This window comes from Suncus etruscus, chromosome X (assembly GCF_024139225.1).
Source record: "Suncus etruscus isolate mSunEtr1 chromosome X, mSunEtr1.pri.cur, whole genome shotgun sequence".
NCBI classification, from domain to species: Eukaryota; Metazoa; Chordata; class Mammalia; order Eulipotyphla; family Soricidae; genus Suncus; species Suncus etruscus.
Window position 1 is genome coordinate 18,977,030 of NC_064868.1, and position 284,100 is coordinate 19,261,129.

Genomic DNA, 284,100 nt, shown 5'->3' on the forward strand with positions numbered 1-284,100 from the left:
TCCTAGGTACAGTGCAAAGACCAAGACCACCAACCACAGAAGATGGATTAAAATGACACTGAGGGAACAGAACTCCTGAACCACAAAGACTGACGTCATCATAAGTCCCAACCCTGAATCTGTGCAGACACTGAGATCTCTAGACACAGAGGTCTGATTGTACCACCCAGAACAGAACAGAAGTCTCCCAAACACGACAAAAGACCACCGGGAGAGTAAATGATCCTGAACAGAGTCTATAGTTGATCCCATGACAATATACTCCAAGGACGGAGAAACCCATAACTCTTAGACCAAGTGAATTCCTTCTCGAATGACCCCAATATTTACTGTGCCAGGGCAGGAGGGGAAAAAAAAGCACAAAACATTGTTTACTTTTTATATATTATTTTTTACCTTCATTTATTATTATTATATTTTTTTTTTTACTTACCTAACTATTTTTGGTCGATTTCTCTGTTTGGGTGTGGTTATTGAAGCTGTTGTGTTGTCCCCAGATATACCTATTTTTTTCCTCTTCTTTTCTTTTCTTTCTTTATGGGCTATGTCATGTTTCTTATCTCAAGACCATGGCGGTTTTTGTTTTTTGTTTTTTGTTTGTTTTTGTTTTTGTTTGTTTTGTTTGTTCTTTGTGTGTGTGTGTGTGTGTGTGTGTGTGTGTGTGTGTGTGGTGTTTACCATTATTGTTGGAGTCCTCACTGGATATTGGACCCTTTTTTTTTTTGTACTGATGGAATGTTTCATTTTCTTTTTCCTCCTTCACCCCTCAAATCGATAAGAGCCTCTAGAAGGATTCTGCCCACTTTCGGAGTATTAGACTTTTACCCCAGTTTACTACTTTTCTCTTCTTCAAACCAAACCACGCAAATTTAACTAGCTAGGCCTGCCTCCCAGTTAGAGGGGGAAATTAGGGAGGCACCTAGACCAATCAGATGCAAGACTACTATGTAGTAGGATAGGTACATAGGGGACCACATATTCTAGCAGCCCTGGGGGTGAGGGAAGAGGATACGGGAGATAGGACAAAAACGGAGGTGTAGGGAGGACAATTTGGTGATGGGAATCCCCCCAGATGTTATGTAAATATTTAACTAAAATATTATTGTCAACAACATGTAAACCACTATGATCAAAATAAAAATTATATTTAAAAAAATTTAGCTTAGAAGCCATGTGAGATATGCAGATGGTGTTAGAGCCTTGTAATAAAAGCTGGATTTCTCCTGAAACTTCACCTGACTGCTGTGGATCATTTCCTCCCCCTTACCCTGATACCTACAGACCCACCAGGACATAGGAGCTGCAGGTGCCAGGCCAGGCCAAGAAAGGCCTCACCATCCATCCATCCACCACTAGGAATTTATATAATTAATATTTAATACAACATATAACTAAAGTTTTTTTTTAATCTCTAGAACTCAGGAGATTTATCTAAACATTGCCTTTTAAAGCATTGCCTGAGAGAGAGAGACAGAGAGAGAGACAGAGACAGAGACAGAGAGACAGAGAGACAGAGAAAGAACAGCAGTGAGAGAATCGGGCAGGAGCTCCTGGGCTAAACCGCTACATTTCATGAGGACAGAAAGAGAGAAATTGGAGCAAGGTGCATCTGACTGATGCTGCTTATAATGCAGCATATTAGGCCAGGCCAAGGGGGGGGGGTGCTCAGGCTCTTCTCCGGTATCTTTTCTGTAAAGAGGAAAGTTCATAGATATGCAGCATTCATAAGGAAAGAAGAGAGAACCCACACAAATAATGTGACTACAGAACTGAGCCCAGATGAGACAAAATGATGAAATAATAAAATTTAAAGCAGAAATTAATTAACTGGAATTTTCAAAATAACATTCCAACTGATCAATAAAATCAAGAGCTAGTTCATTGAAAAAAAACAGACTGGGGGTGCAGAGAGATAGTACAGTGGTAGGGCGTTTGCCTTGCACACAGCCAACCCAGGACAGACCAGGATTCAATTCCCGGCATCCCATATGGGTCCCTCGAGCCTGCCAGGAGTGATTTCTAAGCGCAGAGCCAGGAGTAACACCTGAGCACTGCCAGGTGTGACCCAAACTGATAGAACACTAGCAAGAATCAAAAAGAGAGAACCCCAATTAACCAAATCAGAAAAGGGGGATGTCAGAACAGATGCTACAGAAATTCAAAGGATAATCAGTGATTACTTTGAGAATCTTTATGCCATAAAATGAGAGAAATTAAAAGAAATGGATAAATTCTTGAACTCCTACAATGTCCCAAGGGTAAACCAAGATGATTTGGAATACCTGAACAGACCTATCACTACTGAGTAAACTGAAATGATGATCAAAGTCTTTTACATGGGGCCAGAGAGATAGCATGGAGGTAAAGCATTTGCCTTGCATGCAGAAGGTAGGTGGTTCGAATCCCGGCATCCCATATGGTCCCCTGAGCCTTCCAGGAGCAACTTCAGAGCATAGAGCCAGGAGTAACTCCTGAGCATGGCCAGGTTTGACCCAAAAACCAAAAAAAAAAAAAAAAGCCTTCTACAAAAAAATAAAAGCTCAAGCCCAAATAGTGAGTTTTTTAAAGCCCTTCAAGAGGATCTATTGCCAATCCTTTTCAGACTCTTCCAGGAAAGTGAAGAAACGGAAACACTCAAAAACAGTTTCTACAAAGCAAATATCACCCTAATACCAAAAACAAAGACACCACAAAAAAGAGAAGTACAGGCCAATATCACTGATAAACACAGCCACAAAGATCCTAAACAAAATAGAATAGCAAATAAAGTCCAACAATTCATCAAAATATCAGACTCATGACTAAGTGGGATTCATCCCAGGAATGCAAGGATAGTATAACATAAGGTCAATCAATATTATATACAGTATCAATAAAATAGCAAAAATCATATGATCATATCAATAGATACAGAGAGAGCATTTGACAAGATCCAGTATCTATTCATGATTTTAAAAACTCCACAAAAAGGGATTAAAGAAACTTTCTTCAAAGTCATTTACCACAAGCCCATAACAAACATTGTAGTCAATGGGGAATAAACTAAAAGCCTCCCTTTTAAGATCAAGCACAAGACAAGATTGTACACTCTCACCAGTTCTATTCATTATAGCACTGGAAGTACTTCCCCAAGCAATTATGCAAGAAAAAGATATCAAAGTGATCCAGATAGGAAAGAAAGAAGTCAAACTCTTAGTATTTGTGGATGATATTTAGAAAAATCTTAAAGTCTACCCAATAAACTCCTGGAAATAATAGGATTGTATAGTGAAGTGACAGGCAAAATTAACTTGCAACAGTTCATGGTTTTCCTAGATACAAATAGTGCAAAAGATAAGAGATATTAACAAACAACCCCATTTACAATTGTGCCTCAGACTATCAAGTACCTAGGAACCAGTTAACTAAAGAGGTTAAAGATCTCTAGGTTAGAGGTTCCTATTCATCGTTGTTGTGTTCAGTTTTCTGCAACACTTGCTCCCTGTTTTCATTCAGTCCCTAAGCTGAAGCCTAGGATATTATGGATCCAAAGGTTCTACTCAGTCTCTGTTGTCCAAGTTGGACCTCTGCAATAAGACATCTTGTTGTTGTTGTTGTTTTATGTGTCCTGGGCTACAGCCTAGGGTAGGGTTTTCCTTATTAGTCCCAAGGTAGGTTCTGTTCAGTCACAGCTGTCAAAGTCAGTTTCTGTTGTTGGTGCTCTTATTTTTCACAGTTCAAAGGACGGTATCTCTTCTGATTTCCATTTAGTGTTAGGTGATGTGATAGGACATCCTGGTCTTAGGTCAAGTTTTCCTTTCCTCGTTGTCATATCAAAACTGGCAAAAGTTGGTGCCAGAGTAGTGTTATAAATCTCCTAATGGAGCTTAGTTCCTAGTGGTGTTGCCCGGAGCTGTATCATTTCTACGTCGGGGATCTGGGGTTTCGGATTGGACTAACACTGTCCAATCTCCTGGGGACTGGTTGTATCCACATGACACATGTTCAGGATGGGAGGCACCCTTCTGCTATAAAAAGTGAGTTCTTATCCCTAGAAGATAAGATCTTGTTTCTGTGTCTATGGTTTCCCCTTTTTTACTGTGCCCATACAAAAATGTATGGTGTCATATTGTGTTGCTGGTGCTATTTTGGGTAAGGATGACAGGCTGCACACACAGTCTCTGTCGTCTGGTTTTGTTCTGAGCTTTTATCCCAGTCAAGGCTTTTTGTACCAAGCAGCACCAAAAATGGTAAGAATAGAGAAAAAATGTATATATTAAAATAGAACAAATAAATAAAACTGAGTTAAAAAGAAAAGGTATTTCAATAAAATAAGTGGTGGAGGAGGCTACTTGTATATTTAGGAATACACATCTTAAGATGTATAACCTGTGCAAATATCAAGATCGCTAGCTACAGTGGCTTGATTTTCTCACACACAACCGAGAGAATACTTTCCTGGCATCACAAAAAAGCCTTTGGAATACAGTAATGAGTACATATGGAGCCAGGGGTTGATCCCATGATGGTATGCTTCAAGAATGGAGAAACCCTGAATATCTTAGGCCATGGGAATTCCCTTTCTTCCCCAATGCTTACTGTGCCTATGCAAAAAAAAAAAAAAAGTGGGGGGAACGCCAAACCCTACCACTCTAGCATCCATACTTTTTCTTGTTTTGTTTTGATTTGTTAGTTTTTTACTTTATTTTCCTTCTCTTTTTCTTCCACTCTTCTCTTTCTTTTTCACTCTTGTGGTTATTATTTAGAGATTTATTTTTATTTTTATTTGCCAGGTCCATTTTTTTCTTTTTTCTTCCATTTTTCTTTTCTTTTGTTTTTTCTCTCTCTTCTTTTTTTGGTAGTTGTCACCAAATTCTTTTCTACCTTTTTTCTTATCCTTTTTATCTCCAATGACGTTGGAATAGATGCTCAATCTACAACAAGCTGTAAAGTGGAGACCAGTTGCACTAGCATTCTGGGGGGTAGAGGAGGGAGATATGGAATGCATACTGGGAACAGGGGCGGAGAAAGGACAGCACTGGTGGTGGGAATGCCCCTCATTCATTGTCACTATGTACCATAAATGATGCAGTGAAAGATTTATAATGCACTTTGGTCACAATAAAAATTAAAAAAAAAGAGGTTAAAGATCTATACTAAAAACACAAAACATTACTTCAAGAAATAAGAGGACAAGAGAATGGAAACTCATCCCCTGCTCATAGATTGAGAGGATTAATATCATTAAAATGACAACATTCCCCCAAAGCATTGTATAGAATCAATGCAGTCCCTATAAGAATCTACATTGTTTCAAAAAAACATACAACATTCTTTAAATTCACATGGAATAATACCCCCCAGAATAGCTAAAGCAATCCTTCAGGAAAAAAGAAGATGGGAGGCATCACTTTCTCCAACTTCAAAACTATACTACAAAGTGGTAGTAATTAAAACAGCATGCTACTAAAAAAAAAACAGAATTTCAGGCCAATGGAATAAAGATGAATATTTTGAGACCAATTCCAAATATATCATCAGTTACTCTTTGATAAATGAGCAAAAAATGAAATTAAACAAGGAATCTTCAATAAGTGGAGTTAGGAAAACTGGTCAACTTACATTTAAAAAATGAACCCAGATTTATTTTTTGTGCTGCACACAAAAAGTCAAGTAAAAATGGATTAAAGACTTTGTTATCATACTTAAATCCATAAAGTTTATTGAAAATTTAGGCAGAACTCTCCATGACATTGAAGCTAAAGTCTTCTTCAAGGATGAGACGCCACTGAACAAGCAAGTATAAGCAACAATAAACAAGTGGAACTACATTAAACTAAGAAGCTTCTGCACCTCAACAGAAACAATGATTAGGATAAAAAGACAGCCCATGAAATGGGAGAAACTATTTACTCAGCATTCATTTACTAAAGGATTAATATCAAAAACATATTTTCTTATAGAATGTCACAAGAAAAAATCCAATCCCATCATAAAATGGTGAGAATAGAAATTTACTTAAAAAGAAATAAAAAAGGTCAAAGGGCACATGAAAAAATGCTCTGCATCACCAATCATCAGGAAGATGAAAGCCAAAAAACAATGGGATATCATTTCACACTTTTTTTTTTGGTTTTTGGGCCACACCCAGTGGTGTTCAGGGGTTACTCCTGGCTTGTCTGCTCAGAAATAGCTCCTGGTAGGCATGGGGGACCATATGGGACACCGGGATTTGAACCAACCACCTTTGGTCCTGAATCAGCTGCTTGCAAGGCAAACACCGCCGTGCTATCTCTCCGGGCCCAATAGACATTAATATTCAGTAGTCAATGAGTATACTTTTGTTTTTTTGTTTTGCTTGTTTGTTTTTGTTTTATTTATTTATTTATTTGTGGTTTTTGGGTCACACCCGGCAGTGCTCAGGGGTTTTTCCTGGCTCCGTGCTCAGAAATTGCTCCTGGCAGGCAAGGGGACCATATGGGATGCCAGGATTCGAACTGATGACCTTCTGCATGAAAGGTAAATGCCTTACCTCCATGCTATCTCTCCGGCCCCTTCATTTCACACACTTTTTTGATGGTACTCATCAAAAAGAACAAGAACAGCCAGTGCTGGTGTGGATGTGGGGAGAAGGAGACTTCTATTCACTTATTCGATGTTAAATGGCACAGCCTTTCTGGAAAACAATATTGGCATTCCTAAAAAATATCTAGTAAATGAGACTCCATTTGACTCAGAAAGTCCACTTCCTGGAACATATCCCAAAGTGTCCCCCACAAAGCAGAATAAAACATTTGCTCTTCTAAGTTCCTTGTAGCACTATCCACAATAGTCAGAATATGGAAACAATCCAAGCGTAGATGACTGGATAAAGAAACTATAGTACATACTCACAATGGAATAATACTCAACTCAGTAATACTTAATAAGAAAAGATAGTCATGCAATGTGTTGCTCCATGGAGGGACCTGGGGAGTATCATGTTCAATTAATTAGTCAGAAGAAGATATAATTATGCAAAATGATCTCTCTAAGATGTGGGATATAAAGAAACATAATGGTAGAATCATGAATACGCAATGACAATGGAAACAAAGAACATGAGAACTGGTATTCAGTATGAAACATACCTCTTGAGAGGACTGGGGGATAGGACAGGGAGGGACAACACTTAAAGGGAAGGGAAGCTTCAACTGGGAGGAAGAGGTGGTGCTGAAACGTGGTTAAGTGTTACATATGAAATATCAGCCGCACTATTGTAAAACACAGTGTAAAAATGATAAGTGCCTCTAGTCTAGTAGATGCAGACTGGTGGGTGGGAGGTAAGTGGGGGTGTAGGGGCAACAGTGGAGGGAAGCGGACACTCCTGAAACCCAATCATGAATAACTAAATAAAAATTTAAAAAGACAATGAAAACTGAAACAAAATGTAGTAAATGTATTTATAATAAAAAATACAATTATGGGATATAATCCTAAAATATTTTTTGAGTTCTGTATGAATTGACTCATTGGGTAGACCTTGCTATCAGCAAGGGGTGTTAAAACAGAATAAAAATAACAGGAATTAATTCTCTTTAGGGGATGCCCTTTCAGCTCATTATCTGGGGAAACCTAGGCGACAGGGATGGAATTCAGGGCACCCACAGGCAAAACATGTGTTCCAGCCCTTTGAGCCATCTCCCAGGGCCTAAAAATCACTTTAAAATATATATATATATATATATATATATATATATATATATATATATATAGTTGAAAGGGCTGAAGAGAGAGTATGGAGGTTAGTTGAGGTGTTTGCCTTGCATGCAGATGCCGTAGATCCCAGCACTTCATATGGTTCTCAAGCACTGCTGAGGTCTTCCAGAGCACAGAGCTGGGAGTAAGTTCTGAGCATGGGCAGGTGTCACACACACATATATGCACACACACAATTTTCTTTTTCAGAAATTTAAAGACATGGGGCTGGAGAGATAGCATGGAGGTAAGGCATTTGCCTTGTATGCAGAAAGTTGGTGGTTCGAATCCCGGCATCCTGTAAGGTTCCCTGAGCCTGCTGGGGGCGATTTCTGAGTGTAGAGCCAGGAGTAGCCCCTGAGCGCTGCCGGGTGTGACCCCCCCCCAAAAAAAAAAAAAAAAAAAGAAAAGAAAAAGAAAAAAGAAATGTAAAGACACACATATACAAGAAAAACTGGACAAAGTCTGAAAAGCAGACTTTCAGTAAAGAAAATTAAGGACATTTACTTCAGGCAAGAACAGAACAAAGTTTTTCCACAAGAAGGGAGGAAAGAAAACGTTCTGTTAACTTTAAAAATTCATGGAAGAGGGGTGTTATCCAGGAACTCAAATAAATAGCCAAGCATAAGAAATTTTAGAAAACACAAGCACACCTTCTGTTAGTCATCAGGGTGATGACTTCATTACCCATTTAGTCGCCTCTGGAAAATTCCAGCGAGAGAGAAAGACAAGCGACTATTACAAAACTAGCTTTGAGGGGCTGGAGCGATGGCGCAGCGGTAGGGCGTTTGCCTTGCACGCGGCTGACTCAGGACGGATCGAGGTTCGATCCCAGGCATCTCATATGATCCCTCAAGCCAGGAGCGATTTCTGAGCGCAGAGCCGGGAGTAATCCCTGAGCCTCACGGGGTGTGGCCAAAAAACCAAACCAAACCTAAACAAAACAAAAACTAACAAAACAAAACAAAAATACAGACATCAGGAAAGAATCCTGAGACCCACAGGGTTCCCCGGTTCTCGCACTTAAGAGAGCCGCGACACTAATATTTCCATCGTCCAAGGCCAAATCCTCAGAGTTGCCCGAGTCTGGTTCCCCGGTTGGAACAAGAAAGCGCAAGATTTGAAGCCGGGGCCACCAAAGGACGGCGCTTCCGGACCTTTTAGGAAGGTTACTGGAGTCCAGACACGTCGGCGAGGAGCCGCAGGCACGCAGAGGCGCCGCCAGGGGTCGCCGCTGGAAAACGCCGCCGCCGCCGCCGCCGCCGCCGCCCCCGCCCGCCCAGTTCACACGGGCGCCCGGAAGTGGGTGGTTCCCGGAAGTGGGCGCGGTAAGGCGGCCTCATTGGACCGGGCGCCTCCGCCTCGGGGCTCGGGGCGGGGCTTCGGGCTGGTAAAAGCCGGCGAGCCGGGCCGGACTCGCGCAGTTGTCTTCGCTCGCAGCTGGAAGCTTTTCTGTCGCCCTCCGAGCTTCGCCGGGTCATGGTGCCAGCCTGACTGAGAGAAGGACGCTCCCGGGAGACGAATGAGGAACCACCTCCTCCTGTTGTTCAAGTACAGGGGCCTGGTGCGCAAAGGGAAGAAAAGCAAAAGACGAAAATGGCTAAATTCGTGATCCGCCCGGCCACCGCCGCCGACTGCTGCGATATCCTGAGGCTGATCAAGGTAGCCCGACTTGGCCAGCGAGCCAGCGGGGACCCCAGGAGGGCAGTTGGGGCTCCGGCCGGTCTCTGGGCACCCTGAATCACCCCGTCCCCACCCCCCCTAAACTGGCCGGGGATCTGAGTTGAGTTTTCTTTTCCTCTTCTTCCTCCCCCCCCTCTATGTGCGTCACCTCAGGAACTGGCTAAATATGAATACATGGAAGAGCAAGTAATATTAACCGAAAAAGGTAACCACGCAGCAGTGGGGGGGAGATCGGGGAGACTGCGGATCTCAGGGCCCCTTCACCGAGGCCAATCTGTCCTTGCTTGCTGCCCCCCCCCCTTCTTGCAGATCTCCTGGAGGATGGATTTGGAGAGCACCCCTTCTATCACTGCCTGGTTGCAGAAGTGCCCAAAGAACACCGGACCCCGGAAGGTAACTGCCCGCCCTGCCCGAAACCCGAGATCAAGAGTTGAGGAAGAGATGAAAGTTGGCCAAAACTGTTAGCTAGCCAGTAGGTCGAACTATTGAGGGAAACCACCCCCCTAAAAAAAAACCTTGTGCCCCACTTACTAGGTAGGTTACAGGTTAAGTGCTATGGACACACCCAGAAGGCTGAACAGTTACAGGTAAGTATCAGAGATCTGGGGACACCCGGAAGAGTTAGGTATAATGTGACTTTTATTGTAATTCAGTTTCATAAAATGGTTCTTGTTTGACCCTAACGTGACCTTTTTTGTCATTTTGTTAAATCACATTTTTTTCTTCAATTTGTCCCAATCTTCAGGTTACAGTCTCTAGCTTCGCCATGTACATGACCCTTCCGTGTACATGGATGGGCGGGGAGGTAACTAAAAGATCCTTTACACAATAAAGTAGATGATCATGATAAATGAGGTAAGGTCCTATTATCACACACTTAAAACACGGTAGATCAGAAACTCCGCTATATTTGCTTCCCATCTCTTTGCAAAGGAATGTAAAATGGCTATAAAGTTTAATTTGAAACTTTTGCCTCCATTTAGAATTGTAGACGCCCCTTAGGAGGGAGTCACATGATTATTCCTTTCTTTTTTGCTCTTTCCCGTTGACTAGTCAGAAGACAGAGCATAAAGGGGAAGTTGTTTGGATGGATGCTTCTTGGGTTTTTTTAAGTGCTATTTTTTCACCAAACTAATATTGAATTGAGACAAAAACATAAGAGATGAAGTATATTTGTAGAGGATGTGGGTGTTACATAATACGATTCTGGGTCCCTCTCCTTCTTCTGACTTATAAAACTGGGGAGAGCAAATTGAGAATACGTGAATTGGAAGGCAAGTTCTGAAATTAAACAAGATTCTTTTGGCCTGGTGTTCAAACCTTAAGGAAGCACTTTCTAAACTACATTTATAATTTTCTGAACTGCCGTGTAAAAAAATTGACTTTATTTCCAAGTCAGCATACCAATATATCAATAGGATGTGAATAATGTGTGTGCTTAGTATAAGACCATAGCAGTTTTGCTCTGACAAATAATGAAAGCATTCTCAGTTTTTAAGTGCACAATCAAGTAGATTGTAGAGTGGCCAGTCCACGATTTTAGCCTGGCTTCAGCTAGCTGTAATGTATGCTTTTTGAAATACGTGCTCTAAGAACAATGAGATCATCCAGCAGTAGCCTAGCTGTACTAGCATAAAAATCAGGAGATGGTCCAGTTCAGTGGCTACTTATTTTATAATACATGCATGTACATTTTTATAAAACCTGTGATAGGCTTCTGATCTTGCAGCTACAACTTTTATGGACCGTTTTTTGCCCATAGCTCATGTGATATTCTTATTACAGGAGAACACAGCATTGTTGGTTTTGCCATGTACTATTTTACCTATGACCCATGGATTGGTAAACTGTTGTATCTTGAGGACTTCTTTGTGATGAGTGATTATAGAGGTATGTTTGAATTCAGGTGGGGATATTCTTAAAAGACCAAAGAGAATTTGCTATCTTAAAAGTGACATTTTCAAAATGTGCTTTTCTTTATTGTAGGCTTTGGCATAGGATCAGAAATTCTGAAAAACTTAAGCCAGGTATGTTTTTGTTTTTTTATAAAGGTTATTGACTAGAATGAGCAAAATAGATTTGGGTGTTGAAAAGACAATGAAATGTCATTTCGTATTTTCTCTCCCTTGAACAGGTTGCCATGAAGTGTCGATGTAGCAGCATGCACTTCTTGGTAGCAGAATGGAATGAATCATCTATCAACTTCTATAAAAGAAGAGGGGCTTCTGACCTGTCCAGTGAAGAGGGATGGAGACTCTTCAAGATCGACAAAGAGTACTTGCTGAAAATGGCAACAGAGGAGTGAGGAGTGCTGGTGTAGACAAATGACAACTTCCATTCTATTTTAGAATAAATTCTCAACTTATCTCGCTTTCTATCCTATTTGTAGTGAAATAATAGAATGAGCACCCATTCCAAAGCTTTATTACCAGTGGCGTCGTTGCATGTTTGAAATGTGATCTGTTAAGGTGGCAATCTCGTATGCAGTTTGGAGTCAGATTTCTCCTTGAACATCTTTTGATAAATAAGGTGGTGTGATCTTAATATATATGAAAAAACTTCATTCTTGTGAGTCATTTAAATGTGTACAATGTACACACTGGTACTTAGAGTTTCTGTTTTGATTCTTTTTTAATAAACTACCCTTTGATTTAATTGGTATAAGCATTTTAATAGACTTACATGTTCTTCTTACTGTCCAGTGCATAATTAACACGGCCAAGAAACACAACAATGTTATCAGAATTTAAACACACAAGTTTAAAAACACTTTTAACCCAATTTAAAGTTTCTCATGCTCCTGAGATGTGCAGGGCTAGTATTGCGAAAGTCTGAAAAGAAGCCAGTTGAATCTACAAGGTTTTATACAAAATCACATATAAAATAAGACTTTACATTGGCAATGGAGTGAGTACACTAAACCTGAAACAATTTGGGGAGGGATGTCCCAAAGCAGGGCCCAAAGGCCACTTCCATTGACACTAAGCCCATCGATGCTTAGACCCAGACATGTTGGGAGCCATTGGAGCCACCAAGGGAGTGCTCAGGTGACCATGTGGTGCTAGAATCTTAGGGGTCTGCATCTCCCAGGCCCTGAACAAATTTTTAAGAACTGCCTACAATGAATAAGCCTGGTTTTACCTAATAAAAGAACAGGTAGGTTCCTGGAACACTGAAAATTCAGGAATAAACATTCTGTCCACAACAGTACATCACAAAGGTGTCAATTAGAAAAAGCAGCTTCCCTGCATTTAGAGGGAAGTTGATAGTGTGGGTTTAACATAATGGGCTTCTGGAAGAAGTAAAAGTGCTTAAAATGGGAGAGTGGGAGAAATAAATTAAAGGTTTCTCCTATACTGGAAATAAAACCCTGAAGAGACATAAGAAAGAGTTTTAGATACCTAAACATCATTTATTCCCTCATTACATTCACCTAATTTCCCAAATCCACTAATTTCCTAGAAAATGAAAAAGGTAATTGATAAATCACTGTAATGATTTCCAATCTCAACGTTTTCAAAAGGAAATCAGTTGTAGGCTCCTCGGTTGAAGGAGACTTTGCCCTGATTTCCTTTGTTTCAAAAACACTTCTGTTATGACTTCTTCCATTAGAAAAAAACATGAACAAGTGTGATCCTATATTGTACATATTGGTGACTCAGAGAACATAAATGAAAATGAGCTAATAGAGTCCATTCTCAACTAGGGTTCAGCTAGAAGATAAATAATTATAAAAGAAGTGTAAAAGGGGGTTAAAATAAACACAGGATCCTTGTGGGGAAAGAAGACATTTTGAAATTTGTTTTTGAAAGTGGGCCCCTGAGGAAAACAACTACATGCTGACTGGTTAAATATTTAAATAAATTAGATTAACCAACCAAGTTACAATATAACTCTTTGTTTTCTACTGCTTCTCAGAGCTTAGCCCGAAAGACCTATTGTTAAGCACCAGCAAACTTTTATAAAGTTTTTCTATCCACTTAAAGAAATCCCTTACATTTAACGTGTGGAAGCTAAAAACACCACAGCATCAGCCCACTAAAACTTTAATTCAATTACAAAGACAGCTTTGTAAAAACTAAATTATGAAACAAATTTGTAAAACTTGAAATTCCCAGGCAAGAAAACATTATTACATGAAGGAAATAATTAACAATGATCAACATGGTAAGAAAAACATGTATGAAATCAATACCTCTATAAAGAAAATGTTAAAAGTAATTTACTAATGCGAATAATAGTATTTCAGGCCTGCTAGTTATTTCTAAGGATATTGGAGGGGGGGATTTCTCCGATGTGGGGAGATAGTTCTAGTCATAGTGAAATGACTTACCAGGGTTTGATCCCTGACTCACAGCACCCCATATCCCAGCACTGTTGTATATAACCCTGGTGGTCCACAAACACCCAGACAAGCATGATAATAGTTTCTGGGTCCCTCAGTATCAGTTAGATGGTCCTATTTTTAAAAAATGTTGTTGGTAAGTTTATTATATCCCTTGAAAGACATAAAAATCACAAATTTTGAGATTACTAAAATGCAAAATACCTGGGTTTAACCTCATAAGCATTGGCTTAGGACATCCTGTTGCCAATCTAATTACAAGATCCATGCTACAGCTCTGGTCCATTAGTGTTCAAATTAAAGTCCAAGACCATCAGCTACTTTAATTCCAGGAGGAAGTTTCAAGGGAGAAAAAATCAGGGCCTTTATCTAAATAAACAACAATTGAAAAGAGTTCTAGTGATTAGTACTTTATTCCCATTCTCCCTCATCCTGTGAGTCTCCTATCTACCTGGCCTCCAACCAGACCTAGAATGGATGATACTTACCATGGTTTTCTGAGCCAAGTGGCTGCTTTCCAGAAACTGACCAAGCTGGCCATGCTCAGGGAAACTCTATCATCTCCCTGACTGGCAGTGTTGGCCTCCCATTCAAAGTCCACAGCAGCCATGTCTATTCCTAGAATTCTGTTTGCTTGATTGACCTCATCTTTGTATGCCTGTTTCATCATTTTTCTCCTGTGGATTGACACATTAGGATGACTCTATGCTCTATTTTTTTATTCCTCTTCTTTGTGCTAAGTCTAGGAGTCAAGCCATTCATCGATTAACCCCCAGCATAAACCAGCAGGTCCACGCCCTTACTGAGCCATGTCTGGCCGAACATTTGTTCAGCACTTTGATTTTATTTGTTTGGGGTTTTGGGGTCATAGAGCTAGTGGTGCTCAGAAGGTACTCCTGGTCCTGTGCTCAGGACTGACCTCCAATAGTGTTTGGGGTAATGTATGTGGTGCCAGAGATTGAACCAGAATTAAATGCATGCAAAGTAAGTACCTTACCTCCTGTTCTATCTGACCAGCCATATTTATCACTTTCTATATGTCATCTCTTCTAATTCTCACAAACACTCTATGGGGGTGTACTATTATTAGTTTATTGTTTTTGTTTTGAGGGGGCATGCCCAGCAGTGTTCAGGGTTTACTGCTGGCACTGCATTCATGAATTATTCCTGGTCGTGCATAAGGCACCCATATGTAATGCCAGGTATCTAACCTGGGTGGTTCACATGCAAAACAAACACTATCCAGTGTACTATTCCTCTGGTCCCCTATTAATTTTATTTACAATGAAAAACTAAACCTCAGAAAAGCTTACATCCATATAAGTAGGCCTAGAAATCAAGCTCAAAATTTCTAAGACTTCAAAAGTCATTACCTTGTTTTCAGAAGACTTTATCCTCACTGTAAGAATGATTGAACTTGATATTTATTTTAGGTCACACTCAAAATAATAATCAGTAAAAAACTTCCCAGGTGAACAAAATCTTTAGTTCTCTTTTCATTTTTCTTTTACTGTTTTAAATGAGATTCTGTTACAAAACTGTGTATACTTTATATACATACATCATTCCAACACCACTCACATCACCAAAGTGCCCAATTCCCTCCACCAGTTTTCCAAGGGCTACGCCCAATCAGCCACCCTTATCACCGACCAGGTAAGCTCAATTCTTTTTTTTTCTTGTCTACACAACAAGTCTTTTTTTTATTGTGACTGAAGTTCATTTACATAAAATTATTTATGATACATAGTGACAGTGAATGAAGGACATTCCCACCACCAATGTTATCCTCCCTCCACTCGTTCCCAGCATGTCTCCCACATCTCATTCCTTTACCCCCCAGAATCCTACTGCAAATGGTCGCTGCCTTACAGCTTGTTTTAGGTTGGGTATCTATTCTGTTTGGTGTTCCACTCTGGTCATTTTTTTATTTACACTACATGTTCATATGACTGGTCCTGGTATCATTTCCCCCCCTCAATTTATGAGGCTGAATGATTCAAATTATGCTATTCTGTTGGAGGTTAAAAGGTTAAGGAAAAGAGGAGAAAGAATTTGGAATCAACTACTAAAAAAATCACCTAATAATATCCACAAAAGTGGAAAAGAAAGAAAAAAGTGGAAGAAAAAGGAGAAGGAAGATAATATCAAAAAGCAAACAAAAAATAAAACAAAACAACACCAGAAAAAGTGCTGCAGTGGCAGGGTTTGTGTTACCCCACCTTTTTTTTTGTATAAGCACAGCAAGTATTGGGGAAAAAAGGAAATTCCAGTGGCCTAAGAGATTCAGGGTTTCTCCATTCTTGAAGCATATTGTCATGGGAACAACCACTGGCTCCATACCTTCTCATTGCCATATCCCAGGGTTTTTTGTTTGTTTGTTTGTTTTTGTTGTTGTTGGTTTTTGTTTTTGTGGTGTCAAGAACCTTTCTTCTCTGTTGCGGATGAGAAAATAAGGCCACTATAGCAAGCAATCTTGGTATTTGCGCAGGTCCTAGGACAGGGCCTAGGATAGAGTCTTTAAGGTTCTAGAGGTACTGTTCCACCATTGTTGGTATGTTCAGTTTTCTGTATCATGTGCTCCATGTTTTTGCTTGTTCCCTAATCTGAAGTCTAGGAAATTATGGTTCCAATGGTTCTGCTCAGTCTCTGTTGTCAGATTGGGCCTCTGTACTAAGAAGTCTTGATTTTTGTAAAAGACCTGGGCTATAGCCTAGGGTAGGGTTTTCCTTAATGGTCTCCAGGTAGGTTCTGTTCAGTCACAGTTGTCAAAGTCAGTTTTCTGTAGTTAGTGCTCTTATTTTCTATAGTTCAAAGGACGATACTTCTTCTGATTTCCACTTAGTGTTAGGTGATGTGATAGGACCTCCTGGTCTTAGGTCAAGTTTTCATTTCCTCGCTGTCCTCGTTGTCATATTAACACTGGCACAAGTATATCTCCCAATGCAGCTTAGTTCCTGGTGTTGTTTTATGGGTTTGTTTCAGTTCTACGTCTGGGATCTGGGATTTGAGAATGAACTAACACTGTCCAATCTCGTGGAGACTGAGTTGTATCCACATGACATACAACCAGGATGGGAGGCACCCTTGTATAAAAAGTGTGAGTTATTATCCTAGAAGATAAGATCTTGTGTCTGAGTCCATGATTTCCCCTTATTTACTGTGCCTATACAAAACTGTGTGGTGTCCTTTTGTATTGTTGGTGCTATTCCAGGTAAGGATGACAGACCACACGTACAGTATCTGTGGTGTGGTCTGAGCTTTTATCCCAGGCAAGACATTTTCTTGGTTTTTGACCAAGCAGGTAAGCTCAATTCTATAGGAAAAATCTCCAGTTGTGATGACTTTGACATTTGTTGTAGCCTTACTATGTTTCTTAGGCCATACACATATGGACTTATGTGTACATCTTCTATACACATGTAAGTGATTAAAACTAACTCCTAAAGTTCCACATAATTGTAAATCAGTAATGAGTTGGAAAATATTATTTTCAAAAACTGTAACTTTCTCTTTTGAAGGTATATACATTTTTTTTGTTTTTTGGGTCACACCCAGCAGAGCTTAGGGGTTACTCCTGGCTCTATGCTCAGAAATCACTCCTGGCAGGCTCAGGGGACCATATGGGATGCTGGGATTCACACCACCATCCTTCTGCATGCAAGGCAAATGCTTACCTCCATGCCATCTCTCTGGCCCCATATTTTTTTTAATTTATTTTACAACTGGTTATATTCTGGGGTTATTTCTGGCTCCACACTCAGGAATCACTCCTGGCAGTGCTCAGGGGAACAGATGGGGTTCTAGGGAGCAAATCCAGGTCAGCCATGTGTAAGGCAAACACTTTACTCACTGTACTCTCTCTGGTCCCTAAAATTGAAAAAAATAAAGCAAATAATTCAATGTTAGTACACATACATAAAGTAACATGTAATAGAAAATAATTGTACAATATACTGTGATCTTCGCCTCAAAGGAAATAATGCCTAGGACACAAAAGCCACCCACAGAGTGGGAGAAACTATTTACCCAATACACATCAGATAAGGGGCTAATATCTAAGATATACAAGGTACTGACAGAACTTTACAAGAAAAAGCATCTAACCCCATCAAAAAATGGGGAAAAGAAATAAACAGACACTTTCTCAAAGAAGAAATACAAATGGCCAAAAGGCACATGAAAAAATGCTCCACATCACTAATCAACAGGGAGATGCCAATCAAAACAATGATGAGGTACCATCTCACACCAAAGAGATTGGCACACATCACAAAGAACAATAAAATCAGTGATGGCAGGGATGTGGAGAGAAAAGAACTCTTATTCATTGCTTGTGGAAATGCCGTCTAGTGCAGCCTTTATAGAAAACAATTTAGAGATTCCTCCAAAAGCTGGAAATTGAGCTCCCATATGATCCAGCTACATCACTATATATATATCCTAGGGATATACTCTAGGAACACAAAAATACAATTTAAAAATGCCTTCTGCACACCTATATTTATTGCAGCACTATTTACAATAGCCAGACTCTGGAAACAAATAAGATGACCTTCAACAAATGAATGGCTAAAGAAACTGTGGTACATATACACAATGAAATGTTATACAGCCGTCAGGAGAAATGAAGTCATAAAATTTTCAGTTTTTTGAGGAATCTCCATATTGTTTTCCATATGGATTGGCCTAGATGACATTCCCACCAGCAGTGAATGAGAGTTCCTTTCTCCCCATGTCCCCTCCAGCACTAATTGTTCTTGTTCTTTCTTGTGACATGTAAATCTTAATGATGCTCCTTTGAATGTAATTTCCCCTTTTGATCTTGCTGTTTTCAGTATTCTATCTCTATTTGTGGGATTCATCATTGTGACTAGGATGTGTCTTGGAGTGCTTTTCTTCAGGTCTCTTAGCTGGTACTCTTCTGTCGTGCGGGATTTGGCTGCATGTAGTCGTTAGCTCAGGGAGTTTCTCTGTAATGATATTCTTGACTGTTGATTCTTCCTGGGGAAGTTTCTTCCTAGGTTTCTGGGACTCCAATTATTCATATGTTGTTCCTGCTGAATTTATCGAACACTTCTATTTTCATCTGTTCACAATCTTTGAGTACTTTTTTCATTGCTTGATCATTTGCTTTAAGTTTTTTCCAATCTCTTCTGCTGTATGGAGTTGTTATGCATCTCATCTTCCAGCTCACTAATTCTGTCCTCAGCTGCTGTTACTCTATTGGAGAGGCTTTCCATAGAGTTTTTCATTTCCTCTATCTAGTTTTTCAGTCCTCTTATTTCAGTTTGGAGTTTTCTGATTTCTATCTATCTGTGTGGTCTGTTCAGATCGATCTAAGCTTTCTTTGAGTTGTATGAACATCCTCCATATTTCTATCATAAACTCCTTATCTGAGAGGTTAATTAGGTGGTTGGTATTTTGGGGGTCCTCAGAGCTGCCATCTTCATTCTCTATGCATGCTGTTGTCCTGTGTTGTTCCCCCACTGCCATGCTTGAAGTGTGGGTCTTACTACATGTTGCGATGGGATTCATGTTCTATAAGAAGTGCACAGGCGCGGAACGGGTGTTCTCTTTTCTTGATGGGGTCTTCTTTGGTTTTCTCTCACCGGGAATCAGGAAACAGTTGAAGGTGCCACTTTTTATAGAGTCCCCTTTAGCCCAAACACAGGCAGGAATTAGTCTCCGTCCTTCTCGATGGAGACAAGCCTACCTGTGTCTAGATGCTTGAGACCTGTTTTTGCTGGGTTCTTTCATTGTCACTCACCGGGAATCCTATTGAAAAGCTTCTAAAGCAATAATCTCCTTTTCCTCCTGGAAAGACACCCTCCCTTTACCAAGAAAAAAGAAACAGTCTTCACAGGGAGTCAAAGCAGAAAGAATTCTATAGAAACAGAATTTGACAAAACAATCTTCTCAGGATCAGGGGATTAGTACAACAGGTAGGGCACTTGCCTAGCTGGCGACTAATCCAGGTTTGATCTTTGGAATTCCATATGGTCTCCCTACCCCCACCCAACCAGGAGTAGTCTCTGAACACAGAGCCAGGAGTAAGCCCTGAACACAGCTGAGTGTGGCCCAAAAACTAAAAAGAAAAGTTTTTCCCTTCTTTTAACCTTCCCCATTTCTTTTTGATACTTTTTAAACAATTGCCTCTTAATTCACCTCAGTAAAAACATAGTATTACGGTTTTTTCACCTTTGGAAGGGTATTGTCTTCTAGTGTATGTTGATTAAACTAACAGTTGTTGCTTAAGACAGCAAGTACCCCAAGTGGACAGATACAATTTTGCCCCCCACCCACCCACTTTCTAACTGTGTCCCAGGAAACCCACTGGTCTCAGAGGTAAGTCTTGAATCATGTTGATTAACATGGTGTAAAGATTCCCATCAAGGCTGACTGCAAGCTATCCATGATTTAGCAAATAACTTGCAAAATTCCTGAATCTTTAAGGGTAGGCTCACTCAGTCAGTGGGAGTTGGTTTCAACACACCCCAAAATAAGGGGCACAAAGATGAAAAAGGTCAAACAGCTTCTCATCACCCAAGAGGGTGCAGCCTGATAGTTAACAGTCTGTGCCTGCCTCTTCCTTAAGCACTCACTGCACACTTCACTCTCCAATGGATTTCTCTTGCCTTCTGCTTTCAACATCAGAGTGGGAGCGAAAACGTTTGCTTCCATGACAGTCAACATCTCTGGGAGCAGAGATCTAGTCCCACATCCACAATCTGTATGTCCTCAGGGCCTTGCTCCACACATGGCACACAGTGGGCATTTAAAAATGTTCATAAAATAGACGGAATAAACCAGCCCCAGTTTTAGGGGGAAACCAAGTCGATTTTAATACTATTTATTTGTAACAGGCATCCATTTGAAAGAGGAAAAAAAAGAAAACTAATCATTATAGATCACTATATCCCACAATATACATGGCATTTAATTCTTAAAGACATTTTTGTGTATGATGAAGGGAATAAAGCACTGTGTTTTATATTATATTGCCAAATGGCAAAGAGATTGAGGTCTGAACTAGGTGACCAGGCTCCAGGTCTACTTCATAAGCTTCAACACTGGTGGTGCTTTGCAGCTAAATGGCTTTATTTGTCACCTTGGAATAAGTCTTACCTATGTTGCAAAGAGTTGACACTTTGTCATGTGGGTTATTGTTTTTTGTTTGTTTGTTTGTTTTTTGTTTTGGGCCACACCCGGTGACACTCAGGGATTACTCCTGGCTATGTGCCAGAAATCATCTCTGGCTTGGGGAACCATATGGGACGCCGGGGGATCAAACTGCGGTCTATCCTAGGCTAGCACTGGCAAGGCAGACACCTTACCACTTGCGTCACTGCTCTGGCCCTGGTATTTGGGTTATTGTTATTTTTCAGACTTTGAAGTAGATTTTTTATAACGTTATATAACTTTCAGGTGATGTGGGTTATTTTTGAACTGAAGACACGTGAGACCCTGAAGACACAAGAGAAAACGTTGCCTCTCCCTTAACTACCTAGAATTTAGATGGGGTCAGGGGGGAGTCCTTTCATACTGATACTTATTGCCAGAAATAGCATTTATGACTCATCTGTATGGCAGGGCAAACATCTCATTACCAAGAATCTGCTCTTCTTACTGTCCCATGAATATAGCATGCTTTCCTCCATTATCCTATCCTATAGATATCTATCCAGAGAAGTCCCAGGACAGTACTCCTTAACTTAGCTTGGGATAGCATGTAGACCTCATTTTACCTTTCTGTCTTTGGACCTCTCAGGTCTATGAGGTATCCTATGTACTATATTCAATCTGTTCTGAATTAATCTGTCTTATGTCAAACTACCAACCAAAAGAACCCTGCAAGGTAAAGGAGGATTTTTTTCCTTCCCCAATAATAGATCAGAGGTAGAGAAACTAGAGGTGATGCTCCCCACTTCATCACTGTTCACAGCCAGCTATAAGAAAATTCCACTTTTCCACAAAACACCAGCTTCAAGGCCAGGCAGGTGTTTCGGGAACCATCCCATTTTGCTTTCTCATCCTTAAATTATATTCAAGTTCTCTTACTAGAAACAAAAAAAAAATCACTCTCCCAAATTTTCCACATGAGCCTCCAAGGAGTTGAGAAACAAAATCATTTTCCAGTTTCTTTGGCTTCAAGCCTGATTCCAGGACGTGATCCAGCACTCATCACTATCCAAATGCCTGTCAGCAAGACGGTCGCTATGTACTCTGGCGTATAGTACTGAGGCAATCTTGTGCAATATTGTTAAAGCATTATGTTATAATTATACCCCGGTCTTGTTTCCTGCACATCTCACAGATGCTTATCCACCAACGGAGTGTTAACTGACAATCACTCTAAACAAGTCTGGACAAAAGAAATAATAGCGGTAATCCTGAGGAACTTCTGAAAGATGTCTGTGTAAATGTTTCCAAAATGTGAAAGCTAGAGCAATATTCTCTAATACGAACAAGTCCACTGGCGGGCGGCATTCCTCTTTCCTGTTCGGCCTCTCATCTCTATGCTCTCTCATCTTATCCACATTACTTAACTCCTCTGTATGCTATAAGATACAGACGACTTAAATCATGAAAACAACCGTGGGAAATTCTTACAACCTTGCAGCCTCCCCACCCAAACCCCACCCCATCTCCCAAAGGAGGGAAAATGATTAAGGAGTGGTCTGGGGTGTGGGTTCACAGAGCTGCTGGGGAGGGTTCCTATTGCTCCTGTTCTGAGCTAGAAGGAAAATGTGATGCCATGCTCGTGACACCGTGGTCTCAAGCCAGACCAAATAGAAATCTAGGGAAAAGTTCCCCCATAGAAATCCCAGTGAATGGGGTGGACCAAGGTCCTAAGAGAAGGATCTAGGTGGTGGTGTGTGTGGTTTATGTTCCAGTCTGTATTTTAAGAGGTTTCCAAGGAGGTTTTAATTAACTTCCAGCTGAAACTTGCTAAGCAAGTTTTGCAACCCAGGTTATTGTGTTAAAATTTTTCCGGGTGTATTGATTGAGGTTTGGATTTCATGAAATGTATTCTCTTTTCAAAATATAATCACGGGGAAAAAGCGAAGTGTCCCTTTTTAAAACCCAGCTATTTCCTGGTAATGACTTTGTAGGAAAGAATGATGTCTTCGTGACATTTAGATTGAGAAAGGAAGTAAAAGTTTAAAGTTGATGTTCACCAATGATGACAAAAACAAAAGCGTCATTTTTCAGTATGCCTTTCTTACAATGAAATAAACACAATCTGGTTCAAATGATAATCATTTGAGACTTTTCTTTAAAAAAAAAACCACTTAGGGAAAAGTAAAATGAGGTGAACACTTAGGTTTCATATGCTCCAACTCCTGTGGGACAAGTTCAGAATAATGCCTTTCTAGTCTACTTCATTTGGGTAATCAAAGCACTACACGATCTTTCTGTAACACTAATACTGAGAAATTATCATTTTGTCCTCAAAGGAACCCTGGAGAAGAGTGGTCTTGAGAAGACTTGGAAAAATGTAGGAAGCTCTTTCAGGAGCTCTGTTCCAGAGCATAATCCCTTGCCATGATCTTAGATATGGCCCTCCGGACATAATTTCTACACGCCCCTGATGCAAGCACACAGCACTCATCTAGTTTAAGTCCGACAAACTGAAAAACAACTGCCACTTGCGGTAAATGAGAACTTTTCAAGGAACTGAATTTTAGGACTGCAAGGAACTGAATTTTAGGACTGCAGGTTTCAAGTCTCAAATTCCACATATATTCTTTCCAGGAATAATCTACATGATAATGCTCCTGACCTGAGAAGGTCAGATTTGCTTCCCCTTTCATAACTGCCCTTTTCCATTTGACTGTAGAAAATTATATACCTGGGGCCGGAGAGATAGCACAGAGGTAGGGCATTTGCTTTGCATGCAGCCGACCCAGGATGATGGTGGTTCAAATCTTGGCATCCCATGTGGTCCTCCAAGCCAGCCAGGAGCAATTTCTGAGCACGGAGCCAGGAGTAATCCCTGAGCACTGCCGGGTGTGACCCCAAAACCAAAGAAAAAAATAGAAAAAAGAAAATTATATACCTAGCCTTCATCCACTACAAATTTTTAAAGAATGTGCTATCTCAAAAGTAAAAAGCTCTGGAGACAAAACCAAAAAAGAATTCAGCAATATATAGCTCCTAAAGGAGCTCCTGAGAGTTAATCTAAGATTGAGGAAAACAAATAATTTTCCTTGTGCCCTTTTAGACTTTTATCTGGAAACTCTTTGTAATAAAAGACAGGTTCACAGGAGTGGGAAGACAACAGAATCTTAAGAACATATATACTTCCTTAAGAACATGTACACAGGAAAGAGACAGACAAGCAATTTCCTCAAATGGTATAAGCAACCACCTTCAATACCATCTCCAGCTAAAGCCAAGAGGTTAGTGGGAATGATTGGGCAATGCAAAGGTCTAGGTTTAGTTCTAGTTGGTTTTGCAGATTTGAGCCCCAGATTTCTGTGTTTTAAGAGTCTTTGGAGATCTATTCATCTTCTACTTCCTCGTACAGATAGGGAGATATCCCTCCAAATAGAGAATTTCCTTATAAATGAAAATGCCATTTACCAAAAAGAAAAAGGAAATTCTACTGTTTCCAGAGCTTCTCCTGGGTCTGCCTTTTCTTCAAGCTAACTGGCTCAAAAAATCATGTAATTTGTAGTGACTTGGATAAAACCCAAGGGTTTCATGCTAAATGAAGTCAGTCAGTAGGAAAGAGACAGATACAGAATGATCTCTCTCATACACGGGACTTAACGACACACAGCAAGGTAGCCATGAAGGTCCAAAAGCAACACAAGAGAATTGACCTTCAAACTGAGATTGTCAGGTGAGGGTTGAAAGGGAGGGGCAATGGCATCCTAGCAGGGAGGGAGCTGGATACCTTGGTAATGACTGTGCTGTTGGAATGTGTACATGGGAGACCATCATTAACAATACTGTAAAGCACACTACTTCATTCAATTAAAAATATTTCAAGACGGGCCGGAGAGATAGCATGGAGGTAAGGCATTTACCTTTCATGCAGAAGGTCATCGGTTCGAATCCTGGCGTCCCATATGGTCCCCCGTGCATGCCAGGAGCAATTTCTGAGCGCGGAGCCAGGAAAAACCCCTGAGCACTGCCGGGTGTGACCCAAAAACCACAAAAAAATATTTCAAGATAATTATTATGCCCAAAAGACATATTTAGGTACTATGTTAAATTACTCAGATGACTTAGAAGCACAATCAAAGTTTAATTTCAAATTTCCCAAAGAAAGAGATGTCTGAGGTCCTGTCTTTTAGAGATGCAAAGTGGTACAATAAAGGAACCTTTGGTTAAAGAGGGTCAGCACTCAATCAGCTGGGAGAAGTATAACTTTTTAAACCAATTAAAATAAATTTAAAGTATAACTTTCCACAAAATGATAGCTAAAAATGTTATCAGGGTTCTTGACCTGCCTGAGGAAATTGCACATTATACAACACATGAAAGTTCTATCTCTACTACATTTGGGACAGTATTATCTGTAAAGTACTGAAAAGAAAGCTTTCATAAGACAGATGGATGGGTGGATGGATGGATGGATGGACAGATGGGAGATAGGTAGATAGAATGGATGGATGGATCGATGGATGGATAGACAGATGAGAGATAGATAGATAGATAGATAGATAGATAGATAGATAGATAGATAGATAGATGATAGACAGACAAATAGAGGCATGGCAACTTTTTTCTGGTGACAAACTACTTATCCAAGCATTAGAAGCAGATGTGAGACAATATGTCACATTTATTTGAATCAAAAATTGAAACAAATTTTTGCTGAAAAATTCTATTCTCCTAATAAATTTTTAATCTTCCTCAGTTTACAATTTAAGTGTCACTTTCTCAGGGAAATCATCCCAGACACCATCCACCACTGATTATGCATTCCCCTAACAACACTTCATTGAATCCTTACCACATTTTATATGCTGTTCATTTTGTGTTTTTTTTTTTGGGGGGGGGCACATCAGCTATGCTCAGAACCGACTTCTGGATCTGCACCCAGGGATCACACCCAGTGGGCTCAGAGGACTATATGGGGTGCTTTAAGGATCACACTTGTATCAGCTATGTGCAAGGCAAGAGCCCTACCCACCATATTTATTGTTCTGGCCCCTGCTAAAATCTTTTATCAAAATCATTTGTTCTTCTTAGGAAACAAGTTCAAAAAAAAGAAGAATCCTAAGTTTTAGATCCTTCATTTTTACTAGTAATAGGAGAGTCAGATAATAATTATTTCAAAATCTGGAATCAGGGTGGTAGGCTTGTTAGTGAGGACTAGCTTTGTAGTTTGGTTATGAAGCAAGTACTTTCCACTGAATAAGTGAGCTAAATAAGCTGTACTGAGATTTTAACCAATTAAAATAAATTTAAAGCATGTGCATAAGGGTCCCCTGAGATTAGCCCCTAACCACCTCTAGTTGTGAGCCCAAAACCAAAAAAAAGTACATAATCTTCCAGGAGTAGCATCTGAGCACTAGACGTAGCTCCCAAACCCCTCAATGTATGTGCACATTGTACAAAAATAAGAAATTATTCCTTGTAACAACTGAGCATATAATTTTTCACACATATAATTATTTTTATATATATATATTAGTTTGAAATATGCACAGGGCACCAGTAAGCATATTCCTGGCCATATCGAGTGAAGGGGAAATTGCTAACTACATGGTAGCATTAAGCATTATTGGAAAATGCCATTAGTGAAAAAGTTCTACTTTCTGGGAGTTGAAAGCTACTTCATTGTCTTCATTTATCCAACATAGCATAATCTTAAATGTGCCCCAGGAGCTGGAAGAGCCCACCTCATACACTGAGCTGGCTTTTGCGGACTCCAAGATTGAAACATCATATTTTCGATCCTTCAGTCATTCTTTATTAAATATAATTTCTTGGTCTGACATCCTTCCTTCTTTTAGGATTTTCATTCCCCTTTACCCAATTAACTCCAACTCACTTCACAATTAGCTGAAATTACGCTTCCCGAACCTTCAAGTAATGCATGCATTTCTACACAGAAAATGGGGGGAGAATCACACTGTGCCCTCATACAGCTTGGCTTTTTATTTAAGTTTAAAGAAAGTCACACCCATGTAGACTTCATTGTTTGGAATTTCAGTGGCAACCATAGCAGTAACAGAGACCAGAAATTTTGTTGCACTCTAGTGCAGAAAATAAGAGATGGGTCATATATTGCAATGGAGCAGGTAGGGTGCTCGTCCCCACAGGTCAACCCAGATTCAATCCCTGGCCTAAGTCCCACCAGGAGTGATCCCAGAGTAAGTCCTTAAAAGCACTGGAAGTCCCCCCACCTCCCCCCCAAAAAAACAATTACAAGTTATAAAGGTTGGAGAGATAGTACAGGGGTTAAGGCACACACACCTTGGATGCAATCATTCCAGGTTTGATCCCCAGTACCACGTAGTCCTCTGCACACTACTGAGTGTGCCCTTGAGGCCTTCTGAGAGGTCCCAGCAGCTTTGCAGCCTCAAGCCCTTTAACTGAAATGCTGTTAATTGACTAAGAGTGGCCAAAAATTGCCCCTGAGTCTCCTGAATACTGTGTAGGAGGACAAAAGTAAAAACAAATAAATAGAATTACAATATACAGTTTTAAAAGTAATTTGGAAAACCATGAGATAAAGTTATCAGCTATAAGGCAATTACTAAAAAATACCTTAGTGGCTGAGTGACAGCACAAGTAGTAGGGTGTTTGCCTTGCACACTGCCAACCCAGGGTAGACCCAGGTTCGATCCCAGGCATCCTGTATGGTCCCCCAAGCCTGCCAGGAGAGATTTCTGAGTGAAGAGCAAGGAATAACCCCTGAGCACCTCTGGGTGTGACCCAAAACAAAAACAAACACATTAGAAGAGGAGATAGAGTTGGAGAGAGATGGAATGCATGCTTTACATGACTAAAGCCTGGGGTTGACCCCTGGCATACTGCATGGTCTTTCAATTGAGTTCTCTCCCAGGAATGAGCCCCAAATAGTACACTAGGAGTAGCTCCTGAACACCTGCAGGTGTTGCTAAAATAAATTATGGTAATAATAAAATGTTGACACTATTAAAATTGTACAACTTTCTCATTGGGTTAAAGCCAAAATATTAAGAGCTCACTAAAATTTGTGGTTCTCAACAATAGGAAAAATAATGGGCTTCATGGCCAAAAGTTCCTTGTATGAGACTGTGGTGGATATGACTCTGCTTTGAATCCCTGGGAGCACAGTCAGGGGTCACTCCTGAGCACAGAGTTAAGAATAGCCTTGAGTACTGCTTCAAATAAAACTAGTTATATAGATCACCTGAAAAAAAATTTTTGGTAAAAATCTCCAGTGAGTTTTCTTTCTACTTGTAATTCCAAACACCCTGTCCCAAGTTTAATGTTGCCTAATGAACACAGAAGTCATAAATTCTTGGAGGAGTTAGGATCACAGTGATCAGGGATCAACTGGGTCTAGAGATCAAATCCTCGGACTCCCACAAGCAAACCCTGTGCTCTGGCCCTTATACCATCTCCCCAGTCCTGGAAATAAGAAATTTCTAAAATACATTTTAATTACGTATCACACCATGGCATAGTCTTGTTTATACAGAAATTTGATTCTTAAGGCAGCTTAACTAAACTCACACAAATGTTTGGTTGATTACATTTAAGAAAATTTTCTCCTGGTGAGTCAGGATGATTTCTTCATCAAATTAAATACTTTTTCTGTCTTGTAGAACATTGGCAGTTTCATTTCCTGCTAACAGTATCTTCAGAACTCAGACAAATCCTTGCCTTTACTAGCTGAATACCAAAAAGAAAACTTAAAAACACATTTAATTCATAATTGGGTGATATAAAATATGTTTTCAGAACTATCAAAAACTTTAGGAAGAGATTATTTTAAGAAATAAAAAATCTCTGGGCCGGAGAGATAGCACATCGGTAAGGTATTTGCCTTAGACGCAGAAGGACTGTGGTTGAAATCCCAGCATCCCATGTGGTCCCCCAAGCTTGCCAGGAGCAATTTCTGAGCTTAGAGCCAGGAGTAACCCCTGAGCGCTGCTGGGTGTGACCCAAAAAACAAAAAAGAAAAAAATAAAAGAAAAGAAATAAAAAAAATCTGGGCTGGAGTGATAGCACAGCGGTAGGGTATTTGCCTTGCATTCAGCTGATCCAGGACGGATGGTGGTTCAAATACCAGCATCCCGTATGGTCCTCCAAGCCAGGAGTAATTTCTGAGCACATAGCCTGAGCATCACCGGGTGTGTCCCAAAAACCAAAAAAAAAAAAAAAGGAAATAAAAAATCTTTAAATATGAATATTAATACAGATCTATTTTGGAAAATTACCCTGGTTATCGCTGTTCAACTTGTGCCAAACTCTTGTTTTGTTTTGGGGCCATGCCTAGCAGTGATCAATCCTTACTCCTGGCTCTGCACTTAGGAATTAGTCCTGGTAGTGCTCAGGCAACAATATGGGATGCTGAAGATCAAATCAAGTAGGCTGTGGACAAGGCAAGAGCCCTACTCTCTATTTTATCAATTTGACCCTTTGCCTAAATTATTTTTATGAAAAATCCTATTGTCAGACCAGAGTGGTAGCAGAGCGGTGAGGCGTTTGCCTTGCACTCAGCTGACCCAGGACAGACCTGGGTTCGATCCCCAGTGTCCCAATGGTTCCCAAGCCACAAGCAATTTCTGAGCTCAGAGCCAGGAATAACCCATGAGCACCACCATTCAAACAAACAAAAAGAAAGAAAAATCCTATTGTCATCTTGCATACAACATGTTAACATTTAGGAAAGTTTTCCTTTATTAGTGCTTTTTGATGAGTGGGAGTACAAGAGTCTCCTAAAAGCAGCACCTGATCTCTACCACTGAGATATCATAGGCCTTCATTATTATTGTTTTGTTTTATAAAAAGTTTAAAAGAGAACATGTTTAAAATTCTAAAGAATAAGGAAGATAAGAAGAAAGAGAAAGCATTTAATACTAGAATCCATGGACTAAAGAGATAGCTCAAAGGACTGGAGCTTTGCTTCATATGAGCTCCAAGTTCTATCCCCAGCACTACATGATTCCTGAACACCACTGCTATAGCCCTGGTGGCCTCCCACGTCGCCAGGCCTAAACACCAAATTGTCAGCCCTGAAACTTTCTGGGCCCAATATTATCAAGAGTGGACACTCCACCAAGTACTACTGGTGAGTCCTGCCAAAATAAAACCCCACAATTAGTAAATTCCATGATTTGCAAGTAAAGAGCAAGTAGGGAGAGGCTTTGTGATAAATCATATAGAAAATATGCTGAGTGACATGGAAGAGAAGTGAGCAACATTTTGAATATTTTTATTTTATTTTTTGTTTGTTTGTTTAAATGTACCAGAACTTCTTTATCTATTCATCTGTCACAGGGAAATTTGGGTTGTGTCCATAACTTAGAACAGCAATGTACTTAGGTATATATATAATCTTTTTTCCAATAACGACTTAGTGTTTCTGGGTTAGATGCCAAAAGTTGGAAACCTTAGATCATATGATAATTCTACATATTAACATTGAATCAGGGGAATTCCCATCACCAAACCTGTCCTCCCTCCACCCCTGTTCCCATCCTGCATCCCATATCCCCCACCCTCACCACTCGGGCCGCTAGAATGAGTGGTCCCCTCTGTGTCTAAATTACTACTTAGTGATCATACAACTGTTTGGTCTTGGTACCCTCCATTATTTCCCCCTCTATTTGAGAGGCAGAACTAGATGGTTCAAATTATGTGGTTTTGTTTGAAGAAAAAAAAAGCAATAAAAAGGAGTAAAGCTCAAATAAGCCGGAGTCCTTCTAGAGGCTCTCAACCTCAGTTTGAGAGAGGGAAGGGAAAAAGGAATTGAAATACCACAATACAAAAAGAAATATCAAATAAAATATCCAGTGAGCACTACAGCAATTCTACATTTTTATCATGTTTGATAATTCTTCGTATCATTTCCACAGAGGCTGAACCAGATGGGATTTTCAGCCAGAATAAATAAGGACTACTTTTTCATAACATCCTTCCAAACCTTGTTGTTGGCAGTTGTTTTATTTCTTTTTTCAAATAATATGCTATTCTCATTGATGTGAGATGTTATCTCATTGTCGTTTGATTGCATTTTCCTGATAAAATTGATGATGAGGGGCCGGAGAGATAGCACAGCAGCGTTTGCCTTCCAAGCAGCTGACCCAGGACCGAAGGTGGTTGGTTTGAATCCCGGCATCCCATATGGTCCCCCATGCCTGCCAAGAGCTATTTCTGAGCAGATAGCCAGAAGTAACCCCTGAGCACCACAGGGTGTGGCCAAAAGAAAAAACAACAACAAAATTGATGATGAACACTTTTTTATATGTATACTGGCCATCTGTATGCCTTCTTTGGGGAGAAATATGTTTACTTCCACCCCTTTATGGGATAATTATTTTGCTGTTTTGAGCTTTGTGAGTGATTTATTTTTCTTTTTTTAAATTGTTTAGCATTTTATATATATAAAAAACCCTTCACCAGTGCAACATTCCCATCACCAATGTCCCAAGCGTTCCTCCTCCTCACCCCACACTGGCCTGTACTCTGGATAGGCTTTCTACTTCCCTCATTCAGTCACATTTTGTTATGATGATTCTCAATCTAATTATTTCTGTGGCTGCACCAATCACTCTCTTGGTGAGCTTCATGTCGTGAGCTGGACCTTCCAATCCTCTTCTATTTTGTCTCTAAGTCTGCTTTTTTACAAGTGGCTAACCAGTTGTGCCAACCACTTATTGAAGAGGCCTTCCCTGTTTCATTTAGGATTTCTTGCTCCTTTATAAAAAATTAGGTGACAGTATGTCTGGGGAACATTCTCCAAGTACTCAAGCCTATTCCACTGATCTAAGGGTCTTTATTCAAATTCCATGCTGTTTTGATAACTATTGCTTTGTAATACAGTTTAAAGTTGGGTAAAGTAATACCTCCCATATTCCTTTTCCCAAGTATTTTAAACATTTTTAAATGTCTATAAATGTCTATAGAGTATATTGTCCAGAGCAATCATCTCCAATATCAAGGTATATATACTATCTCTGTGTGTATATATATATGTATATTCTATAAGAGTATATGTGTTTTCTGTGATTTTTATGGAACAACTCAGATTCTTAGTTTTCTATCTAGAAATTAAATCAGAATTCCACACAGAACCAACTTCCACACAGTAGGGAGAAAGGAGACCAGACTAGATAAGACATTGGGACAGTGATGGAAGATAGTGGGTATTTTGGCTATGGTGGTGGGATGTAGTAAATTTGCATAGCAATCAAAAAAGTGCTAAATTATTATTCAGTTAATATTATAAAGTTAACATTGTTATTTTTCCTAAATTATATCAGGGCTGGAGCAATAGTGCAAAGATAGAGTGCTTCTCATTCGTGGGACATGAAAAAACTATAGCATGGTATTAATATCCAGAGACAATAGAGATGAAGACCAGGAGGAATGGTCTATGGTAGGAAGTTTGCCAACAAAGAGAAGAGGAATGCAGTTATGAAAGAGAAAGGACCACTATGACCATGATAGTTGGAGATGATTGCTCTGGACAAGCTACTGGGTGCTGAAAGGAATAAAGTGATAAGCATGATACCTCTACAGTAATAATATTGCAAACCACAGTGTCTAAGAGGAAGAAAAAGGAAGAGAGAGAAAGATAGAGAAAAGAAAAATGTCTACAACAGAGGCAGGCAGGGGAGATGGCAGAGGGAAAGGCAGGAGGGAAACTAGGAACATCGGTGGTGGGAAATGTGTGCTTGTAAAGGGTGTTGGACACTGTAAACTGACATTCAGCCACGAACAACTTTATAACTGTATAAGTGATGGTGATTCAATCAAATAATTTATTTACTAAAAATATTTTAAAAACAGGTTCAGAGCGGTGGCGCAAGCAGTAGGGCATCTACCTTGTATGTGTTAACCTAGGACGGACTGCAGTTCAATCCCCCAGAGTCCCATATGGTCCCCCAAGTCAGGGGCAATTTCTGAGCGCATAGCCAGGAGTAATCCCTGAGCATCACCGGTTGTGGCCCCCCAAACCAAATATATATATATATACATATATATATAAAATAAAAACAAAGGTACAGTGTGCCTTGCACACACTGACTTGCGCTCAGTACCTGACACCCCATATAGTTTCCTGAGCACGTCATGAGTGATCCCTGAGCTTAGAACCAGGAGGGAAATAAGTCAGAGGGAGAGAGATGGACATAAAATAGTCTCATTCATCTGTGGAATTTAAGAAAAATAAAGGATATTTTGTAATAATACACAGAGAAAATAGAGATGAGGGTTGGAAGGACCAGTCCACAATAGGAAGCTTACCACAAAGAGCGGTGAGTTCAGTTAAAGAAATAACTACACTAACAACTATCATGACAATGGTAGTGAGTGAGAGAAATTGAATGCCTGCCTAGAATACAGGCAAGGACTGGGGGAGGAGGGAGATGGGGAGCATTGGTGGTGGGAAGGTTGCACTGGTGAAGGGGGAGGTGTTCTTTTTTTATAACTGAAACCCTACTACAAACATGTTTGTAATCATGGTGCTTAAATAAAAATATATTTTTAAAAAAATCACTTCCTCCATAAAAAAGAGACAGGAATAAGCACTTAACAAAGCCAGGCATGACCCCAAAACAAAAACAAACAAAAAAAAAACCACACCTAGACTATAAAAAATAAAATTAAAGCCTAATTTCAGTTCTTATGACCTGTAGCATCTCCAGTCCTTGCTGAGTCACTCCCCATTTTCCTTCTTTTTACAGTTTCAGCACTTGGCTTCCATTGACATGGTCCTGGTGTACTTATAAGATCATTAGTCAGGATGTTCTATCTCTCATCTTCCTCCCTACATCAGAAGTTGCCCAAAGCTGAGCAGTGTACATGGGTCCCACAGTTCTATTTCCAGAGTTCAGAGGTTTGAATCTGGGACTTCGAGCTGCCAACTTTCTGCCCTCAGGAGAAGCATTTGATGCAAAATATAAGGAGGCCTGTGGGAACCCGTGCAAGAAATAAGGGAATAGCTCAGTAATATAATTTGGAGATATTGCTCATTCTTGGAATTCTGACTCCTTTGTCCACCCCAGCCCAATGGGATTATCAGTCTCATAATGAACTGCAGCGCATCCCTAGACAACTTCATGTTACCACCATCACCCCAGACAGCTCTTTTCCACTCCTAGCTATTAAACAGTAGGTCACTTGATGTTTATTTTCTGGATCCCATTTTATATAACACAAGCCTTGCACAGAGGAATTCCACAAGTAAGACTTGTGGAATTTATTTCTTTGGCTTGGGAACCACACCCTACCATGCTCAGGGGTCAGGTCTGGCAGTGCTCAAGGGACCAGATGTGGAGCTGAAGATTGAACTAAGGTCTTTCATGACAAAACAAGCATCTGTACTTAGAGGGCATTCCAGAAAAAAGTCTTATGTATGAAATAAGTGAATCCAAATTAGTTCCTTTGAATTCCATCAAATCTGTTTCCCAAGCAACAAAATATGTGATTCAGCACAATAAAAACTAACCACTCACACAAATAACATACTTGTTGAGGAAGCCCTTGTTCAACAGACATAACTCTGCTTACACAGAGGTCTCCATGAGGGAAATGGGGTGGGAGAAGGGGTCAATGACAAGTTAGCTGTTGAAGTGAGCTAGTCCAGAACCATAGCTGCATCCCTGAAGAAGATAACTGACTTGGGCCCTTCATTTGCTCTGACTTCATTTATGTGTTTAATTCCAAAGTTGCAAATAACAGGAAATGAACCACAGTAATAGCCAGTTAACATCAAAGGTAGAAGGAGACCAGCTGTAAAAAAGAATTAAAAGGATAAACATTCCAATGAGTCATAAGCCTTCATACGATAAACTCACCAGAACCATAAGACGCAAATGATTGTGTGAGAATTCACACGTGACTACCTTCCTCCAGTAAGGACCTGGAGATCTTTGAAATAGTGTAAAGTTTCAGACAAATATAAGTAATAAGGTACATTGAGAGCAAATATTCATAAAACAGAAAAAGTGGTTTTTAGTGGAAATTAATTTAGGGACAGATAGATTATATATACATATATATACACATATATACATACACACACACATATATACAGCCTCTAAGCACTACCAAGTGTGGTAAAATTAAAAACAGAAAGAAACAAAAATATATTGGGAACTAAGTTTAGTCCCTGGATATTCAATGGTGTGAGTGCAGCCTAAATATAGTAACTTTTCAAATCACCCCATACCAGGGATGTAGCTCTCAGCAACAGAGCACAAGTCACACACTGGCCAACTACCATGTATGACTTGTCTATGTGGTGAATAGCAAGAACCACTGTCTTCAGGATTGCTTAAAAAGTGGGACAACTTCTCAGAAAGAACTTCCCTTCTCTTTTCTTTTTATAAATGAGGATTATGTATTTTTATTTTTTGATTTACAGTATTATCAATAATGGTTTCTCATGAACATAGTTTTATTTTTTAATAATATATTTATTTAAACACCTTGGTTACAAACATGATTGTGGTTGTGTTTCAATCATATGAGGACACTTCCATCACCAGTGCAACATTCCCACCACCAATGTCCCAAATATTCTTCTTCCCCACCCCGCCCCCACCTGTTCTCTAGACAGGCTTTCTATATCCCTCATACATTCTCATGGTTAGGATAGTTCGAAATGTAATTATTTCTCTAACTAAACTCATCACTTTCTGTGCTGAGCTTCATGAAGTGGGCTGTAACTTCCAGTCCTCTTTTGTCTCTGAAAATTATTGCAAGAATATCTTTCATTTTTCTTAAAATCCATAGATGAGTTAGACTATTCTGTGTCTTTCTCTCTCTCTGACTTATTTCACTCAGCATAATAGATTCCAGGTACATCCATGTATAGGAAAATTTCTTGACTTCATCTCTCTTTACGGTTGCATAATATTCCATTGTGAATATGTACCACAGTTTCTTTAGCCATTCATCTGTTGAAGGGCATCTTGGTTGTTCCCAGAGTGCTGCAATGAATATAGGTGTAAGGAAGGGATTTTGTATTGTATTTTTGTGTTCCTAGGGTATAGCCCTAGGAGTGGTATAGCTGGATCATATGGGAGCTCAATTTTCAGTTTTTGGAGAAATGTCCATATCCCTTTCCATAAAGGTTGGACTACACGGCATTCCCACCAGCAGTGGATAAGACTTTTTTCCTCTCCACATCCCCACCAGCACTGCTAGTTCTCATTCTTTGTGATGTGTGCCAATCTCTGTGGTGTGAGATGGTACCTCATACTTGTTTTGATTTGCATTATCCTGAGGATTAGTGATGTGGAGCATGTTTTCATGTGCCTTTTGGCCATTTCTTTTTTTTTTTTTTTTCAAATTGTCTGTCCATTTCTTCTCCCCATCTTTTGATGGGATTAGATGTTTTTTTTTTCATGTAAAGTTCTGTCAGTGCCTTGTATATTTTGGAGATTAGCCCCTTATCTGATGGGTATTGGGTAAATAGTTTCTCCCACTCAGTGCGTGGTTCTGGTATCCTGGGCACTATTTCCTTCGAGGTGCAGAAGCTTCTCAACTTAATATATTCCCATCTGTTAATCTCTGCTTTCACTTGTTTGGAGAGTGCAGTTTCCTCCTTGAAGATGCCTTTAGTCTCAATGTCATGGAGTGTTTTACCTACGTGTTGTTCTATATACCTTATGGTATCAGGTCAGATATCGTGGTCTTTAATCCATTTGGATTTTACCTTCATACATGATGTTAGCTGGAGGTCTAAGTTCAATTTTTTGCAAGTGGCTAGCTAGTTGTGCCAAGACCACTTGTTGAAGAGGATTTCCTTGTTCCATTTAGGATTTCTTGCTCCTTTATCAAAGATTAGGTGATTGTATGTCTGGGGAACATTCTCTGAGTATTCAAGCCTATTCCACTGATCTGAGGATCTGTCTTTATTTCAATACCAAGCTGTTTTGATAACTATTGCTTTGTAATACAATTTAAAGTTGGGGAAAGTAATGCCTCCCATATTCTTTTTCCCAATGATTGCTTTAACTATTTGAGGGTGTTTAGCTTTTTTTTTGTTTTGTTTTGTTTTGTTTTGTTTTGTTTTGGGGCCACACCCATTTGACGCTCAGGGGTTACTCCTGGCTATGCGCTCAGAAATCACCCCTGGCTTGGGGGACCATATGGGACACCGGGGGATCGAATCGTGGTTCTTCCTACGCTAGCGCTTGCAAGGCAGACACCTTACCTCTAGCGCCACCTTCCCGGCCCTAGGGTGTTTAGTTTTAACACCACTCTCATCACCAGTGTACCATTTTTTAAAATGAGGAATTACATATTTTTATTTACAATAATGGTTTCTCATGACATAATTTCAACACCCCATCCATCATCAGTGTACCCATCTTCCTCTTTAAGGAACCCAACAGCTATTGCTCTGATCTCCCCAACTCAATATTGTGAATTAGTTCACTCATTATGTTTCTTTTAGATCTTGTAATCTTGATGTGTATCTTAAGTCCCACATTGAGAGAGATATGTAATATGAGATATTAGCTATGAGAGGGATCATTCTATATCTTTCACTTTACTTCTGACTGACAACTCAGCATGATATGCTCTAATTCTATTGATGTTGCTGAAAATTGCATAATTTTGTTCTTTCTTCTTTCTTTCTTTCTTTCTTTCTTTCTTTCTTTCTTTCTTTCTTTCTTTCTTTCTTTCTTCTTCTTTTTCTTTCTTTCTTTCTTTCTTTCTTTCTTTCTTTCTTTCTTCTTTCTTTCTTTCTTTCTTTCTTTCTTTCTTTCTTTCTTTCTTTCTTTCTTTCTTTCTTTCTTTCTTTCTTTCTTTCTTTCTTTCTTTCTTTCTTTCTTTCTTTCTTTCTTTCTTTCTTTCTTTCTTTCTTTTTTTTGGTTTTTGGGTCACACTCGGTAACGCTCAGGGGTTACTCCTGGCTATGCGCTCAGAAGTTGCTCCTGGCTTGGGGGACCATATGGGACGCCGGGGGATCGAACTGTGGTCCGTCCAAGGCTAGCGCAGGCAAGGCAGGCACCTTACCTCTTGCGCCACTCCCGGCCCTAATTTTGTTCTTTCTTAAAGCTGCAAAGTATTCCATTGTGTATCTATAGCATAAATTATTGATCCATTCATTTTAGTTGGGCATTTGAGTTATTTCAATATCTTGGCTATGGTACTAAGTGCAAGTGTGCATCTACCCTTTCAAATTAATGTTTTTGGAACTCTCTCTTAACTTCCTTTCTTCTCCTTCCACCACCTCTTCCTTCGCTCTCTATTTCTGTCCCTGTCTCTCTCTTACTCACGCTACCACTGAGCCACATCCTTAGCCTTAGAAGAAAACTTCTGAGATAGTTTCCGATTCTATTCCCCCTAAGCAAACCTACCCCAGGATGTGCCTGCTCTCACTTTCTACTCCAAGAAATTTGGATATAAAATGTCATATTTCAACCTTCCCAGTATTTCAAATGTTTAGGAAAAAATAGTATAAAGGAAATACATGACTGATGTCATGTTTGTTTGTTTGTTTTTCGGTTTATGGGCCACACCCAGTGACGCTCAGGGGTTACTCCTGGCTATGCGCTCAGAAATCGCTCCTGGCTTGGGGGACCACATGGGACGCCGGGGGATCGAACCTCGGTCTGTCCTAGGCTAGCGCAGACAAGCAGGCACCTTACCTCTAGCGCCACTGCACCGGCCCTGTCATGTTTATTTTACTCATCTCTATCACTTAGGCTGAATTAGGATTTAAAAATATTCAAAATCAGGCTATGAGTTGGGTGGAAAAATAACAAAAAAAGAGATAGGATCATCCTGTTGTGTTTATGCATAAATATTTATGAGGGTAAAGGGACACACCTAATAATGCTACTCCTGGTTCTGTTCTGGGGTTGGTGGGTCACTACTGATAGAGTTTAGCGTGCCAGGGATCAAATCAGGGTCAACCATGAGCAAGGCATATGCCTTATCTCTCTAATTTCTTTCCAGCCCTGGTATATGTGTTTGAACTAAAGTATGAATAAAGGTGTAATATAGCAGTGTTTTACATCAAGCTTTATTTTCGTTGTTTAGAACGGAACAGAGGGCCAGTTACAAGCAAAGCTGTGCTTACAATGGGCTATATCAATGCTCTACCTGGCCCCTTGATATTAAATTCATTGCAGAATATTCGCATGAGTAAACAAAAACAAGTAAGTTTTGCTGTAAAATACTAATTTTTACAGTTAATTAATACAGTTCACATGCATGGAGTTTTGGATTCTACTTTTCTGGTTTGGCCTACACCCAGTGGTATTTGAGTATTTTTCCTGGCCTTACATTCAAGGGTCACTCTTGCTGAGGTGCTGGGGGTCAAACCCAGGTTGGCACAGTACAAGACAAGTCTCACTATACTAGTTCTCTGGCTCTCTATCTAATTTTTTGGGGGGTCACCCCCAGCAGCACTCAGGAGTTGCTCCTGGCTCTATGCTCAGAAAATCGCCCTTGGCAGGCACGGGGGATCATATGGGATGCCAGGATTTGAACCATCATCCTTTTGCATGAAAGGCAAACACCTTACCTCCATGCTGTTTCTCCAACCCCTCTCTATCTAATTTTAATTCACTTGTATAGCAATTATAGAGAGCTAGGCCAGGGGGAATTAAAGATAGAAATCTTTTCTAAGTTCTCTTTATTGCTAATAGTTCATTCTGACAAAGGAAAATTAGATTTAATGAGAAAATGTCCAAATTCATTTAAAAGGGCTAGAATGAGAGTATAGGAGGTAAGGCACTTGGTTTGTAATAGGTTGCAGCAGCCACAACCAGCTTTGAATCCCAGCACTGCAATATGATCTCTGAGAACCTCTAAGGGCGACTCTTGAGAATAGCTGGGTATAGCCCATGAACACTTCAGGGTATGGCTCACCAAGCAAACAAACAACAAAGTAAAACTAAATGAAAAACCCATTGAAAATGAAGTTAAATATTCACGATTCAGTTCTCCAAACAAAGGATCATAGCTCTGACTTTGCTAAAATGTCATTTGGGTCATTTCACTCTGATGTAAATTCTCTCTACTATTTCTCAATGTCTGCCCAAAATACTAGTTTCCTTGATGTACACTTCTGAGTCTGCAAAGACTAAGCTTTATTTGTGTCTGGGTTAAAACTGAAAGAGGAAAATAGTGTGGAGGTTCCTCAAAAAGTTAAAAGTAGGCCTATCACATGATCCAGCATCCCCACTTCTGGATATTTCTCTCACAAAACTAAAGGCAGGATCTTGAAACTCCCACACTCATCAACCAAGAGATGTTCAAATAACAGCCAAGATGAATGAACAAATAAAACTTGGTATACCAATACAATGGAATTATTCTCTCCTAATAAGGAAGGAAAACCTGTCATGTGTGACAAGGTCCTCAAGAACTTATTCTAAGCAAAATATTCCAAACAAATACTGTATGACTTCATTTATATGAGGTATCTGGAAGTGTCACGTAGATAGGGATGCACTGTAGACAGGAGATGTGGGACTGAGAGAAGGGGGTTGATTATTCCTAAAATTTTAGTTGGCAGATGTAAATTATGCAGATAGGGGCCAGAGTGATGGTACTGAGGTAGTGCGTTTACCTTGCATGCACCACCACCAGGAATAATTTTTGAATGCAGAGCCAGAATTAGCCACTAAGCATCGCTGAGTATGGCTCCCCCTGCCATACTGCCAAGAAAAGTTTTGAAGCTGGGCTGGAGAGATAGCACAGGGGTAGGGCATTTGCCATGCATGTGGCCAGTCCAAACAATCTCTGCCTCCTTCACAGGGACCCATTTGCCCTATTTCATATATCTGACCTATTTCACCCCTGGAAGCTCCTCCAAGTAACTCTCCATGAGCATCGTCAGAGACGGGTGTGGGATGCTTTGTTGATGTTCTGTTTTCCTGAGTAGCTGTTGAGTTGGAAATGTAGTGCCTGTATTGTTGAAGTTCTCCTGGATTTGTAACATGCACTGAAGACAGTGGTTCAAACCCTGGCATTTCATATGGTCCCCTGTGCCAGCTAGAAGCGATTTCTGAGTGCAGAGCCAGGAGTAACCCCTGAGCACTGCCGGGTGTGACCCCAAAACAAAAACAAAAAGAAAAATTCTGAAGCTATCTTTTTGTTTTGTTTTGGGGCCACACCCGGCAGCGCTTAGGGGTTATTCCTGGCTTTGCACTCAGAAGTTACACCTGGCAGGCTCAAGGGACCATATAGGATGCCAGGTATCAAACCCAGGTTGGCCATGTGCAAGGCAAATTGCCCTACCCACTCTGCTATCGCTCTGGACCCTGCAGCTATCTTTCATCTCAATATAAATATATTTCATACTACTGAGTACACTGAGTACTGGTACATATTAGGTTTTTATTTTCCAATAAATAAAATATGTCCTCCAATTGTTAAAAATCTTGATTAAAGACTTAAAAAACATGGGGCAAAAAAAAAAAAAAAACATGGGGCAGGAGCGATGCCTCCCAATCCAGGGGCGATTTCTGAGCGCATAGCCAGGAGTAATCCCTGAGCATCACCGGGTGTGGCCCAAAAACCAAAACCAAAACCCAAAACAAACAAACAAAAAAACTTGGGGCTGGAGCGTGGTGCAGCGTTAGGCACTTGCCTTGCACGCAGCTGACCTAGGATGACCTTGGTTTAATCCCCGGGCATCCGCTATGGTTCCCCAAGCCAGGAGCGATTTCTGAGCACAGAGCCAGGAGTAACCCTTGAGCGTTGTCACAGGGCATGGCCCAAAGAAACAAACAAAAAAAAAGATATCAAAAACTTAAAGTGTGGAAGACTAACTACATGATTGTTATTATAATTCTGGGAATTCTGAAATCCAAAATGGAATCAGGATATTGTGGCTTCCCTTGATGTTTTTGTTTTGCATATTCTCAGGATTGGGAAGCATCAAGTAATAAACATCAGGTTTCTAAATATCATTAAAAAAATAAAAGGGGTCCAGAGCAACCCAAGAAATTCTAGAGTGCAAAGTAAGCCCTGAGTACACTGGGTGTGGCCCGAGCCCCCTACCCCAAAAAGAGGAAGGCCAAATTAAAGGAAGTAAAGGGTTCAGACAGCAGGTGCAGTCAGATCTAAATTTGAAGAGGAATAGTCTAGCCAGTTGGAGCTATGAAGCAATGAAAGGCAGAGAACGTTACAATACTCTGCAAAGATATTGTGATATATTTTGATCTAAGTTGGAGTCTGTCCTCATTGTATTAAAATAAAAGTTTCATTGGTGGGAACTAAAAACAAAAGATGATTCATTTTGAATTTTCTTCTCCAAAGGTTATACAAAGGCAAGGAATAATGCCGACTGTGAGAATTGAAGTGGAAATCAGATCTCAGCCCAACGAGAACCAGCAATGGAGACAATAGACAATAACTGTGACTCTAATGAAATTAATTTCTCAGTTGAATGCACCGGGCACGTTGCTCTAGCTCTATTCTTAGTATTAAATCAAACTTTTCCCCTTCAGGGAAACAGCTCTCTTCAGTCTGCAACAATAGACATTCACACGGCATTCCACATTTTCTGGGTTCTCAGTGTGGCCTCAAATGTCATGACCTCTTTTCTTCCCCCACAAGCTATGATGGAGATTTTCCCTGCTGCAGAGGTCATAGCTGTTTTCAGAGCATGAGTGTGTCGCTGAGATGACTGGCACAACAATATGCAGCAGAAACAATGCTGATAAAGCAAAGGAAGCCTCATCAGCTTCAGGGGTGGTGAACAGGATTTTTACCCTCACTCAAAATGGCAAAATGCAATATGTGGTTAATATATTATTGTTAAAATTAGATGCTTTTGTGTGAATGTTTGTTTTGGCATGTCACTGTGTGGTGTGGTTCTCTGACTCTCACAGTTTAAAATTTTGGCTCTTTGTGTCGAACTTGTTTGCCACCCCTGCTATGTCATACTTGTTTCCTCTACAGCACTGTTTGCTTATTTACTGGCATCCAGGAAATGTTAATTGAATTAATATCACCCACAAATTTGGGTGTCTTTATACACAACACATAGAAAGGAACTGATTGTTTTAAATTAAAGGCAGTTTCTCTACATGACTAATCAGTGCTATGGGAAGATATGATGAATAAACTAAATTTCCTAGAGACCATGCCTGTTAGTGTCTCTTTGGCTGTCATGGTGCAGACTCTGGATGCCTACAAAATACTCTCTTTCAATTCTCCCTTAGAAGTCCCAGATTAGGGGCCAGAGAGAGAGCACAGTGATAGAGCATTTGCCTTGCATGTGGCCGACCCAGGAGAAACCCAGTTCGATTCCTGGCATCCCATATAGTCCCCCAGCCTGCTAGAGGCGATTTATGAGTGCAGAGCCAGGAGTAACCCCTGAGCACTGTTGAGTGTGGCAATAAAGTTTTTTTTTTTTAAAGTCCCAGGTAATTGGTTTGTTCTTAAATCCTGTATTCTCCCTTAAACAATATCTCCCTTGCTTGTCTCTGTTGCTTTCTTTCTCTATTCTGGAGAAACCTGTGTTCCCTCTTGAATACATTTCCTCTCTTTCTCTGCCCTTACATCTTTCTAAGACAGTTTTGTTCAGTAAAAACTATCTTGCTTCCAAAAATGTCTGGTTTTTACTTGGTGCATTGCTTCGAGATCAAAGGCTACATGCCAAACTATATTGCATCTAGGTTACATTAGTCTCAATTAATAAGTGAAAGTATTGGGTGGAAGTTTTGTAAAGTCTTGGAAGACAGGTGGATATGCCTTTGAGTCACAGTTATTGCTTATTGTCTCCATTGCTGGTTCTCATTGGGCTGAGATATGATTTCCACTTCAATTCTCACAGTCGCCATTATTCCTTGCCTTTGTGTAACCTTTGGAGAAAAAAAAATTCAATAGGTCCTATATATGCTGCTGGAAACTACCATGTTGTGGCTGCAACTCCAACAGGCACAGTTCTATTTTTAACTTTTTGTTTTGAATTGAGGTTCTGTGATATACAAGACAGTTGGCGATGGCTTCTCATGGACATAATTTTAACAGCACATCATCACCAGTGTACCCACCTCTCTCTCCCAAGGTCTCTTTCACTCCCCCTCTCATTCACTCTCCCAAACACACAGTCAGTTGTGTAGATCAGTTCTCATGTTGTCTTTGGCCCTTTGTTGCAAACTTACTATCTTTGTGTCCCACATATGAGAGGGCTCATTCTGCCTTTTTCCTGACTGACTTCACTCAGCATAGCCTCTACTTCCACCCATGCTATAGCTAAATGCTTGATTTTGTTCCTCTTCCTCCTCTTCCTTCTCCCCCTCCCCCTCCTCCTCCTCTTCGTCTTCCTCCTCCTCCTCCTCTGTCACTCCTGGCTTTGAACTCAGAAATTGCTCCTGGCAGGCTGGGGGGACCATATGGGATGCTGGTGATAAAACTCGGGTCTTTCCCAGGTTGGCCACATGCAGGGCAAATGCCATGCTGCTGTGCTATATCACTGGCCCCTAGATTGCTTTTCTCTATACTTCGTTCTTTAGGAAATAAAAATCTGTCTGCCACTATTTCGGTACCTATATGCACTATTTTCAGTCTCCATAGCTCACAATTGAATCCAATGCTATAACAGAACTGTAGTTTTGACGTGTCCTGGTCCATCTTCTCCTTTGAACATCAATATGGCAGGACATTGCTCCTCACAAAAATACCCTAGCTTAGTTTCCACTATATATTCTGTGCTATGTGTGTGTTTGTGCATATATATATTCTATACATGTCTATGCATAATAATTTCAAAGGAAATTTAACTTAATTGGCAGTCTCTTGGCTTCTGACTCCCCTCCCTTGCTCCTAGTGCAGTGCCATGGAACCTATCAGATTCTCCTTAAGCCCTGCCTCCCTCATTCCTGACCTCTTCATAGGCCTGTCTTCTCCAGACAGCAAAACTGTGCAACCTCTTTATAATCTACCTGAACTGATTTTAAATAAAAGAGTGAATGCCAAATAGTTTTTTAATCAGGGGAGACTAAAAGAACACACATGCTAGGAATGCATACTTCAGAATGTATTTGTAACAGGTGAGGGTAAAAAGTAAAATCTAGATGTAATGTGACTTGTCTAGGTACTAGATACAAATGATAACCTTCTAGTTCATGGTTCTGCTATCTTTCCTTGGCACCAAAAAGGACAGGCACCTTGGGCACTCTCAGAATTGGTGCGACCAAGTCCAGATCATAGCATAGAGCATATGGAGCATGAGCTGTTAATGTTAATAGCTTTGCCAAGTTGGGTTTTGCTGGTAAAGTAGAAGCCATGGGATGCCATAAGAATAGAAAGCACACAGGAGGATCACCAGCTGAATTTTAAACTCAAAGACCCTGGCAGCACATGATCGAAAAGAAACTTACATTGTACATATATGTCTTTTTATGTGATTCTTTCACAGAAGCCCTTAAGGAAGAAAGGAGACTGACCAGAAGGCATCTCTAGAGATTCCTTCAGAGTTAAATTTCTGGTATGAGCCTGCAGTTTTCCAGGTAATAGTCAAAAGTAACAGGAGGTTTTTTTTTTTTTTTACTGTGTTAAATGTCATACAACATAAAAGTGACTGTTTTAACCATTTTCGTTTGTTTGGGGCCACACTGGAGTGCTCAGGACTTATTTCTGGCTCTCTGTTCAGGAATTATTCCTGGAGATGCCTGTGGGACCATTATGGGATGCTAAGATTTGGACCCAGATGGGCCACAAGCAAGGCAAGCACAGTACTTGCTGTATTATCACTCAGCCCCCATTTTAATCATATTAAAGTTCATAGTTTGGTGCCATCAAATGCACAAAATTCACATTGTTGTGCAACACCAGCCCTGTCAATTAGCAGAACTCTCTTCATGTTTCCAAACAGAAACTCAATTGTCATTGTCCCCTCCAGCCATATGCAATCATACTACCTTTGGTCTCTATGAATTTGACAACTCAAGATCTCTCATACGCCTTTTCTTCCCTCCCTCCTTCCTTCCTTCTCTCCTTCCCTCCTTCTTTCTTGCTCTCCCTCCCTTCCTTCCTCTCTCCTTTTGTTCCTTTGTTCCTTTCTTCCTCCCCTCTCCCTCCTTCCTTTTTTCTCCCTCCCTCCCTCTCTCCTTTTGTTTCTTCATTCCTTCCTTCCTCCCCTCCTTTCTTTCCTCCTTCTCCTTTCTTTCCTCCTTCTCCTTTCTTTCCTCCTTCTCCTTTCTTTTCTCCCTCCCTCCTTTCCTTCCTATCTTCCTTCCTTCCTTTCTTATTTCCCTCCCTCCCTTCCTACCTTCCTTCTCCCTCCTAAAAATAGCTAAAAAGAAAAAAAAGGGAAAAAGACCTCTCATACAAGTAGAGACATAGAAATATCTATCCTTCTGTGTATGGCTTATTTCACTTAGCATGTCTAAGATTTCTTCACATGTCATAAATTTATTCCTTACTAAGGATGATAAATATTCCATTATATGGCTATATATAGGAATTTCGTTGTTGTGTTATTGTTTTTCTTTGTGTGTGGGGCCACACCTAGTGATACTCAGGGGTTACTCCTGGATTTGTACTCATGAATTACTCTGGTAGGCTCAGGGGATCTTACAGGACGCTGGGGATCAAGCCCGGGTTTGCCATGTGCAAGGCAAATGTGCTACCCTCTGTGCTATCACTCTAACTCCACAGGAGTTGTTTTTAAATAAAACAAAATATACATATAACAACAATACTATAATAATACACAAAGGAAGGAGGGGAAAGAAAGGAAGGAAGCAAGGATGAAAGGAGAGAGGGAGGGAAGGGTGGAGAGAAGGAAAAAGAAGGAGTGAGGGAAGGACCTAGTGAGGGAGGAAGAAAGGAAAGAACATGATGAAGAGAATGAAGGAAGTGAGGAGGAAAGAAAGGGAGAGAGGAGGGAAGAAAGAAAAGGAGGGAATGTGGGAGGGAAGGAAGAAAAGAAGGAAGGAGGAAAGATAAAATGAAGTAATGAAGAAAGGAAGGAAGAAAAAGAAGGTAAGGAAAGAGGGTGGGAGGGAAGGAATTTAGTTAAGAGGTAAGGTGGGAATAAAGGAAGAAATGTATGAGGGAAGGGGGAAGGTAGGGAAGGAAGAAAGGAGGGAGGGATTGAGGGAAGGAAGAACAAAAAGAAGGAAAGAAGGAGGGAGGGAAATAATGAAGAAAGGTGAAAAGGATGGAAGGATGGAAAGGCATGATCAAGAAGATCAACAAAGGAAGGGAAGAAGGAAGAAAGGAGGAAAGGAGGGGAGGAAGGAAGGAGGGAAGTAGGGAGGGAAGGAAGGAACGAAGAAGGAAGGTTCTACACTATGGAGAGAAGGAAGGAAGAAGGGATGCTGCAGGCGTCTTGCGTCTCAGCATCTCTAGTGGGGACGAAATCCTTCATGAAAGAAAAGTAGGCACAAGAACGGACAAATATGAAATATGAAATAATGAGACCACACAAAATAAATTGTATGGGGACCCGCATCTTCAATAGACGTTAGACAATTTCACTCTCCAGGCTGGAAGTATATAAAGGGTAAAGGGATAGTCATATCATGAAAGAAATGCCCACATTTACTTCTTTCAAAGTACAAGAACTACAAATACACATGGCTTTAGGTGGTTTGTAATCTTAGAATAGAATAGAGTTGGGCCCGGAGAGATAGCACAGGGGCGTTTGCCTTGCAAGCAGCCGATCCAGGACCAAAGGTGGTTGGTTCGAATCCCGGTGTCCCATATGGTCCCCCGTGCCTGCCAGGAGCTATTTCTGAGCAGACAGCCAGGAGTAACCCCTGAGCACCGCTGGGTGTGGCCCAAAAACCAAAAAAAAAAAAAAAAAAAAAAGAGAATAGAATAGAGTTCAGTTAGGAGCCAGAGGATAAAAGGAAGGCTAATTTCCTACATATCAAAGTAGTTCCTGGCCCTAGATACCATTACTGATATAAATTAAGGGATAGCAGGAATCCTGGTTTTCTTCCTAATAACAAAAATCCTTAACCTGAGGGAATCGTTTACTAGCTAGGGGCTAAGACCAACTTCCTATGGTCTGGTTATAGAAAGAGGTAAAACTTATATGAAAGGGGTACAGAATTATACCTAATAAATTCAATAGCCTAATTCTATACTATCTTAATCTGTTTGTTAGCAGGTATTCAAAGTGACAGGGAAAGTCCCTGAGGCAAAGTCATCCTGCTGTGGTGCTCAAAGACAAGAAGAGAAACATTGTCTTAAAGATGCTATGTTTTAACTTGGCCTTTAGAATTAAATAGGCTGACAGAAAGAGACTAAGCCTGCCTTATTTGTTGCAGAAATTTCTCTGGGATAAGGAATTTGATAAAGGCCCTATTTTGGCCTGTACAAGGGAGAGAATGTGCCAATAACAATGTGCCAATAATGTGCTAAATAATAATAAATTGCAATGTCACTATCATGTCATGAATATCAGAAATATTGCCAGTAATCCACATAGGGGGTATAATTAATGTCCACCAACAAGCCTACTGACTAAAATATTTCTTGGGGAAAATATCAGCTCACGGGGCCGGGCGATGGCGCTAAAGGTAAGGTGCGCCTGCCTTGCCTGCGCTAGCCTTGGACGGACCGCGGTTCGATCCCCCGGTGTCCCATATGGTCCCCCAAGCCAGGAGCAACTTCTGAGCGCATAGCCAGGAGTAACCCCTGAGCATTACCGGGTGTGGCCCAAAAACCAAAAAAAAAAAAAAAAAAGAAAGAAAGAAAATATCAGCTCACTGCACCAGGAAAGTCAAAAGACACATCTGGTGGGCTTGCTTTCCCTAAGTGGAGACATCTATGCTGCACTGCTGTGACAAAGGGATATAAGGAGAAAAGGAGAAAAGGAAGGAGGTTGGGATGAACAGAAGGAATTATGAAAGGAGGGAAGGAAGCAAAAAGAGGGAGGGATAAAAAGATGGAGGGAGGGTGGAGGGAAAGAAGGATGGAAGGAAGGACAATGGAAAGAATGAATAAATTAAGAAAGGATGGAGGGATGGAGGAAAGAAGGAAAAATTAAGGAGGGACAAATAAAAGGAAGGAATGAAAGATGAATGGAAAAAAGCAGGGATAGAGAGAAGGAAAGGAGGAGGGAGGGGAAAAGGTGTGCTGGAGGGAAGGAACAAAGGAAATTGGAAAGAAGGGAGGGAGTAATTAAGGGCATGGTGGATAAAGAAGGAAAGAAGTAGGAAAGAAGGAAAAAGTTAAGGAAAGAGGGAAGAAAGGAGGGAGGGAGGAAGGAGAGAAGGAGAAAGGTGAAGGATGGAAGGAGTGAAGAAAGAAAGAAAGAAAGAAAGAAGAAAAGAAAGAAAGAAAGAAAAGAAAGAATAAAGAAAGAAAGAAGAAAGAAAGGAAAGAAAGAAAGAAAGAAAGGAAAGGAAGGAAGGAAAAGGAAGGAAGGAAGGAAAGAAAGAAAGAACGAAAGAAAGAAAGAAAAAAGAAAGAGAAGAAAGAGAAGAAAGAAAGAAAAGAAAGAAAGAAAGAAAGAAAGAAAGAAAGAAAAGAGAAAGAAAGAAAGAAAGAAAGAAAGGAGGAAGGAAAGGAAGGAAGGAAGGAAGGAAGAGAAAAGAAGAAAGAAAGAAAGAAGAAAGAAAAGAAAGAAAGAAAGAAAAAGAAAGAAAGAAAGAAAGAAAAGAAAGAAAGAAAGAAAGAAAGAAAAAAGAAAGAAAGAAGAAAGAAAAGAAAAAGAAAGAAAGAGAAAGGAAGAAGAAAGGAAGAAAGGAGAGAGAGAAAGGAAGAAAAAAAGAAAGAAAGAATGGAAGGAAGAAAGGAAGAAAGAAGAAGGAAGGAAGGTGCTATTGCTCTAGCCTTCCAATGATCTTCTTTAGTTCCTTTCTTGGCCTACCTAGAACTGGTGAATTGCCAGGCTCCCTAGCTTTCCCACCGATCCTTGCACATATTCATTTTCCTCCACTCCAACTGTGAATATACTGTTGAGCTTGCTCTCTCCCCACTAGAATTCTCTTAGAAGAGTCCTCCCTCCTTCCAAAATCAACTGCAGGGAGGAGGGAAGTTGGAGCAAGAGCTTAGGGACTCAGTAAGAGGAGCTGGTATGCCATGGGGAGTATAGGGAGGAGACCAAACTACTAGAGCAAATTAAAATTTTTAACTTAATTTATTTAAAGAAAATGCATTACATAGTTGACCTAACTGATAATAATACATTTTAGGAAGACCAAAAGCAACATGGTTTTTTTTTTTTTTTTCAAAAAAATAAAAAAATAGAAAGTTGAAAGAAAAACTAAAGAGATGGAAAGAAAGATATTTTTTGAAAACTATTGACTCACAATGAATTCATTGAAGCATCAGCAGAAAGTTTAGTTAACTCTTTTTTTTAAAAAAAGGGGGATAAAAGTTAAATAAAATACAGCAATAACGGTGTGAGAGTGGCCAGTGTTGTTGTTTGCATAGGCCCAGTAAAATATGGGTAAAATGGGGGAAAAGCCTTGTCCTAAATACAAAAAGACCTAATCCCTGAAGTTCTCTGGCATAAGCAAATTAAATTCTTGACATTCATTGATGAAACAAATATTGATTGTACTCAAGTCCCAAATGCTATCCAAGGTACTGGGGATACAGCAGTGAGGAATGAGAACTCTAATCTTTGTAGGTTTTTGTAGTTTTTCTTAGTCATTAGAATACTATATATGGAAAGTTGAGAATGGGAAGATTGTGTTGATAAAATACAGGCAAAAGGGTCAGGAAGATGGTACAGTGGGTAAGGCAATTCCCTCACATGCAGTTGACTTGGGTTTGATCCATTTCATCCCATATGGTTTCCAAACCCGGCAGAATCAAGCCCTTAGCAAAGCTAGATGAGATTCAAAAAAAAGAAAGAAAGAAAGAAAGAAAGAAAGAAAGAAAGAAAGAAAGAAAGAAAGAAAGGAAAGAAAGAAACAAAGGAAAGAAAGAAACAAAGAAACAAAGAAAGAAAAAGAAAGAAAAGAAAGAGAAGGAAAGAAAGAAAGAAAAGAAAGAAAGAAAGGAAGGAAGGAAGGAGGAAGGAAGAAAGAAGGAAGGAAGGAAGGAAGGAGGAGGAGGAGAGAAGAAGAAGAAGAGAAAGAAAGAAAGAAAGAAAGAAGAAAAAAAGAAAAAGAAAGAAAGAAAGAAAGAAAGAAAGAAAGAAAGAAAGAAAGAAGAAGAAAGAAAAATACAGGATACAGGGAAGTAAAATATAGTAATAGTACAACAAGAAAATGACATTATTTAAGCCTGACAAAGTGAATTTAAGTCAGGATCTAGATGACAAGGACCTAGGCTTGCAAAGGTCTGGGTAGAATTGCTCACCAGCTCTATTGACAATTGGGGCTGGATCATTGTTATGAGAAACTGTCCTGACCCTGGTGTCTGCTCATAAAACAGAGTAGCACTACGCACAAGTTCAGACAACTGAAAATGTTTCCAGATGCCATCAAACATAGTCCGGAGGGCAGAATCTCTGATTTTGATTAATAACCACTGGATTAAGAAGAAAAGTTGCTGGCAATGGGAACAAGGTTTCCAGCCAGTTCCAACTGGTCCTCCTTTGGTGTAAATCTGTCAACTGTCACAACTGGAGCTGTATTACTTCCCTGAAAAGGAATCAACTACTATCTCACTACCCCTGCCATTCAGCAAACACAAGAGAATGGTCAGGTAGCCCCACTTCTATCGTTGTAGACCAAAGCACTGCATTAGACAACTGTCTCCACTCACTGAAAGAAATAAATATAAACAACTCTACCTCAAATTTTACTCTGTCAACTTATCTTAAACTTCCCTCTAAATTTTTATTGTTGTGGGGTGTGCATACAGCATTGTTAAAATGGGGGGTATGCAGTGCCAGAGATGTGGCATATGCTCTACCCACATCCATGGCCCATAAACTCATTCCTAAATATCAGCAGCTTCCCAGAAACAGGTTAATGAAGTTAAGCCACAAAGAGAACAGTTGAGGAGCTGGAGCAGTGGCGCAAGCAGTAGGGCGACTGCCTTGCATGTGCTAACCTAGGATGGACCACAGTTCGATTCCCCGGCATCCCATATGGTCCTCCAAGCCAGGAACGATTTCTGAGCACATAGCCAAGAGTAATCCCTGAGTGTCACCGGGTGTGGCCCAAAACCCAAAACAAAACAAAACAAAACACACACACAAAAAAAAAAACAAACCAAAAAAAAAAAAAAACAACAACAGGAACAATTGAAGCCAATATCACCTGAACTCAAGTGTAATTTTGATGACACTTCAAGAAATTTCCTATGAAATCTTTTCAGAGTTTATTAGAGCAGAATAGGTGTCAGGACAGAGCTCAAAACAGGAATGCAGGACATTTTTTTCTATTGTGTAAAAATATATAACATAAAAATTTACACTTATAACTTCAGTATGTGGAATCTAAGTCCAGTGACATTGAACATATTCACATATTTGTGCAAAATATTTCCAAAGTTTCCCATTTTACAAATCTGAGGGTAAACATTAAACTCTCTCATTGCCTCCTCTTCCTAGCTTTGGACAAGCCACCAATCTTTTTTGCTTCTATGAATTTGTATATGTGGAATCACACATATTTATCCTTTTGTGATTGTCTTATTTCAATTAGTATAATGCCCTCAAGGTTCATTCAGGTTGTAGTATGTTGACAGGATTTCCTTCCTGAAAAAATTTCTTTGTTGCTGGAATTTCCTTCCTTTAAAAGCTGAGTAAGATTTCATTGTATGGATATATCACATTTTCTTTGTCCATTCACCTGTAATGGGCACTTGGGTTACCTGCACCTCCTGGCTATTGTAAATAGTGCTTTTTTTGGTTTTTGGGCCACACCCAGCAGTGCTCAGGGGTTACTTCAGGCTGTCTGCTCAGAAATAGCTCCTGGCAGGCACAGGGGACCATATGGGACACGGGGATTCGAACCAACCACCTTTGGTCCTGGATCGGCTGCTTGCAAGGCAAATGCCACTGTGCTATCTCTCTGGGCCCGTAAATAGTGCTTTTATGAAGAAGGGATGCAAATATAGTTTTTATCAAAAACTTCCAGAGTGGTGGCATGAGACTTGCATGAGACTGACCTAGGACGGACCGCAGTTCAATCCCTGAGCCAGGAGCGATTTCTGAGCACATACCCAGGAGTAACCCCTGAGAGTCACAGCATGTGGCCCAAAAAAGCAAAAAGAAAAAAAGTAAAAAAAAACCTTGAGATGTATTTCATACACTATACAACTTAAGCATAAATTAAATTTTTTTCTGTATGTTCCCAGAGTTGTGAAACTTTTATTATTCACAATTCCAAAACACTTTTATTACTACAAAAAGAAACTATTTTAGCATTCACTTGTCTTCCATGTCCTGCCCTATGATCACTTTAATGTGTCAACTTGGCTAGACCAATTTCCATGGGTTCAAACACTAGTCTATGTATTACTGTGAAGGTTCTTTTGTGGCTGTGACTGAAGTCATATTTTTCACTTTAATCTAAATGAATGTGATTCAATCAGTCTAAAGGTCTACAGGCAAGAACTTGCTTCCCCAAAGACTGCAGCTCCAGCTCATACTTCAGAGTTCCAGGTTGCCCTCCCTGAGACTGGCCTATGAACTTTGCACTTAACCCCAATTACTTCATCCAATTCCTTGCAATAAACCTCTCACTATATTATCTCCTACTTGTTTTGTTTCTCTAGTTGAACTCTGTTACACTCCATTCTACACCCCTTCCTATTTTCTGTTTCTCTGGATTTGTCTATTTGGGACATTTCATATAAGAATCATACACTATGTGGGTTTTTGACTAAATACTTTCACTTAGCAGAATGTTTCAAGAACCATCAATGTAAGCAAATTAATTCATTTCTTTTTATTGTCAAATATTCCATTGTGAACATGAATTTTATTTGTCTATTTATCTATTGTGAACATTGAGTAATTTAGATAGTATGAATAAAGATGTACAGACATTTACGTACAAGATTGAGTAGATCTACTGTTTTCACTTTTTTTGGGGGGGGGCCACACCCATTTGATGCTCAGGGGTTACTCCTGGCTAAGCGCTCAGAAATTGCCCCTGGCTTGGAGGGATCATATGGGATGCCGGGGGGATCGAACCGCGGTCAGATCTTTCCTTGGCTACCGCTTGCAAGGCAGACACCTTACCTCTAGCGCCACCTCGCCGGCCCATTTTCACTTCTTATGATACTTTTTTCTTTTTTTGTGGTGGCAGGAGGAGGGGTTTGTTGGGTTACACTGGCAGTGCTCAGCGCTTACTCCTGGCTCTGTGCTCAATGATCATTCCTGGGCAATACTTAGGGGGCCATATGCAATGGTAGAGATCAAACCTAGGTCAACATAATGCAAGACAAGAACCTTATCCACTCTCTCTGGCCTCTAGAAGTTGTATTCTTAGTTCATATAACTCTTTGATTAAAATTTTGAGGGACTGCCAGATTGTTTCCTTCACCAATTCATCAACAATTGCTGTTGCCTTTTTAATTATAGCTTTCCTAGAGTGGTATCTCATTGTGCTTTTTCATCTGCATTGTTCTAATAACTAATGGTATTGAACATCTTTTCACCGTTTGTTGGCCTTTGTTTATTTTCTTTAAAAATGTCTAATATGGGGCCAGAGCAATAGATAGTGCAGTGGGCCTTGCATGCAGTGGGCCCGAGTTCAACCATCATCACATCATAGGCTATCAGGAGTGATTCTTTTTTTTTTTTTTTGCTTTTTGGGTCACACCCGGCAGTGCTCAGGGATTACTCCAGGCACTATGCTCAGAAATCGCTCCTGGCAGGCTCAGGGGACCATATGGGATTCTGGGATTCGAACCACCGACCTTCTGCATGCAAGGCAAATACCTTACCTCCATGCTATCTCTCCAGCCCCAGGAGTGATTTTTGAGTGCAGTGCCAGAGTAAATCCTGAGCACCACCAGGTGTGGTAAAAACAAAACAAAACAAAAATGATTAATCTTTTGCCCCATTCTAATTGAGTAATCTGTCTTTTTATTGTTGACTTGTACAACATTCTTTAGGTTTCTGGATATGGTCTTATATCAGATATGTGTGTTACAAATATTTTTCCATCTTATGTGGGTTATTTTTTTTCATTTTCTTGATAATAGTGTTTACAGAACAAAGGTTTTTAGACTAAGGTAGTCCAATATGTCTCTTCCGTCACTTGTGCTTTCTGGTATCTAAGAAACCATGAGGAACCCAAGGTCATGACTTACTCCTTTATCAAGATTGGCTCATAGGTTGTCTCAAGAGCATTTTATGATATTTGTTCTTACATTTAGATCTTTGAACCCACAGAGTCTTCTAAAGGCTTATCTATTTGGTAGTACTTTCCCAGAAAAATGTTTATGGGGCTATCAAAAGATAAACAATTAAACTACTGTGTTTAAAACAAAAAAATATCACGCATACTTTTCAGCATTCTAATATAAATTAAGAACAACATCTGCAAATAGCCAGTGATCTATCTACAGAATAAGTCAATACTTTCATAAGGTTATCACTTGGGACTGGAGCAATAGCACACTGGGTAGGGCACTTGCCTTGCATGCAGCTGACTTGGGTTTCATCCTCAGCATCCTGTATGGTTCCCCAAGCCAGCCAAGACTAATTCCTGAGTGCAGAACCATGAGTAAGCCCTGAGCACTGCCCAGTATTGCCCAAAATATAAAATAAAAATATAAGAATGTCATTTTTGACTGGAGTGTAGTTAATGACCTATTTACTTATGAATTAGACCAAACAGCTTGCTTCCATAGTATGAAGTAAGAAATGGCTGACTGTGGGGATTGCCAGGTGGAGTGCTGATTGCTCTAGCTGCGGAGTCTCCACCCTGCTGTGCTTCTTCTGAGGACCTGAAGGGAGTCCTGTCCTGTGCTTCTCTGTCTTTTCTGAATCCTTGAAGCTCTCCTCAGAGCCCTGGGAAGTGAACCCCCAAAAAACTGCATTCTGAAGCTACCCAGCGAGCAAGTGAGTGAGTAAGAAATGGCTGACTTTACAAGTCCAGAAAGGGGAAGCCGCTGAACTCTGCTGGAACTCAGATGCCAGCACTCCTATCTGCCTGTCTTCTGTGCTGTGCTCCTTTTTCGACCTGATTTCATCCTGTGTGTGGCTCATCTGCAGACGGCTCGCCTTCCCTGGAGCCTTCTCTGGAGGTGAATTTACAAGCCCAGAAAGGGTGGAGCCAGAGGAGCACGGCCGCTCTGCTTTGCTTCCCGGCCATGCACATCATTTAGCCAATGAATACAACCACAACACGTAGAAAAACCCACAATACAAGTGTGACAATGGGGAAACAACGCAGGCCAGTGCTGGACATACAGAATGACAATGGCAACTCTGATGAATTGAACATGACCAACCAACTAGTCAGTCTCTCAGATAAGGAGTTTAGAGTCACAATATGGAAGATGTTCAAAGAACTCAAAGTATAGAAGAGAACACTAATAAGAATCAAAAGAATATGAAGATAGAAATCAGAAAATTGCAAACTGAAATTTCAGGTCAAATAACAGGTCTGAAAAACTCAGTAGATGAATTGAAGAAAACATGGTTGAACCTTCCCATGGGTTAACAGCAGCTGAGGATAGAATTAGTACACTGAAAGATGAGATGAATAACAATTCCATACAGCAGAAGAAATTGGAAAAAAGCCTTAAAGCAAATGATCAAACAATGGAAAAATTACTCAAAGAATGGGAACAGATAAAAATAGAAGTCTATGATAAGCTCAACAGAAACAACTTAAGAATCATTGGAGTCCCAGAGAACCAGGAAGAAAATCTCCAGGAAGAATCAACGGTCAAGAACATCATTAAAGAGAACTACCAGAGCTAATGAATACATGCGATCAAATCCTGCATGCCCGAAGAGTACCAACTAAAGGAGACCCCAGAAAAAATACCCCAAGACACATCCTAGTCACAATGACAAATCCCACAGACAGAGATGGAATTCTTAAAGCAGCAAGATCAAAAAGAGAAATTACATTCAAGGGAACATCCTTGAGATTTACTGCAGACCTGTCACCGGAAACACTCAAGGCCAGAAGGCAGTGGTGGGACATAGTGACAAAACTCAATGAAATAAATGCTTCGCCTAGAATACTGCACCCAGCAAAACTCACTTTGGTTTCACAGACAAACAACAGCTCAGAAATTGTACAGACTCAAAATCATTCTTAAAAGAAAAACTGAATGGCCTATTTTAAGACAAGACTGACCAACAGGCACACCACATTTTGATATAAAGAAGGCACTAACTCCCAAGACAATTCTTTCTCTCAATGTCAATGGACTAAATGCACCAGTTAAGAGACACAGAGTAGATAAATGGATCAAAAAACTCAATCCAACCTTCTGCTGCCTACAAGAAACATACCTGAATAGTCAGAACAAACATAGACTCAAAATAAAAGGCTGGAGGAAAATCATCCAAGCAAACAACACCCATAAAAAAGCTGGAGTGGCCATACTAATATCAGATGATGCAAACTTTATACTTAGGAAAGTTGTAAGGGACAAAGATGGACATTTTGTATTAATCAAGGGATACGTACAGCAGGAAGATATCACTCTCCTAAATATATATGCACCGAATGAGGGGCCAGCAAAATATCTAATAAAATTGTTGACAAATCTGAAAAATAATATCAATAACAACACAATAATTGTGGGGGACCTCAACACGGCATTGTCAACACTTGACAAGTCAACCAGACTGAAACCCAACAAGAATATACTAGACCTGAAAAGAGAAATGAAAGAAAGAGGCCTAGTAGATATATACAGGACACTCCACCCCCAGAAGCCTGGATACATGTTCTTCTCTAATGTACATGGGACATTCTCCAGGATAGACTACATGCTGGCACATAAAACATACCTCCATAATATCAAGAGGATAAAAATTTTGCAGGCTACCTTCGCTGACCACAAGGCTCTGAAATAATATGTGAACTCCCAAGGGACACAGAAGAAAAACTTTACTACCTGGAAGTTAAACAGCCTAATACTGAATAACCAGTGGGTCTGAGATGAAATCAAAGAGGAAATCAAAACCTTCCTAGAACAAATGACAATGGAGACACAAACTATCAGAACCTATGGGACACAGCAAAAGCGGTACTGAGAGGAAAATTTATAGCTTTGAAAGCACACATCAGAAAAGAAGGGCATACCTGAATAGCTAAATAACGTAGCTCATAGAATTAGAAAGTACTCAACAAAAGGAACCAAAAATAGGGAGGCAGAAGAAAATAACAAAGCTGAGAGCAGAAATCAACGAAGTGGAAACCCGAAAAACAATCCAAAAGATCAACGAAAGCAGAAGTTGGTTCTTTGAAAAAATAAATAAGATTGGTAGACCACTGGTAAAACTAACAAAGAAAGAGAGAGAGAGAGAAAATTGATAACTCATATTAGGAATGAAAAAGGAGAGATCACTACTGATATGGTAGAGATCCGAAGGGTAATCAGAAACTACTTTAAGAAACGCTATGCCACTAAAAATGAAAACCTGGAAGATATGGATACATTTTTGGACTCTTATAATCTTCCATGGTTGAATGAAGAGGATGAAGCATATCTAAACACACCCATCACTACTGAGGAAATTAAGACAGTACTCAAATATCTGCCCAAAACCAAAAGTCCAGGCCCAGATGGATTTACTAATGAATTCTTTCAAACCTTTCAAGAGGAACTTCTACCAATTCTGGCAAAATTCTTTCATGAAATCAAAAGAACAGGAACACTTCCAAATAGTTTTTATGAAGCCAACATCACCTTGATACCTAAACCAGACAGAGATGCTACCAAAAAAGAAAATTACACATCAATATCGCTGATGAATACAGATGCAAAGATCCTCAACAAAATCCTGGCAAATAGGATTCAATGCTTCATTAAGAAGATCATCCGGGCCTGGAGAGATAGCACAGCAGTGTTTGCCTTGCAAGCAGCCGATCCAGGACCTAAGGTAGTTGGTTCAAATCCTGGTGTTCCATATGGTCCCCCATAACTTCCAGGAGCTATTTCTGAGCAGACAGCCAGGAGAAACCCCTGAGCACTGCCGGGTATGCCTCCCCCCCCAAAAAAGACAAAACAAAACAAAACAAAACAAAAAGATCATCCACTACGATCAAGTAGGTTTCAGCCCAGGAATGCAAGGCTGGTTTAACATCCGTAAATCTATCAACATAATACACAACATCAACAACAAGAAAAATAAAAATCACATAATCATATCAATAGATGCAGAGAAAGCATTTGATAAGGTCCAACACCCATTCTTGATCAAAACTCTCAGCAAGATGGGAATGGATGGAACTTTTCTCAATATAGTTAAGGCCATCTACCACAAGCCAGAGGCAAACATTGTCCTCAATGGAGAAAAACTGAAAGCCTTTCCTCTAAATTCTGGCACAAGACAAGGCTGTCCTCTCTCACCACTCCTATTCAACATAGCACTGGAAGTACTTGCTATAGCGATTAGGCAAGAAAAAGATATCAAGGGAATCCAGATAGGAAAGGAAGAATCAAGCTCTTGCTGTTTGCAGATGACATGATACTCTACCTAGAAAACCCTAAAGTCTCTACGAAAAGGCTTCTAGAAACAATAGACTCATATAGCAAGGTGGCAGGCTACGAAATTAACACACAAAAATCAATGGCCTTTCTATACACCAATAGTAATAAGGAAGAAATGGACATTAAAAAAACAACCCCATTCACAATAGTACCACATAAACTCTAATATCTTGGAATCAACTTGACTAAAAATGTGAAGGACCTATACAAAGAAAACTATAAAACTCTGCTCCAAGAAATAAGAGAGGACACGCAGAAATGGAAGCACATACCCTGCTCATGGATTGGCAGGATTAACATCATTAAAATGGCAATAATCCCCAAAGCATTGTACAGATTTAATTCGAGCCCTCTAAAGATACCCATGACATTATTCAAAAAAGTGGATCAGGCACTTTTGAAATTCATTTGGAGCAATAAACATCCTAGAATAGCTAAAGCAATCACTGGGAAAAAGAATATGGGAGGAATTACTTTCCCCAACTTTAAACTGTACTACAAAGCAATACTTATCAAAACAGCATGGTATTGAAATAAAGACAGGCCCTCAGACCAGTGGAATAGGCTTGAATACTCAGAGAATGTTCCCCAGACATACAATCACCTAATTTTTGATAAAGGAGCAAGAAATCCTAAATGGAGCAAGGAAATCCTCTTCAACAAGTGGTCTTGGCACAACTGGATAACCACTTGCAAAAAATTGAACTTAGACCCCCAGCTAACATCATGTACGAAGGTAAAATCCAAATGGATGAAAGACCTCGATATCAGACCAGAAACCATAAGATATATAACAACACGTAGGTAAAGCACTCCAGGACTTTGAGACTAAAGGCATCTTCAAAGAGGAAACTGCACTCTCCAAGCAAGTGAAAGCAGAGATTAACAGATGGGAATATAGTAAACTGAGAAGCTTCTGCACCTCAAAGTAAATAGCGCCCAGGATACAAGAGCCCCCCCACTGAATGGGAGAAACTATTCACCCAATACCCATCAGACAAGGGGCTAATCTCCAAAATATACAAGGCACTGACAGAAATTTACAAAAAAAACATCTAATCCCATTAAAAAATGTGGAGAAGAAATGGACAGACACTTTGACAAAGAAGAAATACAAATGGCCAAAAGACACATGAAAAAATGCTCTGCATCACTAATCATCAGGGAGATGCAAATCAAAACAACTATGAGGTACCACCTCACACCCCAGAGATTGGCACACATCACAAAGAATGAGAACAAGCAGTGTTGGCGGGGATGTGGAAAGGAACTCTTATCCACTGCTGGTGGGAATGCCGTCTAGTTCAACCTTTATGGAAAGCAATATGGAGATTCCTCCAAAAACTGGAAATCGAGCTCCCATAGGACCCAGCTATACCACTCCTAGGAATATACCCTAGGAACACAAAAATACAATAATCCCTTCCTTACACCTATATTCATTGTAGCACTATTTACTATAGCAAGACTCTGGAAACAACCAAGATACCCTTCAAAAGATGAATGGCTAAAATAAACTGTGGTATGTATACACAATGGAATATTATGCAGCTGTCAGGAGAGATGAAGTCATGAAATTTTCCTATACATGGATGTACATGGAATCTATTATGCTGAGTGAAATAAGTCAAAGAGAGAGAAAAACACACAGAATGGTCTCACTCATCTATGGGTTTTAAGAAAAATGAAAGACATTCTTGCAATAATAACTTTCAGACACAAAAGAGAAAAGAGCTGGAAGTTCCAGTCACCTCATGAAGCTCACCACAAACAGGGATGAGTTTAGAGAAATAACTACGTTTTGAACTATCCTAATAATGAAAATGTACGAGGGAAATAGAAAGCCTGTTTAGAGTACAGGCGGGGGTTGGGTGGGGAGGAGGGAGATTTGGGACATTGGTGATGGGAATGTTGCACTGTTGATGGGTGGTGTTCTTAACATGAATGAAACCCAAACACAATCATGTATGTAATGAAGGTGTTTAAATAAAAAATTTAGAAAAAAGAAAGGGCCACTATTGTGAGAGTCAGAAAAAAAAAAAACAACCACCAATTTAGTCTAAATAAGGAAGCTTAGAATTCCATGATTTTCAAAGATAATTGTTTAATGTTTGGTGACCTGGATGTTGTTAATATAAATATTCCTTTTATTTGTTTTCTTGTAGAGCTGAGAAAAAGGTGATATAAAGTAAATAAGTACCATTTCAGCATGTTATTCAGGAAAATCTCCAAGATTCCCACAAGTCTTATTTTTCAAAAATGACTCAGGGCATGTAGTCATATTCAAGGCTTACAGTTATTACAGGAAAGAGGAAACAAGAGGACCAGTGAAGGGAAATAACAGCAACAGAGTCTCAAATGAGTGACCAAAATGTGCTTGAACACCAGAACTGAAGAGTGGGTGCAAGCACCAAAACCATGTGTGTACATCCATTGATCATCACAATAGCAGAAGCAACACAGCAAGAAAGGGAAATTTTTAAAAGAATTGTGGGGCCGGAGCAATAGAACAGAAGGTCAAGCATTTTAGTTGCACAAGGCCACCCCAAGCTCAATCCCTACTACCACATAACATCCAATGAATCCTGCCAGAAGTGATTCCTGAGTGCAGAGCCAGGAGTAAGCCCTGAGCAATTTGAAGTGTGCACCCCCACAGAGAATGATGGTATATGCTATTATGCAAATAAACTAACTTTATGTATATATAATACACTTATATATGTATATATATGTATATATATGTATGTGTGTATATATATACACATATACATATATAGTTTTTCAGCCACTTTGCTCAGGGTTTACACCTGGCTCTGCACCCAGGAATTATTTCTGGCAGTACTTGAGGGACCATACAGGATTCCATGATTGAACCTGGCTCAGCCACATGCAAAGAAAATGCCTGACCTGCTGTACTCTGACTCCTGTTGACTTTATCTTTAAATTAATTTTAGGGGAGTTGGCCCACAACTAGCTGTGTTCAGGGACTATTCCTTTTTCAGTGTTTGGGGGTTGCTCCCAGTAGTGCTCAAGGGGCCATGAGTGCCAGTTGATTGACCCTGTACGTATGTAGGGCTCTCCCATGAATACATCCTTTGAGCTATCTTCTTGGTTCCTTAGATTTTATACCATTTAAAAGTATTTTATTTTATTACATTAATATGGCAATTAGCTTAATAATAAGCATAATTTGATGAAATTACTGAACTATTAAACAGATTTAGAGAAACGGGGAGACTGACCAAGCAGTGCCCAGGAGGCCCAGGGTTTACCTATCTGATGATTCTCAGCCAATGAGGCCCGTGGTTCACTGTGAAATCTCAACCAAGGATGCAGTGTTGCCCTGGAGTGCCAAGGATAGAGCCGACTACCGTTGTGGTGCTTGTGGGCCTTCCTGGGCTGCATTGGGCAATGTTTGGTGGATCACATGTGGGGCTGGTGCTGAAAAAAAAAAACTAGGATTGGCAGCTTGAAAGGGAAATGTCTTAACTATCTATCTGGCTCTAGAATGTTTTAAATGTTGATCATTGCTGGAGCCAAAGTACAGCGGTAGGGCATTAGCCTTGCAAGCTGCTAACCCCGGTTCAATCTTTGGCCTCCAAGATGGTCTCCCCAGCACCACCAGGGGTGATTTCTGAGTGCAGAGCCAGAAGTAACCCCTGAGCACTTCCAGATGTGGCCCAAAAATAACAAAAAAATTTAAATACTTCTCTTTGGGCTAGAGAAATAGCACAGCAGAGAGGGCATTTGCCTTGCATGCAGCCAACCTGGGTTCAATTTCTGGCATCCCATATGGTCCCCTGAGCCTGTCTGAAATGATTTCTGAGCACAGAGCCAGGAATAACCCCTAAATGCTGCCAGAAAAAATAATAAATGTTGATCAATATTCATGTATTTGATGTTTGGGGGTGAGAAGTAATTTGAACATATCAGCTACACTCAGGGCTTACTTCTGGTTTTGTGTCAGGGATCACCACTGGCAGGATGTGGGAACCATATATGGTAGAGAGATTGAACCCAGGTTGGCTGTCTGCAAGGCAAACAAACCCCCTACTTTAAGTACTATTGCTCTAACCCAACATTCAGTTATTTTTGATTAGTTGGTCAAGTTCTCAATCCTTAACTGAGAAGCTTTAAACACTTTAATTATGTATAATATCCAATTATTTAAGATAACTCAAGAAATTAATATAAAATATTTAGTCAAAATTTAATTTCACTTTGTTGAGATAATATGGTCTATAATAGTGATAACACTTGTGCTTTTTGTTGTACAAGGTTACTTTTTTTACAGAGCTACCACCACCAAAATGCCCAAAATTTCTGAGAATATTAATTTTATTTTGTTTTGGGAGATTTTGGAGTCATGCCGGATTGAACTCAGGGATTAATTCTGGCTCTGTGGATAAGTGACCATACATATTACCAGAATTAAAGATATTAATATCAGGGCCCGGAGAGATAGCACAGCGGCGTTTGCCTTGCAAGCAGCCGATCCAGGACCAAAGGTGGTTGGTTCGAATCCCAGTGTCCCATATGGTCCCCCGTGCCTGCCAGGAGCTATTTCTGAGCAAACAGCCAGGAGTAACCCCTGAGCAACGCTGGGTGTGGCCCAAAAAACAAAAAAAAAAGATATTAATATCAGATTAAACATACACACTCCTTAAAAAAGTAGGACCTGCGGGGCCTGAGAGATAGCATGGAGGTAAGGTGTTTGCCTTTCATGCAGAAGGTCGTAGGTTCGAATCTGGGCATCTCATATGGTCCCCGGAGCCTGCCAGGAACATAGAGCCAGGAGTAACCCCTGAGCGCTGCCGGGTGTGACCTCAAAACCAAAATAATAAATAAATAAATAAATAAATAAATAAATAAATAAATAAATAATAAGGTAGGACCTGTGGGATCGCAACCAGAAAAAACACTTAGCTAGATATTCTAATTCCTTGGAAGACAATAAAGCTTACCCATCAGCAGTGACAACATTAAGACCTAGAAGAAGTTATGCCAACAGTCCAATCTTGGACTGAACCTTACTGGGTTTATTATAAACAGGTATTCCAACTGGAAAACAGTGGTCACACAGCATGAATTAGGTCCTGATGTAGTGAAATCATCAATGCAATGGGCTCTTTTTACCAGGCTTGTTTCCTCTGATTAGCTAAAAAGCTAATGTATACCAAAACAACAAAGGAAAACCAATGTCTTGTACTTTATGTTCAATTTATAATATTACCCTTACATACTCTTTGCAATAACACTGATACGAGAAATATCTGTACATTATCATAAAGCTTTCCTATAAGTAATGATATTTTTCCTGTACTGGTTTTATCTTCACATGTGAATCATAGTTATTTCTCCTTTCTTCTTATAAGATTACTCCTGACAAAGTATCTAGCTCATGCATTCAATGGGTTCTTAATAAATCTGGGGGGTGGGTTTACAGAAGTGAAAGGCCTTTAGAGAGTATTTACACCAATATCTTGTATTTTGGGATTTGGAGAAACAAAGTAACACAAGTTCTCAGGTTGTTAAGCCATAAACAAATCAAATTCCTCCAGATACCCTCAAAGTATTGAATGAAGACAAAACATAATGCAATTCTGAACTATTTGTTCAGCATACACTTTCAACATATGTCAGGATCTGGCACTGTGGGAAAACTAAAAGATATTCACTTCAGCCACAAAGAAATTCGATTATATTAGAGATCAACTGTGAGCTAAAAAAAAGTTATAAAGGCACAAGAAATGCAGAAAACAATTTGAGATTTCAGAAAAAAACAGGTTTTCTGAAAATTCAATTCATCAGAAACCTAAAAATGATAAGCACAATAGGAGCAGAAATAAGATCAAAATATTATACAAGTGTATACACTTTTTTTTGGGGGGGGGCATACCCGGCAGTGCTCAGGGGTTACTCCTGGCTATCTGCTCAGAGATAGCTCCTGGCAAGCACGGGGGACCATAAGGGACTCCGGGATTCGAACCAACCACCTTAGGTCCTGGATCGGCTGCTTGCAAGGCAAACGCCACTGTGCTATCTCTCCAGCCCCTACACTTTTACTTAATTGTGCACTGTATCTAGAAATGAGTAACAAGAACAGTAGATACCCTCTGAGGAAAACAGCAATCACACAGGTCAGTTTACTGGTGGTAAGAGTTTCAAGTCAGTAGGACCAAAACACAGGGTGGTGAGCAACACTGTGAATGTTTGCTTACCCAAATAGAATGGAGATGTAGAAAGGTGACATCTCTTTTTCATCATCACCAACAGGAGGCAAATGGAGAGATAAACCAAGAAATGCCCAAGGAGCACTATGGCTGCTCCTGGTTACGGCAGTGGTCTGTTTTTCATAAAATGACAGCAATTTCAATTGAGTACATGCCCCCAAATGAATTATATTCCCTCTTGAACAATATAAATATGACACTGAGGGTTGCACTCATGATGACGGGTTCAAGAAATGAACCAGAAACATGATCCACATTTACCATAATCTTCTGAAATTTAAAAATCCAGGGGAAGAGAGCTGGAGAGACAGTATATCGGGTAGGATATTTGCCTGGCACATGACTGACTCTGGGTTCAATCTCTATCATTCTATATGATCCCCAGAGCACTGTCAGGAGTAATTCCTGAGTGGAGAGACAGGAATAAACCCTGAATATCCCTGGGTATAGCCCCAAAGCAACAAAATTCCAGGGGAAAGGAACTGGGGAGAAAGTATGAGAGGTAGGACACTTGTCTTCCATGCAACTGACAGCAGTTGACCCCCCCAGTAGGGGTTTCTCTGGAGCAGAGCCAGGAATATAGTCTCAGAGCCAGGCGTAGACCGTGAGCACCACCAGGTGTAGCTTACCAACACACACCTCCAAATAAAAATAAAAAATACATTAAATTAAGGGGAAATGTGTCACATTACATTACAGAAAGGCCCCAGTAGGAATACAGATCCAAAGATTACAAAGTTAATAGGAATCTTTCAATAAGTATTTTTCTTAGCATTTGTTTTCAACTCTTTTTGTTGTTGCTAGTTTTTATTTTTTTGGTTTTGAGCCACGTCTAGCAGTGCTCATGATTTACTCCTGGCAGTGTTCAGGGATCCGTGTTAGGTGATGGGGATGGAACCAGAATGGCCAAATGCAATGTTAAATACCTTAATACCTGTACTATTTTTCTGGATTTTTAATTTCTTTTTTATTATAAGAATGGAATCAATCTGCACATAATGTACATTTTTTGTTAGTTCCTGTTATTTTTGTGGGGGGTATTTTTGTTTATTCTTGGGCCATTTCAGATGATGCTCAGAACTTTTCCTCCAGCCCCTTTGTGCTATTTTTAAGTCAATTTTATACATGTAGAGACTTTTAAGAGTGCTGATATCTACTAACAAAATATATGAAAACAGGAGTTCCACTGTCATCCTCTTCCAATCTTTTCCCCATGCACAAGACCCTTTTCTCTTTTTTCCCTGGAATTCAAAAGAAAGAAATTCCTGTTTCCAGACACCAACATTTTCTGAAGCCCATTTTCTTCCATCTCCATTGAAGGGATATGGAAAACTAATCAGATGGCTAATACTTAAAATCTGGCATTTTTCTGATATAGCATGTAAAAAATCATTCTTCTAAACTATACTCAAGTTGGGGCTAAGAAAATCCCAGTATTACATATTAGCATTTGAAGAACTCATAATGACTATGTTGTGATCGAAGATATACAAGGTACTGACAGAACTTAGCAAGAAAAAACATCTAACCCCATCAAAAATGGGAGAGAAGAAATGAACAGACACTTCTTCAAAGAAAAAATACAAATGACCAAAAGGCACATGAAAAAATGCTCCACATCACTAATCACATCATCAGGGAGATGCAAATCAAAACAACTATGAGATACCATCTCATGCCACAGCAACTGGCACACATCACACACACACACACAACAAGAACAACCAGTGTTGGCACGGATGTGGGGAGAAAGGAACTCTCATTCACTGCTGGTGGGAATACTGCCTAGTCGAGCCTTTCTGGAAAACAATATGAAGATTCCTCAAAAAATTGTAATTGAGCTACCTACCATATGATCCAGCTATAACACTCCTAGGGACATACCCCAGGAACACAAAAACACAATACAAAATGCCTTCTCTACACCTATATTCATTGCAGCACTATTTACAATAGCTAGAATCTGGAACAACTCAGATCTCCAACGACGGAAGAGTAGCTAAAGAAACAGTGGTACATATATACAATGAAATACTATGCAGCGATCAGAAAAAATGAAGTCATGAAATTTTCCTATACATGGATGGACATGGAAGTTATTAGGCTGAGTGAAATAAGTCAAAGGGAGAGCGACAGACACAGAATAGTTTCACTAATCTAAGGGATTTAAGAAAAATAAAATACATTATTGTAATAATACCCAGAGACAATAGAGATGAGGGCTGGAAGGACCGGCCCACGTTATGAAGCTTACCACAAAGAGTGGTGAATGCAGTTAGAGAAATAACCACACTCATAACTATCATGACAATGGTAGTTAGTGAGAAAAATAGAATGTCTGTCTTGAATACAGGGGGTGAGGGTGGAGGAGGGCAATGGGGAGCATTGGTGGTGGCATTGGTGATGGTGGGGCACTGGTTGTACTAGTAAAGGGGGGTGTTCTTTCTTATAACTGAAACTCAACAACAAACATGTTGATAATCATGGTGCTTAAAGATATTATTAAAAATCACAAAGCAAAAAATAATAAAATAAAAAGACGTAAAATACAGGTAATTCATTCAGCATTGCTAAGTGAAAAAAAATTCCTACTAAGGAAAACAATCTTTTTACACCACCCAGAAATGTCCTTGATTACCACGTCATAAGCCCTGAACGTCAGTAATTGTACCTTTGTTTCAGGCTAATTATCGACTTCAAATCTGAACCTATCTAAAAAGAAACAAAACATCAGACAGGAGTATACAGAGCAAAAACCAAACTATATTTTCCAACTGGTAATAAATAAAATTGTTTCAAATATTTACCTTTAATTAAAATTAAGCCTAGGGTGAAAGATTAGTCCCACAAATATACTGTCATTCTCTCTAGCAGTGGTTTTACATTAAACTGGTTTGGTACACTGAATTAAAGTGAAAATTTGGGGGACCAGCATGATAAAGGATGGGGGTGCTTCCCTTGCATGCAGCTAATCTGGGTTTGATCCTCAGCATCCCATATGAACTCTCCAGGAGTGATCCCCGAATTCAGAGGCTGAACTCTCCCCTGAATTCTCCAGGAGTGATCCCCGAATTTAGAGCCAGGAGTTAGGCCTGAGAACTACCAAATGCGATTTAAAAACAAAACATGAAAGAGGTGAACATTTGGGACCAAATTGTATGACCACCATTGTATGTGGCCAATCTGGATTCGATTTCCAGCATTAAATATGGTCACCAGGAGTGATTCCTGAGTGCAGAGCCAGAAGTAACCCATGAGCATGGCCAAAAGAATAAAATGAAAACAAAATGTGAAATTCAATAAACCTCTCATTGTCTACAATAAACATGAATACATTGTGGTCGCAAAGTAGCATCAAGCCTTTCTAAAGGATGACTATAAGTGCACCTGTGAAGGGCACATCATTTTTTTTGCCTGCCCCTTTTGATGAAACCAAGGTTTCTGAATTTCATCTTATTTACAATAATAAATACAATAATAAAAAATCAATAATACTCTCAAACTGGCCTAATTATTTAAAAAAACATTTATGTATTTATTTTGGTTTTTGGGCCACACCCGGCTGTGCTCAGGGATTACTCCTGCCTCTGTGCTCAGAAATCACTCCTAGCAGGCTCAGGGAACCACGTGGGATGCTGGTAATCGAACCCAGGTCTATCCCGGGTCAGCCAAGTGCAAGGCAAATGCCGTACTGCTGTGCTATTGCTCCAGACCCTAAATGGCCTAATCTGAACTGTCATTCATTTGCTACCTAACCTATCTCAAGAAAGGCATGTTTTCTATCTATACATGCAAATGTAAGTATTTCGCCTTTCTTTTGAATTTTCATTAAACTATTTTTATGTAATGTTACTAATCTATTAGGGAAAATGCTTTGCCTTCTCTGAGCCACTTCGGGGCAGAAATCCAATGCTTCACTGAAGACAAAGGCTACTAACCTAGTTGTCCAGTCATCTATTTTGGCCTACTGCCCACGTGGGTGTCAAGTCATTCAGCTGGCCCTGGCTCTTCCATCTATTACTATTATTCCGAAGTGTCAGGGGGCGGGTAAATATCCTAAAGACATTCTTCAGTGCCCCATGTTCACTTTTTTCCTTGTAGTAAATCTACTTTAATGATCTTCAGAATTCAAAAAGGCCATTATCAGAGAACAGATTTACATCATTTGACGCACCCCTCGCTTGGTATATTTTCTATACCTTAGCTTCTATGTCTCTTCAGAGGTGATCAAGAGAGATTATATCACTCTGCATGGTGTACTATGTTCCCTTCAAAGTTGTTAATGTTACTCAGAGATATGCTGATTAAGTTACAGATGGATTAAGTTACAACTAGGCTTTTGTTGTTGCCTTTTATGTTTTATTTTTTTTGTGCACCACACCTGGTGGTGCTTAGGGCTTCTAATTCAGCGCTCAGGAATCACTCTTGGTAATGCTCAGGGGTCTTTACGGGGTGCCTGGTATCAAACTAAAGTCAGCCACATTCATGGCAAGTGCGCAACCTGCTGTACTATCTCTCCAGCCCATAAATTACATACAACTGAATGGAGATTCATAGTATCATTAATAAGTGATACGCTCAGGGCCAGAGAGATAGCACAGTGGGTATGTCACTTGCCTTGCATGCAGCCAACCCAGGCTATATCCCCAGTACTCCATGATCCCTCAAGCCTGCCAGGAGTAATCCCCTAGTGCTGCCAGGTGTGGCCACAAAACAAAGTGATTAAAAAGTATCCATGGAGTAGTGAGCATTACTTAGGGAGGGACAAAAAAAAACAGAATAAATATACTAAGGTGTAGAAAATAAGCTGAAAAGGTAAATATATAAAATTATACTGTGAAAATAGAAAACAATAAAATATTTTGATAAGTATAGGGAGCTGAAGAAATGCAAGATACTATAATATGTAAATTAAATATTTCCTATCATTCAGAATTAGTAGAAGGTATATAAAACATGTTAAACAGAGGAGTTGAGAGATGGTACATCTAGGGCATGCATCCAACCTGGGATTGATTCCTGGCACCACATGGCATCCCAAGCATTGATTGAGAACTGCCAGGTATGTCTGCAGAGACCCTGCCAAACATTGCTGGGGTGATTCAGGTAATGCCTAGCAATACTTGGCATTTGCACTGAATTGCCTGCCTGATTGGCCAAGAGTCAGCCCCTACCACACTGCTTGGGAGACGCCAAAAAGAAAAAGCACCAAATGGAAAGGCAGCTCTCGCTACAAACAACCATGAAAGGAGATGATCACATTTTCAAACTTTCACAGAAACATTTCATAGTATATTACAAAGTCAAGTATTAATTTATTATTCTAAATACCTTAATGACTCAGCATAAGAGGGTACTCTTATTTAACAATACTGTTATAATCTTTTAACCATGGTGGAGATTGAACGCAGGTCCTCATACATGCCCTCATTATGATATCTTGATAAAACTCAAAGTAAGATCCTATAGTTAACTAAATCATATTTACTTCATAGTTTTCCAACAGTTCCCCAATGTAACTGAGGATTCACTCAAACACTGTTTTAAATTGAATGATTCTGCCCCTAAATATGGAAAAGATCATAGTGTAAAAGGGCCTATGAGGAGTCAGTGATGTGGTTCAGGGTGTTCAAATTCATACCTTTGCTGTGTGAGGCCTGGGTTTGATACTCAGCACTATGTGCCCCTTCAGTACCCTTGAGTGAGCACTCTGGACCCTAAGCACCACTAGGTATGGCCCCCACAATAAATAAGGACAGATGAGTTACCCTTCCTGGGAAAGTAACTCCCCTGCCGTCTTACATGGGGACAATAATGGGAGACACCTCCGTGACCCCCACTCCCTCCTACACAGAGGGGCAGAGATTTTAGGGAACATTTCAACACTGACTATAGGGTTCAAAGTGAGAAGTAAAACCTTAGAGTTGGGGGGCCGGGCGGTGGCGCTGGAGGTAAGGTGCCTGCCTTGCCTGCGCTAGCCTAGGACGGACCGCGGTTCGATCCCCCGGCGTCCCATATGGTCCCCCAAGAAGCCAGGAGCAACTTCTGAGCACATAGCCAGGAGTAACCCCTGAGCGTCACAGGGTGTGGCCCAAAAACCAAAAAACAAAAAAAACAAACAAAAAAAAAAACAAAAAAAAAAAACCTTAGAGTTGGGAGGAACTCAAATACTAATATTCGATACGAATACTAATACTCAAATATCTAGAGATCATATGGACTATTTCTTCATATTCTCTAGATCAAGCAATTTCAACAATAAGAAAACGTAAAATTTCTACTTTCTAGAGATGATGTAGAAAGTCAAGCTAATGGGAAAAGCCTGAAATGATAATAGTAAATGTATAAGAAGAGTCTAAAATTTAGGTATAGATTCAAGTTTTTTTCCTTTTCCTTTCCTTTGATGTGGGCAGCACATTTTGGCTGCAGTGCTCTCACTTTTAGTCACAACTTTAATATATGCAGATGATTGTAACAAAAGAACATCTCAAGACCAGGACCCAAAACAGCACCACATGGTTCTTCGAGCACAACAGGGCCCAAGCATTATTGTGTCCTTGGACTTTGCACTAAACCTCTGGTCTAATTGACTGAGAATCCCTGGCTGGGTCACCAGGTCAATAGAGTACCACTTAGGAGGCCCTCCACCTCCCTAAAAGTATTTTAACGTAAAAGGAAATCGTAGACTTCTTGGTAACTAGGAAAATTATTCTAGGGAGAAATTTGTGTCCACTCATTAATGTAGTTGCAATGTTGGCACTGTTCTTGCTATTTTGCCTCTACCAAATGTATTAATATGCAGTTTCCTTGTATACATTTCCGGATCACCCAGTTCTATCAATATTGGGAGATCAATAGTTAAGAATTAACTTGGTGTAATGTGACTGAAATCAGAAACTACATTTCTCTTTCATAAAATGTTCTCCTTCCATACTTCCTGGCTGGCCAACGAATCCAAAGTGGTTCTTGTTGTTCCCATCAGCAATGGGAATAAATATGAAGGGTAATGAGCTGAGATGTCACCAAAAGCAAAAAAAGAACACAATGCATACATTGGGTGAACCAATGTACACAATCACATACCATTCATTCTTAAACAAACTTCAGAGATTACAGTATATAGCTCCAGGTGGCATTCAAGAACTGGCAGATTTATACAGGCTGAAAGGAAAGAGCATGTAACAAGGTATTACAGTCACTGCTGCCTTGTGCATGTCTTCTAATCAGTGTCAGGTGAACTATTACTTACAAGTTGTTCTGTCCTTTGGTCAATAACACATCATCTCTCAGCTCCAGCACCATTCTTCTCAACTCAATCTGTGGGGATTCAACTCTGCAGAACACTAGCTAAAACTACCCTGAGTCAACAGCTTTAACAATATACACACACTACATATTAACAATACCCAGAAATATGCAACACATAAACACACCACACACAAAAGAATCACATATGTTTAACATGTCACATAAACATATCAAAAAAGAAAGACAACTTTTTTAATTTAGATTTTTAATTAGTTCATAAATAGCAACATGAGAACATGGAGTTCTAAGGCTTGTACATTCTATATAGGTAGAAGAATTTTAGATTAGTCCCTTTGTAGATAACAACATACAAGATAACAAAGAGGACTAGTAAAGTTTTTCCTGAAGAATGCCATTTGCTACATTCAGTAGTAACATCTCTGTCATTTTCTGTAGAGATTCTTGTTTGCTTTATGGAGTTTCCAATATTCACCTAAAACTAAAAGAAAGAAAAGAAAAAATATAATTAAATGTGCCAGAGGAAGAAAAACAAAAAATGCTTCGTTTTGAAAATCAGAAAAACATTGGTATGCATTTAAATCACCATTAGGCAACCACAAATTTCATAATGAGTCAAAGAAAACTGAAATTCTACATCGTATAAATGAGCAAACAAAGCAAGGAAAGTTTTGTGTTCTACCAATACATATTCAGAATTTGAACTAGTTATGTCTCTGGACAGATGAATGAATAAACAAAATGATAAATGACTAAATGGCCTGGCATATGCCTTATCTTTCCCTTTCTGAAAAACAAACCAAGTATTTTCTTCCATCTGCTGGAAAAATCTTTCCAACAATGTTGGTTGTTTTTCTGGGGGAGGGGAAATGGAGAAATACCCAGCAATGCTCAGGGGTTATTCCTGCCTCTGTACTCAGGAATCACTCCTAGAAGTGCTCATAGGACCATATGGGATCCCAGGGATCCAACCTGAGTTGACTACATGCAATTCAAATGTCCTACCTGTTGTGTTATTGCTCAGCCACTAACATTGCTTTCTATATTGAAATGCACATCAATATAAAGCCACACTTAAAATAAACTATCTCTTCTCCAGGTTTTTTTCTTCCTACTGCTGTACATAACAACTAGAGTATTGCAACTATTTTAGTGGTTAGTGATTACTCACTTGGCCTTTGAATATAAAAAAAAATAAAACAGGGGCCAGAGTGATAGCACAGCAGGTAGGACGTTTGCCTTATACACAAACAACCTGGATTTGATCCGCAGCATCTCATATAGTACCCTGAGCCCAGCAGGAGTGATATCTGAGTACAGAGTCGAGAGTTAGTTACCCCTGTGCACAGCCAGATGTGGCCCAAAAAACCAACAACAAAAATTAAAACACATAACCACTAACTTACATTCTCAAGTTTATAATCACTTTTGAATTTCTATAATAACCTAACAGATCTACTGCATTATTACAAACTACAAAATTGAAATAAGCTATATTAATATTCAACAGTTCATGATAGCCCACAATAAGAAAACATTGAACAGTTATAAGATGAATATGGTAGATCTATAACTACTAAGAGAGAAAACACAATCTATTAAGTGAAAAAAGCACAATATAGTCAAACATAGAACTGAGAAGTATTCTTACTAAAAATTTTATGGGACCAGAGCAATAGTACAGCAGGTAAGGCACTTGCCTTGCATGCAGCCAACCTGGACTCGATCCCCGCATCCCATATGGTCCCCCAAGCACCACCAGGAGTAATTCCCGAGCCAAGATCCAGGAGTAACCCCTGAGCATCATCAGGTGTGACCAAAAACAAAAAAACAAAAAAATACTGTTTAACCTAAACTGAATAAAGTGTTCAGATTCAACTATAAATTTATGGGAAATGTGGATAAGAAAGGAATCAAAAGTGAAACAAATAGCACTGACTAAACACATACAGTCACAGCCTAAAAGGGAATTTCTAAATGATAAGCTAATTGTTTAAACAAATGAATACTAAGAGAAAAATAAGGGAGAGGAAATTATAGTCTAAAAGGGATTTAAAGAGAGCTAGCTAGAAGTTGAGTTCAGTAAGAAGGTCTTGTTAGGATCCTAATTTAAATTAGCCAATTATGAAGTCATTAATAAACAAGTAGAAAAATTTGCATACCATCTGGATTTTATAGAAATCAATGAAATGAAGTGACAGTACATCAGGCAAGGAACCTGCCTTGCAAACAGTTAACCCAGGTGTGATCCCCGGCACCATATACAGTTTCATGAGCACAGAGCCAGGAGCAAGCACAGAACACAATCAGATATAGTAGCCCCCGCCCTCACATATGCACACAGAAAAAAGAAGAAATCAATGTTAATTTCTTTAGGTGCGATAATAAAACTGTGGTATATACCCTCACCATATGTGTAAAGTTACAGAAAAACTCATTCTATACGGGCTGGAACGGTGGCATGGAGCAATAAGCCTTGCCAGCGCTAGTCTAGGACTGACCGAGGTTCGATCCTCCAGCATCCCTTATGTTCCTTCAAGCCAGGAGCGATTTCTGAGCATATAGCCAGTGTCACAGGGTGTGGCCCAAAAAACCAAAAAAAAAAAAAAAAAAAACCAAAAACAAACAAAAAACAAAACTCATTCTATAAAATAAACAAAAAAAAACCCACCTGTATATGCACATGTTTGCAAAGAGAAAAAAGCTTAGAACAATGCACCAAACTAGAAACAGTACTTAATTTTTGGAAAGGAAGAGAGGGAATAATAAGAGAAGAATAAGTCTTAAAAATATTTATCTATATAGGGCCAGAGCTAATAGCACAATGGTGGGTGTTCACCTTGTACAGCTGACCTGAGACAGACCCGGGTTTGATTCCCAGCATCTCATATGCCCCCTCCCCAAGCCTGTCAGAAGTGGTTTCTAAGTGCAGAGCAAAGAGTAACCCCTGAGCACCACTGGGTGTGGCCCATAAACCAATAAATAAATAAATAAATAAATAAATAAATATTTATCTACAAAGGTGGAAGGAGGCAAATAGGTGGGTGTGGTGTTGGAACTTTGTATGCATAAAATCCTATCATTAACAGTACTGTAAATCCTTCAAAATTAAATTAAAAATTAAAATAAAAAATTAAGCCATATTTATCTAAATGGGGCCAGAGAGTTAGTGTAGCCTGTAAAGTATTTGTCCTGTATGCAGCTGACCCACGTTGATCCCCAAGACCCCAAAGGCTCTCCCCAACTGCCACCAGGAGTCATTCCTGAGAGCAGTCATGAGTAAGCTCTGAGTACTGGCAGGTATGGCTCCAAAACCAAAAAAAAAATTTAATTATCTAGAGATCAGGAAATAAAATCAATGACAGAACAAGTGCTTTGCATATATAAACAGGTGCTAGGCTCGAACCTCTGTGTCCTCCATAAAAATATTTCTCTACAAAAGATCTCTTACAATAAACATATACCAATTTCCTAACTGAAAACTGTATCTTCTTTAGATAAAATCTAAATAAAGAATGAAGGACCAGAGAGATAGTACAGATAGTAGGGTGCTTGCCTTGTATGTGGTGAACCCAGGTTCAATCCATGGCACAGCATATGGTCTGCCAAGCCCTGCAAGAAGCCCTGCCTAAGAGCAGAGCCAGAAGTAAGCCCTGAGTTCTACTGCAGATGGCCCATAGACCAAAAATTTTTTAAATTACAGAATGAAATCAAATTTGTATATCTAGTATATACTGAACTCTAGCCTCTATCATTGAAAAAGTACATTTATTTACTTAGTTTCCATGTCTCGCTATCTCTGCAGCAAAATGTGACCCATCTCAAATTCTAAGATTTTATGACCTCCTGGGTCACCAAAAATGCGGAGACAGCTTGAGAAAGAAAAACTTCAAAAGCATGAGCTTCATAAATTTTGAGGGGTTAGGGGAAAATGGGGCCAACCTGGAGTTGTTCTGGGTTTAACTCCTGGCTCTGTACTCAAGAATTTCTCCTGGCTAGCACAGAGAACCATATAGGATGCCAGGGATTGAACCCAGGTAAGCTCATGGAAGACAAACAGCCTATCCACTGTACTACTGCTCCAGCCCCAGACTGTCATTAATTTAAACTGCAGCTCTGACTTACAATAAATCTAACATTTATTTAAAATGAAATCAGTTCTTGCATGCTGCCAACCTGGGTCAGACCTGGGTTTGATCCCCAGCATCCAGTATGGTCCCCTGAGCCTGCCAGGAGCGATTTCTGAGTGCAAAGCCAGAAGTAACCCCTGAGTGCTATGGTCCAAAAACCAAAATAAAATAAATGAAATGAAATCAGTGAAAGAAAATTCATACCGAATAATCCTTCTCACAGGGGGAATATAAATAAAATAAACACAATAAGGGAAAATCAATTTGACAATGGTAGTAGATTGAGAATTAAACTACAAACCTGAATCAGCCAAGTAGGGTAGGGTGGGGCATGGGATGGGGCTTTGGAATATTGGTAGAATTATGCTGACATTGTTCTATTGTTTCGTTTTGGGGACATACCCAGCACTGCTCAGGGGTTACTCTGAGTAGGACTAAGAGGGAACCACATGCTATGCTGGGCTGGCCTCATAAAAGGCAAGTGTCTTAACCCCTGAACTCTTTCCAGCCCTGCAACACTGACAATGGCGTGGTGTTAGAATATGACATGTCTGACTCTAATATTAATAGTATTGTAAATCAAGTTGCCTACATTAAAACAAAAAACCCCAAAATTTTATATTAACTGCAGAAAACAATCGAACAATTATAAAGAAAGAGCTATTTAAAATCAACCATAATACTACTACCCCAAGATATATACTTAACTTTTTCCTGGTTTTTAAAATGTATAAGAATTTCTCTTTCTTCATTTAACAATAATTTTGCACATGCTTCCATGCAATTAAAAGCTACTGAAACTTAATATGCTTTTTTATAGATACATTACAATTAAAACCACATCATATAATATTTAGATTAGATTTCAAAGTCATATCATCTTCTAATTATCAGAAAATCAAGTGATATTATAGTAGAAATATAAAATCTATTTGTACTTAGCAAGTACTCAAGAATATTGAACAAATGAATAACAGTAAATGATAAACTGAATGGTAGACTCCATCTGATATCACCTTAAATTTCTCTAGCCTTAGGTTATTCAATCTTTAAAGAAACAATACTTAAACCTATGAATTTCCTACATCATTTAATACATTATCTCTACACAATCTTGAGCTTTTCTACACCAGTACTGCATTCAACAAATGCGTGGTAAATAACATTAAATAAATACAAGTGTGTTTACTATATTAGTATTTAAAAAGCTGCAAGAAATATGGCATTTTTCAAGTGTCTGAACGATTTACAGACAAATCCCAACTGTCCAAGCTTATCTGAAAAACCCAAAACATTCTTAAGCCTAGAAACTAAATATTTATCATGAATCTTTGTTCAAACCCTTATCTTTCCACAACAAGTTCAAAGTTATAATTAATTTAAAGACAAGTCATTTCAGCTGGCTCTAACGTGCTGAATATGACCAGAGTATTCTTATTCTTTACCTGATTAACATGGTCAGAGCATGGAGTATTCTACTTATTTCCTGGTGAATTCTTCACATTTCCTGGCTTTTAAAACAAAAGGAGTATTAATATCGGTTAAAAAGAAATACTGAAACATCTCAAAAATGTTCATCTTCAGTATTTGGCTCAAAATCAACATGAATTATTATAATTCAAAACGGCCCATTTTCCTTTATTTAAACTGAAGGAATTAGTAGAGGTGGCAGAAAGGAAAGGAAGAAATAAGCTTCATTAATTTCTATCATAGATTCCACCAGTTTGTTTTCTTTTAAAAAATAATCAGTGAAAACTTTCTTTCCTTTCCTTTTTTATTTTTTACTAGACCCAACTGTGCTCAAGGCATCACTCCTTGTGGTGTTCAGGAGGCCACATGTGCCAGGAATTAAATGCAGGTTGGCTGTGTGCAAGGCAAGCAGCTTAAGCACTGTACAATCTCTCTGGCCTGTCGTCTTTTTTATTGTTTTAGTTTTGTGGCTACACCTGGCAGTACTTGAGCTAACTCTGGCTTAGTGTTCAGAGTTTACCAGGGCCTGAGCCTTCCACATGTAAAGCATGTACTCCAACTCTTTGACTCATCTCTCTGGCCCTGAGAATAATTTCTTTAGGGATGGAGAGCAAGGTCAGATGGTTAAGTATGCTTTGCATGCCAGAGTCTGGTGTTGATTACTCTCACTCCATGGTTCCCCAGCACTCCTGCAAATCCTTCAAGTAGTTAGATAGTAGGCCCTAGCATTGCCAGATGCAGGGCCCAAACCAAGTCCCCTTAATTTAGAGGATTTCTTCCTGTAGGTACCTCATTCTGTGTAGGTATCATCCACCAGAGAGGCCAACTTTGATGCTGCCTTTTAGAATCACAAAACATGTTTACTCTAAAGGAGGATAAGTGGACCACACCCATTTTTGCAGGGCAGTCATCCATCAGACACATATAATTAGGTCATGCCATCAAAGAAAGGGATAGAGGAAAAGTTCCTTGTGGGAAAAAATCTATGTGCTAAATATCTAAAGCCTTATTGTCTTTCCTATGTTTTTATGACTTGAATTCTAAAAACATATTAACACCGATGTATGTCAAGGATCTGAGCTCTCCTGAGATAGCAATGTAAAAATGAGCATGTAACAAATGGACCATTATTCTGTGGTTTGGGTGCAGATTCTTCTTGGGTGGTCTTCTGTGCAGAAGTGAAAAAAGTGAGAAAGAAATAACACGTGGGCCCGGAGAGATAGCACAGTGGTGTTTGCCTTGCAAGCAGCCGATCCAGGACCAAAGGTGGTTGGTTCAAATCCCGGTGTACCATATGGTCCCCCGTGCCTGCCAGGAGCTATTTCTGAGCAGACAGCCAGGTGTAGCCCCTGAGCACCGCCGGGTGTGGCCCAAAAACCAAAAAGAAAAAAAAAAGAAAGAACATGTGACGAAGCTTGTCATTTCAGAGCATAATTTCACAATTTCAAGCTCAATGGACTGACTGGTTTCAAACTAATCTCAGTAGTGACCCAACACCGTGGTTTGTCCAACTTCTATTATTTTTAACCATTGTCCGGCATTACATATAGTGTATTTCTACTCTCAAGACTATCTCTGAAGGACACTGATCAAGCATTCCAGACATTTTGGTGGTTTAAAGGTGATGTAACTACATACGTCAAACCCAGAGTCAACACCATTGTAAGCATGTAACCCAAACTTTAATAAGTAAAAAAATTAACCATACCAGGCAATGTTCAGGGGTTACATTTGACTCTGCACTCAGGAATCACTCCTGGAAGTGTTCAGGGGACCATATGGAATGTTGGGGTAAGCCTGGGTTGACCACTTGCAAGGCTAGCACCCTACCTACTGTACTATTGCTATGACTGCATCATATAAAATTTTTATTAGTTTGCTTAAGGAGGAGGGATCGAGAAAGAGGGACACTTGAGTCATTGGTGGAAGGACACTGACACTAGCAGTAGGTTTGCAGATGGAACACTGAATGCCCAAAATCTAATATTAAAACCTTTATAAACCATGGTGCCTAAATAAAAAAGAATATTCTCGAGTATCAACATATATTACATGGTCCCTCTATCTATAGAACAGTTATGGAAGATGTCTTAACTCTAACTTTTTACCTTCTACTTTGATTTTTAACTGATCTGTCACAGGTTAAAATACAAGAGCATTTCAAGGGTGTAGCTGTGTAGTTTAACACTTCCCAGATGCCTTCCTGTTGTTCATCCAACCTGCCACACTCCTTTCTATGATGAGATCTCTGAAATATGTTTCCCTTGACCTGAGTAGGTCAATACCATTATTTTACATGTCAAAATTCTGCTCAACCTCTAGATGAAGGCCTTTCCCTGTTTCCTGCCCTTAAATTTAGATAAAAACTTTTAACTCAGATTTCTGGCAAACCATACATTTCTTTTTTTTTTTTTTGAGTCACACCCGGCAGTGCTCAGGATTACTCCTGGCTCCATGCTCAGAAATCGCTCCTGGCAAGCTCGGGGGACCATATGGGGCGCCGGGATTCGAACCGATGACCTTCTGCATGAAAGGCAAACGCCTTACCTCCATGCTATCTCTCCGGCCCCGCAAACCATACATTTCTTAACTTGCCTAATTCTCTATTTCACAGATGACCTCTTCAACTTATTTATCAGCTTTGCAAGGTCACAGTAACCCTAGGATCTTCCTGCATATAGTATTCAACAAATCAAATAACTTGCTGAATAAGTAATTGCAAAGAGGTTGAGCCTACAGAAGAGTGTGAAAATCTACTATCTATGGGGAAAGCATTGAAGACCATATGGTTTATGCAATTGGTGGAGTATAAAAATATGGTTAAACTGGACTAAGAGACAGAACAGTGGCTAAAGTGTTTGCCTTGTTCGTGGCATACCCCTCTTTATTCACAATCCCAATACCACATATAGTCCCCTGAGTACACAGACAGGGAAAAGCTTGGAGCACTGCTTGTTTTTGTCCCAAAAGCAAAATAAATAATGCATTTTAAACTTGAAATATTTACCCTAACACTTTCCAAGAAGTTTACTTTCTATATATTCACCAATTTTTATTCATTAAATTTTTGTTTGATTTTGGGCCAAGCCTGGTGGTGCTCAGGTCTTGATCCTGACTCTGTACTCAGGAATTACTCCTGGCAGAGCTGGGAGGACCATACAGGGTGCTGGACATAGAACTCAGGTCGAACAAATACAAGGCAAATGCCATATCTACTATATATGTTATCTATCACTCTAGTTCCCCACTATCATTTTTATCTAAAAAGAAAAACACTAAGATCCTAGATTCCTATGCCTTTTTGTCTTTGGGACAGTAAGAAAATCATATAAAAAAGACATTATTAGGGTTGGAGAGATAGCATGGAGATAAGGCATTTGCCTTTCATGCAGAAGGTGGTTTGAATCCCGGCATCCCATATGGTCCCCTGTGCCTGCCAGGGGTGATTTCCGAGCATAGAGCCAGGAGTAACCCCTGAGCACTGCCGGGTGTGACCCAAAACAAACAAACAAAAAAAAAGACATTATTGGAATAATACACAGAGACAATAGAGATGAGGGCTGGAAGGACCAGCCCACAATAGCTTACCACAAGGAGTTGTGAGTTCAGTTAGAGAAATAACTATACTGACAACTATCATGACAATGGTAGTCAGTGAGAGAAATAGAACACCTGTCTCGAATACAGGCAAGGGGGGGAGGAGGGGAGATGGGGGTTATTGGTGGTAGGAATGTTGCGCTAGTGAAGGTGGGTGTTCTTTTTTATAACTAAAACCCAACTACAAACATGTTTGTAATCATAGTGCTTAAATAAAGTATTTTTAAAAATCAGCACATAAAAATATTCCTTGCAAATAAAATGACAAGACAGACAGAATATTAGCAACAGCAATATCAAACAAGAAACTTACATACAAAGGAACACCCATAAGATTCACAGATTTATCAAATGAAACTATGAGCAGAACAGAATGGTGAGATACAGTAAAAAAAAACTCCAAGCTAAGAATACTATATCCAGCTACATTATAATTCAAATTTGAAGGAATGATACACTTCATGGATAGGCAACAGTTTAGGCCCTAAACTTTAGGGAATTCATAACCTTGAAGCCAGTTTTGCAAGAAGCTTAAAACACTTCGCCACTGAGTATGGCATTCATAGAACTCATTGTTATTCAGAGAGGTATGTGTATTTCTAGCTTGCTAAGGATTTCATACTCTTTCAATAATAAAATATGAAATAATGAAATTATTCAACAATGAATTAATGTTTCATTTATAATGAATCTTCTTTCTATGTCTATATTTTACATGTGATATCTTTCATCTATATTTTATTAATGTAGATATTAAGCATTATTTATAATATGTTCATATAAAGTCAAAATTCCCTGCTAAGGATAAAATACAACTTTATATATATATTTAAAAAATTTTTAATATATTTTTTATTTAAGTAACACAATCATATTTGGGTTACAGTCATAACCAGAACACCCCCCTTCACCAGTGTAACATTACCCCCTCCCCCCTTCCCATCCCCTGCCTGTATTTGAGACAGGCATTCTACTACAGTAATTTGTTTTTAAGTTCAGTAAGTTGAAAATACAACTTTATATTTTTATAGGCCTGTTACATTGTCCTTAAGGTGTTTTCAATTCCTCCCTCCTCACACTAAATTGTACATATGTAGGGATTATCAAATTCATGTCAATTTTAAAATGCATTAGCATAGGATTATTCATACTGTTAATTTTTAAAAATATGTATATCTATAAAAATAAATGTATATCTTAAAATTTTTATCAACTGATTATGAATTTTAAAATTTTGTAAAATTACAGGAGCTTAACTTAAATCATCTATGTGTATAATATCACACCTTCACAATAAAAACATGTGGAATATAAAGAAATATAGTAAAGGAACAATAGCCAAAGGCATCAGAACTGGAGAGTTTATCTACAGAATGAGGCTTACCTGGGGGAAAAAAAGGGGGGCCCTGGGACATTGAAGGAGATAAGCAGGCAATCTGGTGATGAGTGTGATATTGAAACAATATAAGTGTGAAAGTAGAATTAACAGTACTGTAAATGCAGTACAATAAAAATGGTTTAAAAAATAAAAATAAAATACAAAAATCTCAAATTCAGGGAGAAAAATATGTTCATATGACTATTTTCTTCTTTAGTTGCATATAAATTACATATACACATGACAGTAAAATATCTCTCTAGAAAAATATTGAGCCCATCTAACTAATCACAGATCAGATCTAACTTGGCAGAAACCATCATGAGGTGAGAAAAGAAACAATAAAGGCAGTCCATGATTTAGCCTATACTAGGAACTGTTTTTTTAATGCTTTTTAAATTTAAACACTCTGATTTACAACATTTATTTATTTAGTTATTTATTTAGTTTTGGGGCCACACCTGGTGGTTCTCAGGGGTTAGTTACTTCTGGCTCTATGCTCAGAAATAGCTCCTGGAAGGCTCGGAGGCCATATGGAATGTCAGGAATCAAACCGGGGTCTTCTGGGGTTGGCCATGTGCAAGGCAAATGCCCTACCGCTGTGCTATTGCTCAGGCCCCTAAAATTTATAATACAGTTCTTTTAGGTATTCAGACATTCAATGTTCTAACCCCAATCCCACCACCAGAATGACATTCCCTCTGCCAGTGCCCTCAATTTCCCAACCACCCTCCAAGTCTGCTTCCTAAGCAGGAACAAACTTACTTCATGTTGCTTGTTACAACAAAATGACAAATGGAACTATCAGAAAATAGATCAGTGAGTCCACTTGTGGTCATTTTTAAATCTCAAAATGTGGACTAAAGTCACTGTCTGAGATTTATTGGCCTAGCTGGTGCTGGTTGAGCCTTTTGTGTTATTGCTTTCACTCATTGAGCTTGGTGACCTTTATGCAACTGTCCTGTGCTGTGCTCCTTCTGGGCTGATAGTACTGTGAAATATGGAGGAGGTGCCACATGGCTCTGGAACTAGACCAGTTATATGACAGAGGAGGTCAGATGTGAAAGCTGCTGGGCCTCTCTGAAAGGGATGTGTCTGCCTGCCCCCATTCCAGGAAGACCTGAGTTTTTATTGATATACCTGGGCTGATTTGGCAACTTGGCATCTTTTTATGGTTTTGTTTTTCAAGTGTTTTTTTTTTTTCATTTTTCACAGGAACTCAAAATATTTTGTGGTTTGTTCTCTATCAATTTCAACAAAATTTTAATAAATGCATTTTAACAACCATATCTAAAAGACTATCATTTCACCACATTAATATAGAAATTAATTGATGTAAAAAGACTATATTCTTTTGATCTGTATTATGGCTTCTAAATCTGATACCAAAGTATACTCACAGTCCACCTTATGAAGACTATATTTCAAGTAGTCACTGACTAGTAGTTGTTTTTTTTTTCATTTTGGCTTGTTCTTGGGCCATATCTGGCAGTGCTCAGGGCTTACTCCTGGCTCCATGTTCAGGAATCATTCCTGGCAAGCTCAAGGAGCCATTTGTGGTACCAACAATCAAACTTGAGTTGGCTATATGATCACTCCAGACCCTAACAGTTTCCAATACCAGATGGCTAAAGGAATAAGCTAAGTAACACTGTGATGACAGTTTTACATGCAAACTGTGCTAGATTGTTCTAGGTTATTTAATCATGTATTTATTAAGTAGGAACCACTCTTGGTAATGCTTGTCCTACCAATATAAGCCTAATGGATCAGTGGTTGCACCCCTCAGCACGGTGCTATTCAGGCCTGGCAGTGCTAGAGCCAATCAGGCTACACCGAGCAATGCTGGGGGAGGTAATCCTGCATTACTAGAGACCAAATCCAGGGCTACGAACATGCTAAGTGTGTGCTCAATCATTTATGCTTTCTCCCCAGACCCTGCCTAACATTTTAGATGAAAAATAAAACATAAGAACAAAAATTTAAAGACCCTAAAGAAATCCCAGTACCCTGTAGTGAGTAGGCAAAATACTGTTCCTTTCCAAGACAGCTGCATCCTAATCCCAGAACCGTGGCTACATTATCTTACATGGGAAAGGGAAATTAAGGTGGCACTGGAAGTTAAGGCTGCTAAGCAGCTGACCATACAATAGGGAGATTGGATTACATTGGTTTTGACAGTCTAATAGGGAGGCAGAAGTCAGGGTGAGAGAAATGTGAAATGAAGATGGAGAATGAATATTATGAAGCAAGAACTGCTTTAGTCTCAAGAAGCTGGGAACAACTGTCAGCTGACCTCCAGCAAAACAGACCTTGGTCTTACAAACTGAAAAAAAAAAACATTTCACCAAGAAACTGAAAAAGGAGACCCATGCATTCTCCCCTGGAGCCTTAAGAAAGGAATGCAATCCTGCTGACACCCAGATTCAGTATCAGACTTCTGACCTACAAGTCTAAGATAATACATCTGTATTACTTTCGGCTAGTAGATGTGTTGTCAAGAATTGCTACCGCTGTTGGAAATACAAACCTTGATAAGTGCACGCCTGACTAATGGCTATGAGACTGTGGTTCCATTTTTCCTTCAGAAAACTGTATCCTCAGGCAGAAGCGATTCCATGCTACATCACATGAAACCTACCATGGCTATCAGGACAGGAGTCTGTCCATTTTATTTGTTCCTCTGGTGAATAAACTCATTCAATGTTCAAAACAGTTCCATGAGTATGACCCCATTTCCCAGAGTGCCAAAACATTTGCCCAAGGTTTCAAGGCTCATAAGAGGCTTTGCTCTGGCTCCATGCCCCTGCTCTTCATCACATGGCTCAGACCAATTTTGTCCATTTTTCTAATACTGAGTGCATGCTTTTTGAGGAAAAAAATGATCATTTTCTCTCATCCATCTCTCAAAATTTATTTATTTACTAAATAATAAAATGTACTCAAAAATTAAAAAAAGGGCTGGAGAGATAGCATGGAGGTAAGGCGTTTGCCTTGCATGCAGGACAGTGGTTTGAATCCCGGCATCTCATATGGTCCCCTGAGCCTGCCAAGAGTGATTTCTGAGCGTAGAGCCAGGAGTAACCCTGAGCGCTGCTGGGTATAAAGCCCCCCCCCCAAAAAAAAAGAAAAGAAAGAGAATTGTCCAGGCAGTCTCTTTATCAATTTTTTTCTCAATATTTTTTGAGGGGTTGGTTTTTGGTTCATACCTAGTGGTGTCCAGATTTGATTCCTGGTTTTGTGCTTAGGATCACTCCTGGTAGAGCATAGGGATCATATGGGGTGCTGGAAATCAAACTCAGGTTGACCAGTTTCAAAGGCAAGTGTACCATCTCTGGTCCCCCTTCTTAGAAAATTAAACAGAAAAAAAATCTAGACACAGAATTAGAAGAACTATAGAATTCTGGAAAAGCAATCACACTGTCCTTGCTTTTTATTGTATTGTAGTTAAGAACACAAATTTTAAAGCATGCAATGCAAGTAAGTACAATATGATACAGATCTCTAGAACCTGTTTATTTTGCATAACTGATCCTTACTGAAAAATTAACTCCCTACCCTCTTCAGCCTCTATCAACCACCATGCAACTCTGCTTCTGTGAGCTGGACTGTTTTTGCTCTAAGTGGAATCACACAGTATTTGCCCTCTGTAACTGGCTTATTTAAAAAAACAATCATTTCTAAATCATATAGCTTACAGCTGACCTTGAGTATGTTTAGAAAGCCAAGGAATTTTTAATGGAGGAAGAGAAGGCCGGGCATATTTACTCAGGGTGGTGGCAGCTGCTTCCCTTTCATTTTCCTGCTGAGCCAGCAAAGGTCTGAATCCAGCTATTGAAAGCTCAGACTCAGAAGTTCTGCTCATTTTCATATTAGTTAAAGATCTGTATTTCTTCATATATTTGTCTGACCTTTAAATAATTACTAAAATTCATTTCTTTTTTGGTTATTGATGGCCTGTAGCAGTAATTCTACAATTCTTTGAGAGTAATTTACTATTTTTTATTTTTTAAAAATCCTGTGCAGAGCTAGAGAAACAGTGAGTTAGGTGCTTGCCTTGCACATTACTGACCCCAATTTGATCCCCAACACCATATATCGTCCCTTAAGTACTGTCAAGAGAGATCTCTGAGCACAACTAGATTGGACTCAAAATCCAGAGTAAAACCAAAATATATTACTGGGACACACAGATGCATTTAGTTGGTTATGAGACAACTCCAGGAAAGTAATTTATAAGCTTATAAGCTTGGGCCAGACATCCACACTGGCCTCCATCTCTGATATTTTAAAGCGTTTCAAATCCTCAGTAAAAGTTGACACATCATTTTATACTTTTATTAAAGCTCCTATAGTCAAAAATAGAAAATTACAATAGGAAAATATTAAAAATTAACTACACTGAGTACTTTGATCATCAAAAGGCCAAAACTAAGAAAACAAGTCTCAAACTGGGTAAAGACCTTTGCAAACATGGAATGACAAACAGTATCTACAAGGGAAATAACCCTAATAAATCATTAAGAAAGCTCATATGACCCATACCAAAAAAGGGCATGAATGGGTCTTTCAGGAAAGAAGGCAGTAAACCTGCAATAAGATGTCAAATCTTATTAGTAATCAAGGAAATGTGAATTAAAATCACAATGAAAAATTGTGTGAACATCTTTTTGAGATAAGGCAAACTTGGCAATGTTCAAGGGTTATTCCTGGCTCTGCACTCAGGAATTACTCCTTGAAGGTTCAGGAGACCATATTGGATGCTAGAGATGGAAACTGGGTTGGCTGTGTGCAAAGCAAACTCCCTATACACTATACTACAGCTCTGGTACCAAACTGTGGGAACATCTTAATATGTCAGACAGCAAGGAAACTATCACAAGCTACTTAGGTCATGTCAAAAGATCCCAGATCCAACTTCTGATAGCCCAAACAGGACAATCTGATTTTTTAATAAGGATATGAGGGGTTGGAGAGATAGTACAGAACACAGTATGCTTGCCTTGCACATGGTCAACCTGGGTTCAATCCCCAGTAACCCATATGGTGCCCTGAGTCTGTCAAGAGTGATTCCTGAGTGCAGAACCAGGAGAAAGCCCTGAATAACACTAGGTATGACCCAAATACAAAAAAAAATAAGAACTATAAAACATGCAAGTATGTTTAAATCTACATGCTCATTATAACATTTAAAAAATCTTCATTGACAACTTTTTTCCCTGAAAGGTTTTTTAGGCCAAATACAGAGGTGCTAAGGGCTATGCTAGGTTCAATGCTGTTCACTCCTAGTGGAATCATGCAGTGTCAGGGACTAAACTTGGGCCTCCTGCATGCAAAGCATAGGCTTCAGCCTATTGAGCTCCCTTTCCATCCTATTTGGTGACTTTCTGTCAAAGAGGAAGAACCAATGTTCTCTTTTGGAAGGCAGAGTACAAGAAATCCAGTGGTACATAACAGCAACTAGTGGCTGATGAGGCCAGCAATTCTATGCAAGGGATGTGATACTGCTCAGGCTCTGAGATGCTGGAGAATACCTGGGCCATGAGCTAACCCCAGTGGTGCTCTGGGCCTCCAAGGTCACATCCAACATATACATGTTTTGTTTATTTATAGGGCACACCTGGTGGTGTTCGGGGCTTATTTTTACCTTTGCTCCAGGGATACTCCTGGCAAGGCTTGGGGGAACATATGGGATGCCAGAAATTGAACCTGGTTTGGCCATGTGCAAGGCAAGTACCCTACCTGCTGTACTATCTCTCAGGCCCTGCCTTAAGTCTCCTTTAAGCTACTTTCTTTGTCCATCCTTCTATTTCCATTTTTTACCTGTGGGGGAAAAACCCTGTCATGTTCGACAAGAAAAATTCACTTTATAATATTTTATAATAATTCTACATATTTTTATATGTACTCTATATTTCAAATAAAACCAAACTCTAGACCCCTCTTACAAGGACACTGTTTCTAGACATAGACATAGTTCTACCAATTGTTATTTTTTTTTTGCAAAAGCAAGTAAATTCCTCTTAACTAATCAATGACAATAAAGAAATGAAAGACAGGGCCCGGAGAGATAGCACAGCGGCGTTTGCCTTGCAAGCAGCCGATCCAGGACCAAAGGTGGTTGGTTCGAATCCCGGTGTCCCATATGGTCCCCCGTGCCTGCCAGGAGCTATTTCTGAGCAGACAGCCAGGAGTAACCCCTGAGCACCGCTGGGTGTGGCCCCAAAACCAAAAAAAAAAAAAAGAAAAGAAATGAAAGACAACCTCATCAAATTTTGCAAGAAGAATGACTCAATGAAAAGGGGATATGGATGAGCCACAAAATACCATAGATTTATTTAGGCTCTTTGATGTTAAAATAACCATATAGAAAATAATACAACTAGAACTGAGAATTTATATCATTACAAAATTCTGGGCCTTGTTTTAAACACGTCTACACATTTCTCTCAATTTATGCACATCTGTTACATCATTATACATTATAAAATTAGATTATACTTGAGATTGGTTATTGAAGCTTGACTCAAATATCAATTTCCAAACAAAGGTCCCCTGTACAAAGTGTCTCCCATTCCTTTCAAAGAGAGTTACAGGGACCTAAAAGATAACTAACTATATTCCAGGTAGCTTTAGTCTTTGCTCTCATTATTAAAACAAAAAACATTTGAAAACCACAGAAATCTAGTAAGCAATACTCAAGCTCAAATAGAACTTTATTCAAGACTTTGCTAAATGTTTAAATAATCAATATTATGGGTCGGAGAGATAGCACAGCAGTAGGGTGTTTGCCTTGCAAGCAGCCGACCCAGGACTGATGGTGGTTCCAATCCCAGCATCCCATATGGTCCCCCGTGCCTTCTAGGAGCGATTTCTGAGCACAGAGCCTGGAGTAGCCCCCGAGTGCCGCCAAGTGTGCCCCCCCAAAAAATCAATATTAAATTTACTATTTCTATTGAGAACCATCAGCTGTCAGGAAAATTACATTTTGAGAACAAAGAAGAACGTGGAGTTTTTAATGGTTTTGAAGAGGGCAAGAACATAGGAGACTAAATAAATAATTGCAGGCCAATAATTAACTAAGGCTGGTAATTAGAGATCTTTACCATCTCATCCCCAAAGATATAAAAATCATAAACTTAAATAGCCTTAATATATAATGTCTTCAAATTACCACAAAATGCTGGCTTGTTTCACCTGCCTTTAGATCAAAGTCCCAGTGCTTCTATATGGGGCTGAATTCCCCAAGCAGGGAAAGCAATCCTCAAGTGAGAGGCTCTGGGGGAACACCCTTGGCTTTGTTGTGCATGTATGCCCAGCACTGCAGGGCACAGCAACACTGAGCTTGGGGGTGTCCCTCCCCCTTGGTCTGGTATGCTCTGTGGTCACATTACAGTGAAAGCGCAGAACTGAGGCTGGGTTTCACTTTCCACATTTCTTTCGAGGGCTCTAGATCATTTTCCTAGCGTATTTCCTTTCTCTTATAAAACTCAGTATGGAGTTACAGAATTTTTTAAACAGGAAAGCAAGCTTCCAAAGAAAATGTCAGCAAAACGAAAATAAAATTAGGAGTGTTTATTCTTTAAAAGGGATTGCCACAGGGTATTTAATATAGAACTCTCTTCAAGAGCTAGTTTCAACAGGCTTGATAGAGACTAATTCCTTTAGAAACCACCAGTAGAAAATGAGTCAAGATTTGACTGGTATTCATGTAAACAATAAGGAGGACTTGTAATTTATTCCACATTACTTACCTCTACATTCCAGTTGAAATTCTGAATTCATTTTGAGATATTTATATTTTTTGCTTTTGTAAATACACTTTGACTTTTTTCTTGTTTGGGGGCCAGAGTCATCAGTGTTTGGGGGCTACTTCTACTGTAGTATGTGTGGGAGGAAGGAACATTCCACATGCTGCTAGGGATGGAACTTGGGTATCATGCATGAAAAACCCTATGGGTCATCATTTAGCCCTTATATTTGGTTTTGAAATAGAATCCAAGTAGATTTCTTCCAATAAATGATATAGAGGGTATAGTAATAGAAAACTAATCTTCTTTATGTATTTTGGCCTGAATGGTAGGAGATATAACAACTTGCTTTGTATTCATTTTCCTAATCAGGGGAAAGATAATATGGGATACATTCAATCATCTGTGTGGCTGCTAGAAGAGATAAAAGATGGTGTGTCCTTATACAACCTCCTCACTTCTGCAACTCATCTCACCCGACAGCAGAGACTCTGGCTAGTCCCCAACACGTCATGGCCCATGCCATGGTGACTAGCAGGGCCAAGAAGACGAGCAAAAGAACAGATGTGGTACTGCTAAAGGAAAGAATGGAGCTGGTGATAAGTGAAAGAGCAGCCAGAGAAACAACACATGCTTTTTGCTTTTAGGTTCCACCCTAAAAAAGCTCTGCAGGATTTCTCAAATACCACTGTGAATGGTCCCAGTCACTGCCAGTGTGACCACCCCTCTCCCCAAAAAGAAATCTTGATTATTGTCTATTTTGAAATCTGAGTACAGATAATGTTTTCAGGAAGTCTAATTTTGAGATATGAGACAAAATGCTATGCTTTGAGAAAATTATATACATAGTCGAAATTACGTTGTGACTTGCATTTTATGGTTACCACTCGTTCAATCCATGCTGATAACCAATATGAGAAAATTCTATTGTTTCTTCAATAAAGACCACTAGAAAACCTGACCGAGAGGTATAACTAAAAACAAGTAGAAAAGACAAGATCGAGTATCATTTAAGCAAGAATTCTACAAAGCCCTAGAGAAGTCTCATATTTATTTTTGTTTTGTTTTGGTTTGGAAGTACACCTGGCAGTGCTCAGTGCTCAGTGATTACTCATGACTCTGTGCTCAGGGATCACTCCTGACAGCTTGCGGGACCATATGTGCTACTAGGGGTCAAACCCAAGTCAACCGCATGCAAAGTAAATATCTTACCCACTCTGTCCCTAGAAGCCTCATATTTAGACTAAAAGAATAATAATGAAAAGGATCTTTCTTACCTTCTGAAAGTTCTCCTTCCACTTTTCTTCTATGAGAACATATCCACGTAAACCCCAGTCAAGTAATTTCTCTCCGTTGACCTTGAAATAAATATAAAAGACCATTTTGCTAATATATATGTATATATCAATCAAAAAGGATACTTTTTTCCCAAAAGGACTCCAAGTCTTGAGGTATACATATATAAACTGTTTTTATACATATAAACTGTACAACATAAGCAAATAAAGAGATAGTAAGATAGCCAAAATAAGGGAAAGAAAGCCATTTGAGTGTGCAGTTGTCTCCTAAAACATTGTCAGAAATTACGGATGTATATTTCTAACTTTCACTATTTAAAAGAAGAAATTTAGGAGTTCAGAGTGTGGGAGGAGGCTCCACAGTACAGCATATGTCTTGTGTGTGAAGTCATGAGTTCAACTTTCAGCACTGAAGGAAGAATGATCATTGCTGCTATATCTGAAACCAGACACAGCAAAAATACTTCACTTTATTATATACATAAGTACATAAAATCCAACTTAGCCATCAACTGCCAAACAATAACAATAACTCATTTGCTTTTAAGGGCTTAGATTTAACAAAAAAAGCAAATGAACCTAATGAAATTGCTTTCAGTTTTTTTTCACTTTTCCCAGGCCCTCCACAAACATAAGCTCAAAATTTCTATTGGAATTTGCCTTTTGATCCAAAAGGTTCTCTCCAACATCCCAGACCAGGACACAGGGTCAGAGAATATTTTGTGATCAAGGAGTTCATTACCTTAAGATATGCCTGGCTAATTGGCTTTCATTGTTGGAAACTTTTTAAGTACAGGTGTTTTCTTAAAAAAAAAAGGCATCTAGCTAATATGAGGGAAAAAAGGGCATCTAAAGCCATATAGGAGTTGAGGCACCTGTGTCCTACATGTGCTATGGCAGTCTCAAGCCTGGTTTTAATCCTCAGTACCACATATGGTCCTCAGCACAGAAAATAGCACTCAAACACACCACTGGATGTGGCCCAGCATCCAACCCCAAAATTAAAATGAATTCTAACTAATCTGCAATTATGGCAAAGGATGATTATTCCACATGACATTACTTCAAATTTTTGTAACTTACCTATGTACAATATTTAAGCTTATATTTCACATAAAATCCTTATTTTATGCACTCACCATGTGCAAGAAGGAGTCAACTGATACAAGTCATGGTGCTGGGCAATTCAGTGGGGCTTGCCAGATGCTGATTTCTTTATTATTATTATTATTATTATTATTATTATTATTATTTTATTGATTTACATTGTGATTTACAAAGTCCTTCATAGTTGCGTTTCAGACATACAATGAATCAGGGCCAATCCCACCACCAGTATCCACCTTCCTCAGATGCTGATTTTTAATATGTTATATTCTTCCAGTTGAGTTGTAATAATTCTTCTTTTCTTGGAGCGGTACCAGGAATTGGATCTAGAGCCTCACACATGTAAGGAATGTGCTCTTTCACTGAGTTATATCCTCAGTATCTGTTCTTAGTTTTTATTTTAGATGATGTCTATTATTCAGAGGTGATATATGTTTTGCAATACTGGAATGACTAAAATTAGTGTAATGGCTCAAAGGTAGTAATATTTTGAAGACTTTTATTCTTATTGCTGAAACTACCAGAAAGTGGTAGTGAGTTAGTTTTCATAAGTCATTCTTGAAAATGACATCAGTGACATCTCTTTTATTCAAAGAATTTCCCTGAAAAATCTAGTTTATATAAAAGTAAAACTCAAAAGTAAGCTCAAATAAATTTAGATTTATTTGGGGATCAAACCTAGGTTTTATGCATGTAAGGTATGCTCTATACTGTGAGTCACATCTCTGGCTCTACATTAAGATAAATTTGATTAAAAGCAGTAATTTTATTTTATTGAAATTTGTTTATTTATTTATTTATCATTTTAATTTATTTTTTATTTGAAATTTGTTTTTTTAGATATTTATTTATCTGTTTAAATATATTCAACCAGCAGATTCCTTAGATACTAAGATTAGAAGAAAATTATATATCTGTATAAATTTCCCACACTAAAAATATATATTGATAAATAATAGCAATGTAGGGAAAGAAAAATAACTTCCCTCTATTCATTAGGATTCTTTACTGAGACATCCCTATAATAAATAACAGATTAACAGGAGGAGAAAAACAAGTTTAATAACCTGTATGTCTCCTGTATACTGAGAAGATACCCAGAAAAACTGAGAAGCTCCATAACTGGTTCTCTCTCAGGTATTTTGGTGGGGAAGAGTTTTAGAAACATCCTGGCAGTGTTCAAAAATTGCTGGAGATCAAACTCAAGACTTCCCACAAGCGGGGCCGGAGAGATAGCATGGAGGTAAGGCGTTTGCCTTTCATGCAGGAGGTCATCGGTTCGAATCCCGGCGTCCCATATGGTCCCCCGTGCCTGCCAGGAACAATTTCTGAGCCTGGAGCCAGGAATAATCCCTGAGCACTGCCGGGTGTGACCCAAAAACCACAAAAAAAAAAAAAGACTTCCCACAAGCAAATCCACATGCTCTAGTCCTTTGAGCTCTGTCTCCAGCCCCCACACTGATTCTTACAATATGCTCTGACATGATTCTCAAGCAGTAGGCAGCATTCACCCTGTATATTACTGTTCCAAGCGTTCTGAATTTTGGACATTAAAATAGATGCATCAATAGCTTCAGTCCCTAGCATTCAACCTTCTAGTCAGGATGGCTGAGAAACACACAGAGTGGACCCTCAGACCCCAATCACCATTTGAAACCCCACTACCACCACCACCACTTCCATGAAAACAGCAGTCACCATCAACTTAAGGGTTTTCTTAGAGACAACAGAATGTAAGCAAGTAAACAGCTTGTCCAATGTCAAGGGATTCATGAAAAATAAGAACTAAAAATTTTCAAAGAATCTCAAAAAATCTCAGTCACTGATTTGTTTGGTTTTATTGCAACAAAATATATAAAGCATAAAATTGACCATTTTAACCCTTTTTTTTGTTGTTTTTTGACCACACATGGCAGTGCTCAGAGGTTATTACTGGCTCTGTGCTCAGGAGTCACTCCTGGCAGGCTTGAGGGACCATATGGGATGCTGGAGAATCAAACCCAGGTTGACCACCTGCAAGGCAAATGCCCTCCCCATTGTACTATTGCTCTGGGGCCCCATTTTAACTATTTTAATGTACACAATTCAGCAATTCATAAGAATTAAGTACACTTACAATATTATGCAACCATCACCACTATTCATTTCCAGAATGTTTCTATCATTCCAAACTGATGCATTAATATTTTATAATCTAGTGAAAAGAAAGACAATTACTTTGTTCTGGCTTACAAAAGACAAAACTTTCCTATACATGGATGGACATGGAAATTATTATGCTTAAGTGAAATAAATCAGAGGAAGAGAGACAGATACAGAATAATCTCACTCATCTGTGGAATTTAAGAAAAATAAAAGATAGTATGGTAATAATACCCAGAGACAACCCAAATAAATCTACTTTGCATTAGTGGTTCTCAAACTTGGTGGGGATTAAAATCCCCTTGCAAGGCTTGCTAAAACACCGACTGCTGGCTCTAACCCTCAGAACATCTGTGACAGTAGATTAGGGGTAGGGCCTGTGAATCTGCATGCTTAATAAATTCTTATAAAATCCTATCTTGAGAACTCTCGTCCTGCTGTAATGAACTGAATTGTGTCCCTCTACATTCATATATGTCGAACTCTAAATCTGCAATGTGACAACTGGGCCTTTAGAGAATAGATAATTAATACTAAGGGTGGGGCTCTAAGCAGTATCACTGGTGCCATTAGTAGATAGGGACTGGACATGAGGGCTCTATGTGCATGGTTAAAAGGCTATGTAAGGACACTGAGAAGGGGCACTCCTACACAAGTCAAGGAGAAATTAGAACTGCTGACATCTTGGTCTTAAGACTTGTAGCCACAAGAACTGTGAGAAAATAATTTTTTAATTTATTTTTATTTATTGATTGATTAGTTTTTGGAGCTCTGAAATCAGAAATCACCCCTGGAAGGTTATGGGCCCATATGGGATGCTGGGAATCAAACTGGGTCCCTCCCAGGTCAGTCACATGTAAGGCAAATGCCCTACAGCTGTACTATCTCTCAGGCCCAAGAAAATTAATTTCTATTGTTTAAGACCCCCCCCCCCGTTTGTGATACTTTGTTATGGTAACTCCACTCAACTAAGAGATCAGCTTTACCCATAACACCTGTCACAGTGTTCTACTTACTAGGATACCATCTAACTGAGGCCTGATGGGTAGAAAGGAACAGTCACTCAAGAGACAGATTCCCAGTGGAGGTAACTGCCTCCCCAGAGTTCTCTGCAAGGAAAGTGAGACCAGAGCCACAGCCCAAAAGGTACCAAGGGTCAGAGCATACATAGCCAATGCCTGCAGGTTCAAAGAACATAACTTATGATCAAATATGCCCAAACTGAGAATGGTTTCTGTTGCTTTGAATATTTGAGTTTCTAGATTCCTGCACAAATATAAAGAGTATCTTAAGATTTTAGATTAATATTCAAAGTAGCATGCATGCATGCATTCTTGAAATACTGGTATTAATGAAAAGAAGGCTAGAACCAAGGTATCTAGTGGACAAAAACATTTCAATTTTTTGTGCTTTCTCTATATATGAATAACATTTTAATCTGTTCTTATAAAAATCTGCAAGATAAAATTAGGAAATAGGCCCAAACATTCCTCAATAGGAATGAGGAACATTCTTATCTGGTTGGGTCTAACTTACCTGGATAAACACGATGGCCTGTTGTGGATAATAAACTGAAGCAGCCAGTCCCATGAAAGTAGGTGGATACACCAACTTCTTTATTTTTGAACCTATTAAAAGGAAGATTGTAACATTATCAGAGGAATCATTATCTTTTCCATCATAACTTACCTCATATTCCTATTACTGAATGACTTGGCTGGTTTCAGATGGACAGAGAACATACCTAATAACATAATATGCAGCAAATAATATGCACATTTTCATAACTTTTTGAGATACAATTCACATAACACATCCAAAGTTTTTATAGTTTTTAGTATATTCACAGAGGTGTGCAACTCTTACCGCAGTCAAATTTAGGACACTGTAATTACTCCAAAAAGAAACCTACATCCATTAGCAATCCCCTCCCAATTCCCTCATCACTCCAAACCTAGGAAACCACTAAGCTTCTTTCTATCTCTAGGGATTTTCCTTCGCCAGACAGAGCCCGTATGAATGGAATTACACACCATGTGATCATCTGTGACTGGCTTCTTTCATCAGCACAATGTTTTTAAGAGTCTCACTATTTCTAAAGGAGCAGGAAAGAAAAGGTTGCTTTGAAATGGAAATCACACATTATTTTGGTTTCTAAGACTTACATTCTTTTACAGTAAACTGGATTCCTTTTTAAATACTGTACACAAATATTCCTCTCCTTCCTAAAACCCCACTAAAGAGTAAAACAATGAAATACAGACTATAAGCCCACTCCAAAGAGAAATGTGTGGAGGAGGTATGGACACTAAGAAATGTCAACCAGTCGTCAGAGAGGACAAAAGCCAAGTTCCCAGGGGAGATTTTCAGAGAGTTTGCACAAATGTCAGCCACTGTGGAGATTAGGAGGGCAACCAAGGGCAAGACGGAGGACAGATACACATCCAGTGCACAGACCAGGTGGCCCTGTTCTTCCTCCTCTTTACCCACTCATGGTAAAAATGACTGGTCAAGCAGACTCACTAGGATGATTCTTTTGTTTGGGGCCAATCCTGGCAGTGCTGGGGCTCCAAAATATTTCTAAACAAATGACACAGATTTTCTGCTGAAAATCAAAAGTGTGTGTGTGTGTGTGTGTGTGTGTGTGTGTGTGTGTATTTTTTACTGGGTCTAAAATATTAGAGAAAGGTCATTTGAGAAAAGCCTGCATCATACATGAGAAGATCAAGACAAGCAAGAAGAAATAAATGACCCCACGGGAAACAGAAGAACTTAAACACAAAACCAGTCCTATTATTAAGTGTCATTGAAAACACACAAGAAGCTACTGTATTAAGTGGAAAAAAGGATTCTATGTGGGTCATGGATGCAGGTCAGCAATTGAGGAGGGAGGGAGAGAGGAAAGAGAGAAAGAAAAGAGAAGAAAATTATATGTTAAGAAACATTTGAAGGGGATGGCGATATAGTGCAGTGGGCAGGACCCATGCCTTTTACATGGCTGACCTGGGTTGGATCCTGAACATCACACAAAGTCTCCCAATCACTCCAATACAGACTAGGAGAAAACCTGAGCACTGCCAGGTATAGCCCAAAAAGTACAAAAAACAAAAACATTTGGAAAACAAGAAAGAGCCCTTGAGAAAGAAAAATTACCCAAAAATATCAGAAGGAACATATCAATCAAAAAAATATGGTCAGTTGTTTTTTTTAAGTGAAACTGAGTTTTTAGGAAATATGATATAAAAGAGAGAAAAAAACCTCATGGAATAAAAGAAAGGAATTGCCCCAAGTTGTGATGTGGCTACTGCAGAATGAAATAAACCAATATAGTTAGTTTAAATGAAACTGCTAATTAAGAAGTTCAGGAAAGAAAACAAATGAGAAAAAATATTTCAAAAAATGCACTGTATTTCTTGATAGCTTTCCTCCTATAGTAGAAAGCTGCAAGCCACAAAAATGCCCAAACAAGAAAAGAGAAAACCTGACTGCATATACAGCACCACAAAAACACACAATGCTGAAACCTGAGATGATCCACACACAACCTTCCAACAGTGAACACTGCTTGCATGACACAAAGAAATTTATGGAACTGAGCATTAATATCCTCAGCACAGGAGAAAGTTGTTTCCCTTTTTCTTCTCTTCTTTATTGCATCTGAGAAGATGGATGTTAGTAGGAACTACTGTGATAATCTTTTCCCAAAATATGTATATCAAATCAACAGGCAATACAGTGTCAACTTACACAGTGATGGATGTAAATAACTTCTCAATTAAAAGGATGGTGATGAACATAGATAATCTTTTTTTTTTTTTTTTTTTTTTTTTGTTTTTTGGGCCACACCCTGTGACGCTCAGGGGTTACTCCTGGCTATGTGCTCAGAAGTTGCTCCTGGCTTCTTGGGGGACCATATGGGACGCCGGGGGATCGAACCGCGGTCCGTCCTAGGCTAGCGCAGGCAAGGCAGGCACCTTACCTCCAGCGCCACCGCCCGGCCCCAGATAATCTTTAAAGTTTCCAGAAAACAATGAGTCAATTCAGAAAGAAGAATCCAAACTGACGTCTAACTCCCATCTATAACACTCGCTGCTTACAATCAGCCTTCCAGGTACTAATGGAAAACAAACTCTTTACCTACACAAACTGTCACCTGGTATGAGTGTAATATTCCAAATTCATACTATCTCCATGTCTCAAGAAGGCAGAAACAGTGCTGGAGGGGGAGCACCAGAGGTAAAAGCAGTGTGTGACAAACACCACCATTGAATGGCCTGCATTGGCCCCCTTCTTGAACGACTGATTATCCACTCTATTCCCAGGGCACTCAAAACAGCCTTCTCACCAACAGAAGTGGCCTACCATAGCAGATATACTAAAGAAAATCCATTGAGGTCAGGGAGATGGCTCCCAGGGCTAGAGCACATACTTTGCATGGAGGGGATTGGGTTCATTCCCAACACAGCACAATACATTCTCCCAAGCACTGCCAGTATGCCCCAACCAAGAACAAATATATCAAATGATTCAGCAGTCCTACTTCTAGTTATATATCATAAAGATATGAAACCAGTATCTGGAAAATACACACTTCCATTTTCGTTGAAGCATTATTCAAAAATTAATAAAAAATTTTAACACGCATTATTCACAACTTAGTCAACTTAGGTAAATAACCTGCGTCCATAAATAGAAAAATTGATAAAGAAATTGTATCTGTAAAGGGCCAGAGTGATAGCACAGCAGACCTGAGACAGACATCCCTGGCATCCCACATGGTCCCTTGAGCCTGCCAGAGTGATTCTGAGTACAGAGCCAATAGTAACCCCTGAGTGCTGCCAGATGTGGCCCCAAAAACAAAATTGTATCTCTAAACAATGGGGCTTTATTCAACTTTATAAAGGACATCTTGGGGCTGGAGCGATAGCACAGAGGGTAGGATATTTGCCTTCAATGCAGCTCACATGGGTTCAATCCCTGACATCCATATGGTCCTCCTGCCTGCCAAGAGCTATTGCTAAGTGCAGAGCCAGGAGTAACCCCTGAGCTCCTTTTGCGTGTGGTCCAAAAACCCAAAAATATTTTTAACTTAAATTTTAAAAATAATTAAAAAGGGGGCCGGGAAGATAGCACAGCGGTGGGGCATTTGTCTTGCACACAGTCAACCTAGGACAAATGGTGTTTCGAATCCCAGCATCCCATATGGTCCCCCAAGCCTGCCAGGGGCCATTTCTGAGAGTAGAGCCAGGAGTAACCCCTAAGCACTGCCAGGTGTGACCCAAAAATCAAAAACTAAAAAAATTAATGAAAATAACATCTTGCTATCTGCAACAACATGGATGAATCTGAGACATCATGCTAAGTGAAATAAGGCAGACACAGAAGGGAAAAACCCATTGTCACATCAGAAGTTAGCAAAAAGTAGAACAGTGATTACCAAGGATGGGAAGGTAGGAGAAACAGAAATATGCTTAAAGTTGTGGTTACATAGAATGAAAAAGTCTAGAGGTCTACTTATAATGACAAGTTGATTTAAAGTGACTAATAATACTGAATAAGGAAATTTACCAAGCAGATTTCAGATGCTCTCATCACAAAAGATAAATGATATACTATGTTCATTCACTTTGCCCTACCAATTATTCACTATGTATATCAAATTACTATGCTGTCTATCTTAGATGTATATAATTTTTATTTAAAAATTTAAAATGGAGAGGCCAGAGAGGTGGCACTAGAGGTAAGGCGTCTGCCTTGCAAGCGTTAGCATAGGACGGACCACGATTCGATACCCCGGCATCCCATATGGTTCCCCCAAGCCAGGAGCAATTTTTGAGCAAGTAGCCAGAAGTAACCCCTGAGCGTCAAACGGGTGTGTCCCCCCCCAATTTTTTTAAATGGGGGCTGGAGCAGTGGCGCAAGTGGTAGGGCATTTGCCTTGCATGTGCTAACCTAGGACAGACTGCAGTTTGATCCCCAGCATCCCATATGGTCCCCCAAGCCAGAAGCGATTTCTGAGTGCATAGCCAGGAGTTAACTCATGAGCAGCACTGGGTGTGGCCCAAAAACAAAAAGAAAAAATTTTAATGGGGGCCCCAAGCTATAGCACAGCAGTAAAGCATTTGCCTTGTACACAGCCAACACAGGATGGACCCCAGTTTGAATCCTGGCATCCCATATGGTTCCCTGAGCCTGCCAGGAGCAACTTCTGAGTGCAGAGTCAGAAGTAACCCCTGAGCACCACCGGGTATGACCCAAAAACCAAAAACAAATTTTTAATGGGGGGAGGGAAACAGGGGACACAGGTGGTGGGAAATGTGCGATGGTAAAGTGATGTACATTGTATGACTGAAATTGTATGAAAAACTTTGCAATTGTGGAAAAAACCCAATTGTGAAATAAACCTACCTTGTAACCAGTGTTTAAATAAAATAGCTAATTTTTTAAATAATATATAAAATAGGGATTGACTGAGAGAGATTCAGCTAGAGAGAAGCAGAGAGAGCTGACAAGATGGAGGTAAAAAAACATGGTAAGTTGACAGGGCAGCTGGAATAGGCTGCTTAAATGGTTTGCCTAGGTGGCTAGCGCCTTGATTAAAGCTTTATGTTACCTGAAAAAAAGAAAAATATATATATATATATATAAAATAGAAGATGGATTAAAGAAATAGAAGGATAGATAGCTGGAGAGATCTGTAATAAAGTAGATGAACTAATGCTAACAGCATCTGTATAGATAAGTACACAATTGTTCACTGTACAAGTATTTCCATTTTGCTGTATTTTTAATTGGGGACATGTGGAAATTGATGCAGAAGGAAAGTATAAAGTATTTATAGACCCTCCTCAGGTTCTCAGTAAACTCAAAATTGAGCTGCCATATGGCCCATCAATCCCTCTTTGGGACATCTATCCCCAGGGCAGAAAAATATTCATCCCAAAAGATGTACAAACACTGCTATTCATTGCAGCATTCAGTACAATAGCCAAAACTTAGAAGCAACCTAGATGTCCAGTAACAGATGAGGGGAGCATGAAGATGTGGCACATATATACAATGGAATACTACACAGTTGTAAGGAATGATGCAATCATGCAACTTGCAGCTACATGATGAAACTGAAAGATATTAAGTTAAATGAAGCCAGATAAGAAGCCAAAAGAAGGATAAATACAGAATGTTATAACTTATATGTGGTATCTAGAATAACTGCATGAAGAAATGCAATGGTCTAAATGGGGATTGCCTTGAACACCCTTGACCCCAGAGTATAGTGAGGAGAAGGAAAGAAAATGGGTAGAAGAGGAGAATTACAAATATGAAAGGATGGGGCCCAGAAGCCAAGTGGTCTCAGGTGCATTGGTAATGTAAAAAAAAAGGACAGAACTAAATATGTAAGCCAAAGGAAACAACTATGGAATCAAGAGACCAAACTTTAACAATCTAAACTTAAAATGGGGCTGTTATACAGGAAGGCTGGGGAGCAACAAGGGGTGGTAGGGGATACAGTTGGGGAACACTGGTGGAGGGAGATGGACACTGGTGGTAGGATTGGCCACGATTCACTGTATGTCTGATACCCAACTATGAAGGACTTTGTAAATCACAATGGTTTCAATAAAATTAAAATAAAGAAAATTAAAGGTCAGACTGAGGATAAAACCATGCCTGGAGGGAGAGACCATCCTGCTGCTGCCGCCCTAGAGAACCATCTACCTCCCTAACCACTCATCAGTCTTTTTTACCCTAATGTCCGTGAAAAAATTATGTGCATGTGCCTGTTTGTGCACAAGGGTATGTATTTTAAAAAAAACCATGAAGGCTTTCAATTACTTAATATTATGCAATGCCCCAGGAAAAGGAAAAGAGAGGAATAAATACACAGACAAAACAGAGAAAAAGGACTCACAGTAGGATAACCTGGTCTCAGTGTGGGTGAGGGAGCATCAAAATCTCAACAATGCACACACCCATGCATGCACATGCAGCACAGCATAGGTAACTTTCTTTAGGGCTGCAAGACATAACTAGGCTCTAATCTTGAAGAGAGTGGAGGGAAGCTTATGTTTTTGATTCCACATTCTTGACTACCTTAACTGTAGCTAAGATTCCAACACCCTCGTCTTGGGACCATCATGAATTATAAGCATCGTGTAAATAAGACAGAAATGCTTTGCTGGATATCTTTTTCAGGAAGAGGAAAAAGAAGTTTGGGTGCTAAAAGTTGGCTCAACTATTTGCAAGTAAAGTGAGTTCTCTAGTAATTGTTATGCATTCTTCAGAAGACAGGAGGAAGGTACTGAAAGTATAACAGGAGTTCATTCCACTCTTGGAAAGAAAGCATATCTTTAGAAACGAACAATGGTTCAGCCATGTATAGAAAAGGATATTTAAATTGGGAGAGCAGGCATCAAACTAGACTCAAACGTTCTCTCTTATGGGGGTCTGATTATAAATAACTCACAAACAACTTCAGGAATTTTTGGAAAGTCTGAATTTCATAATTTGCATGTTTGTTTCACAATTGGTGTTTTATAATCATAGGTCACGAAGTATGCAACAAACTAATCTTATTAAATGAAAGCATTTTATCACCCTTTATTTCTCACAAATCTTGTGTGATTTCTCAGTAGAATATAGCAATATTTTAGGCATCAATTCATTCACTTTTAAATAATTTAAGATTTTTATAGCATAACTAATTGAAGCTATACAAGATCAATAAATTAATAAAACCTATGACATCACTGTCCTATTTTCTTTGCCTGGTCTTAACTTAGAAGCATTTCCAAACTTTACCTCAAGTTCAGGTATGAACTTCAGGGGAAATATGTTGATGTCCATCAATAAAAGTTTATTCTTTCTGTACCACAGTGATTTGATTAAGTAAACATACCTACAAAGGATAACTAACTTCCTTAAGACAAAAGATAATAAATTCTTTTTATATGTGCTCAAATCAAATATACTGAAGAAAGAAAAAACATAAATTCCATGTTAAAAAGACCACACTCCAGGCTGGAGCGGTGGCACAAGCAGTAAGGCATCTGCCTTGCCTGCGCTAGCCTAGGACAGACCATGGTTTGATCCCCCAGCATCCCATATGGTCCCCCACACCAGGAGCAATTTCTGAACGCATATAGCCAGGAGTAACCCCTGAGTGTCACCAGGTATGGCACTCCCCCCCCAAAAAAAGACCACACTTACAGGACAGAAAGATAGTTCAGTGGGAAGGATGCTGCCTTGCCCAAGCCTGCCAAGAGTGATCCCTAAGTGCAAGCTAGGAGTAAGATTCAGCACCATTGGCTGTAGCCAAAAACAAGAAATAAGATGATATTCAAGCACACAGCTACAAGAATAGATGAAATCTTGGAATTTGCTGCAACTAGGATAGAGCTGGATGAACTTATATAGGCGAAGTAAGTCAGAAAGATATGGACAAATAAGAGATGATCTCACTCTGAGATCAGAGGGAGGCTTGGGGAGGGAGGAAAAGGAAGACTTAAGGACATTGGTATAAGGTCTTGGGCACTTCAGTGGTGGTGAAGTTACAGTAATTTTGCATATCATAACTATAAGTATCAATACTATGTGACCATGCTGCCTAAACAATAATGAAAATGAAAATATTTTAAAAGACTCCCCAAACAATTAATCTTTGATAAGGGGCAAGAAATACAAAATGGACCAAGGAAAGTCTCTTCAACAAGTGATACTGGGACAACTGGTCAGCTACTTGCAAAAAAGCGAACTCAGACAGCCATCTAACACCATGCACAAAGGTCAAATCTAAACGGATTAAAGACCTTGATATCAGACTGCAACCATAAGGTATAGTGAACAACCACATAGGTAAAACAATTCATGACATTGAAACTAAAGGCATTTTCAAGATGGAAACAGCACTGTCCAAACAAGTGGAAGCAGAGATAAACAGATGGGACTATATTAAGCTAAGAAGCTTCTGCACCTCAAAGGAAACAGTGAGTAGGATACAAAGGCCACACACAGAATGGGAGAAACTATTCACCCAGTACACATCAAATAAGAGTCTAATATCGAAGATATACAAGGTACTGACAGAACTTTACAAGAAAAAAAAAACACAACTAACCATATCAAGAAATGGGAGAAGAAATGAACAGACACTTCCTCAAAGAAATACAAATGGCCAAAAGGCACAAGAAAAAATGTTCCACATCACTAATCATAGGGAGATGCAAATCAAAACAACAATGAAGTACCATCTCACGCAACTTAGATGGTACACATCAAAAGGAACAAGAACAATCAGTGCTGGTGGGGATGTGGGGAGAAAGGAATTCTCATTCACTGCCACTTAGTCCAGCCTTTTTGGAAAATAATATGAAGATTCCTCAAAAAACTGGAAATTGAGCTCCCATATGATCCAGCTATACCACTCCTAGGGGTGTAACCTAGGAACACAAAAACACAAGAAAAACATCCCTTCCTCACACCTATATTCATTGCAGCACTATTTACAATAGTCAGAATCTGAAAACAACCCAGATGCTTGACAACAGATGAGTGGCTACAGAAACTGTGGTACATCTACACAATGGAATATTATGCAGCTGTCAGAAAAAATGAAGTCATGAAATTTTCCTATACATGGATGGAAATGGAAACTATTAAGCTGAGTGAAATATGTCAGAGTGAGAAAGATAGATACAGAATAGTCTCTCATCTATGGGTTTTAAGAAAAATAAAAGACATTATTGTAATAATACACAGAGATGATGGCTGGAAGGTCCGGCCTACAATATGAAGCTTATCACAGAGTGGTGAGTTCAGTTAGAGAAATAACTATACTGACAACTAATACGACAATGGTGTGAGTAAAAGAAATAGAATGTCTGTCTTGAACACAGGCAAGGGGTGGGGAAAGGAGGAGTTGAAGGGCATTGGTGGTGGGAATGTTGCACTGGTAAAGGGGTGTGTGTATGTGTGTGTGTGTGTGTGTGTTTATAACTAAAACCTGTAGTGTACCCAAGACCCACCCATTTCTGGGAGGGGTCTTGGGAACCGGATAATAGGTGTGACCTTACCTGCAAAGCCCGGCCCATTCCTGGGAGGGGTCTTGGAATAGGTAGATTAGCCAAGGGATTAAGGGGCTTTTGCCTTTTGGCCCTGTTGGGCTCTCGGAGGGAGATGGCTGAAAGAAATAAGACGCAGGGCAAGCCTAGAATGGCTAAATGCTTGAAAGGTTATGAGTAGGCCACACACACGTGGTGGCTAGGGCCTGAATAAAGATAATGCTTCCAGATGCCTGCCTGTGAGTGAGTCTGATTCCGCCATTCGCCTAACCTGGGGCCCGCTGGCTGCATGGGGGTTGCTGAGCCACGTGGCCTGGGATGGCAGAGAAATCCACCTCCATCCATCGCCATCCAGCCCCATCCTTATTTATTTGGCACTACAAAACCCAACTACAAACATGTTTGTATTGAAGGGCATTGGTGGTGGGAATGTTGCATCGGTAAAGGGGTGGGTGTGTGTGTGTGTGTGTGTGTGTGTGTGTGTGTGTGTGTGTGTGTGTGTGTGTGTGTGTGTGTATAACTAAAACCCAACTACAAACATGTTTGTAATCACGGTGCTTAAATAAAGATCTTTAAAACTTTTTTTAAAAGGCCACATTAAGAAACCAACTCATGGGGCTGGCGAGGTGGCGCTAGAGGTAAGGTATCTGCCTTGCAAGCGCTAGCCAAGGAAAGGACCGCGGTTCAATCCCCCAGCGTCCCAGATGGTCCCCCCAAGCCAGGGGCGATTTCTGAGCGCTTAGCCAGGAGTAACATCAAATGGGTGTGGCCCGAAAAAAAAAAAGAAACCAACTCATTAAGCATGTACATTTATAAGTAAGATATTGTTCACCAGTTTTAAGCTTTAAAGGATGCAGATCCTCTATCTTTATTTTATTTTGCTTAGCATTACCTTCTTTGATTTACATGCAATTCTAATTCTAATTCCTGTATCCAATTCTTTTATTCTATAATTAAACTATATTTAATTTCTTTCTATTGCTCAACTAAAAAAAAAAGAAACCAACTCATTCTAGACACTGGTAAAGGAACAGAAACAATTATCTATCTTCTGATATAACCTTATGACCTGACCATATTTTTAAAAAATTGTACCTACCTCTAGAAAACAGGAGTCCAACAAAGCCAGCAAAACCAATAACACCCAGTCTTGGAAAAAATCCAGGTGGTGAATTCTGGAGATAATCATAGCCTTCTGCAATAAAATCAGAACAGGAAACAGTTCCATGAATTGTTCATTAGTAAAAGAACCAGGACATAGTACAGCAGCTAAAGCACATTCCAGACACTTGCTTGACCCAGGTTCAGTTCCCAGTACCACATGGTTCTCCAACCATCCACTGGGTACAGCCCACTCAGGGAGAAATTCCAGAGTTCATAGTCAGGAATAACCTTGGAGCCCAGCCAGTTGTAGCCCAGATAACAAGAACAAAGAGAACATAAATCCTTCATGGTGAACTGCTTAGACTTGTTTTGCTTCACTCAGTGATAATAGTAGATGTTCACCTAACAGATATTTATCACAAACAGTGTTAGGGGCCAGAGAGATAGTACATCAGGCAGGGCACTTGCCTTGTATGTGGCTGAGCTGGATTCAATCCCTGACACGTATTATAATTCCCTGAGCACAGCCAGAAGTGATCCCTGAGTACAGAGCCAAGAATAAGCCCTCAACCGCACCAGGTGTGCCACCTCCCTAAAACAAAAAAAAGTTGCTGATGTAACTGACTGAATTAACAAATGGGCTGCAATGATGCCATGACTTTTAAAAAGCATTTGCCTCTCTCAACCTCAAGTTCAGCACATCATGCTTTTTATTCTCAACAAAGACAACACTGAATTAATCACCTTCAAAGCTTCTTCAAAGAAAGCTACCCAATTCCTGCCCCCCCCATTCTGTTTTAGTGTGACTAACTCTGTTCTCTCAACATTCATCCTTCTCTGACTGTTCCCATGTTCCCAGTGTTTACAAAATTGTTCTCCTATGTCTGTACCTTCAATAGTCTAGAGCTGTCTCTGCATTTACATTGGTGTTGAATAATTTACTATACTGTCTTAATCATCAATGCCTGGCACAATGCTGACTTAACAAATGTAGTGAAACTAAAGTAACTGGGACACTCAATAATTCTCTCTCCCAGATAATACTAGACACATGCCAGTTTTCCTTTTCCTGGATTCTTTGGGAGATGTGATCATTATATTTATTTTTGGAGGGTCATACCTGGGGGAGCTTGGGTTTCCTCCTGGCTCTGCACTCAGGAATCACTCCTGGTAGGCTTGAGGGACCATATGGGGCATTGGGATTGTGTTTTATTGTTCTGGCCTCTAGATGTGATGATTTTAAATACTACAATAAATAAATACTACTCTAGGGCATATGCTATTGCCACTAATATTTGTCTGGCCTTTTACCTAAATTTTACTTTCCATCCTCTTGTCTGGCTCATTTGTGCCCATTTACTATTTCTCTTTACTTTATGCTACCTCCATGGTGTTTTTAATTCTTTTTTTTTTTTTTTTTGGTTTTTCGGCCACACCCGTTTGATGCTCAGGGGTAACCTGGCTAAGCACTCAAAAATCACCCCTGACTTGGGGGGACCATATGGGACGCCGTGGGAATTGAACTGCGGTCCTTTCTTGGCTAGCGCTTGCAAGGCGCCACCTTTCTGGCCCCTGTTTTTAATTCTTTTTTTTTTTTTTTTTTTTTTTTGGTTTTTGGGCCACACCCTGTGACGCTCAGGGGTTACTCCTGGCTATGCGCTCAGAAGTTGCTCCTGGCTTCTTGGGGGACCATATGGGACGCCGGGGGATCGAACTGTGGTCCATCCTAGGCTAGCGCAGGCAAGGCAGGCACCTTACCTCCAGCGCCACCGCCCGGCCCCCTGTTTTTAATTCTTAACATCTACTGCACACACATCAGTAGACTGAAAGATACAAGGATATCATTGGTGAGTTGAGCAAGACCCAATAAAACTTAGGAATAAAGTGACAGTACAGCAGGCAGGGCATTTGCCTTGAAAACGCAACTGACCCAGATTCAACCCTCCTCATCTCAGATGGTCCCCCAGGAAGTAATTCCTGAGTGCAGACCCAGGAGTAACCCCTGACCACCTCCAGGTGTTCCCCACCCAAACAAAACAAAACAAAAAATAAAACAATAAAAATGTGGGTAAAAGACTAAAGAGAATAAGAAGTCCAAAGACAACTAACATGCTTTGGCTAAGAGATCTAAGAAACAGATTGATCACTTTGGCAAACAACATGATAGCTACTTTACTGAGAGGCAGTACCCAATTAGTGCACAGGGGTATCAGGAATCACACCCAGCAATACTTAGCCACATTTGAAAAATGGTTGAATGTGCAAGTTTGACCCAATGTGACACTGTTTGAACCCATCAGTGCCAGCAGTGCTCAGCAGCCATGTAGTACTAGGGAGCAAACACAAATACATGTACATGTAAGGCATTCACCCTTGATTCCTGAGACATCTCCCTGGCCCCTAATAATGTAAGAACTAAATGGATAATTTGGGCAGGGGGTGGTTTTGGCCAGGGCCATTCTTGGCTCTATAATACTCCTGGAAGTACTCAGTATGTGGTACTGAGGATTTAAATTAGTGTCAGCAGGGCTGGGGATATGGCTCTGGAGTAAAGCATTTGCCTTGCATCTGTGAGGTTCTGGGTTCAAGTCCTAGAAATTCCAAAATAAATAAATATGAAATAAATATAAAATAGTGTCAGCAGGTTCCAAGGCCTCCCCAGTCTTAATATATTCATTTTATTTATTTGCACCTCCCCAGTCTTAATATATTCATTTTATTTATTTTAGTGATGCTGAAGATTGAACTCAGGTCTCACACACATAAAGCATGTGCTATACTTCTGAGTCAGGCCTCTGGACCTAAACATAGTTCTTAACAGAATGTTTCTTCTTTAGTACCTTTACAGGGCCATAGAGACAGCTCAATAGGCTAAACTTCTACTTTGCAAGCAGGAGATCTGGGTGTGATCCCCAGCAGTGTTTGACCCCTAAACACCACCAGAAACAACCCCAGGAAAAGAGATAGGAGTAGCCCCAGAGCACTAGAGCACCTCCAGGTGAAGCCAAAACTAAAGAGCTTTTTTTTTTTTTTTTTTTTTTGGTTTTTGGTTTTTGGTTTTTGGGCCACACTGGCGGTGCTCAGGGGTTACTCCTGGCTTTCTGCTCAGAAATAGCTCCTGGCAGGCACGGGGAACCATATGGGACACCGGGATTCGAACCAACCACCTTTGGTCCTGGATCGGCTGCTTGCAAGGCAAACGCCGCTGTGCTATCTCTCCGGGCCCAAACTAAAGAGCTTTTCCAGAGGCTATTTAAGTCTAAGGGGGAAAAAAGACATTAAAAACAATGCCTACTGCTATGAAACTAAGGGAAATGAGAGTTGATAATGAGATCATCTTAGTCACACATGTACAAATAAAAATCTATTACCTAAAACTTCAAATAAAAAATTAAGGTAATAGGGCCCGGAGAGATAGCACAGCAGCGTTTGCCTTGCAAGCAGCCGATCCGGGACCAAAGGTGGTTGGTTCGAATTCCGGTGTCCCACATGGTCCCCCGTGCCTGCCAGGAGCTATTTCTGAGCAGACCAGCCAGGAGTAACCCCTGAGCACCGCCGGGTGTGGCCCAAAAACCAAAAATAAAAACAATTAAGGTAATAAAGTTCCTAATTTTCAGTAGTATTATGAAAATTACCCAAGGTAATCTTTTGGTTATTGGGTCACACCCAGCTATGCACAGGGAGACTTTGGCTTTGAACTCAGGAGTCATTCCTGGCAGGCTCAGGGGACCATATGGGATGCAGCAGATGGAACAGAGGTTGACCGTGTACAAGGCGAATGTCCTGTAAGTTAATATTTTTTTAAGGGGCCGGCGAGGTGGCGCTAGAGGTAAGGTGTCTGTCTTGCAAGCGCTAGCCAAGAAAGGACCACGGTTCGATCCCCCGGCATCCCATATGGTCCCCCAAGCCAGGGGCAATTTCTGAGTGCTTAGCCAGGAGTAACCCCTGAGCATCAAACGGGTGTGGCCTGAAAAACCAAAAAATAAATAAATAAATAAATAAATAAATATTTTTTAATAATTTTATTGTGCTGTTCAATCCCCCAGCATCCCATATGGTCCCCCAAGCTAGGAGCGATTTCTGAGTGCATAGCCAGAAGTAACCCCTGAGCATCAGCGGGTGTGGTCTAAAAACCAAATATATGATTTTTATTGTGAAAGGAATCAATATTATGTTCATAGATTTCTTTTTATGTTTGTTTGGGTTTTTTTTTTGTCGACACCTGGGCTCTGCACTCAGAAAATCGTTCCTGGCAGCCTCAGGGGACCCTATGGGATGCCAAGGATAGAACCTGGGTCCAGCCTACCGCTGTGCTATCACCCTGGCCCCATTAAGTTGCTCAGGGGTTACTCCTGGCTGGCTGCTCAGAAATAGCTCCTGGCAGGCACGGGGGACCATATGGGACACTGGGATTCGAACCAACCACATTTGGTCCTGGATCGGCTGCTTGCAAGGCAAACGCCGCTGTGCTATCTCTCTGGGCCCTTTTTTATTTCTCCTGAAAAATTTTTAAAGAAAAAAATATTCAGTACCTCTTCAATTGCTAGCCTAATAATCTTAACAAAGAGATGTACCAGACTATTGAGGAACCCTAGACCTCTAAAACTGATGAAAACATTGATTCTGGTTCTAGAAGAGTCCACATAGCTTTAAAATTCTGCATACAGCTGCCAAAGCAATATTACTGTGAGTAGGGAACTTGCCTTATACACAGCCGACCTAGGTCTGATCTCCTGAAACCCGTATCATCCCCTGAGCCTGCCAGGAGTGATTCCTAGGCAAAGAGGCAGGAATCAATGCTGAGCACTGCTGGGTGTGGCCCCAAAAGTAAAAACAATAATTTTAGAAAAAAATTTAAAAAGTAAAATTCGGTATACAATTTTAAGGAATTCACAGATCTCCTGAAGCCTGCCAGGAAGCCCTTATTAATAAAGAAATTGTTGTGTTTAATTGAAAATAAACTTACCAGGCTGGAGAGATAGTAGAGGGGTTAAGGTGCTTGCCTTATATGTATATGTAGGTATATAATACATATACATATATATATGCTTGTCTCCCTAACCCTAATCCTAGTACCACCAGTAGTTCCCCAAGCATCGCCAGTAGTGAACCCAGAGTGCAGAGCCAGGAATAATCCCCCTCACTCCAAGCACCGATGACTGAGGCCCAAGCCATTTACCCCCAAACCAACTTACCAAACCCCAATTGAATGAATGTTTCCATCTTGGGCTTAGTCTGGTTATAAATTTCCTAAAAAAGTGACAAGAAAATGAGTAAGTTGAAGTTGCTTGTGTGTGTGTGTGTGTGTGTGTGTGTGTGTGTGTGTGTGTATGACCTTTGACTAGTGCTGACTGAACTATGTAAGTCCAGTTACAGATTTTTTTAGATAAAAACCAAAGTATAAGTCTATTTCTCTGACTTTCTATATAACGTTTATCTCTAACTCACTTTCTTATAAAAATTAAGTTTTACTACATACAACATACAAATATGTGTTAACTGTTTATTTTACCAACAGGGTTTTTAGTCAATACAGCCTACTGGTTATGTTTGTGCATAAACAGCTACACAGGGGGTCAGAAAGATAGTACCATGGATAAGGCAATTGCTTTGCACAGGGCCTAGCTGGCTTCAATTTGCTAGCATCCCATATGGTCCCCAAGTACCACCAAGGGTGATTCCTGAGTACAGAGCCAGGAATAACTCCTGAGCACTGCTGACCATGCCCCCCTCAATAAAAGCTACTCCATTGACTGTTCATTGCACAGGGGTCACTGCCCAATATTTATGTCTCTCAAGACTCAACTATGTTTCTTTACTGAATAATAAGATATTAATACATTTTTAACAAAAGGGCATACTACTGATTTTTTGTTATCTTTTTTTCTTAGTAATTTTTCTTTCACTGCAAATAAGCATAATAGCTTATTACTGCCACTCAGGCAGAGAGGATTCAACAGTCCAGCATTTCCAGGCTGCTATTAAGAACTGAAGAAAACAGACTGAAAAAATCAGTCCCCTGGATCATTAAAGTGGCACTGCTTTCTCCATGACATTAAATCACTAAGGGTTAATATAAATATAGATACAGATATAAATATGGATAAATATTTATAGATATTATATTATAGATAGATGTAGATATGGATGATATATACAGATAAAGATATAGATATGATTTGCCATTATTTAGAGCCCACATCTTAAATACTCATTTAAAGCAAGAATGACTAGCTTTAATGACACCAAGGAATTGGTAGTCAATTTTGGAAAGACAAATAAAGCATTAGCATTCTCTTAGCAGTAGTAAAACAGCTGTGTATACAAACAACAGAAAACAGGGACAGGGACCAGAGCAATAGTACAGGCAGTAGCACATTTGCCTGGCATGCGGCCGACCTGGGTTTGAACCCTAGCATCCCATATGGTCTCCTGAGCCTGCCAGGAGTAAGAACTGAGTGCAGAGCAGACTAACTCCTGGCCCCAAAACCAAAATTAAAAAGAAAAAAAAACAGGGACAGCTAGAAGGTACCAACCTTTCTGAGGTCTACCCTGAAGATGAGAAAAGGCATAGTAAAGCATCAGAAGGTATCAACTAGTTGTCACTTTGAAAAGAATTTGATTCCCTTCAAGTAAGAACAAATTATAATAATACTTTTAAATGGTTTTAAACAATAAATCTTCTGACTTTGGGGACTACATATAGAACATTAAAGAAAACTGAACACTATTTCACTAAAATCTCTTTTTTATGACTATAAAAAATAAAAACCATGTAGACTACTATTTCCTTCTGCTGGCATAATCTTACTATAAAGAAAATTTAAATTAGTCCTTGAAACAGAGGACTAGGAAAAAGTGGTCTAAAAAGAGTCAGAAATCAGAAATATTCCTAATTATCAAAACATTATTCTATAAGAAGACAAAACATTTTAGTAACAATTTTTTAAAATTTAGAAACAGTGCAAATAAACGTATTGATATGTATTTTATTACCTTGTGCACTTTTTAATATATATCAAGTAGTAGGCACACAGAAGTTAAAAAAACAAGACCTTATATTGAAAGCTAAAGAGACAAAGTACTTCTATACAAGGAGGGAGAGGAGTAACAGAAGTTAAGTCCACATGATACAAAAATATCTGCACAAACTTGCTGACCATAACCCAACCACCAACAGATGGTTGAAAATCTAGAACTTGAGAATAAAGTCTGTTTCACAGTACATTATGTATACATTTGGGGGCATTTAAAACTCATTAGAATCATTTAATAGAATGTCCTAATTTATACTGCTGATATAGTCTATTCTTTTTATTTTTATTATTTTTTATTTTTCTTGGTTTTTGGGCCATACCTGGTGATGATCAGGAGTTACTCCTGGCTATGCGCTCCGAAATTGCTCCTGGTTTGGGGGAGCTGTGGTTCGTCCTAGGCTAGCGCGCAAGGCAGACAGACACCCTATACGGCTTGTATCACCACTCCGGCCCCTATTCTTTTTATTTTATTTCTAAATTGGAGACAACATTGGCACTGGCATAAAAAATGGAAATTGTAAATTCTAAAGCAAGTACTAAATTGAGTTTGTATATGTCAACCATTTAAGTTCTATCCAGACCATACCACACATATCAACATACTTTTTACTATTTTATCACCAATTTCAAAATTAAGGTCAAATATGGCATAGAAAAGCATTCAGTAGGTTTGTAAACTTCAACTTTAGATGTTTGTTTTTTGGGGTTTGTTTTTTTTTGTTTGGTTTGGTTTTTGGTTTTTGGGCCACACCCGGCTGTGCTCAGGGGTTACTCCTGGCTATCTGCTCAGAAATAGCTCCTGGCAGGCATGGGGGACCATATGGGACACCAGGATTCGAATAAACCACCTTAGGTCATGCATCAGCTGCTTGCAGGGCAAACACCACTGTGCTATATCTCTGGCCCCAGATGTTTTTTTTTTTAAATCTTTATTGATTGATTGATTGGTTTTTGGGCCACACACAGCGGTGCTCAGGGGTTACTTCTGGCTTTGCAATCAGAAATCGCCCCTGGCAGGCTGTGGGACTAGATGGGATGCCAGGAATCAAACCAGGCCCTTCCCAAGTTGGCATATGGAATGCGAACACCCTACTGATGTGCTATCTCTCTGGCCCCAACTTTAGATGTTTAAAGAAATTACAAAAACATTTTAATGAACTTAATGATAAAGATTTGATTTAAAACCTGACACAGAAACCAACTGTATTTGTAATTCTTTGGTCTTTGAGACAATTAGTTCAGTACTCAAAGATGTAATGCCACCATTTTATTATATATTACTCAAGTGCTCCATAAGCATTCCAGTTTGAAGTAGTACTAATTTTGTTGAATGCCTAGGAAAAAAATTCTCCTAATTTCTATATCAATGTTTATACTTTATCATTCTCCTACAACAGTTATCTCCCCATTTCTCACCCATTACCAGTACAGGATGTAGTTACCAGCCCTCTGCTGTCTCTCTAATGAAGGTAACACACACTGCCCAGCATGAGGAACAGTCTCTGCAGCTCTGACAACAGCTGCCACCAGGAAATGAGGGCTCTCTGCTTCCCTGCAGAGATGGCAGTGATGAACATTTTCAAATCAGGCACAATTAGCCCCTCTCTTAAAACATGCAATGAATATACGCTTTTCAACACTGATTCTAAACGAAAATGCATTCACTCCACTTTCGGAAGAGCCATACCTCACACCATCTTATGTATGGCTCACAATAATGTCGAAGATGTGAGAAGTTTTCTTCAAGTTGGGTCTTTGGCTCTTCCACATATTTAGATTGTTCCTCGGGAATGGTGTAGAGTGAAAGCTGTTTACATTTAAAAAAGAGAAACAAAGGAGATTATACATAATATTAAATCAGTAAACATCTTATTTCTATTTATGCACAAACTGAAGTGTCTTTCTTTGCTTGGGTTTTGGACCACAACCAGTGATGCTCAGGCTCTGCACTCAGATTACTACTCTTGGTGGGACTGGGGGGCAAAGAGATACTGGGGATCAACTCGAAGTTGGGTTTATGCAAAGCAAATGCCCTACTTTCACTACACTGTCTTTGAAAGGTTAACTTTACCCTAAACCCTGTTTCAAAGATCTTTGTAACCTTATTTCCTTAATACAGGCAAGGGAGAAGGCAGGGCTATTGGGGTCCTACCCTCACCCTATCTTTACTAGAAAAGAAAGTAGCTACCCTTTAAGCCAAAGAGATAGTGCCTTATATGAGGCAGACAAGGGTTTGATCCCTTGTATCCCATTAGATACTCTGAGCACACTACGAGTGATCCCTGAGCACATAACCAGAAGCAGTGCCTGAATACAGCCAGGTGTAGTCCCAAAAGATAAACAAAGCAAAACAAGGCAAAAAACAAAGTGGCCACCATTATGTACTAGTACTTGACATTCCACCTTAGATTTGGTTTGGAAAAAGGATTCTGTTTTTCTGAAGGGTAAGTGAAGACAGACCTGTTGAGAGTAAAGAGTATGTTACTTATTTCAAATGTTTAGATAGCAGGTTTATTCCCACCCAGTCAAAAACTTTCCAGAGCCACTACTGGCTTCCTTCTTCACCCTCAAAAAATGCCACTGGTCCAAGGACTGAGAAGAGTAAGGGCAAAAGATAAATAAGCTTTATGTAAACACTACTCAAGTAATCCAGCCTAGAAGTGTAGGTAGATCTGTCACTTTATTCAAAGTCAACAGAAACCACAGTACAAATTAATCAGTGGTGAGTACAGACAGAAAAGAATATAAACAATAGAGAAAATATTTCTTGTTTTACTTATTTAGCAAGTATCAACTTTTGATTCTCTAATCTAGCTAAGAACAAAATAAGCCCAGGTCTTTATTTTTTTAAGAGAGGGGAAAATGCAAATGCTTTCTGGGCTTGATAAGCAAACTAGAAGCAGGCATCTCATGCTGAGTTTACCATCTACTGAGGCATAGCACATTCCCAACTAAAAATCTAGAAAATATTTCCTAAGTATGTCCTTAGCTAAAGGCATTAAAGTTTATCTGTTGTTGGAATCTATTATACTGAGTGAAATAAGTCAGAGAGAGAGAAAAATGCAGAATGGTCTCACTCATCTATGGGTTTTAAGAAAAATGAAAGACATTCTTGCAATAATAATTTTCAGACACAAAAGAGAGAAGGGCTGGAAGTTACAGCTCACCTCATGAAGCTCACCACCAACAGGGATGAGTTTAGTTAGAGAAATAACTACATTTTGAACTATCCTAATAATGAGAATGTATGAAGGAAATAGAAAGCCTGTCTAGAATACAGGCGGGGGTTGAGTGGGGAGAAGGGAGATTTGGGACATTGGTGATGGGAATGTTGCATTGGTGATGGGTGGTGTTCTTTACATGACTGAAACCCAAACACAATCGTGTATATAATCAAGGTGCTTAAATAAAATATATTAAAAAAGTTTATCTGTTGTAAATGCCATAGTTTAGTAATTTTCCACCACCCCTAAAATCTGAGGAAATATATTTCCTCTTTTTAAATATCTCCTAAACTGTCATATCTTCCTGATATACAACTTGTATATTAACATGTATGATCTGTCTACTTTCTGTATTAACCAAATCAGATGTTCAAAATATACTACACCATCACCAGCATATTACCTCATTAACTTTCACACAGGCTGCAGAAGGTGGGTCCTTTTTGGAGGATGCATAGACTTTGAAGGCGAGCAGACTGAAGCTGGCAGGGCCCATGGACCTCTGAATTACCTGAAATATAAAAGCAATCTTAAGCTTTCTCTCAATATATTTATGTAAGTATAACTGTAACTTCAGCCAATCCTGCCCTGACAGGTTATTGTGCTTTAGAACAAATAAAGGTATTCCAGGGGCCAGAGCAATACTACAGCAGGTAGGGTGTTTCCCTTGTATACAGCATACCCAGGTTTCATCCTCAGCTCCCCATATGGTCCCCTAAGCACAAAGCCAGAATTAAACCCTGAGCATCATGGGGCATAACCCCCTCCAAAAAAATAAACGTATTCTTCATGTTTTCTAAAATATTTTAATCTCATATGGACTTAAAAATTCAGTTCATCTTTATCTTTTTTCTTACACCTTGGTTACAAATATGATTGTAGTTGGGTTTCAGACATGTAAAGAACACCCCCCTTCATCGGTGCAACTTTCTCACCACCAATGTCCCAAATCTCCCTCCTTTCCATCTCACCCCCACCTGTACTCTAGACAGGCTTTCCACTTCCCTCATTCATTAGTTCATCTTTATCTTAATTACTTTTTCTTTTCCCCTTCCCTTCATTATGATGATTAAAAATTGACGAGGCATGCATGCACACATACAACACAACCTATACTCCCTACCTGGCTGTGGTGACCACATATTTATTTGTGATACTCTTCTTTTGCCAAGGATAGCACTCTACAATTGCAGTGCTTATCCACAGATGTCTACAGTGCACCAGGAGTCACATATATGGCAGCAGAACTTCAAGGATATGTACTTGGCAAATGTGGTGGCACCAAGGATTAAACTCATGTTCTTATTGCATGGAATACAAGTGTTCTAAGCCATTCAGTTATCTTCTGGCCTCCATTCAGATTCTCTTTTTGTTTTATAGGTCACACCCACACATTCTCGGGGCTACCAGAGTAATAACTTGGCAGTAATGGGAGTGGTAGAGAGATCCATGTGGAGCTGGAAATTAAACTGAGGGCCTCACAAATGCTGGGCATACGTACTAGGACTTGTACTATCCCTTTTACAGAAAGAACTTCAATATTTCCATCTTGCTCACACATGTACAACCTCCACCAAGTCATTCGTTGTATAGAGAGAAATATTATTTTGTTGATCTGAAGATATTTTATGTTTATTACATAGAACTTTTCCATGATCCAAACAAGGTCATTACAGTCTGCCACTTTCCATTCTCCCAACAAAACTTACTTACCCATGTTATTAGCCACTTCCTGGGTTGGCACGTGCTGATTTCTCAGCTAGAATGTCCAATGTTTGCTCTTTTTATACAGCTAATATCATGAGGATGCCCTTTTTCCCTTACTTATCCATTTATATCTATCAAGTTCTTCAGAAAATGAGGCTGACTCCATAGATCCACTGCTGACAGCCCATGCCAAGTGCATAAAAATGCCCAATAACTATTACCACCCAAATAAATAGACAGTAAGAAGTAAAAAAAATGAGTGGTAACCTTATATTAACTAATAGGTATGATTCAGTATCACATAGATCATTACTGACATTTGCAATGCCTGTAAACGTGAAAGAGTTGCAGTAGGTGAATTGAAGAAAAACATGGTTGAGCTTTCCCACGAGTTAACAGCAGCTAAGGATAGAATTAGTACACTGGAAGATGAGATGAATAACAACTCCATACAGCAGAAGAGACTGCAAAAAAGCCTTAAAGCAAATGATCAAAAAATGGAAAAACTACTCAAAGAATGGGAACAGATGAAAATATGATAAGCTCAACAGAAACAACTTAAGAATCATTGGAGTCCCAGAGACCCAGGAAGAAAATCTTCAGGAAGAATCAATGGTCAAGAATTTCATTAAAGAGAAACTACCAAAGCTAAAGAATACATGCGATCAAATCCTGCATGCCCGAAGAGTACCAACTAAAAGAGACCCCAGAAAAAACACCCCAAGATACATCCTAGTCACAATGACGAAGCCCATAGATAGAGACAGAATTCTGAATGCAGCAAAATCAAAAAAAAAAAAAAAAAAGAAATTACTATCAAGGGAACATCCTTGAGATTTACCGCAGAACTGTTACAAGAAAGACTCAAGGCCAGAAGGTAGTGGTGGGACATAGTGACAAAACTCAATGAAATAAACTCTTCATCTAGAATACTGCACACAGCAAAACTCACTTTCAGGTTTGAAGGAAGAATACATGGTTTCACAGACAAACAACAGCTCAGAAACTTTACAGACTCAAAACCAGTCTTAAAAAAAAAACTGAAAGACCTACTTTAAGACAAGACTGACCAACAGAGACACCAAACTTCGATAGAAAAATGGCACTAAATCCCAGGACAATTCTTTCTCTCAGTGTCAATGGACTAAATGCACCAGTTAAGAGACACAAAGTGGCTAAATGGATCAAAAAACTCAACCCAACCTTCTGCTACTTACAAGAAACGCACCTGAATAGTCAGAACAAGCATAGACTCAAAATAAAAGGCTGGAAGAAAATCATCCAAGCAAACAACATCCATAAAAAGATGGAGTGGCCATACTAATATCAGATGATACAAACTTTATACTCAGGAAAGTTATAAGGGACAAAGATGGACATTTTGTATTAATCAAGGAATTTGTACAGCAGGAAGAAATCACTCTTCTAAACATATATGCACCGAATGAGGGGCCAGCAAAATATTTAATACAATTGTTGACAAATTTGAAAAATAGTATCAATAACAACACAATAATTGAGGGAGACCTCAACACGGCATTGTCAACACTTGACAGGTCAACCAGACTGAAACCCAACAAGAATATACTAGACCTGAAAAGAGAAATGGAAGAAAGAGGCCTAGTAGATATATATAGGACACTCCACCCCCAGAAACCTGGATACACGTTCTTCTCTAATGTACATGGGACATTCTCCAGGATAGACTACATGCTAGTACATAAAACATGCATCCATAATATCAAGAGGATAGAAATTTTGTAGGCTACCTTCGCTGACTGCAAGGCCCTGAAATTATATGTGAACTACAAAGGGACACAAAAGAAAAACTTTAATACCTGGAAGTTAAACAGCCTAATACTGAATAACCAGTGGGTCCGAGATGAAATCAAACAGGAAATCAAAACCTTCCTGGAAACAAATGACAACAGAGACACAAACTATCAGAACTTAAAGGACACAGCAAAGCGGTACTGAGAGGAAAATTTATAGCTTTGCAAGCACACATCAAGAAAGAAGAAGGAGGGGGCCGGGAAGGTGGCGCTAGAGGTAAGGTGTCTGCCTTACAAGCGCTAGCCAAGGAACGGACCTCGGTTCGATCCCCCGGCGTCCCATATGGTCCCCCCAAGCCAGGGGCGATTTCTGAGCACATAGCCAGGAGTAACCTCTGAGCGTCAAACGGGTGTGGCCCAAAACCAAAAAAAAAAAAAAAGAAAGAAGAAGGAGCATACCTGAATAGCTTAATGACACAAATCATAGAATTAGAAAGTGCTCAAAAAAAGGAACCAAAAATAGGGAGACAGAAGGAAATAACAAAGCTGAGAGCAGAAATCAATAAAGTGGAAACCCAAAAAACAATCCGAAAGATCAACGAAAGCAGAAGGTGGTTCTTTGAAAAAATAAACAAGATTGATAGACCACTGGCAAAACTAACAAAGAAAGAGAGAGAAAGAAACTTGGTAACTCCTATTAGGAATGAAAAAGGAGAGATCACTACTGATATGGCAGAGATTCAAAGGGTAATCAAAAACTACTTTGAGAAACTCTATGCCACTAAAAATGAGAACCTGGAAGAAATGGATAAATTTTTGGACTCATAATCTTCCACGGTTGAATGAAGAAGATGTAGCATATCTAAACAACCCCATCACTACTGAGGAAATTAAGACAGTAATCAAATGTCTGCCCAAAAACAAAAGCCCAGGCCCAGATGGATTCACTAATGAATTCTTTCAAACCTTTCAAGAGGAACTACTACCAATCCTGGCAAGACTCTTTCATGAAATCTAAGAAACGAGAACACTTCCAAATAGCTTTTATGAAGCCAACATCACCTTGATACCTAAACCAGACAGAGATGCTACCAAAAAAGAAAATTACAGACCAATATCGCTGATGAACACAGATGCAAAGATCCTCAACAAAATCCTGACAAATAGGATTCAATACCTCATTAAGAAGATCATCCACTATGACCAAGTAGGTTTCATCCCAGGAATGCAAGGATGGTTTAACATCCGTAAATCTATCAACATAATACACAACATCAACAACAAGAAAAATAAAAATCACATGATCATATCAATAGACGCAGAGAAAGCATTTGATAAGGTCCAATACCCATTCTTGATCAAAACTCTCAGCAAGATGGGAATGAAAGGAACCTTTCTCAATATAGTTAAGGCCATCTACGACAAGCCAGCGGCAAATATTATCCTCAATGAAGAAAAATTAAAAGCTTTCCCTCTAAATTCTGGCACAAGACAAGGCTGTCCTCTCTCACCACTCCTATTCAACATTGCACTGGAAGTACTTGCTATAGCAATTAGGCAAGAAAAAGATATCAAGGGAATTCAGATAGGAAAGGAAGAAGTCAAGCTCTCGCTGTTTGCAGATGACATGATACTCTACTTAGAAAACCCTAAAGACTCTACCAAAAAGCTTCTAGAAACAATAGACTCATATAGCAAGGTGGCAGGCTACAAAATTAACACACAAAAATCAATGTTCTTCCTATACACCAATAGTAATAAGGAAGAAATGGGCATTAAGAAAACAACCCCATTCACAATAGTGCCACACAAACTCAAACATCTTGGAATCAACTTGATTAAAAATGTGAAGGACCTATACAAAGAAAACTATAAAACTCTGCTCCAAGAAATAAGAGAGGACATGCAGAAATGGAAACACATACCCTGCTCTTGGATTGACAGGATTAACATCATTAAAATGGCAATACTCGCCAAAGCATTGTACAGATTTAATGTGATCCCTCTAAAGATACCCATGACATTCTTCAAAGAAGTAATTCATTTGGAACAATGAACACCCTAGAATAGCTAAAGCAATCATTGGGAAAAAGAATATGAGAGGAATTACTTTCCCCAACTTTAAACTTTACTACAATGCGATAGTTATCAAAGCAGCATGGTATTAGAATAAAGACAGGACCTCAGATCAGTGCAATAGGCTTGAATACTCTGAGAATGTTCCACAGACATACATCACCTAATTTTTGATAAGGAGCAAGAAATCCTAAATGGAGCAAAGGAAGCCTCTTCAATAAGTGGTGTTGGCATAACTGGCTAGCCACTTGCAAAAAATTGAACTTAGACCCCCCCAGTTAACCTCATGTAAGAAGGTAAAATCCAAATGGATGAAAGACCTCAATATCAGACCCGAAACCATAAGATATATAGAACAACACATAGGCAAAACACTCCAGGACATTGAGACTACAGCCATATTCAAGGAGGAAACTGCACGCTCCAAGCAAGTGAAAGCAGAGATTAACAGATGGGAATATATATATATATATATATATATATATATATATATATATATATATAGGATGATTCCACATTTTTTATTGTGACTGAAGTTCATTTACATAGAATTATTTACGATATATAGTGACAATAAATGAAGGGCATTCCCACCACCAATGCTATCCTCCCTTCACTCATTCACAGCATGTCTCCCACATCTCACTCCTTTACCCCCCGGGATCCTACTGCAAATGCTCGCTGCCTTACATCTTGTAAGGAGATGTGGAGAGAAAGGAACTCTTATCCACTGCTGGTGGGAATGCCGTCTAGTTCAACTTTTATGGAATATATTTTTTATTTAAACACCTTGATTACATACATGATTGTGTTGTTTGGGTTTCAGTCATGTAAAGAACACCACCCATCACCAGCGCAACATTCCCATCACCAATGTCCCAAGTCTCCCTGCTCCCCACCCAATCCCCGCCTATACTTTAGACAGGCTTTCTATTTCCTTCATACATTCTCATTATTAGGATAGTTCAAAATGTAGTTATTTCTCTAACAAAACTCATCCCTGTTTGTGGTGAGCTTCAAGAGGTGAGCTGTAACTTCCAGCCCTTCTCCCTTTTTTGTCTGAAAATTAGTATTACAAGAATGTCTTTCATTTTTCTTAAAACCCATAGATGAGTGAGACCATTCTGCGTTTTTCTCTCTCTCTGACTTATTTCACTCAGCATAATAGATTCCATGTACATTCATGTATAGGAAAATTTCATGACCTCATCTATCCTGACAGCTGCATAATATTCCATTGTGTATATGTACCACAGTTTCTTTAGTCATTCGTCTGTTGAAGGGTATCTTGGTTGTTTCCAGAGTCTTGCTATAGTAAATAGTGCTGCAATGATATAGATGTAAGGAAGGGATTTTTGTATTGTATTTTTGTGTTCCTAGGGTATAATATTCCTAGGAGTGGTATAGCTGGATCGTATGGGAGCTCGATTTCCAGTTTTTGGAGGAATCTTCATATAGCTTTCCATAAAGGTTGAACTAGACGGCATTCCCACCATCAGTGGATAAGAGTTCCTTTCTCTCCACATCTCCGCCAACACTGTTTGTTCTCATTCTTTGTGATGTGTGCCAATCTCTGGGGTGTGAGGTGGTACCTCATCGTTGTTTTGATTTGCATCTCCCTGATGATTAGTGATGTGGAGCACTTTTTCATGTGTCTTTTGGCCATTTGTATTTCTTCTTTGTCAAAGTGTCTGTTCATTTCTTCTCCCCATTTTTTGACGGGATTAGATGTTTTTTTCTTGTAAAGTTCTGTCAGTGCCTTGTATATTTTGGAGATTAGCCCCTTATCTGATGGGTATTGGGTGAATAGTTTCTCCCACTCAGTGGGTGGCTCTTGTATCCTGGGCACTATTTCCTTTGAGGTGCAGAAGCTTCTCAGCTTAATATATTCCCATCTGTTAATCTCTGCTTTCACTTGCTTGGAGAGTGCAGTTTCCTCCTTGGAGATGCCTGTAGTCTCAATGTCCTGGAGTGTCTTGCCTATGTGCTGTTCTATATATCTTATGGTTTTGGGGCTGATATCGAGGTCTTTAATCCATTTGGATTTTACCTTCTTACATGATGATAGCTGGGGGTCTAAGTTCAATTTTTTGCAAGTGGCTATCCAATTGTGCCAACACCACTTGTTGAAGAGGCTTTCCCTGCTCCATTTAGGGTTTCCTGCTCCTTTATCAAAAATTAGTTGATTGTATGTCTGGGGAACATTTTCTGAGTATTCAAGCCTATTCCACTGATCTGAGGGCCTGTCCTTATTCCAATACCATGCTTTTTTGATAACTATTGCTTTGTACGGAAAGCAATATGGAGATTCCTCCAAAAACTTGAAATCGAGCTCCCATATGATCCAGCTATACCACTCCTAGGAATATACCCTAGGAACACAAAAATACAGTACAAAAACCCCTTCCTTACACCTATATTCATTGCAGCACTATTTACCATAGCAAGACTCTGGAAACAACCAAGATGCCCTTCAACAGATGAATGGCTAAAGAAACTGTGGTACATATACACAATGGAATATTATGCAGCTGTCAGGAGAGATTAAGTCATGAAATTTTCCTATACATGGATGTACATGGAATCTATTATGCTGAGTGAAATAAGTCAGAGAGAGAGAAAAACGCAGAATGGTCTCACTCATCTATGGGTTTTAAGAAAAATGAAAGACATTCTTGCAATAATAATTTTCAGACACAAAAGAGAAAAGAGCTGGAAGTTCCAGCTCATCACAGGAAGCTCACCACAAAGAGTGATGAGTTTAGTTAGAGAAATAACTACATTTTGAACTTTCCTAATAATGAAAATGTATGAGGGAAATGGAGAGCCTGTTTAGAGTACAGGCGGGGGTCAGGTGGGGAGGAGGGAGACTTGGGACATTGGTGATGGGAATGTTGCACTGGTGATGGGTGGTGTTCTTTACATGACTGAAACCCAAACACAATCATGTATGTAATCAATGTGTTTAAATAAAAAAAAATATATTAAAAATGTGAAAGAGTTGGCTATTCTGTAATATTCATAGAAAAATGCTGCTCACTAAATCAAAGCAAAAAAGTCCATTGAAAAATATGCCTGTCAGGGACAAAATGGACATTCCCATATTTCAGATACAAATAAAGAACTACAAGGTATGAGAACAAAAGAAAGGCTATACTTAAACCAGTTTAAAAATAACACACCTGGGGGCCGGAGTGATGGTGCAGTGGTAGGGCATTTGCTTTGCACGCAGCTGACCCAGGATGGACCACAGTTTGATCCCCAGCATCCCATATGGTCCCCCAAGCCAGGTACAATTTCTGAGTGCATAGCCAGGAGTAACCCCTGAGCATCACCAGGTGTGGCTCAAAATTATAAAAATAAAATAACACTTTGATGAATAAAATGTGCATCAGTTCTTACTTTTAGGACACTATTACTATAAATTTCTTGTTTTCCCCTTCCCTTTCTTTGTTGTTTCAGTGTCCAGGGATTTCACACTTGGTTGGGGTATACAGGGGTTGCAGTGCTGAGGATCACATTCAGTGATGTGGAATGGTGCTAAAGAGTGAACTCTCATGTATGCAAAGCAGGTGGTTAATTACTGAGCCATATTCCTTAGCTCCCCTATTCAAATTTCTTTTGTTTCCAGGGTAAAATCTTAACAGCTACTACTGACATAGGTCAACCAAGTTTGTGGTCATCAGAATCCAGCCTGATACAGCCTACAGATATCAAACCCTGCCAGGAAAATTCCTGCCACCTTCATAAGAAAAACTGAATTTTAAAAACATAGCCTTTAAATCCTTACATCTGTGTTCTTTCTCCCATCCCCTCATAGCTCTCTGAAAACAGAGCACTGGTGTCTGGTAATCAAACCAGGAGCCATAGATAGTAATGCTAGAATGATGCCAGAGGGCCCAACAGAAACCTTCACTGCAGACTCCCTCCCCTATTTGCAATAGCTAATCCTCCACCCCTTTCTCACTTCCACATCTACTACGGTGCCCCCAAGCACATGAGGTCAATATTGTGCTCTGTCTTCAGTATGTCTCCGTTGACATATTGCCTTAGGTCAACCATGAAAATGTCTCTCCCAAGACCACCATCACTGCTACATCCCCCATGTTAACAAATCCTGAGGCCTAAGAAGGCACCATGTTTATAAAGGCCCTAAGCCAAAGGGAGGGTTTTTTTTGGGTTTTTTTTTTGTTTTGTTTTGGTTTGGTTTGGTTTGGTTTGGTTTGGTTTTTGGGTCACACCCAGCAGCACTCAGGGGTTACTCCTGGCTCTATGCTCAGAAATCGCTCCTGGCAGCCTCAGGGGACCATATAGGATGCCGGATTCGAACCACTGTCCTTCTGCATGAAAGGCAAATGCCTTACCTCCATGCTATCTCTCTGGCCCCAAATATTGCCCTTTCTTTATTTATTTTGTTTTTTGGGTCACACCCAGCAGCACTCAGGAGTTACTCCTGGCTCTAGGCTCAGAAATCGGCCCCTGGCAAGCACAGAGGACCATATGGGATTGAACCACTGTCCTTCTGCATGAAAGGCAAACACCTTTCCTCCAAGCTATCGCTCCAGCCCCAAAAGGGAGGGTTTTTTTTTTAAGTTGTCTGCTATTACAGGAACTTTTTCAAAGCAGTCTGTACTCACAGAGAGGATGTTTGAAAAAAGTAGCACCTGTAAGAAAAGATACTTGAAAAAATAATCTACTCACAGGCATTGGGGCCCTGAAAAAAAACCTTGGTTGCCTATCCATGGGACATTCAGAAAACAAAGGGATGTAGCATAAATATTAGTTGAGACATACTTTCAGCTGAAAGATTACTCAGATTTAGTATTTACATGGATTCAAATATTCTTTTTTGTTTGTTTGTTTTTTGTTTTTGGGTCACACCCAGCAGTGCTCAGAAATCACTCCTGGCGGGCTCAGGGGACCATATGAGATGCCAGGATACGAATCCCCATCCTTCTGCATGCAAACACTTTACCTCCATACTATCCAGCTCCTCAAATATTCTTTATCTAACAATTATTACTCACTTTTCTTAGAGCCTCTTTTAAAAATTACTCAGATATATAAACACACCTTATGAGAAATATTTGCGTAAATTCTAGTAATTTTATTTAGTCTTACAGAATAATTACTCACCCTCAAATCTAACGTTGTTTTCAACCTACGTGCAATAATAAGAGTTAACATTTCAAGCCCCAGTTTAGTGTGCATAAAACCAAAACAATTCTCAACTAACCTTGCTACTGAGAAACTACTGATAGCCAAGAAGCAGCCTCAAAAGTGAAACTATCCTGTGTCAAAAATATGCTTTGTACAATTTGCCCCTATGCCTTTTATGGTAAATTAGCCTTATGATCTGTCAAAAAATTGAGTATAAGTATTCCACCATGTGCCATGAATACCAACTTGACTCCTTGGCCTTGTTACCCATCAGCTGACCCTGGAACACACCTTTCAAGGGACCCCAGAAGATTTTGTGTCAAGACCAGCTGGTCTGTGACACATCACTACCATGTAATAGCAAGAACTGTGATACTGAGGGTGGCAGTACCCAAGAAAGCCTGTTGCTGTAACTGACCTTTGTAACTTCCTCCGAGCCCTCAACAAATAAAACAAAGGAAAAGCAAACCTCATACGGGGAAACTAGGGATCTCAGCAGATCAACACTCCCAGAGCAAAAATTATCTCTGCAGAGAGCACATGATATACTTCAGGGTTTCCCAATGCAATACCATATTTATCCTCCTCTTTTGGGGGGCTGGCAGGGTCTCTGGACAACACCTGGTGGTGTTCAGGGCTTACTCCTAGGTCTGTGCTCAGGGTTCATATGTGGTACTGGAAATACAACTGGGGTTTGCTGTGTGCAAAGTAAGTACTTTATCCCCTGTGCCATAGGGTAAAATTTGTTATAGGGTTGTCCTTTGTGCTATAAATAGCACCCCTGACTTCTACCTACTAGATGCAATCCGTCATGATTCTAAATGTATTCGATTTCTGGGAGTCAAAGTGAAGTACAGTAGGTAGCACACTTGCTTGCATGTTGCTTACCAAAATTTAATCCCTGCAAACCCATATGATCCCCCAAGTACCACAAGGAGTGATTCCTCAGCACAGCTGGGTGTGGGACAAAAAATTTTTTTTCACTTTCAAAGATCTCACCGGGTACAGTTCCACTCAGTGAGGAGCACTGATTTATATGAGTAAATATTAATGGAGATCTCTCAGCATCCAATATAGATGAGGGCCAGGAAGCTTGCCACAAACAGGAGCAGTGCACTTAGGGCAGAGAAGGGACCACTATGACAATGACAGTTGGAAATTATCATTCTGAACAAGAACTGAGTGCTGAAAGGATAAAGTAATAAAGGATAAAGATAAAGTAATAGGCATAATATCCCTTCAGTAACAACATTGCAAACTACAGTGTCTAAAAGGGAATAAAGAGAAAGAAGAAAAATGCCCCAGAGGCAGGCAGGGAGGAGTTGAAGAGAGAAACTAGGACACTGTTGGTAGGAAATGTGCACTGTGAAGGGTGTTATATATTGTATGATTGAAACTCAATCATGAACAACTTTGTGATTGTAGAAAATAACTATATTATGAACAACCTTGTAACATGGTGTTTAAATAAAGTAATTAAAAATAAAGATCTCTCAATATCTAGAAGTTAAGAAAATCCTTGGCCTCAAAGCTAACAATACAAAGTGGTAGAGCTCAAGATCATCGCTGCCTGAGGAAGAAGTAGAAGCAGCAGTAGGCTGACTGGAGAGGGACACAACCAAAGTTCCTGAGGTGGCAGAAATGTTTTATATCAATGTTTACCAAAGTGAGTGAAACTACCCGTTTTGGGGGTACTGGGATTATCCGGAGGGGGTTAATAGTCTCAGGAGCCAGTTAGGGATGCTTTCTGTTTGAAATATATGGTATATATACAATGGAATACTTCATAGATGTATAGAATGATGAAGCCATACAATTCGCTGCAATATGGATGGAACTGAGATATATTAAATGAAGTAAGCCAGAAGAAGCATAAATACAGGATATCAATGATTTAAGTGGGGGTTGTCTAGAACACTCATGGCACCAGAGTATAGTGAAGAGAAGAAATAGAGGGAAGAGTCAGGTGTGAAATAATGGGGACAGGAGTAAAAGAGATTCAGGTGCAGTGGGGATGTTAAGAAAGGACAGAACTAAATAATCCAAATCACAGAGTCAACACTGAAACCTTAAGACCAAAACTTTAACAACCAAACTTAAAAATATGCCTGCTGTGATGGCAGAGAGGAGGGAGGAGGCATAGGATGGTAGAGGGAGGTTGACACTGGTGGTAGGATTGGTGCTGAATCGATGTATGCCTAAAATTCAACTATGAATAACTTTGTAAATCACAAGACTTTAATGTCTATCATAACCTGACCACCACAGTCCCAACTAACATTAAGAGAAACCTTCTTTGCTGCGTTCATTTCCCACTCAGGGCAAGAGACTTGGCTAAAAATGTGGACACTACCTTCCAAGAGTTGATCAGACATGCTTGACCTTAGAATAGTTTGGTGTGCTATATCAAAGTTAGGCTCATCCTGTTAACACAGCATCTTCAATGGATGTGAAGCTATAGCAAAAGACTAGATCCAAAGTCCTAGATCCAAAAGCTACTCTGCTTTAGATCTAGTATATCTTCTGGAGTGTTCACTTTTAGCTATCAAGATATCCCTCCTAGAATTCATCTAGTTAGAAGAGAGGGGGTATTATCTCAAAGTAAATATTTCAATGTGTTGACTTATCTGAAGTTTTGAGTATAACTATAAAAGACCACAGTCTAAGGGCAAGTTTGCCTTGCATGCGGGAGGACAGTGGTTCGAATCCCAGTATCCCATATGGTCCCCAGAGCCTGCCAGGAGTGATTTCTGAGCGTAGAAACAGGAGTAATCCCTGAGCGCTGCCGGGTGTGACCTAAAAACAAACAAACAAACAAAAAAAGACCACAGTCTAGGGACTGGAGCGATAGCACAGCAGTAGGGCATTTGCCTTGCACATGGCCTAATCTATGATGGACCTTGGTTAAATCCCTGGTGTCCCATGGTCCCAGGAGCCAGGAGTGATTTCTGAGTGCATAGCCAGGAATAAACCCTGAGTGTCAAAGGATGTGGTCCAAAAAGAAAAAAAAAACAGTCTTAGGGAAAATGAAATGTGGAGCAAAGAGGAACTAGTGACACTTAGCTTTGCAAAACTCAGAAGTGTCACTGAGTTTCCTCATGTGACAAAAAACTTCTTGCTGTCTGACTAGTCTCCAGAAAGATATCAAATATTTTCCTATCAAGGTCTAGTCCCTATCTTGGACCTTTGGACTCGGTTTTATAACTTTTGTTTTACATAACTCATAGAAGTCCAACCATCAATGGAATCTGAGCACCAGGACTGGGAAAGTAGTTGAGTGGAACCCTAACAAGATGTGAAGAGGTGGGCTGCAACTGTATTAAAAACTTCTTCCACTGAAGCTTACCAAGTACTGATGAGAGCAAAGCAAATCCTGGCAAGATAAGCAGAGTTTTACATAACAATTCAAAGAGGTCAGTTAGAATTTTACTTAAAAAATACAAATGTTTACTACATACCTACAGTGAACAATGCTAAACAAGACATTTAAGTAGACATGATTCCTGCCCTTTCAGAGTTTCCAGGAATCTTATGAATTTACTCAAGAGTTAGATCATAATTTTTAAATAATAATTTCTTTTTAAAAAGATTCATCAAAGGGCCGGAGCAGTGGCACAAGCAGTAGGGTGTTTGCCTTGCATGCGCTAACCTAGGATGGACCACAGTTCAATCCCTGGCGTCCCATATGGTCCCCCAAGCCAGGAATGACCTCTGAGCGTCACCTGGTATGGCCCAAAAAGCAAAAAAGATTCATCAAAAGATTGAGGTTGATGTTCAGTGCCAACAACAAGGGCAGACTCTAGGACACAAGTTAATCCAGACAGTATTTGCTGAAGGCATAAACGCTAGGTCAAAACAGGTACACAGAAAGTAAAACTTTGCTTGATTTGCAAGTTAAAGTGCACTGCCCAGAATTCTGTAGTTCCAGAATCACTTTTTGATTGTGTGTTCCAGTAAAACTTCTTCAAGACAAATAAAAATCTTCGAAATATAAGTCACCCTCAAAATTACTCAAGGACTCTTCTAAACAGTGGGGGCTCAAATCCCTGACAAGCACTTTCTTTCTTCAACTCTAGGGGGAATCCAGAATATAATTTCTCCAATGCTTAAGAAGAGTAATCCTGTATTCTCCCATGATTACAGGTCTACTGTATTATTAGGCAAGTCTTTCCCAAAGTGAACTATATGCCCTCTTGGGGCACTGAAATGATCCAGGGGGCATTAGTAGCCACAGTTCCATTGGAGGCTCTTTCCATTTGTTTCACTTCCAGAAGGCTTTTTTATTTTCTGAAAAATAAGTTTGAGGGCCTCCATTTAAAATATAGTACCAGTTTCTCTTTCAATAATTTGTAAGCCTTGATTTACAAATCCCCATTTGCAACTTTTCATAAAAATTGTTCCTAGTGACACAAACTTGGGGGGAGGAGGGTTGGGGAGATTTTGGACTATTTCTAGCTCTGTGCTCAGAGCTCAATCTTGGCTATGCTCAGTACCCACAGGCTATGTGGGGCTGAGGACCGAGGATCATACCAGTGTTGGCCACATGCAAGGCAATCATCATAACCCTAATCTCTGGCTCTCCGGGCCCCTAGCCCCTAATTTGTAACATCAGTCTATTGGGAGACTTAAAGTTATTTTGTTTTTCAATCACACCCAGCTATGCTAAGGGGTCACTCCAGGCAGTGCTTGGAGAACCACAAGTGATGCTAGTGAGTTTTGTAAGAAGCATTGATTTCAACCCATTCCAAGATTGACTAACTCGGTAAACCTAATAGAAATTCAATAACCTAGCCCCATAATATGGCAAGTTTGAAAGACCACTATCCCACAGGTAGATGTTTCATGGAAGAGTTACTCAATTCAAGTTTGTATAAACAATCAAATATACTTACTTTCAAAAAGTTGTTCTGGGAAGCCACAGTGACAGTATAGTAGATAGGGTACGTGCCTTGTATACAGAGACCCAGGTTCAATCCCCAGCATCCCATATGGTTCCCTGAGCATACCAGGAGTAATCCCTGGGTGCAGAGCCAGGAGTTAACCCTGAGCAACACTGGATGTGACCCAAAATAAAACCAAAAAAGTTTTATTTTAAGAAATGAAATTAAATTGTCCTAAACATAAAACAAAACATGTGGCTGGCAACCACTGGAAAAGTAATGTAATTTATTTATATTCAGGGGGAGTAAACAAATGTTTACTGCATACCTACAGTGCACAGTGCTAAACAAGACAACATTTAAGTAGACATGGTCCCTGCCCTTTCAGAGTTTCCAGGAATCTTATGAATTTACTTGAGTTGGATAATTTTTAAATAATTGCTTTTAAAAAAGACTTATCAAGGGGCTGGAGCAGTGGCGCAAGCGCTAACCTAGGACAGACCACGGTTTGATCCCCCGAGTCCAATATGGTCCCCCAAGCCAGGAGCGATTTCTGAGTGCATAGCCAGAAGTAACCCCTGAACATCACCGAGTGTGGCCCAAAAACTAAAAAAAATTCTATTAATGAAATTCAATACTCAGGTTACTTTATACTATACCTTTCATCCTCCAATGTGTGTGAAAATATGGTAAGCATTATCTTTGAAAGAGAGACTCTATTATTATTAGGTAATATTAAGTAATGCAAATTTCCATATGGAAGATAACTAATGAATAATGTATGGAGACTATTCAAATGTAAATAGGACTATCTAAATGGAGGTATTATTTATAGTAAATTTATAATTGTGCTATAAGTAATGATGTATTTAGGGTATCAGTCTTTATATATTAAAGTTAGAATTTTACTATGCAGCCATCAGGAAAAATGAAGTCATGGAATTTTCCTATATATGGATGAACATGGAAACTATTGTGCTGAGTGAAATAAGTCAGAGGGAGACAGATACAGAATAGTCTCACTCATCTATGGGTTTAAAGAAAAATAAAAGATATTATTGTAATAATACCCAAAGACAATAGAGATATGGGCTGGAAGGACCGGCCCATAATATGAAGCTTACCATAAAGAGTGGTGAGTAAAGTTAGAGAAATAACTACTCTAACAACTGTCATGACAATGGTAGTGAGTGAGAGAAGTAGAATGCCTATCTCGAATACAGGCAGGGGGTGGGAGAGGAGGGAGATGGAGGGCATTGGTGATGGGATTGTGGCTCTGGAGAAGGGGGGAGTTCTTTTTATGACTGAAACCTAACTACAAGCATGTTTGTAATCATGGTGCTTAAATTTATTATTAAAATAATTTAAAATAATTCTTGGGGGCTGGAGAGATAGCATGGAGGTAGGGTGTTTGCCTTGCAGGCAGAAGGACAGTGGTTTGAATCCCTGGATCCCATATGGTCCCCCGAGCCTGCCAGGAGCGATTTCTGAACGTAGAGCCAGGAGGAACCCCTGAGTGCTGCCGGGTGTGACCCAAAACAAAACAAAAAAAATTTTAAATAAAGTTAGAGTTGTAAATAGCTTTACCAACTGCTGATTAAGAACTTATGCTGTATGACAATAAAAATCTTGTATTTTATGATAGCAATAAATAGAAATTCAAGATATTGTTCAATATGACCAAAGTAATATTCATAGGGAAACAAGAAGCATCTCACTTTCCCCTAAAATGTCATCTCATTTATATGCATATTACTAAACAATTCATGCTTATGCTAATAATCCCAGAAATTGCAACTATTAGGTTATTCTTCTAGATCAGTGGTCCTCAAACTTTTTAAACAGGGGGCCAGTTCACTGTCCCTCAGACCGTTGGAGGGCCAGACTATAGTAAAAACAAAAACTATGAACAAATTCCTATGTACAATGCATAGATCTTATTTTGAAGTGAAGAAATAAAATGGGAACAAATACAATATGTGGCCAACAGGCCATAGTTTGATGACCACTGTAGATGAACAGGAATGCTTCTTGAATGTGTATAATGTGTATTTTTTTCACTTCTATCATTATATTTATTTTTTATTTAAATAACTTTATTACATACATGATTGTGTTTGGGTTTCAGTCATGTAAAGAACACCACCATCAGCAGTGCAACATTCCCATCACCAATGTCCCAAATCTCCCTCCTCCCCACCCAACCCCTGCCTGTACTCTAGACAGGCTTTCTATTTCCCTCGTACATTCTCTTTATTAGGATAGTTCAAAACGTAGTTATTTCTCTAACTAAACTCATCCCTGTTTGTGGTGAGCTTCATGAGGTGATCTGTGACTTCCAGCTCTTTTCTCTTTTGTGTCTGAAAGTTATTATTGCAAGAATGTCTTTCATTTTTCTTAAAACCCATAGATGAGTGAGACCATTCTGCGTCTTTCTCTCTCTCTGACTTATTTCACTCAGCATAATAGATTCCATGTACATCCATGTATAGGAAAATTTCATGACTTTATCTTTCCTGACAGCTCCATAATATTCCATTGTGTAGTATAATGTGTATTTTAATCATTCTACCATATATGGTACTTTCCATGCTTCATACCAACATTGTATAAACTTAAGAATTTTAATTAATAGAACTGAACTTTTTTTTTTGTTTTTGGGACACACCTGGCAGAGGCTCTCAGGGGTTATCCCTGGCTCTGCACTCAGAAATAGCTCCTGACAGGCTCAGGGGACCAATATGAGATGTCAAGGATCGAACCCAGGTCAACCACATGCAAGGCAAGTGCCCTACTCACTGTGCTATCACAACTGAAATTTTTTTTATGGCTTTTGGGCCACAGCTGGTGATGTTCAGGGGCTACTCCTGGCTATGTACTTAGAAACTGCTCCTGGCTTGGGGGACCATATGGGATGCTGAGGATCGAACCCAGGTCCATCCTGAGTCAGCAATGTGCAAGGTAAACACCCTACCGCTGTGATATTGCTCCATCCCTCACAGCTGAATTTTTAATAAGTTGTTAAAAATAAAAATAAGGGCTGCACATTAGTCATCTCCACAGACTCATTTTTATTCCTGAATGAGATGTAAAGTAAGCCAAGAAAAATTATGGGTGGGCCAGAGCATTGCACAGCAAGTAGGGCATTTGCCTTGTACACGCCTACAAAGGTTTGATCCGCAGCATCCCATATGGTTCCCAAGCCTGCCAGGTGTAATTTCAAAGTGCAGAGCCAAGAGTTACCCCTGAGTGCTGCCAGGTTTGATCCAAAAACAAACAAAAAATTATGGGTACACCAGCCTCATAGCTGAGAACTGGGACACTTTTGGGAGGAGAGGCGGGCCAAGTCCCTGCCTTCCCAAAGCCTCAGCAATTGCACCCACAATCCACAAGTACCACCAGGCCAAGGGCCCAACTTCACCTCTTTACCACTGGTCTCCGTAGAGACGCCTAACTGACTACGATTCCAAGTATGCTGGTTGTAATGAGCACAGGCATCCTCCCGACCCCCACCTGCTCATACTTCTAGAAGCCCTGGCAGATGTAACCAAGCTTCACAGTTGCTGCCACATCAGACACAAAACTTGGAATTCCTGAGCCATGTGACTGCATAATTGGCCACAAAGCACCTCAAAATTCTCCAATACTGACACCCCAGTACAAACACATCGAATTAAATGTCAAAGTAGCATAGAAGTCACCTCAAGTTAACAAACAAAACCAATAACAGAATGATTAACTAGCAACAAACAGCTTAGTAAACCTTCTCACAATGGCTTAATGACTCCATTGCAAATTATAATATTAACAAATTTTCTTTTGCTGTAGTTTTTTTATGATTTCATTACCATTTAGTTGTAAACACGCAATATAAAGTAATTATTTCGTGACTGCCAAGGGACAGGCTTGAGTGTGGGTGGGAAGAAGGGGACAATGGTGAAGGGAATTTTATACTGGTGGGAGGACTGGTGTTGGAACATGGAATGGTAGAAACAAATGTATTATGAGCAACTGTGTAAACCACAGTGTTTAAATAAAGTAGTAAAAATATTTTAATTTTTAAAATAAAGATCAGATAGTTCAAGGGAAAAGGCACTTGTTTGCCTGGCACATTGCTGACTTGGGTTCAATCCCTGGCACCAAATATGGTTTCTCAAACTCTAAGCCGTAAGTCAAGAGTAAGCCTGAGCTCGGCCAAGTGTGGCCCCCAAATCAAAATATATAACATAAAGAAATTACAGATGGTAGAATAGTAGTGACTCTTACTATTGTATGACTAGAACGGTCATGATGGGTTAGATATACCAGCATATTCAGTTTGAAAAAAATTATTATTTTTTTTTTTTTTGGTTTTCACACCCAGCAGCGCTCAGGGGTTACTCCTGACTCTACTCTCAGAAATCGCTCCTGACAGGCTTGGGGGACCATATGGAATGCCGGGATTCAAACCACCGTGCTTCTGCATGCAAGGCAAACGTCCTATCTCCATGCCATCTCTCTGCCCCCTTTTTCGGTTAATTTTTTTTTTTTTTTGGTTTTTGGGCCACATCCGTTTGACGCTCAAGGATTACTCCTGGCTATGTGCTCAGAAATCGCCCCTGGCTTGGGGGGACCATATGGGACACCGGGGAATTGAACCGCGGTCCGTCCTACGCTAGCACTTGCAAGGCAGACACCTTACCTCTAGCGCCACCTTCCCGGCCCCTTGGTTAATTTTTAATAAAATTTTTGTTTGGTTTTTGGCCACATCCAGCAGTACTCCGGGGTTACTCCTAGCTCTGCACTCAGATCACTCCTGGCAGGTTCGGAGGACCATATGAGATGCCAGGATTGAACCTGGGTCTGACCCGGGTCGGCCACATGCAAGGCAAATGCCCTACTGCTGTGCTATCACTCCAGCCCCTAATTTTTATATAAATTTCTTTATTTTAAACACCATGGTTGACAAAGTTGCTCATAATAGTTATTTCTGGCATTCAGTATTCCAACACCAATCCCTCCACCAGTGGAATATTCCTTCCAGCATTGTTCCCAGGAGCTTCCCTAAGTTTACCCCTTGGCAGGTACCAATAACTGACTTAATATTGTTTGTTACAATTACATGGTAATAGAATTATCTAAAGAAGTTCATTAAAAAGGGCCAGAGTCCAAGGGAATTCCCGTTCTAATTTCCCCAATATTTACCATGCCTATGTAAAAAAAAGAAACACAACCCTTTTTTAAGAAGTTGCTGGTCTAGTTTTTTGTTGTTGTTTTTGGTTCTTATTTTTGCTTTTGTTTGTTTTTTGGTTCTTATTTTTGCTTTTTTTATCTTTGTAGCTGATGGTTTTGGTTTTCGGTTTATTCTTTTTTTGGGGGGGGGTTGGGTTTTGGGTCACACACAGCAGTGCTCAGGGGCTACTCCTGGCTCTATGTTCAGAAATCGGCCCCAGCAGGCTCAGGGGACCATAAGGGATGCCAGGATTTGAACCACCATCCTTCTGCTTGCAAGGCAAATACCCTACCATTGTGCTATCTCTCCAGCCCCAGTTTATTCTTTTTTTATCTTTTTGTACTTTTGTTGTTATTGCCTTATTGGTTCTTTTTTGTTTTTGTCTTGTCTTGTTTTGTTTTGTTACCTTTTTCTTTTTTCTTCTTTCCCCTTTCTTCTTCCAAATGGATACTTACAGCACCTACCAGGGGTCTCAAACTCGCGGCCCTCCGTACAACATTTTGTGGCCCTGCCCTAGAGGAATCTTTTTTTTGTTTTGTTTTGTTTTGTTTTAGTTGTTTGGGTCACACCCCCAATGTTCAAGGCTTACTACTGACTTTGCACTCAAGGATCACCTCGACTTTGCCTCCTGCGGCCCCCAGGTAAATTGAGTTTGAGACCCCCTCCTAGACAGACTCCTTCGATATCCTTTCTTATATCTCCAATAGAGCCACATTACTAGAATCACCTTGATCAGCATCATAATTGGAGGGAGAAAAATGGATGGTACCAAGACCATTTGGTGGAAATAAATGACCAGACTTCAATACCAAATCCAAAGTCAACAATAACAGAATCAATACCCAATCTACATCAAGCTGTACAAGGGGGGAACAGTTGCACTAGCATTATGGGGGATAAAGGAAGGAGAAGTGGGATGCATGCTGGGAACAGGGGTGAAGGACAACACTGGTGGTGAGAATGCCCCTCATTCATTCATTATCACCATGTGCCTAAACTATTATTACTGTGAAAGATTTGTAATTCACTTTGACCACAATAAAAATGCCAAATAATAATAATGATGCAAAAATAATCAAATGCTCTGAAAAACAAATTCATCTAGAACCGTTTTCCAAAAACTCAAGAAAACACAAAATAAAAGTGGACTGTATAAAAACATATTGCCATGGGAAAAAAAGGGGGCAGAGTGATAGCACAGCAAGTAGGGCATTTGCCCAGTGCTCGGCTGACCAGGGTTCAATTCCTGGCATCCCATATGGTCACCCGAGCCTGCCAGGAGTGATTTCTGAGTGCAGAGCCAGGAGTAAGCCCTGCGCACCGCTGAGTGTGGCCCAAAAACAAAAAACACCAAAGCTTCATTAAAAGAAAAATTTTGAAAATTGTCATGTCTTCTTACAAATGGGTCATTACGTCATTGTCTGAAGGTTTACTAAGCTGTTTATTGCTAGTTGAGCATTCTCCTTTTTTGGTTTTTGGGCCACACCCAGCAGTGCTCAGGGGTTACTCTGGCTCTGTGCTCAGAAATTGCTCCTAGCAGGCTTGGGAGACCATATAGGCTGCCAGGGATCGAACCTGGGTCCATCCGGATCTGCCAAGTAAAGGTGAATGCCCTACCACTACACTATCACTCTATCCTATGCTAGACAAGCATTGCTTTTGTTTGTTGAACGTCTATGATAATTTCACATCTAGTTTATGTATTCCTACCGGGATGTCAGCATTGAAACTATGGAGGTGCTGCACAGCCACAAATGTGGCTGCATGGTCCAGGACTTCAAGATCTGTAGAGCTGGGCAGATGAGCTCATATAGTGGCAGTTGTGGATCGTGGGTGTGATTGCCAGGATTTTTGGAAGTACAGAGGCACAGAGGGAGGCAGCCCACCTTGGCTCATTTTGGAAAAATTCTCATGACTCATGTATTTCTCTGAATGTCAAATTTCATCTTGGCTCTACCCTATTCTAAACTATTCTATGACTATTCTATCATTTTCAAACTCTCCTTTGGTTTTTCAGGATTCTACTGAAGCTCCATTCTACAGATGTTGTAGGTACTCATTTATTCTTTGGACCTTCTCTTCAAGATTAATGAGCCTGAGTAGTCCTTAATCTCTTTTTACCAGTGAGTAATTTCACTAAAATCTAAGTATTTAATTTCTATCTATGCTATTTAATGCCCTAACTCAGTATTCTCAGCATTCTTCTCTTTATAAGGCTCAGGTCTGGGGGCTAGAGCATCTGGCGCTAGCCTAGGATGGACCTCGGTTCTATCCCCCAGCGTCCCCAGCCAGGAGAGATTTCTGAGAGCATAGCCAAAAGTAGCCCCTGAGCGTCACCAGGTGTGCCCCCCCCCAAAACAATGCCCCTTGGACTTCACCAGGTTTTAACAATTGTTACCTAAAAATGATCCTCAACCTCCAAAACTCTGATTTTCTCATTTTTCTTACCTCATTTAATGACCCCGCCAGTCACACAAAGGACAAGATCAAAGAAACTCTTTATTGAAACCATGAAAATGAATTTCAAAGACAATAAAATGGATCCCTGCCTCCACAGGGTAATAAAGCAGATAAATAATTACACTACCTGTGATAAGTGCACTAACAGACAAAAAACAAAAGTTACACACAGGAAAAAGAAATAATGTACCATATCACTAGAAAATTCTGGGAAACTACAGAAAAAGTAAAATTCACAGTAAGAAAGTTGGCATACATTCTTTTTTAAAAATTTTCAGCCAAATCCTTCAAAAGACTGATGTTAAGAATCACGAGTCACCAGAAGCAGTAAAAAAGGAAGCAATGATTTGGGCCCTGAAAATGATTTTGGACACACAAGGGAGCTTTTTGGCTACATCCACAAAGCAATGCTATCTTCATTGGTCCAGATACAGGCAACTGCTTCACAGCTGCTACTTCAATAATATTAAAAAAAAAAAAAAAACATTCTCAATTAAGATGTTCTCTTTTGATATCAAGATCAGATGGTGTTTTGATGATAATCTCAATATCTTTTGTTGTCCAAAATCTAATGTTGGGTAATTACCTAACTTAATTATTATAACCTGCACATTAAGATGTGCAGCTGTTTTCCAAGGTGAGTTTTGCATAATATCCTTTTCATATTACTCTTGTGGGAAATCAATGTATTTTTTAAAAAATTAAAAGGTAAATGTGATTTAAAATTGGATTATTTCCATACTTAGAGAAAATGAAATGCAATTATGTATTTTTTCCCAATGTTATACTGGTTCTTTTATCTTTAATCAACATTTTCCACAATAATTTCCAGCTGAAACCAGTTTCATTTCAATGGCACAGATTCTTTGGGGGTTTTTTTTTGTTTGTTTGTTTGTTGATTTTTGGGTCACACCCAGCAGCGCTCAGGGGTGAAACCAGTTTTATTTCAAAACAAAATGTAATGCTTTTTGGTTTTCAGTTTAATGAGTAAAAATGTTTATTTTTTTTTAAAGTATAAAAATTGACAATGCTTTTGAAGCTATTTTTGTTTAAACTAACTACCATAAAACAAAAAGAGTATGCAGAAGAATTTAAGATAAAGACAAAATTATAAAATCAGTTTTTCCAAGTCAGGCTATATACTACTGTAACAAACACATCCTTCCTCTTGTTGTTTCTCAGGAGCGAATCCAGCCAAACATGCGTCTTTCTATAAAGCTTTTAATAGGACAAAACAGGTAGGAAGGGGATCAAGGTCTTACAGCAATGCCAGCCAGTTCTCAATATCATTCCAACCAATAACTCTCCACCAATAACTCTCCTCCCACCCAGTATTCCAGCAAGGGTTCTTATGCACCCAGGCAACTGCTTCTCAATTTGACACAGGAGTTTCTAACTTCTCAATTAATCTTTAAGTGGCAAGCCCCCCCTTTTTTTTGGGGGGGTGATCTCCCCAAAGGGATACTACTATCCTTAGTATAGTAATGTTATATGTCCTTAGTAATAAGTTATAAATTGAATTTAAAATAAAAGAAGCTAAATGAGCCCATATTGTACAAACATAAAAAAGACCTCCCGGGGCCAGAGAGATAGCATGAAGGTGGGGTGTTTGCCTTGCATGCAGAAGGACAGTAGTTCAAATCCCGGCATTCCATATGGTTCCCCCGAGCCTGCCAGGAGTAACCCCTGAGCGCTGCCGGGTGTGATCCAAAACAAAACAAAAGACCTCCCTGCCTAGTAGCATTTAATCATTACCTATATCTTATACATCTTTTCTAATCTGAAAGGCAACACAGCAAGTTGATAAAGAAGTTTTCTCTGGGAAGTGGGTGAGAGAAAAGTTTTTTTCTTCTAATCTGTTATCAAGTTAGTAGGAACCTCATAATCACTTTATTTTTTTTTACTATAGGTTTTGTTTATAAGGAAAGATATTTCAGTATTGTGCACTTTTTTGAAAAATAAATATTTTGGAGTCAGAGTGATAACACAGCAATAGGGTGTTTGCCTTGCTTGCTGCTGATCTAGGATGGAACAGGGTTTGATCCCTAACATCCCATATGTTCCCCCCCCCCCCCCGGAGCCTGCCAGGAGTGATTTCTAAGGGCAGAGCCAAGAATAAACCTTGAGCACCACCAGGTGTGGCCCCCCAGAAAACAAAAAACTACATATTTCCATATATCATACGCCTTGTGATGCCAAGCATTAAGTAACAAGTATTGGTGAGAATATAGAGAAACTGGAATCTACATGTGCTTGGTAGGACAACCACTAAGGAAGTGGTTGAAGTATGGAAGTATGGAAGACCCTCAACACATTGTTTTTTTGGTTTTTGGGCCACACCCGGTGGCGCTCAGGGGTTACTCCTGGCTATGTGCTCAGAAGTCGCTCCAGGCTTGGGGGACCATATGGGACGCCAGGGGATCAAACTGCGGTCCGTCCTAGGCTAACACTAACAAGGCAGACACCTTACCTCTAGCACCACCACGCCGGCCCCGACCCTCAACACATTAAAAATTGAGCCACTATATATTTCAGCAACTTCATTTCTGGATTTATATCCAAAAGAATAAAGAACAAAAGAATATGGATACAACTAAAAGAATTAAAGGCATGGTCTTGCATATATAATTGTATACCCATGTCCATAGCAATACTATTCATATGGATAAACGATAGATGTAACCCAAAGTACATTGATGAATAAATAAAATGTAGCACATGCATACAATGGAACAGAACCTTCAAGGCATATCCTTCAATGAAATAGGCCAGTCTCGAAAGTAAATATAACATTTTATTTATAGAGATATCTAAAGTAATCAAATTCACAGAAACAAAATAATGGTTGGGACAGGGTGAGAATAGAAAGTTATTTGTTTTAATAAGTATAGTTTTAAGTAAATGGGCATTCAAGAATATAGATGTGATTTATAGTTTTTAATTATAATTAAACCAATGATTGTTGAAAATCAGTGATGCATTTGTTAGAGTGTAACTCATCATTTACAGTATGTTTTAGATGGCATCATAATAGGTAAAAAAATATTCCAATAAATTTATATATCAGCGAAGAATTTCATGTCTTCTTTTTATAAGTGCATTTTATATCACAATAAAAGTTTTTCTCTTTAAAAATAAGTATAGTTTTGTAAATCTTTTCACATCAGTATGAATATACTTAATATTACTGAATAATACACAGAAAATGCTATAGATGGTAAATTTCATAGCTTTTTACAAAATTTCAATAAAACAATGTGGAGGTATGGACTGGAGAAATGGCTCACAGAGCTGAAGCACAGACTTTGCAATATGGGAACCCTGTGTTCAGTCCCCAGAGCATTAGCAGAAGCCAACTCGAAGCACCTCGCTGTGAAAAATGTCCCGCCCAGTATGACTACTCTGTCCACCACCCTCCATAAAGATTCATAGAACTAAAAAAAAATGGCCAAGTAGTTTTTTAAAATTAAAGCAGTAAAAAGTGTATATATGCCCTTAATTTTTTTCACCTCAAATTTTAACCTTTACAGATTAAAAAAATTTAAGTACTCTGGGGGTTAGAGAGACACAGCACAGGAATTAAAGCACTTCCTTGCATGCAGCTGACCCTGGTTCCCATATGCTCAGGATAGGGTTCCCCTGAGCACCACTGTGGGACCCCTAAATTTAACTTTTAATAGACATGTATGGCTTCTATTTCTAAATGCTTCCAGGTTAAATTTTAAACATCAATCTCAATATATTTGAAAATAAATATTGGAAAACAGATTAGAAATTAGACTTTAATAAGAAAAGGGTGGGAGGGATTCGTAAGTTTTAAAAATGTCATTCAGAGGGTATATGCAATTACACCCAGAAATGAGTATGAAGTGTTAATAGTTGCTAAGATTAGTTCTTAATATTACCCTCAATTTCTGATGCTTTTATGGGGAGACACTGGAGCTACACCCAGAAGTGCTCAGGTAGTGTTCAAAAGGTTATGTGGTGCTGGGTATCAAGCCCACGGCTACCCAGAACATGTAAAGTCTGTGTTCAATCACTTATGCCACACACCGGACCCCTGAAATATTTACAATAAATTGTAAATTACAATAAAATGGCTTGCTGCTCGGGATATTCTTTTTTTTTTTTTTTTTTTTGGTTTTTGGTTTCTGGTTTTTGGGTCACACCCAGCAGTGCTCAGGGTTCACTCCTGGCTCTGCGCTCAGAAATCGCTCCTGGCACGCACAGGGGACCATATGAAAGGCCAGGATTCGGACCACCATCCATCCTGGGTCAGCTGCGTGCAAGGCAAACACCCTACCACTGTAATATCTCTCCAGCACCTCCTTGGGATATTCTAAAGATTTCCCACAAAGCAGGAAATAATTCTGAATGAAGAGGTAAAATGTTATGGCCAGTGATGACATTTTTTGTAATAAATATACTAATCAGTGGCAATATGCTTGGAAAAAAAATATACTCATAGGATCATTAAATTTGCCCTCTCAGAAAGACTGTTTTGATGGGCACTCTTGGGATATATATATATATATATATATATATATATATATATATATATATAGTTGGAAGCACTCTGACAATAGAAACTTATCATTTCTATCTGATTTACAGTGAAGGTGATTTTGAAAGTACCGTATTTTCTGGTGTATGAGACAAAAAAAGTCAACGGAAAATCAGGGATTGTCTTATACGCCGAGTATATCCTGAAAAATGTTTCAATATGCCGCTAAACGAAAATTGTCTGAATATTGCCACAAAACGAATTTTCCAACTCGATCCTGCACCAATCACTGCCAGGCTGCTCGGACAGCCTCTCTAACTCAGCCAATCCAAGCAGGCTTTTGATGCATGCAAATTATACAATGTTCTGTACCCGAATCTACACTGTAAAAAGCCTGCTCAGATTGGCCAGGGTCAGAGAGGACGTCTATTACAGTATAACCTTTGGACCTTTGCTTGTTGTGATTGGCTCATTGTGGAAGATACAACTGCAGCACAGGAACATTCTGTCTTATACAGCAAATATAAGCCTAAACCTATGTTTTAACTGTAAAATTAGGGGGTCATCTTTTACGCCGGAAAATATGGTAATATTTTTAGACTTTAATCAACAAGAAGAAAAAATACTGTCTGGCTATGAAACAAAACTACTTTTATATGAAACCTTCAATTCTGTAGTTCTTCAGTTTAATAATTGATATTTGTATATTATTTCTCACCTGCCATAAATAGTGTTCTAAAACAGGGCTTCTTTTTTTATGGGAAGCATTATTCTTTTTTTATTTTTAATTATGAGAACAATGATGCAAAGAGGACAAAGTAAAGTTACAGTGGAAGGACAATTGCCCATAAACAGAGTTCTCAGAAAAATCCCCTTGATGACGCCTAAATATTGAACTAACAGTCAAAGAACATAAAGAAAAATAAGGCAGAACCCATGTACAATTACTCTGTCCACAAGTCCAAAGATTGTAGTACATTATAACATTTCTTAGCAGTACACAAAGCAATCTAAAGCCATGAAATTTATGTGACTCCTTAAACATTGAAGGCATAGTATATTTATATTTTCATGCACATGCATATTGGTTTAAGTTAACATCAAAAATTTAAGAGGTTTTTTTTAAGGGTTAGAGTCAAAGGAGCACAGTAAAAACAGTGTTAGAATGGCAAATATTGTTTGCATAAGCCCACCAAAATATGGGGGACATGGAAAGGAAAAGCCTTGGTCTAAATACAAGGAGACCACTACCCCTGAAGTTTCCTGGCATAAGACCAACTCTAGGCTCCAGGCAAACTAGTTTGTTCAATCCAAGTCATTGTCTATAGTGCCAATACAGTTTTATTTTTCACGCAGTCTCTATTGTTGGCATCAGGTTTCTGTATTAAAGATCCTGGAATCTGCACATCCTACATTGAAGTCAGGCTGGTGTGGAGTATCCTCTCGTTTCACCTCACAATTAAGGGGCAATACAGAAAGCCCAGTCCAGTAAGCAGGTCATTATTGTTGTTAAGTCTTCTCAGTGTTAAGGGAAGTCTCTTTTGAGTAGGTCAATGTCAGAGCAGCGGTAGGGTCTTCCCTGGTAGATGATTGCCTCCAGGTGATGTTATAGACAACTTTAGATGTTTCGTAGATGTCTTCCCTAGATCAGGGGTGAATGGAGAATGCCCATTCTTCTGAGACCTGTGCCAGGTCATTATGTCAATGTTAGGGTGTAAGGTCCCATTGCACTACAAGATTTGTGTGTTCCCATCTCTATTAGATAAGAACTTTATTTGTATGTATAGTATTTTCCCGTTTTAATGTGCCCAAGCAAATAAGAAATCAAGCCACGTGGCGTTATCGGAGTATATGGGGGCGTAAGAACACGTCCAATAATACCCATGACTTGGTTCAAACATAAGCATTAAACCTAGGGACTCTTTCACCAAATTCCCTATTGAACAGTTCACAAAGTTTGAGAGAGGATATGAAAGAGGCAATTGAAACACCACCACAATACAGAAAAGAAATATCAAATTAAATAACCAGTAAGTACCACAGCAATAACGACGAGCAACACACAACAGACTTCAGTTCTGAGATCAACTCATGCTGGAGTACAAAAAGAAAGAGAAAGATAGATAAGATAAAATAAAATAATATTGGAGACATCAACTTCAATCTCAACACTAATATAAAGACATCAAAAAATCGATCAATCGATAAATAAATGTGAAAAAATGATTGTTTTGTGCTTTTTTTTCCTTTTCTTTTTCCCCCTGCATAGGCACAGTAACTATTAGGGATATTATAGAGGGAATTCCCTTGTTCTAGGAGATACAGGGTTTCTCCCCCCTGAAGTGTACTGTCATGGGATTAACTATAGACCCCTTGCATGATCATTTGCTCTCGCCTCGGTGCTTTCGTGGTGTATGGAAGACTTCTGCTTCGTCATGGATGGTAAAATCTTCCTCCACCTTCTCCTCCTCACTATCATCAATTCAATCTATGTCAAATAAAAATCACGGGGCCGGGCCCGGAGAGATAGCACAGCGGCGTTTGCCTTGCAAGCAGCCGATCCAGGACCAAAGGTGGTTAGTTCGAATCCCAGTGTCCCATATGGTCCCCCGTGCCTGCCAGGAGCTATTTCTGAGCAGACAGCCAGGAGTAACTCCTGAGCAACACCGGGTGTGGCCCAAAAACAAACAAACAAAAAAAAAATTACAGGGCCGGCGAGGTGGCGCTAGAGGTAAGGTGTCTGCCTTGCAAGCCCTAGCCAAGGAAAGGACCACGGTTCGATCCCCCAGTGTCACATATGGTCCCCCCAAGCCAGGGGCAATTTCTGAGCGCATAGCCAGGAATAACCCCTGAGCATCAAACAGGTGTGGCCCGAAAAACCAAAATAAATAAATAAATAAATAAATAAACAAACAAATAAATAAATAAAAATAACAAGGTTACCCCCTGTATAGGAAAGGAAAGCTGACATATAGGGCGCTGTGGACAATACTGCAAAAGGTAAACACCTATATAGATAGACCTCACTAACACAATGGTCAGTACTCACTAACACAATGGTCAGTACTCAAGACACGAAACCTATACATATCCAAAAGTTGAACTATTAGTTTCCTTTCCTTTCAAGTACTATATTTACCTATTTTTCTGTACTCAGCGCACCTCTTGCCCTCCTGACCTCTCTACATTAATATACACCTAAACTAACTTCTATATGTTTATATGTGGGCAGGAGCACACAGAGAAAGGAATCCTCCTTAAGGAACACACCTAAACCACAAACAACCCATACCTATACCCTATATAACCCCTCCCATATACTATCCCCTCTCCCCCAGAAATCCGGCTCTTCCTTCACTCCTCAATCCCACCCCCCGATATCCCCACCACATTATAACTCTCCACTCTCAGTTCTTAATCCATTAGGCATCAAGACCGACCTCCTACCCAACGAGCCAGTACCCACTACACAAGTGAAGAGACACCCACCCAAACTCTCACCTCATTCCTGGCAAGAAAATACAACCAACACCCTGAATGATGCATGCAGTGTGGCCCTCCTAATCACCTCTCCTGAATTTGGACTGTGGCTTGGTACTGGAACTAGCTCCAAAGGACCCCTACTGCAAGAACTCTACCCAAGACCTCCCTGCCTGGATCCTACACTTCACAAGAAAATCTCAAAAGACAATGGGGACGCCTGTACTTTCATCATAAATATAGACCCATATAACACTACCTCTTATCCTGTTTCTCCCCAAATGTAATCTCCTGTATCATTTTCTCTTTTTTTCTTTTTTTTTCTTTTTTCTTTTTTATCCCTGTTCGGTTCTTTTTCCTTGTTTTTTTTTTTGTTTGTTTTGTTTTGTTTTAGTTTTAGTTTTTGTTATTTGATTTGATTTATTTTTGTTTCTTTTGGGTCACTCCTGGCGGCACTCGGAGGGTGCTCCTGGCTCTATGCACGAAACTCGCCCCTGTTGGCACGGGGGACCATGTGGGATGCTGGGATTTGAGCCACCATCCTTCTGTGCAGGAAGAACAGACGCCTTGCCTCCATGCTACCTCTCCCGGCCCCACTTTACTCCTTTATTTATATTTTTATTAATAATTTTATTTTGAACAAAGTGGATTACAAATACAGTAGTATTCTAGGTACATAGTGACACTGCTTCATAAACTTAGTCTACTCATGACCCCTATTTGCCTGAGAAATTTTAATGCAATTTCAGGTAAACAAATATATAAAAATAGGTATATAAATCAAACATTTACTATAGTTGGAAATGATCATTCTGGACAAAAACAGAATACTGAAAGGAAGAAAGGCAATATGCATGATACCCTTTCAGTAATGGTATTGCAAATCAGTGCCCAAAAGGAAAAGGGGGGAAATGTTTGCTACAGAGGTAAGGTGGGAGGTGGAAGAGAAGAGAAACCAGAGACACTAGTGGTGGGAAATGTGCACTGGTGAAAGGATGGGTGTTGGAACATTGACCGAAACTTAACTCTAAATAACTTGTAACTATGATTCAATTCAATTACTCATAGTGAATAGTGATTCAATTTTTAAAAAAATCAAACATGTACTGATAATATATCATAAAGAAATCCAGAGCAAACATTTTAATATTCCAATTAGAGCTAAAAATAGGGAAAAGTTTTAAAATGTTTTCAGCATAAACATCTTTTCTCACAAGAAAAATCCAAGATCTATCTAATATTTAAAAGACAGAAGTCACAAAATTAGGTCAGCAAAACAAAGAAAATGTTTCATCTGCAATTGTTTCATGTCCTACTCTTTAAAAATAGCTCTCAAAAATTTTATATGAATGCAAAAATAAGTGTCTGATAAACAGGAAGAAAACCTCAGGGCCAAAGTGTGAGATAATTGTTCCTTCAGGCAGGTTTGAGTCATCTGGTTCAGTTTATTTCACAGACTTGGAACAGAGATTACATTTAATTTAGCACGTTCCAAGTTTATTTTGAACTTCCTCATCCAGACACACATTTACAGTTACTTGCCTAAACCGGGGGGGGGGGGGGGTTGGAGGGAATGTGTGTGTATGTACTCACATATGATTGTTTTCCTCTTTCAGAATGGCATAACTTTTGAGTTAAAGGAAAGCAGCAGGAGGGAGAAATCACAGGGGAATGGATACCTAGACTTCCTTTCAGATGTGTCTACATTTTCTAACAACTGAAAAGCCTCTTCTAAGAGGAAGAGCAATTCTGTTAAAGCCAATTCTATGTAGACCCAGGTTTCGTTTCCCAATAGACCACACTGTGTGCACAATGCAGGGGGAACTCACTGACCACAAATGTCTTCAACCTCATCTCACTTAATCACATGCTTCTTCCTCATTACAAAAAAAAGAAAAGAAAACTGCAAAGTTGGGGGGGAGCAAGGCTCAACTCAGTTGATGATAATCTGGGTTTATCATTTTAAAATCTCTAAAAACAAGCAACTAAATAAAGGTAATAAGAAAAGTCAATATTTGGACCATACATAGCAAATTCAACAGAGCTCCAAAACGATGTGGCTCTGCAAACAAATCCAGAATCAGTATTTGTTAAGCAAGGAGCACCACCAACTGCTGACTTAGGGAACTTGTTCAAGTCTTCCTATCACTTTTGGGTCACTCACTTACCAGTTTAACCAATGTCATAATAGGCATGTGAATCGGCACCTCTACTAAAGAAAACATGCAGCAAGCACAAAGGAAAATAGGCTGTGACTTCACAAAAAACTGATATTTGGGGTGGGCTAAAGGAAACTGAATTTTATTTTCACAGAACATTTTTAAAAGACTGATCAAAAGAATGAAGAAGCATAACTGAAGAGAGAAACCACAGAGTATCCCCTAATTACACCAATGAATGTGCACTTGTGAATTTATCTTTAGCTCCTCACCCTCACCCAACCAGAGAAGGCCTTAAGCTGGGATCAGTGTGGTTTTGAATAAAACACACTCCAGTGCCGTCAGAGAATCAGAGAAAAATAGAAAGACACAGCATTACTGTTTTAAAAGTGCTTTTAAAACAATATTCATTCAAAATACAACAGTATTATGTATTATTTATATTAATAGTATATATGATACATTGCAGGCAGCAAATATGTACTATATTATATACATTTTATTATATAATTTTATCTTATAAACATATTTGCAGGCAGAAAGTACATACTATATTATATATTTTTATTTTAATATATAATTTTTATCTTAGAAACATGTCCTGAGCAAAATTCACTTCCAAATGAAAGTGAATCTATTCCAGTTTGAATCAATTCTACTTTTTATTTTATATATTTAATTATATTTACATACATAGTACATATGTATACATACTGTGGTATGTAGAATATGTATACTGCATAATAGTATGTGTTGAAAATGAAAATACAGTTTAATGTTCAAAGATTAAAAGGTGGGGCTGGAGAGATGGCATGGAGGTATGGCGTTTGCCTTGCATGCAGAAAGATGGTGGTTTAAATCCCGGCGTCCCTGTGATCCCCCAAAGCCTGCCAGGGGCGATTTCTGAGCTTAGAGCCAGGAGTAGCCCCTGAGCGCAACTTGGTGTGACCCAACAACAAAAACAAAAACAAACAAAAAAAGATTAAAAGGCTTACAGAATATTTACAATTATAATCCGTGCCTAAATTCTTTTTCTTTTACCTTACTCTAAATTCTTGTTTTGTTTTGTTTTGTTTTGTTTTTTTGTTTTTTCGGGCTACACCCATTTGATGTTCAGGGGTTACTCCTGGCTAAGTGCTCAGAAATTGCCCCTGGCTTGGGGGGACCATATGGGACGCCGGGGGAATCGAACCGCCCGCGGTCCTTCCTTGGCTAGCGCTTACAAGGCAGACACCTTACCTCTAGCGCCACCTCACCGGCCCCCCTTGCTCTAAATTCTTACCTATACATGTTTTCAGTTTACAATGAACACAAGTCTAAAACTTAATGTTAGGAAGTTGGCACTTATGAAAGTTTTCTAATAAAATTGGTAATGAAGTCATGCAAAACTTAAGAGAAAATTCAGCCATGGTTAATTTAAAAACTCCCAAATTCTAAAATGCATCTTTAGATTGAGTTTCCACTCTCCTATCTAAATATCTAAATAAAATAAAATAAAAATAAAATTTCGATATCTAAAATATCTAAATAAAACTTCAAGTTGTATGCACTACCTACTAAATGCATTTAAGTGTTATTAAAAGGAATCAAATAATACAAACTCCTTTAGTTCATTAATTCAAAATTAAAAATATACTCTGGCATTTTTCTGTCATGAAACAGAATTGGCCCAGAGTAATAGTAGAGCACATAGAACATTTGCCTTGCATGCAGCTGACCCAGGTTCGATCCTGGCACCACATATGGTCACCTGGGCCCCTCCAAGAGTGACTGATCCCTGAACACAGAGCCAGGAATAAATCCTGAGCACTGAGCTGTGTATAGTCCCTAAAAACAAAAAGTAAAATATAAAATACAGTAGTCAACTCTCCAGTCTTTTTGAAAAGAATTGTTTTCTTAACTAAAGATTTCTTATGCATCAAATTACTTGTGCTACATTAAGTGTACTGTACAAACATATTAAAGTTCATTTTCCAGTCTCTAAGACGTTCTGGCCTAGCCTAGACAGGACATGGGTGTGGTGTACATATACATATAGATTATAAAAACCTTCATATCATAAAAGTATAAAAATATGCACCGGTGCCATGTGACAATTAATCATGTGTCTAAAGCATAATCTATTTTTGTCCTCCACTTTGCCTCTACTACCAATTCTTTTTTGGGGGGAGGGGGCAGGTGCAGGTTTGGGGTCACTCACTGGTGCTTGGGACCTACTCCAAGCTCTATGCTCAGAGGTCATCCGTGAAGAGATCAAGGGACCTTGTAGTGTTGGGGATCAAATCCAAATCCAGACCTCCTACATGCAAAGCATGTGCTCAGCCCATTGAGCTGTCTCTCTCCTTTCCTCTTTTAAGAAGACATAATTCATCTTCTTCCTTCTGCTGGCTCCAGTGTTAGTTGTAACAATTTCTTTTCCCTTTTGTAATTTTGCTGTTATTATGGGCCACAGCCAGCTATGCTCAGTGCTTACTCCTGGCTCTGCACTAGGGGATAAATCCTAATAGGATTCAGTGAATCATCTGGGATGCCAGGAATCAAACCCAGGTCAGCCATATACATGCAAGGCAAGTGCCCTACCAGCTGTACAATTGTCTGGCCCTCACTACAATTTTTATCTTAGAAACATATAGAAGAGAATCATGTCCAAAGCAAAATTCACTTCCAAATGAAAGTGAATCTATTCAAGTTTTAAGCAATTCTACTTTTTTTTTTTTTTTTGCAATTCTACTTTTTATTATTTTTTTCTATTTCCTTTGCTGTTTCCACAAAGGGGGTTGGCTACTTTGCTGGAATCTCAAATAGCAGAAGGGGCTAGGATCACACTCAGGCAGTGTGGCAGTGACAAGGGATGGAACTCATTCATGGTCTTGCCATTCTCATACCTGCCAAGCAGGTGCTCCACTCCTAAGACATCCCCTGGCTTTGAAAGTTTAATATTGACTTTTTACAGCCCTAAATCCACATTGCTAACCTGCAACTCTGGATCACTTTGGTGGATGGATGTGAAGTCAAAAGGTTCAAAAATATTTTAAAGTCACATCATGCTTTATGGTTCACCATTCTTTTCCTGCCCTGCCATTCAAACATCCCCACAATCCTGCCCAAGTGTAGGGGAACATTATATCCGAAAGGACAGTCATAATGTAACTTAAGAAACTAAGAAACCGCTTACAAGCTGCTCAATAGAAACCAGAAAGACTATGAATAGAACCTGAGCCTGTCTTACCGACTGGGTCAGCAATACAGGTCAATGCTCTTTTCCGGGGGCCAGAGAGGTAGCACAGAGCACAGTAATAGGGCATTTGCCTTGCACACAGCCGATCCAGGATGGACTGTGGTTCAAATCCAGCATCCCATATTCCCCCCACCCGTACCTGCCAGGAGCAATTCTGAGTGCACAGCCAGGAGTAATCCCTAAGCGCTGCCGGATGTGACCCAAAAACCAAAATGAAAAAAAAATGTTCTCTTCTGTGTGATTACATAGTTTCTGTGAAGTGTGGGGAAACCAAATCAGTTCTATCCTTCAGTGTTCTTATCCAAGTGAAAACATATTCATGCTAGAGAGCGCTTGCCTTGCAAGCAGTCAACCTGGGTTCCATTCCTGTCATCCCATATGACCCCCTGCGTGCAGCCAGAAGTTGTCTCTGGATGCAGAGCCAGGAATAACCCCTATGCATTGTTAAGTGTGTCTCCAAGACAAAACAAAAAGTATTCATTACAATTCATCAAAAGTGTTTACATTGTTAAGGGGCAAATACCTATTTTCAAATAGATGGCACTTAATACACAAGTAAAATAAAGTTGCAATATTTTTCTAATTTACAAATAAATTTCCATTTAGAAAAGCAATTTCCCATTTCTATTAATAACAATCTGGTTTTGTTTTGTTTTGTTGTTTTTGGGTCATGCTCAGCAGCACTCAGCGGTTACACCTGGCTCTGCATTAAGAAATCACTCCTGGGGCCGGAAAGATAGCATGGAGGTAAGGCGTTTGCCTTTCATGCAGAAGGTCATCGGTTCGAATCCTGGCATCCCAAATGGTCCCCTGTGCCTGCCAGGAGCAATTTCTGAGCATGGAGCCAGGAGTAACCCCTGAGCACTGCCGGGTGTGACCCAAAAACCACAAAAAAAAAAAAAAAAAAAAAGAAATCACTCCTGGAAAAAAAAAAAAGAAATCAGTCCTGGCAGACTGGGGGGACCATATGTATGTGATGCGAGGCATCGAACCCAGGTCAGCTGCATGCAAGGCAAATCTCTCCGGCCCCTAAGTTACCATTCTTGACAAGAGAATTAATTTCAGAAAGAAGAAAAAAAACAATAAAAGCAGGATGCATCGAGTCCAAACAGCCACAGAGAATCCACAGGGTAATAATACCCACAGACACTGACACTATGTTGTGACTTCAGGATCTTCTGAGTGGTGGGCTCTGGGGTGAGGCCAATTCCTGTCCTTCCAAAAGGAACTGGCTCAGACCATATTAATGAGATCTAACTATCTGACATACCTGCCCGAGTCTCTCCATAGAACACTTCATATCCATGTCAACTAATCACCACCTTTTAAGTCCACGGGTAGCCCAGTCAGCTCAAAAAATTAAATAATTACACCTCCATTAAAAACCTAGTCTTTTCCCCCTTTCCCATTATTTATAAGAACCATTGCACTTCCCACCAAAACCCCGGGCAGCATCCATAAATTTTCTTCCTTGCTCTTTGACTACAGCTGATTAACTAGAAAGTTTTAGGGGCACAGTTAGCAATGCTCTGGGGTTACTTACTCACGATTTTGCACTCTGGTGCTTGGGATTCCATACCAGGTGCCAGGAATTGAACCTGAGTTGACTGCATGCAAAGCAAGCACCCTACCTGCTAGCTCTCTGGCTCTACTGGATTTGAATTAAATATTTTTGAAAAACCCCAAGACTGCACCATCAAAACACTCTAGTAATAGCCTCCAATAGAATGCCATTCAAATGTTAATAATAGCTCCCATTTTAATTTTTTTATTTTGAGATGCTAGGATTCAGGATCTCATGTATGCAAGGCAAGTGACTGGCTACTAAGCCACAGTTTATATTTTAAGAACACACTTTTTTTCTTCTTGAATCAGCATTTAATTTTTAATTCATTTTATGACAGTTAAGATAACATGTTTACAAAGTGTTAATATAGTATGGATGTACAGTTACTTCAGCCCATCATCACCTAAGTAGAACAGCTTATATTGGGCCAAGCGTTGTGCTACACTTGGGTCTGAGTTCTCATTTCATTAATCTCTACCATTTGAGATTGACGCTAGGTGTTCTATTTGTTTTACAGATGAAAATACAGCTATGAAAAACATTAGTTTCTCCCTCAAGGTAACCTTGTGAAGCTCAAGGTCTTACTCTTGCCCTGAATTCTCTCACGGCTGGTTCTTTGCAAGTGCTTTTCCTTTAGACTTTGAAAACCCTTCCAACCAGTCTGCACAGCTTTCAAGGTCAGTACCAGCAGGTTCTACTTTACAAAGTGTTCTGATGCCCCCTGCTGGTACCATTCCGCCAAGTCACTTCTATGTCCCTGCACAGGACCTTAAAGGTTGATAACCATGTTCTACCACATGGTTATAACTTACAACGGACAAGTGTGCTGGACAGTTGAGGGGTTCACAGAAGTAAGAAGGATGATGAGCGCTGCTCTAAATACTAGATGCCTAGGTAGATCCCAAGCCTAGAAATTCAGATGGCACTGGTCAACCAGGGACTGGAGACTTAATTACCAAAAAAAAGATTTACTCAAAAGAAAAACCAGGCTGGAAGTCAGGGCTCCATATTTACCTCTTTTACATCACAATACTTACCACATTGCATAGGAGTAGACATTTATATAAGTACCATTAGTCTGGAAAGAGAAATTTTGCATCAACTGAAGGCAAGAAAAGGTATGGGCCTTTTCCAAACTAGAGATTCTTGGACCTCACTTAAAAACTTAGTCTAGGGGCCGGAGAGATAGTATGGAGTTAAGGTGTTTGCCTTTCATGCAGAAGGTCATTGGTTTGAATCCCGGCGTCCCATATGGTCCCCCGAGCCTGCCAGGAGTGATTTTTGAGCGTGGAGCCAGGCGTAACCCCTGAGCGCTGCCGGGTGTGACCCAAAAAGAAAACTTAGTCTAATAAATGATTAAATGAAGATGTGATTACATACATAATGGAATACTATGAACCAAAAAAGATAAAATCTGCAGTTTGATGCAACTTAGATGGAACTGGAATGCATCATGTTAAGTGAAATAATTTAGAAGGAAGACAAACAATGGTTTCTCTAGAGAAACAAAACAAGGGCATAGACAGTAATAAATGAGAACAATCCTTGGTCTTGAATTACAAAATTGAAATTAGCGAATGGAGGCATTTAGAGGAAGAGGAGAGGTAAAAAATGAAAAGGTGGATTAAAATAGCAAAGAGGGGCCAGAGAGATGGCATGGAGGTAAGGCATTTTCCTTGCATGCAGAAGGACGGTAGTTCGAATCCCAACATCCCATATGGTCCCCTAAGCCTGCCAGGAGTGATTTCTGAGTGTAGAGCCAGGAGTAACCCCTGAGCACTGCTGGGTGTGACCCAAAAACCAAAAAAAAAAAAAAAAAAAAACCCAAAAAAAAAAAAAACAAAAAAATAAAGACATTGATGAAGGGTATTAGGCATTTTGGTGGTGGTGGAGTGGTGATAACTGTACAAGACCATAAATATTAACACTATTGTAAACATGTTGCCTTCACTATAACAAGTCTGAAAAAAAAGACTAGGGGCCAGAATAATAATAGCATAGTGGGTAGGGCATTTTCCTCGCACACAGCTGACCCGGGTTCAATCTCTGGCATCCTATATCATTCTCCAAGCCCTCAAGGAGTAAACCTCTGAGAACCACCATATGTGGCACAAAACAAAATGAAACACCAAAATCTTGGGCCAGATATATAATGCAAGAATAAAGGTGCTTGCATACATGTAACAGATCCCATCTACATCCCTGGCAGCATATGAAAGGTCCTCCAAGCACTGCACAGAGTGGCCCCAAAGCATCACAAGGTACAGACTAAAACCAAAAAATAAACAAAAAAAACTAATTCTGGATCAGAGAGATAAGTTGCAGAACTGAGTACATGCTTTATATGTGGGTGATTCAAGCTTGATCCCTGAGCACTGTCAGGAGCAACCACCTTAACACAGAACTCGGAATAATGTCTGAAACACAGGGTGTGGTCTAAAACTAAACTCAAAAAATTAAACCTGAGGTTCAAAATATAGCTCAGTTGGTAGAGCATATGCTTGCAGTGTCTGGGTTCTCCTTTTGGCACCACATATGCCCACACCCCAGCAGCTTCAGTTGTAGGCCTTATAATTCCATAACTAGATCTTATATGTAGGTAGGATCCTGGAAACTGTCTTTTGAATATTCTGATCTATGGTCAAATTGGGGGATTCACTCCTAGGTTAAAAAAAAAGTTGATATTTCGTTCCTATATTCAAGGATACAACATACCTATCCAGAACACAATAAATATCTATATAATCACTGACATATAGATATGGGAAACTGGGGGACTGGATTTGTAATATTAAATATTCAAGCTCCTGTAGCAGCATATGAAAAAGCAGTTTGCCAGGTCATATCAATAACTCAAATATCTGAGTTCAATTGTATGGTCCCCCAGCACCACAAAGAGCAACCCCTAAACTCAGAGTAGGGAGAAGCCCTTGTGTATAACTGGGTGTGGCCCAAAAACAAAAGGGGGGGGGGGCAGGGGACGGAATTTAAAACAAAACTTCTTGTTGCAACAGAATGTATTGGGCAGCTTTTCAAATGTTTTTTAATCCACCAATGCCCCCTACTGATCGAAAGCTGAAGCTGAATCTAAATCAAGAACAATTGATTTAAATGTGTTAATTTTATAAGTATGTAACTAGTCACACAGACTGTATTTTCCCCATTCACACCTATGCTATTGACACCTTTACCCTCAACTCCTAGGTGACCAAAACTGGTAATGCTCAGACCCAGATCAATCCAACCAATTGCTGTCACACTCCCAGGCTGCCATCATGTACATAGGCTCCAAACAGCAGTAACTCTCAGCAGAGTCTGCAAAGCTTCCAACTCTATATTTGTTTCCTTCCAAATCCCACCACACACATGAAACCACTCACTTGGAAAAGACAATTTTTGTCTAAGTTCTTGCTTTTCAACGCATGAGAAGGACAAAGCAGCATCTCTGTCTACTGGAAGCTTGTAAAGAAATGATTATAAGGTTCCATTCTAGAATTACTCAACTAGAACCTGAATTTTTTTTTTTTTTGGTTTTTTGGGTCACACCCGGCGGTGCTCAGGGGTTACTCCTGGCTGTCTGCTCAGAAATAACTCCTGGCAGGCACGGCGGACCATATGGGACACCAGGATTGCAAGGCAAACGCCGCTGTGCTATCTCTCTGGGCCCTAGAACCTGAATTTTAACAAGAGCCAGATTTAAAACTTGAGAAGCACCACTACTGGGCCTAATGCTGCCCTTTTATGGCAAATACCTTTGTAACTCTTACTATCCTGAGATAAAATTTGTATTCACCTATTAAGACAAAAAAAAAAGAATGAAATAGCTCTTTAACTTGAAAACACTGACTTAACAGTTATTATCAACTATGATACCTAAATGAAATTAATCAAAAAATGTCCAAAAAAGGTGAGTATACTGATTTGATAATATAAAGAACTAAAAGGGAAGATTTATGGTAAGATTATTACAATAGGAGCCAGAACATTGGCACAAGCGGTAGGGCGTCTGCCTTGAACGCGCTAACCTAGGATGGACCGCGGTTCAATCCCCCAGCGTCCCGTATGGTCCCCCAAGCCAGGAACGTTTTTTGCGCACATAGCCAGGAGAAACCCCTGAGCATCACCGGGTGTGGCCCAAAAAACAAAAAACAAAAAAATTGCAATAGGAGCCAGCGGTAGGGCATTTGCCTTGCATGTGGCCAACCCAGGATGAACCTAGGTTTGATTCCTGGCATCCCATATGGTCCCCTGAGCCTGCCAGGGACAATTTCTGAGCATAGAGCCAGGAGTAACCCCTGAGTGCCAATTGGTGTGACCCCCCCCCAAAAAAAAAGAAAGAAAAAGAAAAAATTATTATAATATATAAATACCCAACACAATTTTAAGATATGAACAGCCTGGATTTATAAAATATATACTAAGGTGGTAGTACCATCCAGATGAAAACTCCTTGCTAGAATCATTCCATCCTTCCCCTCCCCTTCTATCTCACAGAAGGAAATCTCTTTCCACCCTTAAAACTGAGGGATCAGGGCTGGAGAGATAGTACAGAAAGTAAGGTACTTTGTTGCAATACAGCCCTTGATGGGGTTGACTGATGGACGGATGGAGGATAACGTTTTTCTCCTCCAGCTCGGACCATGTGTCTGCCACTTTGTTCAGCCAGCGGTTCTGAGATAAATGCGGCGGGTATATAGCTAACAGGAAGTCAGGCTTCAGCCCCAGAAAAAGCCCCTGCCTTCCACAGACCCTAGCTTTTATACATGAGAATCAGGTACCACCCTAGGTGGGAGCAGAATGTCAGGTCACACCCTAGGGTATGGCACAATCACCAATCAGGGTAGGATCAGTAACATAATAATCCCATGGTAATGTTTACATACACAACAGTACCTGTCTCTGTGTGGCTGACCCAGTTCCATTCTAAGTACCCCATAAGATCCCCTGGGTACTGCCAAGGGTCACTCTTGAGCAGAGAGGTAGGTGTGGCCCAACATCTATCCTCTAAATATTCTGAATAAAGTTGAAGAATTATTGGGTGGGGGCACTTGCCTTGCATGTTTGTGGCCCTGGGTTCTCTCCCAGGAACAATGAAAAACTGAAGTACTATTGAAAAGCTTCTGGCTACCCAACATTCCTATACCACAAACTGCAAAATCCTGACTACAATAAGAGAACTATAACTGTTACCCAACATGTCTAATTATTAGTCTCACTCCTCAACAGTCATGTATATCAGTTACCATCTGTCCATTCACTCATTTCAGTCTCCATTTCACAGCTATCAAGTTTTCACTCCTATCAATAAACCTCCAGGTATAAAAGTGAAATCTTGGGGCCGGAGAGATAGCATGGAGGTAAGGCGTTTTTTGCCTTTCATGCAGAAGGATGGCAGTTCCGGCATCCCATATGGTCCCCTGCCAGGGGCGATTTCTGAGCCTAGAGACAGGAGTAACCCCTGAGCACTGCCATGTGTGACCCAAAAACCAAAAAAATAAAAAATAAGAAAAGCGAAATCTTTACCAGTTGCCCAACTCAGCTAACTGAACGGTAATGAATAATGCTGGCCATTCCCCCATTTTGTTCATTTCTCTCAAGTATAGTGACTCCATTTCAAGCTGAACCTTTTTAATATAAACCAACCAGATCAACCTGATTAGTTTGGTCCAATTAGATTGAAGGAAGTCTAGCTGACAGTAATCCAACTTTGAGTTTTCTCCTGATTTTCTCACTTTAGTGAATGGGAAAGCATGTGTTACTGGTATCCTGCAACTCATGAGAACCAGCCTTAGTGTGGAAAGCAAAGAGACAGAACGTAATTACGTTGGCTTATTGGCGTCAATCCTTCCATTGGACTTTGTGAAATAATTTTCCTGAAGCCAACTGCAAGCACTGTCTAGCTTGAAATTTTTTCCCTTGATTCTCTAAATGTTATTCATGTGTGATCCCCAAAAATACATCCTGGGGTTGGAGAGAGCCAGATCAATGAACTGCATGCAAAGCATGTTTTGCATACATACAGGATTAGACTCCCAAGAACCACTAGAAACAACCTCTTGAGCACCTCTGTGAGTCAAAACCAATGCAGGTTCTCTAACATTTCTGTCCTTCTCTTCCTCTGCCTACTCCTAACATTTTCTGCTTGTTTTCTTTTGATCGTCTCTATTCAAACTACGTGTGTCTGTTTCTCTATTCAAACTACTGCCAAGGGACTGAACTCAAGGCCTCAACAGGAGAGGCAGCTCTACCAGTGTGCTAAATCTCTGGCCACTCAAACTATGTCTTTGAATAAATTCAGTGCAGTCTCTCCCTTAACACTGAGCTAAGTTACTAACACTTCCCCCAAAGCAGTACTGTTGTAGATATTCCCTCCAGATAACCAACCTAGAGAATTCTTACACTTGTATTTCAAATCTAAAAGTCTCTTCTATGAAGCTTCTTCTGAAGACCCAGGAACTCCTTGTCCTTTTATAGACCTCCATAGACCTCTCATGGCAGTATGGTGAGATCTAGGAACTACTTCTCAAAATACATTCTAATTGCATAAAAGGCCAGTTATATTGCAAGAGGAATAAAAATACTTTAAAGCCCAAATCTGATATAGTGACATGAGCATCCTTACTAGCTCATTATTTGAAATCATGAAGAACATAATTATATTTTTTATAGGAGCCATAGTCTGATCAGCAAAGCAAGCCCAGATGATATGAGCCCAAGAGTGCTGGGTGGTGAGCAGGGCTACACATATCAGTGCTTGGGGGACCATGTGGTGCTGAAGATCAAATTCAGGATCTCATATATGCTAGGTACGTGCTCTACCACTTGAATCATTTCCCCAGGGAATCAGTGGTAGTTTGAGATGTACAACAGTAATGTGATATGAAAATGCTTGTGACTTGCTTGGTTCTTGACTTCTCTTGGTGACAGGTAATACTAAAAATACTGTGGCTTGCTGCTGAAGTAATTTATTAATGCCTCCACGCTAAACGGATCATATCCCTACTCTTTGTGAAGTCTCACAGTGATGCATAATGTTTTACATCTTGGAATCCAGTCGTTATATAGACTCCAAACCCAGGCAAATTGAGGGGAACCAAGCTCCCAGGTATAGAAGCAAAGTCATCATTTAGTTCAGTCCCTACCTGAATTTGATTGCTAACACGTGTCAAACTGATCCAAAAAAAGGAAAGAAATAGTAAGTTATTGGAATTTAAGGCACTGGTTTTGTTGTATCTCATTATGCAATCACTGAAAACTGAAACTGTTTATTACAAGGCAAATTTCAATTAGAAACTAATGAATATTTCCCCATCCGTTCAGAAAACCCCCTAAATTCTATCCAGAAACCCTTTCAGGAGCCAAGTACCACAGGCTAAGAATCACTGAACTTGGGCAAAGCCGATGTCATTTTTTACTATCAAAGTACATTGTTGAGACTCATAATTAATCAAAGCAGAGCCTTTGGACATAAATCTATCAATTGAATGCAAATTGCTTCTGAGACATGTCCTATTGGTAAAATTATGAGCTACTTGAAAGAAAAAGCAAGTATCGGGTGACACTTCCATATGCCTTGCTCAAGTACTTTGAACATGCATGTTTATTCCTTGTTTAGACCACCTGAATGATCAGAACCACCCATCCCTGGAATGGGAGGGTAGAGGAGGCTGCTTGGGGGAGAGGGGAGAAGATGGAGAGTTAGAGAGAGAAGTGTCTCAGGGAGGATAATCAGCAGAGTATCGTCAAGGAAAACCAACAAAGAAGCAGCAAAGGGGAGTCAGTCAGCAATGAAGTCTGAAGAGCAGCTGAAAGGGACACAGAGCCAGAGAGAGCCAAAGAAGGAGCAGAGAGTCATGGCTGCTTGGAAAAGGCTTAGCATAGGAGCTATGTGAGGACAATGTACATGGCAATTAGGACCGTGAAAGAAAGCTGGTTGCCTGCTTAGTTTTCATACTGGAAAACATATTTCACTTTTTATTTTAATGCAGGAGAATGACCTCGTAAAAAAAAAAACGGAGACTTTCCAAGTCGCTTTTTCCAAGACACGAGTTTCTGGATGGAGAGGGAGCCCTGCCCCAGCACCCCATCCCAGGAGAGGGACCCCTGCCATTGCACCCCATCCCAGGAGAGGGACCCCTGCCATTGCACCCCATCCCAGGAGAGGGGACCCCTGCCATAGCACCCCATCCCAGGAGAGGGGACCCCTGCCATAGCACCCCATCCCAGGAGAGGGGACCCCTGCCATAGCACCCCATCCCAGGAGAGGGACCCCTGCCATTGCACCCCATCCCAGGAGAGGGACCCCTGCCATAGCACCCCATCCCAGGCCGCCGGTTCCGCCGCCTGCAACAGTTCCTCCAAAGGCGACCGGAGTGCAACTTCAGAATCCCCAGAGCTGGCCTCCCTCTACGCACAGACCCCCTGGGGGGGACCCGCAGGCGGGGAATGGGCGGCGGTGGGCAGTGTTCGAGGGGGCAACACCAAAGGTGCGGCCACCGCTCAGTCCCCGAGGCACGCCTCCACCCGCCGCGGCCGGCTCAGAGCGCACCCGGTGAATGAAGTGCAGAGCAGGGGCCACGGGCCGCCCGAAGGCGGGAAAAGTCTCGCGGCGAGCCGGGCCCGATCCCCGGAGGGCTTCGGAGGTCGGCAAGGGGTGGCGACAGCTGCGACCCAGCGCCACGCTCTCACCTTGAACATGTCTCTGGCAGCGGCAGCTCCGGCAGGGTCACCCCGGCTTGGACCCGCCCACAAGAGAGCGCCGGCTACGGCAGCCCGCTAGGGCCCGGATTCTTCCGAACGCACGCACGCACGCACGCGGACCGCGCGGTGGGTGGGTGGGTGGGTGGCGACTGTGAAATCAATTCGATCCCGCGACGTCGGCTTCGAACGTTCCGCTGGAAAGAGCGTCGGCGGCGTCGGCGCCGCAAAGATGAGCGTCGACGGCGTCGGCGCCGCAGAGACGAGCGTCGGCGGCGTCGGCGCCGCCGCAGAGACGAGCGTCGACGGCGTCGGCGCCGCCGCAGAGGAGCGCGCCGCGCCGCGGGGGCCGGGAGCAGACATCAGGTCCTCCTATGATGACGGTCTGCCCTGTGCGCCGGTGGTTGGCAGGCGCCCGATCCGCGCCGACGCAGAAGGTGGCGCGCTGGGGCGGGAGGAGGGCGGCGCCCGGCCGTGCCGATGGCGCCTCGCCTCTCCCAGCCTGGAGGCCTTAATCTGGCGAGCCATTCTGCACAGTCAAGGCCTCGGAATCGTCGGCACCACGCCGGCCACGCGGGGGCGCCTGTCGACCTACCAACCGCTTCGAAAGGCCGATTCCGGAAGAAGTCGCCTGAAGCCGGATATTCCGCAGAGAAAAATTTCAGGTTGGACTTCGTTGGGTTTTTTTTGTTTGTTTGTTTGTTTTTGTTGTTTTTTTATTTTTTTTTTGTTTTTATACCGTGAGCTAAAGTCTAGTTTCTAAGGTTTTCAACTCACTGGCCACATACTTTATTTTTTTTAAAGGTTCTTATGTGTATTTAAAAAAAAATCTTAAGGGGCGGGAGTGATAGGAGAGTTTGCTTTGCACGCGGCCAACCCGGGTTCGATCTTCGGCATCCCCTAGGGTCCCCCGAGCACGCAGGTGTGACCCGAAAAATAAGAAAGCCTCTTTAAATCACTCCAATGAAATCCCTTCGCTGAGAATTAAAGGTTGCCCCTTAATACTAATAAATATAAGTAATAATGCCAAAGATCTTACCAATAACCTAACTACCTAACTCTGGCCTTAGCTCCTTATATATAATCAATCATCCAGTCTTCCCAACAACCAAATAGCTATACACGAGTATTATACCAAGTCTAAGAAAATGAGAACACCAAAGCACAGAAAAGTTATTTAGACAAAGCCAATAGAAGAGAAAGTGGATGGGGGGGAGGAGAAGGGGAAGGGAGGGAGGGAGGAAGGGAGGGAGGGAAGAAACCCAGTCCTGTAAAGGCCATTCAGGTGAGCATGGTCACATGGTGCTCTAGTCGAACACCCCCAGGAACTCATCTGTACTTAACTAATTTGTTTCAAGGAAAATGCACACTTGGGCACCAGTGGGGCATCACAGTGAGGTGGTAGAATATTGGAAAGATTTCTGATAAGGTTTGGCCTTTGGCTGGATGTTGGGGAATAAGTTAAAGGAAGCAAGCAGAACTTTGCTCTGGATTGGGTGCTGTTGGGACCTGGAGCAAGCCATAGAAAAGTGAGGGTATATACTATACAATGTTATGGGATAGACACAGTGTTATGGGACCTTGAGCAAGCCACAGAAAAGATCACAGAGAAAAGAGGGTAGAAAACTTCAGAGAAGAATCATCAATTAGCTGGGTCGTGAAAAATGAATTGATTCAGAAGGTGATTCAGAGGTAGAGAAAAGGATATGTTTGATGCACAGAGTTGTAAGCCATTAACTGATTATGGCAAAAAGTTCTTATCATATAATATATATTATATATATATGTATATATATAATGCTGATGGAAGTTAGGACTTTGAGACTTGAAAGAAAATACCAAGAAACAACAAAACTAGTCCTAAACTTGGTGAACACTATGGTGGTTTACAGATGGAAATAGGATAAGTGAGATGAGTATAAGATCTTTATTTGGTTGTGGGATGCCACTGGAAATTTGGTGGTGGGAATGATGACATTATACACATACTGAGTTATGTGGTACAGAGGTGTGATTATCCTTGGGAAATGATAACATTATAGAATGGTGTTGAAGTCTTTCACAATCTAGCTTCATTTTCTATTTTATTTTTATTAGTTTATTATAGATGGTTTAGTCTCTGAATTTCAGCTTGAAGAAGATGTCCCTAAAAAATATTCAGTTGGTGAATGATCTGGTTTGATTATTGATTACTCTGAGTCAGAGGCTCCCGAACTACTGTCATCTTTTCAGGAAAAGAAAGTCACTCATCACTTCAGAAAAAAGTCACTTCCAGTTGCATCCAAAGCTACTGCTTCCCCTGCACCTGTACCCCCACAATCATTCCAATACCTCTAGCAGTGGCAGAATCACCCACTTTTGAGAAACGTAATTCTAGATCTTTCTGCAGTACCAGATATCTAACCCACAGCCTCACACATTATGCAAGGCAAACAGTACCTCTGAGACACATCCTCAGCTGGGTCACTGCTCTAGAAAGTTAGCTCCAGCTGTGGTGTGCATGAGGAGGAGGAGGATAAAGGAACTGAAGACATGGAGCCGGTCTATCTATTGTACTTAGAAAGCTATGATAGAGCTACTTGTTTTTCCAATATAACTCACAATAGTTTTAGTTTAGTTTTAGTCACTTATATTAAAGATAATATAAACTGAGCTGAAGAGATAATGCAGGGATCATAGCATTTGCCTTGCATGTGGCAGATTTCTGTTCAATGCCTAGTATTACATATATTGCTCCACACACTGCCGAGTGACTCCTAAGCACAGAGCCAAGAATAAGACTTGCGCACCTCTGGGTGTGTCTCCTTCCCCCCAAAAAAGGAATGTAAACTGTAAACATTAAGATATCAATGATGGGGGCCAGAGAGATAGCATGGAGGTAAGGCATTTGCCTTTCATGCAGAAGGATGGTGGTTCGAGTCCCGGCATCCCATATGGTCCCCTGTGCCTGCCAGGGGTGATTTCTGAGCATAGAGCAAGGAGTAGCCGCTGAGCACTTCCGGGTGTGACCCAAACCCCTCCCAAAAAAATACTAAAAAAAAGATATCAATGATGCCTTTTTAACTAGGTGCTGAAATTAGCATCATAAGGCTTTTGTTTTATCCAAACTATAATACAGGTTATAACTCAAATGCTTATTTATATAATTTCAGAATATGTTGCAGTTAAGAAAATGAATATTCACACCAAAAAGAAGCCACCTTCTACTGTCAGAAAATCAGCTGTTCCACTCTTAAAGGAAGAACAAAAATTAGAGTTGCCTATGGACTCAATCCCTGAGCTTAGGTAAGTACCATCTTTCACCTTTTACCATTCTACACACCTGGACAGTTTTTATATCAATTCAAGTGACATAAAACACATAGAACACTTCTTATTCTATTAATTAGAGGATTTGTGGTGTTTCTTTTTTTTTGGTTTTTGGGTCACTCCTGGCAGTGCTCAAGGTTTACTCCTCACTCTATGCTCAGAAATTGTTCCTGGCAGGCTCGAGGGACCATATGGGATGCGAACCACTGTCCTGCATGCAAGGCAAACACCTTACCTCCATGCTATCTCTCCGCCCCCCCCCATATTATTTTAAAGAATAACTATAGCAATCATTTTAGGTCATGGATGTTTTTAGAACACAAGTTTGAATTCTCACTTTTTATTTCTAAGATATATATATGCCTTTGATTGTGAAGTTTTAGTCAAGATGTTTTATCTCAAGTAAATAGTTTTTGTTTTGTTTGGGGTCACACCAGCAATGCTCAGAGATTTCTCCTGACCTTATGCACAGGAATTACTCCTGGAGGTACTCAGTAGACCATATAGGATAATGGGGATCAAGCCTAGGTCAGCCACATGCAAGGTAAGTGCTCTACCCATTTTACTACCTGTCTGACCCTCAAGTAAATAGTTTCAAGTATTCAGCTCTTCATTCTGACTAGAATTTTCAAATGACCAGTTCCAGTTACTAGATCCAAATGTTCCATATTAAATCATTATTAAGGAGGGGGTGGGCCAGAGAGATAGCATGGAGGTAAGGTGTTTGCCTTGCATGCAGAAGGATGGTGGTTCAAATCCTGGCATCCCATATGGTCCCCTGAGCCTGTCGGGTATGATTTCTGAGCGAAGAGCCAGGAGTAGCCCCTGAGTGCTACTGGGTATGACCCAAAAACCAAAACAAAAAAAAGGAGGAGGTTAGGAGGTACCCTAAGGAAGCAAAAGTCAGTGTTCCTCAAGATTTTAAGAAAATTAAAATTACTTTGCAAATATACAACTGTTTTTTCCCCTCTCAGATCTAATAAAGAAGAGAAAGTAAAAATAATACAGAAAGCCTGGTATTCTTACATAGACAAACTCGTATTTCGACTTCTAAAACACGCAATTTATGCATTGGTATGTATTTTTCTTTTATGTTTTCTTTGACATAACTTTTATCAAGCTAAAAGTTCTATAAATGAGGCAAATTATATGACCTTATCTAATCACGTCTATTTGAATTTAATTAGTGTGTATGGGATTCTGAGATAGCTTCTTGAGTTATCCCTAAATAAATATTTCTGGGTTTATTTTTTAATTTTTTTAAATTTTTTAGCCTGGGACTTTATTCATTAGCCATTTTACATAATTTTCTTACAAATATCTTGAGTTATCATGTATAAAATAATGTCATCTACAAATAGTGGCAGTTTTACTTCCACTGTTAATCAGTTTGTTTCTCAGTTACTCAGAAAGTTACTTCCTGAGTTACTCAGTAACTTTCTCTTTCTTGATAATTGCTTTAATTGGCACTTCAGCTACTACATATATTTGGTATGAGTGGACATCTTTTTTTTTTAAATAAAAGCAGACTTTATTCAAAGGTACTCAGGAAGGGGAGGAAGAGAATAAGAAAATGCATGCTTCTCTTATAAAAAGTGAAGAGAGACTCTGTACACAAACTAGAATAAAGTAGGAAAGTAGACATCTTTTTATAAAAATAACATCTTTGGGTCCGGAGTGGTGGCACAAACTGTAAGGCATTGTCTGCCTGCCTTGCCTGAGCTAACCTAGGACAGACCATAGTTCAATCCTCTGGCGTCCCATATGGTCCCCCAAGCCATGAGGGACTTCTGAGCACATAGCCAGGAGATACCCCTGAGCATCACTGGTTATGGCCCCAAAACCAAAATAAAAAATAATAATAATAATAACAACAACAACAACAACATCTCTAAGCATTACAATTACAAACATGTTTGTAGATGGGGTTTAGTCATAAGAAGAATACTCTCGGGCCCGGAAAGATAGCACAGCGGCGTTTGCCTTGCAAGCAGCTGATGCAGGACCAAAAGTGGTTGGTTCGAATCCCGGTGTCCCATATGGTCCCCTGTGCCTGCCAGGAGCTATTTCTGAGCAGACAGCCAGGAGTAACCCCTGAGCACCGCCGGGTGTGACCCAAAAACCAAAAAAAAAAAAAGAAGAAGAATACTCTCCTTCATCAGTGCAACATTCCCACCACCAATGCCCCCCAACCCCCCCCCCCATTTGAGACAGGCATTCTACTTCTCTTAATCAGTAACATTGTCATGATTGCTGTCAGTGTAGTTATTTCTCTAACTGCACTCACCACTCTTTGTGGTAAGCTTCATATCATGAGCCGCTCTTTCCATCCCTCATCTCTATTGTGTCTGGTTATTATTACAGTAATGTCTTTTATTTTTCTTAAAACCTATAGATGAGGTGCCAGAGAGATAGCACAGCGGTAGGGAGTTTGCCTTAGACACAGAAGGACGGTGGTTTGAATCCCGGCATCCCATATGGTCCCCCAAGCCTGCCAGGAGCCATCTCTAAGCATAGAGCCAGGAGTAACCCCTGAGCGCTGCCGGGTGTGATCCAAAAAAAAAATCTACAGATGAGTGAGACTATTTTGTGTTTGTCTCTCCCTCTGATTTATTTCACTCAGCATAGTAGTTTCTATGGCCATCCATTTATAGGAAAATTTCATGACTTCATCTCTCCTGATGGCTGCATTATATTCTATTGTGTATATGTACCACAGTTTCTTTAGCCATTCATCTGTTGAATGGCATCTAGGTTGTTTCCAGATTCTGACTATTGAAAATAGTGCTATAATGAATATAGGTGTGCAAAAGGCCTTTTTGTATTGTGTTTTTGTGTTCATAGGGTATATCTCTAGCATTTTATTTTTGATCTCAGATGAATATGTTTGAACCTTAATTATTTTCTGGGAGAAAATTTGGGCCCACATCTAACAATGCTTAGATTGAACCCTGGCCTCCTGCATGTGCTTTTTCTTTGAGCTATTATTCTGGTTTTTATTCTATCATTTTATTCTATTCTATTATTTTTTATAATTATCTTTATTTAAACACCGTGATTACAAACATGATTATAGTTGTATGATTACAGTCATGTAAAGAACACCCCCCTTCACCAGTGCAACATTCCCACCACCAATTTCCCAGATCTCCCTCCTCCCCACCCCCCTACACCTGTACTCGAGACAGGCTTTCTACTTCCCTCATTCATTCACATTGTTATGATAGTTTTCAGTGTAGTCATCTCTCCAACTGCACTCATCACTCTATGTGATGAGCTTCATGTCATGAGCTGCACCTACCAGCCCTCATCTCTCTTGTCTCTGAGATACTGTTAAAAATGTCTTTCATTTTTCTTAAAGCCCATAGATGAGTGAAACCATTCTGCGTCTTTCTCTCTCCCTCTGACTTACTTCACTCAGCATAATAGATTCCATGTACATCCATGTATAGGAAAATTTCATGACTTCATCTCTCCTGATGGCTGCATAGTATTCCATTGTGTATATGTACCACAGTTTCTTTAGCCACTCATCTGTTGAAGGGCATCTTGGTTGTCTCCAGAGTCTGGCTATTGTAAATAGCGCTGCAATGAATATAGGTGTAAGGAAGGGATTTTTGTATTGTATTTTTGTGTTCCTCGGGTATATTCCTAGGAGTGGTATAGCTGGATCGTATGGAAGCTCAGTTTCCAGTTTGTGAAGGAATCTCCATATCGCTTTCCATAAAGGTTGTACTAGATGGCATTCCCACCAGCAGTGAAAAAGAGTTCCTTTCCACATCCCCGCCAGCACTGTTTGTTTTCCTTTTTTGTGATGTGTGCCAATCTCAGTGGCATGAGGTGGTACCTCATAGTAGTTTTGATTTGCATCTCCCTGACGATTAGTGATGTTGAGCATCTTTTCATGTGCCTTTTGGTCATTTGCCTTTCTTCTTTTTCAAAGTGTCTGTTCATTTCTTCTCCCCATTTTTTATGGGGTTAGTTGTTTTTTTCTTGTATAGTTCTGTCAGTACTGGGTTTATTTTTTAATATGAGTTGGAAGGGTTGGGCCACACCTAGCAGTGCTTACCTTAGGGCTTTGTACTTAATAATAAATAACTTCTGGTGGTGTTTGAAGGACCATTTACCATGTGGGGAATTGAACCTAAGTCAGTGGTGTGCAAGGCAAAGGCTCTATCCACTGGGCTGTCTCTCTAATCCATGTGTGGCTATATTTTTCCTGAAACCAATTTGATTTTTCAATCAAAATTCCTATCTGAGAAGATGAGACACTGCTCTTACAACAGTAAAACAACAGTAAAACAGTTTTACAACAGTAAAACTCTACAATTGAGCCAGAGATGTGGGTTGACCTTCAATCTCTGACCCCCACCTCCCATCCCCTAGCTCTTGGCAGGAATATCTCTTAAAGCCCTGAGAATAGCCCAGGAAAATCTGAACTAAAACTGCCTTTATCTCCATCCAGCAGTTTCACTTCTTTTTTTTTTTTTTTTTTGGTTTTTGGGCCACACCCGGTAACACTCAGGGGTTACTCCTGGCTATGCGCTCAGAAGTTGCTCCTGGCTTGGGGGACCATATGGGACACCGGGGGATCGAACCGCGGTCCGTCCAAGGCTAGCGCTGGCAAGGCAGGCACCTTACCTTTAGCGCCACCGCCCGGCCCCCAGCATTAGTTTTTTTGTTTTGTTTTGTTTTGTTTTGTTTTTGGGCCACACCTAGTGGTGCTCAGGGGTTACTCCTGGCTGTCTGCTCAGAAATAGCTCCTGGCAGGCACGGGGGACCATATGGGACACCGGGATTTGAACCAACCATCTTTGGTCCTGGATCAGCTGCTTGAAAGGCGCTGTGCTATCTCTCCGGGCCCCAGCAGTTTCACTTCTAATAGTCCATATCTACAGTATATGTACAATTTCCTCATAGCATTATGTATAACAGTGAAGAAAGTAAACTGTATAATGTCCATCAGGCAGACTGATAGCTAAATTATGGTGGTGCTTTCAGAGTGTTACATTTTATAGCCTTTAATATGATTCAGCAGCAGAAGCTAAGATTTCATTAGTGGAAAAGGCAAGTTATCAGTATTGTGATCCTATGTGAGTAAAAACACAAAAAGCATATGCTCTCTACTCCCCAAAGTATTAAAACTTCCTTCACAATTTACCTGGTAAGTCATCCAAGTGTATAGTCATGTAATTCATAATAGTCCCCTAAAGGGACTTTTAGTGGTTCTAGAAAATTATTATAAATTCTAAATAATGTATGTACTTCTTCAGCATCTGACCCTTACACACATTTCTGATGTTAGTAAAAGCAGAAAATGCACCAGGTAAACTTGTGACTTATCATCGTTATGTTGTCTTCACATATGAAATTTATTTAATTGTCTTCTGTCCACTGGTTTTGTTATTTGATTGTTTGCTTTTCCCACTATGAGATCTGTTTTATAAGCAATACTGGTAGAAGAGTATCCCTGTATGGAATGCATGTTTGAACCAAGTTACAGGGAATGTTGGTCTTTATTCGTTGGCCCCCAGATGCACCAACAATATCTTGTGGCATTGTTTCTCTTTTGCATAGGCACATTAAAATGGGAAAATAATACATATGCAAACAAGTTCTTATCTAATAGAGATGGGAACACAAATTTGGTAATGCAGTTAGGCCTTATACCCTGAACATTGGCATAATGATTTGGCTTAGGCCTCAGAAGAATGGGCATCGCCCATACACACCTGAACAATGGATACCATCTATGGAAACAACCGCAATTGGCTATAACATCACCAGGATCCAAACCTCTACCAGGGAAGACCTACTACTGCTCTGGCATTGACTTACTCCAAAGAGTGCTCTCAACACCCAGACGACTCAGCAACAGCCTGCTTGCAGGGCAGATCGCTCCGCATCTAATAGTGTTCTGAAACTTGAGGATGCTCCACATGAGCCTGACTTTGATGAAAGAAATGCATAGAATCCAGAATCTTTAAATATAGGAACCTGATACCAACAATAGCTAAAGTGTAAAAAAGTTTCACCGGGACCACAGAGAATGACTCGGGTTTGACAGACTGTTATGCCTGGAGCCCAGAGTCGGTCTTATGCCAATAAACCTTGGGGGTGAGGCCTTCTTGTAATCAGGTCAAGGACTTTTTTTCCGTTTTCCCCATATTTTTCTGGGCCTATGCAAACAACGGCAATTGCCACTGACACACCTTACTACTTTTTCTTTAACACTTATCCTTTAAGGAAAAAAAAACCATTTATTGAACTTAAAAACAAATAACTGTAGTAGAATGCCTGTCTCGAATACAGGCAGGGGATGGGAGGGGGGCATTGAGAGGAGGGAATGTTACACTGGTGAAGGGAGTGTTCTGTTTGTGACTGTAACCCAACTATAATCATGTTACTTAAATAAAAATATATTTATAAAAAAAGAAATTTATTTAATTGTCATAATGCTAGTATTTTTTCTAATTTAGACATTTTAGTAACAGGGAAAAAGGAAATTCTTTTTTTTTAACCTGCTCTCTTAATACTACAAGTTAATATGAAAAAATAGTATAAGTTAATAGTTGACATTAATAATTTGTTATCTTTTTTTCTTGTGGGGGTTCTTTCCAAATGATGCTTAAAGGCCCATGCCCTGATGGCAAAGTCAGGACCCCATGCATGCCAGGCATGCACACCAGTCCTTTGAGGGATCTCCCTCACCTCTGCTTAGTCATTTTAAAAATCCTGTTGTAGGGGCCGGAGTGGTGGCACGGAGCAGTAAGGTGTCTGCCTTGCCAGCGCTAGCCTAGGACAGACCACAGTTCAATCCCCCAGTGTCCCGTATGGTCCGCCAAGCCAGGAGCGACTACTGAGCGCATAGCCAGGAGTAATCCCTGATCGTCACAGGGTGTGCCCCCCCAAAAAATATCCTGTTGTATACTCTTTTTTGTTTATTTTGGGCCACACCCGGTAGTGCTCAGGGCTTACATTCAGGGATCACTCCAGGCAGGCGTAGGGGACTATATTGAGTACCAGGCATCAAAGCTGGGTTGGCTACATGCTAGGCAAGTACCCTACCTGCTGTACTCTCAGTCCAGCCCACATTTTTGTTTTGGTTTTAGCCCACACCTATCAATGTTCAAAGGTTACTCCTGGCTGGTTCAGGGGACCATATGGGATGCCAGAAGTCAAACCCCGGTTGGCTGTGTACAAGGCCAGCACCTTATCTACTGTTCTAATGTTCCAGATCCCAGTCCACATTTTTATATGATTGTTATAGGCACAAAAGTTGGGCAGGATCACAGGAAAGAATGGGAGCTTTAAAAAAATACAAATTTGAATTTTGCCTTCCCAGTGTACTGCCTACATGCTTTTGGATACAGTACAAACACTCCAGAGCCTGGGCTGCAGAGTTTTAAAATGGTTATAGTAATTCTAATGCTATTGATGAGTTATAAAGACTTAATGAGGTTATTTGTATAAGGCACCTAAGGGTGTAGATCATGTGTATAAAGTGCTTAAGAGATAGAACCTTAATAATTCATTTTACAGTGATTCATTCAGCATCATTTTTGTTAAGCACCTGCTACATTCCAGGCTTTATAGTAGATGCCAGGAATCCAGTGGTAAAGAAGGACACTGCTCCTGTCTTCATGAAGCTTATACTTAGGTAGGAGACACAGATGGGCATATAGGTAATGATAATACATTGTGAAAAGAACAGTGTTTAACACCTCAGAGTGGGACACATATACTTGGGAGCCAAAAGGGTGAAAAAACTGACTAAAAACTACATATATGGTAAGTGGAAGAGCCACGACTAGAACTCTGAGTCCAGTGTTAAGTTTAAATCCTCATGTTTCCTCTGTTATTTTCAGTAAATTGCACCTGGGTAGGATACCATTTTTCATTTATAGTTCCATCATATATTTTAGGACAAATATGTAACACAAGAAATACTAAAGAGAGCAAGCCCCTCAGAAGCTGAACTTGTTAAAGATCCTACCATGAAGCATACTATTAAATTCAGGTAATGGTTCTGTTCTGATTAATTTCAAGAAGAATTTAGTTAATATGTAGAGGTCTTATAAATTAATTTTCTAAATTTCTCATAACTTATCAGAACATAGTAACAAAGTAATATCTTGTGTTTGTTGATATTACGTTCAAAAAACCGAAACAATGAAAAGAGGGACCAGAGCAATATTACAGTCGCAGTGGTCTTCAAACTATGGCCAGCGGGCCACATATTGTATTTGTATCTGTTTTGTTTCTTCATTGCAAAATAAGATATATGCAGTGTGCATAAGAATTCGTTCATAAGTTTTGTTTTTACTATAGTCAGACCCTCCAATGGTCTGAGGGACAGTGAACTGCCCCCCTGTTTAAAAAGTTTGAGGACCCCTGGTGGTAGGGCATTTGACATTTGCCTTGCACCCACTGATCCAGGACAGACCAGATTTGATCCCTGGCATCCCATGTGGTTCCCTGAGACTGCCAAGAGCAATTTCTGAGCACAGAGCCAGGAGTAATCCCTGGGCACCACCGGGTATGGCCCTAATACCAAAAAAAAAGAAACAATGAGAAGAAACCTTTAGACTGCCGCTAGAACTGAGTTTCCCATGCTGGGCATGAGGGCAGACAGTCAGTGAATCTGGAGATGACAGTAAAAGGATATTACTGAGTGGTGAGTATAGTGCATTGATATCAAATGGCTAAAGCATCAGTAATCACCCTGTAGTAAATCAATTTGCCTCAATAAAAATATGGGGCCGGAGAGATAGCATGGAGGTAGGGCGTTTGCCTCACATGCAGAAGGACGGTGGTTCAAATCCCAGCATCCCATATTGTCCCCCAAGCCTGCCAGGAGCGATTTCTGAGCATAGAGCCAGGAGTGACCCTGAGTGCTGCCAGGTGTGACCCAAAAAACAAGTATGTGTATATAGATATAAAGATAGATAGATATATACACACACATATATATACATATATATATATACTTGTTTACATGATTATTTTTGTTTTCTTGGGCCACACCCAGTGATGCTCAGGGATTACTCCTGGCTATGTGCTCAGAAATCGCTCCTGACTTGAGGTACCATATGGGGCGCCAGGTGATCTAACCACGGTCAGTCCTAGGCTAGCGCTGGCAAGGCAGACAACTTACCGCTCCATGCCACTGCTTCGGCCCCTGTTTACATGATGTTAAAAAGAAACAGAAGGGGCCAGATAGCACAGCGGTAGGGCATTTGCCTTGCACACAGCAGATCCAGGACGGACCTTGTTTGATCCCCAGCGTCCCATATGGTCCCCCCTAGCAGTGATTTTTGAGCGCATAGCCAGAAGTAATCCCTGCGTGTCACCGGGTGTGCCCCACCCCCAAAACAAAACAAAATAAAATAAATAAAAATAAATAGAAACTTCACTGCTTCCTTGATCAAAAGTTGCTTTGAAAGTGGCTCTTATCTTCCTGGGAGCACATACACCTATCTGAGGCTTTTTCATCCTCTCTGACCTTTCCAATGCCAGTGCTTTCTTTCTGTGTTCTGACATGACCTTTGTTTTTGCTTGTAGGAAACCATGAGTTAACAAGGAGATTATGGGGTGGAGAATTAAGCTTACACCTGACCCTAAAACTTGATGTTAAGAGACTAACATTTGTTCTTAATTTCAGATTTAATGGAGAAATCTTTCCACCCTATATTGTATTTAAAATTTTTCTTCATACTCTTGGTCGTGGCTATAAGTATTTATGTGGAAGAAATATACTGAATTCATCAATTGAGGTAACATGATGATTTACATTTTATATTAATTTAGCTTCTTAACATCTTTGTAATAATCTGAGTTGTATATAAAGTATCTGAACTAAATTCATTACTAAACAACTCTATAGGCAGGTAGTACTTTCTTTAACCATCATGTATCAAAGACTTTTCATTTATTAGATAACAAATATTTGGGACAAATTACATATAAAATGTCCTAGAACAGACATGGAAATCAACCAGTCTGTGAGCCCAGGATCAAACCAACAAAATCCTCAAGATTGGCCCTGGTTTATGATGGGAAAAACATGCTTGGCTGCCTTATGATGTGGCCCACAAATAATATTATAAATGTCCAAATAGCTCATGGCAGAAAAAAGATTCCCACCCCTGCTCTAGAAAATATCACTTTTTTATATTAAAAGTGTTTTGTTAACAGTGGACTGAGTAGCTTATTGATTAGAATTTGAAAATTATATAGAATGTGAAAATTTTCTTTAGGTTTTTGTGTTGTTTTTAAATACATCTTATTGAGTAGTATTGGTAGTGTTGCTTAATCTAATTTATTCTAATGACATTTTATCATTGTTTTATTGTTCTGGCCCAGTTACCATATTTTTTAAGTGTGCTGGGCTATTAAAAGTGAACTTTGAGGGCCCGGAGAGATAGCACAGCGGGCGTTTGCCTTGCAAGCAGCCGATCCAGGACCAAAGGTGGTTGGTTCGAATCCCGGTGTCCCATATGGTCCCCCGTGCCTGCCAGGAGCTATTTCTGAGCAGACAACCAGGAGTAGCCCCTGAGCACCGCCGGGTGTGGCCCAAAAACCAAAAAAAAAAGTGAACTTTGAGGGGCTGGCGAGGTGGCGCTAGAGGTAAAGTGTTTGCCTTGCAAGCGCTAGCCAAGGAAGGACCCCGGTTCGATCCCCCAGAGTCCCATATGGTCCCCCCAAGCCAGGGGCAATTTCTGAGCGCTTAGCCAGGAATAACTCCTGAGCATCAAACGGGTGTGGCCCGAAAAACCAAAAAAAAAAGTGAACTTTGAGCACTCTGTCATTGAATTACATTTTTGGTCTAAAATATTTTAAAATTATTGAGATAATTATTATTGCTTTAATCCTCATATTTGAAAGAATCATGGATATTCTCCAGAACTGTTTTTTACAGCTTAGGAAATCACTTGAGGATCTTGCTAAAATGTAATTTTTGATTCTGTAGATTTTACCTGGTGCCTGATATTTTGCATTTGTAACCAGATCCCAGATGCTGCGGATTCTGCCTGTTCATGGACATTTTGAATAACAAGGGTCAACACAATGGATTTCATCCCTTTGATCCTTATACAGGACTCTAATTGAAGAAATGTGTATGTTTTCAGATTTAACCTTTTGCGAACTCATCTCTCAAAGATTATTTTTTCTGTAGCCTTCTAAAAATATTTTATATGGAAAAGTAAGATCCATGTGAATACACCATTTAATGACCTGTATTCAGGACAGAAGGCCACATGGTATAAGGAGTATGGCTGAGTTCAAACAAAACAAACCAAAAAAAAAGGTGACATAGCTAGTCAATTTCTGATTAGATTCGGCACATGAAGCATTAATTCTCTGAAAAGTGTTAAAAAGGAAAAGAATTCTTTACTATGTCTTCTCAGCATTACTAAACTCAGTTCTAGGAATGTATCCAAGGTACTATATGCTTTCATATGAAATATGGTAATTTTAAAAGCAATTCTACTAGTTCTTTTATATAGATTGACTTCAAATGTGAAAGAAGTTAAATCCTACCTTCAAGAGGATAAGTTCAGTGCCCCAGATCTAGACAGTATAAGCTTAGACTTGTCCCTATAAGCTATCAATTGTCTTTTTTGAGGCTGTATCTTGAGGCTTTTCCAGGAACTTAAATTCTCCAGGGTTTACTCCTGTTGGCCTGACTGTCCCCAGGCTGGAGCAAAATGAGAACCTTAGAGGTATGGTTCGAAAACTCTGTATATATACTAAAATGCATTCAAATACTGTATAGTTACAACATTTAAATTGCAAAGTGACTGTTGGAAAAAATAGAGCTAAAGCTTTTTTTTTTTTTTTTGCTTTTTGGGCCACACCCAGTGACATTCAGGGGTTTCTCCTGGCTATTATGCACTCAGAAATCGCTCCTGGCTTGAGGGACCACATGGGACACCGGGATTGAACCAAAGTCTATCCTGGATCAGCCATGTGCAAGACAAACGCCCTACCACTGTGCTATCACTCTGGTCCCAGAGCTATAGATTTTTTTTTTTTGGTTTTTGAATCACACCTGGCAGCGCTCAGGGGTTACTCCTGGCTCTACGCTCAGAAATCACTCCTGGAAGGCTCTGGGGACCATATGGGATGCTGGTATTCGAACCACGGTCTTTTGCATGCAAGGCAAATACCCTACATTCATGCTATCTTTTGGTCCTCAGATTTTTTAAAAAAAGATTTTTTTAATTTTTTTATTTAAGCAAATTTATTACATACATGATTGTTTGGGTTTCAGTCATGTAAAGAACACCACCCATCACAAGTGCAACATTCCCATCACCAATGCCCCCAAATCTCCCTCCTTCCCACCCAACCCCCGCCTGTACTCTAGACAGGCTTTCTATTTCCCTTGTACATTCTCATTATTAGGATAGTTCAAAACGTAGTTATTTCTCTAACTAAACTCATCCCTGTTTGTGGTGAGCTTCATGAGGTGATCTGTAACTTCCAGCTCTTTTCTCTTTTGTGTCTGAAAGTTATTATTGAAATGATAATGAAATGAAAGTTAAATGAAATGTCTTTCATTTTTCTTAAAACCCATAGATGAGTGAGACAATTCTGCATCTTTCTCTCTCTCTCTCTCTCTCTGACTTATCTCACTCAGCATAATAGATTCCATATACATCCATGTATAGGAAAATTTCATGGCTTCATCTCTCCTGACAACTGCATAATATTCCATTGTGTATATGTACCACAGTTTCTTTAGCCATTCATCTGTTGAAGGGTATCTTGGCTGTTTCCAGAGTCTTGCTATGGTAAATAGTGCTGCAATGAATATAGATGTAAGGAAGGGATTTTTGTATTGTATTTTTGTGTTCCTAGGGTATATTCCCAGGAGTGGTATAGCTGGGTCGTATGTGAGCTCGATTTTCAGTTTTTGGAGGAATCTCCATATTGCTTTCCATAAAGGTTGAACGAGACGGCATTCCCACCAACAGTGGATAAGAGTTCCTTTCTCTCCACATTCCCGCTTACACTGCTTATTCTCATTTGTGATGTGTGTCAGTCTCTGGGGTGTGAGGTGGTACCTCATAGTTGTTTTGATTTGCATCTCCCTGATGATTAGTGATGTGAAGCACTTTTTCATGTGTCTTTTGGCCATTTGTATTTCTTCTTTGTCAAAATGTCTGTCCATTTCTTCTCCCCATTTTTTGATGGGATTAGATGTTTTTTTCTTGTAAATTTCTATCAGTGCCTTGTATATTTTGGAGATTAGCCCCTAGTCTGATGGGTATTGGGTGAATAGTTTCTCTCACTCAGTGGGGGGCTCTTGTATATTGGGTGCTATTTCTTTAGAGGTGCAGAAGCTTCTCAGTTTAATATATTCCCATCTGTTAATCTCTGCTTTTACTTGCTTGGAGAGTGCAGTTTCTTCTTTGAAGATGCCTTTACTCTCAATGTCCTGGAGTGTTTTACCTACGTGCTGTTCTATATATCTTATGGTTTCGGGTCTGATATCGAGGTCTTTCATCCATTTGGATTTTACCTACGTACATGATGTTAGCTGGGGGTCTAAGTTCAATTTTTTGCAAGTGGCTAGCCAGTTGTGCCAAACCACTTGTTAAAGAGGCTTTCTTTGCTCCATTTAGGATTTCTTGCTCCTTTATAAAAGATTAGGTGATTGTATGTCTGGGGAACATTTTCCGAGTATTGAAGCCTATTCCACTGATCTGAGGGCCTGTCTTTATTCCAATACCATGCTGTTTTCATAACTGCTGCTTTGTAGTACAGTTTAAAGTTGGGGAAAGTAATTCCTCCCATATTCTTTTTCCCAATGATTGCTTTAGCTATTCTAGGATGTTCATTGTTCCAAATGAATTTCAAAAGTGCCTGATCCACTTTTTTGAAGAATGAATGTCATGGGTATCTTTAGAGGGATTGCATTAAATCTGTACAATGCTTTGGGGAGTATTGCCATTTTAATGATGTTAATCCTGCCAATCCATGAGCAGGGTATGTGCTTCCATTTCCGCATGTCCTCTCTTATTTCTTGGAGCAGAGTTTTATAGTTTTCTTTGTATAGGTCCTTCACATTTTTAGTCAAGTTGATTCCAAGATATTTGAGTTTGTGTGGCACTATTGTGAATGGGGTTGTTTTTTTAATGTCCATTTCTTCCTTATTACTATTGGTGTATAGAAAGACCATTGATTTTTGTGTGTTAATTTTGTAGCCTGCCACCTTGCTATATGAGTCTATTGTTTCTAGAAGTGTTTTCGTAGAGACTTTAGGGTTTTCTAGGTAGAGTATCATGTCATCTGCAAACAGCAAGAGCTTGACTTCTTCCTTTCCTATCTGGATTCCCTTGATATCTTTTTCTTGCCTAACTGCTATAGCAAGTACTTCCAGTGCTATGTTGAATAGGAGTGGTGAGAGAGGACAGCCTTGTCTTGTGCCAGAATTTAGAGGAAAGGCTTTCAGTTTTTCTCCATTGAGGACAATATTTGCCTCTGGCTTGTGGTAGATGGCCTTAACTATATTGAGAAAGGTTCCTTTCATTCCCATCTTGCTGAGAGTTTTGATCAAGAATGGATGTTGGACCTTGTCAGATGCTTTCTCTGCGTCTATTGATATGATCATGTGATTTTTATTTTTCTTGTTGATGTTGTGTTCTATGTTGATAGATTTACGGATGTTAAACCATCCTTGCATTCCTGGGATGAAACCTACTTGATCATAGTGGATGATTTTCTTAATGAGGCATTGAATCCTATTTGCCAGGATTTTGTTGAGGATCTTGGCATCTGTATTCATCAGCAATATTGGTCTGTAATTTTCTTTTTTAGTAGCATCTCTGTCTGGTTTAGGTATCAAGGTGATGTTGACTTCATAAAAGCTATTTGGAAGTGTTCCTGTTTTTTTTGATTTTATGAAAGAGTATTGCCAGGATTGGTAGAAGTTCCTCTTGAAAGGTTTGAAAGAATTCATTAGTAAATCCATCTGGGCCTGGACTTTTGTTTTTGGGCAGACATTTGATTACTGTCTTAATTTCCTCAATAGTGATGGGTGTGTTTAGATATGCTACATCCTCTTCATTCAATCGTGGAAGATTATAAGAGTCCAAAAATTTATCCATTTCTTCCAGGGTTTCATTTTTAGTGGCATAGAGTTTCTCAAAGTAGTTTCTGATTACCCTTTGGATCTCTACTATATCAGTAGTGATCTCTCCTTTTTCATTCCTAATACGAGTTATCAAGTTTCTCTCTCTCTTTCTTTGTTAATTTTGCCAGTGGTCTATCAATATTGTTTATTTTCTCAAAGAACCAACTTCTGCTTTTGTTGATCTTTTGGATTGTTTTTCGGGTTTCCACTTCGTTGATTTATGCTCTCAGCTTTGTTATTTCCTTCTGTCTCCCTATTTTTGGGTCCTTTTGTTGAGTACTTTCTAATTCTATGAGCTGCGTCATTAAGCTATTCAGGTATGCCCCTTCTTCTTTCCTGATGTGCGCTTGCAAATCTATAAATTTTCCTCTCAGTACCGCTTTTGCTGTGTCCCATAAGTTCTGATAGTTTGTGTCTCCATTGTCATTTGTTTCTAGGAAGGTTTTGATTTCCTCTTTGATTTAATCTCAGACCCACTGGTTATTCAGTATTAGGCTGTTTAACTTCCAAATATTAAAGTTTTTTTCTGTGTCCCTTTGTGGTTCACATAAAATTTCAGGGCCTTGTGGTCAGCGAAGATAGCCTGCAAAATTTCTATCCTCTTAATATTATGGAGGTATATTTTATGTACTAGCATGTAGTCTATCCTGGAGAATGTCCCATATACATTAGAGAAGAATGTGTATCCGGAATTCTGGTGGTAGAGTGTCCTGTATATATCTACTAGGTCTCTTTCTTCCTTTTCTCTTTTCAGGTCTAGTATATTCTTGTTGGGTTTCAGTCTGGTTGACCTGTCAAGTGTTGACAATGCCGTGTTGAGGTCTCCCACAACGATTGTGTTGTTATTGATATTATTTTTCAGATTTGTCAACAATTTTATTAAATATTTTGCTGGCCCCTCATTCGGTGCATATATGTTTAGGAGAGTGATTTCTTCCTGCTATACATATCCCTTGATTAATACAAAATGCCCATATTTGTCCCTTACAACTTTCCTAAGTATAAAGTTTGCATCATCTGATATTAGTATGGCTACTCCAGCTTTTTTATGGGTGTTGTTTGCTTGGATGATTTTCCTCCAGCCTTTTATTTTGAGTCTATGTTTCTCATGACTATTCAGGTGCATTTCTTGTAGACAGCAGAAGGTTGGATTGAGTTTTTTGATCCATTTAGCCACTCTGTGTCTCTTAACTGGTGCATTTAGTCCATTGACATTGAGAGAAAGAATTGTCCTGGGAGTTAGTGCCATCTTTATATTAAAGTTTGGTGTGTCTGTTGGTCAGTCTTGTCTTAAGTAGGCCATTCAGTTTTTCTTTTAAGAATGGTTTTGAGGGCCCGGAGAGATAGCACAGCGGCGTTTGCCTTGCAAGCAGCCGATCCAGGACCAAAGGTGGTTGGTTCGAATCCTGGTGTCCCATATGGGCCCCCGTGCTTGCCAGGAGCTATTTCTGAGCAGACAGCCAGGAATAACCCCTGAGCACTGCCGGGTGTGCCCCCCCCCCAAAAAAAAAGGGCCCGGAGAGATAGCACAGCGGCTTTGCCTTGCAAGCATCCGATCCAGGACCAAAGGTGGTTGGTTCGAATCCTCGTGTCCCATATGGTCCCCCGTGCCTTCCAGGAGCTATTTCTGAGCAGACAGCCAGGAGTAACCCCTGAACACCAGGTGTGACCCAAAAAGCAAAAAAAAAGAATGGTTTTGAGTCTGTAAAGTTTCTGAGCTGTTGTTTGTCTGTGAAACAATATATTGTTCCTTCAAACCTGAAAGTAAGTTTTGCTGGGTGCAATGTTCTAGGCGAAGCATTTATTTCATTGAGTTTTGTCACTATGTCCCACCACTACCTTCTGGCCTTGAGTGTTTCTTGTGACAGGTCTGCAGTAAATCTCAAAGATGTTCCCTTGAATGTAATTTCTCTTTTCGATCTTGCTGCTTTCAGAATTCTGTCTCTATCTGTGGGATTCGTCATTGTGACTAGGATGTGTCTTGGGGTATTTTTTCTGGGGTCTCTTTTAGTTGGTACTCTTCGGGCATGCAGGATTTGATTGCATGTATTCTTTAGCTCTGGTAGTTTCTCTTTAATGATGTTCTTGACTGTTGATTCTTCCTGGAGATTTTCTTCCTAGGTCTCTGGGACTCCAATGATTCTTAAGTTGTTTCTATTGAGCTTATCATAGACTTCTATTTTCATCTGTTCCCATTCTTTGAGTAATTTTTCCATTGTTTGATCGTTTGCTTTAAGGCTTTTTTCCAATTTCTTCTGCTGTATGGAATTGTTATTCATCTCATCTTTCAGTGTACTAATTCTATTCTCAGCTGCTGTTAACCCATGGGAAAGCTCAACCATGTTTTTCTTTAATTCATCTACTGAGTTTTTCAGACCTGTTATTTGACCTGAAATTTCAGTTTGGAGTTTTCTCATTTCTATCTTCATATTCTCTTGATTCTTATTAGTGTTCTTTTTAAAGGGAAGAAAATATGCTTTTCTCCTCTGCAGTGCAATGGTCAAATGGGTGAGATGCTAACTATTAGTGATTTGCTGTGTGTCTTTGATCCTTCTCATAAAATATACATACAAGTATATTTTAAATTGTTATTATTATGACAAGCTGACATACTATTCATCTTGATTTGTTCACTAAACATTCTAATAGGTTTCATTTTATTTATTTTATGGATGGTACACACCCAGAAGTGCTCAGAGGATTTCACCCAGGCCTCTTGTATTCAAAGAATGTGTTTTAGGGGCAAGAGCAATAGCCTGTAAACCACTTTGCCTTACACACAGTCAAGCTGGGTTAATTCTCCTATGGTCCCCTGAAACCTGCTAGGAGTGATCCTTAAGCTTAGATAGAGCCAGGAGTACGCCCTGAGCACCACTGGTCGTGATGCAGAAAACGAATGAACAACAACAACAAAAAAAAAAAAACAGCATTACTTATCTGGGACCGGAGTGGTGGCACAGCGGTAAGACAGACCTTGGTTCAATCTCTTGGTGTCCCATATGATTCCCCAAGCCCGGAGCAATTGCTGATGCAGAGCCAGGAGTAACCTCTGAGTATCACCGGGTGTGGCCCAAAAGCAAAAACAACAGCAACAAAAAAAGCATTACGTATCTCTCCAGCCTCTGTGGATTTTTAATTATCAGAACATACCCAAATTAAAGAGAGATAGCATGGAGGTCTGAGCGTGGAGCCAGGAGTTACCCCTGAGCACTGCCGGGTGTGACCCAAAAACCAAAAAAAAAAAGTTTCTTTGTGGGGCCGGAGAGATAGCATGGAGGTAGCATGTTTGCCTTGCATGCACAAGAACGGTGGTTCGAATCCAGGCATCCCATATGGTCCCCTGAGCCTTCCAGGGGGTGATTTCTGAGCATAGAGCCAGGAGTAACTCCTGAATGCTGTCGGGTGTGACCTCCCCCCAAAAAAGGGAAAAAAAGAGTTCTTTTGTGTTCAGCTTCCAAATAAAATCTGATAATACTTGGATTCATCGTTGTAGAACACATAGAGAAATATAGAAGTGAAAATTTGCTCACTATAAGTTCATTCAACTTCTTTACTTTCTGAATGTAAAGATTGTGTCTCTATCAGTGAATCCAACGTTTTTTTACTTTTGGTCCACACCCTGTAATATTTAGGGGTTACTCCTGGCTCTGTGCTCAGGAATCACTTCTGGCAAGCTCAAGGGACCATATGGGATGTTGGGGATTGAAACCAGATCAGCCTCATGCAAGAAAAGCACTTTGTACACGGTGCTATCTCTCTGGCCCCTGACTCCAAGTTCCTCCTTAAATTTGCTTATTTTTTAATATGGACAAAACAAGTCAGTCCATTCAAATGTTTAATCTAAGCTCACTTATAAAGGAAGAATGCTTTTACAGATTTTCATTGCTCTTTTTTTCCCTTCATTCTTATTTCCATTTCATTTTCTTTGATTTTTATGGCATTTCTCATGTATTCACACACATATATACACATGAATCAGAAGCAAATAAAAGGATGTAGAACAATCAAAAGAATATTGGAGAAGAATGAAATTAAAGGATTTTGCACCACCTTATATCATGACTTAAAAATCTGCAGTAATCTCTATAATGTAATGATGAATAGAGATGTAAATTCATGGGACAGAACAAAATAATTCAAAAATAGACCCACAAATCAATAAGGTGCCCAGGCATTTCAAATGGTACTAGAACAATTGGAGAGCCTTGTGGACAAAACAGAGATCTTGTTTCAGTTACCTACTTCAATGATCTATTTTCAGAGTGATGCTTATTTACTGAGGGTTGTCACTATAGTTATTCCAACAACTATATTTAGAATATTCTAAAGCTTCGCTACTCAAAGTGTGGTCAGCAGACACTGCAGACAGATCCACATCACCTCTATCCATAGAAACATGTTAGAAATACAGACTCCCTGTGACCCCAAGCATGTTATTGTTTGATAGTGACTATCATAAATAAGCCCCCCACCCTCATGATCTGGAATACCACTAGGTAATTGACAGTTACTAAATATCAGTATTAGAGCTAAGAGATAGGGTTAGAGTTAAGGGAGTTGCCTTGCTTGCATGGTGCAGACCCCAGCTCAACTCTGGGTATCACATGGTCTCCTGAGCACAGAGCCTGAAGTAACTCATGAGCACTATCAGACATGGCCTCAAAATCAAAATCAATAATAATTTAAAAAACGACCAACATCAAGCATATGCCATTTTATTTTGGGGTGGTTCTGGGGATCAAGTTCACAACCTCAAACTAAAATAGGCACTCTGCTTCAGAGCTGTATAGCCAGTCCCTCAATAGTTTTAACTTTAACTTGGGGGGTATATCTGCTATGCTTATTGCTTACTCCTAGCTCTGTGCTCACTCCTGGCAGAACTTGGGGAACCATATGTGATGCTAGAAATTGAATCCAGGTCTGGAGTGTGCAAGGTACATGCTCTACCAGTTGCACTATCTCTCCAGCCCCTCTGGTTATTTTAAACTCAAGATCACTGTTTTTTGAAGAATTTGGCATTTACCAGTATATAGAAAGGAGGAACACTGTTGAACACTATCAAGTATGATATTAAATGTTTGAATATTTTTTGTGTGCTATCATTTTAATGCTCCTAAGCTCTAGATTGTAGATGCTGTTGTTGTCTTCACTTGATATAAGCTAACTTTCATGAATTCTCATAGTTAGAAAGTGAAGGGATTTCAGCAAGACCCAGTGACCTGACTCTAGAGCGCTACCCACTCTAAATCATCCCTTGGTCAAGAATACTGCTTAACACCATCTCTTGGGCCAGGAGATAGCCGGGAGATAGTACAGTGGTTAGTACAGTTAGTACAGTTCCATTGAACTGCTGATCGAGTTAACCCTGAATCCTCACAGGAGAAAAAAATCCACTGTCTTAAGTGTCACTTTGATGACTCTGGGAACCATCTGTGCTATTCCTGGTTTGCCTGTGAGGAAACGAGCTTGGAGAGGCTTGTCAGCGGCAAGACTGCAACTTGAGCCCTACTTTGTGCTTCCATGTACTGTGCACATTTCGAAATTGAAACTACGCCAGCAATTATGGCCATTTTTGTGATTGTTGAGCTTGTATGTGATCAAATGTTCTTAACCAAAAGCCTATCCTCATAGTAGGGGTGCCAGTACTTCCTGCCTTTATAAATGAGAATTTCCAGCCAGGCAGGGAGCATCTTGACAATCCCAAGTAGGAATGTAGACCAGCAAATGGCCACCGAGCTTCCAGGGAGGGCTTTTTAGTGCTGGGTTTCAGGGAAGCTGTCAAATTGAGAGATACCCCTTCTGACCTATTGAGTCTCCCAAAAAGAATGGAACCTGCTGGGAATGTTGCACTGGTGATGGGGGGGTGTTCTTTACATGACTGAAACCCAAACACAATCATGTATGTAATCAAGGTGTTTAAATAAAAAAAAAGAATGGAACCTGCCTCTTGAGTTGGATCCTGAAAGACAAAGAAGGGCCTGTCCCTTTCTCTTGGAGCTCATCTCTTCATTCCCATCCCTTATTCTCCACTAGACCTTCCGAATTCATCCTTCATCTGAGAAAGAATATTTTGACTGTTTAGAGGGCAAACTTTTTTCAAAAATAAGTCACAAGTGGGCAGAAAGCCTTCCCTGTGCTGTCAGGCTACGGGGGGGGGGGGGTGTTTTGGCGTCAAGAGTGGAATGGGCCTGACACAGCTGAGCCACATAGCTGAGGCACTGGACAAATAAGGAAACTGGGACTTGGAGAGGTTGGTGGTGGCAGCTGAGTGGACTAGAGTAGGTAGGAACTAACAGGAAATACAGTTTCTGAATAACTTGAGCTAAAGTAAAACGTAGTCATATCTAAAGAAATGTTCAAACAAGAACTTAGGTTTTTCAGATGGCTTACTGTACAACTAATGGCCTTTAGTTTTAGTGTCATTGTGAGGATAGGCAATCAAGGACATCCCTGGGAAACTAATTGCAATAAAGGAGTATACACCAGTACTGCCTTTTCTTTAGACATATGGAGTATAAAGAAACTAATGAAATGGCAGACAAAAATGATCTGCCTGAAGGAAAATGCCATACTATTTTCCTTTCCCTTCAATTTAGTGCACTAGGAATAGAACTACAACCATTTGAATATGGGTGTTTGTTTTCCATGTGTGTTTAAGTGTAGAATAAAAATAAATTAAAAGGGATATGCCAGGGCCTGAGAGTTATAGTACACCAGGTGTGGTGCTTGCCATGCACACAGCTGACCCAGCTTCAATCTCAGTACAACATATGGTCCCCTGAGCCCAGCCAGGAATGATGCCTGAGAGCAGAACCAGTGTGGCACAAAAACAAAAAGGGGGGACATGCTATTTAGAGTGAGAATTGTAATAAAAAGTCATTAAGACTTGTTGTATTGCATGTTAAGTAAAATAGATTTCTGAGTTCTGATCTTATTTCTACCACTCTCTTATGGCCATATCACCCCATACTTGCACAAATACCACATTCTGCTATCAAAAGACCACAAGAAACTGATCTGGAATCAAGAGAGTTGGATTTTCATAGACGCCAGCTGCCCTTCATATAAGCAAAGTCTTTGTGGCCAAAAGCACAGATACGTAATATAAATACATGTTAGAAGAGTCAGCACATACTTTCGGGTGGGGGCACTTATGTACTCACAGTCTATGTATAGCTCTTAGAAGAAGCTAGGTTTACTTACAAGAGAGGTGGTGCAAAAGGGTCAGGCAGGATTTGAGCCTCTCTGTTGTCTGTGATTCTTATATTTCAGGTGCTTTCTTTAAATATACGATATTAACATTGGGGGTGTTGTTACTCTTTGGTTACTGAGGACTTAGACTTAAAGGGGAGGGAGAAGATTTCAAGCAGTCTGAAGCCTGTTTCTAACTGGGGGTGATATATAAATTCATATATGGCAGGTCCCCACAGTAGCACCTTTCATGAAAGGATCCTCCAGCAACCTGTTTATTAGCCATATGTGTTTTCTTGGTATTCGCAGCATGAGTGATATCATAGAATTGTTTTGTATTATGAAAGGAAACAATGTTTTTCTGGAGATAATCATTAGGACAAAAAATTGGAACTGGTGACTTTAGACTCTGCTCCTCTAACCATATTGTAAAACTGTCTTCATATGGAAACAAATGTTTAGTGGTTTTAAAAATCGCTACAGAATCTTTCCCTTGTAAACGAATTTCTCTTAACTAGCAAGCTGCTAGAAGAAAGGAGAAATATTTGTTATGAAAAAATATATAAGGGTTGGCTGATAATTATTCATATTTTTGTGAAGCAAGATGATTTTGATTAAAACTTATTTAGAAAAATGTGAAGAGAGAGAAAGAGAAAAATACTCCAGAGTGGAAATGGGCAAAGAAACAGACAAGCATGTGAGATAAATGTTGAGGGGAGAACACAGACTTGAAAAGCAAGCCTACTTGTTACTATTGTGTCTCTATTTTAAAAGTCTACTTTCTATTCTCTTTATAGGTCATAGTTGATACTTACAACTTTATGGGAAGGAGTAAATTTTACCGTCAAATGAAGGAAGATGAACACCTTCATCGGAAGTTTGAAATAAGTGATGAAATAGATGTTATCACCTCAAAAGATTATTTGCAAGTAAGAAATTTAGATTTAGGGCCTGGAGTAATAGCACAGCAGGTAGGGCATTTGCCTTGCATGTGGCTGACCCAGGTTCAATCCTCAGTATCCCATATGGTCCCCTGAGCCTGCCAAGAGCAATTTCTAAAGGCAGAATAGGGATAACCCCTGAGCACTGCTGTGTGTGGCCTATAAAAAAAGTAAAAAGAAAAGAAATTTAGATTTAATGTTGAAGATAAACAAAAGTCTTATTCTCCAAGAAGGAAGAATCATACATTACTGGAACAAAATGCACACTATATAAATTTTGCCTTTTTTTTGGTTTTTGGGTCATACCCGGCAGCGCCCAGGGGTCACTCCTGGGTCCAGGATCAGAAATCGCTCCTGGCAGGCTCGGGGGGACCATATGGGATGCCGGGATTTGAACCACCGACCTTCTGCACACAAGGCAAACGCCTTACCTCCATGCTATCTCTCTGGCCCCAAATTTTGCCATTTTAAACATTTCATTTTTTTAACACCACCCCCCAAAATTTGGCATTTTAAGTATACAGTCTCATGGCATTAAGGACATTCACAGTAGTATGTACACACACTACTATCTAGTTTAAGAAAGTTTTTGTCACTCCAGAAAGAAATCTCTATCCATGGGGCCAAAGTGATAGCACAGTGGGTAGGGCATTTGCCTTGCACGTGACCGACCCAAGTTCTATTCCCGGGAGTCCCATATGACCTCCAGGCACCTCCAGGAATGACCCCTGAGCACAGAGTCAACCCCTGAGTACCGCCAGGTGTAACCCAAAACAAAAACAAAATCTCTATCCATGAAGCAAACACTTTACATTCCTCCTTCCAGCCACTACCAACAACTGATCTGCTTCTGCATTCTGACATAAACTATTTTGGAGATTTCCCATTAGTAGACTCATATAATATGTGACTTTTTATGTCTGGAAAGTGATAGCTTAGGAATGTGAGCCGTCTTTGGAGGGATGCCAGAAAAGTTTTGAAATTAGTAGTGCTGTGAAGTATGAATTTTCTGAAAAGTACTGAGCTAAAATGGTGAGTTAGGTGTTGTGTAAATTTTATCTCAATGAAAGAAACAAAAAAATCAAACCTAACTACATTGTGTTAAGAGAGTACATGACAGGGATTTGTCCCTGAGAGGATTTAGAAACTCCCTGCTATAAGGAACAGAATATTCCCCACCACGAGAAGCTTAAACAGTGAAAGCCATTTATTTCCTGTAGGAAGCTCCACTCCAGGAGTGGAGGGGGGTTCCTGCACTGGCTTATGCAGCAGCCCAAGGACATTAATATTCTGGGTCAGCTTCTCTACCTTGCTTTGGTTTCAGTCTCATGGTAAGATGACTGTCACATTCCTAACTACATTCAAAGATGAGAAGGGAACTCTAGCACAATTCTCTAAAGAGAAAAATTTGTTCTAGAACTCATCGACAGACAGACTTTGTTCCCCCTAAACCAGTTACCAAAATAGGGAAATAGGATCATTTCTCACAGTTAGAACCACCATGATTCATATGCTAGGGTCTCCATCCCAGAACCATTGCATATTCCTAAAAAAATAAACAACTACCCTGTCAACTCTGCAAGCAAGGGAGAAGTGGGAAGTGGTTGAAGGGCAAGGGGTCAACAATGTGTCACAGCCTCAGCCTGGGGCTGAGCAGGTGGCACACTCCAGGCAAAGGCTCCACAGCAGGAAAAACTCCAGAGCCTAAAAGCAGGTCTGCAGACTGGAGAAGAGTAAACGGAGGGGATGAGATGGTATGCAGTCAGACCAAGGCTGTAAGATCACCAGGGTGGGCCTTCAGTCTTAGGGAGTTGTTTGATTTTTCTTGATTTTATGCACCAGTCGTGAGGTAATCTAAGAAGTGAAGAGATCAGTCTGAAATTTGTAGAGAATAGATTAGACGCCAGCAAGAAACTCGTCTGAAGGGACTATCAGTATTATAAAAGAAATGCCTCGGGGCCGGAGAGATAGCATGGAGGTAAGGCATTTGCCTTTCATGCAGGAAGTCATCGGTTCAAATCCCGGCGTCCCATATGGTCCCCCGTGCCTGCCAGGCGCAATTTCTGAGCGTGGAGCCAGGAATAACCCCTGAGTGCTGCCGGGTGTGACCCCCCCCAAAAAAAATAAAAAAAAAAAATAAAAGAAATGCCTCAGTTTCAGGGCTGTGTGGCTAGACACCCAAGAGTTAAGCAGAGAACTTAGAGCAGTGGGTCTGGATGCTAGATGGGGAGGTAAGCTAAAGCAAGGTGTCCAGCATGGCATTTTGGTTTCCAGTTTGTATGGCTAAACTAGGATGTAGAATTATATTAGTAGATACCTTAATAATAAAAACAAATACTGATGTTATACTAATTCCATAGAGTTAGGTTTTTTAGTACCTCTATTTTACAAATTCATGCCTTTTGGTATTTTTGGCAGTGTTCAGGGGTCAGTCCTCATAGACTCTGGGGACCATATGTAGTAGTAGGGATTGGCTCATGCAAGGCAAGAATCTTATCCACTATAATCTATCATCTCCTGCCCCCATTTTCCACATTCTAGGGAAATAAAAGGTCCCAGAATTCTAGTTTATAATACATATGTCCATAACTATATGATCCAAAGATATTGCTTCTATGTGAAACCCGAAAATAACATAGTACCTTAAAAAGCCCAATTACTCGGTGATGCTCAGGGGTTACTCCTGGCTATGCACTCAGAAATTGCTCCTGGCTTAGGGGACTATATGGGATGCCTGGTGATTGAACCATGGTCTATCCTAGGCTAGCATGGGCAAGGCAGACGCCTTACCACTCCAGCCCCATCTTTTTTCTTGTTTTGGCAATCTCAAGGTTCAAGTCCAGAGCTTCACATGTGCAAGTCACAAGTGCTGTATCACTGAGCCCCCTTTCCCTTTTGTTTTTGAGTTGTAGATGATTGCAAATGGAACCAGGAGTTACTGTATTTTCCAGTATATAAGACGACCCCCTAATTTTAGACTTCCTCTCTGACTCTGGCCAGTCTGAGCAGGCTTTTTACAGTGTGGATTCAGGTACAGAACATTGTATAATTTGCATGCATAAAAAGCCTGCTGAGTTAGAGAGGCGGTCTGAGCAGCCTTGCAGTGATTGGTGCAGGATCGAGCTGGAAAATTCGTTTTGTGGCAATATCCAGACGATTTTCATTTAGCAGCATATGTGAAACGTTTTTCAGGATATACTCAGCGTATAAGACGACCCCTGATTTTCGGTTGACTTTTTTTCATTTCAAAAGTTGTCTTATACGCCCGAAAATATGGTAAGTAGAGCTTGGGAATGCCAACTATCATTGCTAAGGACATGGGTTTCATACTTGCAGATAGTGACTCTGCCAAGGATTGGTGTTCAGAAAGAAGGCATCCCCAGACTGACACATGAGAAGAGAGAACTGCAATGATTGCTGACATTTATTGAACTGTTATCTGGACACAAGCAGTTCTTAGCTCTTTTTTAAATTGACATATAAGTGATTTATATATATATATATATATATATATATATATATATTCTACAGTCTTCTAATTTGTCAGTTTTAGACCCATTCTAATATATGAGGAAAAGAGTATTAAGTGAGGATTTTTTCAAAACATAGACTGGGAGAGAAAGAGAAAAAAAGATAGTACTATGGGTAGGGTGCTTGTCTCGCACACAGCTGATTTAGGGCTTAATCCCCACGTCATAATAGTCTGCTCAAGCCTTGCCAGAATTGACCCTTGGGGGTAGGGTATGCACAGTGAAGTGTGGGTCCAAAAAACAAATATCTTTGTCAGAAAAATGTTAGGGGCTGGAGCAATAGTACAATGGATAGGAATGATCTCTGAGCACAGACCCAGGAGTAATCCCTGAGCACTGTCAGTTGCAACCTCAAAACAACAAATACCCGAGACTAATAGCTACCTAGTGCAGAACAGAGCACTGACATTTTGAGCTATTTATGCATTGTACTACTCCACTCTTCAGAAATAACACATGCATTAGCAATCACCTCTCGGTAGTACAGGACCATCAAAGTGAAGTGCAAGGGCCCAAGGAAAGAGCTCAACAGAGTGGAGCACGTACTTGGCATGTTCAGGCCCTCAAGTTTTTACCCCCGGCATCATATGCCCTTCTCCCCTCCAGCACTAGTGCTGTGACCTTGATGACCCCAGCTTCCAGGTGTGGTTCTGTAACTTCTCTCTAACTTCATCTGTCAGCCTGAGATCACTCTGAAGTGGCCCCTGTTTTGGAGATAAAAAAAGACCTTGGCTAAGAATATACTAAAGTCCTTTGAACTAGACACATAAAAGGTGACTTGTTCAGGTTGTGCATCTCAAAGCCGTTAAAGATCTCTTTGCACTGTGCTTCCCTTAGCTTCTCTTAGACCTTACTTTTAGAGGGAACATCTTCTCTATGTCCCAATGACTTGTCATACTCCTTTGTTCCACTCTGTCTTTTTTGACATTACTCTCTCTGGGACAGTACTTTTAATGTGTGTGTGTGTGTGTGTGTGTGTGTGTGTGTGTGTGTGTTTGCTGTTCACTGATATAGAACTCAGGGAGCTCCTTTGTGAATGATGGTATACCTATATCTTCTAAAACTTAATTTTCCATTGTTGTTCATTTTACTTCCAGTAGTACCACTCTTTCATTCTTTATTGGCCTGTTCTCTTTTTTTGAGTATAAGTATTGTAAAATGTGATGTGCATTTATCACTGGGAAACAGAGATAACAGAAGTACCCATTCTGCTGTCTCTGTGTGCACTGAGTAACAGATCCCTAGAGACTTCCCACTGACATACTTTGAAAGAAGTGGCATGATTTGTCCCTAGTCATCATGCACATCTGTCATTTATATAATGATGCTATGACAAAAAAAGTTAACTAATTTTTTCCTATGTGAAATTACTTTTTATTACTGTAGTAACGGAAATGTGAACCATGTTATTAGAGGACTGGGCTCAGTCAACTAAATGGTGATGACAGAAATTAGTACATGCCTAAATAATGCAAAAAAGGCCGGCCTGTCTGTGTGTGAGTGTGGGTGTTTGTAGAGGGGAATGGTTATGTCCTAACTGTCTGGAAAAACATATTTATCTTGCCCTATTCCTACAACTTAAGTTAATTTTTATAAGCTCTTTCAAATTAACATTTGATTCCCCCCTCAGGGCCCACCAGGGCCATTCCTAGTGATGCCGAATAAGGACTAAATAATGCCAAGGTTCAAACCCAGGGCCTTACACCAGCAAAGCATGTGCTCTACCACTTAAGCCCCATCTCCAATCCTCACTGTTTGATCTTACACATTTTAAAAATATTCTAGGGGTCGGAAAGATAGCATGGAGGTAAGGCATTTGCCTTGCATCCAGAAGGACGGTGGTTCGAATCCCGGCATCCCATATGGTCCCCCTTGCCTGCCAGGGGCGATTTCTGAGCGTAGAGCCAGGAGTAACCCCATGAGCTCTGCTGGGTGTGACCCAAAAATAAAAAAAAAAAAACTATTCTAAAGACTCCAAATTAAAATAAGGGAAATTTGCCACGTAGCACCACAGATGTTATTTCTAAAATGGTTTGTACAAAACACAGGATGATCTCACTTATCTGTAAGATTATAGAATAACCAGATGAGAAAATGTTTATAGATGTAGGGATGCTTAAATCACCCTTGATCCCAGAGCTTAGGGAGGACAGAGAAATCAAGGCAGAAAGGAAGAAGATGAGAAAGGGAAGAATGGAGGAACAGGGATCAGGGCTTCAGTTATACTGGTGATGGGAGAGAGTGGCATAATGATGAATTCAAAACACAGAGTCAACACTGAAAACATGAGATCTAAGCTGCTACCGCCAAACTTTGTAATGTGTTTGCCAAAGTGACAGGCAGGAGGTGGGGATGGGAGGTAGGAAGTAGGAATGACAGAGTATGGGAGCACTGATGGTGAGATTCGTGTTGAAATATTATATACCTAAAACTCAACTCTCAATAACTTTGTAAGTCATGATTCTTTAATTAAATTTAATTTTTTGTTTTGTTTTCGTTTTGGGGCCACACCCTGTGACACTCAGGGGTTACTCCTGGCTATGTACTCAGAAATCGCTCCTGCCTTGGGGGACCATATGGGACAGCGGGGATGGAACTGCGGTCTGTCCTGGGTCAGCCACGTGCAAGGCAAACGCCCTACTGCTACACCATCGCTCGGCCCCTAAATTTAAATTTTTTTTTTTTTTTGGTTTTTGGGCCACACCCGGCGATGCTCAGGGGTTACTCTTGGCTGTCTGCTCAGAAATAGCTCCTGCAGGCACGGGGGACCATATGGGACACCGGGATTTGAAACAACCACCTTTGGTCCTGGATCAGCTGCTTGCAAGGCAAACGCTGCTGTGCTATCTCTCCGGGCCCTAAATTTAAATTTTTAATTAAAATAATAAAAAGTTTTGTGCAAATGTCCTCTTTTTTTGTTTCATTTTGAGATCACACCTGGCAGAGCTCAGAGGTTGCTTGTGGTGGCGCTTGAGAGATAACACCTGGACATCCACGTGCAAATCATGCCCTTGACCCTTTATATCAGCTCCCTAGTCCAGATAATGTTTTCAGCTCCCTGGTCCAGATAATGTTTTCTAGATGAAGTTATAAATGAGAGTAACTTTGGAAGATGTGTCTACAAACATAGTAGAAAGCCAGGAGGAGGTAGCTCAAAAGACTGGAATATATGCCAGGCTAGGAAAGAGCCCCCAAATCAACCCCCAGCACCACATGGCACCCCAAGCACTTCCAGATATAGTATCACTGCTAGGGCCCACAGAAAATTAGAAGATAAAGAAAACTATGCGAGAACACTATAACCAATCACTTTACTGTTTTTCTTTCCCACCAAGTATTCCAATCTTTTAGATAAGATCCCTGCCTCTTATGGGGGCAAAAATAACCACTGGCGTCGATTAAAACTTGAAGATATCCCCAAGACAATGATGATATATGACATAATTGATTTGATACAATCTGGAATAGTTTCAAAACGTCTTCAAAAAGAACTGAAATTTCTTCTACTGAAACCATGGTCAGAAGAAATGCGTCAGCATCAGCTTCACATTATTACTGAAGTGAGGTAAGATCCTTCACAAGGGTTACAATACGAGGGGCTTTTCTGAAGATGTTCATATTCTGCTGAATAGCTCACTAAAGATAGTAATAGGGCATATGGGGAAAATTGAATTGGGGCAGATTGCTTAAAACTAATGTAGCTTTGTAAACAGAGCACTGGCAAAAAAGGATAATTGGTACCTGAAGAGATAACTTGTACCACAGATAGGGAGCTCAGAATGCCTGGAGGCCATTGCGGCAAATATAACAAATGCACAACAATAGGGTGGAAATATTGGCAGCTCTCTAATTAGAGCAAGTGGTGAGCACAGAGCACAGCGGTAGAGCATTTGCTTGCATGCAGCCAACCCCAGACGGACTTCGGTTTGATTTCAGCATCCCATATGGTCCCCCAAGCCTACCAGGAACGACTTCTGAGTGCAGAGCCAGGAGTAACACCTGAATGCCGCCAGGTATGAACCAAAAACAAAAATAAAAGAATAAAGGATTTTGTCCAGGCAAATGAAATCTAATTTTGTGTGTGTTTTTGGGCCACAATCAGTGACGCTCAGGGGTTACTCCTGGCTATGCTCTCTGAAATCGCTCCTGGCTTGGGGGACCATATGGGACACTGGGGGATCGAATCACAGTCCGTCCTAGACTAGCGCATGCAAGGCAGATGCCTTACCACTTGTGCCACTGCTCTGGACTAAAATACTCAGTATTACAGACAATTCATTTTTAGTAAATACCATGTCTTATTTTATCATCATTCTCAGAATCATCCTCAGAATCATCTGAATCAGAATCATATGAAAATATAGTCCTTCATAAGGGGCGTAAAGAAATGTATGCTGTGAATTTAAGCAGAGATGATAATTTTAAAAACGTGTGCAATATTTCCCCAAGTATTAAGGCCGATTATGTACTTGATAGAAGATGCTTTTAAAAAAAATTGGAACTTGCTTTACATGTAAGCCTGTTTTATACTATTTTTCCATTTTTAATACAATTTCTAGGACGACTGAACCACTAACTCTTCTACAAAAGCCTGCAAAACAAGCCAAGAATAGTAGATCTAAGAAAGCACAAAAGAAAGCTGAAAATATGAGCATGGCTTATAAGACAAATATACTTGAGGTAAGTTTGACTTGTACTGAACTCATTGTTTTGGACAGTAAGTAATTCTACTTCCCTGAGTAAAAGTTTCCTCATCTCCAAGCTTATACCTTAGGTGTGTACCTTGGATAGTATAAAACTATATCCCACAGGTGGAGGGAGCTAGGTTGGGGTGAGACATACTGTGAGAAGGTGGTTGGAACACTGTATGGTAAATCATGCTGACTTACAATTTTTTTAATTTAAAAACTATATCTCAGGCACAGAGCAATAATACAGCAGACATGGCATTTACCTTACACAAGGCTGACCCGGCTTCAGTCCCCAACACACACACACACACACACACACACACACACACACACACTACCACCAGGAGAAATTCTTGAGCACAGAGCTAGGAGTTAGCCTTGAATACTGCTAAGTATGGCCCCAAAACAAAGATAGAAAACAAAACAAACTATATCCTTCTCAGTATATATTATTTGGAAACTTTTGGGGGGGATGTTGGGCCATACCTGGTGGTGCTCAGGGGTTACTCCTGACTTTGCACTCAGAAATTGCTCCTGGAAGGCTGGGGGATCATGTGGGATGCTGGGGATTGAACCCAGGTCTGTCCTGGGTTGGCCACGTGCAAGGCAAGTGCCCTATCACTGTGCTATCTCTCTGACCCCATATTTGGAAACTTCTTAAATGGGATGGCTTACCCCTATGATAAATACCAGCCCGATGTTTTGGCTCCCTATCACCATGACTTGGAAAGTAAACCTATATGTTGACACAGCTGATTGGGCTTATCTTCGATGGGACTTTTCTCAAAATGGAAGTCAGTTCTGTCAAAATCTATTCAAAACTTCATTTGGGTCCCAACATATACCCACACTCTGGTGATCTTTAAAGTTAACATGTTTTCATAGGTTCCTTTGGTTTTTGGGAGTGGACACACCTGGCGGTGCTCAGGAGTTACTCTTGGCTCTGTGCTCAGAAATTACTCCTGGCAGGCTCAGAAGACCATTTGGGATGCTGGGGATCAAACTCAGATTGATCGTGTTCAAGGTAGACACTACCTGTGACCCTACCACACTGTGCTATTGCTACAGCCCTCATAGGTTCCTTGGTAATTACAAAGATGTCTTGAATTGGGGATAGAGAATGAGGCTAATATTAAAGCTGTAAAATATAAAAATGCCATACATAAAATACTTCCTGCTTTTATTTATTCTTCTACCTAGAAACTGGAAAATGTACGAAGATTGAGACAAGTTATCTTTCCTCCATCATCTGACCTTGTAGAACTTTTTGAACCTTCAACAGATCCTAACTATGACTTTCTAAATGAAAAACAGAACTTATTTGACTGGTGCGAAAAACTGATCACTAGTAACGCTTTAAAACCAACTAACTGATAGAAAATGTCACATTTGTCTTATCTATTTGTAAGTGTACGTGCATGTTAAGAACTAGAAAACTGTAGAGCAACTTCTAAAAACACTTTCAACCAAATGCGGTTTCGTTTTTTTTTTCTTAGCCTCATTTATATTACAATAAGTGCAATTAATTTTTACTGAAAAAATTTAAACTTAATATTATAAGTAGATGCTTTCAAATTAGCCATATGTCATTATATTCATTATAAATTATTTCCTGAGAACTTAAGGTATTTGCCTTGCATGCAGCCAATCCCTGTTTGATTTCTGGCACCACCAGGAGTGAACACTGAGTGCAAAGCCAAGAGCAAGCATTGTGTACCACCAGGTTTAGTTCCAATACCAAATACAGAATATGAATAGCCATGCTTAGCATAAATATTAGAACTCAGGAATAAAATGATACTTTAAAGTAGCCTCCAGTATCTAATTTTAAGCAGCATATTATTTACAGAACAGCTCATGACTGACGTAATCTGAATTCTAATAAAAATAAGTTGGTTGCTATAGTAAGCATTATATAGCATATCTAATTATTACTGCATACAATATGCACTTAAAGCAGAACGTTTGAATGTGCATTAGTTATTTTTCTACTAAAAGGACTGTTTTGGGTAGTACTTATCAATTTTATTGTTGAATTGGTAAATTCTAATTAATTCCTAATATAATACATATTATAATTTTTGTATAATGCAGGCTATTGGATTATATCAGTCCTTACCAAGGGCTGTGATAATTAAACAAAGTAGGCCATTTATTGAACCTTAAAAATACCACTTTATTTATTTAAAAATACCATTTATTTAACATTTAAAATGTGGAGATTGCTTGCTGATTTAGCTCAAAGAAGTCTATAAATATATCTTGTCTCTGCTAAAACATTCTCTTACATGAAAAAGATACTGCAGTAAATATGTATTATTTGCACTCAGTTACATAAACATTCATTCTTCAATGTTAATACGTCCTCATTTGATTTCCAAAAATAGGATGAATAATCCTCTTGCTTTCAGAGCTTCAGAGCTTCTACTGGATATTGGTTGAATAAAAAAACATGTATTCATCCTCATGATTTATACATATTCTCATTCATTAAATTGGGAAGCAGTCCTTTATGCAATCAAATGCGTATTAGGTTCATCCCCACCCATAGTTTGTGCAATAGCATTAGCGAAAGATAATTTCACAGAACAAAAAGAAGAAAAACAAAGGAAAGAGAAAGTACATTTAAGAGCACTTACTTCTCATGTTTCATCATTGATAGCTTCATCCCATCATGATACCTAGCTACAAGGGATGCTGGGAAGTGTAGTATTGTTTTGTGCATTTACGAACCCAACTAAAGTTCTATTGTTATAGAATAAAGGGATCATTTTTTTTTTTTGGTTTTTGGGCCACACCCGTTTGACGCTCAGGGGTTCCTCCTGGCTATGTGCTCAGAAATCGTTCCTGGCTTGGGGGGACCACATGGGACACTGGGGGATCGAACTGCTGTCCGTCCTACCCTAGCGCTTGCAAAGCAGACACCTTACCTCTAGCGCCACCTTCCCGGCCCCCATTTTTTTTTTTTTTTGGTTTTTGGGTCATACCCGGAGGTGCTCAGGGGTTACTCCTGGCTGTCTGCTCAGAAATAGCTCCTGGCAGGCACGGGGACCATATGGGACACCGGATTTCAACCAACCACCTTTGGTCCTGGATCGGCTGCTTGCAAGGCAAACGCCTCTGTGCTATCTCTCCGGGCCCGGGATCATGAATTTTAAGATAGCTAGCTTCAGCTACTAGATAAGGATCATGTCTTTTCATGTTTCACAAAAGAAACAATATAACTATATCATAGAAAAAATTAAGTAAAAAACGTTAGATCACTATCATACTTTAATAGCTGTTTTCATTTGCTTATGTATGTTTAAAGGCACACATCTTCACATGGTTGTAATCATATATAAAATACAGATTTAAAGTCTTCACTTAATTTTATATCAAACCTAGTTAACTTAAAATAATTTTTATAGGGGCCGGAGAGATAGCATGGAGGTAAGGTGTTTGCCTTTCATGCAGAAGGTCATCGGTTCGAATCCCGGCGTCTCATATGGTCCCCTGTGCCTGCCAGGAGCAATTTCTGAGCAGACAGCCAGGAGTAACCCCTGAGCACTGCCGGGTGTGACCCAAAAACCACAAAAAAAAAAAATAATTTTTATAGTTACATGGTAGCCCATTGGGTTGATGAGGCATAATTTATTGAACCATACCCATATCATTGGGTATGTCAGTTATTTTAGTTTTCACAACTGTAGATAATACTAGAGAGATTACCTTTGCAGTCTTCTTTCATGTGGTTATTTTCCTGTTATTTAGTTTTCATCTAATTTTACTGTAATCAGAGAATATGACTTGCACCATACTGATTCAGAGAAATGTGTTGAGAGTGGTTTTAGGTCAGGTACCTGGTCAATTGTGTATGTAAACATTTTTTTAATTTAATTTTTATTTTGATCATCGTGGCTTACATATTGTTGACAATAATATTTTAGGTACATATTTACATAAAATCAGGGAGGATTTCCATCACCAATTTGTCCTCCCTACACCTCTGTTTTTGTCCTACCTCCCATATGCTCTTCCCTCACCCTTAGGGCTGCCAGAATATGTTGTTCCCTCTGTATCTAGCCTAATACTTAGTAGTCTTGCACCTGTTTGGTCCTGGTGCCTCCCTTATTTTCCCCTCTAACTGGGGGGCAGGACTAGCTAGTTCAAGTTACATGGTTTTGTTTGAAGAAGGGAATAGTAGTAAACTGGGATAAAGGTCTAATACGCAGAAAATAAGTGAAATTCTTCTAGAGGGTCTCATCCTCAGTTAGAGAGACGAAGGAGAAAAAGGTGAAACACTCCACCAGTTCAAAAAGAAGTGTCAAATATCTAGTGAGGACTCCAACAATAACGCTAAGCACCACAACAACAAAAACAAACAAAAAAAAACAAAAAAATAAAACAAAAAAAAACCACCACGGTCTTGAGATAAGAAACATGTCAGAGCATATATAAGGAAAGAAAAGGAAAGAAAAGAAAAGGAAAAAGTGTAAATGGGGGCAACAGCTTCAATAACCACACCAAAACACAAAAATCAACCAAAAATAGATAATTAAATATAATAATAATGATAATAAATGAAGATAAAAATAATATATATAAAAAGATAAATAATATTTTGTGTTTTTTTTTCTTTCCCTCCTGCCCTGGCACAGTAAATATTGGGGTTATTCCAGAAGGAATTCACTTGGCCTAAGAGATATGGGGTTTCTCCGCCCTTGGAGTATATTGTCACGGGATCAACTATAGCCTCTGCTCAGGATCCTTTACTCTCCCGGTGATGTTTTTGTGTTGTTTGGAAGACTACTGTTCCGTCCTAGGTGATACAATCAGACCTCTGTATCTATCGATCTCAGTATCTGCACAGTTCCAGGGATGGGACTTATGATGAAGTCAGTCTTTGTGGTTCTAGAAGTTTCATTCCCTCAGTGTCATTTTAATCCATCTTCTGTGGTTGGTGGTCTTGGTCTTGGCACTAAACCTGGGATGGCACCTAGGATAACGCCTTTCCTTGTGTTTCCAGAAGCCCCATTCCGTTGCAGTTGTCTCTGCCAGACCTTTGGAACTGGGGATCATAGTTGTTGTGCAGGTCGTAGTTCAAACCCTAGACTAGGGCTTTTTTATTGGTCCCAAGATATATACAGTCTGGTCATGATTCTAGCAGCCAGTCATCTGTAGATCGTGATCTTGGTTTTTAGACCTACCAACGGGTGACAAGTCTTCTGATTTTGACTTATCGATGGCTGGTAAGGTAGGATAACCTGTTCTTAGGTTATGTTGTTCCCATTTTCCTCGTTGTCAGGATATCGTATTGGAGCTGGCACTCGTTGGTGTTCCAGCAGTATTAGGGTTGTCCCGGATGGGGTTTGTTTCCTGCAGCTGTTGTGAAGAACTGTGCCATTTCTGTGACTGGGATCCAGGGTTCAAGGCTGGACGGATGGGATCTAATCTTCTGAGGTCTAAGTTGATTCCACATGACATATTTTCAAGGTAGAAGTTATCCCTGTATTCTAAACAACTATGAGTTCCTATCTCTAGTAGATAAGAGCTCTTTTTTATGTTTAAGATTTCCCCTTTTTTAAGTGTGCCTTTGCAGAGAGAAATGGTGCTACATTATATTGTTGGTGCATTTGGGGGTGGACAGAGAGGAAAACAGAAACAGGTCACATACCCAAAAAAGATTTTAAAAAATAGGATTAAAAATGTATGTGCCCACATATGTATATGTAGAACAGACAATTAAAAAATGAATTATCAAAGTATTTAAAGGACCAAAGTGATGCAGAAGACTACCTTACATTTGGGGAAAGGCAGGTAAAGAGGAGGTGTAATACAGGTCTTATGTTTATGTTGGGAGTACATGTTTTCCCATTGTCTTTTGGGTTTTTCTTGTAGTGTGTGGGTTCCCAGGCGCCTTTCCATCACACCCCCTGCCCTTCTTCAGATTAGCAAAAGATTTACAGCAGGGAGGTCTTGGAAGAGTTCTTGTATTGGGACTACTTTTGGAACTAAGTCCGGTTTCAAGTAACAGTCCACATTAGGGGAAGATGGTAGGGAGGGCCTCGCAGCATGGGTCCGCAGGGGAATTAGCTGCCTTTTCTTGCAGGAGATGAAGTGTGGGTTTGACTGGGTGTCTCTTCGTTTGGGTACTGGGTACTGGTTCATTGGGGGTAGGAGGTCAATCTTGATGCCTAATAGATTAAGGACTGAGGGTGAAGAGTTTTAATACAGTGGGAAGTCTGGATGGGAATGAGGGGTGAGGGGGTAGTTGGATTTCCAAAGGGAGGAAAGGGGAAGGTTTATGGTAGAGGTAGGAAGGGAGAAAAGAGAAATTACATTAGAAAGAAAGGGAAAAGAGAAAAGAAAAAAAGTAGAGAGAAGAGTAGAAAAGAAATGATAAAAAAGAAAGTAGTGAGAAGAGAGGAGAGAATGGTAAGGGAATGTTAGTTTGCTTGAATGTGTTCGATGAGTAGAGTCTGTTTTTATGGGATTATTATGTTACTGACCCTACCCTGATCCGGTGATTGTGCCGTACCCTAGGGTGTGACCTGGCATTCTGCTCCCACCCTAGGGTGGTACCTGATTCTGCTCCTACTATTGGGTGGTATCTGATCCCACTATTGGGTGGTACCTGATTCTGGGACATAAAAGCAAGGGTTTGTGGAAGGTGAGGGACTTTTTTCCTGGGGCCTATTCTTAGGCCTTTTGCCTTTGGCCTTTTCACGGAATAAAGAGCTGTTTTCTTCGGAAGCCTGACTGCCTGTTGGCTTTCTTCCCGCCGCATTCACCTCAGAACCGCCAGCTGAACAGGGTAACAGACGCATGGTCCGAGCTGGAGGAGAAAGGCCTCATCCTCCATCCCTCCATCAGTTAACCTCATCAGGGGCTGATTTGCAACAGTCAATTTTTACAAAATTTTTTCTTTCAAATCAAGCATCAGCTTTAATTGGCTGTCTCTTATGCAATGAGGTCAAACATCTCAGAAGTGGCCCCAACTATTTTTTGTATTCTTAAAAATGTGCATGTTCTATATATAGCAGAATACAAGCTTCTGTGTATGTCTTTATCAGCATGCTTGTTAGTAACATTTAGGTTTTCTATATGCTATTTTATTTATGCTCTGTGAGATATCAGTGACTGAAAATGGTATGTTGAACTTCTGCTTTATATTATTTGGAGATATAATTCATTAAGTACTTGTATAATTTTAGAATTTGTATCTCTTCCTGGTCAATTGAATCATTTATCTATATGTAGTTGCCAAGTTTATTCCTAATAATGCATTTCTTGCATTATTATTATTATTATTATTATTATTATAGCTTCTCTTGCTTTCTGCTAGTGTCTCTTTGGAATATCCTTTTCAATCTATTCATATTTTCAAGCTTTTCATATGTCAGAAACTAGCTAGTGATCAATAATTCGATTTTAACTCCCTGTAAATACAGGATTACATTTCCCAGTTTTTGTTTTCAGTTATATATATATATAACTGTTATATATATGTTATATATATATAACATATAGAGAGAGATTATATAGAGAGAGGGAGAGAGAGAGAGAGTTTTTGAGCCACACTCACCAGTGCTCAGGTCTTACTCCTGGCTCAGAAATCACTCCTAGCAGGCTAGGGGATCATATGGGATGTCAGGGATCAAACCCATGTCAGCTGCAAGCAAGCAAATCCCCTACCTCTATGCTATCATTCCAGACCCTCAGTTATATATTTTAAACTGGTGATTTTCAGTTACATTGGAATCACCAAGGAAATGTGAGAAAAGGTGATATATGCCACTTCTAGGCTTGACCTCAACATTCATGATCTTTGATATTCTCACCTCCCTGTTGTAACTCTAGGCAAAGCACTCCAAGATGGAAGAGCTAAAGCTGAAGGATTTCAGATTATAGGAGCTATATAGTCAGACCTCATGAATTATGATATGAGCAAGAACTCAGTTTTATTGTGTTAAACCATAGTGACCTTTAAGGCTCACTTGTTAGACCAACAAACATTATTTATTAGAGAAATTTGTTTTGCAAAATGTGGGATGAAGGAGAGAGAGAGCATGCAAGAGATAATTCAGGTTTCTCCAGTGGAGAAAGCCGAAAAAACACAGTTTGGGTCATGATGAAGGCCAATCAATGTAGTCAGTGTGCCTAACAATATATATATATATATTGGTTTTTGGGTCACACCCGGCAGCGCTCAGGGGTTCCTTCTGGCTCTATGCTCAGGAATCACTCCTGGCAGGCTCAGGGGACCATATTGGGTGCTGGGATTCGAACCACTGACCTTATGTATGCAAGGCAAACGCCTTACCTCCATGCTATCTCTCAGGCCCCTGACAATAATTTTTTTTTGACAATACTTTTTAACTGGTGAGTTTAAGTCACTTTATTTTTATTTTTATTTTTTTTTTACTTTTTGGTTTTTGGGTCACACCCGGCAGCGCTCAGGGTATCCATGTTGGCTCCTGGCTCTATGCTCAGAAATCGCCCCTGGCAGGCACAGGGGACCATATGGGATGCCAGGATTCAAACCACCATCCTTCTGCATGAAAGGCAAATGCTTTACCTCCATGCTATCTCTCTGGCCCTATTTTATTTATTTTAAAATCACTTTATTGTTATTTTATTTGTTTTTCTTTGTTCTTTCAATTCCACATTCTCACCTTCATGTTTTTTTTAGAATGAAACATTCTATAATTCTTACTGATACTCTTAAATTTTATCATGTGCACATAAAGGTGAAATCATTAGATATATCATCTTCCCAAACTGTTCAAGGACCTTAGCATACTAATCACCTGCTTCTTGCATAAACAGTTACTATAACTCAATAGATTGGCTTCATCTTGGTTTGTTTTTGTGGGGGTTTTTTGTGGGGGGTTTTGTTTTGTTTTTGGACCACAACGGTGATGCTCAGGGGTTACTTCTGGCTATTCACTCAGAAATCGCTCCTGGCTTGGGGGCCCATATGGGACACTGGGAGATCAAACCACTGTCCATTCTAGGCTAGCATGGGCAAGCAAGATACCACTTGCACTACCGCTCTGGGCCCTAGCTTTATCTTGTTTTTAATCTCCAAATTAAAGGCAATTGATGTTTATAGACCTCAGACTTTCTGTGTCATCTTTCAAGCTCTTAAAGTTTCCTATAATGGGGCTGAAGATATAGCTCAAAGAGCTAATGGGGATGCTTTGTATGCAGGAGGCTCAAGTTTGATCTCTGGTACCTACAGGACTGATTCTTGAGGACTGAAACAGGAGCATCCCCTAAGCACTGCCAGGTGTAAACCAAAATTTCAGAGGAAAAAGTACCTGTAATGAACATCTGCTGATACTTTTTTCCTATTTTTTTTGAAAATGTCCCTTTTGACACAGCAAAAGCAGTACAGAGAGGAAAATTCAGGGCTTTGCAAGCATACATCAGGAAGGAAGAAGGGGCATACCTCAATAGCCTAATGACTCAATAGCCTAATGCAGCTTACCAAATAATGAAAATGATCAACAAAAGGAACAAAAAATAGGGAGACAGAAGGAAATAAAGCTTAGAGCAGAAATCAATGAAGTGGAAACCCCCCAAAAAAATCTAAAAGATCAACAAAAGTAGAAGTTCGTTCTTTGAAAAAAATAAACAAGATCGATAGACCATTAGCAAAACACACAGAGAAACTTTATAACCCATATTAGAAATGAAAAGGGGGAGATCACTACAGATATTGCAGAGATTCAAATCAGAGACTACTTTGAGAAACTCTATGCCACCAAATATGAGAACCTGGAAGAAATGGATAAAGTCTTGGGCTCTTATAACCTCCACAGTTGAATAAGGAGAATGTAGCATATCTAAACACCCCCATCACCACTGAGGAAATTAAAACGGTAATCAGATGTCTGCCCAAAAACAAAAGCCCATGTCCAGATGGATTCACTAATAAATTCTTTCAAACCTTTCAAGAGGAATTACTACCAATCCTGGCCAGGCTCTTTCATGAAACTGAAAAAATGGGTACACTTCCAAATAGCTTTTATGAAGCCAACATCACCTTGATACCAAAACCAGATAGAAATGCTGCCAAAAAAAGAAAACTACAGACCAATATCCCTGATAAACACAGATGCAAAAATCCTCAACAAAATCCTGGCAAATAGGATCCAATGCCTCATCAAGAAGATCTAATCCCATCAGAAAATGGGGAGAAGTGAACAGTCACTTTCTCAAAGAAGAAATACAAATGGCCAAAAGGCACATGAAAAAATATTCCATATCACTAATCATCAGGGAGATGCAAATCAAAACAACTATGAGATACCATCTCACACCACAGAGATTGGCTCACATCACAAAGAATGGCAACAAGCAGTGCTGGCAGGGATGTGGAGAGAAAGGAACTCTTATTCACTGCTGGTGGGAATGCCTATTAATCCAACCTTTATGGAAAGCGATATGGAGTTCCTCCAAAAGCTGGAAATTGAGCTCCCATACAATCCAGCTATACCACTCCTAGGGATATACCCTAGGAACACAAAAATACAATACAAAAAATACCTTCCTCGCACCTATATTCATTGCAGCACTATTTACAATAGCAGACTCTGGAAACAACCAAGATGCCCTTCAACAGATGAATGGCTAAAGAAACTGTTATATATACACAATGGAATATTATGCAGCCGTCAGGAGAGAGGAAGTCATGATATTTTCCTATGCATGGATATACATGTAATCTATTATGCTGAGTGAAGTATGCCAGAGGGAGAGAGATAGATGCAGAATAGTCTTACTCATTTATGGATTTTAAGAATAATAAAAGACATTTTTGCAACAATCCTCAGAGACAAAGAGAGGAGGGCTGGAACTTCCAGTTCACTTCATGAAGCCCACCACAAAGACTGGTGAGTGAAGTTAGAGAAATAACTACACTGAGAACTATCATAACCATGTGAATGAATGAGGGAACTGGAAAGCCTGTCTAGAGTATAGGTGGAGGTGTGGTGGGGTGGAGGGAGATTTGGGACATTGGTGATGGGAATATTGCACTGGTGAATGGGGGTGTTCTTTACATGACTGAAACCCAACTACAATCATATTTGTAATAAAGGTGTTTAAATAAAAATATAATAAAAAAGAAAATGCCCCTTTTTGGTTTGGGGGCCACATCTGGCAGTATTCAGGGGTTATTCATTACTTTGCACTCAGGACTACTCCTGTTGGCTCTGGGGACTCTATGGAGTGCCAGGCATTGAACTTGAGTTGGCCACATACAAGGCAGACATTCTACATGCTATACTCTTGCTCAGAAAATGTTATTTGACCTTCATTTATGAATTTATGTATCAGAGTCTACATTGACAGCAGTTTGCTCTTAGTAGTCTGAAATTATTATTTCACTGACTTCTTTCACTGCCAATTTAGTTGTTCCTTTTAAACGAGCTCTCTGGCAACCTTAAAGATTTTCTCTGTGTTTAGTGCTTCACTTCTATTAAAGATTGACTGAGGGGGCTGGAGAGATAGCACAGCAGTGTTTGCCAAGCAAGCAGCCAACTCAGGACCTAAGGTAATTGGTTCGAATCCCGGCGTCCCATATGGTCCCCTGTGCCTGCCAGGAGCTATTTCTGAGCAGATAGCCAGAAGTAACCCCTGACACCAAAAAAAAAAAAAAGATTGAGAAAAATTTTATCTCCATGCCATTTCATTGACTATCCTTTGAGAGTCTGGTTTCCTTCAGAAGCCTCAATTTTAACTCCCTATATTCTCTGAACCCCCAGATCTCATCTCCACACACACCACCATGAAAGCATTTAAAACCCACCATTACATGACTAAGGAGGTGGTTCAAAGGGCAGGAGTGCATACATTGCATATGATTGCCCCAGGCACTGCCATCTATGCCTGTTCCACCTACCCTTTACCAGAAAATACAAATAAAACCATGACAGTAGGTCTCTAGGAGTGGAATGTGCTTCTGGCACTAATCACTTACCTTAGTTTTCAGTAGGTTTTGTTTTGTTTTAATTTTTATCTGTGTTAGAGAGAGCCACTCCTGGTGATGCTCAGGGTCCACCTTGGTCACACTCAGCCATGCTGGTGGGCCTTGCCACACTAGACATGGAACCTGATGTAAAGCATCTATACTGCCACTCAAGTCATATCAGCCCCGAAAGAATGGAGTTATTTTTATCTAGGGATTGTTTTTCATCAGGGTTTTCAGAATATTTAATCTTCCATTTTTTTCATTAGCAAAAGATCATATTCTCACTTCATTTTATTACATTATATGCTTAGAATAAAATTTTAATTCTGGTACTATTTTACTATATTTGAAACTTAAACATTTCCTTAGCTATTCATAAACACTGTCAGAATGCTTTCAGCCATTCTGTCTTTGAGTGGGGAGTACTAGATCAATGTTGTTTATCTACTTTATGGAGACAGAGCAGTATAATTTAGCATGGCTTTGAAGTAACCAAATCTGATTATCTCTTCTCTGTCCCATCTCTTTGTCCTCCATTATTCAAATATGTACATATTAGAGGGATTACATCCATTAACGATTTTGTCATGGTTTTTGACAGTCAAGAGAATTTTTAATAAAGGTGTCATTTGAGAAGGAGAAAATTATATAGATAGGATAATTTTGGGCCAAAAATCCTGGCTTGAATTTATATCTTAGTATCTGCTCTACCCTGAAATACCACTAAAATAATAAGATTTTTTCCAGTTTTCCTGAGAGTAATTCACTATATCATTATATATCATAAATATAAGGCATACAGCATAATGATTTACACATTATGAAATTATTTTTTACATTATGAAATTATTACAGTAACTTCAGCTGATATATATCATCTGATATATAATAAAAATAAAATAAAAAATTCTTGTGATAACTAACTCTTAAGTTTTAATCTCTCAACTACTTTCCTATAACACAACAATGAATGAATTACTAATTATAGTCATGTATACTACATTCCCAGTGCTTATTTATTTGTCATAGCTGGAAGTTTGGACATTTCTAAAAAACTCTGAAATTGATTACCTTTGAAAATAAGAGGTGGAGGATAAGGAATTGACTGTAGAAAATCTACTTAAGAGGTGATTAGAGGGGCTGGAGAGATAGCATGGAGGTAAGGCATTTGCCTTTCATGTAGAAGGTCATCAGTTCGAATCCGGCTTCCCATATAGTCCCCCGTGCCTGCCAGGAGCAATTTCTGAGCATGGAGGCAGGAGTTTCCCCTGAGCACTGCCAGGTGTGACCCAAAAACCACAAAAGGGGGGGGGCAAAAAAAGAGGTGATTAGAACACCAAACCCCTTAACTATTGTAATTGTTCCCCTGACTCCAGAAAAGATATATTGAAGTACTAATGCCTGGTACCTCAGAATGTGCCCTTATTTGGAAGTACAGTTGTTGCGGATATAATTAGGATGCCGTCATTCTAGACTAGGGTAGATCCTCTAATCCAATGTAACCAACTTCTTGTCATGTGAGAACAGCATATATAGAGAGGCCCACAAGGGGACAGTGAAGGGTCAGGTGCTTTAGTGAAAACAGGGATTAAGTTCAAGTGCAGTTTTACATGGTGCATGTTCAGAGCACTTCTTTCTGCTTCTTTCTACTGTTAAATACAGGAATGTTGGCAACTAGGGTTCTACCCTCCAGGAGGTTTAGAAGACAAGGGCAAACAAAGACTTTGGAATACTGAATACTGGTCTGAGAGAGAAGGCATGTAATGAACGGCCAGACAGACAGGGAAGCCTACAGTTAACCTCACCCAGATTCCAGTGTGACTTTTAGTGCCCACCTCTTCAGAACAGATGAACAAGCATTACTGTATATCTGAAGAAAATTCTAACATAGAAGACAGAGGCACAGAATAGGAAAAAAAATAGCATACCTAGGGCCAGAGCGATAGCACAGCAGTAGGGTTTCTCCCTTGCTGACTTGGGATGGACCCAGGTTCAATTCCCAACATCCCATATGGTCCCCTGAGCATGCCAGGAGTGATTTCTGAGTACATAGCCAAGAGCAACCCCTGAGTGCTGCCAGGTGTGGCCCAAACTCCCCCAAAAGAAAAGAAATAGCATACCTAAATATAGTTTTTAAAATAAGGTAATTAAAAAATAAAACAATAATACCAGATCACTAGTTTGCTCTTCAAGCCATGCTTTCCCTTGAACATTTGCCTCACTTACATGTCTCTGTGTTTCTTTGCTTGCTTATTTCCACTTGAGAGAAGCCTGTGTTCTTTCTTGAACATACATCACCTCTTTCTCTCTTCTCACATCTTTCTTTTTTTGGTTTTGTTTTGTGGGGTCAACACCCGGCAGCTCTCAGGGGTTACTCCTGGCTCTACACTCAGCAATTGCACCTGGCAGGCTCAAGGGACCATATAGGATGCCGGGATTCAAACCACCGTTCTTCGGCATGTAAGGCAAACACCTTACCTCCATGCTATCTCTCTGGCCCTGCTCTCACATCTTTCTAAGCAAGTTTCATTCAATAAAAACTATTTTGCTTCATAAAAGAAATATCATTAATAAGAGATTTACTCCCTAAACCATTTACGATCTTTTAAAATAATTTTAATTCAATAACTGCATAATTCTTTAAATGCTGCTTTTCTTCTGAAATAGCCACTCATTTAAGAAATAGCAGGGCTGGAGAGATAGTACAGGAGTTAAGGCCTTGAATGGAGCTGATACCAGTTCGATTTCTGGAACCACATATAGTCCCTGACCCTTGCCAAGAGTGGTTCCTGTGCATACAGCCCTCTAGGCATGACCCCAAAACTAGGAAAAGAGTGAATGGAGAGACAGTACAGCATGTAGAGTGCTTTCTTTGCACACAGCTAACCTGGGTTCTATCCTTGGCATTCCATATGATGCCCCAAGCACTGCCAGGAGTAATTCCTGAGCACAGAGCCAGGAGTAACCTCTGAACACTTCCACATTTGACACAAAAATAAATAAAGGAAAAGAAAAAATGGACAGGAAAACGAAAAAAGTAAACAACAGTATAATATTATATATGATACATATGTGACATCTATAAGATAGATACAAAGAGTCTTAGATTTTTTTAAATAATATAAAGATTTAAATTTAAAGTTAAGGAACTCTACCAATCATAAAGCAAATTTCACTGTGATATTTTAGAATACTGGGGATAAAGAAAAAGTCTTATAAGTCTCCAGAGAGGAAAACACCATTTTACAAAAAGGATCAAGTTCACACTTCTTAATGGCAAAAATGAAAGTTAGACTGCAATAAAACAATGCCTTTGAGCTTGTGAGGAAAATAATTTTCTACCTTGATTTCTAACATTAAACTCACAATTGAGTGTGAGGGAGGGAATAGTAAAGGCATTTTCAGACATGCAGAATTGTAGAAGCGTTATCTCCCATATATGTTTCATAGAAGCTCTAAAGTTCATTGTTTGACCAATATAAGAGTATAAACAAAGGAAGACAAAAAGCATAGGATTCCAGAAACTGGGGACCCAACATAAGAGAGGTAAAAAGAAGCCCAATGATGATGGTGAATTCCCAAATAAAGGTCACGGGGTAAACAGGCAGAAACAAGTAATGGAAGAGATCAGTCAGCTGGCTGTAGGAAAATACTTTTTAGAATCAAATGGTAAACTTAAAATAGTTACTTAAGAGAGACTGAGAATATATGCATAGGACATCAAAGAAATAGGGAAACAGCATGAATAATAACTTCAGGGGAGAAGTTGAAAAGGAAAACTAAATATATATGTAAGAAGTAAATAATATTCATGCTTAATACTCTAACCAGAATTAGAATATAACCATAGGAAAAGTGTGTAGGCATAGGAAATGTATATTGTGTGATTATGGAAGAGGTAAAAAAATGAAAATTTACTTCTTTCCTTCCATAATGTAAATTTCATAGGTTAGTCCAAAAATGACAAATCAAGAACCATTTAATGCATGCAGAGATATGTAGGTAAATGACAAAGATTCCATTAAAAGAGTTGAAATGATTATTCCTAAGGTTTAAAAAATAGGGGTTTCAGTAGGGAAATGCAAATCAAAACCACAGTGAAATTTCACCTCACATCAGTTAGGAAAACTAATTAAAAAGTCAAGAGAGAAAGAAATCTTTGTTGCATTGTTGGTAGAAATGTAAATTGGCATAGTCAGAATGGAAAACAGTACAGAGATAACTAAAATAATTTAATAGAACTACCATATGAAATTACCAATTCCACATCTAAGTTCTTATTTGAAGAATATGATCACAATACTTCAAACAATCTACGTGACTTTTATGTTCATTGCAGCACTAGTCACAATAACCCAGCTAAGGAAACAACCTAAGTGTCCAATGACAGATGACTGGATAGAAATATGGTCTATATACACAACGGAAGACCACTCTGCTGTATAAAAAATAAAGTGGAATCTTGCCATTTGAGACAACACAGATGGTCCTTAAAGGGACTGTGCTAAGAGAAATAAGTCAGCAGGATAAAGTCAAATACCATATGATTTTACTCCTATATGTGATGTTGTTCTTAAACAACAAACAAAATCGCAAACCCATAGACTCTAACAACAAAATGATGGTTACCAGCAGAGCAGGGGACAGGGTGAAACTGCAGACAGCTGTTTGACTGATGGTGAATGGTAACTGGGCCTGGCATATACAGTTGTTGAGGTAAGAAACTATAGACCTGAAACCTAGACTATGCTGTAAACCAATATTGCTTTAATTTTCAAAAAGAAAATGAGAGACATGAGAGAAGTCAAGGGGTTTCTATAACAATCATTGTAGAACTATTTGACTGTTAAAATTTCATGCAAGTATGCATTTCATTTTAAAAACTCTACTTTTTTAGAAATACCAGAAAGCAGGGGAATTGTTGGAATGCAGACAGGAGTGCTGGCACAGCTCATACTTAGCTTGCTCAAGCTATTTGTTAAATTTCCAGGAATTTCATGAGTCAGTGGTTAGGTGCAACCATTATTAAAAATTAAAATATATAAGCTTACAATTAAGTAAACAATTATATTAGAAGCATACTTAGTTACTCAAAACTCATCACTTCCTAATTATCTTCTGCATTTTACTGTGATTAATTGTCTTGATTTTTGTTTTGTTTTCTTTTGTTTGCAGTGCCAGGGGTCAAATACAAGTTTAATGCATGCAAGGCATTGTACTATATCCCTAACCCCTGGTCTTGATTTTTTTTACATTTGTCTTATCTGTTTGGTTAGGAATACTTATCATTGCATTCTACTTGCTATAGATATACTTGCTTCAATTCTAAACTGTTATGATATCTTGTGCTTTGAAATATATGCATTTGAAAAAAAAGAAATATATGAATTTGAGGCTGGAGAAACAGCTATAATGAACTGACTGCATGCTTTCCATGCAGGAAACCTGGGTTAGGATTCCCAGTACCACATATGGCTCCCTGGAACACCACCAGGAACAACTCTCAAGCATAGAGCTGGAAGAGTAACCACTGAGGGGCCGGAGCAGTAAGGCGTCTGCCTTGCCAGCACTAGCCTAGGATGGACCATGGTTCAATCCCCCGGCATCCCATATGGTCCCCCAAGCCAGAAGCGATTTCTGAACGCATAGCCAGGAGTGTCACTGGGTGTGACCCAAAAACCAAAAAAAAAAAAAAATGAACAAACAAAAAAAAAGAGTGACCACTAAGCACCACCAGATATGCCCCCCCCCCAAAAAAAAAAACAAAAACAGAAACAAATAAAATTTGCTTAAGTTTTATTAAGTATAACACATCTACAGAAAACTTAAATATATTTTATAGAACTATTATGAATCAAGACATCTTGTGCTTACCATCCATGTCAAAAAAATGAATGAATGAAGGGCTAGAGTGATTGCACAGTGTGTAGGGCATTTCCCCTACATGCAGCTGACCCATGTTTGATCCCTGGCATCCATTTTGGTCCCCAAATACCTCCAAGAGTGATCCCTGAGCACAGAACCAGGAATAACTAAAAAGAATGAATGACTGCTAGCACTGTCGTAAGACTAATCATACTTGTGTGTGTGTGTGTGTGTGTGTGTGTGTGTGTTTGGGGATCATATATAAAAGTACTCAGAAGAGAGGCTGGAGCAATATTGCAGCACGTAGGGCATTTGCCTTGCATGTGACTGACCCAGGTTCAATCCCTGGCATCCCATATGGTCCCCCGAGTACTGCCAGGACCGATTACTGAGTGCAGAACCAGAAGTAACCCATGAGCACAACCAGGTGTGGCCAAAAACAAAACAGAACCATCTATAATACTCATGTTGCCGGGAGGGCCTGATGCCATTATCCAACTTAAGATGGCCACATGCAAAGAGTGTATCTTAATCACTGTTCTAGCTCTCTATCCCCTTATACTTCCTGCTTTTAGGTAAGTGTTCCATTACTTTATGGTTTTATTACCTGAGCATTCATTTATAAATACTTTGATTTAATGTTGCTTATTATATGTTTTTTACCACATTTTATCTGTAGATTCCCTGTCTACTTCTTCCCTCGCCTTAACTTTTTGATAAAACCATATTGTTCATCTGTAGTATATCCCTGGTCTGGATTTTGCTTCTCAAATTTATCAATTTAGGTTCTGCCATCAGTATTTCTCATAAATTGATAGGGGGATCTAGGGACACATTATGAACAATTACAACAACAGAAATCATAACTTTTCTTCGACTTCCCAAACTCATAATCATCACTAAGAATGTAGTAGGTTAAATAATATGTGTATCTATGTTTAAGATTAGGTAAACTGGGGCTGGAAAGATAGCATGGAGGTAAGGCGTTTGCCTTTCATGCAGGAGGTCATCGGTTCGAATCCCAGCGTCCCATATGGTCCCCCGTGCCTGCCAGGAGCAATTTCTGAGCGTGGAGCCAGGAATAACCCCTGAGCACTGCCGGGTGTGACCCAAAAACCACAAAAAAAAAAAAAGATTAGGTAAACAAATAGGGGCTGAGGAGTTATCACAGGATTTAGGGTATTTGTCTTGTGTGTACCCAATCCTGGTTTGATTCCTAGCAAGGCATATGCTAGGAGTAATTCTCGAACACAGATCCAGGAATAAGCCCTGAGGATATACATCTGTGAGTGGCACAACACTCATCAGGAAAAGATAAAAATATATTTGATAATGTCTTCTAAATTGAAAATATTATATTTGCTACCACTTCTTTTTTTTTGTTTTTGTTTTGGGGTCACATCCAGCAGCACTCAGGAGTTACTCCTGCTCTATGCTCAGAAATCGCTACTGGCAGGCTTGGGGAACCATATGGGATGCCAGGATTTGAACCACTGACCTTCTGCATGCAAGGCAAACACCTTACCTCCATGCTATCTCTCCGACCCCTACATGTACATTCCTTTGGAGTTATGTGATAGTTGCAATCTTAGCATGCAATCTTATCATGTATTTATTTGCAATCTTAGCATACAATGTTAGTTGTAATCTTAGCATGTACTTATTTGTACTAAAAAGTATTCAGTAAATATATATAAAACATGTAATGCATGCCTGAATGACATGCTATGAACAAGCAATTTTTAAGGCTTTCACTAGTTCAAACAACTAACAGAAACTTTTTCAGTGCCTATTCTCAGCCTGGCACCAGGGACCACCAGAGCCACACCCAGAGGTGTTCAGGGAGCCATGTGGTGGCACAGGTTAGACCCAGGAATTGGTACATGCTAGGCTTGTGTTTTACCTCTCAAGCCACATTCCCCAGACTCAGAAACATTTTTTTTGAGAAACAAGTTGTTGTAACTGGTTCTAAAGCGTAGTTTAATCACCAACTCAGAAGTTATTGTCCATAGTATGAGGCCTTATAAATAATATATATGAGTGACATATGTACTCCTAATAGAGCACAGATGTAGTATAACAGTGCTTTCCCATATAGAATGGATTAACTGCATAACCACTGGTCTAGATAGCTTTATTTTTCAAACCCCGTTTAACAATGGTACATTTAGGGGCCAGAATGACAGTACGGTGCATGAACTGGGTCCAGTCCTTGACACCCCAGATAGTCCTCCAATTCTGCCACAAGTGATCCCTGAATACACAGCCAGAATAAAGCCCTGAGTGCTTCCAGGTGTAGCCTAACCCTACCCCCATAAAAAAAGAAAATAAACCACAGTGATAAAGTTAGCAAGCGCCATTGACAATGACTTTAAAATTTATAGGAACAGTTAGCAGGAACACAAGAAAAAGGAATTTATAAACAGCAGAGGAGGAAAGGACCCAGTGTGGACCCACTCAGTGTGGGTTTGGGGCCATGAGTTTTGTTCTCACTCTCCACATGCCTACTAGGATGCAGGTTTCACTGCTATGTATGAAGGTCCCTCACACCACTATCAAAGGTGCAACCTCCAGCTCGTGCCAGTCAACTATACATAAGCACTTACAACTGAAGTGTGCAGCCCCTGGCAAGCACTGCGACTGAAGTGTGTGAGCACTGCAACCAATTGTGTGACCCCTGCTCATCGCAACAGCAAAGGGGAGAAGGGAAATAATAAAAGGAAAAATAAGGAGGGAATTCAATTTTATTGATTTTATTGTATTCTTTTTTTGTTTTTGTTTTTGTTTTGTTTTTTGTTTTTTGGGTTTTTTTTTTTTTTTTTGGTTTTTGGGTCACACCTGGCAGTGCTCATGGGTTACTCCTGGCTCTACGCTCAGAAATCGCTCCTGGCAGGCTCGGGGGACCATATGGGATGCCGGGATTCGAACCAACGATCTTTTGCATGAAAGGCAAACGCCTTACCTCCATGCTATCTCTCCGGCCCTGATTTTATTGTATTCTTGTCCTCCCTCCCTTTCCTTTTGTTAATGTGGTCAGTGTTGCTGTGCGCTAAGGGGGTTCACACTTGTAATTCTGGAGGTTGCAACATAGTGATGTGGAAGACTCAGGCATCTAATTTGGCAGTCTTCTTTATTTTATTTTTTATTTTTAGCCACACCCAGTGATGCTCAGGCATTACTCCTGGCGGTGCTTGGGGGACCATCTGGGATGCCGGAGATGGAACCCATGTCCAGCTGCATGCAAGGCAAGTGCCCTACCCACCATACCATTATTTTGTCCCCTAACTTAGCAATTTTATGTACACCAGGCAGGTAAGTGCTGTATCCCTGAATCACATCCCTGAGCCCCTTGTGATATACATCTAAATAATCAAAACCTTAAGTCTAAAAAGAGTACAGAAAAACAAGAATTTATAACAATGCTTTCTTGAATATTTCCCTTTGATGAACCAAAACTGGTCTTTCTAACAAATGCTAATTATTTATAGAAGAATATTGGCAACTAAGAAAAAAGTTGATGTGCTAAAATCAAATATCAGTGCTTTCTGTGAGCATTACTTGGCTCATTTTCTTAGGAACAAACCCTTCAGTGCTCTAAGTCTCAGAGCCATGCCTGGCAGAGCACAGCCTGGCTCAAACCAGCAGTGCTCAGGCCAGTGGTGCTCGAGGTCCGCTAAAGCTGCTGACATGATCCTGAGAGCCTTGTGGTATCAGGGCCTTGCATATGCCAGACATGTGCTCTACACCTGATCTATCGTCCTGGTCCTTTAGCTAACTTGTTTTAACTTTGATTTAATTTTAAATAATTTTTATTAGGGGCTGGGAAGTAGTACAACACAGTGGCTAAGGCACTTGCCTTGCACACAACTGACCTAGGTTTGATTCTTGATACCATATATGTACATATGGTGGTCTGAGCACCGTTGTTTGTGATCTAAACAACCTTCCAATTAAAATGTTTTAATTAAATATTTTTATAATAAAAAACAAGATTATCTTGTGTACTGGGGAATATTTTGTGCCACATATACTAGATTTATTAAATCAAAAAGTTTAATAATAACTTAATTTACCTCTATTATTAATCTTTGCTTGGAAGTAAGGTAAGATACTCAGGTTTGTGGACCAGGATTAAACCAAAGAAAAGATTTCCCAAATCCCAAAATTTTCAGACCTAGACTATAAGTTTTTAGTATTATATTCAGCTATGATTCATAAAAATGACATTACATTTTAAATATTCATGTATAGTATTTTTAAAGTTCTCCAAAAGAAGTCATTTCCTTTTGTATTTTTCTGAAAATTGAATATTCATTTCTCCCTGGTAATATTAAATTATGACAGTCTTTGGCATTAAAATTAACCTGTCAAATTATATTCTCCAAATTTCCCTAACATTTGTGCCAAAGCAATAGATAGTACAGTGGGTAGGGTGCTTGCTTTGCACATGGCCAACCCAGGTTTGAGCTCTGGCATCCCATATGGTCCCCCAAGCAACACTAAGAGTGATTCCTGAGAACAGAGCCAGAAGTAACCCCAGAGCACTTCCAGGGCTGGACCAACCAAAAATAAATAATTCTCTAACAGTTGCAGAGATATGTACAAGAAACTTAAAAGTAAAAATAGCAAGATGTGGTTATGAACCAAATTGAAAAAATATGGTTTCGTCATGGAATACTAAAAAAAAAAATTTAAACACAACCCCAAGCTTGTTTAGTTCAATAATTATTACCGGTTTCTATAAATAAAAAGCCTCCAGTATTAAAAAGATGTTGGATCAGCATTTCCGGAAACCTCTGAGTAATGCTATTATACTATCTGTCCTGAGGAGTTTTAATATGACATCATCTCTTGAGAAACTTTAAATATTAATTCATTGGTTATTCTCAGCATGTAATCCATTACTTTTTTCTCATTCTGAGTACTTTCCTGTTTAGCACAAGTCAATGTATTTTTTAACATGCAAAAGCAAATGGGATCAGATGATGCTACTCAGTTTGTGCAATAAAGTGAATAAAAAGTGCCCTGTGCAATTACCACACATTGCTTTCACAGATTATTTCTGAAGGCAGACATTAAAAGTATCACTTTGGATGAAAATTTTACAATATCACCTATAGTATTATGTTTCTATAATTGAAGCTATTTTTTAATAAATTAAATCATGGTAGTCATATTTTCCCTCCAAAACCATATGTATCTTTCTCTGGATAGTAATTTATCTGTCTCCAAATGTTATTCTCTTCCCCACTCAGGTAGGTACCTAGTCTACCCTGCCAGATACCTGAACCTTTACCATTCTGGTGCGCACACACACAACTCCACTTCCAACTGAACCTATGACCACTGTTTTTTTCTTATTCATAAAACTCTTAATATGTAATGACATCATTAGAAGACCACTGCAGTGTACTAAATAAATACTAAACAACTTTTTTTTATTTTCCTCACCATCCCCACACCAACTCTAGGACTCCTTAATTTATATTAAAACAACACAAGCAGGGCCCGGAGAGATAGCACAGCGGCATTTGCCTTGCAAGCAGCCAATCCAGGACCAAAGGTGGTTGGTTCGAATCCCGGTGTCCCATATGGTCCCCCGTGCCTGCCAGGAGCTATTTCTGAGCAGACAGCCAGGAGTAGCCCCTGAGCACCACCGGGTGTGGCCCAAAAACCAAAAAAAAAAAAAACACAAGCATACAGCAGGGAATCCTCAGGACACAAGAAACAGGCATTCTACAAGTTCCAAGTTTCAAGGTTGCTCAACTGGTGAATTCCAAAGTGACGATTAAAGACTGTTTCTGAAATCTAAATCCTTTTGCCACAATTTACTAAGCCTTAACTTAGAGACCCAGTGTCTGTTTTTGTTTCTTTGGGGGGGCCATACTAGACTACCAGCCCAGTGTTCAAAAGGACCATGCAGCGCCAGTGACTGAACCTGAGTCTCCTGCATACAAAAGTTCACCCTTTGAACATCTCCCAGCCTTGGGGCTTTCTTGAATGGGCATCAGTAATGTTAAGCTTAGACTGTGGGTAACCTTCCAGGAGACAGCAAGCATCCACTCTGCAAAATATAAGGGAATGGCCTAAACTTCATGGCTGTGCTCCATAGACACACACAGCGGAAGACTGGAGATGCATAGCATAGGGAGGCACTGTGGATGTGCAGGGTAGATAGTCATCATTCGCATGCTCCACAGTCATGGTCCACAGACAGACAGTCTTGGCATACTTTGTGTCCTTGTTCTGTAGATGTAGCATGTACTAAAGGATGTGTTCTGTAGCAGTGTTTTATGGTCATACTTTATGGGTATAAATCCTGGTTGTGTACCCAGCAAGAACCAACAAATTCTGTAACTAGAGGCTTGCATGTGCTATTGACAAGGAGCACCACACTGCCATAACCGTGAGCCACACAGCTATGTATGTGTGCAACTCTTATTGCAATAACAAACTGGGAGAAGGGGACACTGTTTCAAAAAATTCATTTCAGGGACAAGAGCGATAGTAGTGCAGATAGGACACTAGCTTGCATGCATCTGAACCAATACTAGACAGCTTTTAAAACATAAACCTTGAGAAATCAAGATTTTTAAAATGTTTTGTGTAGAGTCACAGACCCACACATAATTTTGTTTAGAGTCACAGAGCCACAAAAAGAGTGGAGCCAAACTATTACAATCAAATTTAAAATGTTCCTATTAGAGCCAGAGTGATAGTACAGTGGGTAGGGCACTTGCCTTATGTGCAGTTGACCTGGGTTTGATCTCCAGCATCTTATATGGTCCTCCAAACCTTCCAGGAATGACCCCAGACTACAGAACCAGGAATAAGTTCTGACCACCACCAGGCATGGCCCCAAAATTAAACCAAACAAACAAACAAACAGAAATGCCTGTCAAGGAGGAGTGGGAGGGAATGTGGGGACACTAGGGAAAAGAAAGTGAAACTGGTGGTGGAATTTGGCAATGGAACATTGTATGCATAAAGTCCTGTTATTGATAGTTTTGTAAACCATGGTGTTTAAATTAAAATTGTATTAAAAAGGGCCGGAGAGGGGCCGGAGAGATAGCATGGAGGTACGGCGTTTGCCTTTCATGCAGGAGGTCATCGGTTCAAATCCCGGCGCCCCATATGGTCCTCTGTGCCTGCCAGGAGCAATTTCTGAGCCTGGAGCCAGAAATAACCCCTGAGCACTGCCGGGTGTGACCCAAAAAAAAACACAAAAAAAAAAACACACACAAAAAAAAAAAGGGCCGGAGAGATAGCATGGAGGTAACGTGTTTGCCTTGCATTCAGAAGGTCGGTAGTTTGAATCACGGCATCCCATATGGTCCCTCGAGCCTGCCAGGAGTGATCTCTGAGCATAGAGCCAGGAGGAACCCCTGAGTGCTGCCAGGTGTGACCCAAAAACCAAAAGAAAATTTTTTTATTAAAAAAAAGAGTTGGTGGGGCCGGGCGGTGGCGCTGGAGGTAAGGTGCCTGCCTTGCCTGCGCTAGCCTAGGACGGACCGCGGTTCAATCCCCCGGCGTCCCATATGGTCCCCCAAGAAGCCAGGAGCAACTTCTGAGCGCATAGCCAGGAGTAACCCCTGAGCCTCACAGGGTGTGGCCCAAAAACCAAAAAAAAAAAAAAAGAGTTGGGGCTGGAGTGATAGTATAGCAGATAAAGCGTTTGCCTGCCACACAGCTGACCTAAGTTGAATGCCCGGTATCCCATGTGCCTGAGCCCTCAAAAGTAAAGATGAGTGCAGAGCCAGGAGTAATTATTCCCTGAGCATTGTTATTAAGAGACAAATACTAAATGTGAAAAGGGAGTAAGTATTGGGACCAAAACACAGTTCATTTGATGCTGGTTGTGGTAAGCAGCCTGAAGTTTGTTTTTATGCATCAGGCCAGAAGGACCTCACATCCCAGGAGATGTGAGTACCCAGAGGCCTGAAAGAAAGCTGGCTGGTATTTAAATATAGCAGTTCCTCTGCTTTTAGTGGAAAAACTCTTGTCTTCACTATGTGTATGTAAGATAGAGAGAGTGAAATAGAGAGACAGACAGACAGACACAGACTAGCTCTCAGAACTTTCCCAGCATCATTGTCTTAGTCACTTCACAATGGGAACAGACTTAATAGCACCCATTCATGAATTTGCTTCCTTATCTTGCTTTCCCAATACCTTTGATATTTTTGTTTGTTTCTGTGCCACACCTGGCTATGTTTAAGGGCTATTCCTGGCTCTGCACTCAAAAATCATTGCTGGTACTCTTGGAGGATCATATGAGGTTCCAGGAATCAAACCCCAAGTAGGGAACATGCAAGGCAAGTGCTCTACCCACTGTACTATTTCTTAAGCCCCAGCCCATACCTTCTTTATTCTGATTATTTTTGTTTCTTTGGTTGGTTGGTTGGTTGGTTGGTTGGTTAATGTACATGCTGAATAAATTGCTTGCCTCAGAATACTTGCCTCAGAGTTATTTTCTACTGAAAAACAACCTGAGATTCACCAGCATGTATTACTTTAGTTCAGGCTTAAGGGGCCATGAAGGGGTTTATCAATAGAAAACCTACCATGCATGCAGGGAAACTAGGCTTGATTCCTGGCATGACAAAAAAATCAATACATAAATGAACAGATTTTCTCAGTATTTAAATTCATTTTCATTTTTTTATTTAATATTGCAGTGAAGCATGAAAATGTCAATTTCATAGGAAATTACTTTTTTAAAAAAGTTTCATTTCAAGCAACATGATTTGCAATCCTGTTAATTAAAGGGTTTCCTAATACAGTCTTCCAACCCTCAACCTACCCACCCTGCCCTGCTGCTCAATTAATTCTGGAAACCAGTTTTCAGGTTCTGTTCCTTTGGCTATTCCTTAAGGAAATTACTTTTCAATTACTTCTGAACCCTCTATCTTCTTTTTTCTTGGCATCAAAAGATAATTATTTTCTTTCTCCCCCTTCCCTTTTATGTGTAATTGTTGCTGCAGCTATCAGGGGTGGCCCATACTGATGGTTGTACTCACATTTGGTTGCTCATTGGGCTCACACATTTTGGTCATGGGCTCACAACTGTAATAGTTTGGTTGTAATGTGCCAGAAGTAGCACCCTGGTTGTAGTGCTGGGACCCTATCAGCAGGGCTGCGTCCCATGGAATCAATCACCCAAGTCATGTAGTAAAGAGTTGAGCATGGTGCTGGAGAGATAGCATGGAGGTAAGACATTTGCCTTGCATGCAGAAGGACAGTGATTCAAATCCCGGCATCCCATATGGTCCCCGAGCCTGCCAGGACCAATTTCTGAGTGTAGAGCCAGGAGTAAACCCTGAGTGCTGCTGGGTGTGACAAAAAAAAGCTGAGCATGGAACTTTTGGGCTGACAACTGCCAGGCAGGTGTTCTCCCACTGCCACACCCCTGGGTTCAAGAAGCATCATTTAAGAGGCTGGAGTGATAGCACAGCAGGTAGGGCATCAAACCAAGGTTCCAAACAAAGCCTGGGTGATTCTAGGAGCCCACAAGAGAGCTTAATGGCCAGAGGTGCATGGCCCGCAGATGCAGTAACCCGAGTTTGATCCCTGGCACCACATGGCCCTTCAAGTGCCAGGGGATATAGCCCTAGTGGCTCCCCCAGCACTTTTAGGCCTGAACAGCATTGTACCAGTGGGCATGAGCATTGAACCACTATGCCCAGTTGGCCAAGTATTGCTGAGAGTTTCTCCTGTCCCTTGAGCACAGCTTGGGATAAAAAATATATTTGTGATTTTAAGGATATCTTACAGCTTTGAGACTATGAGATAAGTGTCAGTTCTACAGAAACTGACACAGAAAATTGAAGAGAGGGAATAGTTAGTACTCATTTATAAGACCGTATTATACCAAAACCAGACCAAAGAAGTACAAGGAGTGGTGCCAGAGCCATAATACAATGGGAAGGGTGTTTGCCTGGCATGCAGCCTACCAGAGTTCGATTCTCCAACATCCCATATTGTCTCCTGAGCCCACCAGAAGTGATTCCTGAGCACAGAGCCAGGAATAAGCCCTGAGTACTGCCAAGTGTAGCCCAAAACAAACAACAACAAAAAAAAGTACAATGAAGAAAAATCACAGAACAGTATCACTAACTCCAGACACAAATTCCTCAAAAATGTATCAAACTGAGAGGGCCTAAGCAATAGAACAGCAGGTGAGGCACTTGGGTTGCATGTAACCAACTCAGGTTTGATCGTCATATAGCCCCCCCAGACTCAAAAACTGGTGTGACCCAAAACCAAAACAAATTTAGCAATGGAGGGTTTGAGGAAGTAGCTCAAATGGTAAAGCACGTGCCTAGCTTGTGAAAGGCTATAATTCATTCCAGCAACCACATGCCCCCCAGTACCCCTGAACATAATCCTGGTGGCTTCCAAGCATCTCACCATGGTGTCTATGCCTGCATATATGGACAAGCTTTTCTGGTAATGATCCCAACTTCAAGCACTACTGGATATGGTACCTATTAAAACAATAATGAATGGATTAGAGTACATGTGACACTGAATTTGAGTTGAATTCCACCACCACATGGTCCACCAAGCATTTCTGGGTACAGCCCTAAAATCCCAGAGCACAACCAGCTGTGATCTTGGAGGTCCTCAGAATCACCCAGATAGCCCAGAAACACCCAGATGGCCTGGCCCAGCACCAATCAGGCACCAAGCAGCACAGTATCATCGGGCCCTTGTACAGAACCACTGGCCTATTCTCAAGCAACTGTGCTAGTGATTCAGCACAAGGGCCTGAGTGGGAGCATTAGGCCACCTGATAACCACTGGGAGTTCCCTCTTCCCATAAAAATAAAGAACAAAAAAATGAACCAGAGAGATAATACGGAAGTTAGGGTGCTTGCTTGCCCTGCATGCAGCCAACCCTGTGTAGTGTCCTGAGCACCTCCAGGATATAGCAGGAAGCATCCCTGAGAACCTCCAGGTATAACCCAACCCCTCTCCCTAAAAGCTAACATCTTTTTTTGTTTGTTTGTTTTTGTGTCACACTCGGCAGTGCTCAGGGGTTACTCCTAGCTCTGCACTCAGAAATCGCTCCTGGCAGGCTCAGGGGACCATATGGGATGCCGAGATTCAAACCACCAACCTTCTGCATGCAAGGCAAATGCCTTACCTCCATGCTATCTCTCCAGCCCCAAAAGCTAACATATCTCTTAAATACAACAATAAATTAAAAGAAACAAAAATAAATAAATAAAAACTAAATTAAAAGAAGTATACAGTTGAAGCCAGAGAGATAGTATGGGGTAGAGCACTTGTCTTGCATATGGCTGACTTAGGTTAGAAGCCCCTGTACCACATATGGTCCCCAAAACTCTGCCAGGGAAGAACCTTGGGCACAGAGCCAAGAGTAAGGCCTGAGCGCTCAGGTTATGGCCCAAATTCCTTCCCCCCCAAAAAAAACACAGACTGGTATAATTAAATGGGATTTATTTCAGGAAGTAAGGGTTCAATATTCAAAAATTAGTATGTAACTTTATATTTTATATTTTAATCAACAACTGGTGCCTGAACACAGACACAAGACCCTAGAACCCAAGAAGACCTCATCAATGGTGAGTGCCTTCACCCTCTGGTGGCCAGTCAAGGCCTTTTTGAGCCAGACTGAGAATGGAGAGCCCAGAATATTGGCCCACATGGTGCCTGCTCTAAACATGGCGGAGACACCTTCAGGCAGGAGAGCAGACGGTGAAGGGGGAGAGCTGAAGATTCCGAACAGTCCTCCAGAGGCCGAGACTCCAGCCTTCTTCTACCAAAGGTGCTTCTTCTGAGGACCTCAGCCTCCCAATCTACAGAAACCTATAGAAATCACTGACTGGGAAAGGAGCCAATAAAGAAAGCTCCTTTGGAAGGGGACCAACAGCCCCCAACCCAGATTCTGGCCCAGACGACCTTAGCAGCATAACACAGAATAAGAAGGTGGAGATTGAAGATACAAGCCCAGAGGAAGCACAACTGAGGAGAAACTGTTTTTAGAACCTCCTGCATCTTAACTTGGTTTCAGGTTTATCTCTTGACCCTATTTGCATTGGTCATTATCTTGCTGGCTAAAATGTGTTTTATTTATGGGGTCCAGAGAGATAGCACAGTGGTAGGGCGGTAGGGTGTTTGCCTTGCATGCAGAAGGTCGGTGGTTCGAATCCCGGCATCCCATATGATCCCCTGAGCCTGCCAGGAGCGATTTCTGAATGCAGAGGCAAGAGTAACCCCTGAGCGCCATTGGTGTGACCCCTCCCAAAAATGTGTTTTATCTGTATGGATCTTACTTTGTTGTTCTAAGCCCCACTGGAAACAGAAAATTTTGTATCTAACTTTAGTTGTTTGTTGTTAGTTTTAACAGTTCTCAGCTATCCTAGTGAATGTTTCCGATTGCTATGATGTTTTATAGTGTAACTTATGTAGCAACTTATTTTCAAACTGTATTATCTGCAGAAATGTTCTTGTGATTTTTGTTTAGAGAAGTTTATGGAAAGAAACTCGGATTTCTAGACTCGTTAACAGTGCTTGATGTAATAATGCTGAATTTTCAAACTCTAAGTGTATCTGCAGAAAAGTTCTATTTTTATGCTAAGAGAAGTCTAGGGGAAAATTTTGTGATATGTATAAGATGTGAAGAAGGCTGATTGTTTTGAGAAGACTTGTGTACAATTTAAATTTTGATACTTTGGGTTCTGATATGGAGTTCCTGCCTCTGGTGGAAAATAGGAAAACAAAAGTTTTGTAACTTGTCTCATTTATTTGTTTTGTTTTGTAAAACAAAGGAGCTGGAAAATGTAGGGTATCCCTTCCCCCAATTCTCTTACCTAAGATTTCCTTTGAGATATTAATCCCACCTGGATGTTGAGACTCACCCACACCTGGGTCGGGTCAGTTAGTTTGAATAAAGAATAAGAGAGTCTGCCTGGATGAAGAAAGAGGAATAGCATAAAGAGAGACAGAGCTCCTGGGAGAAAGACATAAGTTAGACAGGCATGGCACAGAGACTCATGGTGGAGAAAAGGTGCGAGGTAATAAAGCAAGCTGACTCCGATAAAACTTTACCTGACTGTGAATTATTTCTCCACCATTATCCTGCATCTACAGACCCACTGGCCAAAGGGGCTAGAGGGGTTTATACTTTATATTTTAAATCAACAAGAACCAGAGAGATAGTATGGGATAGAGCACTTGTCTTGCATATGGCTGACCTAAATTAGAATCCCCTGTACCACATATGGTCCCCCAAACCCTACCAGGGAAGAACCTTGGGCACAGAGCCAGGAGTAAGGCCTGAGCGCTCAAGTTATGACCCAAATCCCTTCCCCCCAAAAAAACACATAGACTGGTATAATTAAATGGGATTTATTTCAGGAAATAAGGGTTCAGTATTCAAAATTTAATATGTATAATCCATTTTATTAACAAACTAAGTATAATCACATGATTATATATTTGATGAAGACCATCAACAAAATTAAATACCATCCCATAATAAATTCTACAAACTAAAAATTCAAGTAACTTCCTCAAGTTGATATAGAGTTGTGGGTGTACCTATTTAAGACCCTAGACCCACCCTTTTCTGGGAGGGGTCTTGGGAACCGGATAATAGGTGTAACTTTACCTGCGAGCCCCTCCCATTCCTGGGAGGGGTCTGGGAAATGTTAGATAAGGCGGAACCAAGGGGATTCGGGGCCTTTTTGGCTCTTTGCCCTTTTTGCGCTGCTGTGCGCTCTGGCTTCTGGGTTTCTGTGTTCTGGTCTTTGACCAGCATGGAGCCCAAAGGGAAGATGGCTGAAAGGAGTTTAGATGTAGGGCCAAGAATAACTAGTGCTTAAAAGGTTATGAGATAGGCCACACACATGTGGTGAATAGGGCATGAATAAAGTTAATGCTTCCTGAAGCCTGCCTGTGAGTGAGTCTTGATTACGCCGATCACCTGGGCCTGGAACCCGCCAGCTGGATGGGAGATGAAGCCACGTGGCTGGGGCCTAAGCACAAAGGCCTCCATCCATCGCCATCCAGCCCCATCGTTATTTATTTAATTCAACAAATGGCGCTCCGAACTTTGACCTGAATCCTGGACCCAAGAAAACAGCGAAAATGGTGAGATTTCTGCTCTTCTGTTTGATTTTCGCTTTGTTCAGATGCAGTCAGCCCAAAGTGTTTGGCCACGTGAAGCCATGTTCAAAGATGGCCGCAACCCCTTCTAGGGGCAGAAGGGCAACTGGAAGGAGAAAGGTTAAAGCTTGCATCACCTCCAGCCCAGGCCCAGGCCCAGAACTGAGACTTTGTTACAAAAAACAAAAACCTCGGCCTGTACGAAAACTAATTAAAAGCTTAAATTGGAAACGGAGGAGAAAAAAGACTGTATTTAAAGTGGACTGATTTTCTGAAAATGACCTGCGGCTTAAATTTGGATTTCGACTTTGAAAACTTCGGACTGGACTTTTACAACTCTGGACATCCAAAAGCCCTCTGCAAAAAAGCTGTGGCCAAGAAAAACCGTCCAAAGTGCCGCCCGGAGGAAAAAAGCGGCGAAAAGCTTCTAATTATTCCTAAAGCGGCTCGGCTCGGCTGGGCTCAGCTTTGCCCGGAAAAGCGAAAAACCTGAAATCCACGCTCCAGATCACAAACTGGCAGCGGAGCCTGGAACTACGGAAGGAAGCCACGTGGTAAGATCAGCGTGGGACAAACCAACATCTGAACTTTAAAAGTTTACAGAAGCCACGTGGTGAGATCAGCGTGGGACAAACCAGCATCTAAACTCTAAAAATTTACAAAAGCCACATGGTGAAATCAACGTGGTGAGATCAGCGTGAAACAAATTAATCATTTAAACTATGATTTTAGGTGTAGGAACTTAGCAGGTAATTTTATAGTTTACTCATAGTTGGTGATGGAATAACTTTTAGTTAGTTAGTGGTTAAAAAAAAATAAAAATAAAAGGAAGGTAATACAGTTTAACATCTAATTTCTAACCACCTGCATCTTTGTCTTAGTCATTTTCTTTATGATGTAAATGTGTTTTGTTGTCTTTCAAAGTTAATATTTTCTATTGCAAAATGTTTTACTGTGTATTTTAATGTACTTAGCCTGTTTTTAAAATGTATGTTATGCATGTATGCTGGAGTACTTGTGTATAGGAAAGGTATAGGAACAATGAAGTTCCCCCAATATAGTTTAAAAGTATAGGAACATAAAAGTTCCGGAATAGTGCTTGGTAAAAAAGCATTAATAGAATTTTAGGTTACAGGTGTAGAGTATATTTTGCAAAAATATGTTTTTGAAAAGGGCTGGTATATTAATTTTCACTCTATTACGTTGGTGCATAAAAATATTAAGAAAAGGAGGAAATGTGGGTGTACCTATTTAAGACCCTAGACCCACCCTTTTCTGGGAGGGGTCTTGGGAACCGGATAATAGGTGTAACTTTACCTGCGAGCCCCTCCCATTCCTGGGAGGGGTCTGGGAAATGTTAGATAAGGCGGAACCAAGGGGATTCGGGGCCTTTTTGGCTCTTTGCCCTTTTTGCGCTGCTGTGCGCTCTGGCTTCTGGGTTTCTGTGTTCTGGTCTTTGACCAGCATGGAGCCCAAAGGGAAGATGGCTGAAAGGAGTTTAGATGCAGGGCCAAGAATAACTAGTGCTTAAAAGGTTATGAGATAGGCCACACACATGTGGTGAATAGGGCATGAATAAAGTTAATGCTTCCTGAAGCCTGCCTGTGAGTGAGTCTTGATTACGCCGATCACCTGGGCCTGGAACCCGCCAGCTGGATGGGAGATGAAGCCACGTGGCTGGGGCCTAAGCACAAAGGCCTCCATCCATCGCCATCCAGCCCCATCGTTATTTATTTAATTCAACATAGAGTTGCCCCTATTGTGGGTGGGGGGGCACCTGGTGGTGCTCAAATCTAACTCCTGACTCTGCATTCCTGGCAGGCTTGGGGGAATCATATTTGGTGCCAAGGATCAAACCCAGGTAGACCATGTATAAGGCAAATACCCTACTGGGTATAGTGTCACTCTGGTACCTGCCCCTATTTTTTAAAACCCCTAGAACTAACATGTCGAATGAATTAAGACTGACCACTTGCTCATACCAAGAACAGAGCAATGATGCTGCTCTCCCAGCAATTAAATCAACATATTCACTGATGCAGTAAGAAAGAGAAATGAGTGCCCATAGAGATAGTACAATGGGAAGGCATTTGCCTTACTTACAGCCAGCCCAGGTTCGATCCCTGGCATTTCATATAGTTCCCCAAGCACATCCAGAAGTGATAACTGAGTACAGAGCCAGGAGTAACCCCTGACCACTGCCTGGTTTGGCTGAAAAACAAATAAAAAGAAATGAAATATAGACTGGAAAGAAAGAATACAAATCATCCCTATTTTCAAATGACAAATTATTCACATAGAAAATCCCAAGGAAGGGATGGGAATAGTATAGCAGATAAGGTGCTTGCCTTGCATGCGCAGACCTTTATTAAACCCTGGCACAAATATGGTCTCCTGAGTCCCACCAGAAGTGATCTTGGAGCACAGATTCAGTAGCAGAAATCCTGGACACTACTGGGTATAGTGGGGGTGAGGGGGACGAAGAAGAGAAAGAAGGAAAAGAGGAAGGAAAAAGAGAAGAAAAGGATAAAGAGAAGATTAAATGAGGACCCAGAGGGATTTTGCTAGTGGAATGTTGTCTTCTGAATGTGAGGCCAGTGGGGCTGTGAGCTCAATGGCTGACATCATGTATGCTAAGTGTAATTTCAGAGGCTTTGCATTTGGGATTCCCTGAAATCAAACCTCTACAACCAAGTGAGTACAAGTATCACAGCCAAGATACACAACCATCTTAAGCACCATAGCCCCCCAAAAAGGTGTGTGGACACCATAAATTCATATTTGGATATTGCCTTTATAATTAAATTTTCATCTAGTATTATAACTTTTCAGTTATCTTTTAAGAAAGGAATATGACTCCTTAAATGTCGAAAAATGTTTGCCTGTGCATATGAAGAATAGGAGGAACAAGCTAATTTTTTCTCTGATACAACCTCATTTTTTTTCTATCATTTGGTTCAACTTGAAGCTCCATGTTAGTGAAATTAATGTTTAATAGGACTTTTTGCCAGAGTGATAGCACAGCAGGTAGGGCATTTGCCTGGCATGAAGCCCATCCGGGTTCGATCCCCGGCATCCTATACGGTCCCCCTGAGTCTACCAGGAATGATTTCTGAGTGTAGAGCCAGGAGTAACCTGAGCATCACTGGGTGTGGCGAAAGGATGGAAGGAAGGAAGGAAGGAAGGAAGGAAGGAAGGAAGGAAGGAAGGAAGGAAGGAAGGAAGGAAGGAAGGAAGGAAGGAAGGAAGGAAGGAGGGAGGGAGGGAGGGAGGGAGGGAGGGAGGGAGGGAGGGAGGAAAGGAAGGAACGAACGAACGAACGAATGAACGAAGGAATGAAGGAAGGAAATGTACTAAAACATTTTATACAAATGCTTAAATACAATCAATGAAAATTTTTAATAATGCAAGTAAAAAGATGAATAATTTACATGACAGTCTTTTGACTTGTTTGTCTATTTCTGATAACAGCATATGCAAAAAATGCTGTGCATATAATCTTCACTTAGAAAACTGGGCCAGGGGCCCAGAGAGATAGCCCAGCGGCGTTTGCCTTGTAAGCAGCCGATCCAGGACCAAAGGTTGTTGGTTTGAATCCTGGTGTCCCATATGGTCCCCCATGCCTGCCAGGAGCAATTTCTGAGCAGACAGCCAGGAGTAACCCCTGAGCACCGCCGGGTGTGGCCCAAAAACAAAAAGAAAAAAAAAGAGAGAAAACTGGGCCAGGGAAAAATATTCTCAATATATGATACATAAAATTTAATTTAAAAAAGTATGGAGACACATACCCTGTCATGGATTGGCAAGATTAATATCATTAAAATGGCAATACTCCCCAAAGCATTGTACAGATTTAATGCAATCCTCTAAAGATACCCATGACATTCTACAAAGAAGTGGATCAAACACTCCTGAAATTTATTTGGAACAATAAACACCCACAAATAGCTAAAGCAATCCTTGGGAAAAGAAATATGGGCTGCATTACTTTCCCCAGTTTTAAATTGTATTAGAAAGCAATAGTTATTAAAACAGCATGGTATTGGAATAAAGACAGATCCTCAGATCAGTAGAGTAGACGAGTATTCAGAAAATATTCCCCAGGCATACAATCAAATAATCTTTGATAGAGGGGCAAGAAATCCAAAATCCAGCAAGGAAAGCCTCTTTAACAAGTGGTGTTGGCACAATTGGTTAGCCACTTGCAAAAAAAGCAAACTCAGACCCCCAGCTAACACCTTGCCAAAAGTCAAATCCAAATGGATTAAAGACCTTGATATTGGGCCTGAAACCATAAGGTATATAGAACAACACATAGGTAAAACACTCCATGACATTGAGACTAAAGGCATCTTCAAGGAAGAAACAGCACTCTCCAAATAAGTCGAAGCAGAGATAAACAGATGGGAATATATTAAGCTTAGAAGCTTCTGCACCTCAAAGGAAATAGTGCCTAGGATACAAAAGCCATCCACAAATTGGGGAAAACTATTCACCCAATACCCATCAGATAAGGGGCTAATATCGAAAATATACAAGGTACTGACAGAACTTCACAGGAAAGAAAAAAACATCTAACCCCATCAAAAAATGGGAAGAAGTGAATAGACACTTTCTCAAAGAAGAAATACAAATGGCCAAAAGGCACATGAGAAAAATGCTCCACATCACTAATCATCAGGGAGATGCAAATCAAAACTACAATGAGGTACCATCTCACACCACAGAGGCTGACACACATCACAAAGAACAAGATCAATCAGTGCTGACAGGAATGTGGAGAGAAAAAACTCTCATTCACTGCTGGTGGGAATGCCATCTAGTTCAGCCTTTATAGAAAGCAATATAGAGATTCCTCAAAAAAATTGCAAATTGAGCTTCCATATGATCCTGCTATACCACTGCTAGGGATATACCCTAGGAATACAAAAATACAATTCAAAAATCCCTTCCTCACACCTATATTCATTGCAGCATTATTTAAATAGTCAGACTCTGGAAACAACCAATATCCCCTTCAACAGGTGAATGACTAAATAAACTTGGTACATATATACAATGGAATATTATGCAGCCATCAGGAAAGATGAAGTCATGAAATTTTCCTATACATGGATGTACAGGGATTCTATTATGCTGAGTAAAATAAGTCAGAGGGAGAGAGATAGACACAAAATAGTCTCACTCATCTATGGGTTTTAAGAAAAAATAAAGACATTATTGTAATAATCCCCAGAGACCATAGAGATGAGGGCCAGAAGGACTGGCTCACAATATGAAGTTCACCACAGAGTAGTGATGCGGTTAGGGAAATAACTAGACTAACAACTATCATGACAATCTTAATGAGTGAGAGAAGTAGAATGCCTGTCTCAAATATAGGCAATGGTTGGGAAGGAGGTAGGAGGTAGTGGGAGTGTTATACTGGTGAAGAGGGGTGTTCTGTTTATGACTGAAACTCAACTACAATCATGCTAGTAATCATGTTGCTTAAATAAAGATTATATATAAAATAAAATATAAAAAGTTTCAGCTGTTTAGTTGAAGTATAATTGACATAGAATATTTGGCATATGTTGAAATGACAAATTTTAGCTTACATTTCTATTAATAATAGATTCTCATAGACATAATTCTGACACATCCATCACCTTTATACCCATCTCGCTTCACCCCTTCAAACTCAATTGTGTGTCAGTTCCCCCATTATGTTGCCTATGGATCTTTGTTGCTGCCCTAATATGTATCTTAAGTCCTGCATATGAGAGAGATCATTCTATGTCTGACTATTTTATTCTTTTTAAAACTGTACTTAAAGAATCATGCTTTACAATGCTATTGATAGTTAAGTTTTATACATATAATATTTCAACACCAATCCCACCACCAATGTCAACTCCATCACCAGTGCTCCCATAGCCCATCTTCTTCCTTCCCTCCTTGATTTCTTTACTTCTCTGTCCTTTTTCTCTAGAGGCTCTGGGTTCAAGGGTAATCTAGGCATTCCTCCTTTACTATGTTACATTTCCTTTCCTAATGCAATTGATGATACAGGAATGTGTCTAACATTTCCTAACACCTTCTATGACCCTTTTATTCTAACTGAACTTAACATCATATCCTCTAGTTCCATCCATGTTCCTTAAACTTAGATTACTTTGTTCTTTCTTAAAGCTCTACAGCTTCTTGATCTGTTCACCTGTCATCTTCCTTCTTTGACTGAACATAATTATTTTTTTAGGGGAAAAACCTACTTGGTTACTCCTGATAGTGCTCAGATATCATGCCTGGTGAGGCTTAAAGGACCAAATGGGATGCTGGGGATCAAATTCAGACTGACTGAGTTTGAGACAAATGCCTTACTATATATTCCATCCAAAATAATCATTTTGTCTATTTTTTTTACTTTTGGGGGGCACACCCAATGATGCCCAGGGGTTACTCCTGGCTATGTGCTCAGAAATCGCTCCTGGCTTGGGGGACCATATGGGACACTGGGGGATCAAACCGCGGTCCATTCTAGGCTAGCACGGGCAAGGCTTACCCCTTGCGCCACTGCACCAACCCCAGTTATTTTGTCTATTGTTGCACAAACCAATATTTTATCTGAGTAGTATTCCACTGTTTAGACAATTTGTTTATTCATGTTGGTAGTTCATAGTTTTATATGCATAGTTCATAATTATATATATGGTTTGGGTCTATTATGATTAAAAGTACTTTTATATATAAACATTCATGTCAGAATATGTATAAGAATAGGATTTAATTTCTCTTGATAGCATTTTATTTTAAGCCATTCTGGTAAGTGTGAAGAGGTATTTAATTTTATTAAGGATTAATGATACCAAGCATCATTTTCCTGTGTCTATTTAATGCAGTTCCTAAGATCTTTTGTCCATATTTATTTTGGGTCTTTTATTTTTTACTGATAAAGAAATTTCTTTTGGGGGGTCGAAGCGGTGGTGCAAGCAGTAGGGCATTTGCCTTGCATGTGGTGGACCACGGTTCAATCCCCTGGCGTCCCATATGGTCCCCCAAGCCAGGAGCGATTTCTGAGTGCATAGCCAGGAGTAACCCCTGAGCATCTCCAGGTGTAGCCCAGAAACAAACAAAAAGAAAGAAAATCCTTTTTTAATTCAATTTTATTTTGAAGGGCACACCTGGAGGTGCTCATGGTTTACTTCTGGCTCCACACTCAGGAGTCACTCCTGGAGGGACTCCGGGGACCAATATAGAGTGTCAGGAATTAAACTCAATTTGACCATATTAAAGGCACCAAACCCACTGTCCAATCACTACAGTACTGATAGAGAAAACTGGTGGGTTTTTGTTTTATGGGCCACACCTGGTGGTGCTCAGGGATTTTTCTGGACTCTATTCTCAGGAATCACTGTGACAGGCTCAGTGGACCAAAAAGGATTCAAGGGGTCGAACCCAGGTCAGCCGCATGCCCCCCTGAAAAATTATTTTATTTTAAATTTGTCTTTATTTTTAAAATAAATTATTTAATTGAATCACCTAAAATACACAGTTACAAAGTTGTTCATGATTTTCGGTCATACAATGTCCAATGCCTTTTCACCAGTGCATATTTTCCCCCACTTTCCTTCTGCCCTCCCCAAGTCCCTCCTTTCTGCCTGCTTCTGTGGCAGACATCTTTCTTCTCTCATGTTCTATTTCCCTCCCTCCCTCACTTTCTCCCCCTCTTTCTTCCTTTACATCTTTTAGACACTGTGGTTTGCAGTACTGTTACTGAGGGGTATCATACATATCACTTTATCTCCTTTCAGCATCCAGTTCTTGTTTAGAGTGATCATTTCTAAGTACTTTTGTCATAGTGGTCTCTTCTCTACTCTAACTGAACTTCCACATTATTTGTGGCAAGTTTCCTACCAAGAACTGATCCTCCTGGCCTCTATTGTCTTTGGATATTATTACCATACTATTTTGTTTGTTTTTATATCCCACAAATGAGTATGATCATTCTATGTCTATCTCTTTTTCTCTGATTCAATTCACTCAGCATAATACTCTCCATATCTATCCATGTATAAGCAAATTCTATGACTTCATTTTCCCCAGAGAAAATTCTTATGTAATCTGAATTCAAGTTATTTATGAGATATATTCTTTGCAGAAAATGTCTCCCAATGAGTGGCTTGCCTTTCTATTCTCTAAAGGTGTCTTCATTTTGATGAAGTCTAATTTATCAGGCTTTTCATTCAGTGGACCACACAAACTATGCTCAGGGATTAGGGGCCACTCATGGAAATACTCTACCTCCTGTTCAGGCCTGATGGTTCAATGCTAGGCCTGGGAAAGGGGTATTGCTTGGGCCTACTAGTGGTAGGCACCACCACCAAAGCTGGGTGGCAGGAGGGTGTCAGAGATTACATGTAAAGTATGTGCTCAGCTCTTTGATTTCTCTTCCTAGTCCCTAATTTACCAGTTGTTTAAAATGGATCTTCTTTTGCTGCCCCATCTAAGGAAAAAATGTGCCTGATCAAAGGTCAGAGGTAAGGTGGTTTTCTTGCATGCAGTTGCCCCCGTTCAATCCCCAGCACTGCATATGGTTCCACAAGTACCACCAGGATTGACTCCTGAGCACAAAGTCTAACTCCTGAGCTAGATGTAGACCCGCCAAACTAAATAATCTCCCAAAAATATACTGTTAAACTTTTCCAAAGTGAGCAATACTTTACATCCCTCCTAACATTTGAGTTGTTCAATTTTCTTACTGATCACTTGATATTATCGATCTGTTTTATCTTGATCAACATAGGTGAAGGAGAATGGTTTTATTTTACTGTTAAATTATCATTCCTCACCCCTTTTCCTTTGTTATTATTGCTAGGACCAGACTCACCACTTTTGTTTGCAGTGTTCATTGGAGGTCACAAAACTTCAGTTGTGGTACTTACACATACTTACTTGGCTATGATGGTGGGGATCCCGATCAGTAATACTGCTGGGACCATGCTGGGAAATGGTATGATTGCAGAAGTGAATTCAGTGCCTGCAAGGCTCTACAATTGATCCATCTCCAGGCCCTTCATTATGGTTTGAATTTGCATTTCCCTAATGGCTTGTGAAACTGAACAATTTTGCTTATACTTATTTGTCATCTATGTATCTTCCTTAATGAACTATGTTCAAATACTTGGCCTTTCTGGGTTTGAGTTATTTATATTCTTATTGAGTTTTGAGAGTTCATTTTGTGTTTCATTTGTAGGTTTTTTTTTTGTTATGTTTTGTTTTTGTTTTTTTGGTTTTTGGGTCACACCCGGCAGCGCTCAGGGGTTACTCCTGGCTCAATGCTCAGAAATCACTCCTGGCGGGCTCAGGGGACCATAAGGGACGCTGGGATTCGAACCACTGACCTTCTGCATGAAAGGCAAATGCCTTACCTCCATGCTATCTCTCCGGCCCCTCATTTGTAGTTTCTTTATCAGGTAAATATCTATTTTGCATAGAGTTTTCTCAAACTGGTTTCATTTTCTTTCTTTCTTTCTTTCTTTTTTTTTTTTTTTTTTTTTTTTTTTTTTTTTTTTTTTTGGTTTTTGGGTCACACCCAGCAGTGCTCAGGGGTTACTCCTGTCTCTATGCTCAGAAATCACCCCTGGCAGGCATAGGGGACCATATGGGATGCCAGGATTTGAACCAAAGTCCTTCTGCATGAAAGGCAAACGCCTTACCTCCATGCTATCTCTCTGGCCCCTCATTTTCATTTTTTTTTTTAGGGGAGAGCGCGCACGCAATCCCCCACTACCATAAATTACTCAGTCGAGTTTCCCACATGTGGGGAAATCGCAGGGGTCAGCACGCCCGGAGTGCAATGGGCGAGCCTCACCCTAGGGAAACCACCTTCGTGATCATGGATGCGCCCCTGCCAGGTAAGTATCATTTTCATTTTTAACAGGAGGATAAATACAATGTTTCTCGGGTATCCAAAAGCACTCAGCTTTGCAGGAGGGCTCCCAGAGTTACTCCTGAAGATGCTTGGGGACAGGTGACGGGGAACAGGCAATGGGATACTGTGCAGGGGTGGGAGCACTACTGGAAACTAAACTCAGGGTTCAAACAGGCTAAGTGCATGTTCTACCATTTAAACTACAATGCAGGGGCCGGAGCAGTGGTGCTAGCCTAGGAAGGACCACAGTTTGATCCCCTGGCATCCCATATGGTCCCCCAAGCCAGGAGCGATTTCTGAGTGCATAGCCAGGAGTAACGCCGAACATCACCGAGTGTGGTCCAAAAACAAAACAAAACAAAAAAACTACAATGCAACTCCTCTTTTTTTTTGGGGGGGGGGGAACACATCCAGTGATGCTCGGGGATACTCCTGGCTCTGCACTGAGAAATCGCTCCTGGCTTAGGGGACCATATGGGATGCCGAGGATCAAGCCCGTCTCTCCTGGGTCAGCCATGTACAAGGCAAATGCCCTACCACTGCACTATCGCTCTGGCCCTCTCATTTTTCTTTTTTGAAGATTACCTCAAATCAAAACTTCATTTTTGTTAAGTCTGATTCATCAATTTATTGTGGACTATGCTTTTGGTGCCTGAGACAAAGTTCTAAGAATTTTTTGTTTTTATTTTCTATGGATTTTATCTTAGGTATTACATCTGAGTCTGTGGACTATGTTTATTTCATTTTGAGTACATGATGTGAGGTAGTGATGAGGTTCTTTCATTCTTCTTTTCCATTTTGAGGGGCCACTCCTGGTGATGCTCAGGACATTCAGGGCTAGGGGTCAAAAACTCAGGGCTCCCACATGTATTGCATACACTCTAGAACTGTGAGTCATATTTTATTCTTTCCTGGTTTTACATAGGAATGAATGTTCAGTGATTCTAAGCAATATTTGCTAAATAAATTAACTTTCAAAATGGCAATGATAAGACCAGAGAGATAGTACAGTGGGCACGGTACTTGTCTTACATGTAGCTGACCTAACTTCAATTCCCAGCATCTCATATGGTCCCCTGAGCACAGCCAAGAGTGATCCCTTGAGTGCAGAGCAGGAATAAACCCTGAGCATCACTGGGTATGACCTCAAAATTCAAAAATACTTTTTGGGGGAAATCAAAGGGGCCAGGGCAATGGCCTGGTGATACAATTCATGACTTGCATTAAAAATTCTTTTGTACCTGTGTCAAATATCAATTGACCATGCATCTGTGGTCATGTATCTGGACTAGCTGTTCTGTTCCAGGACCCTGTCCTTTTGCCACTGTCACACTGTATCAGTTACACTAGCTTTAAGTACATCTTGGAATCAGATATTGTGAGTTCTCCAGCTATAGTTGCCTTCTCGAGATTCCTTTGACAACTCGAGTTTTTTTCTTCATCATACATATTTTTTATGATAATGTCAAACTGAAAATTCCTTCAAAGAGTTTTTCTGGGGCCAAAGACTTGCTTTGTACATGACCAACCTAGGTTAGTCTGGCTTGGTCCCCAGAACCACATATGGTCTTTCAGGAGTGATCCCTGAGCATAGAGCCAAGAATAAGCCCTGAGCTCTGCTGTGTGTGACCCAAGACCCAATAAGCAAAAAAAGTTCGGGGGAAATGGAGTCTAGAGATTTAGATGGGGGTTACAATGGAGTCAATATATCAATTTGGAGAGAATTGACATTGTATTATCTATATCTCAATTACAAGTTAGTTTAAAAGTAAACATCTGACAACTTTATTTCAGATTCTGTGGGTAAAAATCTGGGTACAGCTTAGCTGGGGCTCTTTACTTCAAGATATTTCCCAAGGTTGCAATAAATTGTTTGCCAGATCTGAGTTTAAGGCTTTGCTGGGGGGAGATTCTGTTTTCAAGTCACTGACAAGATTCCATTTCCTTTTTTGTCTTGTGGTGGCATGAAGGGAACCCAGTGCTGCACACATGCATGGCCAGTGATCCATTTCTGTTCCACTTCGCTGAGCCAGGATTCAGTTTCTTCAAAGCTTCTGGACTTAAAAACTTCAATTCATTACTGAGAGTTGACTGGGAGACATTCTTAGTTCCTTGACACAGGTTTCTTTATAGAGCAACTTAGAACATGGTGGCTTTCTGTCCTTAGAACATGAGTAACAAAGTGCTCAAGACAAAAGCCACTGTCTCTTTGCCTAGGCAGTATCAACATTTTTGTTTTCTTCTACCTATTAAATGTGAATGACTAGGTCTAACCCATACATTCAAGGAGGCAGGGAGATTATAGATGGGAATGAATACCAGAAGAAAGGAATCATTGGGAGCCATCTTAAACTGCCATAAATATTTTAATAATAAATCTTCTCATTTATGAAGATAATGTCATTGTTTTTAGGTACTCTTTTATTTTTGTCATTGATATTTTGTAGTTTATCATAGGTCATACACATGTTTTATTAGACTCATACCTGGGCCCGGAGAGATAGCACAGTGGTGTTTGCCTTGCAAGCAGCCGATCCAGGACCAAAGGTGGTTGGTTCGAATCCCGGTGTCCCATATGGTCCCCCGTGCTTGCCAGGAGCTATTTCTGAGCAGAAAGCCAGGAGTAACCCCTGAGCATCACCGGGTGTGGCCCAAAAACAAACAAAAAAAAAAGACTCATACCTGCAGATATAATGTTGATGTCCTTGTATATGGCATTATTTTAAATTTTCCATTTCTAAATTTTATGGTTAGTATACAGAAATGCAATTAATTTCTGTGTGCTTTCCCCAACTCCATCTGCTGCATGGGATTGTTCCAGTTGAACATGATACAGCTGTTCTTTGGCTCTTGTGCCCTTCCACAAGTGTCTGCAAACTGCCATCTCATGCTGTTTGGGCTCTAGGCTTGTTTCCTGTCCCCCAGAGTGATGACTGAAACCCGAGTCAAGGGGCTAAAAGGATAGTACAGTTTAAGGCACTTATTTTGCATAAAACCACCCTTAGTTCAACCATATACGTCCCCTGATGCCCCCAGGAATGACCCCTAATCAGAGTCAGATGTAGTCCTTGAGCACCATCAGGTATAGTCCAAACCCCAAAAATCATGATAATAAGCAAATAAAAATTTGAGTGTAGATTACCATAAAAATCAACAAATAATCCAAACTAGATGCTCTGCAGCTCTTGTGAATTTGTACTTTCGTCCCTTTTGGGAGAGATGCTCAGGGATTATTCTTGGCTCTGAGCTCAGGGCTCACTCCTTTAAGGCTTGGAGGGGCATATGGGATGCCGACAGTCAAACCTGGATTGGACATATAAGGCAAACCTGCCGCACTATTATTCTTTCCCTTCCTATCATTTCTACTCTCCAAGCCACGCAGGAATTCTATTCTTGCTACTCTTTATATTCAAATATGAAGACATTTATAGTATTTAATGTGTTCTAGACTAGAAAGTTTTTTGTAAAACATCTAGTTAATCCAGAATAGGGCTGGAAACACAAGACCCTCTGTTAAAATACTAGTATTTTCCTTTCAAGAAGTATTTTCTATCACACATGTCACAGGATATGGGGGATCATTTCTTGTGAAACCAGTGACAAGCCTAGAGCAGGAAAAGTCACAATGAAAAGATCTCATAAGGAAAGTACACCGGCCCAGTGGGGCTCAGCTGTGAAAGACTGTGAGTGTGACCTGTCTATGTCTGTCTACTGTCCTCTTGCGTGAAACTCTTGCGAGTGGGGCAAAAAGAGCCTCCAGAAACCTCGCTCGCCCAGACGCCATTTTCAGGGAGGAACTTCAGAGCATAAAAACCGGCTAACCTTTGCAAAAGCTGGCTCCCTGTGTGTGACACCAGGCGGGGAAAATCTGCGAAAGTACACCGGCCCAGTGGGGCTCAGCTGTGAAAGACTGTGAGTGTGACCTGTCTATGTCTGTCTACTGTCCTCTTGCGTGAAACTCTTGCGAGTGGGGCAAAAAGAGCCTCCAGAAACCTCGCTCGCCCAGACGCCATTTTCAGGGAGGGACTTCAGAGCATAAAAACCGGCTAACGTTTGCAAAAGCTGGCTCCCTGTGTGTGACACCAGGCGGGGAAAATCTGCGAAAGTACACCGGCCCAGTGGGGCTCAGCTGTGAAAGACTGTGAGTGTGACCTGTCTATGTCTGTCTACTGTCCTCTTGCGTGAAACTCTTGCGAGTGGGGCAAAAAGAGCCTCCAGAAACCTCGCTCGCCCAGACACCATTTTCAGGGAGGGACTTCAGAGCATAAAAACCGGCTAACCTTTGCAAAAGCTGGCTCCCTGTGTGTGACACCAGGCGGGGAAAATCCGCGAAAGTACACCGGCCCAGTGGGGCTCAGCTGTGAAAGACTGTGAGTGTGACCTGTCTATGTCTGTCTACTGTCCTCTTGCGTGAAACTCTTGCGAGTGGGGCAAAAAGAGCCTCCAGAAACCTCGCTCGCCCAGACGCCATTTTCAGGGAGGGACTTCAGAGCATAAAAACCGGCTAACCTTTGCAAAAGCTGGCTCCCTGTGTGTGACACCAGGCGGGGAAAATCTGCGAAAGTACACCGGCCCAGTGGGGCTCAGCTGTGAAAGACTGTGAGTGTGACCTGTCTATGTCTGTCTACTGTCCTCTTGCGTGAAACTCTTGCGAGTGGGGCAAAAAGAGCCTCCAGAAACCTCGCTCGCCCAGACACCATTTTCAGGGAGGGACTTCAGAGCATAAAAACCGGCTAACCTTTGCAAAAGCTGGCTCCCTGTGTGTGACACCAGGCGGGGAAAATCCGCGAAAGTACACCGGCCCAGTGGGGCTCAGCTGTGAAAGACTGTGAGTGTGACCTGTCTATGTCTGTCTACTGTCCTCTTGCGTGAAACTCTTGCGAGTGGGGCAAAAAGAGCCTCCAGAAACCTCGCTCGCCCAGACGCCATTTTCAGGGAGGGACTTCAGAGCACAAAAACCGGCTAACCTTTGCAAAAGCTGGCTCCCTGTGTGTGACACCTGGCGGGGAAAATCCGCGAAAGTACACCGGCCCAGTGGGGCTCAGCTGTGAAAGACTGTGAGTGTGACCTGTCTATGTCTGTCTACTGTCCTCTTGCGTGAAACTCTTGCGAGTGGGGCAAAAAGAGCCTCCAGAAACCTCGCTCGCCCAGACGCCATTTTCAGGGAGGGACTTCAGAGCACAAAAACCGGCTAACCTTTGCAAAAGCTGGCTCCCTGTGTGTGACACCAGGCGGGGAAAATCCGCGAAAGTACACCGGCCCAGTGGGGCTCAGCTGTGAAAGACTGTGAGTGTGACCTGTCTATGTCTGTCTACTGTCCTCTTGCGTGAAACTCTTGCGAGTGGGGCAAAAAGAGCCTCCAGAAACCTCGCTCGCCCAGACGCCATTTTCAGGGAGGGACTTCAGAGCATAAAAACCGGCTAACCTTTGCAAAAGCTGGCTCCCTGTGTGTGACACCAGGCGGGGAAAATCCGCGAAAGTACACCGGCCCAGTGGGGCTCAGCTGTGAAAGACTGTGAGTGTGACCTGTCTATGTCTGTCTACTGTCCTCTTGCGTGAAACTCTTGCGAGTGGGGCAAAAAGAGCCTCCAGAAACCTCGCTCGCCCAGACGCCATTTTCAGGGAGGGACTTCAGAGCATAAAAACCGGCTAACCTTTGCAAAAGCTGGCTCCCTGTGTGTGACACCAGGCGGGGAAAATCCGCGAAAGTACACCGGCCCAGTGGGGCTCAGCTGTGAAAGACTGTGAGTGTGACCTGTCTATGTCTGTCTACTGTCCTCTTGCGTGAAACTCTTGCGAGTGGGGCAAAAAGAGCCTCCAGAAACCTCGCTCGCCCAGACGCCATTTTCAGGGAGGGACTTCAGAGCATAAAAACCGGCTAACCTTTGCAAAAGCTGGCTCCCTGTGTGTGACACCAGGCGGGGAAAATCCGCGAAAGTACACCGGCCCAGTGGGGCTCAGCTGTGAAAGACTGTGAGTGTGACCTGTCTATGTCTGTCTACTGTCCTCTTGCGTGAAACTCTTGCGAGTGGGGCAAAAAGAGCCTCCAGAAACCTCGCTCGCCCAGACACCATTTTCAGGGAGGGACTTCAGAGCATAAAAACCGGCTAACCTTTGCAAAAGCTGGCTCCCTGTGTGTGACACCAGGCGGGGAAAATCCGCGAAAGTACACCGGCCCAGTGGGGCTCAGCTGTGAAAGACTGTGAGTGTGACCTGTCTATGTCTGTCTACTGTCCTCTTGCGTGAAACTCTTGCGAGTGGGGCAAAAAGAGCCTCCAGAAACCTCGCTCGCCCAGACGCCATTTTCAGGGAGGGACTTCAGAGCATAAAAACCGGCTAACCTTTGCAAAAGCTGGCTCCCTGTGTGTGACACCAGGCGGGGAAAATCCGCGAAAGTACACCGGCCCAGTGGGGCTCAGCTGTGAAAGACTGTGAGTGTGACCTGTCTATGTCTGTCTACTGTCCTCTTGCGTGAAACTCTTGCGAGTGGGGCAAAAAGAGCCTCCAGAAACCTCGCTCGCCCAGACACCATTTTCAGGGAGGGACTTCAGAGCATAAAAACCGGCTAACCTTTGCAAAAGCTGGCTCCCTGTGTGTGACACCAGGCGGGGAAAATCCGCGAAAGTACACCGGCCCAGTGGGGCTCAGCTGTGAAAGACTGTGAGTGTGACCTGTCTATGTCTGTCTACTGTCCATTTGCGTGAAACTCTTGCGAGTGGGGCAAAAAGAGCCTCCAGAAACCTCGCTCGCCCAGACGCCATTTTCAGGGAGGGACTTCAGAGCATAAAAACCGGCTAACCTTTGCAAAAGCTGGCTCCCTGTGTGTGACACCAGGCGGGGAAAATCCGCGAAAGTACACCGGCCCAGTGGGGCTCAGCTGTGAAAGACTGTGAGTGTGACCTGTCTATGTCTGTCTACTGTCCTCTTGCGTGAAACTCTTGCGAGTGGGGCAAAAAGAGCCTCCAGAAACCTCGCTCGCCCAGACGCCATTTTCAGGGAGGGACTTCAGAGCATAAAAACCGGCTAACCTTTGCAAAAGCTGGCTCCCTGTGTGTGACACCAGGCGGGGAAAATCCGCGAAAGTACACCGGCCCAGTGGGGCTCAGCTGTGAAAGACTGTGAGTGTGACCTGTCTATGTCTGTCTACTGTCCTCTTGCGTGAAACTCTTGCGAGTGGGGCAAAAAGAGCCTCCAGAAACCTCGCTCGCCCAGACGCCATTTTCAGGGAGGGACTTCAGAGCACAAAAACCGGCTAACCTTTGCAAAAGCTGGCTCCCTGTGTGTGACACCAGGCGGGGAAAATCCGCGAAAGTACACCGGCCCAGTGGGGCTCAGCTGTGAAAGACTGTGAGTGTGACCTGTCTATGTCTGTCTACTGTCCTCTTGCGTGAAACTCTTGCGAGTGGGGCAAAAAGAGCCTCCAGAAACCTCGCTCGCCCAGACGCCATTTTCAGGGAGGGACTTCAGAGCACAAAAACCGGCTAACCTTTGCAAAAGCTGGCTCCCTGTGTGTGACACCAGGCGGGGAAAATCCGCGAAAGTACACCGGCCCAGTGGGGCTCAGCTGTGAAAGACTGTGAGTGTGACCTGTCTATGTCTGTCTACTGTCCTCTTGCGTGAAACTCTTGCGAGTGGGGCAAAAAGAGCCTCCAGAAACCTCGCTCGCCCAGACGCCATTTTCAGGGAGGGACTTCAGAGCACAAAAACCGGCTAACCTTTGCAAAAGCTGGCTCCCTGTGTGTGACACCAGGCGGGGAAAATCCGCGAAAGTACACCGGCCCAGTGGGGCTCAGCTGTGAAAGACTGTGAGTGTGACCTGTCTATGTCTGTCTACTGTCCTCTTGCGTGAAACTCTTGCGAGTGGGGCAAAAAGAGCCTCCAGAAACCTCGCTCGCCCAGACGCCATTTTCAGGGAGGGACTTCAGAGCATAAAAACCGGCTAACCTTTGCAAAAGCTGGCTCCCTGTGTGTGACACCAGGCGGGGAAAATCCGCGAAAGTACACCGGCCCAGTGGGGCTCAGCTGTGAAAGACTGTGAGTGTGACCTGTCTATGTCTGTCTACTGTCCTCTTGCGTGAAACTCTTGCGAGTGGGGCAAAAAGAGCCTCCAGAAACCTCGCTCGCCCAGACGCCATTTTCAGGGAGGGACTTCAGAGCATAAAAACCGGCTAACCTTTGCAAAAGCTGGCTCCCTGTGTGTGACACCAGGCGGGGAAAATCCGCGAAAGTACACCGGCCCAGTGGGGCTCAGCTGTGAAAGACTGTGAGTGTGACCTGTCTATGTCTGTCTACTGTCCTCTTGCGTGAAACTCTTGCGAGTGGGGCAAAAAGAGCCTCCAGAAACCTCGCTCGCCCAGACACCATTTTCAGGGAGGGACTTCAGAGCATAAAAACCGGCTAACCTTTGCAAAAGCTGGCTCCCTGTGTGTGACACCAGGCGGGGAAAATCCGCGAAAGTACACCGGCCCAGTGGGGCTCAGCTGTGAAAGACTGTGAGTGTGACCTGTCTATGTCTGTCTACTGTCCTCTTGCGTGAAACTCTTGCGAGTGGGGCAAAAAGAGCCTCCAGAAACCTCGCTCGCCCAGACGCCATTTTCAGGGAGGGACTTCAGAGCATAAAAACCGGCTAACCTTTGCAAAAGCTGGCTCCCTGTGTGTGACACCAGGCGGGGAAAATCCGCGAAAGTACACCGGCCCAGTGGGGCTCAGCTGTGAAAGACTGTGAGTGTGACCTGTCTATGTCTGTCTACTGTCCTCTTGCGTGAAACTCTTGCGAGTGGGGCAAAAAGAGCCTCCAGAAACCTCGCTCGCCCAGACGCCATTTTCAGGGAGGGACTTCAGAGCATAAAAACCGGCTAACCTTTGCAAAAGCTGGCTCCCTGTGTGTGACACCAGGCGGGGAAAATCCGCGAAAGTACACCGGCCCAGTGGGGCTCAGCTGTGAAAGACTGTGAGTGTGACCTGTCTATGTCTGTCTACTGTCCTCTTGCGTGAAACTCTTGCGAGTGGGGCAAAAAGAGCCTCCAGAAACCTCGCTCGCCCAGACGCCATTTTCAGGGAGGGACTTCAGAGCATAAAAACCGGCTAACCTTTGCAAAAGCTGGCTCCCTGTGTGTGACACCAGGCGGGGAAAATCCGCGAAAGTACACCGGCCCAGTGGGGCTCAGCTGTGAAAGACTGTGAGTGTGACCTGTCTATGTCTGTCTACTGTCCTCTTGCGTGAAACTCTTGCGAGTGGGGCAAAAAGAGCCTCCAGAAACCTCGCTCGCCCAGACGCCATTTTCAGGGAGGGACTTCAGAGCATAAAAACCGGCTAACCTTTGCAAAAGCTGGCTCCCTGTGTGTGACACCAGGCGGGGAAAATCCGCGAAAGTACACCGGCCCAGTGGGGCTCAGCTGTGAAAGACTGTGAGTGTGACCTGTCTATGTCTGTCTACTGTCCTCTTGCGTGAAACTCTTGCGAGTGGGGCAAAAAGAGCCTCCAGAAACCTCGCTCGCCCAGACGCCATTTTCAGGGAGGGACTTCAGAGCATAAAAACCGGCTAACCTTTGCAAAAGCTGGCTCCCTGTGTGTGACACCAGGCGGGGAAAATCCGCGAAAGTACACCGGCCCAGTGGGGCTCAGCTGTGAAAGACTGTGAGTGTGACCTGTCTATGTCTGTCTACTGTCCTCTTGCGTGAAACTCTTGCGAGTGGGGCAAAAAGAGCCTCCAGAAACCTCGCTCGCCCAGACGCCATTTTCAGGGAGGGACTTCAGAGCACAAAAACCGGCTAACCTTTGCAAAAGCTGGCTCCCTGTGTGTGACACCAGGCGGGGAAAATCCGCGAAAGTACACCGGCCCAGTGGGGCTCAGCTGTGAAAGACTGTGAGTGTGACCTGTCTATGTCTGTCTACTGTCCTCTTGCGTGAAACTCTTGCGAGTGGGGCAAAAAGAGCCTCCAGAAACCTCGCTCGCCCAGACGCCATTTTCAGGGAGGGACTTCAGAGCATAAAAACCGGCTAACCTTTGCAAAAGCTGGCTCCCTGTGTGTGACACCAGGCGGGGAAAATCCGCGAAAGTACACCGGCCCAGTGGGGCTCAGCTGTGAAAGACTGTGAGTGTGACCTGTCTATGTCTGTCTACTGTCCTCTTGCGTGAAACTCTTGCGAGTGGGGCAAAAAGAGCCTCCAGAAACCTCGCTCGCCCAGACGCCATTTTCAGGGAGGGACTTCAGAGCATAAAAACCGGCTAACCTTTGCAAAAGCTGGCTCCCTGTGTGTGACACCAGGCGGGGAAAATCCGCGAAAGTACACCGGCCCAGTGGGGCTCAGCTGTGAAAGACTGTGAGTGTGACCTGTCTATGTCTGTCTACTGTCCTCTTGCGTGAAACTCTTGCGAGTGGGGCAAAAAGAGCCTCCAGAAACCTCGCTCGCCCAGACGCCATTTTCAGGGAGGGACTTCAGAGCATAAAAACCGGCTAACCTTTGCAAAAGCTGGCTCCCTGTGTGTGACACCAGGCGGGGAAAATCCGCGAAAGTACACCGGCCCAGTGGGGCTCAGCTGTGAAAGACTGTGAGTGTGACCTGTCTATGTCTGTCTACTGTCCTCTTGCGTGAAACTCTTGCGAGTGGGGCAAAAAGAGCCTCCAGAAACCTCGCTCGCCCAGACGCCATTTTCAGGGAGGGACTTCAGAGCATAAAAACCGGCTAACCTTTGCAAAAGCTGGCTCCCTGTGTGTGACACCAGGCGGGGAAAATCCGCGAAAGTACACCGGCCCAGTGGGGCTCAGCTGTGAAAGACTGTGAGTGTGACCTGTCTATGTCTGTCTACTGTCCTCTTGCGTGAAACTCTTGCGAGTGGGGCAAAAAGAGCCTCCAGAAACCTCGCTCGCCCAGACGCCATTTTCAGGGAGGGACTTCAGAGCACAAAAACCGGCTAACCTTTGCAAAAGCTGGCTCCCTGTGTGTGACACCAGGCGGGGAAAATCCGCGAAAGTACACCGGCCCAGTGGGGCTCAGCTGTGAAAGACTGTGAGTGTGACCTGTCTATGTCTGTCTACTGTCCTCTTGCGTGAAACTCTTGCGAGTGGGGCAAAAAGAGCCTCCAGAAACCTCGCTCGCCCAGACGCCATTTTCAGGGAGGGACTTCAGAGCATAAAAACCGGCTAACCTTTGCAAAAGCTGGCTCCCTGTGTGTGACACCAGGCGGGGAAAATCCGCGAAAGTACACCGGCCCAGTGGGGCTCAGCTGTGAAAGACTGTGAGTGTGACCTGTCTATGTCTGTCTACTGTCCTCTTGCGTGAAACTCTTGCGAGTGGGGCAAAAAGAGCCTCCAGAAACCTCGCTCGCCCAGACGCCATTTTCAGGGAGGGACTTCAGAGCATAAAAACCGGCTAACCTTTGCAAAAGCTGGCTCCCTGTGTGTGACACCAGGCGGGGAAAATCCGCGAAAGTACACCGGCCCAGTGGGGCTTAGCTGTGAAAGACTGTGAGTGTGACCTGTCTATGTCTGTCTACTGTCCTCTTGCGTGAAACTCTTGCGAGTGGGGCAAAAAGAGCCTCCAGAAACCTCGCTCGCCCAGACGCCATTTTCAGGGAGGGACTTCAGAGCACAAAAACCGGCTAACCTTTGCAAAAGCTGGCTCCCTGTGTGTGACACCAGGCGGGGAAAATCCGCGAAAGTACACCGGCCCAGTGGGGCTCAGCTGTGAAAGACTGTGAGTGTGACCTGTCTATGTCTGTCTACTGTCCTCTTGCGTGAAACTCTTGCGAGTGGGGCAAAAAGAGCCTCCAGAAACCTCGCTCGCCCAGACGCCATTTTCAGGGAGGGACTTCAGAGCACAAAAACCGGCTAACCTTTGCAAAAGCTGGCTCCCTGTGTGTGACACCAGGCGGGGAAAATCCGCGAAAGTACACCGGCCCAGTGGGGCTCAGCTGTGAAAGACTGTGAGTGTGACCTGTCTATGTCTGTCTACTGTCCTCTTGCGTGAAACTCTTGCGAGTGGGGCAAAAAGAGCCTCCAGAAACCTCGCTCGCCCAGACGCCATTTTCAGGGAGGGACTTCAGAGCATAAAAACCGGCTAACCTTTGCAAAAGCTGGCTCCCTGTGTGTGACACCAGGCGGGGAAAATCCGCGAAAGTACACCGGCCCAGTGGGGCTCAGCTGTGAAAGACTGTGAGTGTGACCTGTCTATGTCTGTCTACTGTCCTCTTGCGTGAAACTCTTGCGAGTGGGGCAAAAAGAGCCTCCAGAAACCTCGCTCGCCCAGACGCCATTTTCAGGGAGGGACTTCAGAGCATAAAAACCGGCTAACCTTTGCAAAAGCTGGCTCCCTGTGTGTGACACCAGGCGGGGAAAATCCGCGAAAGTACACCGGCCCAGTGGGGCTCAGCTGTGAAAGACTGTGAGTGTGACCTGTCTATGTCTGTCTACTGTTCTCTTGCGTGAAACTCTTGCGAGTGGGGCAAAAAGAGCCTCCAGAAACCTCGCTCGCCCAGACACCATTTTCAGGGAGGGACTTCAGAGCATAAAAACCGGCTAACCTTTGCAAAAGCTGGCTCCCTGTGTGTGACACCAGGCGGGGAAAATCCGCGAATGTACACCGGCCCAGTGGGGCTCAGCTGTGAAAGACTGTGAGTGTGACCTGTCTATGTCTGTCTACTGTCCTCTTGCGTGAAACTCTTGCGAGTGGGGCAAAAAGAGCCTCCAGAAACCTCGCTCGCCCAGACGCCATTTTCAGGGAGGGACTTCAGAGCATAAAAACCGGCTAACCTTTGCAAAAGCTGGCTCCCTGTGTGTGACACCAGGCGGGGAAAATCCGCGAAAGTACACCGGCCCAGTGGGGCTCAGCTGTGAAAGACTGTGAGTGTGACCTGTCTATGTCTGTCTACTGTCCTCTTGCGTGAAACTCTTGCGAGTGGGGCAAAAAGAGCCTCCAGAAACCTCGCTCGCCCAGACGCCATTTTCAGGGAGGGACTTCAGAGCATAAAAACCGGCTAACCTTTGCAAAAGCTGGCTCCCTGTGTGTGACACCAGGCGGGGAAAATCCGCGAAAGTACACCGGCCCAGTGGGGCTCAGCTGTGAAAGACTGTGAGTGTGACCTGTCTATGTCTGTCTACTGTCCTCTTGCGTGAAACTCTTGCGAGTGGGGCAAAAAGAGCCTCCAGAAACCTCGCTCGCCCAGACGCCATTTTCAGGGAGGGACTTCAGAGCATAAAAACCGGCTAACCTTTGCAAAAGCTGGCTCCCTGTGTGTGACACCAGGCGGGGAAAATCCGCGAAAGTACACCGGCCCAGTGGGGCTCAGCTGTGAAAGACTGTGAGTGTGACCTGTCTATGTCTGTCTACTGTCCTCTTGCGTGAAACTCTTGCGAGTGGGGCAAAAAGAGCCTCCAGAAACCTCGCTCGCCCAGACGCCATTTTCAGGGAGGGACTTCAGAGCATAAAAACCGGCTAACCTTTGCAAAAGCTGGCTCCCTGTGTGTGACACCAGGCGGGGAAAATCCGCGAAAGTACACCGGCCCAGTGGGGCTCAGCTGTGAAAGACTGTGAGTGTGACCTGTCTATGTCTGTCTACTGTCCTCTTGCGTGAAACTCTTGCGAGTGGGGCAAAAAGAGCCTCCAGAAACCTCGCTCGCCCAGACGCCATTTTCAGGGAGGGACTTCAGAGCATAAAAACCGGCTAACCTTTGCAAAAGCTGGCTCCCTGTGTGTGACACCAGGCGGGGAAAATCCGCGAAAGTACACCGGCCCAGTGGGGCTCAGCTGTGAAAGACTGTGAGTGTGACCTGTCTATGTCTGTCTACTGTCCTCTTGCGTGAAACTCTTGCGAGTGGGGCAAAAAGAGCCTCCAGAAACCTCGCTCGCCCAGACGCCATTTTCAGGGAGGGACTTCAGAGCACAAAATCCGGCTAACCTTTGCAAAAGCTGGCTCCCTGTGTGTGACACCAGGCGGGGAAAATCCGCGAAAGTACACCGGCCCAGTGGGGCTCAGCTGTGAAAGACTGTGAGTGTGACCTGTCTATGTCTGTCTACTGTCCTCTTGCGTGAAACTCTTGCGAGTGGGGCAAAAAGAGCCTCCAGAAACCTCGCTCGCCCAGACGCCATTTTCAGGGAGGGACTTCAGAGCATAAAAACCGGCTAACCTTTGCAAAAGCTGGCTCCCTGTGTGTGACACCAGGCGGGGAAAATCCGCGAAAGTACACCGGCCCAGTGGGGCTCAGCTGTGAAAGACTGTGAGTGTGACCTGTCTATGTCTGTCTACTGTCCTCTTGCGTGAAACTCTTGCGAGTGGGGCAAAAAGAGCCTCCAGAAACCTCGCTCGCCCAGACGCCATTTTCAGGGAGGGACTTCAGAGCACAAAAACCGGCTAACCTTTGCAAAAGCTGGCTCCCTGTGTGTGACACCAGGCGGGGAAAATCCGCGAAAGTACACCGGCCCAGTGGGGCTCAGCTGTGAAAGACTGTGAGTGTGACCTGTCTATGTCTGTCTACTGTCCTCTTGCGTGAAACTCTTGCGAGTGGGGCAAAAAGAGCCTCCAGAAACCTCGCTCGCCCAGACGCCATTTTCAGGGAGGGACTTCAGAGCACAAAAACCGGCTAACCTTTGCAAAAGCTGGCTCCCTGTGTGTGACACCAGGCGGGGAAAATCCGCGAAAGTACACCGGCCCAGTGGGGCTCAGCTGTGAAAGACTGTGAGTGTGACCTGTCTATGTCTGTCTACTGTCCTCTTGCGTGAAACTCTTGCGAGTGGGGCAAAAAGAGCCTCCAGAAACCTCGCTCGCCCAGACGCCATTTTCAGGGAGGGACTTCAGAGCATAAAAACCAGCTAACCTTTGCAAAAGCTGGCTCCCTGTGTGTGACACCAGGCGGGGAAAATCCGCGAAAGTACACCGGCCCAGTGGGGCTCAGCTGTGAAAGACTGTGAGTGTGACCTGTCTATGTCTGTCTACTGTCCTCTTGCGTGAAACTCTTGCGAGTGGGGCAAAAAGAGCCTCCAGAAACCTCGCTCGCCCAGACGCCATTTTCAGGGAGGGACTTCAGAGCACAAAAACCGGCTAACCTTTGCAAAAGCTGGCTCCCTGTGTGTGACACCAGGCGGGGAAAATCCGCGAAAGTACACCGGCCCAGTGGGGCTCAGCTGTGAAAGACTGTGAGTGTGACCTGTCTATGTCTGTCTACTGTCCTCTTGCGTGAAACTCTTGCGAGTGGGGCAAAAAGAGCCTCCAGAAACCTCGCTCGCCCAGACGCCATTTTCAGGGAGGGACTTCAGAGCACAAAGACCGGCTAACCTTTGCAAAAGCTGGCTCCCTGTGTGTGACACCAGGCGGGGAAAATCCGCGAAAGTACACCGGCCCAGTGGGGCTCAGCTGTGAAAGACTGTGAGTGTGACCTGTCTATGTCTGTCTACTGTCCTCTTGCGTGAAACTCTTGCGAGTGGGGCAAAAAGAGCCTCCAGAAACCTCGCTCGCCCAGACGCCATTTTCAGGGAGGGACTTCAGAGCATAAAAACCGGCTAACCTTTGCAAAAGCTGGCTCCCTGTGTGTGACACCAGGCGGGGAAAATCCGCGAAAGTACACCGGCCCAGTGGGGCTCAGCTGTGAAAGACTGTGAGTGTGACCTGTCTATGTCTGTCTACTGTCCTCTTGCGTGAAACTCTTGCGAGTGGGGCAAAAAGAGCCTCCAGAAACCTCGCTCGCCCAGACGCCATTTTCAGGGAGGGACTTCAGAGCACAAAAACCGGCTAACCTTTGCAAAAGCTGGCTCCCTGTGTGTGACACCAGGCGGGGAAAATCCGCGAAAGTACACCGGCCCAGTGGGGCTCAGCTGTGAAAGACTGTGAGTGTGACCTGTCTATGTCTGTCTACTGTCCTCTTGCGTGAAACTCTTGCGAGTGGGGCAAAAAGAGCCTCCAGAAACCTCGCTCGCCCAGACGCCATTTTCAGGGAGGGACTTCAGAGCACAAAAACCGGCTAACCTTTGCAAAAGCTGGCTCCCTGTGTGTGACACCAGGCGGGGAAAATCCGCGAAAGTACACCGGCCCAGTGGGGCTCAGCTGTGAAAGACTGTGAGTGTGACCTGTCTATGTCTGTCTACTGTCCTCTTGCGTGAAACTCTTGCGAGTGGGGCAAAAAGAGCCTCCAGAAACCTCGCTCGCCCAGACGCCATTTTCAGGGAGGGACTTCAGAGCATAAAAACCGGCTAACCTTTGCAAAAGCTGGCTCCCTGTGTGTGACACCAGGCGGGGAAAATCCGCGAAAGTACACCGGCCCAGTGGGGCTCAGCTGTGAAAGACTGTGAGTGTGACCTGTCTATGTCTGTCTACTGTCCTCATGCGTGAAACTCTTGCGAGTGGGGCAAAAAGAGCCTCCAGAAACCTCGCTCGCCCAGACGCCATTTTCAGGGAGGGACTTCAGAGCAAAAAAACCGGCTAACCTGTGCAAAAGCTGGCTCCCTGTGTGTGACACCAGGCGGGGAAAATCCGCGAAAGTACACCGGCCCAGTGGGGCTCAGCTGTGAAAGACTGTGAGTGTGACCTGTCTATGTCTGTCTACTGTCCTCTTGCGTGAAACTCTTGCGAGTGGGGCAAAAAGAGCCTCCAGAAACCTCGCTCGCCCAGACGCCATTTTCAGGGAGGGACTTCAGAGCATAAAAACCGGCTAACCTTTGCAAAAGCTGGCTCCCTGTGTGTGACACCAGGCGGGGAAAATCCGCGAAAGTACACCGGCCCAGTGGGGCTCAGCTGTGAAAGACTGTGAGTGTGACCTGTCTATGTCTGTCTACTGTCCTCTTGCGTGAAACTCTTGCGAGTGGGGCAAAAAGAGCCTCCAGAAACCTCGCTCGCCCAGACGCCATTTTCAGGGAGGGACTTCAGAGCACAAAAACCGGCTAACCTTTGCAAAAGCTGGCTCCCTGTGTGTGACACCAGGCGGGGAAAATCCGCGAAAGTACACCGGCCCAGTGGGGCTCAGCTGTGAAAGACTGTGAGTGTGACCTGTCTATGTCTGTCTACTGTCCTCTTGCGTGAAACTCTTGCGAGTGGGGCAAAAAGAGCCTCCAGAAACCTCGCTCGCCCAGACGCCATTTTCAGGGAGGGACTTCAGAGCACAAAAACCGGCTAACCTTTGCAAAAGCTGGCTCCCTGTGTGTGACACCAGGCGGGGAAAATCCGCGAAAGTACACCGGCCCAGTGGGGCTCAGCTGTGAAAGACTGTGAGTGTGACCTGTCTATGTCTGTCTACTGTCCTCTTGCGTGAAACTCTTGCGAGTGGGGCAAAAAGAGCCTCCAGAAACCTCGCTCGCCCAGACGCCATTTTCAGGGAGGGACTTCAGAGCACAAAAACCGGCTAACCTTTGCAAAAGCTGGCTCCCTGTGTGTGACACCAGGCGGGGAAAATCCGCGAAAGTACACCGGCCCAGTGGGGCTCAGCTGTGAAAGACTGTGAGTGTGACCTGTCTATGTCTGTCTACTGTCCTCTTGCGTGAAACTCTTGCGAGTGGGGCAAAAAGAGCCTCCAGAAACCTCGCTCGCCCAGACGCCATTTTCAGGGAGGGACTTCAGAGCACAAAAACCGGCTAACCTTTGCAAAAGCTGGCTCCCTGTGTGTGACACCAGGCGGGGAAAATCCGCGAAAGTACACCGGCCCAGTGGGGCTCAGCTGTGAAAGACTGTGAGTGTGACCTGTCTATGTCTGTCTACTGTCCTCTTGCGTGAAACTCTTGCGAGTGGGGCAAAAAGAGCCTCCAGAAACCTCGCTCGCCCAGACGCCATTTTCAGGGAGGGACTTCAGAGCACAAAAACCGGCTAACCTTTGCAAAAGCTGGCTCCCTGTGTGTGACACCAGGCGGGGAAAATCCGCGAAAGTACACCGGCCCAGTGGGGCTCAGCTGTGAAAGACTGTGAGTGTGACCTGTCTATGTCTGTCTACTGTCCTCTTGCGTGAAACTCTTGCGAGTGGGGCAAAAAGAGCCTCCAGAAACCTCGCTCGCCCAGACGCCATTTTCAGGGAGGGACTTCAGAGCACAAAAACCGGCTAACCTTTGCAAAAGCTGGCTCCCTGTGTGTGACACCAGGCGGGGAAAATCCGCGAAAGTACACCGGCCCAGTGGGGCTCAGCTGTGAAAGACTGTGAGTGTGACCTGTCTATGTCTGTCTACTGTCCTCTTGCGTGAAACTCTTGCGAGTGGGGCAAAAAGAGGCTCAGAGGAGCACGGCCGCTCCGCTTCGCTACGCGGCCGTGCACTCTTTCTAAGGAAAGAACTCCATTGCAACAAGAAGGAAAAATCACACTAAGAACGGCGCTATATCACAGAAGCAATCATTTCTCTCTGGACTGTCTTCTCTGTTGCATGCTCGGGCCTAAGATTTGACCCAGTGAGAGGCTTCATCCACGGAGGACTCCCCTCCCTTAGAGGCAAGTCAGCCCATCCAGAAAGGGAGGAGCCAGAGGAGTGTGCTGCCTACATCATATAGACTATGAATACCACTACAACACGTAGAAAAACCCACAATACAAGTGTGACAATGGGGAAACAACGCAGGCCAGCATCAGACATAGAGAATGAAGATGACAATTCTGAGGACCAGATAATGACTGAACAACTAATCAACCTCTCAGATAAGGACTTTAGACTAGCAATATGGAAGGTGCTCAACAGACTCCAAGAAACCATGGATCGAGTTGAACAGAACACTAATAAGAGCCAAGAAAATATGAAGGCAGAAATGACAAAACTCCAAACTGAAATAACATGTCAACTAACAGGACTGAAAAAGTCAGTAAACGAAGTGAATGACAAAATGGATAAGCTCTGGGACAGGGTATCAGAAGCTGAGAATAGACTTGGTGCTGTGGAAGATGAGATACATAACAATTCCATACAGCAGGAGAGATTGGACAAAAAACTTAAAGCAAATGAGCAGACAATGGAAAAATTAGTCAAAGAATGGGAACAGACGAAAATAGAAGTCTATGATAAGATCAACAGAAACAACTTAAGAATCATTGGAGTCCCAGAGACCCAGGAAGAAAATTTCCAGGAAGAAACAATGGTCAAGAACATCATTAAAGAGAAACTTCCAGAGCTAAAGAATATATGTGATCAAATCCTGCATGCCCGAAGAGTACCAACCAAAAGAGACCCCAGAAAAACCACCCCAAGACACATCCTAGTCACAATGACAAATCCCACAGATAGAGACAGAATTCTGAAAACAGCAAGATCAAAAGGGGAAATCATGTTCAAGCAAGCTTCCCTGAGATTTACAGCAGACCTGTCACCAGAAACGCTCAATGCCAGAAAGCAGTGGTGGGATATTGTGACAAGACTGAATGAAATGAATGCTTCACCCAGAATACTATACCCAGCAAAACTCACTTTCCGGTTTGATGGAAGAATACATGGTTTCACAGACAAAAAACAGCTCAGAAACTTCACAGACACAAAACCAGTCTTAAGAGAAAAACTGAAAGACCTAATCTAAGACAAGACTACCCAAAAGACACACCAAATTTTGAAATAAAGATGGCGTTAAATCCCAGGACAATTCTTTCTCTCAACGTCAATGGACTAAATGCACCAGTTAAGAGACACAGAGTGGCTAAATGGATCAAAAAACTCAATCCAACCTTCTGCTGCCTACAAGAAACGCACCTGAATAGTCAGAACAAACATAGACTCAAAATAAAAGGCTGGAGAAAAGTTATCCAAGCAAACAACACCCATAAAAAAGCTGGAGTGGCCATACTAATATCAGATAATGCAAACTTTATACTCAGGAAGGTTGTAAGGGACAAAGACGGACATTTTATATTAATCAAGGGGTACGTAGAGCAGGAAGAATTCACTCTCCTAAACATATATGCACCGAATGAGGGGCCAGCAAAATATTTAATACAACTGTTGACAAATCTGAAAAATAATATCAACAACAACACAATAATTGTGGGGGACCTTAACACGGCTTTGTCAACACTGGACAGGTCAACCAGACTGAAACCCAACAAGAATATACTAGACCTGAGGAGAGAAATGGAAGAAAGAGGCCTAGTGGATATATATAGGACACTCCATCCCCAGAAACCTGGATACACATTCTTCTCCAATGTACATGGGACATTCTCCAGGATAGACTACATGCTGGCACATAAAACATACCTCCATAAGATCAAGAGGATAGAAATTTTGCAGACTACCTTCGCTGACCACAAGGCTCTGAAATTATTTGTGAACTCCAAAGGGACTCAGAAGAAACACTTTAACACCTGGAAGTTAAACAGCCTCATGCTCAATAACCAGTGGGTCCGAGATGAAATCAAGGAGGAAATAAAAAGGTTCCTGGAAACAAATGACAATAAAGACACAAACTCTCAGAACTTATGGGACACAGCAAAAGCAGTACTGAGAGGAAAATTTATAGCTTTGCAAGCACACATCAGGAAGGAAGAAGGAGCTTACCTGAGTAGCTTAATGACACAGCTAATAGAACTAGAAAATGCTCAACAAAAGGACCCAAGAACAGGAAGACAGAAGGAAATAACAAAGCTGAGAGCAGAAATCAACGAAGTGGAAACTCAAAAAACAATCCGAAAGATCAACGAAAGCAGAAGTTGGTTCTTTGAAAAAATAAACAAGATTGATAGACCACTGGCAAACCTAACAAAGAAAGAGAGAGAGAGAAACTTGATAACTCGTATCAGGAATGAAAAAGGAGAGATCACTACTGATATGACAGAGATTCAAAGGGTAATCAGAAACTACTTTGAAAAACTCTACGCCACTAAAAATGAGAACCTGGAAGAAATGGATAAATTCTTGGACTCTTATAATCTTCCACGGTTGAAGGAAGAGGATGTAGCATATCTAAACACCCCCATCACCATTGATGAAATTAAAACAGTAATCAAATGTCTGCCGAAAAACAAAAGCCCAGGTCCAGATGGATTCACTAATGAATTCTATCAAACTTTCCAAGAGGAACTACTGCCAATCCTGGCAAGACTCTTTCATGAAATTGAACAAACAGAAACACTTCCAAATAGCTTTTATGAAGCCAACATCACCTTGATACCTAAACCAGACAGAGACGCTACCAAAAAAGAAAATTACAGACCAATATCACTGATGAATGCAGATGCAAAGATCCTCAACAAAATCCTGGCAAATAGGATTCAATGCCTCATTAAGAAGATCATCCACTACGATCAAGTAGGTTTCATCCCAGGAATGCAAGGCTGGTTTAACATCCGTAAATCTATCAACATAATACACAACATCAATAACAAGAAAAATAAAAACCACATGATCATATCAATAGATGCAGAGAAAGCATTTGATAAGGTCCAACACCCATTCTTGATCAAAACTCTCAGCAAGATGGGAATGGAGGGAACCTTTCTCAATATAGTGAAGGCCATCTACCACAAGCCAGTGGCAAATATTATCCTCAATGGAGAAAAACTGAAAGCCTTCCCTCTAAATTCTGGCACAAGACAAGGCTGTCCTCTCTCACCACTCCTATTCAACATAGCACTGGAAGTACTTGCTATAGCGATTAGGCAAGAAAAGGATATCAAGGGAATCCAGATAGGAAAGGAAGAAGTCAAGCTCTCACTGTTTGCAGATGACATGATACTCTACTTAGAAAACCCTAAAGACTCTATCAAAAAGCTTCTAGAAACAATAGACTCATATAGCAAGGTGGCAGGCTACAAAATTAACACACAAAAATCAATGGCCTTTCTATACACCAACAGTAATAAAGAAGAAATGGACATTAAGAAAACAACCCCATTCACAATAGTACCACACAAACTCAAATATCTTGGAATCAACTTGACTAAATATGTGAAGGACCTATACAAAGAAAACTATAAAACTCTGCTCCAAGAAATAAGAGAGGACACACGGAAATGGAAGCACATACCCTGCTCATGGATTGGCAGGATTAACATCATCAAAATGTCAATACTCCCCAAGGCATTATACAGATTTAATGCCATCCCTCTAAAGATACCCATGACATTCTTCAAAGAAGTGGATCAGACACTTTTGAAATTCATTTTGAACAATAAACACCCTCGAATAGCTAAAGCAATCATTGGGAAAAAGAATATGGGAGGAATTACTTTTCCCAACTTTAAACTGTACTACAAAGCAACAGTTATCAAAACAGCATGGTATTGGAATAAGGATAGGTCCTCAGATCAGTGGAATAGGCTTGAATACTCAGAAAATGTTCCCCAGAGATACAACCATCTAATTTTTGATAAAGGAGCAGGAAATCCTAAATGGAGCAGGGAAAGCCTCTTCAACAAGTGGTGTTGGCACAATTGGATAGCCACTTGCAAAAAATTAAACTTAGACCCCCAGCTAACATCATGTACAAAGGTAAAATCCAAATGGATTAAAGACCTCGATATCAGCCCCAAAACCATAAGATATATAGAACAGCACATAGGCAAAACACTACAGGACATTACAGGCATCTTCAAGGAGGAAACTGCACTCTCCAAGCAAGTGAAAGCAGAGATTAACAGATGGGAATATATTAAGCTGAGAAGCTTCTGCACCTCAAAGGAAATAGTGCCCAGGATACAAGAGCCACCCACTGAGTGGGAGAAACTATTCACCCAATACCCATCAGATAAGGGGCTAATCTCCAAAATATACAAGGCACTGACAGAACTTTACAAGAAAAAAACATCTAACCCCATCAAAAAATGGGGAGAAGAAATGAACAGACACTTTGACAAAGAAATACGCATGGCCAAAAGACACATGAAAAAATGTTCCACATCACTAATCATCAGGGAGATGCAAATCAAAACAACGATGAGATACCACCTCACACCCCAGAGAATGGCACACATCACAAAGAATGAGAATAAACAGTGTTGGCGGGGATGTGGAGAGAAAGGAACTCTTATCCACTGCTGGTGGGAATGCTGTCTAGTTCAACCTTTATGGAAAGCGATATGGAGATTCCTCCAAAAACTGGAAATCGAGCTCCCATACGATCCAGCTATACCACTCCTAGGAATATACCCTAGGAACACAAAAATACAATACAAAAACCCCTTCCTTACACCTATATTCATTGCAGCTCTATTTACCATAGCAAGACTCTGGAAACAACCAAGATGCCCTTCAACAGACGAATGGCTAAAGAAACTGTGGTACATATACACAATGGAATATTATGCAGCTGTCAGGAGAGATGAAGTCATTAAATTTTCCTATACATGGATGTACATGGAATCTATTATGCTGAGTGAAATAAGTCAGAGAGAGAGAGAGAAAAACGCAGAATGGTCTCACTCATCTATGGGTTTTAAGAAAAATGAAAGACACCCTTGTAATAATAATTTTCAGACACAAAAGAGAAAAGAGCTGGAAGTTCCAGCTCACCTCAGGAAGCTCACCACAAAGAGTGATGAGTTTAGTTAGAGAAATAACTACATTTTGAACTGTCCTAATATTGAGAATGTATGAGGGAAATGTAGAGCCTGTTTAGGGTACAGGCGGGGGTTGGGGGGGGAGGAGGGAGATTTGGGACTTGGGTGATGGGAATGTTGCACTGGTGATGGGTGGTGTTCCTTTTATGACTGAAACCCAAACACAATCATGTATGTAATCAAGGTGTTTAAATAAAAAAAAAAGAAGTATTTTCTATGTAGTCCATAATTTATATAATGAAACGCATGCACACTGTGTATAATCAGTTATGTATCACTTCACAATACATCTGAATTTTTTTTTGGTTTTTGGTTTTTGGGTCACACCCGGTGGTGTTCAGGGATTACTTCTGGCTCTGCGCTCAGAAATCTCCCCTGGCAGGCTCTGGGAACCATACGGGATACCGGGAATTGAACCACCGTCTGTCCTGGCAAGGCAAATACCCTACCACTGTGCTATCTCTCTGGCCTCTGAATACTTCTTATTATGTAATTAAATGTGTTAGTGGTGGTATGAATAAGGTCTTGCAGGAAAGCAGTTCTGACACAGAAATTTGAGTGTAGAAAGGTTATTGAGGAGTGCTCTTGAAATCAATACCATCGGAGAAGGAAATACAGTGGGATTAGGCAGAAAGGCAATGGTGTTGGGCAATAACAAGGTTATTGTTATTGTTATTGTCTGATTTGGGGGCCAGGAGAGCCCTGCAGAATTGATCCAAACTGAAGCAAGCAAGTTGCACCTTTCTACTTCTGTGGAGTTTGAAATGAGTTGTATCCTGGCTAGGAGATGTGACAAGGGCAAGGCAACTAACTCCGACTGGTGTCATTCCTGTTTATCCCTAGCAGATGAAGCCCTTAGCCTCTTTCACATTCTAGTATCTGGAGATCCTGAAAGTGGGATGGGTCCTGGAATCACATCATAGTATCCACCATAGGCCACTTTGGGTTGTGAATAACAGAAAATACAACCAATTATTATTTAACAAACAGCTATTGTTCCCCCACTTAGTAGCAGTTCTCCAATAGATCACTGTTGCTGTCAACACCATCTCTCCCTCTTAGTAGGAAAGCACAATACTTTCACAAAAGGCTCTGGGGGCCAGAAAGATAGCACCAAGCTCAACTGGGTTCAGTTCCTGGTACTGCCAGGAATGATCCCTGAGCAAGTTAGGAGTAAGCCCTGAACACCATCAGGCATAGTTCAAAAGCCCAAAAGCCCTTGTATACATCTCCTTACATTTCAATTACTAGATCTGAATGATTTGGCCACTTTTAGGTACAAGAGATGCTTGGAAACTAAGAACAGGATTGTCATAATTTTATGCCTGGAGCAAGGAACAGCTTTCCCTGAACTGTATCTGGGTTCTGTTAGAATAGACTGGGGGAAATGACTTTAGACACACAACTAGCAGAGCCTGACACAAACAGACCTCTACAATGTTATTTTGAATAATTGGAGATAAAGGCTAATTGCTGAAACAGTCCCTATTTGCTTGATATTTTGATGTTTCCAACCATTTACCATTAGCTATCTTACCTGCCCAGATCCTCAGTTACTTCTTAAGAAAAAATTCTAACTGTGAGATCAGCCAGAGTGATAGTATATAGCAGGTAGGGTGCTTGCCTTACAGGTGGTTGGGCACATTTCGATCCCAGGTACCCACATATGGTCGGTCCCTTCAGCCCCGCAGGAGTGATTCCTGAGGATAGAGTCAAGAGTAAGCACTGAGCACTGCTAGGTATAGTCAAAAAACAAAAACAAAAAATAAAAATTGTTAGTGCCACTATATAATCATTTTTTGTCTTCACACTCAGCGACGCTCAGGGGCTACTCCTGGCTTTGCACTCAGAAATTGCTCCTGGCAGGCTTGGGGGACCATATGGGATGCCGGGATTTGAACCACCATAATAATAAAGAGAGTCCATCCTGTATTGACTGCGTGCAAGACAAATGCCCTACTGCTGTGCTATCTCTCCAGCCCTATATAGTCAATTTTTGTATTACCATTCTATGCACTCTAATTTAAAAAAAGGGGTATGGTGAAGGTCAGAGGAAGAGTATGAAGCCAACTCTGGTTTGATCCTTGGCACCGATATGGTTCCCCAAGCATGGCTAATGATGCCTGAGCCCAGATCCACAAGAGGCCCTGAGCACAGTTTTGGGTACCCCCATCCCCAAAGTCTAGTGTCTCAGAGGGCATATTTATTCCAGGAAGCCATTTAAGAAAATCATATTCATTGTATGCAGTGAATTTATAACTTTATGTTTTGGTTCTACACATTTTAGTGTCATTTCATTCAGGTTTTTTAGACTCAGATTCTACTAATTTAAGTATTTTAATCTTCAATTTCCTTTCATTTGTGTTCATTTTGCAAATTTTCCCTGTTCCCTTACACTGACCTTTCTGTGCCATTGTGTGATTCTTTTAAAGAGCATAACATTGATTTTTAAAAATCCATTCTGGGAAATGTTATCTTTAAATATGGAAGCAGATTTCATTTATATTTATTATGATAATAAAAAGAGTTGTTTATGGTGTTTCATATTTTTCTATGTTGATTTTAATATGTTTTGCTATTTCCTTTATTCTGGCAGTAATAATACTTTCTTTGCTTTTTATCTTACTCGTGCTTTGCAAAGCACATGTACCCATATTTGCACTGGTAACTATGACCTTTAAGTATCCTATGGGTCTGGAGAAGGAATATATAAGGCATTTTATAATAACAGTTTAACTGGGGCAAGAGAGACAGTACAAGGGTTAACCTCAGTTTTATCATCTAGATCCATGAGCTCTATCAGGAGTGACCCCTAAGCACAAAGCCAAGAATAGCCACAGAGTACTGCAACATGTGGCCCAAATCACTCCTCCAAATAAACTATTGTTTTTCGTTAAGTAATTTAATGACTGTATTTGTAAAATTGCTAAATAAGATATATTACAAGAAATAATTTTTAAAACCTTTTTATTTCTTTTTGGTTTCTGGGCCACACCCATCAGTGCTCAGGGCTTACTCTTGGTTCTGAACTCAGGAATCACTCCTGACAGGGTACAAGGGAATATAGATGCTGGGAATGGAATCAGGATCTGCCATGTGCAAGGCACATGCCCTACCCACTGTCCTATTGCTCTGGCCTTTTAAAACATTTTTTAGGTGGCCAGAGCAATAGAACTGCTGGTAGGGCATTTGCCTTGCATGCTGGAATACTAGGTTCAATTCCCTGCATCTTTTATGGTTCCCTGAGCCTTCCAGGAGCTATTTCTGAGTGCAGAGCCAGGAGCAACCCCTAAGTACTGCCAGGTGTGGAACAAAAAATAAAAACAAAAACAATCTTTAGGAATTGAAAGAGAGCACAGGGTGTAAGGTGCTTGTCTTGCATGCAACCAACACAGTGTTGAATTATACATGTTCTTTTTATGGTCCTAGAGCACTTCCAGGGGTTACTCCCAAGCAGAGAGACAAATATTGCAGGACATGGCCCAAACTTTCATCACCACCACCACCACTATATAAATGGGGGATCAGAGCCTAGTACAATAGGTGGTGTGCTTGCCTTGCATGCAGCTAACTTGAGTTAGGATCCTCAAAACCCCATAGGGTCCTTCGAACCTCCCCAAGAGTAATCCCTGAGCACAGAGCAAGAGTAAGCCCTGAGCATAGCTGGCTATGCCCCTCCTCCAAAAATAAAATACATTTTAAAAATCATAAAAACAATAAGATGTACCCTAGCAATGGAGCAATTAACCTCCCACTTTATGATAACAAAACTATGTTTAGAGAAGTTCACATGAAAAATGAAGCAACTCTTGAAGGATCTCTTTCCTTCCTGGGAGCCGGGAGTCTAGCAGCATGGGGTTCGGCAGGCCTCCACCATGCCAGAGGCCTTCTTAACCAGGCCTAGGGGGGGTGCGGGACTTGGGTAGCCCCAGCACCCCTCTACCGCCTTGCTCCAGATCTCCAGGGCTTCCCCGGGCCACATGCCTGGGCAAGCCAGCGAGTTGGGTCCCTTGGCGGAGCTTGAAGGTACCCTAGGCTTTCCCCCATCATTCATTCGGCTCCTTAGGGAGGGTCTGTGTGGGGCTCTGAACTTCCGGCCTCCCAGCTTCTTGACGCAGTCACTGGTAATCTCTTTCCAGTCTATATTTTCAAAATCAAGATACAAGATACATTAATAGTACTCACTATCATTGAATTATGTTTTTATGTATGCAGAATGTCCATTTTATACTCTGCCCTTTTGCACACCCCTACAAAAGATCATTTTTCTCTTTAACTTCCTTAACCCCTATCATCATTACTCCTCATTTACCCTTTTTAACTTAAGTACTGTAGAGTCCTAAGTCACAGACCAAAGTGGTGCCCTGAAGTTAACACCCACCCAACTATTCCAAAAGGCATAAAAAGGACACGTATGTCTTTTCAACATTTTATGGGTGTTTTCATTGACAGCTATAACTTTTGCTGAATATTTTCTTATACAGTGACGATCCTCACCTTTTTTTATCTTCTCTTTTTGAACTGCTCAATATGAAATTTGGTGTGAAAGAATCCCTCAGTTTAATGCTTATGTTTGAACCAAGTCATGGGTATTGTTGGACGTGTTCTTTTGCCCCCATATACTCTGATAACGCCACGTGGCTTTATTTCTTGTTTGCTTAGGCACACTAAAACGGGAAAATACTATACATACAAATAAGTTCTTATCTAATAGAGATGAGAACACACAAATCTTTTTTTTTAGAACACACAAATCTTGTAGTGCAATGGGACCTTACACCCTGAACATTGACATAAAGACCTGGCACAGGCCTCAGAAGAATGGGCATTCTCCATTCACCCCTGATCTAGAGAAGACATCTTCAAAACATCCAAGGTTGTCTATAACATCACCTGGAGGCAATCATCTACCAGGGAAGACCCTACAGCTGCTCTGACCTCGACCTACTCAAAAGAGACTTCCCTTAACACTAAGAAGACTTAACAACAACAATGACCTGCTTACTGGACAGGGCTTTCTGTATTGCCCCTTAATTGTGAGGTGAAACAAGAGGATACTCTACACCAGTCTGACTTCAGATGTAGGATGTGCAGATTCCCGGATCTTTAGTACAGAAACCTGATGCCAACAATAGGACTGCGTGAAAAATAAAACTGTATTGGCACTACAGACAATGACTTGGATTGAATAAACTAGTTTGTCTGGAGCCTAGAGTTGGTCTTATGCCAGGAAACTTCAGGGGTAGTGGTCTCCTTGTATTTAGACCAAGGCTATTCCTTTCTATGACCCCCATATTTTGGTGGGCCTATGCAAACAATATTTGCCGCTCTAACACCGTTTTACTGTGCCCTTTTGACTAACCCTTTAAAAAAAACCTCTTAAACTTTTGATGTTAATGTAAACTAATATGTATGTGCATGAATATATAAAAAAATACTATGCCTTCAATGTTAAGGAGTCACATAAATCTCATGGCTTTAGGTTGCTTTCTGTACTGCTAAGAAATGTTATAATGTACTACAATCTGGGGACTAGTGGACAAAGTAATTGTACATGGGTTCTGCCTTATTTTTCTTAATGCTTTTTTGACTGTAAGTTCAATATTTAGGCGTCAGCAAGGGGATTTCTTCTGAGAACTCTGTTTATGGGCGATTGTCCTTTCACTGTAACTTTACCTTGTCCTCTTTGCATCATTGTTCTCATAATTAAAAATAAAAAATAAAAAAATAAAAATGAGGCAACAATAAAGAGATTTGGTGCTTTACACAGCCTGATCTGGCAGAGTTCAGGAAGAAATGTCCTGTAAGGAACATTCTAGGTTAACCAATAAATAGATTATGGATAAAAAAGCTAAACTGAGTCTATGCTCTAAAACAGAACTTGTCAAAGATGAAAGTGCACATAAATCCAGGGGCCTGAGCAATAGATAGTACAGGGGGCAGGGCATGAGTCTTGGACATAACTGAGCAGGGTTTAATCCTGTCATCTGATATGGTCCCCTGAGCCCTCCAGTGATTCCTAAGCACAGAGCCAGGAATAATCCCTGACTATCACAAAGAGCACCCCCCCCAAATAACAACAATAAAGAAAGTGCACACAAATCCCCAAGTGGCGAAAACATGCTTTTGACACAGGGGCCCAGGCTGGGACCTATGATTCTGCACTTCCCACAGGCTCCTCATGAGGAAGGGGTTCCTGGTGGCCTTTAGAGCTGCCAGCCTCTTCTCACTGATTTTCCTTGAGCCTGTCACAGAGAAGTCAGGTACCTTGGCTCCAAAGACAACCAGAAAACCATAGGGACTGAAGTGAGTACAGTGCATAGGGTGCTTGCCTATCAATACTCTGCATGGTTCTCTGAGCATAGCTAGGAGTAATTTCTGCGTGCAGAGCCAGGAGTAACAACTAGGAAGACCACAAGGGAGAGGGCAGAGACCCATTTCCTCAAGCTGAAGTGTGGAATACTGGAGAGATGTACAATGGTTACAACCCTAAAGGGCTGACAGGGCTTTGATCCCAAGCAACACATATGGTAGCCCAGACCCCATCAGGAGTGATCCTTGAGTGTAGAGCCAGGAATAAACCTTGAGTAAAGTCTGGGGTGGCCTAAACCCACCCCAGCTCCAAAGTGAACTATAAAATGGAACTGAGCACCCACTGGCTTAGAGCCATATTTCTCAATCCCCTCTAGAATCCCCTCTCTTGGCCACAGGCGAAAAATCACATATATGGAAGTCACTACACGAAACTAGGGGTCCACAGAGGGAAGTGAGAAGTGGAAACAGAAGAGAAGTAACTGAGAAAGCAATGGGAAAAGGCTTAGAAACACTGGCTTAAGAGTCCTCCCTAGAGCCCAGGAGGGTTGGAGCAGACAGAGGACTCAGATACTTTGGGGGTTTATGCCTCAACCATGTTCTCACCTGAGAAGGTCAATATTTAGCGGCGAGGAGAGAGAATGATGAAAGCTACAGAACAAAGAGCACCAACATACAGATACTTGCTGTTCCAAGTCAAGAGCTGCAATGATTACAGATATAAGACCATGTTTTCTGAAGCTTAGGAAAGCTCTCTAGCTGCACCCAATTCTGGAGAAATGGTCTTCACACAGAAACATTTGGCACCCATTTTAACCAGGAATACACATGTGTAATCATGAGACAGGAAGAAACACATCATTACTCTAGAGTTTACCTTCCGTGAGCTCTGCGTGCTACTTGATGCTTCAAGTGAATTCGCTCATACAAAGCTCACAATGTCCCAGTAAAGTGGCCGTGCTGGCCTTCCAGTCAGCTGTCTCAGCTCTCTTTCATTCTGGGGCAGAGTGGGCACAGGACTATCTTCATTCTTATTCATTCATTCATTCATTCATTCTTATTCATATCTTATTCTTATCAAGGAAGCAGTGGCTTCCTGCAGGCACTGCCTGGGGTGACCCTGGTAATCCCCAGCAACTAATCCTCAGGCCTCACATTGACCTTGTGTCCTGGTGAATCAAAAACTGCCTCCAAAGGCCCGTGAACATCTTGAGCACCTTTCGGAGAACCTTTTACTCAAATCAACTTTTTTTTTATCACAAGCATTTACTGAGTCTCCCAACTCTTTCTTTTACTCCATTGTCTGTATGTGTTGGCCTCATTTTGTTTCTTTAACTTTACATACACAGAAGACCATTTCAGATTTAATGGGCAATAAAGTGTGTATTGCTGTTAGACCCAATTTCTCCCTTTGGGCGGTTGGTTCCACCCTCTCTATTTGCAGCTGCAAAGCTTTAGGTTGATAGACCTGCCTTCCAGGTGCTTCAGGCTCCTTAGCTTTCCTTTATGGTAACTCTTTGCACTCTGGTGGTTCCCATCTGCCTCTTACCATCCCCTCCAGTAGTGGAAGAAATGGCAGTAAATGAAATGGATCTTCCTATCTGTGTGGTCACTGAGGTGAGTAATTGGAGAGGACATTTTCTGCACTCCAGCCAGTCTGCCCTTCCTTCCTCATCACTGGGTTGTTTAAAGCAAAAATATTTTTAAAGGGCCGGAGAGATAGCATGGAGGTAGGGCATTTGCCTTGAATGCAGAAGGACAGTAGTTTGAATCCCAGTATCCCATATGATCCCCTGAGCCAGCCCGGAGCTATTTCTGAGCATAGAGCCAAAATTTTGGTTGTGACCCAAAAACAAAAAATAAAACAAACAAACAAAAAAAAACTCTAGTTGCTAACTTTCCTAAAGGAAAGGCATAAGGTGAGGTATCAATCTGTTTTTCTCAGTCTAATTTCATTTAGCTTAAAATTATTTTGAGGGGCCGAAGAGATAACATGGAGGTAAGGCATTTGCCTTTCATGCAGAAGGATGGAGGTTTGAATCCCGGCATCCCATATGGTCCCCTGTGCCTGCCAAGGGCGGTTTCTGAGCATAGAGCCAAGAGTAACCCCTGAACACTACCGGGTGTGACCCAAAAACAAAACAAAAAAATTATTTTCAACACTGCTCACACTTTTATATTAGGCTACGAATCTCTCATTATTTTAATGACTTTGTTCTTTTCCTGTAAGGTCATGGGATATTTTAGTGAAAATTTACGATGCGTTTCTCGGGAGGGCTAAAAGATCCATTTTTTTTCTTTTATCCTTTTTCAACAAAGAAATCTGCAGATCTACAGAATATTCATGAATATGACTTTTTGTTTTTTTTTCTTAACATCTGCTCCCATAGCTCTGTCAGTGAGGAATTCATCATTCCCAAAGCATTCCATATGCTTTCCACTCTGCATTTACCCATGCAATTTCCCCTGGCACAAATCCTCTTCAATTTTGGACTCTAGCTACTCAAGAACAGTATGTTTCCATCCTTTTGCTCTGAGCCTGAAGACACCATGACTCCATGTTTGTGAGGACTAACATTCGACTCAAAATAGTGCCAACACTGGTGAAATTTTATGAATAACATTTTCTTGAGCAAGCTCAAATCAATTTAGTTCTTTGATATCCATTTTCTATGTAATTTGGGCTACATGATTCTAGTATTTGTTTGCTTTTATTTAACTAAAATTATTTTCATCTGGAAAATTCATAGTATATCAATGTCACTACAAGCTATTGTTTTAAACTTCATCCAAATAAAAAATGTTTTAACATTATAAATGAGTTTACTGTATAATTGTGTCTACCAGGGGCCGGCGAGGTGGTGCTAGAGGTAAGGTGTCTGCCTTGCAAGCGCTAGCCAAGGATCAGGACCGCGGTTCGATCCCCCGGCGTCCCATATGGTCCCCCCAAGTCAGGGGCGATTTCTGAGCTCTTAGATAGGAGTAACCCCTGAGCATCAAACGGGTATGGCCTGAAAAAAAAATAATAATTGTCTACCAACTCCCTATGGTACAAAATCTGTGGGCCTAAATTTCCAAGACATGATTCTTGAGTTAGGGATATAGTTAAGTGTTAAAGTGTTTGTGTTGGGTTCCATTCCTGGACCCCTACACATATGGGCGTGTTCACACAGACACACACACACATGATGTAATTCTTCCCATAGTTTTAATACTATGCAGTTAAGATAATATAATGTAATAGCAGTGGCTCATCCTATTGGCACTGACCCTTCAGTACACAAGCATGGTGGTTGACTTTTGAACAAAATCCACCCAATTCCCACCTTAGAGTTTTTTCTCTCAGTTGGCCCTCCAGGACCAGAAATACTGGGGAGTTAACATACCTGTGAAAACCCCTAAGTCATTAAGAGTTACAGAATATCTGTCCTCTGAGGATATTGGGATATGTTCTACATGTTTCTCATGGGAATGGAGAAAGCTAGAGGGAGGACACTGAACTTAGGAGCTCCCCAGTGGAGACTTGCTTGATGTTGTAAATTTTTTTAAATAATTTTTATTTTGACCAAAGTGAATTACAAATCTTTCACAGTAATATTTTAGGTACATAATGACATTGAATCAGGGGCATTCCCATCACCAACGTTGTCCTCTCTCCACCCGTTCCCAGCATGCATCTCATATCCTCCTCCTTTGACCCCCAAGCTTCTAGTTGATGTTGTAATTTTTACTTGTTCTTCATCCTCCCTGTCTTACTGCTGAAGCCTTCTGGAATGACCTCCAAATTCTCAAAGAAATTTATTCTCAAATTCCTTGTGTCCTCATTCTTTCATGAAGACCATGAAGGAGTCAATATTCAGGAACCCAAATCTAAGAATATATAATTGAATAAAGTTTTTGACATTGTTTTGTTGTGTTGGTTATTTTTAGTCTAAAATTCTCATGGTATTTTTTTTATTTTTCGGGCCACACCCGTTTGATGCTCAAGGGTTACTCCTGGCTATGCGCTCAGAAATTGCCCCAGGCTTGGGGGGACCATATGGGACGCGGGGGGGGGGGGGGGGAAACGAACCGTGGTTCTTCCTTGGCTAGCGCTCGCAAGGCAGACACTTTACCTCTAGCGCCACCTCGCCGCCCCCCCCATGGTATTTTTTAAAGTGAGTCTTAAGACCTTTATTTCATTCAGAACTAATTTTCTTAGCCAGTTTATACTATTCCCATGTGAACAGAAGACTAACAGAGGTGGTGGGCACAGGCCTGGATCTGGCAGAATGCCACCTGTGCTTTTTGTCTCATTCTTTCAAAATCCCTTTCAAGTATTCCTCATCTAGAAAAATCCTACTTTCTCTCTATGACCAAATAGAAAATGCCAGTCCTTCATGAAACTTCCTGATTCTCATCAGTAATTTTGGTAACTTTCTGGGCTCCCACATTATTCTGTTTTTACCTCTATTTAGCAGCATTTTCCTCTCTTACTTTTTCTAGGGGACAGTCTAAAGGTGTTTGGTGTTGGGGATTAAATTGGGGTTTCCCTATGCAAAGCATGTGCTTCAGTCCTTTGAGTTATCTATCTCTTTGGGCCCTTAAGTGTTTTTCAGCTGTATGTTTCTCCACTTTGAGACAGAGCAAGGCCGCTCTTCAGTGTGTTTTTTACTTCCATCAAACTTCATCCCCACTGTTGACACAAAGCAAATATTCTGTTTGTGTATCTGTTCCTATTATAGAGGACAGAATAGAAGTCTCATAGCTCAGATCTAAGAAAAATGTTGGGGATTTTTAAGGTTTTGAATAGGATTTTTGACTCTTTTTTTTTGTTGGTTGTTTTTTTTTTTTTTTTTTGAGGGGGGTCACACCCGGCAGTGCTCAGGGGTTACTCCTGGCTGTCTGCTCAGAAATAGCTCCTGGCAGGCACGGGGGACCATATGGGACACCGGGATTCGAACCAACCACCTTTGGTCCTGGATCGGCTGCTTGCAAGGCAAACGCTGCTGTGCTATCTCTCCGGGCCCGGATTTTTGACTCTTATGTATTCCATGACTTTCTCAATCTTGATCAACCTCTATCTCCCAAACATATTTGATTCTTAATCATTTTATTCCATTAATATAATTCCCATAACTTTTATCTACATTCTATTTACTTTTCACATTTAATAAAATTTGATTATGATTTTTAATCACCCTAATCACCAAAGATAATTATTTGTAATAGTATACTCAAGTGTGATAAGCTAGTTTATGAGATGGAGCAAGTACAGCAAGTAGGGTGCTTGCTCTGCATATGGCAGATGATTCAATCCCTGACACCATATATTTTCTCCTGAGCACTACCAGGAGTGATCGCTGAGCAAAGAATCAGAAGTAAGCCCTGAGTATAGATAGTATTTCCAAACCCCTACCCTCTAGAAAGAAAAAAATCCATCTTGAGCCAGAGAGATATTATAGGGGTTAAGGCTCTTGCCTTGTGTGTAGGCAATCTTGGTTCAACGGCTAGCACTGCATATGGTTCCCCAAGATGCCAGGAGTCATTTCTGAGCACAAAGCCAGTAGCAAATCTTGAATACTGTTGAGTGTGGCCAACTCACCCCAAAGTTGATGACAACCCTTCAAACTTAATGTACACAAATATTCCACTGAGAGATGTATAAATGAAAAGAACAGGAATTTATAGTATAACAAAATGACATGTGGAAACTACACACTACTCACTGTAATCAAAGAAACAAATTAAAATACAATTTTCATCTACCAAACTTGATTTGAGTGAGATGATAAACTCAACCATTGCTATTATGGATATATACCTATTTCTGGAGCTAATTAAGCAGTATTTGTAGGGGATTTGAAATCATTCATTGGGGGTGCTCCATAGCAGTGCTTAGGGACTTGGGGATATCACTCCCAACAACACTCAACCCTGTTACTCGTGACTAACAGTTTGTTTCTCAGGACAGATGTCAGGATACACCTGGCAGTGATCAGGGGACCATGTAGTGCTGGGAATCCTAATTTGATCCCTAGCATGGCATTCACTGCAGCTCTTTGTGCCATCTCTCCAGCCTGAAATTTTTAATCCTTTAGAAAACTACCTCAGGTGATATTCTTTCTTTTGGTTTTGGGGGCAAACCTGGTGGTGCTCAAGGCTTACTCCTGGCTCTATATTAAAGGAACCACTCCTCGAGTGCTCAGAGGACTGTATGGAATGATGGAGATGGAACCCAGTTGGCTATGTGCAAGCGAACTCCCTACCCACTTTACCACCCTAAAGCACCATTAGGTGCTTTAGATTTTTGTGGGGTGGGGCTGAAAGTGGGCCACACCTAGCAATGCTTAGGGGTTACTCCTAACTTTGTACTCAGGAATTACTCTTGGCAAGCTCAGGAGACCATATGGGAAGCTGGGGATAGATCCAGGGTCAGTCACGAGCAAAGTAAGAATCCTACCTGCTCTACTGTTGCTCTGGTCTCAAATAAACATAAAAAAATACATTGGGGGGGCCGGGCGGTGGCGCAAGAGGTAAGGTGCCTGCCTTGCCTGCGCTAGCCTTGGACGGACCACAGTTCGATCCCCTGGCGTCCCATATGGTCCCCCAAGCCAGGAGCAACTTCTGAGCGCATAGCCAGGAGTAACCCCTGAGCATCACCGGGTGTGGCCCAAAAACCAAAAAAAAAAAAAAAATACATTGGGGCCAAAGAGGCATTACAGCAGATAATGCTGTCCACTGTTTAGTTGGAATCCCAGTACCTCATAAAGCCCCTGAACAGGAGTAATCCCTGAGCAGAGCCCTGTGCACCACTGGGTATGGCCCAACAAGCAAAATAAAAATTGGCTCATAAAAAATGTGGGTGCTGGGGCCGGAGAGATAGCATGGAGGTAAGGCCTTTGCCTTTCATGCACAAGGTCATTGGTTCGAATTCTGGGATCCCATATGGTCCCCCGAGCCTGCCAGGAGCGACTTCTGAGTGTAGAGCCAGGAGTAGCCCTTGAGCGCCGCTGGGTGTGACCCAAAAAAACAAAAACAACAAAATGTAGATGCTACTGACAAATTTGTATACCTATAATCAAATGTGAGAACTTTTAAAATGTAGTGAGGTCTCATAAGAGCATAAGTAAATTGCTGTAACTATTACAGTGAAGCAATTATGGTGGACTGCTGAAATTGTTTACAATAAAATTTTATGTGGAATACAAGACAGAAAACTAGTGATACTAATCTCTGTTAACACTGATACTGTTTTCTATCCACTAGTTTTATGAGGTTTTTTTTTGAAATTCTTCTTTTTATGAGTATGAGTTTTACGAGTTTTCTGTTCTGCCGGACCTTCCATAATTATTTTGGTTGCTGAAATTACATTTTAGGTATGCTGAGTGTTTTAAATTGTTAGTTGTTTTAGTGATTTGCCCGAACAAATTCTAGGGAGTTTATTTTCCACCCACCTCAGTGTAGTCTCTGATAACTTTGTTTTTTAAAAATATCTAATTTTTCAAATACAGGTATTGACCCAGATCTCTACCTTTGTGCTGAATTTTCCCAATCCCCGTAACTCCCCCACCCCCAAAAAAAATACCAACAGTTGTGGGGGCTGTTCCTGCCTCTGTACTCTGAACCGACCCCTAGTAGTGCCCAGGGGACCCTCTAGTTTGGAAGATTAGAACCAGAGTTGGATGCATACATCCTGGACTATCTCTCTGGCCCAATTTTAATTTGTTGGTTTGGCGGCCATACTCAGTGATGCCTAGAGCTATTTCCAACTCTGTGCTGAGAACCTCCAAGTAGTACTCAGGGGAATGGCACCACTCAATGGAATGTACATGTGTTCATGCCACTGAGCTCTCTCCAGCCGCAAGATTTTAATTTTCTAGAAACCTCATGAATTTGTGTATTCTTATGCAGGAGCCTGGATCCTCCGGATTTGAAAATATGTGCTGCCAAAGTGACCACCTTGTTTTACTGTAAGCTTGGGTTGCCAGGGGCCACTTAGCAGTTTAGCAATCAGTCATTGATGGCTCAGAGATTAAGTTTCTCCCTGCAGGAGCTGCTCTTCTCCTGCCAAGGTTTCTGATACACTCAAATGCCCTCATGCTTTCTGATAATGGAGGCCCATATTGAATTGGGAAATACAGGAGAAAAGAGCTTCCAACACTTGGACATCAACAAAGTTTCCATCCTTCGCTGACGAATGTGATCAGGGGACAACAAAGTTTGAGCGATTTCCAAATCTTCTCCAACATTTGTGTTTACAATGTTTAACCTAGCCTGGGCCTAGGAGCTTGCTAGTCTTTATAAAACTCCCTCCCTTTAAATGAAGTCTCTCTTCTCTAGGCCTTTAAGACTAATAGGGTTAAAGTGAACTGTCTCACTTCCAGGATCTCTTGAAATTGCTGGGGGCTAGAGATAGATGGGGGTTAAGGTGGTTGCTTATATGTAGCCAACCCAGGTTTGATTGCCAGCACCACTGGTCCCCCAAGCACCACCAGGATTCCTGAGCAACAGCATATATAGTCCTCAATAAAGAGGAAATTTCTGGGCAGTCTCTCACCCAGGCTAAGTTTAACACCTCTGGTAGCACTGCTGTGCATAGGCTAGCTAGGGAACAAGGAACTGGGATGATAGTAGCCGAGCTCCTTAAACCATCCAAATCATACAAATTCATCCTATTCCTCTGCAGAGGAGGTGGGATGATACTTCCTAGGGTAATATCATCACCTGAGCAAAACACTGACCAACCTGCAGAGGAATTACAATAACTGTAATGTAGCCTTATTTTGTTATTCCTTAGCCTAGCTTCTTTCAAAAATATTAATGGATTGTATATTGCATGAAAATGAAAGTTCTGCTAATCCCAGAGGAAAAAGTCTCATTTAAACTGAGTTAAAAAAATAAACTGAGTTAAACAAAATCAACAAAAAATTTAACACCACACTTCTTAGAGACCTTTATTAATAAACTTTGAGATACTTGAGAAATAATCTGTGGTCTTTATTATTACTATTATTATTATTATTATTATTATTATTCTCAAAAAAGAAACTTAAAAACATCAAGCCTGGGGCCGGAGAGGTGGCGCTAGAGGTAAGGTGTCTGCCTTACAAGCGCTAGCCAAGGAAAGACCGCAGTTTGATCCCCCAGCGTCCCATATGGTCCCCCCAAGCCAGGGGCAATTTCTGAGCGCTTAGCCAGGAGTAACCCCTGAGCATCAAACAGGTGTGGCCCAAAAAACCAAAAACCAAAAAACAAAAAAAACATATCAAGCTTGCTGTACAGCCAAGTATTGTCAGAAGTGACCCCTGAGCTCTATTTGGAGGGGAGGAGAGGAACAGAGAGGGGGGGAAAGGAAGGAAAAAGGGAGGAAGGAAAAGGGAAGGGAGAGGGAAAAGGAGGAAGGGGAAAAGGAAGAAAAGGGAAAGGAGGAAGGTAAGAGGAAGGAAGGCGACGAAAAAAGAGGAAAAGAGAAATGAGGTAAAAAGAAAAGGGGGATGAAAAAGAAAGGAGGAAAAAAGGAATCTGGTCTTGTTCTCAAGACTGGCCACTGAACACTCAAGACAAATTACTCTTTGGTCTTGCAATTATCAACCTAGATCAAATACAGAGCTGTTAGGGGGCATATCCGTTGATCACCGTGATAGTTAATCAAGATGTGGGTAAAAGCATTAGTGGAAATAGAAAGGGAAGGTCAATTCTAGTCAGCATTTTTTGTTTTTGTTTTCGTTTGGGTCACACCTGGCTGTGATCAGGGGTTACTCCTGGCTCTGCACTCAGAAATCGCTCCTAGCAGGCTTGGGGGTCCCTATTGGAGGTCAAGATTTGAACCACTGTCTGTCCTAGATCGGTTGCATGCAAGGCAAATGCCCTACTGTTGTGCTATCTCTTCGGCCCCAAGTCAGCAAATTCTTTAAAACAGCTGCCTTTTTCACCAGGAGCATTTGATGAATTTGAACTTTATTTGAAAGGAGTCAAACTCTTGGACACAAGGCTTGTAAAAGATAGTATCCGGGACCAGAGTGATAGTACGCCACTGACCCAGGTTCAATTCTCATATTTCTATATGGTTCCCTGAGCCAGTCAAGAGTGATTCAGAGTAATCTTTGAGCATCACCAGGTACTACCCAAATACAAACAAAAAAAAGTATCTGCCCTTGAGTATTAATAAGAGCAGGTTACAGAGAATCCAATCTTATAAAAAGTGGGGTGAGTGAGGTACAGAGCCACAAGATATCATGGTTAAGGCCAAAAGGGAGTTTAAAATAAACTGACAGACTGTGATGATGCTGTCTAGTTGTTTTTGTTTAATGATTTGTAGTGTTGAGGATTGAACCAGTCTTGCACATACAAGGCAAATGCTCTATCCACTGATCTAACCCATGCACCTCAAGTTGGTCCTTGAAAGCCAGAAAATGATGATTAAGTCCAGGAAAGATGGTGGATGATAAAAAAAAAATATGTGCAACATCCAAGAGGCTGGATATTCAGAACTCTAGGGAGCTTGAAGAACTAGAGGAGGGATATGAAAAACTAAATGGGTATGAAGAACATGCTATGGAGCCTGATTCATTAGCAAATTGGTGGGATTAGAAAAGGCTGTTAAACTGGATTCAGATTGATGTTTTCTTTTTTTTTTGGTTTTTGGGCCACACCCGGCAGTGCTCAGGGGTTACTCCTGGCTGTCTGCTCAGAAATAGCTCCTGGCAGGCACGGGGGACCATATGGGACACCGGGATTCGAACCAACCACCTTTGGTCCTGGATCGGCTGCTTGCAAGGCAAACACCGCTGTGCTATCTCTCCGGGCCTCAGATTGATGTTTTCAAAGGTCCTGCTGGTAGTACTGTAACAAATGGATTTTGGAGGTAGATTAGAGGCAAATCTACGAAACCATTAGAAATTATAGAGATATGAATGAGGGGAGCATGAGTGAAAAAGTAGGGTAGTTAAGAGTCTAGATTGATAGAACTAGATCAATTAGGATGTTGGGGTAAAAGCTATTCAGAGAAACCTGAAATTCAAGAAAATGAAATCAAGGGGCAGGTTTGGGTGAGATAATGTGTTTAGGTTTGCACTTCTCTGCTTGAAAATTGTGATTAAACCATGTCAAAGATGTTCACAGAATATGTTGGGACTTAGATGTGAGAAATATAGACTTAACAGGTATTGGAATAAAAGCTGTAGAATAAACCATTATATAGAGGTGAGATTAGGCAGGAAGTATGTACAATGACAAGAGAGCAGAACATCGGTAACTCAAGACTTTTCAGAAGCTTAAAAATGTTAAGTTCAGGGGCCGGGCGGTGGCGCTGGAGGTAAGGTGCCTGCCTTGCCTGCTCTAGCCTAGGACGGACCGCGGTTCGATCCCCCGGCGTCCCATATGGTCCCCCAAGAAGCCAGGAGCAACTTCTGAGCGCATAGCCAGGAGTAACCCCTGAGCGTCACAGGGTGTGGCCCAAAAACCAAAAAAAAAAAAAAAATGTTAAGTTCAGTGACTACTATACACAAAAATAATCAGAACTTAAGGGTACCAAAAATACAATTTACATAATCTGCTTTCATCCAAGAAAACTATGAAGTGGTTATAGAGAAATAATTATATCAAACTAGGATGTAAAATGAATTGAGAGTTCTAAATGTACTGTGTAGAAGAGGAAATTAATTCCATGAAAGATACTAAAGTTTTAAGAGTATTTGAATTGGGTTTTGCAAGCAGAAAAAGAAAAAGAAGGTAATTTGGGGCTGAATATTAGCACACAAAGTATAAGGCCATACGGGGTGTGGAGAGTAATACAAAGAGGCTGGACAGGGGAAGATCTAGGGACTCCTAAGATTCCTCAGAACTACACCTTCAAGACATATGAGCTTGGCATATATAAATGCCTCAATTCCAATTCAGCAGCTTACTCAGAATCAGCAGCATAATTTAAGAAATGCCATTAAGAACAACGGATCAGGAGAGAGAATCAGACCAGAGTACAGGTGGTTAAGTCACTTAACTGCTGGGTGTTATGCCTCTCCAAAGATCAATGTATTAAAAATGCTAAAGGAAATTTAAAAAAAAAAGAAAAAAAAAACTATTGCTTGAGGCTTATTGTAAATGCTTTTTTCTAAACCTATGTTTCCATTATGCAAAACTGTTAGTGGAGATCTTTAATTTCTTGGCTTCATTATGAAATTTCCATTGCATCTAACTGTAAATAATTTCAGTCTAGTGTTCTCATTTGAATCTGTGGCTGAAAGCATCACTAGAAATCACATTTTTGTGGCACTTCCTTGGCAAATTGAAGGAAAAATGTATACTAATCAAGTCATGCATGACTCTGAAAGCAACGAATTATGTATAGAAATAACAAGAGATAAAGTAATTTTTAAAGATTAAAAATATTTTATTTAAACTTTTCTTCATAAACACTTTTAACATTTTTTTCAATTTAAAAACAGAACGGATAGCATAAACATGTTTGAATAGATATATTCACGGCTTGGGAAAAGTTACCTGACAAAAATGTAAAGGCTTTCAAAACAGGTATAAAAGGCAAACCTTAAATTATTCTAAGATTTTT

General features: G+C 40.9%; 3 protein-coding genes and 1 non-coding gene across 5 annotated transcripts; 2 read left to right on the forward strand and 2 right to left on the reverse strand.

Moving 5' to 3' along the window:
• The first annotated feature begins 9,058 nt into the window (after window positions 1-9,058).
• Window positions 9,059-12,054, forward strand: SAT1 (spermidine/spermine N1-acetyltransferase 1). Its single transcript, XM_049766767.1, has 6 exons — window positions 9,059-9,378; window positions 9,553-9,604; window positions 9,709-9,792; window positions 11,185-11,289; window positions 11,386-11,426; window positions 11,534-12,054. Exons 1-6 carry the CDS (start codon window positions 9,313-9,315, stop codon window positions 11,702-11,704), a joined length of 519 nt encoding a protein of 172 aa, XP_049622724.1. The 5' UTR covers window positions 9,059-9,312; the 3' UTR covers window positions 11,705-12,054.
• A 61,038-nt stretch (window positions 12,055-73,092) lies between these two features.
• On the reverse strand, window positions 73,093-165,279 carry APOO (apolipoprotein O). 2 transcript variants are annotated; one of them, XM_049766765.1, is made up of 9 exons: window positions 165,111-165,278; window positions 118,611-118,718; window positions 116,671-116,790; window positions 113,142-113,196; window positions 107,942-108,037; window positions 97,319-97,410; window positions 92,513-92,593; window positions 78,485-78,550; window positions 73,093-73,390 (listed from the first exon to the last, which is right to left on the reverse strand). In XM_049766765.1, exons 1-8 carry the CDS (start codon window positions 165,117-165,119, stop codon window positions 78,515-78,517), a joined length of 597 nt encoding a protein of 198 aa, XP_049622722.1. In that variant the 5' UTR covers window positions 165,120-165,278; the 3' UTR covers window positions 73,093-73,390; window positions 78,485-78,514. The 2 variants fall into 2 exon arrangements, with proteins under 2 accessions (XP_049622722.1, XP_049622723.1); XM_049766766.1 differs by lacking the exon at window positions 78,485-78,550 and having other exon boundaries at window positions 165,111-165,279.
• Window positions 165,280-165,351: 72 nt separating this feature from the next.
• CXHXorf58 (chromosome X CXorf58 homolog) lies at window positions 165,352-201,882 on the forward strand. Its single transcript, XM_049766828.1, has 9 exons — window positions 165,352-165,784; window positions 168,272-168,404; window positions 169,403-169,502; window positions 176,354-176,448; window positions 178,093-178,204; window positions 191,562-191,693; window positions 198,571-198,800; window positions 199,795-199,915; window positions 201,127-201,882. Exons 1-9 carry the CDS (start codon window positions 165,352-165,354, stop codon window positions 201,298-201,300), a joined length of 1,530 nt encoding a protein of 509 aa, XP_049622785.1. The 3' UTR covers window positions 201,301-201,882.
• A 39,747-nt stretch (window positions 201,883-241,629) lies between these two features.
• Window positions 241,630-241,793, reverse strand: LOC125999764 (U1 spliceosomal RNA). The gene has a single exon (XR_007492235.1). It is a non-coding gene; the product is annotated as a U1 spliceosomal RNA (small nuclear RNA).
• Window positions 241,794-284,100: the final 42,307 nt, after the last annotated feature.

Bases quoted from the DNA above. Each gene is read 5' to 3' on its own strand.
- SAT1 (XM_049766767.1), top strand. From the start codon at position 9,313: ATGGCTAAATTCGTGATCCGCCCGGCCACCGCCGCCGACTGCTGCGAT. The intron at 9,793-11,184 runs GTAACTGCCCGC...TTCTTATTACAG, and splicing joins AGAACACCGGACCCCGGAAG to GAGAACACAGCATTGTTGGT. The intron at 11,427-11,533 runs GTATGTTTTTGT...TCCCTTGAACAG, and splicing joins TTCTGAAAAACTTAAGCCAG to GTTGCCATGAAGTGTCGATG.
- APOO (XM_049766765.1), bottom strand. The intron at 116,791-118,610 runs GTAATATGCTGG...AAATGTAAACAG, and splicing joins CCTGTGTGAAAGTTAATGAG to CTTTCACTCTACACCATTCC. The intron at 97,411-107,941 runs GTAGGTACAATT...TCCTTTTAATAG, and splicing joins TGGACTCCTGTTTTCTAGAG to GTTCAAAAATAAAGAAGTTG.
- CXHXorf58 (XM_049766828.1), top strand. From the start codon at position 165,352: ATGAGCGTCGACGGCGTCGGCGCCGCAGAGACGAGCGTCGGCGGCGTC. The intron at 178,205-191,561 runs GTAACATGATGA...TTCTCTTTATAG, and splicing joins TACTGAATTCATCAATTGAG to GTCATAGTTGATACTTACAA. The intron at 198,801-199,794 runs GTAAGATCCTTC...TACAATTTCTAG, and splicing joins CACATTATTACTGAAGTGAG to GACGACTGAACCACTAACTC.